Here is a 246,439-nt window from a genome sequence, read left to right on the forward strand (position 1 = left end):
AGAGGGTTCTAAGTAAAAAACAATTCCTCTTGCTATTCCTCTTCCACCTGTACTGATGATCACTGTAAGTTTACAGTGTATGTATTAAATCTTCTCTCACAGGACCACTGTTCCTGTGAGTGTGGCAACTGCTGTCCAGACATTTCTGTGTGTGAGCAATGCCTCAGAATGTGAGCATATACGTCCAATTTCTGCCCTTTGTTGTTTGCTTAGTTTATTTTCTGTTCTTAGCAGAGCATTTGTCCTTTTCTTCAGGAACGTCAAATTTATGTCAAGTTCTATAGACCAAGCCATTTACTCTCTGATTCTGATTCAGACGTGGTTTCCCTGACACTGTCTGAGAGTTTGAATCTAAACTGTTGTCAAATAATCTAGATACATTTACCATCAGTAAAATTATCTGCCAACGCTTGCAAATGTTTAAATAAGCTCATTTTGCAAAAGCAGAGCAAAGCAGAGGTCCATCAAGACCAGGAAACAAGACACTAGACATTGGACACTTGGACATCAATGGGCTCATTTGCTACTTCTGTTTCTGAATTGTATACATTTTGATGCCCAGTGTGACTGTGCCTGCACCTACCAGCCACCTGAGAGTCCTGCAACTGCCTCTGCTCTTTCCCTAAATGTAAACATGACAACTTCATTTGACTTCTTTTACTTTCATCCTCTAAAAAACAAAAAATATATTTTTAAATCTTTAGTTTAGATGTTTAATGACAAAATTGTGCCTCCTCTGTATCTTCTGTTTTCACATGTTAAAGCTGAACAGTAGTGTGTCTGGCTGTGGCTTCAATTAACTGCTCTAGTGTCATTACATAAAAAGCTGTCAGTTATATGTTTTATGACTCTCAGCTAATGACCCAGGAGTCAGTACTTTTGTAAAAGGTGCTGCCAGCAAACAGGAGGAAGGTACTGTACAGTATACAGTACAGTAGACAATAAGCAGTTACTGTCTCACTGTCAAGCTGCAGGACTCTGCAGGAGTCACGTTGTTTTCAGACGTAGTGTTAAGCTCACTGAGGTTGGATCCCTCCTGCCTCTGGAGATTCAGATAAACAGTAGCATTAGGAGAAAAATCTGTGTTGACAAACCATTTTCAACTTACATTTTCTTTAAGCCTATGATTTCATTTGTTTTTTGACATTAATTAATTGTATTTTTTCTCTATATAGTAGTATATAATACTACATATACAAGTATATGTATATGTAGTATGTAATTGTAATGATGGTAATAATTGTATTATTTTTATTTAAGAAAGGGTTGAGGAACATTTGGGTCATGTAAGAAAAATACTTAATTAATTAATTAAGACAGGCAGTTCCCAGCAGGCATTTCAACATTGAGGCAACTTTGAGTTCATAAATTTCATAATAATGAAATAATTATTTAGAGGGAATGGAAATGTCAAATACATTAAAATAAACGATGTGAAACTTTAGCGTCTTACTGCCGCTTTCTTTCACATGCTTTCCTTTGTGCACCAGTAAAATATGTTCATGTGGAACACATAAAACTATAAAAAGTAACTAACAAATAATTATTTACAACATCATCATACATTTTTTACACAACCATTTGCATTAACATTATTTCTTATTATTTCTATGTTACATTAAGGTTATTAAAACAACTGACATTATTTCAAACACGTCAACGTTGATTTATTGGTATTTTGGCCTTTTTACAACTTTCAGCATTATTGTAGTTTGCACATCGGCAATTGACATTATTTCAACAATATTGTAACATTAAAGGTCGGTTATGTGCCTACTGGGTTAGTTCTTTAACACGTGAGACACAAGCTATAGACACATACTGTACTGTATGTACACATGGTTGGAAAGTGCCATCTAATTGGGAGTATTACTCAATATACACTAAACTGAAATAACTATTATGTGTTTACTGATATTTTACCCTATTACTGTAGTTAAAAAAGAAAGGGATGATTTTACAAAACAAGTAAACAAGGCTTTTCATTTTAATTTTTATAGTTTATATCTTTTAGGTAATCTGTGTTGTTGTTGGTAGGGTACCTTCCATGACGTGTTTCCTCAAACCAGTCTGCCTCGTCTGAAAAGACTGATAATCTTCTTTCAGGCTCAGTGTACAACACCTGTATTGTTCAGAGTAAACGCACAGCTGAATATCTCTCTAAAATCAAGTGTCACCAAGAGGTTAGAATGTAAGCACACGTAAGCAAACGTCTCCAGACAGTATGTTGTACTACTGTTACTGCTACTAATGTGTAAGTGTATTTTTGTCCATTCAATTCAATAAGTTCTGTCCTGTTAATGTTTAGGTGTGAAGCTGTGAAAAGGTCTGTTCTTGTCACTTAGAACTTAAGCACTGAGTAAACACTGCAAAAACTAGCCCAACACTCTGCTAAATAAAAGAACTACTGCAGTATCCAATATTAATTCAATAATACAAACACACAAAAGAATAATAAGCATTAATTGTTTCCCATTTTGTAGATCCTAAACAACCTTTACCACAATTTAAAGAGCTCCCATGTTTTAGTAATATACTGTAACATTCTTTCAGATTTTTTAGGTAAAAAGATGATTTGTTTTACGTAATCAAAGTTTTAGAAAAAAGTGAAACAAAGATTTGCAATTAAAAAGATTACTAGTGGGTAGCACTGTTGCCTCACAGCGAGAAGGGCCTGGGTTTGATTCCCGGAGCAGACCGGTTCCCTTTCTGTGTGTTTGCATGTTCTCCCTGTGTTCACGTGGGTTGATTGGTCCCTCTGACTTCCCCATAGGTGTGTGCGATTGGTTGTCTGTCTGTCTGTGTGTTGCCCACCCGCGACCCCACATGGGAATAGGCAGTAGACAATTGATGGTTGAATCTCAAACTTCAACTTCATTCATTTAAGTTACAGTATATACTGTAACAGTTAAACCACACTGTAAACTTATAGCTTGGTAAAACAACTTCTCCACCTTGGTGAAAAAGAACTTCTAATTATAGAAGTATACTTTAAGCCTCTTTTCACCTGATCCAGATTAATAGCTCCTGTGCTGCGCAGATGGATTATCTGTCATCGTTTGAATGCTCAATCAGTTCACCAGCAGACGTCAGACTTACTCTAGGTGAGAATCATCCCAGATGACCCACTGTTCATTTGTTGGCGGTCGATTACTTTGGACCCTTTGGAGTTAAAGCAGACAGAATGTGTTGGTATGGAGTTATGTTTATCTGCATGGCTATCAAAGCTATCCATATCAAAGTTGCATCTGCAGCTGCACATGCAGAATAGAACAGAAAAGAATAGAAAACCTTTATTGTGCCATGATGGGGAAATTGCCATGTTGCAACAGCACAAAAGACAAATAATACAGAAGACAATAGAGACACAATTATTAAAAGAAAGGAAAACACAGGGTGAGAACTCTACAGGTTATCAACATTATGTACATGATGTACTGTGATCCTACTGCTCCAGCAAACCACACCGTACAGGATGGCTGATGCCACCACAAAGTCATAGAAGGTCTTCAGGAGTGGTCCAAACAACCTTAGCCTTCCTTGGAGGTAGAGAGGGGCCTTTCCTGTACAGTGTGTCTATGTTGTTACTCCAGTCCAGCTTGTTGTTTAGGTGAATAACCAGGTACTTATGCAAGTCCTCCCTCTGGATGTTTTTTCCCTGGAGGGATTATTGTCAGTGATAAGTCCAACAATTGCAGAGTCGTCTGAGAACGTCTGCCGAACACAGCCAGATGAGTTGTGTCTGATGTCTGCAGTGTAGAGGGTGAAGAGTAAGGGGGTCAGGACAGTCCCCTGGGGGGCTCCCACACTGCAGGTCCGGATATCAGACACACAGCCCGGAGATCTCACAAAGATCTGCAGCTTCTTAGGGAAGGGGTCAGCCATTGAGCAAGTCGTGGAAAAATGCACCTTTAAGCCTACGAAGAATAAGACAAGTTCATACCAAAAGACAGGTGCAGTGGAAGCTTCATGCGTAAAAGTAATGGGACATAAATATTTCACCTGTTCAGAAACAACTGACCAGACATCAGATTCAGCTTTTGTTCTGCTTTTACAGGTCAGATCGGTGACTGGAAGAACATGCTCTCTGTTGTTCAGAATGAGAGAGTTGATAAAATGGTGCAGGAGAAACTTGGTAACCTATCACTAAAGTTCATCTGGAAATAAATATCAGTCACAGTAACTTGAGGACTTTCTTTCTCTTCCTGTTGATGTCTACATTGCTGTCGTGTATCAGAAAAAGCACATTTAGGAACTTGCCAACATGAATGAGATAATTTACAGTATATCACAAAAAGCCCCTAAAAAGCCTGATATAACAGGTGAACATTGCAGATGCCTTTGAAAGATGGAAACACTCCTACAGTAAATGAAGAATTTAGGAAAGAAGCTAAATTGGCAATTTTATTTTTTTAAATCCTGTTGACCTTGTAAACAAATACAATGATAATAATCAGGAACTCCATCATAGTACACCTTATGTAGTAGACAGTATTCGGGTAGATGGGCCAAAACAACCTGCACAAGAACAGGAACAGGAACAGGAACTTTTTACAGAAACACACCTGGCTGAACCCAGTCCCTTCGAGCTGTGAGGTCATGAGAGGTTTTGTACAGTTGTTTCTTTTTCATCTAACCCATGAGCATAGAACCTGGGATCAAACACTCAGCATCTTTATTTCTTTTACTGCAAGAAGCCAACAATATGTTATGGATCCTGTCATGGTCTAGCGATCTGTCCAGGGTGAACACCTGGTTGCTGAGAATAAACAACAAAAAACAGAACACATACAAACAGCAGCACAAGTCATTAGTTATGAATAAACAAAAAAGAAATCCCTCTTCCTGGTGGGAAAAATGAGAGGTATATTATTCATGTATGCTACAGGACAGAGAAGTTTATCTAGGTAAATTCACATAGACCTACAGTATGTTCACTCAAAAAAATACATTATTGAAAGAGGTAGACGGAAGTGATAAAAAAAAGGAGATGGGGGAGGAAGAAGGCCAAGAGAGCAGAACCCCGCCCAGTGCTGGAGGAGGAGGAAGTAGAACCGGCATCAGTGCTGGACGAGGAGGTTGTATTGCCTCCACTGGTAGGAGACAAAAATGACCCCAGGGTCTGATGCAGAAAGGCGTCGTAGGCTGTCAGTGTGGTGAAGCTCGAAACTGCTGCTCGTGTTTGACTGGTAGAGTTTGTGGAGACTGTTAACACAGCAGCCTGGTACCAGTAGCTGCCCACTTTACACATTAGTGGACCACCAGCATCACCCTGTAAAGGAGAAAGTTATATGACGGTTAAAACAACACTGTAGGAAAACCTGACTTCACCTTGTTGAAATAGAAACCTGTACTAATATATATACAAATTAATGGCTTTATTCACCTGATCCAGTATTATAGCTCCTGTACAAATGCTGCCACTGGTTGATGAGTTCCCACAGTTTACCACAGAGGTCTGGGTCTCCTGCAGAATTCCTTGCACTAAAGGTGGTAGTAAGAGAAATTACTGTAACAAGTAGCAAAACAACTGAGGTCTACTCAGATTATAACTGTCTGAGCCAGGCTTAACCCAAACTGGTGAAAGGATGCAGATTGTGTTGATAGTATTTCTGTGTCCATGTATCAGAGACTCACCTCCTCCTCTCCCTGAGCTCCAACCAGCAGCCCAGCATGTTGAACCCACAGCAAAGGTTTGTCCATCACCCAGACAGATGGGCTGGATGTAGTTGGACAAGGTGGGTTGGGACGCCACATGCAGCACTGCTATGTTAGAGCCAGTCAGGTTGCTCAGGGTGATATTTGTCACATTCAGTGACACTTGATTAGGGTTGGAGCCATATTGGTTCAAAAGACCCAAAACAGCGGTCCAATCAGACGGCTTAGATGAACTGTGAGAGAGAAAATTAATTAATTAAATGTAATGAGGACTGAGGAAATTTTAAAATAATATCTATTAGCTTTGTATTTCATTATGTTATGACCCCTTCCAAAAACATGTATCACAAGGATCAAATATGAAAAAATGCCTTTGCACTTTATACACCGGTTGACAAAACATCTTCAATATGTTCAAAACACATTGGCTACTTCAAACATACTGTATGGTAATTACCTAAAACCTCTGATCTTTTTCTTTTTATCAGATCTGCATAGTTTATATATTGAGGGCCAATGTTGGCAGATTAATCCAAACGGTAAATAGTAAATGTTACAAACTTATAGAGCACATTTAAACACACTTCGAGGATCCAGAGTGTCATGAACCTGGATTTTCTTGTGTTGTTTCTTGGTTTTCCATGTTCATTTCCTGTTTTATTTTTGTAGTGTTTCTGGTTTTTGTTCTGTCATGTCTTTTGCTTGATTTACGTTTCTGATCACGTGCCCTGTCAGCTGTTTTCCATTCAGTCATTAGTTTTCATTTACTGTAAGCTCCAGTACTCACTTGTTCCGTTTGCCACATAGTTTTTGTCGAGCACCCGATCTGTCAGCCTTTCAGCAATTCTCATGTAAGTCCATGGTTTTGACTCGTGCCTGTTTTTGACTGCGTTCTCTCTTGAATTGTGTTTACTGGTTTGACTTTTGTCTGCCCGACTCACGTTTTTGCCTGCCGCTTTTAGTTTATGTTTAATGAACCTAGTTCCTTCCAAGTCCTGTCTCCTGAGCTGTGCATTTGGGTCACTCACTCCTGTCCGCTTACGGTGAGCCCTGAGTACTATCTGGCCAGATTCGAACCCAGCCAGCCATTTTAGACGGGTGTTTTTCTTTTTTTTCCAGTTTTTCTTTTTACCGGAGCACGCTTGCTTTTTTCCCTCACCATGCCGTTCACCTGCCCCGGGTTACCGGAGGACCTCCGTTGGTGCTTTGCAGAGCTCGCAAGGGAATACGCAAAGGAATCCGGCTTGAAGGCACGGCTCCGTGTGGTGAGACTGGCGGTGGAGATCCATGAGGAAGAGCACTGGTGGCTTCACTACCCTGTGGTAAGACCGCTGTTCGCCAGGCTCCAGGAGCTGCGGGCAAATTTAACATGCACTCTGCGCGGCGTGAGATTGCTGTCACCACTTCGCCAGCTCAAGCTCACGTTCCTGTCGCCTCTTTGCTGGCTTCCTCCTCCTCCAGCTAAGGATTCCCCCTGCTGTCCAGACGACACCCCCAACTTCATCGCAGGCATGTCTGACAGTCTGTTCTTCCGGATCCGTCACCAATGCTCACTCAATATTGCCAGTGCCACCACCTATCCAGACGCCAGAGGACATCTCCTCCAGGAAGCAGCAGCCCTGGTCCTCAGGATTCCTGCGCTGTATTAGGGCCGGGAATTATGTAGAGCCACAATCGGACCCCGCATCAGCCCCTGTGCTTCAGCCTGCATCAGTCCCTGTGCCACAGCCCGCACCTGCTTCTGTGCCACAGTCTACAGGCACCACAGGTTTCTCGCTCATCCTGACCTCTGTTGCTGCCTGGTCGAGCCTAGCCCCGGTCCAGTCAAGCATGGCTTCTGCCCCGTCGAGCTCCACTGCCGCCCAGCCAAACCAGGTCTCGACTCCTTCCCCTGTCGGTCCAGATGAGCCCGTTCCTGCCCCTGTCGGTCCGGGGAAGGCCATCCCTGCCGGCTCTGAAGAAGCGGTGATTCTCGCTCCTGTTGGACCCGAAGAGATGGCCATTCTGTCCCGTGTTGGCTCCGAAGAGGAGGCCGTTCTGTCTCGTGTTGGCTCCGAAGAAGAGGCCATTCTAGTTCCTGTTGGCTCCGAAAAGGAGGTCATTCTAATTCCTGTTGGTTCCAAGAGGGGCCATTCGGTCCGGTGCCTGGTGCCTTCTGCTTCTCTGTGCACAGGTGCCGTCCTTGGAGGTACAGGTGGTTCCTGCGGAAGCAACTGTGCTTCCGCCCCTGGGGGTCCAAGGGAAGCCGCGCCACTCTCCGTCTCCAGGAGGTCGGAGACGACCGCTCCAACCGTGGATACAGGGTACTCTACTTCTTGTGTGTAGGCGCTGCTTCCAGGGGTTCTGGTGGCCCGGTACCAATCACGCTTGTATCAGCTTCTGCACCTGGCGGTCCGCCACTAATCACCCCTGGCTCCACGTCTACGTTCGTCTCTGGTTCCGGCTCCTCGCCGGCTCTCATCTCGTCAGTTTGAGTGGTGTTCCTGTGCCTTTGGACATACCTTGTGGACTTTTGTTTATCGGACTCTTGGTCGTTTTTGTTATCTGGTGGGGTTTCCTCTGTCTGTCGGTTTCTGGCGTGAGTTTTGTTGTGGGGGGGTGTTATTGTTGTGCCCTCCTCCAGTCCACCCTCCGCCCACCCTGTTGGCGTTCTGTGTGAGTTTGTTGAGTTTTTGCCCTCCACCAGTCCTCCCTCCGCCCACACTGCTGAACTGCATGAACCAGGATTGTTCCTGTGTTTTTTGGTTTGCCTTGTTCATTTCCTCTTTTATTTTGGTAGTGTTTTTGGTTTGACTATTGCCTGCTCGACTCACGTTTTTGCCTGCCACTTTTACTTTATGTTTAATAAACCTAGTTCGTTCCAAGTCCTGTCTCCTAAGCTGTGCATTTGGGTCCCTCACTCCTGTCCGCTCACAGTGAGCCCTGACAAAGAGCACTTCACACTACTTCTCATTCACCCATTCACTCTCACACACAACGTCATCATACTTGTATTTGTGAAAACTTTTCAAAAGTCATTATATCATTTCATCATACACTATCTCTGCTATCTCACCTTGAGATGCAGCTAGCATCACTCAGCACAGAGTCCACAGCCACTAAAGTCCCACCACACACATGGCTTCCATTCCTCTGGAGGCTCACCATCCACGGCCACATGCCAGCTGACGAGTTTCCTCCCAGAATACGAGTATTTAACGCAGCTTGGCCACAAAGCACAGCTGGAAAGAAAAAGTACACTGTAAACCCATGTTCAAAACAATTAAAGTGATTAAGAGGTATAAACTTTTTTTTATATATAAAAAGCTCTACTAACTTAAATTTGAAACTTGAATTTTTGTGACATTTTGTTTTCTTTTTGAGTGAATTAAACTAATTATATTTGATCACGTTGAATTTTGTATCCAATTAAGTAAGCAACAGTTTTGGTGGTGATCACGGAGACAGAATTTGAAGCTTTGCGATTGGCTGCCTTGAAACTGTATAAAAAACCCGGCTTTAATGCTATTAACTCGGTATCATACATCCAGCCGCCTCACTGGCTGCTAGATGTCTGTAGTTCTCTCCGACACAAAAAAAATCAACGTATGACTAGTTCTGAGTAGGATATCATGCTGCAAATTTCAGTTTTTAGTTTGTGATGTTACACAGCTGTTTGCTACTATATGCATAGTAAATTGTTTGACATAGTTACAGTATGTTGGGTTGCATTACAATGGGGGCTTAGGTTTATAACACTGTAGTTGCACGGGGGTTCCGGGTCCCTAAGCATGATTTTATTATCTCTTTGCAAGTTGCAGTTGCAGCTTAAGCATGTCCTGAATCCAGTCATGAAACTTGTCAACTTTACAGTATACATGCACAGGGACTTCAGCGTCGTCAGTTCATCAGATTTCTAGAGGAAACTGATGGGGATCATCAGGAGTTGCTGTACCTGTAATGACTCGGCTTCCACGCCACCAGGGGGAGCCTGGCTTCCCTTTTTGGTTGTGTGTCCTTGTTCTGTCTTGTCATTTCCTGTAATTAGTTTGATTGGGTTCACCTGTCTTGTCTAGTATTTAGGCTCTCAGTTTGCGGACAGTCTTTGTTGGTGCATTATACTGTACATATTGTTATCATGTCATCGTGCTTCCGCTGTCCAGGTCTGTTTGTTTGTTCAGTGTGTCTCATGTATTGTTGTTTGCATATTAAGTGTTTTTATTAGGGTTGATTTATTTTCCTGCTCTGCAGTTATCTTTAGTTATCCAGTTAAATATATGTGTTAGTTTGGTGTTGTTAATTATTGGCCAATCCTGCATGTGCAGCATCCATAGTTTATATCTCCCTTTGTCTACTGTACAGTATATGTTTATTTATTAAACCGTTTATTGTTTAGTCCTGTCTGTGGGTCGTACATTTGGGTCCTCCCTCCCTGTCTTGTTTGTAAGCCTTAATAGTCAGTTTGCCCACTCATGGTGAGCGCATTCCTGTCCTAGTCCAGTTCGAGTAGAGTTTGTCCCGTGCCTGTAACAGTACCACTCCCATGTCTGCCATAACAATTCAGATTTAACAATTAATAACAATATAGCAGTTATTTGGTTATGAATGTGTTTGCCTAAGGTATACCTTCATCTATTTCTATCTATTTGTTTTGTGCCTATTTATATCTTGTTGTTTTGACTCCTGCCAATCTGTCTACCAATTCTGCGACATCAAATATTTAGGAAGGACTAATAAAAACAAGAAAAAAAAACATTTAACCAAGAGGAATAAATACCACCAGCAGATAAGAAATGGCTGATATCAACAAATCCTACCAGTGGCTGGACAAAGCTGGACTGAAAGACAGCACGGAGGCACTAATCCTAGCAGCACAGGAGCAGGCTATGAGTACTGTACTACATGTAGATCAATAGATGCTGGGATCTGTGACTCCAGGTGCAGGAAACAATCCAGCACATAACAGCTGGGTGCAAGATGCTAGCAGGCAGGGCATGCATGAAATGCTATGACCAAGTGGCCGGCGTCGTGTACAGGAACATCTGAGCTGTGCTGAGTACAGGCTGGAAGTCCTTCCATCCATTTTCTACAGCTTATTCCCATGCAGGGTCGTGGGTGGTGCTGGAGCCTATCCCTGGGACAGGTCGCCAGTCCACCACAGGGCAACACACAGGGCAACACACAGGGCAACACACAGACAATCATTCACACCAGAGTGACCAATCAACCTAATGCACGTTTTTGGACCATGGGAGGAAGCCGGAGAACCCGGAGAGAACTCATACAAAAACACAGAGTTTGGATTAACATGCAAACTCCACACAGTAAAGAATCGAACCCAGAAAGGAATCGAACCCAGAAAGGAATCAAACCCAGGCCCTTCTCGCTGTGAGGTGACAGTGCTATCCACTCCACCACTATATTCAAAGCCAGTTTCAAAAAAGAGCTACAACTGGTGCAGGATAGACCTGACCTGAACAAAAGTTTAAAACAAAAACAAAACCAGACACTTACGTTTCGGTGTTGTTGTGGGAGGGGCTGTGGTTGTTACTGGTGGAAGACCAGCACAGGAGACACTGAGGTCCCCATCAGTCCCAGTGGATGTGTAGGTGATGAAGCCCGGCTGGTTGCTGGTGATCAGGCTGTTGATCCAGGACTGATACTGGGACACTCTGGTGTAGACTCCAGGAAAATTAGGTAAAGCACATTGGTTTCCAAAACTGACGACTCCACTCTGGGTCCAGCGACCACCCTGCTTGCTCACCATTGGACCACCTGAGTCTCCCTTTGAACACAACACAACATTTAGTGGAGACAGGAGGACAAATGTGACACAAACACAGTAAAGCTGATTACCTGACAGGAGTCCTTCCCTCCAGCACTTAACCCAGCACAAATCATGTTGTTGGTGATTGCTCCAACTCCATAGTCACAGTTACACTGTCTGTTGCCCACAACTGGGATCTCCACCTCCATTAGGGTTTGTGAAACAGTTTGAGCTGAAGAGACAGAAGTTTAATTTTGAAAAATATTAGTTAAACCTTCAAAATCGATTAAATTAAATTGATTATAATAAACAATTTACACAGTATAGTGCCAAGTATCAGCATCATGTTTGTGAATGTTTGTCCTGTCATGCACTTTCATACAGCTGCACCATGTGGCTGTTGCTTACTTTATTTAAATTAGATAAAATATATTACTTTACTTATTTTATCTCTATTTGCTTCATGACTCACATCCACTTGAGGTGACTCCCCAGCCAGTGACCCAGGAGTCAGTGCCATTGTAGAAGGTGCTGCCTGGCGCTGCCAGACACACAGGCTGAATGTAGTTGGTGAAAGTCACTGCTGATGCCAGCTGCAGGAGGCAGATGTCGTTGTCGTTTGTGTTGGAGTTGTAGTTGGGATGAACAATGACCTTAGTCAGCCCCACATACTGTGCATTAGGGTTGGATCCTGACTGAGTTTGGAGACCCAGTACTGCAGTCACACTGCTTGCAGGGTAGCCAGTTCTTAAATGAAACATATTGAGTATCATTTTTTTAACTGTTGTGGATTTTATTTTCAAAATTATAAATCAATCTGCACACAAAATTAGCATTTATAATTTATATCTATGTTTTTCTTCTATCTTCAAATCTTTGGTCATGAAGGGCCACAAAATAACCAAGTTGGTCAAGAAACATAAATAATAAACAACGCAATAATTTTGGGTTACTAACTGTATTGTTGATTTGTATTTGTTTTTAGTGTGGACATCACACATCATCTATACTTTCACTACTCACATTACGAAGCAGTGAGCAGCAGTCAGCACCCACTGACTGTTGATGAGGGATCCTCCACAGAAGTGGTTTCCAGAATGTTGCAGGCTGACCTGCCAGGGCCAACTGCCTGCAGAAGCCACCTGTCCTCCAACTATCTTGGTGTTAAGTGGAGGCTGACCACACACTGGAGAAAGACAGACATTAAAGTTCCTATTGAGAAAAACTACCTATTAACTGTCATTTTAGAGTAGCTTCTGCAATGATACGATCATCTGTTGTTCGAAAGTCGTGACTTTAGAAATGTGCTTTGCATTTGTAATCAAAAACCTCAATTCACATTTTGTCAGATGTTTTATTGCATCTACAGTAATTGATTATTCTGAGTTTGACAGAAGATTCTGTTGTAAAGTTCATATAACATGTCACACGTGACACCAGATGACATACAGTACAGTGGATTTGTATAGAAGTATTGACTTACCACTTAGCTGTGAGCGACACTCTAAAAGTTAGAGAACAAACAAAAAACATTAAAAGATGTTATGTGCATAATTAATGGTATGTGTTTTAATGGTATTATAACGTAATGTAATATGTAAGAGAGTGTAGAAAATAAAACACCTTTTCCCTGCATTTACAAAAAATATTTTTGATTTTAATTATCGATTATTAGCATTTTGTAATCTGTCTTCCCCAACGATTTATTAACAACCAATGTTTACACACAGTAAACACATCCTGTTAAGTTTCCCATCAAACTGGTTTTACTTTGTCCCTTGAAATCATAATATTTTGGAAATAAAAGGAAACTTCACTCTACTGTCAGATAAAATTCGAATGACTAATATACAGTATAAAAATATGTGGTTAAAAGATCTCCAATAATATTATTACAATCACAATTATTGTCACTCCAACCTGTTTTACTGCATAAATGCTATTTACTATTTCCACTCTAAAAGCCAGATTCGGACCATATTTAAAGGTACATGTGATATGATAATTAATTTTAAATTTATGACTGTGTAATAAACAAATTTTCTTAACCTCAGTAAATGTTTTACAAACAGAATATGGTCATAAATCAACCTAGTCACAATTCTGAGTGTAGAATACAGTAAGAGGATGCTGATGATATGATGCAAACCTTTGGTCATGCAGGTAGAATTTCACAAGACATAGGATTATGTGTCTTGTTTTGCCTGAATGTAGCTGTTACATGCAACGTTAAAGTTGTGAAATGTGACAAATAAAATGTATTTATGTAATATTTGTAATTGTACTATGTTATGTGTTATACAACGAACAAATCTGAAAAAGCTTTTATTCATCATTGTATACATTAAAATTGTATTTTCCTGTTTAAAACCTTCTAAATCTAACTAAATGAACAAATAAGATAACATAAAGGCACATCCAGTATCTTTTCCCTAAATTTACGACTCAAGTTTTAAATTTATATTTGTGATTATTAGGGTGTTCACTTCTTGCCTAAACAGTATTAATGATGTAAACAATGTAAGTAGAGTTCACAGATCATAAAATGGATGTATTGCAAAATATAACCTTTCATATTCATAACTAATAGGCAATAAATAATTGAATGACTAGTTCAGCTGTATTGAGAGACGATTGTTTTTACCTTGTGTCATGAGATTCAGCAGAGTTGCCACACATATCATCTTGAAAGAAGTCATGACTGATGTTACACATGACAGATTTGACTGCTATCTATGGTACAGAATATTCCTCATCGCTTCTCCTGTTCTCTATCTCTTCCTAGAACCTAAACACGCCTCTTTTCCTGTGATGAACCTGCCCAACTACGCCACACCTGAGTGAGAATCAATGCAAGTCAGCTGCTTCGCGTTGTCAAACAGGTCCATGACCGCTCAACACAACCGATACTAGAAACAAATAGTCAGGTATCACTCAGCATTTTCTCCTTTCACAACATTTCCTCTATGGACTAGTTTATAGTTAAATTCCAATTTTATAATAGAAGGAAGTGATTTTAAATTTATTTCACACCCACAGTAATTACTACCAAATTTTACATTAAAAACAATCTCCTAAAATTAGTAAAATTATTCTGTACAATGACAAGCTCCCATTTACATAACTAAGAGCCTTTAGAAAGCCAAAAAATTAAAGAAATTATTTATTTAAATTTTTTTCAGTTCATTCATGTTGGAAACTACAGTATAAATAATAGTAAGACGAGCTCCAAAGCAGCCATAGGGGTGACACTAATAATGTAACAGTGAAACAGAACTCCATTTTAGTCACATACAATTCATTGCAGAAGAGTATTTGCAGGTACTTGAAGATGGAAAAACACTGGTTGCTTATATCTTCCTGCAAAGAAATGAATTTAAAGCAAACAAGACACATGAAAGGTAATCTAAACCCACAACAAACAGTAAAGCCTACTGCCACACCCTCAGTGACTTTGCATAAAACCGCTGAAGCTACAGTAGACTGTATATAGATATAAATATATTACATAGTATTTTCACCATAATTCCTACTACTTCTTTTTCCTGGCGGGGTTCAGTACCTCCAACAAGGTTTAGAACCACTGACATAAACGTACTGCAGCTTGTCTAGTTCATTCTACTGCTGAAAGCTTAACGCAAAGGTTTGAAGCTTTGTTTCAGAAGATGCAGGAACAGATGGAAAGGTTCAATGATCTTACTATGCATGTGAGCAAATGTAGTGTTATATAACTTGCAATTCAAAGTACCTGCTTCCTTCTACGGAATAAACAGGTCAAACTCCTTTTCAAGCAACCTTTAATCTGGGCCCTGACCTTTAATCAGCTGTCTTCATTTAGAAAAATCAAAAACAGTCACATAGGCACTCTCTTTGACAGCTTTGAGAATTTTTTGTAAGGTGTAAGTAAATCTTTCTTTCAATTATTAAGTTAAAATCATGTGAAAGTATTCCGCAAAAGGAGTCCAAGAAACACTGGTTAAACGTGGGAGATTCCCTGTCTGCCTGTGTTCTAGAAGATGACGTTAAACCACATTCTTCACACGCGGTATCAAAGAATCAAAGAAGACTCTTGCTAATCCACACCCCTGCTTGCAAGAGGGTTCTAGATAGGAACAATAGCACAAATATAGAAAAAAAGAGAGAGACAATGTACTTCATTACGCGTGGCCTGGTTTATTCACAGACAAGATTCTGGGTCGATGTACTATATCCTGACCTCTTTGTTTGATACAGTCATGTGTTCTGTCTATCTGGGGACTTGCTATCCCTCTTCCCGCTGTGCTGATGATCACTGTAAGTTGTTGTTTTAAATCTTCTCTCTCACAGGACCGCTGTTTCTGTGAGTGTGGCAATGCCTCAGAATGGCTGAAATTTGTGACTGTCGCATGCCAACAATGCGCTCATGTGTGAGCAGTGTATGTCCATTTTCTGCCCTGCCCTGTTGTTGTTTGCTTAGTTTATGTTCTTGTCCTTGTTGTTCTATGTCCTCTTGTTCTATGTCCTTTTCTTCAGGAACGTTAAATGTATGTAAAGTTCTATAGACCAAGCCATTTACTGTTTTCAAATAATCTAGATACATTTACTGTCAGTAAGATTATCTGCCAAAGATTGCAAATGTTTAAACAAGCTCATTTTGCAAAAGCAGACCAAAGCAGAGGTAGTAGAAGACCAGGAAACAAGACACTGGACAAGCCACTTGAGAGTTCTGCAACTGTCTCTGCTTCGAAATCAAAATGAAGTAGAAAGATTTGTTAGCTCTTTGAGTTTTGGCTAAGTGTACATTTGGTGTATTTTTCAGCTATATAGTAGAATATAATATAATAGTATATGTATATGTAGTATATAATTGTAATAATGGTAATAATATATATTTTTTTATTTAATAATAGACAGGATTAAAGGGTTGAGGACCATTTATCTACAATTCTTAGGTCAAGTAAGAAAAATACTTTTACTTTAGACAGGCAGTTCCCTGCAGGCATTTCAACATTGAGGCAACTTTGAGGCAATGTGTCAGGACTCGGGCAGGCGGCGGACCCACATGCACAGCACGGAGGCAGGATTATGATCAGACAGAGGTTTATTTTTCACGGCAGGGTCAGACGGTCCAGGTCATACACGAAATGGTCACGGCAAAAATACAGGCAGGGATCAGGCAAACTCACGGTCAGTAGTAGTCCAGGGTCAGGCAGGATACACAAGAAACTCGGAACAAAGAAACACGAACGAAACTCGGAACACTCATGAAACACGGCCGGATGGAAACAAGGTACTGGAACACGGAACACGAAAACACGGGAAACACGGAACGCTCAGGAAACACGGAACACTAATGAAACTCGAATACAACAATCTGGCCAAGGACTATGGGAAACGGTGGTGGCTAAATACACAGAATGATTACATAATTACTGACAGGTGTGGATACTGAGAACCGGTAAGTGGACAGCTGACTGGAACAGGAAGTTAACAAAATAAAACAGGACATGGCGTGACTACAGGAAACAACTAGAAACGAAAACACAGATCATGACAGTACCCCCCCCCCCCTATGGCGCCTTCCACGGCGCCCACGGAAGCCCCCCCCCCCAAACCAGGGCGGGCGGAGGGTGGTCCCAGGCGGAGGGACCGAATCCCTACCCCTCAAGGCACATGAGCAGGGTGGGTGGAGGGAGGACCGGAGGAGGGCCAAAACAAGAGTCCACATAACAAGGTCCACGAACAGGGAAGACACGAAGATCAGGGATTCCTTCACGGAGGGTGAAGGCGCGGAGAGATCCTGCCCAGCCGCCGCTGAGGCAGAGGGGCACACCCAGTGCCCTTGGGCTGGGCCAGCGTCCACGGGGATCCCCCCCAACGGCGATGTCCTCCTGGCGGACGCTGATCCAGGAGGCTGAGAAGTCGAGGCGGACGGCGCCGCAGGAGGCAGCGCCATCCCAGCAGCAGGATGCGCCGAGGGCGAGGCCACCAGTCCGGCAGCCGAGCCAAGGACGAGGCAGGAACCAGCGGCATCCTCCTTGGACCACCGCGACGAGAGACAGGAACCAGCGGCGTCCTCCTTGGACCACCGCGACGAGAGACGGGTGTAGGCGCGGCCGGAGCCGGGCCGCCGGGAACCGATGCAGGCGCGGCCGGAGCCGGGCCGCCGGGAACCGATGCAGGCGCGGCCGGAGCCGGGCCGCCAGGAACCGATGCCGGTGCAGCGGGAGCTGCGACGGGAACGACCCCCTCCTGGAGGTCGGCAGGAACTATGACGAGCGCGACCCCCTCCTGGAGGTGCGCCGGAACTGCGGCTGGCGCGACCTCCACCTGGAGGTGCGCCGGAACTGCGGCTGGCGCGACCTCCACCTGGAGGTGCGCCGGAACTGCGGCTGGCGCGACCTCCACCTGGAGGCCGGCGGGCGCTGCGGCTCCGAGGGTGACAGGGACTGGAACGACCGCTACAGGGCCGACGGGAACGGGGACTGGAACGACCGCTACAGGGTCGACGGGAACGGAACCAGAGACAGGAGCGACCCCTACTTGGCCGACGGGAGCGACCCCTACTTGGCCGACGGGAACGCCCTCAACTTGGCCGACAGGGACAGGGACTGGAACGACCTCAACTTGGCCGACAGGGACAGGGACAGGAACGACCTCAACTTGGCCGACAGGGACAGGAACGACCTCAACTTGGCCGACAGGGACAGGAACTGGAACGACCTCAACTTGGCCGACAGGGACAGGAACGACCTCAACTTGGCCGACAGGGACAGGAACAACCCCTAACGGATCGACAGGGACTGGAACGGCGTCAACATGGCCGACAGGGACTGGAACGGCGTCAACATGGCCGACAGGAACGGCCGCAACATGGCCGACAGGAACAAGAACGACCCCTAACGGATCGACAGGAACTGGAACGGCGTCCCCTCCGGAGCTGGCATGACAGCTTACAGCTGCCGAGCTCGACGGGGGAGACGTCGGGCCTGATTGGGTGGAACTGACAGTTGTCAGACGGACGGTGCCCTCTGACTGGGACAAGGACTGAGCGTGACTGGACCGAACTGGGCTCGACTGGACTGAAACCTGGACCGGGCGGCACGCGGCTGAACTGGACCGGGCGGCACGCGGCTGAACTGGACCGGGCGGCACGCGGCTGAACTGGACCGGGCGGCACGCGGCTGAACTGGACCGGGCGGCACGCGGCTGAACTGGGGACCGGGCGACACGCGGCTGAACTGGGGACCGGGCGACACGCGGCTGAACTGGGGACCGGGCGACACGCGGCTGAACTGGGGACCGGGCGACACGCGGCTGAACTGGGGACCGGGCGACACGCGGCTGAACTGGGGACCGGGCGACACGCGGCTGAACTGGGGACCGGGCGACACGCGGCTGAACTGGGGACCGGGCGACACGCGGCTGAACTGGGACCGGGCGACACGCGGCTGAACTGGGGACCGGGCGACACGCGGCTGAACTGGGGTCTGGGCGACACGCGGCTGAACTGGGGACCGGGCGACACGCGGCTGAACTGGGGACCGGGCGACACGCGGCTGAACTGGGGACCGGGCGACACGCGGCTGAACTGGGGACCGGGCGACGCGCGGCTGAACTGGGGTCTGGGCGACGCGCGGCTGAACTGGGGTCTGGGCGACGCGCGGCTGAACTGGGGTCTGGGCGACGCGCGGCTGAACTGGGGTCTGGGCGACGCGCGGCTGAGCTGGAGACTGAACAGCGCGCGGCTGAGCTGGAGACTGAACAGCGCGCGGCTGAGCTGGAGACTGAACAGCGCGCGGCTGAGCTGGAGACTGAACAGCGCGCGGCTGAGCTGGAGACTGAACAGCGCGCGGCTGAGCTGGAGACTGAACAGCGCGCGGCTGAGCTGGAGACTGAACAGCGCGCTGAGCTGGAGACTGAACAGCGCGCGGCTGAGCTGGAGACTGAACAGCGCGCGGCTGAGCTGGAGACTGAACAGCGCGCGGCTGAGCTGGAGACTGAACAGCGCGCGGCTGAACTGGAGACTGAACAGCGCGCGGCTGAACTGGAGACTGAACAGCGCGCGGCTGAACTGGAGACTGAACAGCGCGCGGCTGAACTGGAGACTGAACAGCGCGCGGCTGAACTGGAGACTGAACAGCGCGCGGCTGAACTGGAGACTGAACAGCGCGCGGCTGAACTGGAGACTGAGCAGCGCGCGGCTGAACTGGAGACTGAGCAGCGCGCGGCTGAACTGGAGACTGAGCAGCGCGCGGCTGAACTGGAGACTGAGCAGCGCGCGGCTGAACTGGAGACTGAGCAGCGCGCGGCTGAACTGGAGACTGAGCAGCGCGCGGCTGAACTGGAGACTGAGGGCCGCGTGAGAGCAGGAAATCCTCCCAGGGAAACAACCATGGAGCTGGGCAGGTTGGTGCAGGCACGACGATCCGACGGGGCGGGGAGGAGGAAACCGAAACCATCGGCGGTGCGACCGGCGCTGGCGTGGTACAGAGCGCGTCGCTTAACTCGTCAAACTTCGCGCACAGTCGCTCATAGAGGCGATGAACACTGGGGTGATCTAACGCGGTGTCATCGTCCTCCAGCGTCACTATTGCCACCTCCACGGCGCTGCGCTGATCCTCCGGGTTACTAGCCCGTCGGTAATCCTCCGCGAGGATCTTGAAATAATCACGTAGGTCGCTGGGTAGCTCGGCGCAGGTGAATTCCATGCTTCCGCGGGAGAGTAATATTCGCCGTAAAAAACAAGGGAAAAAAAACAGTCACTGACCTGACCGGAGGCTAAGTGCTGGCTGGGTCCAAGTTTGGCCAGATTGTTCTGTCAGGACTCGGGCAGGCGGCGGACCCACATGCACAGCACGGAGGCAGGATTATGATCAGACAGAGGTTTATTTTTCACGGCAGGGTCAGACGGTCCAGGTCATACACAAAAGGGTTACGGCAAAAATACAGGCAGGGATCAGGCAAACTCACGGTCAGTAGTAGTCCAGGGTCAGGCAGGATACACGGAGACACAAGAAACTCGGAACAAAGAAACACGAACGAAACTCGGAACACTCATGAAACACGGCCGGATGGAAACAAAGTACTGGAACACGGAACACGAAAACACGGGAAACACGGAACGCTCAGGAAACACGGAACACTAATGAAACTCGAATACAACAATCTGGCCAAGGACTATGGGAAACGGTGGTGGCTAAATACACAGAATGATTACATAATTACTGACAGGTGTGGATACTGAGAACCGGTAAGTGGACAGCTGACTGGAACAGGAAGTTAACAAAATAAAACAGGACATGGCGTGACTACAGGAAACAACTAGAAACGAAAACACAGATCATGACACAATGTCATAATTACGGAATAATTATTTAAAGGGAATGGCAATGTCAAATACATTAAAATAAACGATGTGAAACTTTAGCGTCTTACTGCCGCTTTCTTTCACATGCTTTCCTTTGTGCACCAGTAAAATACAGTATGTTCATGTTTTTTTTAGCCTGATTGGTTGTCTGTCTGTCTGTGTGTTGCCCTGCGATGGACTGGCGACCTGTCCAGGGTGTACCCTGCCCACCCGCGACCCCGCATGGGAATAGGCGATAGACAATTGATGGTTGAATCTCAAACTTCAACTTCATTCATTTAAAATCAAGCGTTAATCATCTGTCTCTCCTTCTCTGAAGCCACTCCCCCTTTTTTTCTACCAGACCTGTAGAGCAAACAGGTGAAAATCTAAAGGTCCCTTTTACACAAGAACAAATAACTAAACGTACCAAAATATATTTAAAAAATGCACATTTTAAACATTAGTGGACCATCAGCATGTGAAAAGACAAGCCAACAAAATACGGTTAGGATTTTACATTGCACAATAAGTTACATTAATTTGTCAAACTACTGTACACAATCAATTTCTTGTTTATTTCTTAATTGTGCCATATGGTCTATACTATCTAAAGTGTTCGAATACTAAAACACTGAAAGTGTTAGAATATTAAATACTTAGAAATTTATATGCTGTAACAATTAAAACCACACTGTAAGAAAACTTGTAACTTGGTAAAACAACTTCTCCGCCTTGTTGAAAACGAACTTCTAATTAATTACAAGTATAATTTTTGCCTCTATTTACCTGACCCAGATAAATTGCTCCTGTGCTGCGCAGACAGATATCTGTCATCGTTTGAATGCTCAATCAGTTCACCAGCAGATGGCAGGATTACTCTAGATGAGAATCGTCCCAGATGACCCACTGTTCATTTGTTGGCAGTGAATTACTTTGGACCCTTTGGAGTTAGAAGCAGACAGAATGTGTTGGTATGGAGTTAAAAAGACAGGTGCAGTGGAAGCTTCATGCGCAATGGGATAGTGCGGTAATGGGACATAAATATTTCACCTGTGCAGAAACAACTCACCAGACATCAGATTCAGCTTTTGTTCTGCTTTTACAGGTCAAAATGATGACTGGAACAAGCTCAAGAACAAGAACATGCTCCCTGTTGCTCAGAGTGAGAGAGTTGATAAAATGCTGCAGGAGAACTTGGTGACCTATCACTAAAGTTCATCTGGAAATAAATATCAGTCACAGTAACTTGAGGAGTTCATTTCTTTTCCTGTTGATGTCTACATTGCTGGTGTGTATTGAAAGAAGCTAAATTGGCAATTTTATTTTTTAAAATCCTGTTGACCTTGTAAACAAATACAATGATATTAATCAGGAAGTCCATCATAGTACACCTTATGTAGTAGACAGTATTTGGATAGATGGGCCAAAACAACCTGCACAAGAACAGAAAGAACACTCAAACTTTTTACAGAAACACACCTGGCTGAACCCAGTCCCTTCGAGCTGTGAGGTCATGAGAGGTTTTGCACAGTTGTTTCTTTTTCATCTAACGCATGAGCATAGAACCTGGGATCAAACACTCAGCATCTTTATTTCTTTTACTGCAAGAAGCCAACAATATTATATTAAAGGACCCTGTCATGGTCTAGCGATCTGTCCAGGGTGAACACCCCCTCCTTAACAAATCCTATGGCAAAAAAGTGCTGAGAATAAACAATAAAAAACAGAACACATGCAAACAGCAGCACAAGTCATTAGTCATAAGACATCCCTCTTCCTGGAGGGAAAAATGAGAGGTATATTATTCATGTACGCTACAGGACAGAGAAGTTTATCTAGGTAAATTCACATAGACCTACAGTATGTTCACGCAAAAAAATACATTATTGAAAGAGGTAGACGGAAGTGATAAAAAAAAGGAGATGGGGGAGGAAGAAGGCCAAGAGAGCAGAACCCCGCCCAGTGCTGGAGGAGGAGGAAGTAGAACCGGCACCAGTGCTGGAGGAGGAGGTTGTATTGCCTCCACTGGTAGGAGACAAAAATGACCCCAGGGTCTGATGCAGAAAGGTGTCGTAGGCTGTCAGTGTGGTGAAGCTCGAAACTGCTGCTCGTGTTTGACTGGTAGAGTTTGTGAAGACTGTTAACACCGCTGCCTGGTACCAGTAGCTGCCCAGTTTACACATTAGTGGACCACCAGCATCACCCTGTAAAGGAGAAAGTTATATGACGATTAAAACCACACTGTAGGAAAACATAACTTCACCTTGTTGAAATAGAAACTTGTACTAAGACATATGAAAATTAACAGCTTTATTCACCTGATCCAGTGTTATAGCTCCGGTACAAATGCTGCCACTGGTTGATGAGTTCCCACAGTTTACCACAGAGGTCTGGGTCTCCTGCAGAATTCCTTGCACTAAAGATGGTAGTAAGAGAAATTATTGTAAGAAGTAGCAAAACAACTGAGGTCTACTCAGATTATAACTGTCTGAGCCAGGCTTAACCCAAACTGGTGAAAGGATGCAGATTGTGTTGATAGTATTTCTGTGTCCATGTATCAGAGACTCACCTCCTCCTCTCCCTGAGCTCCAACCAGCAGCCCAGCATGTTGAACCCACAGCAAAGGTTTGTCCATCACCCAGACAGATGGGCTGGATGTAGTTGGACAAGGTGGGTTGGGACGCCAGATGCAGCACTGCTATGTTAGAGCCAGTCAGGTTGCTCAGGGTGATATTTGTCACATTCAGTGACACTTGATTAGGGTTGGAGCCATATTGGCTCAAAAGACCCAAAACAGCGGTCCAATCAGACGGCTTGGATGAACTGTAAGAGAGAAAATTATTATAAGAAAGACTGAGAAAATTTTAAAATAATGTCTAATAGCGTTGTATTTCATTACGTTTTGACCACTTCTAATAACGTATCACAGGGATCAACTATAAATAACTTCCTTGGCACTTTATACACCTCAATATGGAAAGGTCAGCTGCTAAACTAAATTTATTGTTGACAAGACATCTTGAATATGTTCAAAACACATTGGCTACTTCAAACACCCTGTATGGTAATGCTAAAGGCCATTGTTGGCTACTTCTCATTTACCCATTCACTCTCACACTCACACAATGTCATCATACTTGCATTTGTGAAAACATCTCTGCTTTTTTACCTTGAGATGCAGCTAGCGTCACTCAGCACAGAGTCCACAGCCACTAGAGTCCCACCACACACATGGCTTCCATTCCTCTGGAGGCTCACCATCCACGGCCACATGCCAGCTGACGAGTTTCCTCCCAGAATACGAGTATTTAACGCAGCTTGGCCACAAACCACAGCTGGAGAGAAAAAGTACACTGTAAACTCAAATGTTCGAAATAATTAAAGTGATAAGTAGTGTAAACTTATTTTTTTTAAAAAGCTTCACTCAAAAAAAAAACATTTTTATTCTTTTTGAGTGAATTAATCTAATTATATTTGTTGACCTTAAACTTGATTAAGTGAGCAACAACAGTTTTGGTGGTGATCCCGTTTGTGTCTCTACGGAGACAGGATTTGAAGCTTTGTGATTCGCTGCCTTGAAACTGTATGAAAAAAACAACATTAATGCTATCAACTCGGTATCATACATCCAGCCGCCTCACTGGCTGCTAGATGTCTGTAGTTCTCTCCGACACAAAAAAATCAACGTATGACTAATTCTGAGTAGAATATAATGCTGAAAAATTTTAGTTTTAATTTTTGTTTTAGTTTGTGATGTTACACAGCTGTTTGCTACTATATGCAGAGTATATGTCGGGTTGCATCACAATGGGGCTTAGGTTTATAACACTAGTGGCACGGGGGTTCCGGGTCCCTAAGCATGATATTATTTTCTCTTTGCAAGTCTATATTGCAGCTTAATTATGTCGAGAATCCAGTCATGAAATGTGTCAACTTTACAGTATACATGCACTGGGACTTCAGCATAATCAGTTCATCAGATTTCTAGAGGAAACTGATGGGGATCATCAGGAGTTGCTGTACAGTACCACTCATGACCGCTGGTTGAGTTTGGGTAAAGTGCTTCAGAGCTACGGACCGTGGGTCCTCAGGCTCCATTCTCTCGGGCTGACCCTCCCACTGGGGGGAGTGTTTGCCTCTAGCTTTCCTGGGATGGACAACACTGTTCTGTTCTGACCTCGGGTGTCTTCTCTGTGGCTGCTGTGGCTCTGCCTGGGAGGTTCTGTGTGAGTGATTCGGGTCGCGATGCCTGTCCTGCTGAAACTGAAGGTATGTAGGCTCCCTGGCTACTGGGTTTCTTCCCTCCACTTATTTGGCTGGGTGTGGCGGCTGGGCTGCTCTCATCACCCAGGCTTTCAAGTGGCATTTTTCATGAACCAACGTCTGCCTCACCCTTTTGGTGAATAATGTTATGTTACAGCTTTACTAACCTTGTAGCGGGACACATAACACCAGAGCTGATATACAGGCTTCCTAAACTTAGTTGTAAGTACTGCAGTCATTTACTGTTATCAGTATTAATAATGTTTGATTATGGTAGTTGCAATATTGTATGTTGCAGTTAATGAGTATTACAGGATGTAAACATGTGTAATAATATATACAGTAGGCATAGGTATACATATATTTTATGTATGCCTGTATGCACACACCATAACAATTAATATTGTTAATATTGTTAATATTGTTATTATTCTCAATCCTAGTCGCACAGGAGCAGGCTCTCAGTACTAGATCAATAAAGGCTGTGATCTACTATACCAGGCAGGACCACAGGTACAGGCTGTGCCAAGATGCCCCTGAAACAATCCAGCACATAACAGCTGGGTGCAAGATGCTAGCAGGCAGGGCATGGAACGCCAAGACCAAGTGGCCGGCTTAGTGTACAGGAACATCTGTGCCGAGTACAGGCTGGAAGTCTCAAAGTCCAGAAGGGACACACCTCCAAAGGTGGTTGAGAATGACAGAGCTAAGAGCTTAGGAACAGCTAAGATACTACACAGGACCCTCAAGCTCCCTGGCCTCTGGTAGAGAACCTGAGCTTGCAGGAATAAGACCGCTCCAAGGAAGGGGTGAGTGGGGAATTTATTTAATATCCTGGCCCAGCCCCTCAAATTTTAGAACCCACTGTCACCTGTAAGTCAAGTTCGCCCATCCTTGGTTTACTGTATACTATATTCAAAGCCAGCTTAAAAACAAGAGCTACAACTGGTGCAGGATAGACCTGACCTGAACAAAAGTTTAATACCTCCACAAAACCAGACACTTACGTTTTGGTGTTGTTGTGGGAGGGGCTGTGGTTGTTACTGGTGGAAGACCAGTACAGGAGACACTGAGGTCCCCGTCAGTCCCAGTGGATGTGTAGGTGATGAAGCCCGGCTGGTTGCTGGTGATCTGGCTGTTGATCCAGGACTGATACTGGGACACTCTGGTGTAGACTCCAGGAAAATTAGGTAAAGCACATTGGTTTCCAAAACTGACGATTCCACTCTGGGTCCAGCGACCACCCTGCTTGCTCACCATTGGACCACCTGAGTCTCCCTTTAAACACAACACAAAATTTAGTGGAGACAGGAGGACAAATGTGACACAAACACAGTAAAGCTGATTACCTGACAGGAGTCCTTCCCTCCAGCACGTAACCCAGCACAAATCATGTTGTTGGTGATTGCTCCAACTCCATAGTCACAGTTACACTGTCTGTTGCCCACAACTGGGATCTCCACCTCCATTAGGGTTTGTGAAACAGTTTGAGCTGAAGAGCAAATTTAATTTTGAAAAATAATTTAAAAAGTTATAACTTTAAAATTTACCAAGTATCATGATCATGTTTGTGAATGTTTGTCCTGTCAGGCACTTTTATACAGCTCCAAACACGTTACCGTTGTTTACTGTATTTAAACTGGATTAAAAATCTATTACTTTACTCGTTTTATTTCTATTGTTTTTTTGACTCACATCCACTTGAGGTGACTCCCCAGCCAGTGACCCAGGAGTCAGTGCCGTTGTAGAAGGTGCTGCCTGGCGCTGCCAGACACACAGGCTGAATGTAGCTGGTGAAAGTCACTGCTGTAGCCAGCTGCAGGAGGCAGATGTCGTTGTCGTGTGTGTTGGAGTTGTAGTTGGGATGAACAATGATCTTAGTCAGCCCCACATACTGTGCATTAGTGTTGGATCCTGACTGAGTTTGGAGACCCAGTACTGTGGTCACACTGCTTGCAGGGTACCTGGTTCTTAAATGAAACAAGTTGAGAATCATTTTTTTAACTGTTGTGGCTTTTATTTTCAAAATTATAAATCAGTCTGCACACAAAATTTCATTTTTATCATTTATATCTATGTTTTTCTTCTATCTTGAAATCCATGGTCATGAAGGGCCACAAAATCACCAAGTTGGTCAAAAACCATACAAACAATAATAAACAATGCAATAATTCTGTGTTACTAACTGTATTGTTGATTTGTTTTTGTTTTTTGTGTGGGCGTCACACATCATCTCTACTTTCCCTACTCACTCTACGAAGCAGTGAGCAGCAGTCAGCACCCACTGACTGTTGATGAGGGATCCTCCGCAGAAGTGGTTTCCAAAGTGTTGCAGGCTGACCTGCCAGGGCCAACTGCCTGGAGAAGCCACCTGTCCTCCAACTATCTTGGTGTTAAGTGGAGGCTGACCACACACTGGAGAAAGACAGACATTAAAGTTCCTATTGAGAAAAACTACCTATATCATGAACTGTCATTGTAGAGTAGCTTCTGCAATGATACGACCATCTGTTGATGGTGAGCTTTGCCACATTTAATTTTATATGCTGGCACTTGTAATGAAAATCTAATTTCATTCATAATCTACCCGATGTTTTATTGCTGCTACAGTATTTAAATTATTCATTACTCTGCTTTTGACATGATGTTCTTTTGTTAAAGTTCATATACTGTAACTTGTCATACTGTATGTACAGTAGATTTGTAGAGTATAAATGTATATTGACTTACCACTTTGCTGTGAGTGACACTCTGAAAGTTAGAAAAACAAAAGAACAACTTTGAAAAAATATGTGCAGAATACAGTATGTTGTAATGTAATGTGTATATAATGATTCCTGTTCCTGTGTGGTGGTGATTGTAATTAGTTACTGTACACCTGTTCTGTAGTATTTAAGTTTGCCCTCCTCCTGTTCTTTCTTGGTTCAGGTTGCCTTGCCTTGCCATTGTGTTCCCGCATGTCATCCTCTCGCTGTCCTGCTAAGTTAATGTGGAATCCCTGTCTTGTGTTCAGTGTCAGTAATTTAGTGTTCTTAGTATTTAGTATTTTAAGTGCGGTGCAAGCAGCACCCTCTGTTTGTGTGATTTACTGTTACTTGTTAGTCTTTTCTGTATTATTTGATTAACCATTAAACTTCATAACTCTGTATCTTTGAGTCGTGCATTTGGGTCCTCTCTGGTGGGTTTGTCTGGCTCCTACTAGAGAGCCTAGTTGAGTTTAATAGCTTCCCAGTGAAGGGATTTTGTAGTATTGTCTTGTTTAGTAATACTGTAGTCAATTTAGCCACTGAAGCAGCCGTTCTCTTTTGGTACATGGTGAGTTTCAGTTCCGAGGTAACGCGCCTGTCCGCCGCGTGTTTGTAACAAAACTGGTTTTACTTCCTCCTCTAAAATCATTATCACAGGAAATAAAAGAAATGGGTTATTCTACTGTCATAAAATTATGCTAATGATGACTGTACAGTATTTGAATATATAGTGAAAACGTCCTCAGTATTATTGCTGCAACTACTCTACTGTCACTCCAACTTATTTTACTGTACAAAGTACTATTTACTATCACATTTATTATTAAAAGTGTGACTATAAGTGTGGTATGATATTTTATTTAAATTCATGACTGAGGAATATGCCATTAATCTTAACCTCAGTAAATGTTTTGTGTTACGAACAGAATATGTTCATAATTAATATACAACTACATCTCAACATAAAACAACCCAGTGTACTGTACACAGTTCTGTGTATAGACAATAAGTGGATGCTGGTATGATACTATATGATGCAAACCTGGGATCATACTGGCAGAATCCAGGAAGACAAAAGATTCTATGTTGTGTTTTGCCTGATATAACTGTTACAAGCATTTAAATGTTGAAGTTGTGATATTTATAAAATTAAAATTTAATAAAAAGTTTAAATAAAAAGTAAAATTTATAAAAGGAAATTATATTGATGTAATGCTTTATAATTGCGCCAATTTCTTTTTATTTATTTTAAACAAGTAAACCTTGTAAATCTAAGAGCTATTTCATCATTGTAGAAGTTAAAATGTTGTACTCTTGTTTAAAACCTTTTAATTCTACCTAAGTGGATAAGAAGTCTATATTAATGACATAAACAATGTAAGCAAATTTCACAGATTATAAAGAATTGGGTGTATTACAAAATAAAATCTTTCTTTGATTTAAAATGGGGCTTTAAATATGATTTCTTTTACAGATGATTATTTGATTTTTCATTAACTAAAATACAAACTAGCCCTTAAACAACCAATAAATAAGTAAATGATTGGTTCAGCTGTATTGAGAGAGTATTGATTTTACCTTGTGTGAGGATAATCAGCAGAGTTGCCATACGGATCACCTTGTAAGAAGCCATGACTGACAGTCCATGTGGCAGCTTCTGCTGCTATCTATAATACAGAGCAGAGCATTTCTCCTCCCTCCCCCTACTCTCTTTCCTAGAACGCCTCCTTACCTGTGACAAACCTGTCCCACCACTCCTCAGTGACAACCAGAGCCAGTCAGCTGCCTTGTGTTGTCAAACAGGTCCATGTCACTGCAACAAAACTGATACTGGAAACAAATAGTCAAGTATCAACCAGCTTTTTGTTTCACAACATGTCCTCTATGAGCTACTTTTAGCTTAATTCAACTTTTATATTTTAGAGGGGTGTGTTTTAAAATTCATGTGACACCTAAAACAATCTCTTAAAATTAATAAAAATTTTGATTTCTTATGGGTTTAGTTCATAGTAATACGAACTCCAATGTTCCAATGCAGATCTAATGTTCTCAATGGCACAGTGGTTAGCACATCGTGCTAACCCAGGTCATGCCCAGGTCATGAATTCGAGTTGCATCAGGAAGGTAAGCCGGCGTAAAAACGTGGCCAAAAAATTAGCTGAAAGGAGTAAACATTTCTATATTTCTATATAATGATCCTACGAAAAAGAGAAGCAAAAACTGTGTAAATCTGATGTAAATTGAAAGCTACACACTACTACTGCCACACCCTCAGTGACTTTGCATAAAACCACTGAAACTACAGTAGACATCTCTGAACGAAGCTTAAATTATCAAAAAAAAATCAAAATTTTCACTATAGATGCAACATATTTTTCTTCTTTACGTAATTATATAACATTGCAGAACAACCTTTAACCTTTTTTATTTTACATAAACAGGACAGCAGGACAATGGGTTTATACACATCTCCAGCACCTATATAGAGACACGTTTAAATGGAGGCAGACACAGATCAAGTAAAATAATTTATAAAAGATCACAATTTTATTTTTGAACTAATTCTGTATATTTTTGTAGACAGGTTCACCCAGTCATACGTTAGACCTACAGTATACTGTAAAGTATATTATATATATATATACTCACACACACACTCTATTCTCACCCTCCGCGGGTGGTCTCATCCACTTTCCAAGCTCGGGTCCTCTCCCAGACGCCAGGGAGCTTGAGGGTTCTGCGCAGTATCCTTGCTGTTCCTAGGACTGCACTTTTCTGGACTGAGATTTCGGATGTTTTTCCAGGGATCTGTTGTAGCCACTCCTCCAGTTTGGGGGTCACGGCCCCAGTGCTCCGATCACCACAGGCACCACTGTGGCCTTCACCTTCCAAGCCTTCTCCAGTTCTTCTCTGAGACCTTGGTACTTCTCTAGTTTCTCATGTTCCTTTTTCCTGATGTTGCCATCGCTTGGTATTGCCACATCCACCACTACGACTTTCCTCTGCTCTTTGTCCACTACCACAATGTCTGGTTGGTTCGCCATTACCATTCTGTCTGTCTGTATCTGGAAGTCCCACAGGATCTTGGCTCGCTCGTTCTCTACCACCTTGAGAGGTGTTTCCCACTTTGACCTTGGGGTTTCCAGTCCATACTCCGCACAGATGTTCCTGTATACTATGCCAGCCACTTGGTTATGGCGTTCCATGTATGCTTTCCCTGCCAGCATCTTACACCCTGCAGTTATGTGCTGGACCGTCTCAGGGGCCTCTTTGCACAGTCTACAGCTTGGGTCTTGTCTGGTGTGGTAGATCTGGGCCTCTATGGCTCTGGTGCTCAGGGCCTGCTCCTGTGCAGCCAGGATGAGTGCCTCTGTGCTGTCCTTCAGTCCAGCCCTTTCAAGCCATTGGTAGGATTTGTTGAGATCAGCCACTTCAGTTATGTTCCGGTGGTACATCCCGTGTAAGGGCTTGTCCTCCCATGATGGTCCCTCTTCCAGCAGCTCGTCCTCTGTTCTTCACTGCCTGAGACATTCACTCAGCACGTCATCTGTCGGGGCCTTATCCTTGATGTACTTATGGATCTTGGATGTTTCATCCTGGATAGTGGCTCTCACGCTCACTAGTCCTCGGCCTCCTTCCTTGCGGCTAGCGTACAGTCTCAGGGTGCTGGATTTGGGGTGGAACCCTCCATGCATGGTGAGGAGCTCTCGTGTCTTAACATCTGTGGTCTGTATCTCTTCCTTTGGCCACCTTATTATTCCCTCAGGGTATCTGATCACTGGCAGAGCATAGCTGTTTATTGCCCGGGATTTGTTCTTGCCATTGAGCTGGCTTCTTAGGGCTTGCCTTACTCGTTGGAGGTATTTGGCTGTTGCCGCATTCCTTGTTGCCTGTTCAAGGTTGCCGTTCGCCTGTGGTATTCCAAGGTACTTGTAATTGTCCTCAATGTCTGCTATTGTTCCTTCTGGGAGTGAGACCCCTTCTGTGTGGATTACCTTGCCTCTCTTTGTCACCATCCTCCCACATTTCTCGAGCCCGAATGACATCCCGATGTCCGAGCTGTAGATCCTGGTGGTGTGGATTAGTGAGTCGATGTCTCGCTCACTCTTGGCGTACAGCTTGATGTCATCCATGCTACGGCAAGGGGGAGCCAGGACGCCAGGTCAGAGGGGAGGTGTCACCATCTCCCCAACCGGAAATTGGGTACGAAGCCCCAATAAGCACAGATACGCTGAGCGAGGCAGCAACTGACCTGAAAGATAAGATCATGGCGAGATTGAAAAGGCAACCCCGAACCCCACTACAACGGCTAAGTGAAGTACCATCAGAAAGTCTCATGGAAGATGTGAATGCAGCATTGAGAGCGATCCCTACCACAACAATCACAGAAACCAATGAGCTGATATACGCTTCAGCATCAGTGATCCTAGAGGTGCTTGGTTATAAGAGCAACCATGGGAGCCATGAGAAACAATACCCACCATGGAAACGAAGGTTGGAGGCAAAAATCAAGGCAGCTCGGAGGGAAGTGAGCCAAATGACAGAGGCCCAGAGAGGTGCAATGAAAAGACCAATGCCTAAGAGGTACAGCCAGATGACCATACCTGAAGCACTCGAAACTGCCAAGCAAAGGCTACAAGCCTTGGCCAGCCGCCTAAAGAGATACACCAGAGATAACGAAGCCAGACGAATAAATCGGCTGTTCGCAACACAACCTGCGAAAGTGTACTCTCAATGGCAGGGTAATAACAACAGAGCAGACCCACCAAGGCTGGAAACTGAACAGTACTGGAAGGGTATATGGGAAAGGGAGGCATCACACAACAGTGATGCACAGTGGCTGGTGGATCTGAGGGAAGACCACAGCAACCTCCCTGAACAGAATCCAGTGACTATCACAGTGGCAGACATTCAACATAGAGTCTCAGGTATGAAAAACTGGACAGCACCTGGCCCTGACATGATCCACGCCTACTGGCTAAAGAAGCTCACTGCAATCCATGAGCGCCTGGCAGCACAAATGAACCAGCTGCTAAGGGATGGGACTCACCCTGAATGGCTAACCAAAGGGCGAACGATCCTGATAATGAAGGATCCCTCAAAGGGTACAGTCCCATCCAACTACCGGCCAATAACCTGTCTCTCCACAACATGGAAGCTCATGTCAGGCATCATCGCAGCTAAGATAAGTGGGCACATGAGTCAATACATGAGCGAAGCACAGAAGGGCATTGGTAAGGATACCAGAGGAGCCAAACACCAACTCCTGGTAGACAGAACAGTCGCCCAAGACTGCAGAACGCGACACACCAACCTGTGCACAGCCTGGATCGACTACAAGAAAGCCTATGACTCAATGCCACACACATGGATCACTGAATGCTTGGAGCTGTACAACATCAACAGAACTCTAAGGGCCTTCATTGCAAACTCGATGAGGTTGTGGAGAACCACCCTTGAAGCCAATGGGAAGCCACTTGCCCAAGTATCCATCAAATGTGGCATATACCAAGGAGATGCACTGTCCCTACTGCTGTTCTGCATAGGTCTGAACCCCCTCAGCCAAAAATTAAACAAGACTGGCTATGGATACCGACTCCGGAACGGGGCCACCATAAGTCACCTCCTCTACATGGATGACATCAAGCTGTACGCCAAGAGTGAGCGAGACATTGTTATGGGAAAAATTGTCTCTTCCTTATTTCTATGTGTCTTCCTTACTTCTATGCAGTTATTATATGATTTATGACTTATGTTCTGCAATTAATATCTTATGTTTTGTCTTACTGTATGCATTTGACATTTCACCTAGATTGTTCAATGGTTGTCTCTGCCTGATAGACTCTCAACTCTAGCTCCCAAACCCAAGGCCGGGGTGTTGTGTCTCCCTGTATGTTGAGACTTGGTGCTCCTTTCTCACAGATGCAGGTGTGAGAAAGTAAAACTCTTCACGCACTGCGTCTGGGAGGAGATGGTGCATGTAATTTGATTGGGCCAGACAGACATTCCACCCTAGTTGGACAGAGAAGCTAAAAGGCAGAAACAACTTGAGGATTGTGTGATCTTTGCATTATACCTCCGTGGTGTATGTTCTGATCTCCCCAGCTGGCTTTTTATTTGCTTTCCTCATTATTGTTATTTTCTTTATTATTTCAATAAATCGCACAAAAGGACAACTCTCTCTCATCTGCCTTTATTGCAAAAATTCCACCACAGAAATTGGCGTTGTCGGCAGGATCCCGCGGCAGGTCGTCTGGACGGCGTGATCAGGGACGGCGGTCCTGAGGACTAGGTTCGCTCAGCCTCTAAACCTCTACAGCAGTTCTGAGTGGGAGGACTGCTCACCCGTCTGGATCGCCTCTGACGAGATCCAACGAACTCAAAATCCAACCTCTACTCTGCCCGGTGAGAGAGATTCCGTTTTGTTGCGACTTATTGAGGAAAAAAAAAAGAAAACGGGTTCGAAATTGGTTTCATTACTTGGCTCTGATCATTTGGTTTAGGGAAAGTAAGGCAAATAACAAATTATAAAACATCCTCAACTAGACTTTAACAACGACAAAAGAAAATATAATAATTAGGACCAAACAAATTTAAAAAAAAAAAATAAATAAATAAATAAATAAAAAATTTAATATTCGGGTAAAAAAATTAATTAGGTCAAAGTGTGCCCTGGTGGTCGAGACGGTGGTTGCTAAGGGTTGGCTCGTGGAACCGAGCTTCCGTCTGTACTGAGGATACAGACATGTTTTTCTGATCTGTGCGTGGTCCACACGTGGGGGACTGAGTATAAAAGACGGCTTCTGAAAGAGGGAGTGCGTTTGCAGAGTGAAGTGTTTTCAAGAGACGAGGGCCCCGGGCCTAGAGGGGCCTAACGTTGAGGAAGTACTTCGTGAAAGACTCTGTCGCCAGATCGGGTTGGTTCCCTTTTTACGGAGACGTCCGATAAAAAGGCATTTTGGGAAGGTTCCGGCCGGAACACATAAAAATCTAAGGCAGAAAACCGCCGGGACTCTGAAAGATGGGTTCGGGGCAATCTAAGTCTCCACCACCAGACTGCAGCATTACAAAATTAATGAGACGTAAATATGGTGATGAGTGCGTGTCATGTCTTCACGACTGGACAAAACTTTATGGGTTTCAAGAGGGTGGATCACTCAGTGTGAAGGACATACGTGCTTTAAAAGAAAAATTAGAAGAAAAGGAGAAACAGCTCCGTAAAAGCAAAACAATTAAAGTTAAAACTTTAGAGGAAATTGAATTAAATAATAGATGCCTTGAAATATGGGTTAAAGAATCCGAACGCAGGGAAAGATTAAAATGCCAAAAAGAACTAGGAGGGAGAAAGGATGAGAGTGGTGACGTAGCTGGCAGAAAAGATAACAACTCTGTGGAAGCTTGCACACCGCCACCATACACACATACACACACACAACATGATGAGAAACAGAGCGCTCCCACTGTTTCTGCTTTGTATCCTTTTGCAGAGCTGAGCGCGATCAAGGTGAATCCCGACCTGGACTCCTTCTACGTCAGCAGGAGGGCCGGGCAGGGTGGACAGCAGGACCAACAGCCTGACCAACAACAACAGCCTGATCCACAGCAACAGCCTGCCCCATATCAGCCTGCCCCATATCAACAGCCTGGCCCACACCAACAGCCTGGCCAACCTCTGTTATCAGGAGCTGCAACATCAGCTGCAGAGCAGTCAGAGCATGTGGAGGACAGTGTAAATGCCACACCAACTCCTGGAACGGAGGCACGGATGTTCTGGACCGATTCACCTGTCGGCTTCATTCCTACATCATCCACTGCCACAGGCTCTGCCCATGCACCAACTGCCACTACGAGTGCTGCCTCTGCAACTACCAGCGTTCGTACCCTGAGGAGCAACACACCAGTAGCTCCAGAAATCAGCTTGCCCATGGTGGAAGTGGCCGGCCCTGAAGGAAGCATGTTAGTGCACAGACCATGGACTAGCGCTGACATAGCTGACTTTGCTCAAAATCTCCCAGACATCACTGTATCAGGAAAGACATTCGGTGCCAACCTTCTGGCTTTCTGCCAGGAGTACAGACCCACTGGAGCTGAGATCCGTCGCATCCTGGCCAAGCGTCTTTCAGCCTGTGAATATCAAAAACTGACTGGACAATTGCCTGATGTGACACTTGCTCTCAAACACAAAGACTGGACAAACAACTTAAATGATGGATTCGTTGCCGCAGTGAGGACGCTTGTCACCCACCTCGAAACTGCGTTCCCCGATAAAGTCTGTATGATTAAAGTCACCACATGCAAACAACAACCAGAGGAATCAGTTGATGACTTTGTTCACCGCCTCACCACTGCATACAACACGCACGGAGGAGGTCACCCTCCCCCGGAAGGAGTGGGAGGACTTATCTGTTCAACATACGAGAGTCACCTGTGTGAACTGGTGATGAAAGGCTTACTCCCTGAAGTTTTTGACGCCGTGAAGCAGTCATACATCGGATGGAAAGAAGAAGCGCGTCTGTCTGACCTCACAAGACACGCACGCCATGCTTATGACACTCTTCAGCAAAGAAAGATGGCGAAGAAGGAAAAACAACAGAGCGAACTGTATCTGCCATCCTTGGAGATGTTCTCTGCAATGCATAACAACGGCAGAGGCATGGGAGGCAGGCCCCGCGGGCGCGGGAGGGGGAGAGACCCCAGACGGGACTGGCCCAACAGAGACGTCAGAGCCACATTTGGAAATCCAGGGAATATTTGCCATTATTGCGGCGAACCAGGACACTGGAAGAAGAACTGCCCTTTGCTACGCCAGCACCCACCCTCCCGGGCACTCTCGTCAGACTGACTAGAGGAGGAGCCCAGCGAAGGTTTCCGTTCACATGATGACGTAGACGGTACCGCACAGACACACACACACTCGATCACACTTGATACATGCTCAATCGATTCAAATTCATGCTTGCCTGCTTGCAATGAAGACTTGCTTTCTGCTCAAAATATCCCACAGAGTGATTCTGAAAAGAATAACAAACAGCTAAATGACAACTGCTGCATGACTTTACAGTCAAATGGTTTCAAACAATTTCCTGAGTTTGCTCTGACGGTTCAAGGTGAACGTATGGTGTTTTTAGTAGACTCAGGAGCAACAAATTCGGTAATAAAATCTTCCATGTTTTCCAATCCACCTAAAATGAGTGGACGATTTGTGCACACTATAGGTTCGTCTGGCCAGACAATAAAAGAAAAACTTACTGTGCCTCTATCTTGTACGACATCAGACGGCAAGACACTCAAACATTCATTTTTGCTTTCAAACTTATGCCCAGTTAATCTATTAGGAAGAGATCTCATGTGTAATTTAGGTATTTCACTGATTTCCACTCCGGAGGGAGTGCAGGTCACAACCACAGACAATGTAAATAATTTTTCTTTGTTTGTGTTAATTTCAGCTCAGAGCCGCTGCTCTACTCTTATCAGTGGCTGCTGAAGGGAGAGGCTGTAACTGAGGCCCTCATACAGGCTGCTCGACAGCTTGTTTCCTCACAGAATACGACCTTTAGAGACGCATCTGACCTGTCTTGTACGCACATGTGTCCACTGGTCCCTGATGAGGAGTTTGAAAAATCATGGTTACGCACACATGCGGACAAACTGACCCTCAACCTCTCTTTTTGGGATGAACATAGGTCTGCGCTTGCGATTCCTCTCACTAACGAACAAGAGAGATTTGTTGATGCTTATTCTACAGATCCACATGTCCTTCTGTCAAAACATGACGGAGACAGATGGCAGGACTTGGGTCCTTTCGTGACAGATGTCAACGGGAAGGAGACTGCAAACGACTTCCGACCCGAATGGTGATGTATTCACCTACTTTGCATGCTTACAAAAAACTTTTCAGTCTAACTTTCATGCGCAGCGTACAGTGCACTTGGTACCTCAACATTCCACACACACTCCACACCACGTGTTTTTGTCGGAGGACGCTCTGACGCAGTATCCAGCCTTACAGGAAGTTCCAGCTTCCCTGGGGCCACACACAAATATGATGTAGGTTTGATCAAAGGATGTGACCCAGTGGTCATCACGCCAAAAATCTGACTACAGACCATGCAACCGCAATACCCTTTAAAGAGAGAAGCAATTGAAGGAATAACACCGGTTTTAACTCTCTTTTGAAAGCAGGAGTCATCGTCCCATGTGACAACATCTCCGTGAGGACTCCACTCTTTCCCAGTTAAGAAAATCAGAGACAAGGACAGCCAACAAAATGGAGGTTTGTCCAGGATCTGCAAGCATAAAGCGGCGGTCCAACCACGCGCGCCTACGGTACCGAACCCCTACACCATTCTTTCTCAGGTTCCGCCCAAAGCTAAATTTTTTTCAGTAATTGATTTGGCTAATGCTTTTTTCAGCGTGCCCATTCACAAAGACAGTCAATTCTGGTTCCTTTTGAATTTAACGGAAAAATCATACACCTTTACCAGACTATGCCAGGGATATTCAGAAGCCCTACCATCTACAATATGGCACTGAAGGACAGCCTGGATGATCTTGTCTTGTCTCCAGGCACCGCCCTGCTGCAGTACTTGACGACTTGATGATCTGCAGTGAGGATCAGGAAACTTGCACAGCAGACACGATCAAGCTGCTGAAAACACCTGCATGCTGCTGGACACAGAGCAAGTCTGTCTAAATTGCAGTTTGTTCAGACTGAAGTTACCTTCCTAGGTCACATCATCACCGCTGAAGGAAAATCCATTTCACCTAAAAGAGCTGAAGCTATTCAGACATGCCTAAACCTCAACATACAACAGCTTAGGTCCTTTTTAGGGCATGTGCTCTTATTGGCAGGAATTTCATTCCTACTGCGCCGTCTTGGAGGCTCCGCTTAGAGCTCTGATGCAGACGTCTTCTGCGTCCACCACCCCGCCTCACGTGGACGTCTGAGGCTGAACAGGCGTTCACAGACCTCAAACTTGCTCTTCAGTCGGCTCCTACTTTGGGTCTGCCTGACCCTACGCGACCTTTCACCCAAACAGGGATGAGAAATCGGTTGTATGACCTCTGTCCTTTACAGGATCACGGAGGGGCGTCCACGCCCTGTAGCCTATTTCTCTGCTAAGCTTGACCCAGTCGCTGCGGGGCTCCCACGATGCCTCCGAGCAGTGGCTGCGGCAGAGAAAGCCGTGCTGGCATCACGTGACATTGTTGGCTATTCTGATGTCACCCTGCTGGTTCCTCATGCCGTGTCTTTGAATCCTTTTGGAACAAAAAACATCACATCTTTCTACAGCCCGATGGCTTAGATAAACACCATCTTACTGGAAATGCCAAACATTACTGTCAAAAGGTCAATGTGCTTAACCCAGCCACTTGTGTTTCCAGGCCCTGACGATGGCGAGCCTCACAACTGTGTTTCGGTCTTGAACCAGGTTTGCACCCGCGCCCAGATCTGTCGGAGGTGCCAAGTCCTAACTGTGACCTCGTTCTCTTTGTTGATGGCTCCGCCTCTAGAGACCCTGCTTCGGGCCGCTGTCAGGGTTGGATATGCAGTCTGCACCTCTCATACTGTTTACAGTCTGGCGCTTTACCAGGACATTACTCTGCTCAGGCTGCGGAGTTGATCGCACTGACCGAAGCCTGTAAATTGGCTGAAGGGAAGTCTGTTACTATCTACACAGACTCCAGATACGCTTTTGGCGTCAACGCATGACTTTGGTGCTCTGTGGAAACACAGAAAGTTTTGAAATCTGATGGCAAACCTATCTGCATCATGATAAGTTGCTGATCTGCTCGACGCTATTCTGTTACCAGCTGCAATTGCTGTAGTAAGTGTCCCGCACACACTGGGGGGCACTGATCCCATCTCTGCTGGAAAACACACGCGCTGATGCTGCTGCGAAGACAGCTGCTCGACATCCCCTTCCCTTTGTTCCCTGCCTCTTATCCTCCACCTCTACCCACCTCCCTCTCCTCCCTCTGCTTCTCCCGGATCTTCAGACATTCTCTACCCCACAGGAACGCAAGCTCTGGCTGACGAATGCGCCACCAGTACCATGGCGTTTGGTATGGGCCCGACGGCAAACCTTGCCTACCTAAACACTTTTTCCCTCATTTCGCGAAGTTGACACATGGATTAGACCAGTATCAAAGGGGGGAATGTTAGATGCTCTTACAAAACATTGGTACACTAAGGGATTTTCAATCTATGCGCAAAAATACTGTGAAGCGTGTATGACATGCGCCCAACACAACCCAGGTAAGACGACTGCCAAACCACTGGCAGCTCACCCACCACCGGAACAGGCGTTTGACCATTTAATGCTGGACTTCATCGAACTAACGCCGGCAGAAGGTAAAAAGTATTGTTTAGTGAGTGTTGATATGTGGTCAAAATGGGTGGAGGCCTTCCCAGCTAAACATGCTAACAGCCATGCAGTTACCAAAGCCTTGCTGACAGAAATAATTCCCAGATGGGGGATTCCATCTAAAATCAGCAGTGACAACGGCTCACATTTTGCAAACCAAGCCCTCGAGGAAGTGGGAAAGTTTCTGAACATCGACATCAGAAAGCACTGCTCTTACCACCCTCAAAAGCGGAGGGGCGGTAGTAGAGAGAGAATGGCACTTTGAAAAACAAACTGGCTAAATGCTGCTCAGAGACTGGTCTCAAGTGGACTCAGGCTCTTCCCATTGTGCTCTCATACATGAGAATGAGGAGAAGGATGAGAACAAACCTCAGCCCGTATGAGATCCTATTTGGTAGACCTCCTATGATGGGACTCCACCCTGAGACTGAGACTAGGATTTTACCACCTACTGAAATGTGCGAAGATGCAATGCTACAGTACTGTAAGAACTTATCCTCTGTTCTGTCCCAAATCTCCAAACAGGTGAAAGCGGCTCTGCCCAAACAGGCGACAGAACCACTGCACATCATTCAACCAGGAGACTGGGTGATCATTAAGGAGCTTCGCAGGAAGCACTGGAACTCAAAGCGGTGGCAAGGTCCCTTCCAGTCCTTCTGACGACCAACACGGCTGTGAAGATCGCAGAAAGAGCGACTTGGATCCACTCCAGCCACTGCAGGAAGGTCCCGGATCCAACAGACGACCCTCCATCTCCATCTACACCACACGAGAAAACCACCACTGACGAAAAGAATTGAGAAGGACGACCCTCGCTGTGCTCACACACGCACTGAGGCGAGGCTGCGTTGACCGTTCAGCTGAAGGTGCGAGCCAAGCGCCGCCTGAAGCTGCGCCGGTGAATCACACTATCAGACCATACATCTACACACACGCTCCTGAGAAAACACACACACGAGCAGCCCTTGAGTTGCCGACGCTGGACGACGTGTAGACTCTTCACATCACGGGGAGTGACAGTGACTCAGACGACATTGGGAGGAAACCTGGCGGTGATAACGAATCCCAAGTGTCTCTGTGATCAGCTGATCACAACCTGAAGAACCCCAACGAACTGTCAAGGGTGTCAACACACAGGTTGGAAACAATCTAACACCACTGTTCAACAGGAAGAAGAAGACATTGAATGTGATCCTGTTGTTTTAATCTTTACTTTAATATTCGCTCTAAATGTGTGGTTGATTTACATGTATGCTCTCTCTGTGATTTTATCCACTATTTTTGAACAAAACATTTTACATTTCCACTTGATTTACACTTTCGCACAAATTTTTATCTCCCTCTGACGCAAAATGACATCTACCAGACGAAGCAAGATAAAAATGATTGTCATATCAACCATTGCGGTGGACATGTGTAACCCTCCTGTATCTCTGGAGGACTCACACATTTGTTCATTATAGATCCAAGCGCGATATTAAGGACCCTAAAGCCTGGCAGCTTGCCCAAAACTATGTAAATCAGAACCCCACAGGAAACTTATGGTTAGCGTACCTCAAGTACACATCTAAAACCCTCACAAACAATTCATGTGTAGCATGTGCTGTAGCCATACCCGATCTCATGGCTGTGCCCACTCCCTTTAACAGCAGTGAGTGTTACACCGAGCGACAACTGCAGAATAAAGACACCGAGTGTAGATACACTGCGGACCCCAGCACTCCGAGATGTGATCCGGCTTGCAAAATGCGCGCCTTGCACAATCTGGGCAAGGGTATGGAGATGTACAGTCCCGTCACACATAAAAAGGTCGAGGTGGCCGACATCAAGATAATGGAAAGGAGCCTGCGGCTCCCTTGTATTACACGGTGTGTACCACGTGTCAGTTTGAATGTTTCACCTCCAGTCTCGACGGAGGAGTGGATGTAGGCCACTTTCCCAATTGCCACCTGACATGGGACCGTCTCCAACGCGCACGGACTTAACCCTGAAAACCAAGTGATCCGGTTTGCAGTTCCGACAAACGCGGGATTGCCGTCCCTTCGCCCTCATATACATATAGGATTAATAATGTCTCACACGTTGCCCCATCCTCCACTGACTTAGTCCAGCAAAGGAAGCCCTTGTCTGACATTGTGGTGGCTCTGTGGGATCACCCCAGGGCCACCTTACCAACCAATTGGACCGGCACCTGTACTCAGGTAATGTTCCTCACAGGGGGAATACATCTTCTACCCTCAGCTCCACAGAAACACTCACGCACCAGGCGCGGGGCTCCAGGCGGTTCCTTGGACCCCGAGCTCTACATAGATGCAATAGGCGTACCACGAGGAGTGCCGGAAGAGTTTAAGGCTCGCAACGAGCATGCGGCGGGGGGTGGACGAGTGCTATTCCCTTTATGGGCCCCATAATAGAGGTTAACAAGAATTCGGCCTGGATCAACTATCTTTATTACAATCAACAGCGTTTCATCAACAAAACTGCAGGCGGGTATGAGAGGCATGTCTGGGCAGCTGGCTCCTACGTCTCAGATGGCTTGGCAGAATAGAATGGCAGTGGACATGCTGCTGGCGGAGAAAGGAGGTGTCTGCGTTATGTTTGGAGAAGCGTGCTGTACTTTTATCCCTAACAACACTGATTCTAATGGCACTGTGACAAAGGCTATTGAGGGCCTTGAGAGTCTTAGAGACGAATGGTCTAGAAACTCCGGTGTTGGTCCGTCCCCTTTGGGCTGGCTAGACCAAACTTTTGGAAAATGGAAATCAATTTTCATGTCGGCAATAGTCTCGCTTATCATCTTCATGGCCGTGATCATGTTGCTTGGTTGTTGTGTTATTCCTCTGATTAGGGGTCTCATCATGCGTGCGACATCAGCGGCGCTTTCGTACCAAATGACACAATGCACTACATTCAGGAATCCGGACACCGACTCACTCATTGATTCTGATGCTGACTCTGTAGAGGATGATGTTGACGTTGATAACGAGGACCACAAGATAACTCCACAATAGTTTGAATTACCATATAATCTTCTGCCCATTTTTGCTTAACTGAACATGAACTAATTGAAATTGCTTATAGGCTTATTTCCCTTTCTTTCCAGAAGCTCATACACAAGGGTTATTCTAGTATAACTACCCGCAAAAACAGCTCACGATCTTTTATCCCTACGCCATTTACATTTTGTATAAGCAATACGATTATCGAATCACATGTTTGACAATTTTTATTCTTTTAGTGGTTGATTAATGTGTAATCAAAAGGGGGGGAGTGTTATGGGAAAAATTGTCTCTTCCTTATTTCTATGTGTCTTCCTTACTTCTATGCAGTTATTATATGATTTATGACTTATGTTCTGCAATTAATATCTTATGTTTTGTCTTACTGTATGCATTTGACATTTCACCTAGATTGTTCAATGGTTGTCTCTGCCTGATAGACTCTCAACTCTAGCTCCCAAACCCAAGGCCGGGGTGTTGTGTCTCCCTGTATGTTGAGACTTGGTGCTCCTTTCTCACAGATGCAGGTGTGAGAAAGTAAAACTCTTCACGCACTGCGTCTGGGAGGAGATGGTGCATGTAATTTGATTGGGCCAGACAGACATTCCACCTAGTTGGACAGAGAAGCTAAAAGGCAGAAACAACTTGAGGATTGTGTGATCTTTGCATTATACCTCCGTGGTGTATGTTCTGATCTCCCCAGCTGGCTTTTTATTTGCTTTCCTCATTATTGTTATTTTCTTTATTATTTCAATAAATCGCACAAAAGGACAACTCTCTCTCATCTGCCTTTATTGCAAAAATTCCACCACAGACATCGACTCGCTGATCCACACCACCAGGATCTACAGTTCGGACATTGGGATGTCATTCGGACTCGAAAATGTGGGAGGATGGTGACAAAGAGAGGCAAGGTAATCCACACAGAAGGGGTCTCACTCCCAGAAGGAACAATAGCAGACATTGAGGACAATTACAAGTACCTTGGAATACCACAGGCGAACGGCAACCTTGAACAGGCAACAAGGAATGCGGCAACAGCCAAATACCTCCAACGAGTAAGGCAAGTCCTAAGAAGCCAGCTCAATGGCAAGAACAAATCCCGGGCAATAAACAGCTACGCTCTGCCAGTGATCAGATACCCTGCGGGAATAATAAGGTGGCCAAAGGAAGAGATACAGACCAAAGATGTTAAGACACGAAAGCTCCTCACCATGCATGGAGGGTTCCACCCCAAATCCAGCACCCTGAGACTGTACGCTAGCCCGCAAGGAAGGAGGCCGAGGACTAGTGAGCGTGAGAGCCACTATCCAGGATGAAACATCCAAGATCCATAAGTACATCAAGGATAAGGCCCCGACAGATAACGTGCTGAGTGAATGTCTCAGGCAGTGGAGAACAGAGGATGAGATGCTGGAAGAGGGACCATCATGGGAGGACAAGCCCTTACATGAGATGTACCACCGGAACATAACTGAAGTGGCTGATCTCAACCAAATCCTACCAATGGCTTGTAAAGGGCTGGGCTGAAGGACAGCACAGAGGCACTCATTTCCTGGCTGCACAGGAGCAGCCCTGAGCACCAGAGCCATAGAGGCCCAGATCTACCACACAGACAAGACCCCAAGGTGTAGACTGTGCAAAGAGGCCCCCTGCGCCGGTCCAGCACATAACTGCCAGGGTATGTAAGATGCTGGCAGGAAAGCATACATGGAACGCCATAACAAGTGGCTGGCATAGTATACAGGAACATCTGTGCAGAGTATGGACTGGAACCCCAAGGTCAAAGTGGGAAACACCTCCCAAGGTGGTAGAGAACGAGCGAGCCAAGATCCTGTGGGACTTCCAGATACAGACATGACAGAATAGTAATGGGCGAACCAACCAGACATGTGGGTGGTGGACAAAGAGCCAGAGGAAGGAAAGCCGTAGTGGTGGATGTGGCAATACCAAGCGATGGCAACATCAGGAAAAGGAACATGAGAAAAACTAGAGAAATACCAAGGGCTCAGAGAAGGAACTGGAGAAGGCTTGGAAGGTGAAGGCCACAGTGGTGCCTGTGGTGATTGGAGCACTGGGGGCAGTGACCCCCAAACTGGAGGAGGTGGCTACAACAGATCCCTGGAATAACATCCGCCATCTCAGTCCAGAAAAGTGCAGTCCTAGGAACAGCAAGGATACTGCGCAGAACCCTCAAGCTTCCTGGCCTCTGGTAGAGGACCCGAGCTTGGAAGTGGATGAGACCACCCGCGGGGGGTGAGAAGGGAGTTTTTTGATAGTGATAGAATATAGATATGAGAGATAGTATATATATAGATATATATATATATATATGAATATATAGAGATATATATATACACACACACTGCTCTTGCTCACCCTCCGCGGGTGGTCTCATCCACTTTCCAAGCTCTGTTGTTATATATATATATATAATATATATATATATATATATAGATATATATATATATATAGATATATATAGATAATAGATATATAGATAGATATAGATATATATATATATATATATATGTATATACTGTATATATACTGTATCTATATATTTTTTTACTGTGAACTGTTTGTTCTAATGACACCAAGCTAAATAATGTAGCTGGTCTGGTGATTGAAGAAATGTGCAACAGCTTGATCTACAGTATATTGTACAAAAGTTAGAAGCTTTGTTGTAGGAATAAATGGAAAGATCTCAGTGACCTTACTGTAAATGTGAGAAAATGTCATGACGCAAAGTGGCTGAATGACTCATCTTTGAATGCCTTGCTCTGACTTAAAAGTACCTGGCTCAAAGTACCTGATTCCTCTTTGGGAATAAACTGGTTCCGCTGCATTTTCAAACCAGTACATCACCTCTATGTTTCATGAGCTATCTTCTTTTACAAATCAATCAGTCAGATAAACACTCTCCTAATAATTTTGGTTTTAGACATTTGAGGTGAGGTGTATTTTCTGTGTTGTAGTTATTGTCTTATAATACTGTGAAATTATTATTTTTAAAAGTTTAAACTTTAGAGATTGTCTGCCTGTGTTTCATAAGAAGTTAAACCACATTTTTCACATGCAGCAGCATGGAAGACTACTGTTTGCAGGAGGGTTCTAAGAAAAGGAATGGCACAAATATACGAGGAGAGAGACAATGTACTTCATTAAGCTTAGCCGGGTGAATTCACAGTCAAGTATCTCGTAACATCACTTGGAAGATTAAACGTAGAATCTGGACGTATTTCTTCTTGGGTGAAAACATTTCACTACTTATCCAAGTAGCTCAATCGCTGAAAAACTGTCTGGAATTTAGATTAGATTTACCTTTATCCTCTTGTTTGATTTTACTTTACAGCTGTAAAGAACAGACTCATTAGTGAAGTCAAGAGGTCAGTGGGCGTGAAACTCAGCAACTGCAACTCCTCTTTCTATCCTCACAGGGTTAAGTGCATTATTTCAAAAAATGTGTAATGCTTTGCTCGTTCGCTTTAAGGATTGAACGGTGGTATGACAAGTACTACCACTATTGAAAGGGGGTATTTATGTACAGCATACACACATTTGTGGTTTTCATCTAACATTTGTCATATATCTCTATGGCAAAAGTATTTCTAGTGAGAAACAAGAAGCCCTGACAATTTCACCTGGATGAATTTTCACTGACCTACTGTACGTGTTACGTTGTTCATGAAATTCAAGGAGTTTATTTATTTTATTTATTTATTTATGCTTTGCATCATAATATAACATAGTCTTTAGGGGTAGAGAAATATGATCAAGACAAGATGGACGCAGAAGAAGGGGGAGTGAGCAGTGCCCCCATCCACTCTGGAGGAAGAAGATAAAAACGGCCCCAGTGTCTGATGCAGAAAGCTGTTGTAGGATTTTAATTGCCGAGCTTACACAACTGCGGTCAAGTGAGCCGTCGTTCGTTCATCCGTCGTTCAGCCAGCCGCGCTTCAGAAACGTCTTGCGCCCGTATTACGCGCTTTACAGCAGAGAACAAAACACGCTCGTCGCGACTTCCTCTTTTCATAGCGACACGTCTGGTCTGTTCAAAATATTGAAAAATACGAAACAAAATATTGCATATATAGAAAAACTGTCGCCTAATGAAGATCTGTATACTTTTACTGTAAAATTAAGCATTTATTATTATTTAAAACTACCATGTCATACTGTGAAACTTTTATAATTAATAACTTAACTTTGGTGCATAGTTCCAGGCTCAGACCACTTTCCCCTTGTTCTACTAGAGGTGTACTATTACCCCACAAAGATTTGTGTATTTTTACTGTATAGTTTTTGGATTTATTAGTATTCAAAACTACCAGTTCATACTGTAATACAGTCAACTTTGATCATTAATAACTTGACTTTGGTGCATAGTTTCCAGGCTCAGACCACTTTCCCCTTGTTCTACTAGAAGTGTACTATCACCACACAAAGATTCATGTATTTTACTGTATAGTTTATGATTTATTAGATTCAAATCTACCATGTCATACTGTAACTGTATGGGCCGTATAGTCAACTTTAATCGTTAATAACTAGACTTTGGTGCATAGTTCCAGGCCCAGACCACTTTCCCCTTGTTCTACTAGATGTGTACTATCATCACACAAAGATTCGTGTATTTTTACTGTATAGTTTATGATTTATTAGTACTTGAAAGTACTATGTCATACTGTAATACAGTCAACTTTGATCATTAATAACTTGACTTTGGTGCATAGTTCCAGGCCCAGACCACTTTTCCCTTGTTCTACTAGATGTGTACTATCATCACACAAAGATCTGTATATTTTTACTGTATAGTTTATGATTTATTAGTACTTGAAAGTACTATGTCATACTGTAACTGTATGGGCCGTATAGTCAACTTTAATCGTTAATAACTAGACTTTGGTTGCATAGTTCCAGGCCCAGACCACTTTCCCCTTGTTCTACTAGAGGTGTACTATTACCCCCACAAAGATTTGTGTATTTTTACTGTATAGTTTATGATTTATTAGTACTTGAAAGTACTATGTCATACTGTAATACAGTCAACTTTGATAATCAATAACTTGACTTTGGTGCATAGTTCCAGGCCCAGACCACTTTCCCCTTGTTCTACTAGATGTGTACTATTACCCACAAAAATCCATGTAATTTTTACTGTATAGTTTATGATTTATTAGTACTTGAAAGTACTATGTCATACTGTAATACAGTCAACTTTGATCATTAATAACTTGACTTTGGTGCATAGTTCCAGGCTCAGACCACTTTCCCCTTGTTCTACTAGATGTGTACTATCACCCCACAAAAAGTCATGTATTTTTACTGTATAGTTTATGATTTATTAGTATTCAAATCTACCATGTCATACTGTAAACTGTATGGGCCGTATAGTCAACTTTAATCGTTAATAACTTGACTTTGGTGCATAGTTCCAGGCCCAGACCACTTTCCCCTTGTTCTACTAGATGTGTACTATCACCCCACAAAGATTCGTGTATTTTTACTGTATAGTTTTGGATTTATTAGTATTCAAAACTACCATGTCATACTGTAACTGTATGGGCCGTATAGTCAACTTTAATCGTTAATAACTAGACTTAGGTGCATAGTTCCAGGCCCAGACCACTTTCCCCTTGTTCTACTAGAGGTGTACTATTACCCCACAAAGATTTGTGTATTTTTACTGTATAGTTTATGATTTATTAGTACTTGAAAGTACTATGTCATACTGTAATACAGTCAACTTTAATCGTTAATAACTAGACTTTGGTGCATAGTTCCAGGCCCAGACCACTTTCCCCTTGTTCTACTAGAGGTGTACTATTACCCCACAAAGATTTGTGTATTTTTACTGTATAGTTTATGATTTATTAGTACTTGAAAGTACTATGTCATACTGTAATACAGTCAACTTTGATAATCAATAACTTGACTTTGGTGCATAGTTCCAGGCCCAGACCACTTTCCCCTTGTTCTACTAGATGTGTACCATCACCCCACAAAAATTCATGTATTTTTACTGTATAGTTTATGATTTATTAGTACTTGAAAGTACTATGTCATACTGTAATACAGTCAACTTTGATAATCAATAACTTGACTTTGGTGCATAGTTCCAGGCCCAGACCACTTTCCCCTTGTTCTACTAGATGTGTACTATCACCCCCACAAAGATTCGTGTATTTTTACTGTATAGTTTATGATTTATTAGTATTCAAAAACTACCATGTCATACTGTAACTGTATGGGCCGTATAGTCAACTTTAATCGTTAATAACTAGACTTTGGTGCATAGTTCCAGGCTCAGACCACTTTCCCCTTGTTCTACTAGATGTGTACTATTACACCACAAAGATCTGTATATTTTTACTGTATAGTTTATGATTTATTAGTACTTGAAAGTACTATGTCATACTGTAACTGTATGGGCCGTATAGTCAACTTTAATCGTTAATAACTAGACTTTGGTGCATAGTTCCAGGCCCAGACCACTTTCCCCTTGTTCTACTAGAGGTGTACTATTACCCCACAAAGATTTGTGTATTTTTACTGTATAGTTTATGATTTATTAGTACTTGAAAGTACTATGTCATACTGTAATACAGTCAACTTTGATAATCAATAACTTGACTTTGGTGCATAGTTCCAGGCCCAGACCACTTTCCCCTTGTTCTACTAGATGTGTACTATCACCCCACAAAAATTCATGTATTTTTACTGTATAGTTTATGATTTATTAGTACTTGAAAGTACTATGTCATACTGTAATACAGTCAACTTTGATAATCAATAACTTGACTTTGGTGCATAGTTCCAGGCCCAGACCACTTTCCCCTTGTTCTACTAGATGTGTACTATCACCCCACAAAGATTCGTGTATTTTTACTGTATAGTTTATGATTTATTAGTATTCAAAACTACCATGTCATACTGTAACTGTATGGGCCGTATAGTCAACTTTAATCGTTAATAACTAGACTTTGGTGCATAGTTCCAGGCTCAGACCACTTTCCCCTTGTTCTACTAGATGTGTACTATTACACCACAAAGATCTGTATATTTTTACTGTATAGTTTATGATTTATTAGTACTTGAAAGTACTATGTCATACTGTAACTGTATGGGCCGTATAGTCAACTTTAATCGTTAATAACTAGACTTTGGTGCATAGTTCCAGGCCCAGACCACTTTCCCCTTGTTCTACTAGAGGTGTACTATTACCCCACAAAGATTTGTGTATTTTTACTGTATAGTTTATGATTTATTAGTACTTGAAAGTACTATGTCATACTGTAATACAGTCAACTTTGATAATCAATAACTTGACTTTGGTGCATAGTTCCAGGCCCAGACCACTTTCCCCTTGTTCTACTAGATGTGTACTATCACCCCACAAAAATTCATGTATTTTTACTGTATAGTTTATGATTTATTAGTACTTGAAAGTACTATGTCATACTGTAATACAGTCAACTTTGATAATCAATAACTTGACTTTGGTGCATAGTTCCAGGCCCAGACCACTTTCCCCTTGTTCTACTAGATGTGTACTATCACCCCACAAAGATTCGTGTATTTTTACTGTATAGTTTATGATTTATTAGTATTCAAAACTACCATGTCATACTGTAACTGTATGGGCCGTATAGTCAACTTTAATCGTTAATAACTAGACTTTGGTGCATAGTTCCAGGCTCAGACCACTTTCCCCTTGTTCTACTAGATGTGTACTATCATCACACAAAGATTCATGTATTTTTACTGTATAGTTTATGATTTATTAGTACTTGAAAGTACTATGTCATACTGTAATACAGTCAACTTTGATAATCAATAACTTGACTTTGGTGCATAGTTCCAGGCTCAGACCACATTCCCCCTGATCTACTAGAGATGTACTATCACCACACAAAGATCTGTGTACTTTTACTGTATAGTTTAGGATTTTAGTAGTACCATGTTATGCCGAAATATGGCCCTTACAGTCAAGCATAAAACCAATAAGTACTGCACTACAAACAGTGTAGTGTGTAACTTTCTTTTTTATTGTTTTAAGTCTGTATTGTGAAGAGAGAATAATTGCATTAATTGTAATCCTGAATATTTGGTTATATACATTTTGTATTTACATTTTAGTGTTCAAAACTAGATATTACAATGTGTAAGAACAGAGACGGCAATAACTTTGATAAAACAAACTCCAGACATGGGAAATTGTTTAATGAGAACAAATAACGATTTCAGTATCCATCCATTTTCAACCGCTTTTTCTTGGGGCGGGTCGCGGGGGGCAACAGTCTAAGCAAACTCCAAAATTCCCTCTCTCCGGACACTTCCTCCAGTTCAGCCCCAGCCCAGGACCTGTTTGCCTTGGGAGACCCTACCAGGGGCATTTAGCCCCCAACAACATAGCTCCCGGGGTCATTCAGGCACACAAACTCCTCCACCACGTTAATGTATGTTTCACACATAAATATTCAGTTTTTGACTGTTCCATGACTTTATATTAAACATTAAACATTTAGTTTCAATATTAAAAGTCACACTTTGGAGTCCTAACAGATGGTAATAAAAGGATTTAATGTGTGTGTGCTTAGCCTCACTCAGTTTTTTTATGAAAAGTGACATAATCTGGGCCTGGCATTATGCACTAAAGTCAAGTTATTCATCATCATAGTTGAATATAAGGCCCATAGAGTATTACAGTATGACCTGGAAGTTTTGAATACTAATAAATCCAAAACTATACAGTAAAAATACACGAATCTTTGTGGGGTAATAGTACACCTCTAGTAGAACAAGGGGAAAGTGGTCTGGGCCTGGAACTATGCACCAAAGTCTAGTTATTAACGATTAAAGTTGACTATACGGCCCATACAGTTACAGTATGACATAGTACTTTCAAGTACTAATAAATCATAAACTATACAGTAAAAATATACAGATCTTTGTGGTGTAATAGTACACATCTAGTAGAACAAGGGGAAAGTGGTCTGAGCCTGGAACTATGCACCAAAGTCTAGTTATTAACGATTAAAGTTGACTATACGGCCCATACAGTTACAGTATGACATGGTAGTTTTGAATACTAATAAATCATAAACTATACAGTAAAAATACACGAATCTTTGTGGGGTGATAGTACACATCTAGTAGAACAAGGGGAAAGTGGTCTGGGCCTGGAACTATGCACCAAAGTCAAGTTATTGATTATCAAAGTTGACTGTATTACAGTATGACATAGTACTTTCAAGTACTAATAAATCATAAACTATACAGTAAAAATACATGAATTTTTGTGGGGTGATAGTACACATCTAGTAGAACAAGGGGAAAGTGGTCTGGGCCTGGAACTATGCACCAAAGTCAAGTTATTGATTATCAAAGTTGACTGTATTACAGTATGACATAGTACTTTCAAGTACTAATAAATCATAAACTATACAGTAAAAATACACAAATCTTTGTGGGGTAATAGTACACCTCTAGTAGAACAAGGGGAAAGTGGTCTGGGCCTGGAACTATGCACCAAAGTCTAGTTATTAACGATTAAAGTTGACTATACGGCCCATACAGTTACAGTATGACATAGTACTTTCAAGTACTAATAAATCATAAACTATACAGTAAAAATATACAGATCTTTGTGGTGTAATAGTACACATCTAGTAGAACAAGGGGAAAGTGGTCTGAGCCTGGAACTATGCACCAAAGTCTAGTTATTAACGATTAAAGTTGACTATACGGCCCATACAGTTACAGTATGACATGGTAGTTTTGAATACTAATAAATCATAAACTATACAGTAAAAATACACGAATCTTTGTGGGGTGATAGTACACATCTAGTAGAACAAGGGGAAAGTGGTCTGGGCCTGGAACTATGCACCAAAGTCAAGTTATTGATTATCAAAGTTGACTGTATTACAGTATGACATAGTACTTTCAAGTACTAATAAATCATAAACTATACAGTAAAAATACATGAATTTTTGTGGGGTGATAGTACACATCTAGTAGAACAAGGGGAAAGTGGTCTGGGCCTGGAACTATGCACCAAAGTCAAGTTATTGATTATCAAAGTTGACTGTATTACAGTATGACATAGTACTTTCAAGTACTAATAAATCATAAACTATACAGTAAAAATACACAAATCTTTGTGGGGTAATAGTACACCTCTAGTAGAACAAGGGGAAAGTGGTCTGGGCCTGGAACTATGCACCAAAGTCTAGTTATTAACGATTAAAGTTGACTATACGGCCCATACAGTTACAGTATGACATAGTACTTTCAAGTACTAATAAATCATAAACTATACAGTAAAAATATACAGATCTTTGTGGTGTAATAGTACACATCTAGTAGAACAAGGGGAAAGTGGTCTGAGCCTGGAACTATGCACCAAAGTCAAGTTATTAATGATCAAAGTTGACTGTATTACAGTATGACATAGTACTTTCAAGTACTAATAAATCATAAACTATACAGTAAAAATACACGAATCTTTGTGTGATGATAGTACACATCTAGTAGAACAAGGGGAAAGTGGTCTGGGCCTGGAACTATGCACCAAAGTCAAGTTATTAATGATCAAAGTTGACTGTATTACAGTATGACATAGTACTTTCAAGTACTAATAAATCATAAACTATACAGTAAAAATACACGAATCTTTGTGTGATGATAGTACACATCTAGTAGAACAAGGGGAAAGTGGTCTGGGCCTGGAACTATGCACCAAAGTCTAGTTATTAACGATTAAAGTTGACTATACGGCCCATACAGTTACAGTATGACATGGTAGATTTGAATACTAATAAATCATAAACTATACAGTAAAAATACATGAATCTTTGTGTGGTGATAGTACACTTCTAGTAGAACAAGGGGAAAGTGGTCTGAGCCTGGAACTATGCACCAAAGTCAAGTTATTAATGATCAAAGTTGACTGTATTACAGTATGAACTGGTAGTTTTGAATACTAATAAATCCAAAACTATACAGTAAAAATACACAAATCTTTGTGGGGTAATAGTACACCTCTAGTAGAACAAGGGGAAAGTGGTCTGAGCCTGGAACTATGCACCAAAGTTAAGTTATTAATTATAAAAGTTTCACAGTATGACATGGTAGTTTTAAATAATAATAAATGCTTAATTTTACAGTAAAAGTATACAGATCTTCATTAGGCGACAGTTTTTCTATATATGCAATATTTTGTTTCGTATTTTTCAATATTTTGAACAGACCAGACGTGTCGCTATGAAAAGAGGAAGTCGCGACGAGCGTGTTTTGTTCTCTGCTGTAAAGCGCGTAATACGGGCGCAAGACGTTTCTGAAGCGCGGCTGGCTGAACGACGGATGAACAAACGACGGCTCACTTGACCGCAGTGCTTACACATTAGTGAACCAATAGCATCACACTGACGAGACAGGCCAACAAAACATAATTAGAATTTTGTGTAAACCACTTAAGACTTTACAAGGCCTTAAAAAATTGACATTTTATGTTATGTTTCACATTAATACAGTAAACTGTAATGCGCACTCCCGCGTACGGTTTTTCGATTTCTGGCAGTCACTTTTTGGCTGACACCTGCCCTTCGCCTTTTTGTTGGACTATTTTGTCCTTTCGGGGGACCCGTCTGACTCCATGGTAACACAGTCACTGTCGCTAACTAACCCGCTAGCGATGTTTTTATGAGTCGCACAAAGTATAAGCTAATATCTTACTAAGATTGCATCTGAAGGATGTTACTTTAGATGTACTTGCGTCCATATTCATGATGCATATAATAAAATCAGAAACAAAAAGAACGGTACGTTTTTTTATATTAGCCGTTGTTAAACTGTTATGCAGCTAATGTTTTTGTGTCGCGTTTAGAGCTAAATCGGGAGCATGTTTATTAGCTACGTCACACAAACATTAAAAGATCTGTCCCATCTCGGTTTGGATCAAATATGTTCTTCCTTGCAAACCTCAGGATTATGTCAACACTAGTTACAGCTGAAGCTTAGCTTTGGACTTATATACATATTGTTTAATTGTAGTTTGCGCAAAATAGCCACTATATAAAAAAGTCATAGTGGTGATGCGTACTGTAAACTCTCAGTCCTGTTGTCTGTCTGTGGTCTTGTCTTAGTCTCCGCATTTAATACTTTGGCTCATTATATATATTACTATAATGTTTGAGGTCTTGTCTATACTCAATCCCTGATGGGTTTCACAATGTTGAAACCGTCCTAACTCCCAAATAATAGTATTTTTCATCAGATTTCCCTGAGATGTGAGTCCTGTGACTGTTAAGAATGTCTTCTCAGAAAGAGACGATGCAAGTAAGGAAAAAGTGGGAATACAGTTTATATCCTAACTCCTGACCTCTTTGTTTGATACAGTCATGTGTTCTGTGTCTCAGGTCCTGCCTATCTGGGGACTTGCTATCCCTCTTCCAGCTGTGTTGATGATCACTGTAAGTTGTTACATGATCATCCTGGGGATCGGGTTGTTGATCCGATTCTGTCTAAAGGTTGGTACTGCTAATATATTTATTTAGCAGAGCAATGGCTCATTTCTTCTCTTTATGTTTATGTTATACCAGAAGAGAGAAGTCATACTTTTTTGACAGTACTGTATATTTGTTGACACACATAGTTTTCTACTGGAGTAGGTACATAACATGATCTAAGACTTAAATCACCTATTTTATCTAAGACTTCTCATTCATCATTTGTTGAGTTTTCAGCATATTCCTTTTTGTCATTACCCAAATAAACAGTGCAAAAGGTGATTTTTTTAAATCCTCTCTCTCACAGGACCGCTGTTCCTCTGAGTGTGGTGACTGCTGTCCAGACATTTCTGTGTGTGAGCAGTGCCTGAGAATGGCTGAAATTTGTGACTGTCGCCTGCCAACAGTGCGCTCATGTGTGAGCACTTTGTGCCCTTCTTCCACTGTAAGTAAAGATCCAGAAGCGATCCAGAACTTTTTTCCATATTGAATTCATATTTCTGTATAATTAGTGATGATTAATTTCCAAAGTGCCAGAACTTTACTAACAGTAAAGTAGTGACCAGAAGCCACCAGTGTAGACTTTTTTGTTGTTTACTTAGTTTTTTTCTTTTCTCTTCACAGCAGATTTGTCTTTTTCCTTAGGAACATCCAATTTACGTATGTAAAACCAGTGTGTATTTATTTAAAGACTAAGTCATTTACTCCTTGTAACTGATTTCAGACCTAGTTCTCTTGAAACTGTCAAGAGTTTAAATCTTAAATATTTTGTAAAAAAAATCTAGCTACATTTAGAAACACAGCTCTCAAATAGAGAGGAATAGATACCCATTGACCTTTCTACTATCTGCAAACAGTAAAGCTGTACAGTAAGCAAAGACAATATGCACCAAAGATTTCAAATGTTTAAAGCTCATTTGGCAAATAATAAACTGACCACATAAGAGGTTCATCCTAGTACAAGACCAGGAAACAAGACACTACACATTGAACACACTCTACAGACTGGACGGAGGTTTCAAATCTGTCTTCTCAGAAATGTTACACGTCAATCTGTTTTGAAATGTTTTTATGCTATTTAAACTTGTCCAATCTCAGAGCACAGTTACACAGTTGAAGCCACTTTAGTCATTTCCATAACAAATTGTTTTCCTGCAGTGTGCCACGTGGGACTGTGCCTGCACCTGCCAGCCACCTGAGTGTGAGTCCTGCAACTGTCTCTGCTTCGAAATCAGGATCAAGTAGAAAAAGCGTATAAGGTGTTTCTCTGAGACGATTATTTTGTTACTGCTATTAGAAGAAATTTTAGATTTTTTATTACAAAACTTCCTACAATACACAAAACCTCTTCTGTATCTTTTGCTTTCAGATGTTAAAGCTGAATCAAAGTTGTATTGTTTATTTTGTATGTCTGATTGTGTGTATCTGGGTGTGTGCATTTGTTTCTCGACAGTTAGTTGAGGTAATGTTTACTAATTGCAGAAAAGAGCTATCTGTGATATCCAATAAATTAAACTAATCAAAATTCATTATTGTTAAACATATGTCATACTGTATCTGATCATAAAAGTCAAATTTTTGTACTTGTCGTTAGTCAAACCGGTTTACATTTTTTAATTAACTGTAATCTTTTTGAAGGTTTTATAAAACTCATCTTTGTGTAGTGGAGGAATATTACGTGTTTAAAACTGAACAAAAGCTCTTTATCTTGATTAGAAAGTCAAATGAAGTTTTTTTTTACCTGGGGTAATGGGTCTTTGGGTCTCACTTTACTTTTACTTTTTGAAATTTAGAGTTTTGCTTTTAAATTTAGGCTCAAAAATTCTTAAAATGATAATCCTGTATGTGAACATAGCTCAAGAAGGAAATCCAGGTAAACCAGACCAGACAGTATTCTTATTAAAGCTTTGCAATGTAGCTGAGGGTTCCCTTAACAATTAAGTCCTGTAGATACAATAAAGGCGGTTCTCTGCTTACTTTTATGTGTTAAGAGATTCAGCCAGTAAGTAAGATGTCAGTAATCAGTACTAATCTTTACTGTATGTTCAGTCTGGTTCTGTTTTTACCAACAAATATGAGTTTGTCAATTAGTGGTGTAATGTTTACGTACAGTATATTGGACCTTTTAAACATGTATGTGGAGACATATAATAATATGACGTATGATGACATATGATGATTATACTGTAGTAATATTGCTTTATTGACTGAGCTTTTGCTTTTGGAGTGTCACTTCACAAGCCCTCTCTAAATTCATAAACATTCATAAACTAAGTTCATAAACTAGTTTGAAGGATACACATTATGCCTTAAGATTAAGTGGATGCTAATGTACTATAACACTTACAGGACAGAAATTAAAAGTGGCAGAGCCAGGGGTTTTAATTCTATTTTTCAAAAGGAAAGACATATAATTGTGAAGTAGAAAGAAAATCATACATGAGGTAATTTTTTTTTACAAATAAAACATTCAAAAGTATTCACAGGGCAGCACGATGGTGCTGTGTGTAGGACTGTTGCCTAATAGTGAGAAGGTCCTGGGTTTGATTCCTGGGGTGGACACGTATGGGTGGAAGATGGATGGAAAAGTATTCAGCCCCCAGGTCATTACTTTGTGGAACCCCCCTTTTACTGCAGTTACAGCTGTCTGCAGTCTTTTGGGGGTATGTCTCTACCAGCTTTGCACATCTAGAGACTGAAAGTTTTGCCCATTCTTCCTTGCAAAACAATTCTAGCTGAGTCAGATTATATTCCATTCCAACACATATACTGTAATATGTTTTATTTTAAACCATTCCATTGTAGTCTTGGGTTTATGTTTAGGGTCGTTGTCCTGTTGGAAGGTGAATCTCTGCCCCAGTCTCAAGTGTTTTGCAGACTCCAACAGGTTTTCCTCCCAGATTGCCCTGTATTTGTCTTCATCCATCTTCCCATCAACTCTGACTAGCTTTGCTGTCCCTGCTGAAGAGAAGCGGCCCCAGAGCATGATGCTGCCACCACCATGTCTGACAGTGGGTATGGTGTGTTCAGAGTGATGTGCAGTGTTAGGTTCCTGCCACACATAGTGTTTATGTTAAATTTAAAAGTTAAATTTTGGTCTCATCTGACCAGAGCACCTTCTTCCACACGTTTGCTGGGTCACTCACATTGTCATAGTTTTGGGTTTTTGTGTATGTTTCCGGTTTTATTTTGAAGTCACTTCCTGTTTTGTGTTAGTCATTCCACATCCCACTTTATGTTTTAGTCACGTGATCCATCAGCTGTTTTTTTATCCAGTCATTAGCGTTGTATTTAAGGACTATCACTTACCTGAGTTCTCCGCCAGATCGATTTGACTTAGTCCGTTCCAACATTCAGTTTTTGCAGCTTAACTGTTGCCACCCTGTCTGTTTGCACGATTCGATTCGTGTGGATTCTCCCTGTCGGTACTGTAGCCTGAGTATTCTGTTGTGTTTGACATCCTGCCTGATCGACCTGCCTATCTGCCAGTTGTCTCTGTACCATTGCCAATCTGCCCGCCTGGTTTTCGACCTGTGATTGTAATTGACCAAGAGAAACATTAAAACCTTTTTATCTGCTACCACGTGTCTCCGAAGCTGTGCATGTGTGTCCGCCACCTCCGCTCAACCATCGTTTGTGACACACATGACTTCTGGCAAATTGGGACTTCTTGTGGTTTTCTTTTAACAATGGCTTTCTTCTTGCCACATTTCCATAAAGTCCTGATTTGTGCAGTGCATGACTGATAGTTGAACTGACTCCCCCACGTGAGTTGTAGATCTCTGCAGTTCATCCAGACTCACCATGGACCTCTTGGCTACATCACTGATCAGTGCCCTCCTTGCTGTGGACTCTATTCATTCACACTGCACTTGTAAGTTGTTTGTTTGTAAAAAAAAAACTTGTCAAATTATATATATGTAAAATATGTATATTTTTTGTAATTTCTTTTCTACTTCACAATTATATGCCACTTTGTTTTGGTCTTTCACATACCATTCCAATAAAATATATTTATGTTTGTTGTCATAATGTGCGAAAATGGGGAAAAGTTCAAGGGGTATGAATACTTTTGCAAGCCACTGTAACATGAAGAAAGAATGGAATCTTGGCCAGATGGTTGTATTCTGTACTGGCGCTCTCCATTCAGATGAGAGAGAGAGAGAAAGAGCACAGCTGCAATAGGGCAGGTTCTTCATGTCTGTAACAATAAAAGTTAAACAGGACTTGTTTGAAACATGAAAAACATGAAAAACATTAAAGCCCTAACATGAATCAGCAGAATCGCTGACATGAATCGTGAGAACCTGTGTACAATCAGATTCTTTGGTACAAAAGGACAATTACTTTTCAGTGAGTCTCCCTTTGAACAGAATCTGCTTCTCTGAGCAAGAAGTGGAAAGATACGTAAAGTAGGTGGGGTTAATGATCTCTTCATAAACCGGCCAGGAGAGGTGAGGAGCAAGGGAGGTCTAGGAAAGAAGGTTTTGTTCAATGCAATCAGGTATCAGTTAGTTAGGCAGCATTTTACATCAGACGTGAAAACACAAAAGAATAATTGGCAAATCCGGTCAAAATTTCAATCCCATTTGTGAGTGTTTAGTAATTTCTTACACAACCTTTACTGCAGTTTTAAGACACTTAATGCTTTAGTAATATAACATTCTCCCAGATACTAGTTTTACTTCATAAAAGTTGTAAAGAGAAGCGTGGAGCAAAAGAGAAACGAATCTGAGAGCAAAGTCACTTTCAGAAGATGAATCCAAGAACAAATAACTAAACATACCAATATGAAAAAATAGAATAACGGTAAACTTCATTAACCCTAATGATCATCAAAAAAACCTTTAACTGTCAAAACTAAAATAGCTTCTCTGTGTACAGGACATAAATGCTTAGCTTAGTAACGTCACAAGGGACCTATGCTGTCTCTCAAAACTAAAGATAATTTACATTCATTTGTGCTTATCACATCATGTAAATACATTACAGTTATCTATTGAAAGAGGCAGAGAGATGCAATGAAGAGAAGGAGATGGAGTCCGCCTCCTCCAGTGCTGGTGGAGGCGGACGCATTGCCTCCTCCACTACTAGAGGGAGGAGACAAAAATGACCCCAGGGTCTGACGCAGAAAGGCGTCGTAGGCTGTCAGTGTGGTGAAAGTCGAAACTGCTGCTCGTGTTTGATTGGTGGAGTTGTTTGTGGTGACTGTTAACACAGCTGCCTGGTACCAGTAGCTGCCCAGTTTACACATTAGTGGACCACCAGCATCACCCTGTAAAGGAGAAAGTTATATGACGGTTAAAACAACACTGTAGGAAAACCTGACTTCACCTTGTTGAAATAGAAACTTGTACTAAGATATATAAAAATGAATGGCTTTATTCACCTGATCCAGTGTTATAGCTCCGATACAAATGCTGCCACTGGTTGATGAGTTCCCACAGTTTACCACAGAGGTCTGGGTCTCCTGCAGAATTCCTTGCACTAAAGGTGGTAGTAAGAGAAATTACTGTAAGAAGTAGCAAAACAACTGAGGTCTACTCAGATCATTACTGTCTGTGCCAGGCTTAACCCAAACTGGTGAAAAGATGCAGATTGTGTGGATAGTATTACTGTGTCCATGTATCAGAGACTCACCTCCTCCTCTCCCAGAGCTCCAACCAGCAGCCCAGCATGTTGAACCCACAGCAAAGGTTTGTCCATCACCCAGACAGATGGGCTGGATGTAGTTGGACAAGGTGGTTTGGGACGCCAGATGCAGCACTGCTATGTTAGAGCCAGTCAGGTTGCTCAGGGTGATATTTGTCACATTCAGTGACACTTGATTAGGGTTGGAGCCATATTGGCTCAAACGACCCAAAACAGCAGTCCAATCAGTTGGCTTAGATGAACTGTGGAATATAACAGCATTTAATCAAGGAGGACTGATTGAAACTAAACTACAGTATAAGTACCTGTAGGTGCAAATACCCCAATTACACACTGTCATTATACAAAATAAATACTCCAGGTACCCCACCTTGTGATGCAGCTAGCGTCACTCAGCACAGAGTCCACAGCCACTAGAGTCCCACCACACACATGGCTTCCATTCCTCTGGAGGCTCACCATCCACGGCCACATGCCAGCTGACGAGTTTCCTCCGAGAATACGAGTATTTAACGCAGCTTGGCCACAAAAGACAGCTGAAGAGATAAAGCAAACACAATGACAACGTTCTCAATTCTTTAAATCCTTGTAAACCTAGAATAGGTCTCAATTATAAGCACTGAGTCACATTGTTGTTATTGTCAATACTCTGTAATGTAAGTTTATTTTTAATTTGTAATAAAGGAGCAAAATAAAAGAGTATTTCTAATAAAAAAGTGAAAATCACACTAATTTTACTTGAACAAGTAGATACAGTTTGCTGAACTAGTCAGTTTAATATGAATAGAATAAGCATTTCATGTTTGTGAAGCTAATATAAGGAGCTGCAACTAATAACTATGAACAAAAGCTGAATACTTCCACAAGACCAGACACTTACGTGCTGTTAAACCAGCACAATAGACACTGAGGTCCCCATCAGTCCCAGTGGATGTGTAGGTGATGAAGCCCGGCTGGTTGCTGGTGATCAGGCCGTTGATCCAGGACTGATACTGGGACACTCTGGTGTAGACTCCAGGAAAATTAGGAAAACCACAGCCGTATCCAAAGCTTACAACTCCACTCTGGATCCAGCGACCACCCTGCTTGCTCACCATTGGACCACCTGAGTCTCCCTTTAAACACAACAGGACATTTAGTGAAGACAGTAGGACAAATGTGACACAAACACAGTAAAGCTGATTACCTGACAGGAGTCCTTCCCTCCAGCACTTAACCCAGCACACATCATGTTGCTGGTGATTGATCCAACTCCATAGTCACAGTTACACTGTCTGTTGCCCACAACTGGGATCTCCACCTCCATTAGGGTTTGTGAAACAGTGTCAGCTACGTAAAGAGGCACAGGTTTACTTTAAAAACAACGCATTGAAGTAACCATTAAAATTGACTACAAGATTAAATCTGTTACACAACTTACAATCACCAGACTCTCACATTTAAAACCTGGTCAAGACAAAGTGATTACTGCAAACCTTTCATTTATACTGTACTGTATACCACCAAGTATCATAATAATGTTTGTGTATGTTTGTCCTGTCAGGCACTTTTATACAGCTGCACCATGAGGCAAATGCTTAGTGTATTTAAACTGGATTAAAAAATGTGTGTCTATATGTGTTTGCTAGTGTCACAGGAAATCTGTGATTTATGCTTTACTCTACGCTGACTTCAGATATTTTATATCCACGTTTTATGACTCACATCCACTTGAGGTGACTCCCCAGCCAGTGACCCAGGAGTCAGTGCCGTTGTAGAAGGTGCTGCCTGGCGCTGCCAGACACACAGGCTGAATGTAGCTGGTGAAAGTCACTGCTGATGCCAGCTGCAGGAGGCAGATGTCGTTGTCTTTAGTTGCAGAGTTGTAGTTGGGATGAACAATGATTTGACTCAAAGCCACACTCTGTGCATTAGGGTTAGATCCTGACTGAGTTTGGAGACCCAGTACTGCAGTCACGCTGCTTGCAGAGCTAAAATAAACAAGGGGAAAAACAGAGAACAAAGATGTGGCGCATGTCAAGTGACTGTGTTCTTTTTTTTTTCTTTTTCTCATGTCTTCAAACTCCTGTTAATTTACAGTAGAGTACAGTTCCAGCTGTCTTAGTTATCTATGGGTATCGGCTATTATCTCCACTTGCATTCCTCACCTTTCAAAGCAGTGAGCAGCAGTCAGCACCCACTGACTGTTAATGAGGGATCCTCCACAGAAGTGGCCCCCAGATATTTGCAGGCTGACCTGCCAGGGCCAACTGCCTGCAGAAGCCACCTGTCCTCCAACTATCTTGTTATTGAGTGGAGGCTGACCACAGACTAGAAGACATCAAGTTTTATTGTCATTGTACCGTAGTAAAATTAAAAATGAACTTATTCTATAATCATAGTCATATTGCTCTTACAGAATTTATATAATTCGTTATTTAATAGTTTGACAGGACATGCTGTAATTAAAGTTCATATAACTATAACCCAAGACATACAGTAGATTTGTATAGAAGGTTTGACTTACCGCTTAGCTGCGAGTAACACTCTGAAAGTTAGACAACAAAAGAACAACTGTTAGGTACATATTTAATGGTATGTGTTTTAATATAATAGTATATATTGTAATGTAATATGATTTTACCTCTCATCCTGTGTAATTTCTTCCCACTATACTAATTATTTGCTAAATTATTTACTGTATAAATACTATGTGTATTTACATGGCATAACTAAGCATTGTAATATTTCACCAGACGTTTGTAAAAGTCATAATTTAATTACAGATTATTATTGTAGCAGTTCTGTCAACTATTTGAAAGACTGGTGACATACAGGATAATGTATGTGAGTTTGTAACAGTCAACATAGTAGCCACAGCCTCTTTATTGTCCCTCAAAACTGGTTTTGCTGCCTCCTCTGCATTCACTGATACCACTTTCAGTCTGGTTAACTGTCATTCTGAAAAGAAGATGCCTTATTTAACCCAGTACTGTACGTACTGCTTACATGCACACGATTCTACTGTAGGTGTCATATGATAATCGATTTAAAATGTATTGCTGATTAATATACAGTTATTCTTAATTTAAATAAATGTTTTAAAATGGAATATGTTTGTGACAAATCGCCGGTTTGTCCCCTGCTGACACACACACACACACATACATACACACACAGTATACACCTCATTGCCACATGCCTCATTGGTGACACACCTGACCTGTGGTCACACTGTACTGATGGAAGTTTAAAATTTAAGGTTTTGTTAGCTGGTTTGTTCTTACATTAGCTTTCTCTATGTTAAACTAATATTACTCAATCTTTAGATGTTTTTTAATCAGTTTATGTACAGTATATAATTAACCACCAATTAAGTTAATTAAATAATTGGTTTAGATAATTGTTCTTACCTTGTACTAGGTAAAGCAGCAGAGCCGCCACACATATCACCTTGTAGAAAGCCATGACTGATCAAATCTCCGGCTCGTCTACTGCTTAAATACCCTTGTCATCCCTCCCTGTCCTTCATCACTATACTGTACCATACTGTAAACACACCTCTCTTTGCACACTTACAGTACCTGTCCAACACACCCAACATCCCTGTGAAAATCTCGGGCCTTTTGGTAGGACCCAACCCTGATGTCGCAAACCACTGGAATCAATAACCTTTAAAGTAAACATATCATTCAAACAAGCTCCGCCTTGACAGCTACAACAATAACATGAAGCAATATCAATTACGTAATAATGTGAGATAAAATTATTAGTCACAGATGCTTTACTGCAGAAAAAAATAGCATGTCTGGACTGGACACTCTGTTCAGACTACACTTAGCAGGTGATAACATACTATAACCTACTGGTTTAATGACTCCAACTATAGAAGCTGACTTTCAGAGCAGTATACTTCATTATGGGTGTCATTGGTTTCAGTTCAGCTTTACCGTAAAATGGGCTGAGCATATACAGTAAAACTCAACACTATCAAGAGTATATTTTTTGTATTATCAGATTTAAAACAAAGACCTAAGAAGAACGAGTTAAAATGACCTGGTGAGTCAGATTTGATGTTGATCTCACTGTAAGATGGCTTTTCCTAGAACTATACTGAAACCAAACAACATACAATGTCAAACATGTGATGTAAAAGCTGATAAAAATTAAGTATGAAGAAGCATGCAAAGAAAGAAAGAAATCTGGTCCATTTAGATTTATTTTACACTCCACAAAAACAAGTTTACACCCATAATTCAGAACATAAGCTGCTACTTGTCACATTTGCCTGATGTAAACATACTGTAACACTAGAAAAAGTAGACAAACCTAAACAAGGACAAGAAACATGACAGACAGGGCGCAGTGGACTAACTTTTAGACAAGTGAGTGTTGTAAAAGCAAAACATTCCATGCCATGGCAGAACAATGGCAGACACACAGTGGAGTGGTTAAATGAACAATTCATCTTTTATATACTGACTTGTGTCTTATGTCCAGTCAGGAACTGGTCAAACTGCATCAGGTTTCAAGTCAACAAATTAACCTTTTTTACTTCATTAGTTTTTTTTACTAAAGCCAGTCAGATAATTACTCTTCTAATACATAAAATAGTTTTTGTTATTTGACATGGTTTGAAAAGTTGGTCTAATCTGAAACATTGTCCTTCTTTGCAACACTGACAAAACCATCTGACTGTATCACAAACCACAGATCACAACCCGTGTGCCTGTGAGCAAAGAGTAGGATCATGGACGAATGCATCAAACCATCTACTGTAACTAAGAGTATCAATGGTCCAAGCTGTTTGTGTTGGTGTAGTAGATCAAGACAATTTTAAAAGAGAGATACTTGCTCGACTGCTGCAGTTCTCAACCCCAGCTTCTGTGTCTTCGCAATGGAGTGGTTAGGTGCTCACAGACACACAAATAGAAGAGTACAAGCCTGTAAATGTTAGTATGTAATGTAATGTAATGCAGCAATGTGACCCAACATCTCATGGAGAGTTTTAAATCTGCAGGTTCAATCTATAAACTGTAAGAAGCATGTCATGAAGTCATCATGAAACCTTTCTTATGAATATATTTATGAAAAAATAAAGATATTTGTAGACTTTAGTCCTTATGTTGTCAGCCCAGTGGTACATAATCTACAGGAAAGCTTAGTCAAGCAGGGCAGAGACAGACAAACAAGAGAAACAATCCAGTAAAAAATGAGACCAGCTGACTGTCTGACACTTCATTTTCAAATGCTTGTTTGTATGATATTCTATAGATTGAACTGCTGTAAAAATTTCATTATGAACCTTCCCATACTAAACAGTGAGCCTGTATAGCATGCTACGTATGCTATCTCTAATATCAAGTTACTAGTAGGAAATGATTCACTGTGTAAATGTGATCAAACCAGTTTTTACCTTTCACCTATGTATATACTGTACTGTACAGTATAGTGTACAAATGCGCTGTGGAAACGTCCTTTACAGCCTTTACGGCCAGTCATGTGACTTTTACTCACTTTAAGAATAGTCCTCCTGTTAAGAATGGTATCTCTCTACTGATGTGTGACACACAACCTGCAAGCTTGCATTGTCCGATCATTGTCCCAGATCATACAGTATTTGTAAGGTTGTACATGTTTATAATTGTAACTCTAATTTTGTTTAAGTGGTTGGTGTGTGTTGTGGTTGTGCTTTCGCCAGGTGAGAAGGTCAGTTTGTACTACTGAAACACTGATTAATGCCACACACCCATTCAATGAAAACTCTGACAGGAACTATTCTGATTTGGAACTACAATAGGAAGAAGGAATTCCAACAACATCCACTTGGTTAGGAGCAAGAATTAAAAATGTGCCTGTTGTTTGCCTTCAAGCCTTAGAACAATTGCATTGTTATGAATATTTCTTCTGCCTTCTCCACACATCTTTAATAAACTGCAGAGTTGTACAGTACACTGAATAATGGTGCTGTATTAAAATTGTACAAGGTAAAGTTCATGGTAAAGTGAACTCAATATTTTTAATTAAACCCCATTTTTACTGGGTGGTCTCTGTTCTGCTGACCCTCACCAATTGCTGGCCTTGTGCTGGAGGCCGGTGTGGTGCCAGGGGATGAGGTCGGGCCGATGGTGTAGGCCCCGCTCCGCCCGTGTAGGGGTGGAGGACTGGGGGCGGGTCCCACTCTGGGCACAGGGGCATCTCCTAGCGGGCCCCGTACGGACCGTGGGTCCTCGGGCTCCACTCTTTCAGGCCGACCCTCCCACCGGGGGGAGTGTTTGCCCCTGGTTCTCATGGGGCGGACAGCGTTGACCCACGGTGGCCCACTCTGACCTCGGGTGCTGTCTCTGTGACTGCTGCACCTCTGCCTGGGAGCTCTGTGTGGGCGGCTTGGGTCGCAACACCTGCCCTCCTGGAACTGAAGGTGTGTGGGCTCCCTGGCTGCTAGGATTCTCTCCTCTACTTGTTGGATGGGCGTAGTGGCAGAGCCCCTCACATCACCCTGGCTTCCACAAGTGGCATTGTTCATGCACCAACGTCTGCCTCACCCTTTGGCTGATCAATGACAAGCTACAGCTTTACTAACCTTGTAGTGGGACACTGAACACCTGAGCTGATAAACAGGCTTTCCAAACCCAACTGTAAGTATTACTGGTACTTATCACTACAGTACTTATCAATAACGTGTAAATATGAAAATTGTGGTGTTGTATGTCATGGCTAGTCAGTAGACTGCAGGCAGAACAGCAGCTGTCTACACCCACTTCACACTGTTATTGAGCATTATTTGTTTCTTGTTGTTTGGAAATCGTGTACTAAAATGCCAGTGTGTTGTTTCTAGATAACCTTTGGCAAGATCTCCTCATTTCAGTGGGCAGGGAGACCAAATTTGTTTAAAAACAACAAAAAAAAGGCATCCTCATTTACAACATGTTCACTTTGATTTTTACGTTATGATACATGTTCAATTTATCGACTGTATCTATAAATATCAATTTTAAATTCAAATGAAGATATGAAATAATACTATATAACATACAATGGCTTAAATAATATTATTGTACATATTAAGTTACCAAATCAGTGTCAGCTGAGTCCGTCAATTAGGTTGCCTGTAGGGAGTTTCAAAGTCCAGCAGGTGTCAGTATTCAGTGACACAGTACCGGCACAGTATCAATACAGTTTTGCAATGTGTCGAAACGCTTCATGACGCCTCATCTACCCATTACTAGTTACACCCACAGTGCAGGAAGGAGCCCTACTGCAGGTTATTCCTCCCCACAGTCATCATCCTATCAATGCTACAGCTGTAGTAGTACTGTACCTTTAAATGTCCATTAAGTTGTATTAGAAAATAATATTTTTATTAATTAACTCATTACATTAAGAAATTAGATATTTTGTAGATCTTACACAATCTTTACTGCAATTTAAAGACACTTCAAGTTTATGTAATATAACATTCTTTAAGATTGTAGTTGTACTGTATACTCCATAAAAGATGTAGAAAACAGTGAAAATCAATGAAATCAAAGTCCCTAGAATAACACAAACTTCATCAATCTTAATGATAATTGAGAAACCTTTGAGTAAATTAAAATAGCTTCTGTGTTTACAGGATAATCACATCTTGTAAATACATGACAGGTCTCTATTGAAAGAGGTAGAGAGATGCGATGAACAAAGCGAGGTGGAGAAGGAGGGAGGGGGAATGAGCGCAGCCTTCTCCAGTGCTGGTGGGAGGAGTCAAAAATGAGCCCAGGGTTTGACGCAGAAAGGGACCGTAGGCTGATAGTGAGGTGAAGACTGACACTGCTGCTCGTGTTTGATTGGTGGAGTTGTTTGTGGTGACTGTTAACACAGCTGCCTCGAACCAATAGCCACCCAACTTACACATTAGTGGGCCACCAACATCACCCTGACAAGACAAGACAGCAAGACCCGGTTAAGAGTTTACATTAGTGCACAATCACTTTTTACCTCATGACTTACTGTCAGATTCTATAAATTTAAAAATTAATTAATTATTCACCGAATCCAGTGCTATAGCTTCTGTACAAATGCTGCCACTGGTTGATGAGTTCCCACAGTTTACCACTGAGGTCTGGGTCTCCTGCAGAAATTCCTGGACTAAAGGTAGAAATAAGAGAAACTAAGAAGTAGTAGAACATCTGAATCTTACTCAGATCGTTGCTGTCTAAACTCACCTCCTCCTGTCCCTGAGCTCCAACCAGCAGCCCAGCATGTTGAACCCACAGCAAAGGTTTGTCCATCACCCAGACAGATGGGCTGGATGTAGTTGGACAAGGTGGTTTGGGACGCCAGATGCAGCACTGCTATGTTAGAGCCAGTCAGGTTGCTCCGGGCGATATTTGTCACAGTCAGTGACACTTGATTAGGGTTGGAGCCATATTGGCTCAAAAGACCCAAAACAGCGGTCCAATCAGACGGCTTGGATGAACTGTGAAAGAGAGAAATTATTGTAATGAGGACTGAGAAATTTTTAAAATAATGTCTAATAGCATTGTATTTCATTAATGACATCACGGATCAAATATAAACAATTTCCTTGGCACTTTATACACCTCAATATGGAAAGGTCAGCTGCTAAACTAAATTTATGGTTGACAAAGCACATTGGCTACTTTGAACATATACTGTATGGTAACTGCCTAAAACCTCTTAATTTTTTCTTTTCATCAGATCTGCATAGTTTATATATTAAGGGCCAATGTTGGCAGATTAAACCTAAATGTGGTTATGCTTGTACTTTTGAAAACATTTCAAAAGTCATTATATCATCAATTATCGCTTCTATTTTACCTTGAGATGCAGCTAGCGTCACTCAGCACAGAGTCCACAGCCACTAGAGTCCCACCACACACATGGCTTCCATTCCTCTGGAGGCTCACCATCCACGGCCACATGCCAGCTGACGAGTTTCCTCCCAGAATACGAGTATTTAATGCAGCTTGGCCACAAAACACAGCTGGAGAGAAAAAGCAAACACAATGACAACGTTCTCAATTCTTTAAGTCCTTGTAAACCTAGAATAGGTCATCTCAATTATTATAAGACCCCAAATATGGGGACCCTGGGTTTTGTAGGTTTCCGTGGTACATTTATTAGTATAAACAGATGGGACCAAATATGAAAGCCTTGAAAATCTAAACCTTTGAAAACCTAGAAGAGGTCATGTCAATTAGTATTATATTATATACACTATAGTAACAGTATATTCCAGTTTCATAGAAGAGCTGCAAGTGGCTTGGTGGCTCAGTTGGTAGAGCGTTAGCTTGGGGAGTTGAAGCCCACCAGAGCACCAAGTGTGTCATTGAGTAGGAAACTTCACAATAGTTCCCTGCTCCCCTCAGAAAAATATAGTTCAATTATTATTATTATTATTATTATTATTATTATTATTATTATTATTATTATTATTATTATTGTTATTGTTATTATTATTATTATTATTATTATTATTATTATTATTATTATTATTATTATTATTATTATTATTATTATTATTATTATTATTATTATTATTATTATTATTATTATTATTTAAGAAAATGGTGCAGGATAAAGCTGATAGAGATTGACTCTATGAACAAAAAGCTGAATACTTCCACTGAAGCCTAACACTTACATGGTGGTAGACCAGTACAAGAGACACTGAGGTCCCCATCAGTCCCAGTGGATGTGTAGGTGATGAAGCCCGGCTTGTTGCTAGTGATCTGGCTGTTGATCCAGGACTGATACCGGGACACTCTGGTGTAGATTCCAGGAAAATTAGGTAGGGCACAGCCACGTCCATTACTGACGACTCCACTCTGGATCCAGCGACCACCCTGCTTGCTCACCATTGGACCACCTGAGTCTCCCTTTGAACACAACAGGGCATTTAGTGAAGACAGAAGGACAAATGTGACACAAACACAGTAAAGCTGATTACCTGACAGGAGTCCTTCCCTCCAGCACTTAACCCAGCACAAATCATGTTGCTGGTGATTGAGCCAACTCCATAGTCACAGTTACACTTTCTGTTGCCCACAACTGGGATCTCCACCTCCATTAGGGTTTGTGAAACAGTGTGAGCTGAAGAGACACAAGTTTAATTTTGAAAAATAATAAGTTATACCTTTAAAATTTATTAAATAATAAACAATTTACAGAGTATAGCACCAAGTATCATAAAGAAGATACACATTCTTTAAAATGGGTCATGAAATCACATTTAAAAATAAAATATACGTTTTTACAATGCAGATGGTAATAACGAAATATTTATATAACAACATAATTTTGTTAGTGTTCCACAAATGGGATCTTCACATCCCTCAGGCTGCCTGGATAAATATTGGCTTAGTACGCTTGCACTTTAAGTGTGATTTTGGGTTTTCCTGGGGCCCTCCAGTTTACTCCTAGATTACGATTACATGTTCATTGAGGAGTCTGAATTGTCCATGAATGTGAGCGGTTGTCTGTGTCTCACTGGCCACTTTAGTGCAGTAGGTACAGTATATTCAGGATTAATCAAAGCTAAATGCCTTGTTAAAATAGTTTAATCTCTCAAAAACATACTAATTCTGCTATTTGTATTGAGTCTAACGTACATTGACCACCTACTGTATGACCTTTGTGGTGCCTAAAGAATTCTACACTCTTTACTATTTCTATTTTTCTTGGCTCAGGAGGTAGAGCAGCAGAGTAGTGATTTCCTTTGGTCGTGTTTTAGGAAGAAGTATTCCTACAAACTGTGAGTTGTTTGAGTTGTATTCTTCACTTCTTTCATGACTCACATCCATCTGAGGTGACTCCCCAGCCAGTGACCCAGGAGTCAGTGCCATTGTAGAAGGTGCTGCCTGGCGCTGCCAGACACACAGGCTGAATGTAGTTGGTGAAAGTCACTGCTGATGCCAGCTGCAGGAGGCAGATGTCGTTGTCGTTTGTGTTGGAGTTGTAGTTCGGATGAACAATGATTTGATTCAAAGCCAAACGCTGTGCATTAGGGTTGGATCCTGACAGAGTTTGGAGACCCAGTACTGCAGTCACACTGCTTTCAGGGTAGCCGGTACTTAAATGAAACAAGTTAATAATCATCAATAATCAATAATTTTTCTGTTGTGGATTTTATTTTTAGCACTACAAATCAATCTGCACACAGAATTAGAATGTCTTTCCATAATATTCCGCCTAATTTAATAATTTCTATTTCTAGTCTATATCCAGCCCAGGTTGTTAAATCTATGGTCATGAAGGGCCACAAAATAACCAACTCAAAAAACGTAAACAATAAACAATGCAATAATTCTGTGTTACTAACTGTATTGTTGATTTGTATTTGTCTTTAGTGTGGGCATCACACATCAACTCTACTTTCACTACTCACTTTACGAAGCAGTGAGCAGCAGTCAGCACCCACTGACTGTTAATGAGGGATCCTCCACAGAAGTGGCTTCTAGAAGTTTGCAGGCTGACCTGCCAGGGCCAACTGCCTGCAGAAGCCACCTGTCCTCCAACTATCTTGTTATTGAGTGGAGGCTGACCACAGACTGGAGAAAAAATACTTTAGTTATCTTGGATTGCCAAGATGATGAACGTTCTCCAACCTCAAAAAAGCAAAACATCATTAAAATGCCGAAAAAAAAGGATGAAAATTAATATAGAAATTAATCAGTTTAGAAATGTTGACTTACCATCTATTTGTGAGTGACACACTGAAAAAAATAGGAAATAATATAAACACCCTTACAGTATCTTTAAACAAAAGTTATGTATGAGTCTAAAGCTTCACACTAATTAATGAGTGACCAGTGTTCATTACAACAAGTTAAGCCAACCCACCTGTGTTAATCAAGATCCTCTACTGTACATTTTATTTACATTTATTACATGCTTTGCTTTCAGATTTGTTTTGTTTATGTGTCATTTTCTCTCTCATGTAATCATAAATCTGAAAGTACTGTAACTGGTTCAGGTGAATTTAGAAAGTATTGATCTTACCTTGTACCAGGAGAATCAGCAGAGCTGCCGCACAACTCACTTTGTTGAAAGCCATGATTAAATGTCATTCTGATCCTATGTGTTCATGCCTATTAAAATATCACTGATCCGCCCTCCCTTATTCTCGTCCTGTATTTCCACATATTTAACCACACCTGACTGTCCAGCGACTTGCCAACTCCAAAGCAGGAAGCAGCTGCTTTAACGTTTTTGTTAACATTTACGTGTCATGAATCTAGAAAATACCCTGAAAAGATATATTCATTATCACACTTAGAAAGAGAGAAATACAGTACATTAAAATATCATAGGCTTCATAGAGTAGTAGGAAGGAAGTATGTTATATTTACAGTGCCTGACACTGCGCTACAGCTGAGCTATGAATATTTAGCAAGAAATTAGTTGCACCGATGCAACTAAAAGCATAGTTTTTCTAATTGACTTCTGTGAACAGTTTGGATGATGATCTCGTCTTATACTGTAAAGTAGTCACAGTAATTTTACAATCTTGTTACTTCTTGTTACAACAGTGGCCTGGTGGTTCAATAGATAGGGCATCAGCCTGGGAAAGTCCCCGGGTTGACCACTGTCGAATTAAATTGCACTTGTACATTTTAATGACAAAGTTTAATCTTATTCAGTGTCCAAGAACAAAAGTGATCTACCTATTTAAAGTATGAAGGCAATCTGGATCTGCCGGTTGCAGTCGAATGTGGTTGACAAACAACCTCAACAAGGAAGTTGGATACCAGTTGTGTTACAGGCTGTGCTGGAACACATCACAGGTGACCTTGGGCAAAAGGCAGAATACCTTCACACAGGTACTGTAGCCAATCTACAGTACGTTCCATGATCAACAAAGGCCAACAATGAAATGGAGCAGTACATTTACACAACTCACAAATAAGTTATAGAGATTTTTTGATCCACACCTGTTCCTGATAGTTCATTTAGACCAACACATTAGTTTTGCCAATAGTAATTTGCCCGTAGGATTTATACAGCAGTAGGAGCATGATTCACTAATCCGCGTTGGAGAAAGTAATTGAATCTATTGACAAACTTGCATTTTAAGTCATCATTAAGGTTTACAATGATGTAGTAATAGATCAGTAAATAGCAGTTTATCTCCTGTTTGAACAGGGTTGTGAAGTAACAAATAAGCCTTGTGTAGAGTGGACAAAGGCTACACAGTACATGTTCTCCATGTTGCATATGTATTACAGTATGTACTGTAACTGCTGAGATAACTATAAACATGAAGCTACTGTTGACAGATCAACAGAAAATAACCTAACATCAGCCATCTTGGGTTCTGTTCCTGTCTAATAACACAGAAAAGAGAACCACCACTCTATATACACAATATACATTATCCCATAAACAAAAAATTCTATTTAATCTACTAATTTACATTTTTAGATACCACAAACCAGAAGTGGTCCTAGTTTTGAAGACGTCAACAGCCTCTGAAAAACAGTGCAGCGTAGTTTAGTTGCATTGCTTACAGTACATTTCCAATTTGCCCTTTAGAAGATCATCATGTTGTTTGTACATTTTTCATCCACATTTAACATCTGTGTTCTTGTCTGAATATGAGGAAGCATAAATGTTCTGTTTTGTTGGTCAGTGATGTTGTTGGAAGGATGCGTTTTTTTAATAGTACTAGCACCAAATACTGACACAAGACAGCCACATGCCAGCTGTCTGACACAGACATACAGCAACTTTGAAATAGTACAAGTTCCCACACTACTTCTCCCTCTGCTGCTGCACTTTACAACTGCAGTGTTCAATTAGTCACTACTTTATTTTCAACTGCATTTTTACAGTAACAATCCAATATTTATGAGTTCAACATACATTATCTAAAAAATAACAATGAACATCTAAGGTCAGGCCTCTTATTACTACCTGAAGTTTTATTATACATGTTATTGCCCAGATAAAGATGAACCCTTACAGAGACAGGAGGAGTTGTACAGGCTGATGGCACCGGTAGGAAGGATTCTAATGGCGTTCTGTGGAGCACCTAAGACTGATCAGCCTCTGGCTGAAGGTGCTCCTCTGTCCAGCCACACACTGTGTAGGGGGGGTGGAGATGTTTTCTAGGATAAAGAGGAGTTGGACCAGCATCCTCCTCTCAGCTACAGCATGTAGGGGGTCCAGCTCCACCCCAGAACAGAACCAGCCTTCCTGATCAGTTTTTCCAGTCTATTACTGCTACATTCATGCTGCTGCCCCACAGACCACAGCCTAAAACACTGGACCCACAGACTCATAGAACATCCTCAGCATGGAGCTGCACACGTTAAAGGACCTGAGCCTCCTCAGGAAGTACATTCTGCTCTGAGCCTTCTTGTTCACAGCTAAGTTCTCTTTCCAGTCTAGTTAATTGTCCAAGTACTTGTACTCCGTCACCACCTCCACCTCCTAATTTTTAACAGTGAGAGGGGTGACGGGTCTCCAGATTTCCTAACGTCTAACCATTTCCTTAGTTTTACTGATGTTCAGTTGGAGGTGGTTCCGTCACCAGTCCACAAAGCTGTCCACCACTTCCTGATTTTTTGTGATGTCACCACCCTGGATACGTCCTACAATAGCAGAGTCATCAGAGAACTTCTGGAGATGACAGGACTCTGAGTTGTACCTGAAGTCTGAGCTGTACAGGGTGAAGAGGAAGGGAGACAGGACTGTCCGCTGCGAAGCACCTGTGCTGCAGACCACAGTGTCAGACACACAGTTCTGCAGGCGCACATACTTGGGGGAAACCCTGAGCTCAAGACCCTGCGTTGTTCCTGGTTGTCACCTTGATCACTTGGACAGTTAAACCATGTTGTGCCTATTGTTCTCTGCTAGTGTGTCATTCCCTGTTCGTGAAGTTGTGTGTGTGCTTTTCCCCACCCCTTTGTTTGCCTACACAGTCTGAATGTTTGGCACTCCTGTACTGCAAATAAACACTGTCTGGCTTCCAGCTGGTTTCCTTGCTCTCTGTACTGGGTCCAACTCTCGATCTTAGCCTGGTGCTGGTCACAACAGTCTGCAGCTGTTGAGGACTCTGGGATGGGGCGTCTTATTCACTCGCACGATGCATGACTTTTTCCACCAAAGAGGTCTCGACACACAAATGAGCTGTAGAGATTTGTACATCCATACCTATACCTGATCATGTTCATTTAGACCAACACATTAGGTTTAGCTGCATGACTCTCACTAATTGCTTTATGGACCATACTGTAATTGACGGCAATTTGGGCACTTTACATACATGCTGTGTGGGGCAAGTCAATAATATCTTTACATTCCATTGATGTCTTTCTTGTCTTTGCATGTTTCAGATTGACAGCACTTTGATGACATTGAGTCTTTTCTCCTTTATTTGTTAGTTTGTCTCTCTCATTCATTAGAGCAGGTGGTTCATTTTAATTTTACTTCATCAGCATGTACAACAATGTCAGTGACATTATCAGTAACTTCATCTTCAACTTTCCTTTTGATTCCTGTATTAAATCCAGAAGAAATGCTTTGAAATAGTAAGACACTACTCCCTCTGCTGTGGAACTATACAACTGCAGTCCTTCAGGCTAAGCCATTCAGTCTTTACACATACTGTACTGCAGCTGTAAAGTGCACAACATCTTAGGGCTGCAGATGCTTACTGTTATTCTGACTGTTTTGCTCACTTACTTACTTACCTTCATTGCTCACATGATAACCTCTGCTGAAGTTTTCAGTCATCTAGAGCAGTGGTCCCCAACCTTTTTTGTGCCACATACTTAATGTCACACAATATTTTCACTGGCCGGCCTTCACAGTGTGGCAGAAATATACAACAAAATAAAATGATACGACCGCCATAAAAACTGCATCCAACAAACTACTATGTGGTGCTGTCTGCTGTCTACACTCTCTCCTACATACCACCACTTAACTAATTAACTTCTTTCAAATGAACTTGTCTCAATAGGATGTAGTCCACCTGAGTACTCATGCCGCCGCCTCTTGTACTGTATGCTACACTGTGTTCCTCCCTCTTCTGAAAATAAGTGTTGAATACAGACATTTCCACTCTCTTAGCAAAGTCCATCACCTCCTCACCACTTTTTTCACCAACATGCCCATTAAAGTCTGCCCCAAACACTTCTCTCTCTCTTCTGGGAATACTCTTTATGACCACATCAAACTCACTCAAGAATCAACAAATATTTACTATTTTCCTTTTTTTGGAGGAATGTGTTGCTTTTTGAAGCTCAGAAGAAGCTGGATCCAAAGGACCCCATCTAAAACACTGAATGGCTCACTTACAGTAAGACCTGCTGCCTTTTTAGGTATGAACTGATCAAGCTACACTGAGTTAACACACAGCATGAACTCTAACATGCATGTGTTGCATCAGCTGTTTTGTTTCGGAACACGTTTAACCAGAAAAGGGTCACACAACCATTAGCACGAAATGGCATAGTTCATTTAGCTAATCTGTCTATTCATTACCAGATCTTAGGTGAACATTTAGAAAATGCTCAGACTTTTCTTCAAAGTGTAGGAATCATAATGTGAATTATGTCACACTGAATAGAATAACAATACCTTTTCCAGTCCCACAGTGGGGAAACTGTATTTTACAACAACTGAGTATTAAAAAATAACAAAGAAAAAGAAAAACCCAAGGACCCTAAGGATTGAATGAATAAGTGAGTGAAATTAAGAATTATTTACTATAAATAGTAAACATGTTTCTGAAAAGATATCAAATATGTTTACAAAATACCTACTAATTTTAGTGAAATTTTAGGGACAGAGCTGAACTTTTTGTTGACACTGGCCAGCGTCTTCCTGTACCACCACAATGATGCTGCTGCTCCAGCAAACCACACCGTACAGGATGGCTTCCCTGCAACAGACGTTGTCATCAGAGTAGGGACCACCGTGGCACAAGAAAAGAAGGGGTCCACCTTGGAGCACGTCAAGAGCCAGACGTGGAACCAGAACCAAACATGGATTCAGAACTGTACCTGAAGCCAGATGGTCCACCAGAATCAGACAAAGACCTGGAACTTCTCGTATGACATTTAGCTGGGGATCGTTCTCAGACAGGGCTACTTCAACAATCACTGCAAGTAAACACATGTTCCCATCTATCACTCAAATATCATGTCGTCAAGGCAGTAATACTACTTATTGTATCAGGCCCTTGTCACATTCTACAGTACTTTTCCCTCAAGCTGCCCCTGAACCAACCACATGCCATATTTTGCTAAAGCTAGCCGGTAAAATGCCATGCCAGTTAACGAGAAAATGCTTGTTCCACGTCTTAACCAGTGGTTTAAGGTTTAAGACCTTACACAACTAAATACAAAAGATCCCACATACAGCAAACCTTTAATTACAGTTTGACATTAACAGTGGAGAGGAAAACCTTCCTCTCTAACGAGGAAGAAACCTTCATCAGAACCAGGCTGGATGTGGGCGGCCATCTGCCTCGACTGTTTGGGGTGAGGGGAGAGAGAGAGAGAGAGAGAGAGAGAGAGAGAGAGAGAGAGAGAGAGAGAGAGAGAGAGAGAGAGAGAAAAGCACATCAATAGAAACAGGCAACAACAGAGCACAGGCACGATGGTGGACCAGGGACTGGACACAGGCAGGATGTCAGGGACCGCGGTGTGTAGGACCCAAATGCACAGCTCGGAGATGAGGTTTAGATTGAAGCTTTAAAGCTCGATGGTTAATCAGACATCCAGAGGTCGGTACACAGGTAGGGAGAGCCAACAATACAGCAGTGATCCAATAACGGTAGTCAGCTCCAGGCAGTGGTCAAAAACAGCAAGGCAGATTGAAAATTTATAGAATGCTTCCTAATAATATCTCCTAGAGGAGACATATATAGACTGAAAAGTATTAGACCAAGAACAGAACCCTGTAGTACTCTAAAGCAAATAGGATTTAAACCATCTCAGTACTGTTACTTTAATTCCAATGTTATGTTCTATTCTCTGTAATTGAATGCTGTGATCAATTGTATCAAATGTAGCACTAAGATCTAACAGGACAAGGACAGAAACTAGACCATTGTCTGAAGCTTTATTTCTTCATTTTTTTGGGAAACATAAACATAAACATTTTACTTATAATTCCACATGGGGGAAGAGACTACTACTAATACTACTGACAAAAGTGCTAATGTGATATTATAAGAAGGGTGTTTTTAATGTAAGGAGGTGAAGCTCAGCTCCAGAGTCCTCCCTTGCCTGCATGCCTGATTCAATCAGGGATTATTGTTGTATTTGAAGTTTCACATTATTTGTGTCTGTCACATTATATAAACCACTATTTACAGGTAAAGTGTGTAGTTTCTGTCAAAAGAAATGAAGACATGTGGTGAAGACAAGGAGATGAAGAAAAATCCAATGAGAGAGAGCAGCAGCGCTCCCTCTGGTGGTTGTGATGGTATTGGTGGTTATAGCTGTGCTGCTGATAGCTGTGCTGTTGGTAACTGTCTCCGTGGTGCTGCTGACGGACGCTGGAGACAGTAATGGACCCACTGTCTCACTCAGGAATGCCTTATAGTTGCTGATTGTGTTAAAGGTCAGGATCGCAGCTGATCGTGCTGACCGAGTGGTGGAGCTGTTTGTTGGAAGCGTTAACACAGCTGCCTGGAACCAAGAGCCGTCCTGCTTACACATGATGGGGCCACCAGCATCAGCCTGAACACAACACAAGATGGCAAGAAAAACCTTAGTGGACACATTAAGGCACATTTGTTTCATAAACCACCAAAATAATATGTTTCTAATCTTTGTTTTTATTGTTTGGTATAGGAGTTATAACTGTGAACATTGTAGAATCTTGAGTTCTATATAACAAAGTTTTACGGGTATAAACTGGGATAGGATCTGTCCCCCCAAAATACCATAATAACAATTTTGTAGAGTGTGCAATTTGATATATTTTCCTCAAAGTCAGTTTCTAGCCTCTATGCTAAGCTACAGTATCACAAGCTACTGTATAACCTACACAAGTCAGTACTGAATTTATTATGATTTCAAACCAACATAACATTAACAATACAATACATAAAGAAACCATGAAAATAACATGATTATTCACCTGATTCAGTGAAATGAATTCTGTACAAATGCTGTTGCTTGTTGTGCTTCCACAGTCTGCAATAGTGGCCTGGAGCTCCTGTAGAATTTCTTCCACTAATGTTGAAAATACAGTACATAAATTAGAACAATTGCTAATCCCTAAACTGCATATTCTAAAGAGGTGAAATAATACTAATGCATATCATTACTAAGTCACTAGATGAACAACCCACCTCCTCCTCTCCCAGAGCTCCAACCAGCAGCCCAACATATTGAGCCCACAGCGAAGGTTATTCCGTTGCCCAAACAGATGGGCTGGATGTAGTTGGACAAGGTGGGTTGGGACGCCAGGTGCAACACCGCTACATTAGAGCCAGTCAGGTTGCTCAGGGTGATATTTGTCACATTCAGTGACACTTGATTAGGGTTGGAGCCGTATTGGCTCAGAAGACCCAAAACAGCAGTCCAATCAGACGGCTTGGATGTACTGTGGAATATAACATAATTTAAGGAGGACTTATTATAAGTAACTATAGGTGCAAATATCCTAATTATCAAATCATTACACACTGTCATAATAAAAAGAAATAAATATTCCCGGTACCCCACCTTGTGATGCAGCTAGCGTCACTCAGCACAGAGTCCACAGCCACTAGAGTCCCACCACACACATGGCTTCCATTCCTCTGGAGGCTCACCATCCACGGCCACATGCCAGCTGACGAGTTTCCTCCCAGAATACGAGTATTTAACGCAGCTTGTCCACAAACCACAGCTGAGGGGAAATGCAAAAGGTTGATTTAATAAGCATTGCAGTTTACCAACAATTTGTGTTGTGTAGGCTTCAGTATACATTTGATGATTTTTACAAATTAAGATACAAACACAAAGTCCTAATGAGTAGTTCATAATGTTGTAAATTTAGGTACTCACGTGTGGGCAATGAAGTGGTAGTTGTAGTCGTAGTGGTTGTAGTGCTTGTGGTTGTTACTGGTGGAAGACCAGCACAGGAGACACTGAGGTCCCCATCAGTCCCAGTGGATGTGTAGGTGATGAAGCCCGGCTGGTTGCTGGTGATCTGGCTTTTGATCCAGGACTGATACTGGGACACTCTGGTGTAGACTCCGGGATAATTAGGTAAAGCACAGCCTTTTCCAAAACTGACGATTCCGCTCTGGGTCCAGCGTCCACCCTGCTTGCTCACCATTGGACCACCTGAGTCTCCCTTTAAACACAGCACAACATTTAGTGGAGACAGAATTTGCAGGAGGTGAACTCCAACTCAAACAGTAAAGGTGATTACCTGACAGGAGTCCTTCCCTCCAGCACTTAACCCAGCACAAATCATGTTGCTGGTGATTCTTCCAACTCCATAGTCACAGTTACACTGTCTGTTGCCCACAACTGGAACCTCCACCTCCATTAAAGTTTGTGTGGGTGGAATGGGAACTAAACAGACACAAACACATCAAGTACAATTAGAGTTATTTGATCCAAAAGAATGTACTTGCTTGGCTCAAATTTATCCAAACCAAAAGGATAATGCCAGTTCTTCTCACACAATGTTTATAAATATGTTTATTGCATTGATTTATTGCTACTTTTATTTTATTTTTTATGTTCATGTTAGAATTAGCTCTGCACCGTTCCATTCCTGTTCATCTGTCCGTTATTTTTGTTTACCAACTTGTTTTTTTAATTTTATTTTAATCTTTTTTGTAGTGTAGGTTATATTTATATGTGTGTTCTGTGTTTTTGACAATTATATTTTTAGTAGAAATTTACACATATTAAGTAGAAACAGCTTGTTTACAACTTTTTATTATTGGTGTTTAAATGTCATGAAAATGAAACTGTGCTGGAGCTGTGATGTGGTTTTAGACCAGCCACATCCAAACTGCTCATGCATGAAGGAGACACACAGAGAACATGCTTCGTTTGCTGCTTCTAATAATAATTTTTTTTCACCCACCTCCATTCCCAGTGGAGCCCCAGCCAGTCACCCAACTGTCTGTGTTGCTGTAGAATGTGCTTCCTGAGGCTGCCAGGCAGACGGGCGAAACATAGCTGTTCAGGGTCACTGGCATTGAGAGCCTCAAGAGAGCAATGTCGTTATCCAGAGTTTTGGCGTCATAGCTCTGGTGAACAATGCTCTGTGCTACTGTCTGAGACTGCTGATTTGGGTTGGACCCTGTTAGAGTTTGAAGACCCAGGAACACAGTCAAAGAGTTTGAAGCTGCACTAAAAAATAAGGAGAGAGAAAACAATGTAAAGAAGGATTACCTCTTTATTATTATTGATTATCCTTGATTAATTTCTGTTATGATTATACTGTCTCTGCTTACTATACGGCGCAGTGTGCAGCAGTCAACACCCACTGATTGGTGATAAGGGTTCCTCCACAGAAGTGAGACCCAGGTGACCCAGTTAACTGCAGACTGGCCAGCCAGGGCCAGTTGCCTTCAGAGGCCACCTGTCCCCCAATAATCCTAGTGTTAAGGGTTGCCAGGCCACACACTGGAGAAACAGATAAAAAAAATGGACATTACTACAGGATCAGTTACTTGTCTCAGGTGAATTAAACAAGAGACTGATACAGTAATAATGAAAATATACACCTTGTTGTGCAGCAAAGTTTTCAACAAGAAATATGAGACAGAATGTGAAGGCGGACAGAAATACATGTGGAAACTTACCATCCGATTGTGAATATGCATCTGAAAAATAGAAAACATAATAAATGTTTAAAGAACAGACAAACAACTGTTTTTGAACTTTTGTTTATTAGACAATTCATTAATAACAATTGGTATTACTCAATGAATAATGAAACACTCTGCGTAATTTTCTCAACATTTTAAAAGGTTGTGTTATTTTAATAGACATGTTTTTAGTTTTCCTTAAAACCGTTTTTACTGCTTACAGTATCTGGTAGCACGGACAATACTCATTAATTCCTTATTGCGAAAACACAGTGTATTTCTATAAAATTTGTTCAACCAGTGTCATTAGTAAAATGCAGTGTACATGTTCACTGATGGCAAGTGTACTAAAAATAATAATATTAAAAACCTACTGCAAACTACACTTTGGACTAAATAATTTAAGATAACAGCTAATGGCTTATTATTAATTATTATTATTATCTTAATAATCTTTATATTACAACTACTATAGTATTGTCACTATTACTAGTGCAGTTAACAATCTTGTCTAGTAACACTGTTTAGAAACATATATTACAGTACTTCTAAAATCTTTTGTACTGATTTTATGTCCAGCCTACTGTTATTTATCTAGTCTGTGATACCACCTCTTTTAGTTTTTACTTTTTTGAATTTCTAATATTAACAATAAATAAATGTTAGGAAGAAAACATTTGATTATAATTATTATCTAATAGGCGCAGTACATCAGCTTATCATATACAGTTCAATGACATGTCTTTTAGTAATGTTATAGTTAGTTAATTACAGACGCACTGTCTGCGCGGGAGAGCAGCTTCAGTAGCACACTGATCCACCTTCGCTGTGTTAAGAAAGGATTTTCGCAGATGCTACAATCGGATTGTTCAATCAGAACTGTTAACTACCTCCCGGTCCATAAACTCACACTGCATCAGCGGTTATATCATGCAATTCCCATCCATGACTCCATACACTACTCACTTTGCTTACTCCGTGCCAACTTATGTTAGCCTGGTCACTGTATACTATTGTATTTACTGTATTCACTATATACTCTCCTGTTTCATGCTCATGATGTGCAATATCTACAACATCATACACATAATGTTCACTATCCATTCCAGAGCTCTGTTTATGGATGTGTGTTTGAATGGTTTCTTTTTTCTTTTCTTGTTCTCTTGATGTTGTAAGATGCAATTTCCCTGCTGTTGGACTAATAAATGCATTCTTTTTTGTATTATTCTTAATTCAAATTGTAATCCAATCATTATTTCACCCAAAATGTATCTAATCTAATCTAATTATACAACCTGGTTATTGTTTTGAAAATATAAGTTCTGAAAGAAATGCATTTCTCGTAGCTCTGATTTTTTTTATCAAACTAATTACTCTGGAGTACTTTAAAGTGTTAAAGTGTCACGGTGACTTCCGCTGGCCTTTTGTCTTTCTTCATTGTGTACATGAACGGACATGAACAACAAAACATCTATATACGAAATGTCACATTGATACAAGGCAGGAAAATTCAACATAGTTTACAATATAAAACTTTGTATTATTGTTTTATTTCATATCTTAGACAATATATGTTTTGGTGCAGTTTTAAAAAAAATATTTGTCTTAATTTTAAGTTTCTTTCTTTGTTGTAAAAAGAACAAAGTGTCAAATTCCTCTGGGCAAATCTTGCCGTTGTAGCAAATAGACTAAAGGTCTGTGAAAATTAAATGAATGTGTATATATTTCACTTCTGTCTTCTTCAATTACCAATTTTAAAATATGATATATGAATGATAACATTGACATCTGTTTTACACTTAGGTAGAAAATTTATAAGGAAGGAATAAGGAATTTATAAGGATTTATAAAGAAATAAATAACTTTAAAAAGACATGTTTCTAGATATGTTATGTTTAAAACACAAATTGACCTTCAGTAAATGTATGTATGTATTCAGTAAATGGTAAACAAAATTTATGAAGCCCCTTTGAAAATTAAATAGTTGGCATCTGCTGCGTGTAATGTTATGTTACTGTGTTACTGACATGACTGTTCACATTTACAGCAAAAGCTTCTGCATTTTCACACAATAAGCACATACTTACACTACATATATACTAATACATCGTCATGGCTTACGCTTACATGACAAAAAGTTCACTATGCTACAGAATTAGGTTTATTCCTGATGAATTCTTTTCTCCTTTGTTTGCTGCGAGACAATATTTTTATTTTAATATACCACATTTAACCTTAAACTGTAAGTTGGTTCTTTGTTCATTGTATTTGTCTAAAGTAATTAGATTTTATGTAAAATCTTGTTCCACAAAATCTAAGCTAACTGTTAAATATAAGAGAATTTAATCAGATATTACTTGACTTTACTTAGTAAAACATGCATTGCATTTTTCTTCCACATGTACATCTGTTACCAGTTACTAGTGGTTCAGATGCATTGAACGAGAACTATTCTTACCCTGTATCAGAAGAATCAGCAGAGTTGCCACACGGATCACGTTGTTGGAAGTCATGACTGAAAGCTATTATCTGATGTGTGTGTGCCTACTGTAAGTAACTTTGCTCCTCCCTCCCCTGTTCATACCTCCCTCACCTGTAAACACACCTCCGCCTGCCTCTCTGACAAACACTGTGACACTGTCTGTCCAAAAACACTCCCCTGCCTCACAGCAAACTATAAATCTGCAAATATGTCAAACATATCCATAATTATATATTAATTCTCTTCCTTTCCTCTGGTGTGTTTCCATCCAAATTACTAAGTGTCTTTCTGTTTGCATGTCTGTGTCAGTGCACACATCTGATTGGTGGCTCACCACAGTTTCTGTTTTAAGCCAATTAACTGGTTTCACTTGCTCTAAAGAGGCTCCACCAGATTCAGACAAACACACCTTTATGAAGAAAATATGCACACACATGCGCTTGCCACACAGCCCTGCTCAAAATGAACAAGACAGTGGTTTGATCTATATTATGGCTGAACTGATATAAACACCCATACCCTTCATACATCCAGTTCACATACTTAACCCACTGCACTGAAACTGAGTCCAAGTCCATGCAGTGTACAAAAGATCAGGTGTAGATGCTGTTTGGTTGTAGACTAGTTAGATGTGTAATGTGTTTTCTTCTTAATTTACTCAGTTAGACTATCCCTGGATATTATACATTACTTGGAGCCTGTTGTGTGTTGTGTGCTGCTATGATTAGCACTGGTGTGCTGCGTTTCAGTCCAGCTTTTTCCAGCTACTGGTAGAGATATTTCAAGTCAAAAAGTGCTTCTCTCAGGATGTGGGGTGAAGCCTGCATGCAACAAGGGACTTCCTTGTCTTTTGTTGATTAGAGTATATGTTGACTGGGGGATATAGTGGTTTGACAGTTGTTTCCCACAACCAAACCACAAAACTAAAAAGAACTAAAGAGAACAGAACTAAAACATAAACTAAATAAAACTGTTACCGTTGTTTCTTTCACCTCTTGAAGAATCTATACTGAATAATTGAATGATTCTTCTCTATAATCTTTTAAGTTTAAATATTAATCAAACTGCAAAAATGCATCAATTACACTTGTAATACCGTGGTATTAATAAGGGAGGAATTGTTTATTAATACTACATCTGATGCACAAATCATATAGAGATGTTTTAATGGAAGGAAACAAACGCTGAATCAGTGTCACTTCACCTCTGAGCAATGTTCATAATGTAGACATGTCTGAGATTCTGAGAAGGCTGCAGGCTTTGTCAGGAATGAAGTGATTAACCTACTTCAAGTGTCTGGTTAAATGAACCTTAGCCTTTCATCAGTTTGACTTGGGTTGTTTTCTTTAGAACAAGTGCAACCAGAAAAAACACAAATGCAAGATGATTCAGTTTACTTATCTAATCTGTCTATCCATCAAAGTGAGGGTACGTTTCACACAAAAATCTGAAAAATCTTCAGACCAACAAACTAAACTTGAACAGCTACATTGCAAAATAATTCAAACGGAGACGTTAAGAATGACAATGACTAGACTACACATACTAACAGCACAGAGTGCAACGCACATTTCAAGCCAAACATGAATTCAGGAGGAAATGTTTGATTCTGGCTCCACATAAAACATTCAGCCAACCCTGGTCATTGAGGACTACTGTCCTGCTGGTTTTCCAACTCTCTGCTGATCACCTTGTTCAGGTGTGTCAGTTAGCTGCTGATTGACTGAACACACCTGGTCAAAGTGATCAGGGACAGTTAGAAAACCAGCAGGACTGTGGCTCTCCAGGACCAGGGTTGGACACCCCTGCATTAGACACACACAAACACATACAGTATAGCCACCTACGTGACAATTAGCTCTTTTTGTGGGTGTGAACCTGTGTGTGAATCCACCAGTCAGATGCCCCGTTCCCTATCTTCATGTCCACATGGTTAAGGAGAATTATTTAATGATTGCTGTCTACAATGTGTTTCTTCTGGTAACTCAAGTGATGTTTTGAGGTATGAAGGCAAACTAGATCTGCAAGTCACACACATTAAAATATGCTGAGCTCAAGACGGAAGCACATTTCATAAAGTCGGATTAGTGTGAAGTCAGCACCAAGATGGACAAACTAGTGAGATCACTAATGATACATTGTGCAACCAAACAAAAGCCTCAGGCAGAATTAAAACATCATTAACAATTCTTTACACAGCTTTAAAAACACATAAAACATTTCTTTAATAATTTAAATAATTAATAAAAAAATATGATTACTATATTGTTATAATACTATAATATAATAATGATATAATCATTACCCATATTTTACACTTTATCTTTGTGTGTGCTTGTGTGTGGACTAAAGGCCTGATATTACAGCTGCACATCAGACACAATGAACAAAACATGAAGTGCAGGTTTGTGATCTAATTAGTATATATATAACAAAAGGTTAATGCACTTATTTATTTCTAAACTGATGTAGTTTGAGGCAGTGCCAAAACTTCACCAGAGGAGGCCGGAGTACTGGTCCAACAGGCCTTTTAGCTTTACAGCATTCCTTCGGGCATTCTACTTTGGATGACACGAGTCTCGCCCCGTGCTTGGCTGCATCGTACCACCAGCCACTATGCAATCAATAAAGGTTACTCAGTTTTGTTTGAACATTATGGAGGGCTCAAAAAAAGTTTACTCATAACAGTATTTATCTTAATAATTGTTAATAACAAAATATAATAACTATAACTACTCAAATTTAATAAATCCAAGGTTTAATGATCCAAAAATCTCAGTTAACCTGTACAGTTCAAAATAAGTTACTTGTGACAAATGACTCATTCATGCCTCTAGGCAAGTTGCGCAAGTATCATATTTTATCATCAGCAGTATTTCAGATAAGAGGTAACAAATCAAGGAAGAAGGAACATGTGGCTCTGGGTGGAGTTCGTATATTTACCTAGATGGTTTCCAGCAATTGCTGAGATTTCAACACAATGGACAGTCATGGAATTAACTTTATTTTTGTTCGAACTGTTTAAGGTTTTGAAACCTTTTATACCATTTAGCCATAAAAGAAGATGTCCAGCATCAATACTTATCATTTACCAGATCTTAAATGGCTTCTTTTGTTTTGTATTAAATGAAATTCTAGTGGTAATTGCAATGAATTAATAAATAAAAGCTGAACAAAAACAATAAATACAAAAAAATTCCTGAGAGTAAAGAGGACAAAATTTTAGTGACGTAATCTGTCTGGCTGGACTCAAAGTTGGATTATCTTCCAGCTAAATCGGCCACATTCTCAGCAGAGAAGAACAGGTCACAAACAATAAAGCCTTAATTGACATCATGCTGTGCTTGCTGGAAGCCAACAATGTGTTCTTACTGACAGAAGGAAGAAACAATGGTCGGACTTTCCCTGTGGTGAAAAAGGAATGACTTTGCATTTCGCTTTACAAAACACATACTGCACAAAAACGTGATCCTTTCATCAGTGTGTTAAACGTTAAATGGTGAGCTGATAAACCAATGACACTTTTTCCATTGTTTTATTATTATGTGTGTCCATTTTTGCAGATTTTGTTATGTTGTGTTATTACCCTATCATAAATACAGTAAGATAAACAGTAATAAATGTGACTCATCTCACGTGTAACTCTAACAAAACTTATTGTATGAGTGTTTAATTTCCTTCCTCTATAATCACTGTTTCATCTTTATTGTCAGTGACATCCTCTGTATTTTGTAAATGTGTTACTTTAAGATATTTGAGTTTGATATATTTACATGTTTGAGAGCTACCATTTAACGTATTTTCACGTGATGGCCTGAATTTCTCCAGATTAATGTGGTGTCGAATGCTTCCCCTTCCTGCAAACACAGTTTGCAGGAAGGGGTGTGGTTATTTGCATCTACAAACCCATGGTTTCATAAGAACTTAGTTATAACATGGGAACAAGCACAGCAGTATCTGTTACAGAAACCAATACATGCTGTACCTGTATCCAGCATTTACTGTACTGAATCTTGTTTCCACAGGGTTATCACCTCTTAGCTGTAGTTTTCAGTTTTACTCCACTTTGCTTTGGAAAATCTTTCATATCAAAATGATTAACAGATAAAACACTCAATGCTTCAAATTGTTTTACTTAATTCTACATGCAGTACACATCTCTACTGACAGCACTTTGGCTTCTACACACGGAACTAGGAAAATAAAAATGTGTACAGTAGTAACCTTGCCTTAACCAGTACAGTTTTTTATTTTTGCCTGTCACAGCATGAAAAACGAAAAAGTCAGACAGAAAATGACAACATGGAGATATAAGAAGTGAGCTTGAGCAGCAGTGCCCCCTCTTGTGGTCAGGACGGTGTTTGTGGTGGTTGTAGGTGCGTTGCTGCTCATGTTGGAAGCTGGAGACAAAAATGTCCCCAGCGTCTCAATCAGGAATTCCCCGTAGACGCTCATTCTGGTGAAGACCATCACGTGAGCAGCTCTTGTTCGAGCGGTGGAGCTCTTGGACGGAGGTGTTAACACAGCCGCCTGGAACCACGAGCCGTCCTGCTCACACATGATGGGACCACCAGCGTCCTCCTGAACACAACACAAGACACTGTGGTATTAACTCTGTCTTCTTTGTAATGCACAAAATATTTTTGATTATGAGTAAACTACTTGATGGAGGTAGCACTAATTGTGAACACTTGGGTGTGTTTTTATTGGCAAAATAAAGTCATAACTTGACTTTCCAGGTTAAAAAATGGGTAGTTTTAAACCTTAACTAAAGCTTTAATCTAAAATATTATTGTTTCAGCTCTTAGCATGGTGATAATTATAGTCACCTGATCCAGTGCAATAAAGTCTGTACAAATGCTGTCACTCGTCGATAAGTTCCCACAGTCGGCAATAGTAGCCTGTGTCTCCTGTAGAACTTCTTCCACTAGTGGGAAACATTGGAAAACTGTGAGATGCAAAACACCGGCTCATACCCAGAATGCATTAGTAATAGTGTGTCTGTGTATCAGAGACTCACCTCCTCCTCTCCCTGAGCTCCAACCAGCAGCCCAGCATGTTGAACCCACAGCAAAGGTTTGTCCATCACCCAGACAGATGGGCTGGATGTAGTTGGACAAGGTGGGTTGGGACGCCAGATGCAGCACTGCTATGTTAGAGCCAGTCAGGTTGCTCAGGGTGATATTTGTCACATTCAGTGACACTTGATTAGGGTTGGAGCCATATTGGCTCAAAAGACCCAAAACAGCGGTCCAATCAGACGGCTTGGATGAACTGTGAGAGAGAAAATTATTGTAATGAGGACTGAGAATTTTTTTTAAATAATGTCTAATAGCTTTGTATTTCATTATGTTATGACCCCTTCTAATGACATCACGGATCAAATATAAATAATTTCCTTGGCACTTTATACACCTCAATATGGAAAGGTCAGCTGCTAAACTAAATTTATGGTTGACAAAGCACATTGGCTACTTTGAACATATACTGTATGGTAACTGCCTAAAACCTCTTAATTTTTTTCTTTTCATCAGATCTGCATAGTTTATATATTAAGGGCCAATGTTGGCAGATTAGACCTAAATGTTGTTATACTTGAAAAAACATTTCAAATGTCATTATATCATCAACTATCTCTGCTATTTCACCTTGAGATGCAGCTAGCATCACTCAGCACAGAGTCCACAGCCACTAGAGTCCCACCACACACATGGCTTCCATTCCTCTGGAGGCTCACCATCCACGGCCACATGCCAGCTGACGGGTTTCCTCCCAGAATACGAGTATTTAATGCAGCTTGGCCACAAAACACAGCTGGAGAGAAAAGCAAACACAATGACAACGTTCTCAATTATTTAAATCCTTATAAACCTAGAATCGGTCATCTCAATTATAAGCACTGAGTGTTACAAAACACAGCTGAGGGAAAATGTCAAAAGTTGATAAGAATAATAATTCTCAATATTTCAGTATAGCATCTCAGTGCAGCTGTAGAAATATGTGCTTTGAAGGTTTGTCTAATTGTAAATGTTTCTACAAAATGACACAAATTACATCTAAAAAGTGTAGTACTGTGTGGAAACAGGCACATTGTTTGGTAGTCTGACATTCTCACAGTGTGAAGGCTCACGTTGATATAGTGTACTTGAGATGATTGATGGTGGGTTGGTTGATGTGGTTGTGGTTAAAGTAGAGGGAGTTGATGTGGAATCAGTGGAAAGAGAGGTTGATGACAAGGAGGTTGTAGTTAAATTGGTTGTAGTGCTTGTTGTTGTTACTGGTGGTAGACCAGCACAGGAGACACTGAGGTCCCCGTCAGTCCCAGTTGATGTGTAGGTGATGAAGCCCGGCTGGTTGCTGGTGATCTGGCTGTTGATCCAGGACTGATACTGGGACACTCTGGTGTAGATTCCTGGATAATTAGGTAAAGCACAGCCGTTTCCAAAACTGACGATTCCACTCTGGATCCAGCGACCACCCTGCTTGCTCACCATTGGACCACCTGAGTCTCCCTTTGAACACAACACATTTAGTGGAGACAGAAGGACAAATGTGACACAAACACACTAAAGCTGATTACCTGACAGGAGTCCTTCCCTCCAGCACTTAACCCAGCACAAATCATGTTGCTGGTGATTGTTCCAACTCCATAGTCACAGTTACACTGTCTGTTGCCCACAACTGGAACCTCCACCTCCATTAGGTTTTGTGGTGAAGGAAGATGAACTAAAGAGACACAATATGTATGTACATTTAAACACTGTAAAATATTAATTGTTCAATATTAAAATAGTGAGTCTGTAGTTTTTCTGTTATCTCTTTTAAATTATTGCTGTAATAGGAAATCCACATATTGTACTGATGTGTGTAGACAAGCACTTGTCTCATCACTTCATGACCCACCTCCACTAGCAGTAGCGCCCCAGCCAGTGACCCAGGTTCCGGTGCCGTTGTAGAACGTGCTTCCTGAGGCTGCCAGGCAGACGGGCAACACATAGTCGGTGAAGGTAACTGGTGACGAGAGCTTCAGGAGGGCAACGTCATTATCATTTCTTTGGCTGTCATAGCTGGGGTGAACGATGTTCTGTTCTATGGTCCTAGATTGCTGGTTAGGGTTGGGTCCTTCCTGACTCTGGAGACCCAGGCACACATGCAAGAAGCTTGGACTGATCCTTAGGTTATCAGAGAAGAAACAAACACAATAAAAGGCATGAAAGAAAGCTAATGCAGCTAATGTTAAGGAAAGTCCAGTTTAAATTAAGCATAATTTATATCATTAAATAATGAATATTCTCTTAATCTCTTTATGCATTAGATTTTCTTTTAGGGTTCTGTTCTCCCTGCTCACCATGTGGTGCAGTGAGCAGCAGTCAGCACCCACTGATCATTGATGAGGGATCCTCCACAGAAGTGGTTTCCAGAATATTGCAGGCTGACCTGCCAGGGCCAACTGCCTGGAGAGGCCTCCTGTCCTCCAACTATCTTAGTGTTAAGTGGAGGCTGACCACACACTGGAGAAAGACAGGCAATGGAAACAAAAGGAAAAGGTCAGCCCCTCCTCCACTAATTCAATAATTGACTTCATGACTTCACGTCGAAGGTTTGGGAGTTACTGTTACATTGACCAATTCACACATACATTGGGTTGGGTTGGGTGATGTAGATGTAGAAGTAGTTGATGTGAAGCTGTTAGAAGGAGTGCTAAAGAGGAGGGTGAAAATATGGAAGTGGGGGGAGGGGACGATGTTACTGGTGGTATACCAGCACAGGACACATTGAGGTCCCCATCAATCCCAGTGGATGTGTAGGTGATGAAGCCCGGCTGGTTGCTGGTGATCTGGCTGTTGATCCAGGACTGATACTGGGACACTCTGGTGTAGACTCCAGGAAAATTAGGTAAAGCACATTGGTTTCCAAAACTGACGATTCCACTCTGGATCCAGCGACCACTCTGCTTGCTCACCATTGGACCACCTGAGTCTCCCTTTGAACACAACACATTTAGTGGAGACAGAAGGACAAATGTGACACAAACACAGTAAAGCTGATTACCTGACAGGAGTCCTTCCCTCCAGCACTTAACCCAGCACAAATCATGTTGTTGGTGATTGATCCAATTCCATAGTCACAGTTACACTGTCTGTTGCCCACAACTGGGATCTCCACCTCCATTAGGGTTTGTGAAACAGTCACAGCTAAGAAAAAAGATTGACTTTGAAATAGTTAGTGAAAGTAGCTTTAAAATATACTGGACAAAAAATGCAATTAAATACATTCATAGTAATAATATAATAATAGTAATATAATAATTAATATTAAATCACATTACGAACTAGCCACGACAAACCTAAACCTAATATTAGTGGTTTAAACAGTTGCGACAGTTGTGTCCTGTAGACCAATTGATACCCACCATAGGTCAAAGAACACGTGTCCAGTTGGACAATTTATCTCTGTTATACGCCTGCACAGTGGCCTGTGTTTATATTTTACGGTATATTATATAGTTGCTAAGGTCAATTGAACATGTTTAAGAAAAGGTGGTGGTATGACTCACATCCACTTGAGGTGACTCCCCAGCCAGTGACCCAGGAGTCAGTGCCGTTATAAAAGGTGCTGCCTGGCGCTGCCAGACACACAGGCTGAATGTAGCTGGTGAAAGTCACTGCTGATGCCAGCTGCAGGAGGCAGATGTCGTTGTCGTTTGTGTTGGAGTTGTAGTTGGAATGAACAATGACTTGACTCAAAGCCAAACGCTGTGCATTAGGGTTGGATCCTGACAGAGTTTGGAGACCCAGTACTGCAGTCACACTGCTTGCAGGGAAGCCGGTACTTAAATGAAACAAATTGAGTATAATGTTTTTAACTTTAACAAAATCATAAATCAGTCTGCACACAAGATTAGCATTTATAATTTATATCTATGTTTTTTTTCTATCTTCAAATCTATGGTCATGAAGGGCCACAAAATAGCCAAGTTGGTCAAAAGACATAAATAATAAACAATGCAATAATTCTGTGTTACTAACTGTATTGTTGATTTGTTTTTGTTTTTTGTGTGGACATCACACATAATCTATACTTTCACTACTCACATTACGAAGCAGTGAGCAGCAGTCAGCACCCACTGACTGTTGATGAGGGATCCTCCACAGAAGTGGTTTCCAGAATGTTGCAGGCTGACCTGCCAGGGCCAACTGCCTGCAGAAGCCTCCTGTCCTCCAACTATCTTGGTGTTAAGTGGAGGCTGGCCACACACTGGAGAAAGACAGGCAATGGAAACAAAATGAGAACATCAGCATCTCCTCTATTGATTGACTTCAGGATTTCACTTTAACCCTGGGTTTGTAATCTGCTCTTACTCAAAATATTGGACATACTGGATGCTGGAATGATCTTAGCTATGAAACATCCGTTCAGCAGTCACAAAAAGATTTTCAACATTTGAGACACCAAGGGTATAAAGCATGCACAGAAATACCCAGGAATAGAAACGTACCATGAAGCTGTGAATGAGACTCTGCAAAACAGAAAACAAACAATTTAGTGTTTGCTATTTCACAGTGGCATAACTCAGATTGGAATGCACCTTTATTATGTAAGTGGAGGCATACATGTAAAAATACACATCTGAAGTTTTTTTTTTGGTTATTTATAATATTATTTGACAGCATTTTACAGCACATGTTTAATATTTTGTGGAGTTCAACATGTTCTTAATACTTTTGATCAGTTGGTACAAAGACTAAAAGTTGTTGTAAAAGTTGTAGTTTTCTTCTTTGTACATATGTACATAATATATGTGATACACATATATTGACCATATGTTTCACATGAATATATTATTCACTACATTGCCTAAACTTCATAACTTTAACTAACATTTAACTAATCATTTAGAACTAAATATCTAAATGATTAACTTCTCGGTTAGCATTGTTTTTCACTTTCAAGGTCAAAGTCCTCACCTGAAAGTTTCAGTAACAAGAAATTCCTTAGCAGGAAGAAATATGTTGTCAAGCCACTTTTGAGCCTGTCCACTGAGTTAAATTTTTCTATAGTTTAGGTTCTTTAAAAATTTTTACTTTTCTTACCTGATGTTTTCTGTTAACTTTGTAACTTGTACGTATTCATTAAAATGTACTGGTTCTCAATAAAATAAAATTCATGTATTCTGTCTGACAAAATCTAACAAATCATTTTTTTTATTTTTCTTAGACAACAGTTAGTAGAGAACATATAGAACTTACCTTGTATCAGGAGAATTAACACCGTTGCCACACATATCACTTTATAGACAGCCATGACTGGAAGGCTGTATCATCCGATTTTACTGCATAAATAACTTTATCCGCTCCCATCTCTCCCATCTATTCCTTCCTCAAATTTAAACACGCCTCTCACGTGCTTGTTACACCTTTGTTACACAATGTTTTCCATTTCTTGGAAGCAAAAAAACACCTATTCCCCTGAAACCATGAAAACATGAAGCAAGTAAGAACTTCTGCAATCTATCAATAACTGGCGGATTTAACATTTTTCAAGTAGATCAACAGTCACCCAACGCAAAGGGGCAAGAGGTCTAAACTAGAAAACGCAAAAGGCAGATGTTAACACAGGAACATTTGAAGTATGAGAAGCAAACTTAGTCGACATCACAGGCTATTATAATAGTGTTCCCAGTATAAAGAGATCATTTAAAATAAATTTTTCCAAAAAACAAAGACTTTTGTAGTTTTTACAACACTTTTATTTGAATGCCAACACATGCACAATATCAAACAACTCAAATAATACATAAGTACTTCAATATGAACACAACCCTCACACATCATAATGGAGCCTTATTCAGAAGTAGAAGTAGTAGTAAATAAAAGTTTACATTTTCTTCCTGTGAATGGATTATACATAATGGAATGACTGCATCATAATGGAATGACTGTGTTTACCAAAAATGATGATGGCAGGTGTCAGATCACCTTTATTATTTGTGCTTCATGTGTTTTCACTTGGATTACTGTAGTCTAATTCCCTTTTATGGCCATAGCCATAAAAAAATTGTACAAAATTTTAAAAATCCAGTCACATCCTCTTCATTTGTCCATACATATTTTCCTTATTTTGCGTTTATATGTTATTACCTTCTGAGCCACAAAACATTTGTCTTTGTAATGTAGGAAGTGATTTTAACTATTTTCTTCTAAGTAAGGCAGAAATACACAGAGTATATGTACACTAAAGGAACAAGTGGCAGAAACAAAACCAAACACAAAGTATCTTTAGTAGCAAGAGAAGTCAACACAAACCTTTGAAAATGGGCTAAAACTACTATGAACAGGGTTACGCACATTGGTCTGTCCCTTTTAGGATGATTTAGTAGGGACGGCCCCTACGGTCCTGCCTGTGGTCACCCCTAAAAAATAAAAAAACAATAAAAATTATCAGCACTATCCAGAATATCCAGAATCTACATTTGGATATAGTGTATTAATGAGAGATCAGTCCCATCCTTTAAGCAGGTGAAAACTATATTAACACTTTTAGTATCTTTATGACTGCTGTTGTGTTCTGGGTTCTGGCACATGCTGCAGTTTTATTATACATTTTACGGTCTTATTTTCAAAAGAAGTGAAGTCTGTTCAATTGAATCTGACCTTGCATCCATCTTGCCAGGACCAAATCCTCCTCGATCACTTCCTCTGCCCCCTCTAAAGCCCCCACGGTCACCACCTCTGCCTCTGAATCCACCACGGTCAAAGCCTCCTCTGCGTTCTCCTCCAAAACCTCCTGACAACAGAGAACAGTTACTTGGTCAGAACTTATATTATATATATTAATATTTTTAGCACATGACTTCATGTAAGATGATGGGATATATGATTATTGCTTGAGATTAATGTTCAGATCTAATCATGGCCCCACATAACCTTTAACTGTTAATACTTTGAATGTTTCCGGACTCACTATTGTTTGACTTATAGATCATTGTATAAAAGGTTTTACATGTAAATGTAAAGGCTGTTCTTGTCTAACCTCTTTCCATTGCAGGCATCCCACCAGCTTCCTCAGGCTTGGGGGCCTTGCATTGGTTACACTCATTACGCCATGAGAAGTTCAGGTTACCACAATTGCTGAAGAAAATTAAGCAAAAAGAACAAGATTGATAACATCACACTGCCAATTACTCTTTTCTGCACAATTAGTCATACAATTACCTGAAACCTTATTGTTAATTTATTTACACAAATAAACATCAAATGTATTTAACGTCAATGAAAAAAATCTATATACTAATTTAGAAATCAAATTCCCACATCTTCACTCACGGGTTCGAACATTTCCAGTCTCCGGCTCTCTGCTGTCCTCCTCCTCCATTGCCACCATTACCACCTGGAAATCCTCCACGACCCCCTCCAAATCCTCCACGTCCCATTGGCCCTACGCAAAACAGTAGTCCAGAATGTATTGTCCTAACTGCTGATGAATATTAACTTCTTTCAACTCAGCATGGAAGAATTAAAGGGCAGCAGTAAAACAGCAACACATTTGACTCAAGAAAAGTTCAATGATCAAAACCCAGCAAAGAGAGTCCAGCGTACACACTTTTATTTGACTTTGTACAATAAGTAAATGTTAAGTAAATAGAAAAGATGCAACACAAGTCCAAATGTTTTGCATAGTGACATTTCCTATAATATGTTCCTATGAGATATATTTGTTATTTTTCCACTGGTCACACATTATTTTAACTTCAGCAAAATGTTGAATGTCATGCAGTCATTCACTAAACACAAACGTAAGCAGGTTATCCCACGGCTACAGCACAAGGTAGAGCATCTGGAAATTTACAACACTTCAAGCTACTGTACAGTACTGTGTTCTTCTGCAGACCTACATTGCCTTAGTAAAACAACAATCCAGTGGCTTTAACTTCAGACAGTGGCAAAATTCACTTACCTTTTACCTAATGTCCTGAAAGTGCTAAGAAATCTTTTTTATTTCATGATAGATAGAATTTGGACTATAAGCAATAATACAACAAAACATTTTATATGGTCATTACAAAATGTGTCAAACTAAAAAGAAAAGAAGTTGTACCTCCTCGTCCTCGACCAGCCCTCATGCTACCTCGGCCGCCAAAGTCAGCTCTGCGGGTGGCAAAGGACACCTTGATTGGATTTCCATTAAAATCCTTACCTGGTGCAAAAGAAATGAGACAACAAAGGTCAAAATGGGGATGTCAGGTGAATTCTGATGATCCTAATATAATCAACTTACCATCAAACCAGTCAATAGCAGCTTTAGCTGAAGGTGGGTCATCAAAGGAAACAGTGGCCTCCCCTTTCAGCTTCCCAGTTTCTCTGTCTGTGTACAGATTTATCATGGGCAGGCCTGTTTTCTTGTTCACCTAACAGGATGGACACAAAACAAATTAAACTTATTTAAAAGTAGTGATGATTGACTGACTGTCTTGACTAAGATATAGCACTAGAGAAATACCTTAATGATTCCAATCTGCTTAAAGAAATCAGCTACTGATTCAACAGTATAGTCATCTCCTAGGCCTTGCACAAAGATGGTATTATTGTCTGAGTTATCCTGGTCTTGCACTGAAAAAAAGGAAGTAGTTTTTAAGTCTTTTTTTAAGTAGATTTTAGTTTAGTCTTTACTTTTAGATATATTTGCACATTTTAAAGAATCATAATCTCTGGTATATTGTATATGGTTCCAGGATTTCACATGTGCAGTAATCAGAAGGTTCTGTCATGTCACTGAAAAAGGGGCTTCATCTTGTTGATGGTTATGCTGAAAACAAAACAGAGCAAAGCTTACTGAAGCCAGGTCCTCCAAGTCCTGGCTCTCTTGGTCCTTGAGAAGAAAAAGAAATACATCAATGCTGGAAATGAACATTTGCTATATCACTAACACTACAAGGTAGAATTTCTGAGCACATGTGTCTTAACAATAAATTTGAACCAGGACCACACACAGAGGAGAGTAACCTGAAATGATGTTTGTTCTACCCAACGGTAAGAAACAATAATGTCCATGTTATGATACAGTAGTGTATGCCTCTTCAAGTGTGTGCTGTGTCCTGAGGTAACCACCATATTCCACAGAGCATACAGTTCAGTATTTCCATTTCTCCAACAGTTTGGTACATCACAGTTGAGTAACAAACTTTGAAACAATCCACTTTTGAATGCATTTGTGTTGATGCATTTCTTCATATTCTATAAACCACCACCTTCCACGAACACAGAACCAAAACACTGAACCAATAATATATGATATTTGTCAGTATGTACACCCATAACTGACATAATGCATTGTCATTCACTCTGTTTATTTTCATATATTGTACAAGACAATTTATATATGTCTACATATGTCTTTGGAAAAACTAGGTCCATCTTTCTGGATCGAAGTGTTTTATGATTTACTCGGTCACACATACTTTGCCCGTCCATAAAAACATTCATATATATTCACATAAACACAAGCTTTGTGTTGTTATTAGAGCCAAATCCCTTGAATCATTCAATACATGTCTGACAGGAAAACAAGTCAAAACCTTTTTCTTAGCATCATGGAACTGACAACTCATATTTATTTGCAGAGTTTTGAATAATAAACTGATCTTCATTGCAATGAGCAACAATTTTGGTGCTCTGGAAAGCAACCCAACAAAACATTGACTGGTCTACGACCAACAACAACAACAACAGCTACAGAAGTATATTCTAACCCAAAACAATCTTCTTCAACCTTCTGCAACTTACTCAGCTTCTGCACTGATGCAGAAAGCCAGAAACACCTCCATGGGCAATATTCATGCATCACCACACATATCCCAGGTATTTCACATTTCTATTACTCTCAAATTTATATTCAATATTATTTGAAAGATAAAATTAGCATTTCTTTTCACAATATCTAAAATAACAAGCACGTACCTATGACACGACTTCAGGATGTTGCAAACTTAATATTTCTGCAGGTTTGAGTTCTGTTTAACAGCTGTTTAATAACCGTTCATACCTTGCCCATTACTAGCAGATTTTGCAGCATGCATGGTCAATAAACATCCAACCGAGAAACATAATGACCATTATGTATCCATAATGGAAGTGAAACTTCTAGATTCAAACTGCAGTAGCAATGATGCGAGACCTGTAACAACTTCCATTTGATGACTCACTGTTAAGAACACTAATCCTTTGAACTTCATCATGACCATGATGGAGATCGAAGAGCTAAGATCTGAGTGTGTTCGAATGTTTGAATTATTTTTCCTTTTGAGGATGTGTGCAAATACTAAAAAGGACTTCATTTCACAGTTATTTGTACGTTAACAATTATAAAAGTATTGAAAGACAGAGGATGGAGAACAAAATCTCACTACACTGAAAACATTATCTACATTATCTATCTAAACAGTTTGAATAAATATCCATTTTGTGGATTTGTACAGTAGGATTTATACAGTATAACCCAGCTCTATTATCTCCTGCCAATCGTTCTAAATTATAATGTTACTAGTAGATCAGTTTCATTTAAAGCAGTAAATGTACCTTATCAACATGCTAGTACTGTAAAATTGTAATTGAACATCCCACAATTGTGCAATCGAAACAGATTTTACCAAACACTAGTGGTGGAACAGTCCTGCCAATTTCTTTCACCTTAAACATTTATTCATCTTTTAAGACACACAACGGGTGTTGTCTGCAAAATCTAAACCGTTTTTCCAGGTTATTTTTGGAAGGTGTGTTGGTATTTTATCCAATTTCCTTTAAGTTTGACACAGTACCCAGCAAAAAATGAAGTTTTTTTACCAAAACGAAGAAAAACAAGCCTTGTACACCCATCCATCAATTTTACTGCCAACACAATTAAACTCCAAAGATGCGAGACAGAATCTAAAACTACGGCTCACATCATTCCTTCTGAACACCATTGCTTTGCTCCAGGCTTTTATCCATTCAGGTAACATTTTGCAACAATCTGAAAGTTCTTACCTGTAGGGTCAAGCCATGGAAAGGATTATTCACTCAACAACCACTTTATTATGTACACCTGTAAAATCTAATTCAATCAAATCTTTATAATGTATCCCTTTCTAGGCTGTTTAACCATGTTATAATATAATGCCATGCAACAAAACTCAGACTCTAGCCTCAACAATAAGAATGTAGAATTATCAGCTGTTTAAACTAAAAAAAAAAAAAAGAGATTATAAACTGCTGTTTTAGATTAAACAAGACTGTAGATAGGTATCTAATAAAGTGGTAAGTGAGTGTATTAGTACTTTTTGAAGACGCTGACATATTAAAAAATAACATTGTCTCAAAATATTTGCAATCTCTTCTGTCTTAGAAAACCTCTGCAATACAAATATTTGTGTGCATATATTTGTGTCTCACTACAGTTGATGAAAGCAGCTTGGTACTGTGAACTTCCTTTGTACTGTAACTACAATAGGTCATTTGAAACACAACACACTTAAATCACCATCATTTATATCCAGTTTATGCTTTGAGCAATATCTCCCCACCCTTTAGCTTAGCTTCATAAACTGAACAAACCTTCTGCTCAAGTGTTTTTTTTTTTCCACTTACCACCGAACTTATTGAATCCTCCACGATCGCCCATTCTGATGAAGAGGAAGAGAAAAACGGCACACATTGAAGGCTGGTGCTGACAGCGATTTCTCTCTATGGGTAGTGGCCAACTTTCATTCTCACAGTCTCTTCATCAAACCCACCCTTCTTCTTTTGGCATTTTTCCTACTAAACCCCTACATGTTCTGATTCTGTAGAGTTTACCTGGTTGACAAGATACCGTAGAGCTTGTCCATATCTACTAAATGTTCAATCAATTCCCTAATCATTATACTGCATTGTAGTTTTATGTCTACTAACCAACCAAACAGTAAACACTGAGTCTTGGACAGATTTGGGTGATTTTGAGATAAGTTTTATCTTTCACAACCTTTACTTTTGACACATATAGCAGTTAATTCCAAAACAGGCGTTTTTTAGGCTTTGTTCTGTGTCTTAATACTCTTTTCCTCTAATTAAAAGACGTCTGAAGAGTTTCCCCATTTTACAATTTCCTATTGATGACTTAAGAGCAGAAAGTCATCCTGGAGATGTAAAAGCCTAGAAGAAGATTCAAAGATTGATTAAAGCAGAGTATGACAATCTGGAAGTTTTGATTGGGGAGGAGGTGGTAGGAAGTAAGAAAGGCAGGTGATGATCATTTCTTGTGGCATGTCAGTGAGAGTCAAAGCCACACTTACACACTTAGAAACTGCATATTGGCATTGGACTTTACAATGTACAGCACACAAATTAGGCCCTTGAATTCTTCAACCAGGAACAATTATTTGTGTTGTTTATGCTCAGCCTAGAGCAAAGTTGTCTGGCACAAAATACTAACAATGGTGCTTTAAGACAAAGTAGTCAGTAGGTGTTTCACTCATGTGATAATACTCAAATATTATTTTTCTTTTTGATAAATATGAAATATATATATAATTTAGTAATACATTTAAACACTATTAAATTTAATACATATCATTTAGCTATAGTTTTGTAGAACACATTTCTTTCTTAATGTCCAGTGCATCCGCCTAACTGTAATGAATCATTGTAATTGAGTTCCACATATTGTGAGGAATAAAAGTCATGGGTGTGATGGATGGGCAAACATACAATGAAATACATTAAATAATGTGCAGTCTCTCTGAAGAAACAAAAGAGGGAACCTAATACACCAAACCATTTTCTGCCTCTACAATAATTATAAATTTTATTTAAAATTAGTTTCACATTTTTTAGCAACGTCAAATGTTGTCTTGTTTTAAGAGTCTGAGCAGATTCTGTTATATTTAGAGTTTCATATAAATAAGGCAAAGATATTGTTTTTTATAATCAAATAAATGAAAATGAAATCATTGATTATTTGTTGGATCTTTGATTAAGTGGGTTTTCATTTTCCAGTTTTGACTGTTTGTAAACCCTTTAGGGTGACACAATCTAGTACAGGTGCTTGTCATTAAGTTGTACTTTTCCTCAGTACATGACTTTCTTTGTTGAAGGTAAAGAAACACTGAATGAATGCCCCAAGTTAGCGATCTAAGGAAGTCAGATCACAAATTTTGAAGCATATACTTTTCTGCAAACAGAAGCAAACCTACATCTGTAGGGCATGATTCTGCTCTTAAAGGTGTGCGCTAACTGAAAGCTAGACCCAATGCAGTAATTTACTTTAAGTGATGCTGTTACACTTTTACAAAAAGGATCATTTCTAATGACTGAAAGAAGCTGATACAGATAATTAAAATTGTAATAAACGCAGAAAACCGCAAACCCCTGTGATATTGATTTGATTTAATCATTTAGGAATTAAAAAACCCAACTCTACTTTTATGTGTGTTTGGGAACTTTATCTTACCACAAGCAGTGGTTTCAGAAGGTGTTTGGACACTTTTCTGGAGACTGGATGAAAGTACTAAAGGAAAATAAGACCATAGTATATAGATGTCCTTAAAGACAGCTTTCTCCAAAAATGATAAGAAAACCTGCTAACATAACCATTTTGGAGCAGATGTAGAACTCAAAAATAAGTACAGAGGGCAGACTTTAACCAACTTTAACTTTGCACCATGAGGAATTTAACCCATTCTCTGGAGGAGCAATGTGGATCAGATGTGAAAAGAAAAAAGAAAAAAAAAAGTCAGATTCATTTAATTGAAGCAAAATTTTTTAAGTTTTGTGTTTGATCAGAATGCTTATTGAAGCCATTTTCTTTTTGTGATCCTTGGACCTTTTTTTTTTTAGTAGTAATTACTGTCAACCAACTACTCATTAATTAACACACTCCGTTGCATAATTATATAGCCTGGTTTAACAACTATAAATTGTAACAACATTTCACTAACTGCATTACCAAAGGTTCTGTTTAAGTTGTTCTTTATGCAGAACGCAACAATGGAGCACAGGTGATCACATCAACATCAATCAACTTTTTTCCCACAATGATTTTCCACCATATCTTTACTGTGTCTGTTTCTGTTGTTCTAATATTCAAGTAATATGCAAATTACTGATTTTTCCTAAATTTGTTTTGTTTTTCTTTTGTTTTTTTCCTTTTTGGTATTTCGCACATTTCAAGATGATGGTTTTTACTTACCTTTGTACTGTATGTACACAAACACATGTATACTTTGTTCTTTTTAAAATGGTTTATCATTTTTTTATCATTCTGTTTTATTTATCTTAGCACTTTGGCCAACAGTGTTGCCCTTAAAATGCTTAAATAAAATTGGATTTGATTAATAATTGCCTTTGTGTAGAATGTTGATTAGACTGTATGGGAATCATGACACACTGGCTCTCTCAGCCATAAAACAGCAGCCGTTTTAGACTTTTTTAATACCAATATTGAGATTTTAAAATGGGGATGAACTGATTTTTTATTTCTTATTCATGATATTTTACCACCACTTACCACTTACTGAAAAAACTTTTTGGAATCAGGATAGTCCACTGAGAAGCAAAAGACATGTCACTTCTTTTTAAATATATGTTTTTTAAATTGTAACATTTTATATTGTATTCAGTACATGTACCATTGAATAGAAGAGTTCATAAAAAACATTATTTTATGTATAATTTATTTGTGCATTCACAGCACAACACTCTATTCTATTTATTTGTTTTAAAGTTTTAGGTCTTCAGTATGAAGTACAAAGTAAAAACTGATCTCATGGGAAGGTGTTTCCATCTTTTTTACTGGTACCATTTGCAATTAGCTTAAAAAAGTGTATGCCATAAGTCTGTGTGCAGTTATCACAGCAAACACAAACGCAAATGTTTTATAAGAATACCTCATTAATTTGGAAAAAAGCAAGTGAGTGGAGAAACACTGAAGTAGCAGCATGGCAAGCATGTGGATACAAGCCCGGAATGGTATCCTGTTGCATATTATAGATTTTGACTCAGTTCCACCACATGTAAGCAAAGTTGGAGAAGTATTTATATGGGTATAAGATTCTGTGCATTTTAAAACATCAAGGTAATAAAAATAAGACCAAAAAAAATATTTCGAGTATTTAATCACTTACCCCATGCCTCCTCTTCCTCTTGGTCCACCTCGACCACCTCGATCAAAACCGCGATCATATCCTCCGCCGCCACGGCCTCCAAAACCACCCCCACGCCCCCTGCCACCGCGGCTGTCCTGACCTCCATAACCCCCATCAGGACCACCATATCCTCCACCTCCTCCTCCACTTAATGGTGGACTGTCGCTTTCATATCCTGAAATAATGTTAAGACAAACTCACTTTAACAGAAGTAACCTTTGGCCTGTCAAAATTATGTACATCACTGAATTCATAATACAATGCTTTCACCTGTGCTTTGTTTATATTCACTTGAAATTTAATCTAAATCCATTTCTTACCTCCACCTTGACTGTACTGGCTTTGCTGACTATAGCTCTGTGGAGGAGAGTTATAGCTTGAAGGCTGGTTGTAGAGACCTCCTCCGTGTTGAGATGGTTGCTGGTGGCACCCACTGCCCCCATAGCCACCAGGCTGACCGCCACTGCTCCCATAGCCACCTCCACTCGGTGCACTACTGGGTGGCTGGTTGTAGCCAGGGGCCTGAGAGTTACCTTCATAGCTGTTGATGACAAGAAGATGAGTTATTTTACTACATAAAAAACACATTTCACTGCTTGATACTTTGTGTTTATATGTTGTACCCTGCAGAGGATGAAGAAGAAAGCTGCTGCTGGTTGTAACCGGAAAAGGTTGACTGCTGGTTGTATGTCATGCTGGATGACTGACTGCTGCCACCATAGCCTCCAGAACTGTAGGACTGGCTGGAATGATTGTAACCACTACCACCACTATGACTAGATGGTGGAGAATTATATCCTCCTGGGAATAGACCAAACATGTGAAGTTTTTAGAAATTTTAAATATGAAAATAAAAACATTAAAGTTACTGAATCTGCCTCTACCTGACTGGGGTTGACCATAGCTCCCATATCCTCCTTGACTGTAAGAGCTAGAGCTGTTGTCAGAGCTCTGGTTGTAGCCTCCATAACCCTGCTGACTGTAACTCTGACCAGAGGACTGTCCATAACCTTGGTTAGTACCATTACCACCACCACCAACGCCACCATAGGATCCATAGCTGTACATGGTTAAACAAAACATACAAAACAGAAAAACAAACCACTCAAAACTCCTCACTCAAATTTTGTATCTTTTAGTTCCCCACATACAAAGTACAGCAGGTTAAGTCCATCAAGTCCATTGTGGTTAAACACAAAAACAGAAGTAGTGGACTGTTGTTCTAAATGAATGTCAAAGTTGGCATAACTGCAAACTTTTAATACACTGTAGTTGTGCATCTAACAGCAGTAATTGTGCAAGACAGAAGAGGGCAAAGCAGCAGAGAGAGGTGACAATCACATATCTAAGTGCAGAATAGTCAAGTTAAACAGTAGATGGAAATTAGGAAGCTAGTCTGAAAGCACTTAGTAGGATCAAGTTCACTGGTTTGACCATTAATTCTCTAAATCTCCAAATGTCTAAAGAAATCCTCCACATACAAACACTACGGTAAAACATTTGGCATCATTTTAACTAAGTTACTAAAATAATCAAATTTCCACTATTTCCAAGACTATCCACTAGTTTTACACAAAGGGTTAAAAAAGTCTTATTTATAATTTGAATATTACATTACTTACCCCTGAGGAGGTGATTGGGAATAATCTATGGAATAAACAAAATTGACTATGAGCAGTATAAATTATGTAGTGTTTAGTTACCAGTTCACACAGCTTTTCTTCATTTACACAAAAGGACAATGGAAATGTTTATTGACAGGTGAATGATTAAATGCTAATTGAAATATGTAAGTACTTTGTCCAATAATATACATCCGTAACTCTATACAAGGCACATCATCGTACTAGATTACATCGCCTGCAGCTGAACTTAACATCGTTGCCAACACTTGTAAAAATAGTTGTAGTGAATTCCAGCAGTTAACGGCAACTAACGGGTCTAAACACTCATACCTTCAGTTACTGTACGTCAGGGTCGTTATTGCTTCAGATTTAAGACCTTGCTCTGATTAATTATAAAGCGTATGTGTAAAAGAAACCAAACTATGGACCGTCTAAACAAGACCGAAGAAGCGTGCTGGGTACCGAGAGGCGGGGCCTCCGGCAGAAACTGGGTCAGTAGTGCTGCAACGTCGCTGGTCAGCCTCGGCGTTAACCCGAATACCAGCCTCTCAAGCAGCGGGAGCTCGTTTCATAATACCATGAAGCGAACGTTTAAGCTTTTATAGACGTTAATTTCGTCGTCAGCGTTACAAATATACCACTGCAAAATCTCGCGTTGACGCTACGCATTTGTCAACTGCCGCCAATTAACGGTCTCCTCCATAATGTTAGCTAGCTAGTAGCAGTACACCTTTGAAGATGTTAAGTATTTACAATTCAAGCACATACATGAATGTGTTTCTTACCGTTAGAGGCCATGTGGACGAACGACTGTTTTCTTCGGATAAATTCAAACTCACTCACTCAAATTCTAGCTATCGAGCAGCGTTTCATTCACCAACACACTGAACAAGTAGAGTGACGATGGATGCACAGACAGACACCGGTGTCCTGCTGTCGCCTCCTGCAGTACCTCCACTGGCCGAAGCGCGGCGCTGTAATGCGGGCTTTTCTCCGTCTTTGTAATTTAATTGTCCTAAATATGTTTTAAAACATTGGTCCCGTTTGGCAAGATTGACGTTAATAACGTGTACAAAATATTATGACCTAAACAAAAGTAGGTTTTATGCAAAAAGTGCAATAGTATTGTTACTATAAAGGTCTGTGATCTCTGCTTTTTGCCATCATACAGAACATTACACTAACATTAATACACTTTTTAAAAAAACAAGTTACAAATGTATACGGACAGTTTAAATATATATATATATATATATTTAAATATTAAATATATATTTAATACAAATATATGTTTGTTCTTTAGATCCATAAACCACTTCCTTCAAAACAACCGTAATCAACACCTCCCCAGAACAGTTTCTGCACAACAAACCAAGACCTATTTTAAGGCCTGCATTTTTAAAGCTCAACGTGCCCTCTAAACTGGAAACCTATGCAGAACTTCATTGCATTGACATTCACTGCATTAGAATATGAAAACAAGCTAGAATGAGCTTTCTAAAATATAAGTAAATATCTTAAACTTCATTCTGCTTAATGAAATGAAATGAAATATTTCACAATGGCACACAGTATATTGCACAGCAATTTAGAATCTGCATCAAAGTAAGATACTTTAGAAAATAGTTAGAAAAACATAAACAACACACATTCTAAACATAAAGTCAGTGTTGTAAGAGGAAAAAGTCAAACACTACCAAAAATGCAGACAGACATGTGTAATGTTTATGTTTGAAACTGCAGGAAGCAGCTGACATCACAAAGAAACTTTCTTGTTTTCTCATCACCATGACAGCAATGTTTCCACACAAGCCATCTGAATGATCTCAGGTACGTAACAACAAAGCAGATTATATGTTTATTCTCTTCTTCTCTTTATGTTGACCTACTTCTCATTTTGTGTCATCATGTGTGGACTTGAATTTTTTGTGGTTCACTTAATATCACCTAAAAATGCTATCTGTTAACCCTTTCAGACAACTCGAGTTTAATTTTACAAAGCACGCATTCACATATGAAACAGAGCAAAGTGTTCCTTCTCTGTGTGTACTAGTTATAATATTTGCAGATGATGATGTTACTATTGCAGAACAACATGAACAGTCTGTTGAACAGTAGCCAGAGTTTCACCCATTGGTGTCAACGATGCCAAAGAAAAGCAAAGAAGTCCAGACCAAGGCTTTTGCATGAGAGCACCCTGAACCTGGGTGACACAGTAATCTGCTACAACACCACCCATAACCAGGTCAGCTCTAAGGTTTCTTCCTGTCTAATAATCTTCCATTTCTGCTGCATTCATGTTGCAAGTCAGCCGATGACGTGAAGCCACCATCTACTCTCTTGTCTGCTATGTTTTCTTTTGTCAGAGTTACTCTGGCAGGTCAGCTGATGGACGTCCTCTTGACTTTCATCTGAAAGATCCCAGCTTCCCATCACAGCATCTGAGTCATGTGGATCTCAGTGACAACTCCACCCCATTGCAGTGTCCACTTCTGTCTCACACTCAAGAGGTGCACAACCACAAACACATCACTCTGGTAATAATATTAGTTTGTTTTAACAAGTCATTAAAGTTGTTTTAGAATTAGATGAAGGAACAATCCTAGACACAACCTAGTTTAAGTACCTAATGGCATCATTTTGTTATCAGTATTTATTGCCAGAGGTGTCTGCATTCTATTAAGTTGACCAAATACATGAACTTTAGTTGTAGGAAAATAAACTGACTGGCTTTTTCTGTGTATTTTTTCACTAGAGATCCAGCTTAAACACAAAAGAGTGGATGCAGCGCCACAGTGGTCAGGCTGTCAGAGAACTTACCAACCCACAGGGTGTATCAGAGTACTGGACCACCTATAATACAGAACACACACCTCCAGTGACTAACGTCTTGCCACGGCTAGCCGGCAAACCAATACAATGGCATCAGCATGATATACTGACAGGTGGGGCATTTTTTCGCATAGTGTATGTCCACACGGCTAATGTTCAGTATGTGTCATCTTTATCAAATATATTACAGTATGGATTTTAGACTTTTGAAAAAGCAAAACCAAATGAGAGGTTATGCATTATGACAGTAGTTCTACAGGTCAATAATGTATTGATCTTTTGTGATTCCTTCATATAATTATTGTAAACAAAACAGACTTAATCCTTAAAAAAGTAATTTTACTGGCAACCTTTTACTGCAAGCGGTAGCAATAATTTTACATTTGTTTTTTTATAAAATACTAAATAAACGTATATTCCATATATAAATGTGCTTATTACTAACATGTCTGCAGGTGAACAAAGGCAGACAGTTGCTCTACGAAAACCCAGAAGACAGGCTGGAGACAAGCTGCTGTGGGCAGCAAGGCGATGGGAGACAGACTGCACAGCACTCAGACTGTATTAATCAGTGTTATGTGAGGAAAATATACCTATGTGTGGCTAACAACCTCTATTCTGAGAGTTCATTTATAACAGTTAAAACTTTCAATAACGACCCAGTGTTAAATGCAAGCCACCAGGCATTAAGCTGATTACAGTAAATCTTGCATATGACAGGTCACTTAAGTTATGAAATCTGAAGCAATAACTCTTAATGTTACATTTCATATCATTTTACCACAAAAAAGACACTATAACAGTCAATGAAAACTTATTTGAAGCAAAGTTTATTCACTGTCAAAGATCTCCAATAAAAGAACAAATAATGAAATGGTTTGAAAGACGGGTCAGAAATGAAGTGGCTGAAGAGAAAAAGGACATAAATAAATAATAGGAACAGGAAAAAAAATATTACTTACAGGGAAAGGCTTGAGCAGTGGGCCTATTTACACAGAAACACCACACACCGGTAATACATTACACGGTTATTATCTAAGAGTTGACAGAACACAGAGTCCAGCTAGCAGCAGTACAGCAGTAGGCTTTTTTCTAGAAACACTTTCACTCCTGATGAGAGCTCTGTTTGAAATCCAGTTTACTCAGCATTTTTAAACACAACAAAAGCAGACTCAAAAGTAAACTTGTTCTTTAAACACTGTCCTTAATAATAATAATAATAATAATAATAATAATAATAATAATAATAATAATAAACATTGCTGTGATGGATCTGAGAGGATGATGCAGTAATGCTACAAAAACTGCTCAGTAGTAACTTTTTCTAAATAGGAATGGCCTAAAATTCATTGTGGACATAGTGAAGCTAAATTAAAGTACTTAAAAAAAAAAAAGTCAAACTAAATGCAAGATTACTTTCTGTTTATATAGGAAGTGGGCTTCAGTGTTGCTGTGCGCTTGAAAACTATTACCTCATGGCTGCTTTTATAGAGAGTAATTAAAAAGAAAAGTAATGTTGAACTGATGGGAGAGAAAAATCAAACCCTATGCATATGTCGAAAAAAAGTGTCTTGCTCTGTAGCCGAGACAGCGAAAACAGGAAACATTTTTTTGCTCTTTCCATTATTCAACTTCCTATAACCTTCTCCATTTTGTTATGATCCATCCTTCTCTTTGTTCACACCTTCAACGTCCACTATTCATTCTTCTTCTCCTTTTGTTTTAGCAGTTTGTTGATCTCTCGCTTGGCCATGCAAGCATACTTTGAGATGATACCATGCTGGTTCAGGCCAGGCAGCAACAGCAGGAAGCTTACTGCAAGTGAAAGGGAGAGGTCAAATGAGCCTTATGTTAAATATTATTAATATTATGCAACAAGCAGCAATTACTGTTGAATTCAATCTGGGCAGGACAACTGGTTAGACAAAGTTTAACTGAAACTGAATATCTGCAATCATTACTGGCCACACACACACACACACACATGCATGCATTTGGGACATTAGTAAATTTGTTTATGTGGTAGACAAAAAAGCATTTACCTTAGGATTCCATGGTCATCTACCGTTTACAGAACCCCACTTTACATGTTATAATTATGTAACCAGCTTACATAAGGAAATCCAACTGAAATATGAAGACCCAGCCATTGCTCTACATACTACAACTGAATTGCTAAGCATAATATGCAAATACATATGGAAAAAGAAGAACTGCCACTGATGGCACTACGAGACAAGAACCACAAGTAGCTCTGAAGACTGTTACACACACATTTGCACAACTGAGATCATCAGCTCCTGGTTCTGCCCTGTCATTTAAACCACAGCTGCTACATTTAAAAAGTTAAACCTAAAGCTCAGTAACTTACAGACATCAACTGAACTGATAACTGATAAAACTTTAGTTTACTAAATGACACGAAACCCTGATAACAGCAATGAAAAAGAAGTTTTGAATTCAGGGACATAAAAATACTGACATGGCATAATTACTTTAGTCACACTGTAAATACTCACCAATCAGGTAAGTCAGGAACAGGTTGTGAACCTGCTGTCCGATCCAGGCAACTGTCAGAAGGCTGCTGATCACTGAGGCAAAGTACTGTGAAGAGCAGAGTGGTCATATTACATTTACCCCAAAGCAGTTCAACGCATGTCACACTTAAACAACATACGGAGAATTAATGACTGCAACAACACCACCACAGGAGCAATTCCTTTACTTACATTTGCTATTATTTTGTGACCAATGAATAGAATTGTTTTAACAAGGCATTAGTGTGAGCTTTGTGTGAGAAGAAAAAAAAAGAATGTGGTGCCTGTAACCTAGTTCGAGGTCTGCTAAGTGGAGCAGCTAAGCCAAATCAGCTGAGGATATTTTTATCTGGAGCAACAGAAGCCAAATGTTGCAATAAAACTATAGGAATGCTCAGTTGCAACATGTTAGGAGTATGTGATGTTTCTTTAATTGGTTGGATCTAACTGGCGTAATACATAAATGTCTTTGAACTTTAATGTACCATTTTGGGCTTCTCCTCCTTGAGGGCACAGAGTCGCTTCCACCAGCCCACAATGCGACGCTGGGTTTTAACCAGGTTTCCACATATCTCATGGAATCGCTGCTGCTGCTCCGTGGTCCTGACAATGAAGGGAGTTTGATAAGCCATTGCAAAACTAAGTATATAAGCCTGATCAAAGAAAAGCTAAAAACAGAAGCATTCATTCATCCATGAGTAAATTACATAAATGTTGAAGACCTGCTCAAGCAGATGAAAATAACTTTCCCATAAACCTTAAAAAGTAAATTTCTATTTGACTTTTGTGGTGTTATAAGATGGCAAGGGTGAGAAAATTGGCTGGCTAGAATAAGTAAGGGGGCAGTTAGGAAGACAGCCCTTCATTTTCTGCTTAGTCATCGTTTCCTATTTGTGTCCTTGTTGTCAGGGAGTCTGGTCACGGAGACGGTGAACCCCGATTTAACCAAAGGACCATCTGACTGCTGACAACGTTGGAGCTTGAGCTACACAGTATTATGGAAGAAACTAGCCTTTCTTGGTCATTATCGAAAAATATATATAGCTAGTTTCAACACCCTGCCCTAGATTTTACTCTTGCTGCTGCACCTTGATGAACAGACTCAACCATTGTGCTGCAGCCTGGGGAATGTGCGGCAGTGCAGAAGGATGCAAGTCATGCCCAGCTGATGCAGTGTTGTATATCAAGAGGCAAAAGCAGGACAGGCAACCAACACCCTAGGAAGTACACACAGTGTAACGTTCTTTCTCTCTCCTTTATTTAGAGAATTGTTTTAAACACTGCATATACACAGCTGAGTCAAAGGTGGTTGTAAAGTTTCATGGCTTTTTTTGTCATTTCAATCTAAAACAGTTGTGTAGAGTGAACCGAAACGATGTTCCTCTGACAGACAGAAAAACAAGACAACACATTCTTAGAAAAATCGAAAAATAGAATAAATCTAAATCTTAAATGTAGCGCTATTTGTGTAAGTAATGAATGTCAAAGCTGCATGAAGTTGTTCACTAAAAAAGGCTGTATCAGACAATTGCATTAGCTATTAGCATGATGTCTTAGCTCTTTGCTTTATAAAAAAATAAAAAAAAAACCTATCTCTTCGTGGGTGGTTGTTGATTTACAGTCTGCTTTCCATATCATAGGATATGTTATGATGTAAAGAGAACGTATGCCATTCCATTTCTCGCAATACATTACATTATGATCACAAAATCTGATATTAAGTTCTATATCAAGATGTAGAACAATGTGTGTTTTGCTAATCCACCCCCTCAAGTGTTAACTGAATGAATCTGATTTAACTTAGAAGAACAAGTTGTTCAGATGACAAAATTCCTCTTGCATAAGCGTGGTTTGGCCAATAAAAACCTGCAGCCATGATTTTCAGTTCATGACCCATTTCAGTCCTTGACCCAATCCCAGTGAGGAAAGAATTTTATGCAATTGGGTGTAACATGTAATATTTGACAAAGTTAGGAGATGAGATTATATGACCAACAGGAAGCACTGTAAAGAACAGTGTAAGACAATTTTTAAAAATAATAAACAGATTTTTAGTAGTAAATTGATCATAATAAAAGTGAAGTGCTCACCACTTATTAGAGCCAAAGACCCGGGGAGCAAGGGTGGGCACCAGGTAGTCTGCCAGGCAGAGCAACATGACTGTACAGGAGAGACCAGTCAGCACTGATGGGTCTAAGTAGTAAATAAGCCTTTAAGAGAGAAGAAAAAAGTTAATCAAAGTTACCTTATCAAATGTTAACTTCAAGTGCACACAGACATATTCTAGCAACTGTGCATAAAGTGCCATTGAATTTCTCTCAGTTTAATGTTCATAGAATAGGATTTGTGAATTATGTATTGTACTGTAGATCAGGTTTTTTTTAATCTTTCTTTTGCCACCTATGTATTAACTCACATGAAAACTACAGTGGTAACACCAATAAGGGCTCCTGGGAACCAAGCCTTCTCCCAGCGCAGGACACGATCCCCAGCTAGGATCACTTCACCCCATCCCTGCAGCTGCTCCTCCAGCTGGGCCGTTTCCTGAGCCTGAACATAAAACAATATATTTTACAAAACAAAAGAGGAGATTCCTTAAGGGGCTATACTTCTTGAACTGGAAAACACATTTGTATAATATCAAAATGGTACGCAGGGATATCTAAAAGTCAAAGACAGGAGTTGCTGACATTCATTTTACACACACCCTGTGATCGGTCTATTGTAGATATTCTGCATTGAACTGACAGTTGCGTAAACAACTTGGCTGACCTACGCACACCAAGAAAATCAGGAACTGAAATTCATTTGCCGTATGACAATTATACCAGCAAAAATATTGGTTGGTTGGTACTACCCATCGTATTTTTGTCAATGTAACACTTAAAAAATGTCTTATATTGCCTTTGGTGATACGCAAGGTCTCAGTAGCCGCTGACATGACTGTGCAACAGTTCAGCGTTAACTATATGCCGCCATACCAGAAACAGAAATAGGAAATGATCAGCAAATGTAACTCGACTGAGAATTAGGGTATTAGAATACTAGAGGTATCTATTGGCCTCAAAAAGCTAACATGTTCATTAAGGCCAACTGTGTAGGCTGTAACTATTAATCTGTCTAGCTAGCTAGCTAACTAACTGAAATGACGCTGTAATTAGCTAGCTGCCCTTGCCTGCAGCGACCACCAGCAACAATCAAAAGGCAGCAGATTAACAAACGATCTTATATACGAATGGCGTTAGCTAGATTTGTCACAACGTATCAGTGTAAAGGTCACGCTAATCAAACAAACACGCCACCATCGGCTAGCTTCACGCAAAGCAACAAGATTAAACCGAGCATTTCATGCTAATGCTAACAGTCATAGCATTAAACAAACCCATAAAAGGCATAAGCCTTTGAATACACTAACATCACTGGTTAAAATGTAACACTTACTAGCATGTTTGCGCTTTTGTTGTCACCTTCAGCCATTGTAATGAACAAACGTCGGTTGGTTAGATTTTATCAATTTTGCTGTAATGTCAGTTTAGTGTGGAGCAACCGCACACGGACACCTCTTACACAGACCTCGATGTCACTCAGTCAGTAACGGCCGACCTCCCACAGGATGTTTTTATCTTTAAAAAAATAGGAGGGGCGCGTCCGAACCACCATTTGCATTCTGGGAGGTGTAGTTGGTTTATTTGTTGTTTCTTTTACTCGTAGAAGTTTGTGTATTCCATATTTTCATAACACAGTCTAAAGCTGTACATTGCGCCTATACTTAACATCTTGGTTATTCTTCTTCATAATTCATATGTTCAGATAAATAAAATACAATATGATAAATAACAAAGGAAAAATATCTTGTCTAGTGAAAACTGTTTTTTTGAATCATTTTCAAAAACATCTAAGCACTTTAAATAATTATTTGACAAATAATTCCAACTCTTCTTTTCTTTCCTGAGCAACACAAAGAAATCGAAGGAGATTGTGCGGCATTCTGCTGTCGTCCCACCAATGCACATCCAGGGAATGGACATTGAGACCAATAAACTGGACTGGACTCGTAACACAGATGCACTGTACAGAAAGGGTCTTTTGCGGTCTTTTGGAGTGAGAGGTCCAATAGGGCGTGAAGACCTTCTATGACTCTGTGGTGGCATCAGCCATCCTGTACGGTGTGGTCTGCTGGAGCAGCAGCATCACAGTGAGGGACAGGAAGAGACTGGACAGGATCATCAAGAAGTCCAGCTCTGTCCTGGGCTGTGCTCTGAACACAGTGTAAGAGGTGGGTGAGAGAAGGGTCCTAGGCCGAACTCAAATCTATCTTGGACCAGGACTCTCACCCACTGGAGGACTCACTGTCTGCTCTGGAGAGCAGCATCAGTGACAGACTGATTTACCCTCACTGTGTGAAGGAGAGATATCGTAGATCCTTCCTACCTGCTGCTGTCAGACTGTACAATCAGAACTGTTGACCACGTCCCACTACAGTCACTCACCCACTGCATCAGTGGTTTATATAGCAACCTGCTCTGCACAATATTTGTGTAAATCTGTGAACAATCATGTATATTGTTACCGGTACAAATCTTATACCCATTACTGTGCAATAACCCTGCAATGACCTCATACTCACTCCAACTGTACTACTGTGCCAACACAAACTGTTCTGTAGCTGTACTCTGGCTTATCTGTACTGCTGTTATGAGAAGTAATTTCCCCACTGCGGGACTATTAAAGGTTTTCTTATTCTTATTCTTATTCTTATTCTTATTCTTATTTTATATAATATGCAATAACCCATCTCTTTACATTGTACTCACCTTACCCACCTGTGTATTATTTTACTGTGTTAATTCTTGCTGCTGTATTTTATTTTCTTCTCTGTATAGTGTGAGCGTATAGCATATGACGCAATTTCCCCACTGTGGGACTAAAAAGGTTTTCTTCTTCTTATTCTTTTAATTAATCAAAATGTGATTTTACAAATTTCAGTCTAATTTTAAGTATTTCAGCCACATTACTATTTAACCAAATATTATGAAGTAAAATCCGACTTTATATTTTATAATCAAAATATTTGTTACAATTACAACATTTAAGTAAAAATAGGGCTAAATTGTATTTTCCCAGGATCACCGAACGCATCTTACTTGAACCGTACTTCCGTTACGTATGACGTCACTTGACTTTTCTCTCGTTTCACCAGTGGTATGGTACCAGACTAGACAGCGTAGAGCTAGTTAGCCATATTTCTGTTTTCAACAGTTCTATATTACACGGTTAATGTAAAGTAACGTTCTGTGCGTACTTTTGTGGGACATTGACGACTGATTTATTTTAACATCGTTTTCTCTGCGTTCCGCAGAAGACAGTGGTACGTAGCTAACATACGTTACATTTACGTTAGCAAGCAAGGCTAGGTGTTGTTGTCTACGTTAAGCTAAGTGTGTTGCGTCTCTTATTATTTTATGCTTTTTTAAGTGTCATATTAAAGATTGTACTTGATATAATACATATCCGTCGATCGCATCGCGACATTAAATGACTCCAGAGTTCTAAGTCACTGGTTGCCTTGCCGTTAGTCATCATAAATCGGCAATCTTACGGAGATCGCTAGCAACAGGCCTGTTCTGGCGCACGTGTTAAAGCTTGACAAAAACCTCTATTTAGTGACTTGGTTTATCAATTAAATGTTGTGAGTTATAAGTTATAATCTTATGAGTTATAATCTTGTGAGTAAGCTACACGTGTAGCTTTTACCACTGTCGGCTAACTGTAATAGCCAGCCCGCAGTTAGCGACAAAATGCCGCCTGAAGCTTGGTGTGTTTTGTTTCAGTGATTTTCCGAAATCAACATATAGGGGATCTATTATCATTTTGGCCAAACCATTGAGTCTTTTTCTAAAGGCATACAAATGTCAGGTGTATTATCTTTATTTATTCTTAGTTTATGTTTGCTTCCATTTTAGAATGTGATTTCGAAAACTGTGTGAGCTCATGTAGAACTGTATAGCATTCTTTAAAGCTCCTGGGGTCCACCTCTTTCTCAAGATATGCATCATTTTTATTTATTTATCCTAAAGTGGTTTCTTCCCTATTAAATATATTTAATACTATTAAATACTACTGGCATCAGTGTGAGAGTGAATGAGAAGTAGTGTAAGGCTCTTTGGATAAAAGGCTATATAGTTGTGGTTCGGACCATTTACTATTTAATTAATTCTTCCAAACCATGTCATGTAGCCATCTATTGATAGATTGATCAACTGTATAATTTTTGTTTTTTACACTTAGCTATTGCTGTGAAATACAGAAATATAAAGAATTTTAATTGGTTATTTGTCTACTACATAGTAATAGCACCTTAATCCTGTTCAAGCATTTACTTCCCCCAATATTTTATTTTCACAGAGCCATGTACAATGGAATTGGCCTGACAACTCCGCGGGGCAGCGGTACCAATGGCTATGTGCAGCGCAATCTGTCGAGCCTTCGGGTAAAACGGCCTCGGGACGAGCGTGGTGGTGAGCGGGATGAGAAGGATCGGGAGAGGCTTGAGAGTCAGCTCAATAGACAGCCCAATGCTGAAATCCTGGAACACCAGCGGAAGAGGCAGCTGGAGGTCAAGTGTGCTGAGCTGCAAGATATGATGGAGGATCAGGGGTAAAAAAAAATATTTATTGTTTTTACACACCACCAAATGAGTTGAAATTTAGATCTCATTATCTACAGGTAAACCACTTAATATTTATACACCTTAATATTTATTCACATCTGATCTGTTATTTCAGGTATTATTTAGGCTAAAACGTAGTTACTTTAGCATGAGAATATAATCACATTTTTATTGCAATGTTTTCTTTTCTGTTCGGGTGTTCAGGTATTCTGCAGAGGAGATTGAGGAGAAGGTCAACAGTTTTCGCATGATGCTGCAGGAGAAAGAGGAGCCAGCTCCTGCCACTGCTGAGAAACCAACGTAAGTGCAGCACAATTAAACAACCTAAAAAAGCATGTTTTGTTATACTCAAATGTCATCTAAAATTAAAAAAAAAATGTCAAAATGACTGGTATAAAATACGCAATCAATTTCTCTGTTTTTGGGTATTGATCACTGGATGGCAGTGACTTCACCATACTTCCATTGCTTTGGTCGTTAAATACATATATAATTATTATATAACAATGTTTGTAACAGAGGTTTTCCCTTCTCACTCACAGGGTGACAGAGACTCATGCTCTTGCTGCAGCCAACCAGCAGAAGAATGATCGTCTTCGTGCTGCTTTTGGTATTGCCAGTGACTATGTGGATGGATCTTCCTTCCATGCTGACCGGAAGGAGAAAGAGAAAGAAAAGAGAGAACAGGAACGCCTAGAAAGGGAGAGACTGCAGCAGCAGAAATACACGTGAGTTAGACATTTACAGAGTATAATCGTTTTATTCCCTTATTGGCTAAAATTGTTGGATAAGTCATTCTAATTTTTATTCTGCACATATCCCAGTCTAAATTGTGTAATTAACTCGGTTTATTGCCCTGCCTCTCTCAGGTTGGTGGAAGATTCAGATGAATCTGATTCTCCTCCCAAGAAGCGGAGTCGAAGGAAGAAGAAGAAAAACAAGAATAGAGACAGGTGAGAACATGAACTTGATAAGAACAGTAGAATAATTGACCAACACATGTTTCCTAAAAGTTATTTTATCCGATTCTATCAGCTCAGAGAGTCCTTCTCCCTCACCTCGCAGAGGTAAAAAGAAGTCAAAGAAGAAGCAAAAGAAACGGTATTTCACTAACCATTCTCTTTGCAAAATGACTTTTTCCATCAACTGTAATACTTAGCTTGAAATGTATTTTTCAGTGAGGTTTCTGAAGAGGAGGAAGAGGATGAAAGGTTAGTGTTTTTAGATGATTTTTTTGTGTTTCTCATAGGTGAGATTTATATAGAATCCTTGAAAAAAGTCACCCACATACTCTTCATGCCACATACTATGCACAATAAAATGAGGATGTCTTTTCTTTATGCTAAATGCAGAATTCAGTTTGCGTAAACATATTTTGCTTTTGACCTCTCACCCAGTAAAAGTTCCTCTGATGAGAAGCAGAAAGTGTCAAAGAAGAAAAGAAAAAAGAGCAAAAGCACAAGTCCTCCAAAAGCAAAAGTGGCACGACACAGGAGCGTTTCTTCCAGCTCTGTTCAGAGGTATGAGATATTTAAAGTGCACTATTCTGGATCAACCCCCAAAAATAAAAATATCTCAGACGAGAGTGTTATGTATTTAAAATAGCGTGGTAAGAGATTGTTTGGTCTCAACGTTTCTGTGCCTGTTATATTTTGCAGTCGTTCTCCAGCTCCAATGAAGTCACGTAAACAAGACCAAACTGCTGGAAAACCTAATGAAGGAAGAAGAGGGAGGTCTCCAGAAGGGAGAAGAAGGGGCTATGAAGAGCACAGCCCAACTCATCAGGGACCTGAAAGGGTTAGGCTGCTTGCTAGTTCACATCCATACTAAACAATTTTATTTTAAGGAATTGTGTGAAAGTAACATGAGTCATCTTTATATTGTTATGCAGAAAAGGCCCAATTTTGAGAGAGAAAAAGAACAATGGACTGATAAGAACTCCACTAGCAGGAGGCATGACTCGTCATCCCCTTCTCCACCTCAACTGAGAGATAAAAACAAGAAGAGTTCCAGGAGCATACAGGAAAGTGAGAGAAAAAAACATTCAAGTTGCACAGAAAGAGAAAGGCGTTCCTCAAGTAGAGGTATGGATCAAAGGGGGCGTTCAAGAAGCAAAGAAAATGAAAAGGAAAAAGCCAGGCGCTCCAGAAGCAGAGAAGTTGACAGAAGGCAGCGATCAAGGAGCAAAGAGATGGACAAACAAAAAAGGTGTTCAAGAAGTCAAAATGCGGAAAAAGCGAGGCGCTCTAAAAGTAAAGAGCAGGAGAGAGGAAAGCGATCAAAGAGCAGAGAGATTGTGAGAGGCAGGCGTTCAAGAAGCCAAGAATTTGACAAAGAGAAAGAAAGGCAGTCCAGTAGTAGAGACAGAGAGAAGGGGAGTTATTCAAGGAGCAGAGAAAATAAGGGCAAAGGAAGAAGGGACAGTGTTCCTCGGAGAGATAGAATTGACTCCTCTTTATCTCCCTCTCCTCCACGTAAACAGGTGGCAAGAAAAGAAAGGGGCAGAGATTATGTGCAGGAAAAAGATAAACAGTGTCAAAAGAAAAGACATGACTCTTCATCTCCCTCGCCCTCTCCAGAAAAAGAGAAATCAAAGAGGGAGAGAAGTGAAGAGAGACAGCACCGGAATGAGAGAGATCTACAGTGGAGGTTGACAAATGAAAGAGAAAGTGGAAAGAAACAGAGAGAGATGTCGCCGCATAAACAGAAAAAAGACAGGAAAAGAGATGAATCCCCATCTCATTCTTCCTCACCTGTCTCTTGTTCACCTGTCATGAATGGGGCTCAAATGATGGATGACAAGAGAAGAGAGCGTGAGACCACCAAGGAGAGGGAGAAACATCTAACTTTGCAAAAGGAACAAGACAGAGAGAGACATCAAGAAATTGGAAGAAGGAAGGATATGGTGGTCCAGTCCTCTTCAGAAAGTAGGGATGGATCAAAGCCAACAGAGAGAAACAAGGGTGAAAGGCTAGACAAGGATGACAGAAAAATGAAAGGAAAAAGCCCAACAACAAAGGAGAAATGTCTTGAAAAGGCTGGACAGGCCAAAAAAAGAACACAAAGTAAGAGTAGTAGCAGTAGCAGTAGTAACAGTAGCAGTAGTAGCAGCGGCAGTAGCAGCAGTGACAGTGAGAGTGATAGCTCATCATCCTCTTCTTCATCTTCCTCTTCATCCTCATCCTCAGAGGATGAGGGCAGAGTGAAAAAGGGTGAATCAGAAGAAAGGGAAAAGAGTAACCCAGTGAAAAGTGCATCATCTGCCATTCAGGCTGCAGTTCAAAGGTATGTAGCCAATGGGCAAAAGGAAAGCTCTATGTCTGAGAGTGATGCACCCACAGTTTCCCAGAAAGACAGAGCAGACGAAGGAAGGGAGAGGCCACGGCCATCTCAGAGAGCTCCTGAGAACTACCTGCCTCAAAGAAAAGGTCAGGAACGATATAGCCCCACACAGATGGACAGCCCCAGTCCGCCACCACCTCCTACCAACAAAGTGGATACCAGCAGCAACAGGTACTCTCCTTCTCAAACCAGCACAGAGAAAACAAGGGTGGGTGTAACAACTGAGGAAAGGGAGAAAAGAAGGGAGAATGATATCCCAAGGAGGCATGCACGGTCAAGCCCCTCAGCCAGGAGGTCATACTCACCGCCTGAGAAGTCCACCTCTTCCCCTCCCACCCGTACTCCACCACGGCAGTATCAAGAGCCTCTGGCAAGATCTAGGAGAACTTCTCCTCCAGCATGGTCAGATCGGGACAGAGATAGACAGCGGGAGAAGGAGCGAGGAGACAGAGAACGCCAGATGGCTGCCAGAAGGAGTCGATCCAGATCCGGACCCACAAGGCAACATGGCAGGTCTTCATCCAGGAGCCCAAGATGGCGCAGCAGGTCCAGATCTAAAGGCCCAAAACAGCGCAGCACGTCCAGGTCTAGGGGCCTTAGGCAGCGCAGCAGGTCCAGGTCTAGGGGTCCGAGGCAGCGCAGCACGTCCAGGTCTAGGGGTCCGAGGCAGCGCAGCACGTCCAGGTCTAGGGGTCCGAGGCAGCGCAGCACGTCCAGGTCTAGGGGCCAGAGGCAGCGCAGCACGTCCAGGTCTAGGGGCCAGAGGCAGCGCAGCACATCCAGGTCTAGGGGTCCGAGGCAGCGCAGCACGTCTAGGGGCCCGAGGCAACGCAGTACATCCAGATCTCGGGTCCCAAGGCAGCGCAGCACGTCCAGGTCTAGGGCTCTGAGGCAACGCAGCACATCTAGGGGCCCGAGGCAACGCAGTACGTCCAGATCTCGGGCCCAAAGGCAGTGCAGCCCGTCCAGGTCCAAGGGCCCATGGCAGCGCCGCAGGTCCAGGTCTAGAAGCCCAAGAAGACAGAGCCCCCTCAGCAGGTTAGACAAGAAACAGTGTTTTGGATCATTACTACACTTTAAAGGAAATGTTTGTTCTCAGACCGTTTTGTTTCATTTATAGAACAACTTGTTTTCTTCAGGGTGATTAGGGATGGAAGGATTTGACTGAACTTTGCTTTCAGTTCTCCCTAAATTTGAGCATAGTACAGAAGTATAATTTTAATTGAAAATTTATGTACATACAAGTGTATTTATTAGGTGTGGCCCTTAAAATTACACCAATATAATATATTTTTCTTTAGAATTGCCTTTTCTCAAGCTTTTAATGGCAGCCAAGTTTAAATATGTAACCCAATAACCAACTTTTTAAATCCCTAGGTCCCATCACTCTCCCTCTCCACAGCAGCAAAGATGGAACAGTAGATCCCTCTCTAGAGAAAGACAACTGGACAAGACAAGAGCTAGAGAGGTACAACAAGGGAGACCAGGGAACAAGGAGGATCCTTACCCTAAAAATGCTCCCCAACGTAGCAGGTCATCCTCATCCTCAAGCTCCTCATCGTCTTCTTCATCCTCAACTTCACCTTTGCACCAGAGGAAAGAAATAAAAGCAACAACAGAGCGTGAGATGACAAAAGATCATGAGGACAAGCAGAGAGTAGAAAGACAGCAGAAAAGTCATTCCTCATCCTTACAGGGTCCTTTCAAAGATGTATCTCATGATCCTGCTTTAGGTAGAAACGTGTCTCAGTCTGACATTAGGCGCTCTGATGTGACCTACAATAGGTCTCCAGTTGGTAGCCAATCAGATAGCTCAAGTAAGAAACAGTCACTACCAGCTGCCTCTCAACCATTGAATAAAACAATCAGAAATGAAAGTGCTGTAAACAAGGAGACAAATGCAAAGAAAAAATCCATCAGGAGCAGCAGCTCCAGTTCTTCATCCTCCTCGTCCTCGTCGTCTGAGTCTTCTGAGTCGTCCTCCTCAGACAGTTCTGACTCTGAGGTGGAGCAAGGAAAAGGGTAAGCGTTACAGAAATTAACATGAATGAAAATGTTGTGCTTCTTTTTCTTGATCAAATAGTTGTAATTATTAATCACACTAGCTAATATTTATTCTTTAATATGTTTTAATTTTACCAGGAAAACAACTCAAGCTCAAAGTTCCCCTTCATCATCCTCATCTTCTGACACTGAGAAGGAAGCAAAAAAAAACAGGTAAGAACAGAAAACATTCTAAACAGTGAATGTCAGGCTGTGAATTACTGGCATTTTCTTAGTTTCTAGAACTTTGTACTGACCAAATCCCCAAACTGAGGCAACTTTGAATTATACTGTGGTGTCATCTTTCTTTTCTACTAATTGTTTTTCTCATAGCCCTGCCAGACCAATGAGAGTGCCAGCTGATTCCCTGAGAGATTCTCGTTCATTGAGTTATTCTCCTCCAAGACACATGAGAGGAGCTCCGTTGTCACCAAGCCACAGGTCTGTACCTACCACAAAATAATTAAATGTGAAAAATACTTTAAATTGAAAAAACTGAGACAACAATGATGCCAGACAATGAGAAAGGGATTTTTTTATCCTGGAATAATCTCTATAAATCTTTTTTTCTTTGTATTTACTTCAGTCGAAAATTAATGCAATCCAATGTCTTCAAATGTCTTTGAATATGTATAAATGACTGTTTTATCTTCTTTTTTTTTTACAGAAGGAATGACCATAGGCAGTCCCCAAGCCGCTCATCAAGCAGCAAAAAAAGGAAATGAGCTGACAATTACTGCTTCTGTATTGGTTCGCTGTTGAACTTCATCTGGTTTGTACAATATGAACCTAAAAGCCAGCGGACAATAAATGCACATCTGTGAATGTCTGGAGAGTCATTTCAGTTTTGAGTCATCACACAAAACACTGATGTGTTGGTGTGGTTTTTTAAAGCTGTGATAGCGTTAGGCTGGCTTGTACATTTTTTAATGAGATAAATAAATCGTACACTTTTCCCACACAGTTAAAATTGCCCTAACAATGCCCTCTGTACTTGTATTGTTTGTTGCGTTCTGCCTGTAGATATGATCTGTTTTTTGGTTATTATGTAACAGATGTGATTTCAATATAATGTGATCAGAAAATTAAACTTTGTTTTTTCTTTGTTGGGAATGGTTAATAATAAAAGGCAATTATACATTTTATTTGTCTGGAATTTGCTTTGGTAAATTAAACCACCAAGGATGTGTCTGATTTTGTTCTTCCTATTGTCAACATTCTATTAAATAAACACTGTGTATCCTGATGATGGGTATTTTGTATGTTTGTGTGTTACCTGCTACACATACAATACTACTATATTTTATGGAGTGGTTTGAATCATGTTTGTGCATAATGCATTAAGTTTTGTCCAGCTATGTGGTCAGGGGCTCAATGCCTCTGGTAGGGTCTCCCGAGGCAAACAGGTAAACTAGGTGATAGGCCAGACAAAGAGAGGTTCACAAAACCCTTACGGACAATGTAATGACAAGAACTGAGACGTAGCCCAGTATGGCGCAGGTGTGGCCCTACCCTGGAGCCAGGCCCACGTCATGGGGAGAAGGAGCCTGAGCTTGTGCAGGAGGTTGAGCGCTACCAGCTAAAAATGGTCAGGTGCTCTGGGGACTTCATCATTTTTCTTGAGGATTTCAACACCTACGTGGGCAATGAAGGTGACACCTGGAGAGGTGTGATTGGGCGGAATGGCCTCCTGGATCTGAACCCAAGTGCTGTTATGTTCACAGGGATCTTCAACTCACCTCCAGGAGAGTCTCAACCAGATATTGAGGGAGGGTGGAGACATTGAGTCAGAGTGGACCATGTTCTCCACCTCTATTGACAATGTGGCCGTTCGTGCTGGACCACAAGGTCTCTAGTGCCTAGCGTGGAGGTAAACCCCCACCCATTGAAGTTGAAGAAGGATTCCTATCAGGCCTGGATGACTTGTGGGACTCCTGAGACAGCTAATGTGTACTGACAGGCCAAGTGTGCTGCAGCTGTGCTGTTGTGGAGGCAAAACCTTGGGCATGGGAGGAGGAGGACTGTCATTTGGCCTCAAAGAGATTCTGGCAAACTGTTTGACACCTCAGGAAGGGGATGCAGTTCCGCACCAACACTTTTCAGTTGAGGCGATGGCTGTTGACCTTGAATGTCCTTTCGGCTGGCCTGGGAACGCCTTGGGGTCCTGCTAAAAGATGTGGAGGAAGTGTTTGGGGAGAGGGGTGCTTTTCAGTGTGGCATTTGCATGTTCTCCCCAGGTTCTCCCCGGGTTCTCTCCGGGTTCCTCCCGTGGTCCAAAAACATGCATTAGGTTCATTCATCATAAAATTGAGCGTGTGTGAATGTTTGTCTGTCTGTATGTGTTGCCCTGCGAGGGACTGGCTGGTGACCTGTCCAGGGTGTACCCCACCTCTTGCCCATAGATGGCTAGGATAGGCTCCAGTACCCCGTGTGACCCTGCATGAGAACAAGCAGTAGAAGATGGATGGATGTTATCTTACATATTGGAATATTTTCTCATTCAATGTGAGATATACGTTTTGGAGGTACTTATTATTTATTTGTTTTTGTTTGTGTTTGACTTACTACTTTTTTTCTGTTTTTAACTTTGTGCCTGTACCTCTGTTCAGTAACAATATGAGAGGTGAATGCATGCTTTTCATTTGCCTTAGAAATACTGATATTTGCGAGTTAGGTAGCCTAAAGATCAGACAATATTCATAACCAATTTAAAATTTAGTATATTGCTAATTTTGACGTAACATTGCATTAGCAAACCGTTCCGCACTAGGTTTGGATATTTCCTACATGACGTGAACGCCGCACTGGGGTGATGAGAGTGGGTCATCAACTGCAGTCAGGTGTGGTCGGCAGGGAGACGTTGCGACTGGGTCGTTGATCCAGTCGGCGCAATTGGGACACGAGCAACGTCTGGAGCGGTTCTGCTTAGATGACCCACTGCCTCGAGTACGCGACACGACGCGACACCGGTAAGTCTTCACATAGCGACTACTTTCGAGTGTCTCCGAAGAAGTTTCCCGACGTGCTGGTCGTCCCGAGGCAACCAGTGACAGGCCAGCTTCGGGCCTCGAGCCCGTCATTCCAGACTAAATATAAAAAAGCTGGGAATGTGGAAGTATTAATGCCGATCGCAGACAGTTAACGCGTCAGCAGACACAAGTTAGAAGATTTCCATTGCCTGTTGTCTGTTTTTCATTTCGGGTTCAGTAGCCGGAGAAGACAGATTAGTTTGAATAACTATTGCACTACCTCCCAACACACGCTGCTGGTGGCTAACTAGCTTAGTGCACAGCCGTTGGAAGTAGCGGTGGTTGCTTGACATAAAGTCAGAATGTAATTTTGCCTCGTGGGCCGAACCTAAGATCAACTATTTAAGGTTACTGATGTGCACTTACGTAAAATGTTTAGTAGTTATTCCCCGTGTGAATGTGTCGTGACTGTGCGAGTCGCAGACCCGTGAACACACCGCCGTACCTGCGCGACTCCAGTCAGCGCAGGACAAGTTGTTTCTGCACCAGGTGTTTATTTGAGACATATAAGACAGACTGCTTTTAAAATCTCAGCAAATCGGGCCAATCCTTGTGCCGCAAGCGTAACGTCCTACTCTGTGTGATGTCAAGTGGGTCATCTACAGAGTCACACAATGACGAATAACGTTTGAACCTTTATAATGTTTAAATAGTCTGTTATAATTTGACCCTGGCGTGTTCTCCTGCTCTAGACTGGAGCAGATTTTTATAATAATCTCCATGATTCTCTTGCAACTGTGTCTGTATTTGTATGATACAACCTATCACCTAGTGCTTGCATCAACAGTACACAGGCTCCTATTAGAAATGTCCCATTAAATAGTTTCAAAGGCAGTGGCAGTCCTTCCTGTTTTGATGGAAACCTGTCCCAGCATGAACTAGCTGCCCCCCCCCTTTTTTACCTTGTACCAGCCAGGAAGTGGGTCATCCAGGAGCCTTTGTTGCTACCTTGTTTACCTGTTAACCTAGCTTTAAGTTGTAAGGAGGGGGGGGAGTTAAAGCAGGATGAGGAAGTTATGTTTAGATCGTAAGTAGGAACACACCGTGCATATAGCTACATATATGATGGTCCAACCTCTTTGCTCTTTTCTTTTTCTGTGTTTAGGCTAAAGGAGCAAGAATCAAGACCCCGGCCCCCTCTGCTTTGTGTGGGAACATTTGAGATGAAGTGGAATTAAGGGATCACCTCAAATAAACCTCATCTTACAAAACCACTACTGAACTGCTGTGAAAAAGAGGAACAGCTTCATTTCTCATTTGTTTCCAGTAAGGGATGGTGTTAATGTGCGAGCAGTGGAGGACTTCATCGCCATAACTTGAATTAACGGGATTTACAATTAAAGTCTTTCATCTGTTTGACTGTCGTAGCAATTCACACAAAATGCCAGACAATAAACGCAGGCAGTCTTAGGTGTGTGACTGTCAATATTTAAATGCCCAGACCAGTGAAGTCATTACAATCAACACAGGATCCAAAGGAGAAAAGAGGGAGAGTCCACACTGGACGGTTGGATGGTGACGGCAAGAATCAGTGAGTTGGAAATCCCCAGCAGGAGTTTCACTTTGCGGAACTGGAACCAAGGTGGATCCACGCGGCCACTCGAACCTGTCAAGTATGAGTCATAAACGTGGAGCACTTCGAAAATGCTCCGCAGTGTGCAGTCTCCTGTGGCTTCACTATGAAACCAAATGGCATAATGTGAACATCTGAACTGAAACTCAAGTATAAGCCAGGTCTAAAAGGGCAGAAGTAGAACTGGAAATGTCTGATCATTGGCATGGGAATGCCTGTGACTTTTGGACAAACTGTTGTGCTACTCTGAGCTGGTAGCGTTGGGAGCCGGGACAAACCGAAACACGAGGTAGAGAAGGAAAATCGCTGCCTTCTATGAAAGAGAATTTACTTTGAAATTCAGTGAAAAGCCTCCAAATGGCAGGAAAAGACTACAATCATCTCTTCAAGCTGCTCATCATTGGAGACTCCAGTTAGTATATTTTAATGCACATTACATTCAACACATGTTGGAGGATTTGTAGATCAACCAATGGCCTCAAACATCAGCATTTACATTGAGCCCTTGATAGATAGGACTCAGTGATTATCTCATGATGTCCAGGTGAAAGGTTAGTGTTAGTGTGCTGCTATTACCCACAGTTAAACATTTATGTTTATTATGTTAAGTCAAGTTTTGTGATCACCCTGAAGACTTGTGTCAACCATCATCCTTTTATTGTGCTGTTCCTCAGTATCTGAAAATGAATGAGCGAGCATTTAACCGTATCCAGTAAATTCAGGCTTGCTTGTATACCATCAGATGTTTGCTTTGTTTAAATAGCTTCGGTTTGATGTTACTGGGGAAGTGAGTTAGAAAAGCTGATTTATAGCTGTGCTTTATTGGTTCTCATAGTAGTGAAGGTGACTATGCAGTCACTAGTAAAAAGCCTGACCCCACTGCTACAAAGCTGCGTGTGAGAGGGAGCCTTTTGAGGAAGAAGCATCCCACAGTGGTTCAGACTAGTTTCAGCTGTAAGTCAATTATTGTTTTTTTTTTTTCAAACCTGCTTCACAGGTGGTCTATTGGAGTTTGGAATCCAGCCTTTTGGATCTGTTTAAGTCAAAGTCACAGCTGTTAGAATTAAGGCTGACAACAGATTCTTTTGATACCCCGGGTCTGAGTGTAGTTGGACAAGCATGAAAGAGACCCATTGAAACCCTGAGTCAATTGAGATGGCCTTCGCCCCTGCAGCAAGTTATTTTTACGCAGTGATTAGATTTCCTTGTATCACTGTAACAGTTGGCTACAGTGGAGACATATTTAGAACTTGCACTTGTCCATCATTCTGTAAACGCTTTCTGTAAAAGATTCACCTTTGACATTTGTTCAAGGAAGAATCACCAGTCAATCATCGCATTAATTTGCATTTGACTTGTGTTTTTTCTCCAGTTTATTGTAGCAAGCTGACATCCAGTGACATTATCATCAGAAACATTTGTTTCTTTTAGACGAAATGTTTATATTATTACTTTCTATATAATGAATTCATCGGATAGAAGCACCTTTTTTCTTTTCCTGCCCATTATTTGTTGTATGTTCCAAACATAAAAGCTCACCTAGGAGACTGTTTTTGTGTAGATAAAATATTTTTTTAAATTCCTGGAAGTAATTGCAAGATTTCCTGCTTCACTCTTGTTTGACGAGTCTTTATCTGACATGTTGCCACTGGTTGAGTTTGGCCTTTTTTTTTTTTTATTTAATCAAATATTTCAGCTCCTGCTCCTAGCGTACTTTCACTTTTGTTTTCCCACCATTTTATGAGGAAGTGCTCTTGGCTTTACGAGCTGGCCTGTCTGCTACTCCTTGCCAATACTTATCACCCCAAACTGAGCTGCGTTGTAATGTTGTCCCTCTGATCTTTGTCTCCCCTCAGATGTGGGAAAAAGCAGCCTTTTGCTCCGCTTTGCAGACAACTCCTTCTCTGGTAGGTCAACGCAGCTGTGTGTATATGACAGGCATGATAGCCTCCACACATTAAGAAAGAGTTCAAACTGAAGCACGTTAAGAAAATATAAAACACTGGAAATTATATTACTAATGAAATTGCTAAGTCAGAGGGAGGTTGGTTTTAATAAAATTTTAATAAAAGTTTTAAATGTATAATAAATTGGATCGTAGCAGATCTGAATGTTGGGCATCTACCTGTACAACTTCAGGATTTTGTTATAAAAGCAGCTGACCTCTGCTACAACAAAGCTTTGAACAAAGCAAACTAATCAAAAACAGAAATTTGACTAACTTACTTTATCTACATCGTTCTTTGCCCCCAAATAAACTGTATGATCATCAGGTGGTAAACAAAATGGTAACAACCCTTGTTTGTCTTTCCTTGCTGCTGTTTGCTAATGGTGCGTTCTTCTGCAGGCAGCTACATCACCACCATCGGCGTTGACTTTAAAATCCGCACAGTAGACATTGATGGAGAGCGAGTCAAGCTGCAGATATGGGACACGGCAGGGCAGGAGAGATTCAGAACCATCACATCAACGTAATCTTTCCCAGATACACGGATATGCTGTGTAAACCTTCCTTCTTGTTGCAGTCAGGTGATGTATTAATTGTGCATAATTATTTTCTTTCTTTCCAGATACTACAGGAACACCCACGGAGTCATTATTGTTTACGATGTGACAAACCCTGAGTCCTTTGTAAATGTTAAAAGGTGGTTAAATGAAATCTCCCAGAACTGTGACAGTGTCTGCAAGGTCCTGGGTGAGTCAGCTGTTCCTTTTGAGTGTGTCATAACGCTGAATAATCAGTACTTACACATTTGGTCCAGTGTCTAAAACTAGCCAGTGTGTCGTATTATTGATTTATTCAGTCTTCTAGTCAAAACAAGCCCTTTGAAATCGATATGTAAATTTAGTTTTTCTGTTCTGCTTCACAGTTGGAAACAAGAATGATGACCCTGCCAGGAAACAGGTGGACACTCAGGACGCTGTGCGTTTTGGAGAGTCGGTCGGTGTTCGGGTCTTTGAGACCAGTGCCAAAGAAAACATAAATGTAGAAGAGGTGACTTAAAGACCTTTATTCAAACTACGTTGATGCCACTTTTCCTAAGTATTTTAAAATTCTGACAAACTCTATCCCCCCAGATGTTCATGGCCTTCACCCGCTTGGTGCTCCGGGCCAAGAAGCAGAGCCAGAACCGAGCCGAAAGAGAAAGGGAGCGGGAGAAGGACACTGTCAACATCAACGCTCAGAGAGACCGCGACCGCAGGAAGAAAGGGAAGAAATGCTGCTGAGACAAAGACGCCAAAGCCACTTGTCACTCATCGCTTGCACAGAAAGCATTTAAATCAGCTTGGGATCGTGCCTTAGGAGATAAGTGTATTGTTTCAAACTGCAGATATGAATGTTACAAACTGTGCCGTTCACTCTTTACTATGCCAAGTTAGTAAACAAATCTACAGGTCGTAATGGGCCAAGGGATTTGCAGTCTGTCAGGACTGACTGGACGTAGCGGGCCTGGAGGTCACATGACATGTCAATGGACCATTCTAGTGCACTTTTAGGTTGTTTTTTTTGTCTTAATGTCTGTTTAAATTTAATCTAAACTTTATCTAAACTGAGCTTGCGTTTCAGTATGTGTTCTATTAATTAAGATGGAGTTGAGTAGATTTGTTCAACAATCCAGAGTATAAATTAGTCTCCAACTAACAGCTGTAAACACAATCCGCTCAGTTGTTGATTTATTGATATAATATAAAAAAAATACTTAAAAGGGCCCAAAGTGTTGCCATTTACCTTCTTGTCACAACCCAACAACTACATCAAATAAACAGATGTTCTTTTTTTGATTATTCTTTGAGCATCTGTAATCCAACTCAAATCTAACTGCAAGGTGATCTTCATATCTTCTAATAAAATAAATAAGAATGTCTGTTGCCTGTGGTCTTCTACTGTAGCTTATAAAGTGACTGTGGCAAATGGGTTAAAACTGGCATAGTCCTTTAACTTTGCACTAGTAACTATTGTGTGCTCATGTGTTTTCCCCTAATACACAAGTATTTGACCACTAAAGGGAAACTGGCTGCAGTTGCTATTAAGTCATAACTTTGTCCAACTAACCAAATGTGATGAGTGCCGTCCAGCTTGTTTGCCTTATGTCAGGTATAATGAGGCCACTGATTCTTGATTCTAGTATGTATAATCTTACACATACAAGCCCAAAATGTGTCGAGTTGTTGGATGTTTGTTTCCTTAATGTAACCGTTACCTAGCGAATGTGTCCAACTACCAATAAAGCAATAAATCTACATAGTGTCTTGGCTTCTTGTATAGGACAGTGATCAGGTGGAAACATGATAAATATATAATTGTGCTGTTTAATGATAAACTACATATGGTTTAGGTTCAGTTACATTATCCTATTTGGTAACATTCCTTTGTGTGATGCTACAAGTCAGAGCAGGCTACTGAGGGGTGTAATGTGAATGCTCCTGTCTAGACTTATCGTTTGTTTGAACCATGGGCTCTTCTGCAAAAACAAGAGCACGTTCTAAGGAATATTCCAGCAGAGCGTTAGTTTCAGCTCTAAAGTGACAGAAACCAGAAATAAGGGTGGTTCCCTAACGGCTCAAGATTTCCTAATAAGCAGGCAGGAAGTAGCTGTTAGTCATCCACATGTGTCCGAGGTCCAACTGCTGAAGTAAGATGCACCAATGTGGGGAAAAAGACTCTACGGGGCTTTACTTTGGAACGAGAAGAAAAGAATCGACACTTATGCTTGATAAAGTGTTTTTATCACAGTTGGTGTCTGCACTGATGAAAACTTCACTCTGAAACTGAACTTGTCCATCTCCAGCTACAGATGCGTGTGATGTCAGACTGAACCTGAAACACAGGGTGCATGAGCGAGCAGACAGTCCTTCTCGCATAACGCGAGAGTTATTCACGCCTTCCACATCTGAAGGCAGCATTTCAGCTGTTTATTGTCCCAGTTTTCCCTCAGTTGGACTTGGGGAGTCTGTAGACACCTGCAGAGACCAACAGCTGATGTTCCCTGACCTTCCTCTGCAGGAAGGCTTCCAGCTCGTTGACGTCCATCTCCGTGACGACGGGTCCCGTTGCAACGAACATCCGGAGCATTGAGTGGATTCGTTCCAGTGTCATGCTGTCCAGGTTGGTCAGCATTGCCTGGATGTAAGCCCAGAACAGCTGCAGAAACAGACCGTGTTAAGGTTCTTCCTGTTAAACCATGTTGCATGTTGGAGCATGTTTTCGTGTGATGCGAGCACCTGAAGCTTCTCCTCCCTCTGCTCAGACTGCGTGGTGGTGTTGGAGTCTCTCTCCTCGTCACTGTCAATCAGCATCACCCCTCTCTCCATCTTTTCTTTAGAGGACCCCGTCTCCACCACGTAGTAGCGCCCACCTGCCTCCTCTCTCAACACACCATGCTGCTGCCACAGGGCTACCTTCCTGTGCACCAGCTCCTTGGGCGCCCCCAGCTTCATACTCAGCTCTTCCAGCGTCCACGAATCTGATGAACAACATACAGCAGCAGATAAATCAGGAATGCACAAACCATCTATGTCTTATCTGATGCACAGTTCAATGCCTCAGTACTTTTTTCCTGAAAGTGTAGGATGATGGCTGCGTGGATGGGGGAGACTGTGAGATTGGTGAGAGTACGATCCTCCAGCTCCACGTCCAGGGTGACAGAACCCAGATGAGGCTTCCAGCTCAGAGTCCTCATAGCCTGAAACACAAAACGAACTACTGTTACTTTTTAACACAACATTTATCTTGTAGCCAACTCTTTGGCAACATGAGCCTCAACCTGCAGCTACATGTTACGCTGGTACACTGTCCATGCCTAAGGAGATAAAGCAAACGCTGATGAGCAGCTGACATTTTAGCTGTAATAATGGTAAATATATTACTGGTTCCAGGACTCCTGCTGAAATCTGCACCAAAAAACCTAAAAACTAAATAATCACTGGTACAAATGAATGAGAAGTGGGTGATCTCCACCTTGAGTTTCTCGTAGCGATGAGTGTACGCCTCCATTGCTTGGCAGACGAGCGGAGGAAGCTCCAGTTTCTCCTCTTTGAGCGGAGGCCAGAACTCCGATGACAGAATAATGGCCGACAGAGACAGCAGCGGTTGCTCCTCCTCTCCCAGCTTTGATTCCTCCTCTCGGATGTTGCTGTTGATCCTCCGAGAGTCTGCCATGTCCTAGTGAAGAGACGGAGGAAAGGAATCTGTGACCAGGCACTTCATCTTCATTTTAAAATAAACAGAGGTACAAGTCATGTGAATGTTTTACAGTATATGGCTGTTATCCATCATTACTGACACTTTACCTTCAGCATAACTTCACAGTAGTGCATGTGAGACTCCCCGAACCTGAGCTTTAGCAGCTCCACATTACGGATTTCCCTGCAATCACACAACACAAGCCAAAAAAATTGTGGAAACCAGCAGATGGTGATCACCTAGCAAAAAGCAGCAGCTTCATAGGAAAAGGGTTTCAACCTTATCTATGCAAAGGCTAGTGCTCTCTTCCAAAACAGTTTCATGCTCTGTTGATGTTGACATGTACCTGGCAGTGTTGTAGTTGAGCTGGTGCAGCAGCCTGTCAGCCAGCACGGCTCTGTACTCGTCTATGAAGATGTCTTTACTGCCGTAGATACTGACCAGCAGACTGATGATGTCTGATGAACGGTGTTTGGAGCCTATTTTATCTGACAAGCATAAAGAATAAACACGTTAGATTCTGAGTAAACCGCAGCTGATACAACTGTCTATCAATACAAAATACTGACCTGGGACGGCATCCGTTGGGTCGGGAGTCCAGTCCTCTGGGTCATTTCCATCTTCATCACTGTCCTGCATCTCCAGAGTCACTGGGTCTCCTCTGGACAGCTCAGAGGCCAAGTCAGTGCAGCCCTCTGCATCTCCTGTGAGCCCAGCCACAATCTGCCTCACCGTGTCCTCCCGAGTCCTGAAATACAGCACCGCTGCCTTATTGAACTTATTGTCCCACTCTTTGTCTGCTGTTGTGGTTCAAATCCTCCTGGTTTATTCCATTTAAGTTTTATGGTGCTCATCGCAATTACATTGGTAATAACACCTCACCTGAGATACTTGCGGATGGGCTGGCAGGCAACCTGGAGGATGACCATGGATGGGTCCAGCTCTCTGAGAGCTTTAATGGCTGAGATGTAAACTGTGAGGATGTCAGATGTGTGGACGCCTGAAAATCCATAAAGACAGAGGCTTAGTTTTAAGTAGCTTCTTGTACTGTGTCTACAAAGACACTGTGCACTAAATTCAAAAGTTAACTTAGCAACTTTTGTTGCCATGTCTTCTTATTTATTTTATTTTATTATATTAGTTTTATTTATGTACAGGGTTGCACAGTCCCTATGAGAGGTGCTGCTTTCATGGCCAGCATAATGTTCCACCAACAGCAGGTATAGTATGTATAGTACATGAGTGTACTGAACTGACCTGGATGTAGCAGGCGGCTTTCAAAAGCAGATTTTAAGGAAGTGAGAAGCTGTTGTCTCTGGTTGGTCCTTTCCAAACAGAACTTGAGATCATCAATGGCAGCTTTAGATTCTGGAAAATCTAAAGCCATGAAAATAATTACAAGTGTGAATTAAAGACTGACCTGAATACAACTGTAAATATGCTAATTCATCTATCATACCTCTAATGATGCTGAAAAGCTCCTCAATCCTCATGTTGACATAGATCCTGCAGAAAAACTGGTGCATGTGGCACCTCCACTGCTTCAGAATGGAGCTGCCAGACTGGTTGGCCTGGATAATGGAAGTACTGGAAGAAGCTACCAAACTGTCTGAAGCGTCTGTGTCCACTTTGCTTGCAAACACTTTGCTCAGCCAGCCCAGAACCAGCTCCAGCCACTGCTCACACAAACAGACCCGGTTAAAATAAACACACTTTCAAGCAACGTCTAGTGAAGACGCGTCATGGAAACTATTTAATGATCAACCTTTCAACACTCAAATGTTTTACCTTCTGGAACTCCAGCAGAAAGGAGCGTTCATACTCGCCCCGGCAGTGCTGCTCCATTCTCTGCTCAATGAGCTTGTGAAGGATGGAGGTAACAGCCTCTGAGCTGACCCACTCCAGCAGCTGTAATTTAGAACTACAACAAGAAATTAATTGAATAAACAAAAGTAAATCCTCCTTAATCCTTTTTGACTTAATACACTTTTATAGTTTTCTTGGCTCTGGTGGCTATTTTCAGACTCCTTTACAGTTTATAGGTCTTTAACTAAATATAAAGCTTAGTTTAGTTCTTCATTCTTTCACTGCTAAATGTTCCTCATTTGTTGTTTGCCTTTCTGCTATGAACAGTGACTTTTTTAGGTTGCTCAATAAAAACTGCTAAACATTTTGAAGAAGACTGAAACCTACAACATAAATGTAAGAACACCATAACAACAGGATAATAACATGTTTTTAAATGGCAGCAACAGGATGTTATTTGTACTACTCTTTATTCCTTGTTGCTGATTTTTCACAGTTCACTCACAGTATCTGGCTGAGCTCCTGTAGTTGTTGCAGGGCGTCCTGACACCAGCACTGCTGTGTCATGACCCCACAACCCGGGCAGAGCCCTCCCTCTGGACCATCAGCAGCCTCAGCTCCATCCTCAGCCTCACCCTCCTGGTTCATATAGACAGAGAAAGTCCTGCTGTAAAACTCCAGCACTCGCTCCTGAAGAACAGGGGAGGGGGAGAAGAGGAGGAGGGCCCGGATGACGGTAAAGGCCCGCTCTTGGAGACCATTGGGTCCTGGGCCGGAGACATCACCACGACCCTCAGTTTGCCACATTCCCAGCCTTTCTAAACCGCCTACAGTGTATGGAGAAAGAAGGAGAGGTTAGAATCCATATGCAGGCTTGGTACACACACAAAAAACCCAGTGATGAGCACTAAAGCAGGCAATTCAAATTTCTAGTCACCCAGAAACGGTTCCAAACGATCCAACAGTGTACGAAAGGCCGTGAGGAGAACCCAGGCCCTGCCTCTCTCCTCCAGCTCGTTCTCCGGCTGTTTCAGTCCACACCAGAACTCTGGCACCACAGATGAAGACAAACGCATCTGCAGCGTTTCCAGCAACCAGCCACCCAGCAGCTGGCCCAGACCATGACTGCACAGCAGGGCCAGGGAGTCGAAGAGGCTCTGATCCGACACCGAGCACTCAGGGGACACCTAGGAATGACCCAGAACACAGATGATGGCAGGGCAGGTTTCATACACAGGGTCAAGTCTAGTGTGTGAAAATACTGTGTGTATTTTTATTAAAGCTCTAGTTCAAAGTATGTTTATTATTGTTAAGGTAACTTCTGAGTTCATACGTAAATATGATGTTAGAGCTTTGCTGTATAGAATAGGGTTACAACCCTGATAAATAGGAAACAACTGAACGCATCAGACGTACGAAAGGCGTCCAGTTAGTAGATAAAGTCATCTCCACAGGAGGGAAACATCAAATCATGACGCATTTGAATGGAGCACTGCCACATCGGTCCGCTCCCCGTTGTCTCCTGCATCTAGAAGGACGATGCTGGTTAAGGCCACTCACCAAAGCTGCTGCGACAGTTTCCCAGGCGTCAGCGACCCCAGGCTCTGCCCCCGATCCTGGTGTGTCGTCCGACTGTGACTCCATCATCAGTTCCTCCATCCTCTTAGACGCGTTTCCACAGACAACGAACTAGTTGATGGCTGTAACAGTTAAACTTCAGAGTGCTTTTCCATGGTATAATGCCGCATGCGTCTCTGTTTGCATTGTAAACAAAACTGTTTAATGGTGATTAAGGATTACAGTAATGATTAATCAGACGAATACACATTTTCATATTATATAGCATCTACTAATATCGCGGGTTTATGTCCTGTTCGCGTTCTTCTTCTTTGGTTTTACTTCTTCTTTGGTTTCTGGCAGAAACTAGGGGAAAGGTCGCTCACTGCTGACCCCTATGGGTAACGACCACATGATCAGTGCCTCGTTGACGTTATGTTTTATTTGTGAAGCTCACAGGAAGTGTTGTTATAACAACTCGTCTTCACCATGGCCAACTTTACAAATACCTTTTGCATAATAAGTGGTAACCTCTGTGGTCAAAGTGAAAACTGCAGCACAGTTGTCTTGTATTGAAATTCGTCTTGCATTTGGGATTCTTTCATAACGCAAAACAAGCAAAGAGCAGACATGTGGTACAAGTAATTATTGATTTGACTGTTTCAGTTGCTGTAATTGAGTAATGAGTATTCAACGCCCTCCAGTGGTCGCACTGAGGAACTGCAACATTACGGCTAAGGACACTCGTACGTGCACAAACAGCTTTTCTGCTTTCTAGTTTCACTTATTAACTAATTACTATATACTGCCTATAGTTATAACGTAAAGCTAGCTACAGTTAGCATCAGACTACTTCCGGTTAAAACAAGAAATAAAAAATAAGCAGCCACACTCTGTCGAGCACCAAGAGAACTCTCCTTGTGGAGATCGCAATGGTTCCTCACAATTTAAAAAGCTCACCACTACAGACAATGCATTTAAATTTTATACCTAGTTATAACAATAATAAAACAACTAACTAACAAAATAAAGTGTTTGAATAGCAAATAATTGACCCAAATAAATCAAGACAACATAATATAAAAAGGAAGAAACGACATTTGATATTGCACTTTCAGACTTGTTTGATAGTTGAATAGTCTGTCATTGGAGGATCTGCTGAGAGATGACGCTGCATCATGAGTCGTTCTGAAACGAAAACGATAGCTTGGCCATCCGCCTCCTCTCCCCTACCTGGACCCCCCACAGATAAAACAAGTGCAAAACAAAATTTGTGAGTCCAGCATCCAGCAGATTCCCGCCATCTGTTGGCCATAATGTGGAACTACCGCTTAAACCAGCTCCTATCAAGTTGGTCAAATTAAGTGTAGCGCTGCTTCCGGGACAGTTTTACTGTGCACTTACGTCAGTTCAGCAGAAGCCCTCACTGAAACATCATCATGGCATCGGAGTGCGAGTGAGTTTGTTGATGGCATGATTTTTACCATCTGATCTTCATAAATGTAGAGACACCCCGCGTGTTTGGTCTGCAGGCAGTGACGGACACTGCCCTCTTATTAAAATGCACTGAAACGCTGCGGCTCTGGTGCAGTTAGCCCCTGAGCTAACGGGCTAACGTTAGCTTGGTTTGTGTGAGTGTCAACCGGGTGGAAAAGCAGCACCGGGAGGCAGTTAACGGCTCCGTGTTTTTCTCCGCAGTGTGCAGTCAGAAATCGAGGTGCTGCAGTCCATCTACGTGGATGAACTGTTGGTCAACAAGAGAGAGGACGGGTGAGAGAGAGCGCTGTGGAGGCAGCACTTCACACTTCAGCCGGAGCTGGAGCTGGGGTTGGAGTTGGATCGCGGAGTGGTTTAGCTGTACGGGGCGGTGGGAAGATTCAAGGAGGGGGAGAGGCTGCCATGAAGCCTGGACTCATACACGAGGATTCAGATTGTTACCAAACACACAGCGATCAGTCTGTTAGTCTAGCTGAGCGTGTGGTTGGTTAAGTAGATGCTTTGACCGCAGTAGATGTTATGTGAGAGAAACCCACCGGTTGCATCTGTTTGACTCTAAGGTGCAGGTTTTATTATAGGAGCCGTGATGACTTCTGGTGTAGTTTTTATTTTGGAAGGTGATGCAGCTGTTTCTGGTTCTCCTCCAGGGGCTGGGAGGTGAGTCTGGTCCTGTACCCATCCACTGCCGAGGATTCTGTGTCCCAGTTTGTCCGAATGACGTTGACTTTAACCCTCGACCAGCAGGTACAACCTCTGTAAAGTTTTCCAGCCTGTGCTGAGGAAGCAGAAAGGCTGTGATTCATTTCTATCAACTCACAATAGAAGGTGTTACCTCATAGTATAAGGCTGTGAAATATGTTGTATCTTTCTTGTAACCAACAAATTCCCTTCCTCTGCGTTGTTGATCCTCAGTATCCTTCGTCTTCTCCATCCATCTCCATTCATAACCCACGAGGACTGTCTGACGACAAGCTCAACAGGTACTGAACTAATTAGAGAAGATTCTTGCGTCACTAAAACATTATAATTGCCTCCACCTACTTTCTCCTAGTGTCCACAGGTGTCTTCAGTCGGAGGCTCAGTCCTGTCTGGGTTCACCGGTGTTGTATCAGCTTATTGAGGTCACTGCATATAACCTTTATTTGTATATAAACAAAGATCATGTGTTTTTATTTTATGTGATGATCAGTAACACTTTGGTTTCTCATCGTGTACTGTTTGTAACTGTCCTCCTGTTTTTTTGTGCAGAAAGCAAAAGAAATCCTGACTGAAAGCAACATACCACATGGAAACTGTGTCATCTGTCTTTACGGATTTAAGGCGAGCTTTGAGTTGATCTGTGCAGAAACGCTTGAGTTCTTCATCTGCTATAAAGAAAAAAAACATAACTGCGCCTCTTCTTGCACGACTTGTCTTCAGGAGGGAGAGACGTTCACCAAGACGAGCTGCTATCACTACTTCCACTCTCACTGCCTCGGCCGCTACGTCAGCCACTCTGAGAGGGAGCTCCGGCAGAGGGAGAAGGAGCTGGAGGAGGACAAGACCAGAGACCGATCAGACTGTCAGGTCAGGTCGCAGCTGATGTATTAGCAGTAACGCTTGAGATGAGCGAAATCCTGAATGCTCACTTTGAACCGTCCAACAGGAGCTGACTGTGGTGTGTCCCGTGTGTAGAGAAGCTCTGTCCTATGATGTCGACCAGCTTCTGTCGTCTCCTGCGCCGCAGCTGCCAGAGGTATGAGATTAATACTAGTCTGTAATAGTCTGGCTGCTGCTTCCTGTTTCACGAACAAGCTTTTCATTTCTACGGTTAGATTAATCACAGCTGTGTTTTTCACTAAGATGGACAAAGCAGCAACTGCTTCAGATTTTCAGCAGAAATGGTTCGAACTGCAGAAGCTTTTGGAAAGACAGAGGGCAAAAGGTGGAGTCATTGACCCGGAGGTGGAATCAAACCGCTTTCTTATCCATATCAATGAGGTGAGAACGAGCCACATCTTAGATAAGTAACTAAAATACATTTTCATCAAAGAGTTTTTTGATTTATGTGTGTGAAACAGTAAAACACGTCAGTCAGTCACAGCATTCACACCATCCTTGTGAGGAGCAGTGGAAGTAGGAGGTTTGGTTCAGCTACTAACCTGCGTACCTAAACATTTTAGCTGTAGTTTTAAATGTAAAGACTTGAAACTACTAGACCCTTTTGCTCAGCACTATAAGCAGGTTTCTCCTAACACTGCGATTTATGTTGGCTTTCACAGGATCCACCTGTTGCTGAAGATGGAACCCTGGATGCAGAGGTCTCTTCTGGCCCCCCAGAACCCTCTGCCTCTTCTACATCCTGTGGTGAAACTGGTGTCAGGTCAAATCATTTTTCTGGACCCCCCGACTGCAGGGGTGGTCAGAGCCAGAGGCGTCGGACCCAGGTGAGGGGGCCCAGGAGAGGAGGAGTAAGATCCAGACCACATCATGGTAGAGCTACCCCCATCACAGAGCAGTTGGACAGAATCGCTCTGTCCTCAGAGTGCACTGACAGACCAGTAAAAGCCAAAGCTCAGGTTTGTCCTGAGCAACACATGGAATCAAATGCAGAATTGTGTCAGTTGAAGACAGGATGGGAGGGTTACCCAGAGCAACAGCACAAGCAGGTGTCCCCAGACGACCAGCCAGTTCACAAGTCACCTTTGGAAGGGGAGTGCCAGAACGCTGCTGCAGAAACTGCAGAGAACTATGGCCATCGTGGAAGAAGAAGGGGCCCTCAGCGATCTGGGCCACACGGCGGAGGCCCTGGGCCAGGACGGTATCATTGGGACTGGCGAGCTTCAAGAAGCCGGGGAGGAGGGTCCCATCGGGGTCATGGCAGAGGCCTCCAGCAGAATGTGGTGGAGAGAGAGAGGGGGAGAGAAGAGGTGCTATGACAAAGGGCAACAGGAGGGCCAGTGAACAAGTGTATGTGTGCCTCCATTCTGAATTTGCTTAGATTAAAGCCCTGCACCAGAAAATCAGACTTTCATTGTAGTATCTTATCCTGTTCATCACTCGTACCCTGGGTCCTGCACACTAATATCAGAAACTCATGGCTGGTTTTTGTTGTAATGCAATATGACATGAAGGAGCAGATTAAATTTTCTCTGGTTGTCAGCGAGTTACTGTGTTTCTGTTAAATAGAATTATTGTCTACTTAATCTACCTCAATTAACTTTAATGTTTCTACGTTAGTACAGTTACATTGGCTGGGGTTATTGCTACAATAATTTATAAACATTACCCTCCAAAGGTTAGGACAAACCTCATTGTAATGGTTTTCCTTATTACCATGACCTTATTAATTAAGGCAAGAAATTCCACAAATGAGCCCCGACAAGGTACATGAAGTGAAAACTATTTCAGGTGACGACCTCACGAATCTCACTGGGAGAAGCGTCTGCAAAGCAAAACTATCTAATACATAAAACTAAGTGTGTCCAACCTTTGACTGGAAGATTATGTAATAATGAAAATAATAATCTTCATAGATTAACCTGTTTTACAAAGTGCTTGACAAAAACTCAAAACATTATAATTAAAACAAAATAAAGAAATAAAGAATAAAATAAAGAATAAATCAAGAAAACAACACAAAAGTCAAAAGGTTATTACACCTAGGACTTTAGTAGTGTAAAGCAAAATATCATAATTTATTTTTTTTTATTAATTTTTTAATAGCAGAAATGTTTCATAGTTCAGGTTTAGTCTAGTTTACAATCCTCAGTTTATTTGTGAATTTCTTTGATTAAATGTTTTCTATTTTAGCACATATTTGTACAAATAGTGTATGTATCTTCGTTTGCGCATCGTACGTCGGTGCCATGTTGGCTCCTCCCACCTCCATTTGTAGCGTTTGAGTACTAAAGGAGGCGCTTCGCCGCCATCTTGGATTTTTTTTTCTTTTTTGTAGACCAACCCATCACAATTAACTGCGCAGGCTACAAGAGGTGTGTGGTTGTTTTTAAACGACGGAGGGTATGACCGGCGGGGCCGACTTTCACAAGGGCTACAGCAACAAGGACTCGGAGCATAGAATGGATGTGGACCTGGACTCGAGTCACCTGGAAAGTGAGCGGGGGGAGCTGGACAGCAGCCTCCCCGCCGCCTGCTCCTCCAACGGCAGTGGCGGGGAAGAGGACGACGGGGAGGCCGTTGGTCGCGCGAGAGGAGCAGGAGGCTCTAGTATGCAGCACAACCCGGGAGGAGGCGGCGGCAGGGAGCAGGAGGTGTCGGTCGAAATAGGGGAGACGTACTTGTGTCAAAGAGCCGACAAGACGTGGCGTGAGTTGACCCTCTGGTTCTGGTTCGTTTAGACAAGGATCACCGGAGAATTATTGCTGCTTAGCGTCACCGACCTAGTGGAAGAACTTCACTGAGCCGATGCGAACTTTGTGTCAGTTCCTCAGCGCAAGCGTCATAATTTGGGTTAATTTTTTATTTAGATTTTCTCACTATGGATTTTCCGTTGTTTTACTGTTTAACAGGTTGAGTAGCTGTTGGTAATAACACAAGTTAGCCGCTAATAATGATGTAAAGTAATGATGGTAATAAAGTTTAGCGAGACGTTCGGTCAAAAGCCAAAACGCGACTTTTCCAGACAAATTGTTCTTAACTGGTTTGTGTTGTTTTTCTTTCAGATACAGCAGAGGTCATTCAGTCCCGACTGAATGAGCAGGAGGGCAGAGAGGAGTTTTACGTCCACTATGTAGGATGTGAGTACATCACTGATGCAGTCACGAACTCTCATCTTTCTGATCCTTCTGTTAAGTCCACTGTTCCCTTCTCTCACGATGATCATCTTGTTCTATTCTGACATGAAGTCAACAGGCGCCTAGATGAGTGGGTGGATAAGTCCCGTCTGGCGCTTACGAAGACGGTGAAGGATGCAGTGAGAAAGAGCACGGAGTCCGGAGGCGTCGGCGATTTGGGAGACCAGCCTGAAAGGAAGATCACCCGGAACCAGAAGCGCAAGCACGATGAGATCAACCATGTTCAGAAGGTTGGGGTGTTTTCCATCGGACACACATTCTCCCAGGCGTTGGTACGTCTTTAATGAGGGGTTTCATTGCAGACATATGCAGAAATGGACCCAACAACTGCTGCACTGGAGAAAGAGCATGAGGCGGTAAGTGTGTGTGTGTGTGTGTGTGTGTGTGTGTGTGTGTGTGTGTGTGTGTGTGTGTGTGTGTGTGTGTCCCTCCCTATCTGCTTTAGTTGTAATTTAGATATCCAGCAATTAATATCTAATATGGCTTCACCTTGCATTTCTCCAACAGATCACAAAAGTGAAGTATGTGGATAAGATTCAGATCGGAAACTTTGAAATTGACGCCTGGTACTTCTCACCGTTTCCAGAAGATTATGGAAAGCAGCCCAAACTATGGATCTGCGAGTACTGTCTTAAATACATGAAGTATGAGAAGACCTTCAGACATCACCTGGTCAGTCTAGAGTTTACTTTGGTTTATCTTGCAGGGAAGATTGTAGAATAGGTTTGAATTAAGCGTATTGTAACTTTTTTTTAATCTCCGAAATCCAAATGTTATGTTCAGCAAAAAAGACAAACTATTATCATGATAACATAAGTTCATACGCCTCCTTTGATCTCCTCAGTCCCACTGTCAGTGGAAACAGCCACCAGGAAAAGAAATCTATAGAAGGAGCAACATATCTGTGTATGAGGTGGATGGTCGGGACCATAAGGTGAGTTTGTGCCATGATTTTGATTCTAATGCAAAGGTATTAACAAATTATGAAAACAATTATTTAGTTATTTAAATTTAAAAAGGCAGATATTTGTTGGTGTTATAACTTATTATTTGTTTCTGTTTGCAGATATACTGTCAGAATCTTTGTCTACTAGCAAAACTATTTCTCGATCACAAGACGTTATATTTTGATGTGGAGCCGTTTATTTTCTACATTCTTACTGAAGTCAACAAACAAGGAGCACACATTGTAGGGTACTTTTCCAAAGTAAGGGATTATTGAGGATCTGCAAACTCTCTGAAAAGTTTTTTATTGACTAGAAGAGCTGAGTGAGCTCATGTGTTGCTCTTTGCTGTTTTCTAGGAGAAGGAGTCTCCAGATGGGAATAATGTGGCCTGTATCCTCACACTCCCACCCTACCAACGCAGAGGCTATGGAAAGTTTCTTATTGCTTTCAGTAAGTTTTTTTTTTTTTTTTTCCAGCCAATGATTACTTTTATCTATGTTTGTTTTTATTAATCAAACATCAAGCTTTTGGTAAGTGTGGGAAGCATTTGGGGAAAAAGCAGTTTCCCTACACTTGATATCATTTGTGTATGAAAGTTGGCGGGACAAAACAGAGGCTGACTGGAAGATTTCAAACTGGAAATGACATCATGCACTTGGAAACCTTACTTTTCATCATTTAGGACGAATATGTTGTATAGGTGTTGCATACTGTAGCATAATAAAAGATGGATATTTTACACAGGAGGATTTTTTCAGGAATATATATATTATATATCTATAATTTTGATTTTTTTTGTCTTGTGCTGATGTGTCTTTAGGTTATGAGCTGTCCAAGCTGGAGAGTACAGTCGGTTCTCCAGAGAAGCCTCTGTCAGATCTGGGGAAGCTGAGCTACAGAAGTTACTGGTCCTGGGTTTTGTTAGAGATCCTAAGGGACTTCAGAGGAACACTATCAATCAAAGACCTCAGGTAGACATCATGTCAGGCATTTATGGAACACCAGCACAATAAATGATACTGTTAATGTTACATAACTGATCCCCCAAATATCTTATGTGTTTGAATCCCAGCCAGATGACTAGCATCACACAGAGTGACATTATCAGTACTCTGCAGTCGCTCAACATGGTGAAATACTGGAAAGGTCAGCATGTTATATGTGTGACACCAAAACTGGTGGAGGAACATCTAAAAAGCGCCCAATACAAGAAACCACCAATCACAGGTAAGTCCAGGCATTACATCACAAACTTTAGCCAATGACTTTACTTTCCTAATTTATTTCAACAAACAAACCAAAAATACTATAATCAAAAATATATCATGAATGATGATCCTTAGATGTTCAGGCCTCTAGCAGGATGTTAAATTTAAAGTCTACTGTACTGTAGCCCTGAGAAATTACACTACAGTAGTATCTACTAATACAAAGCACATGAAATGATTGAGTAGAGAGATCATAGTGAGTAAGTGAGTGAGCTAAGATGGTAGGGACGCAACCTTCTTAATCAATAAATTAATCATGCTAGGCCAATTAATGAAGCACGCCTTGTAACAGTAGAGGGCAGGCAGGTTACACTTGACCATTTTAAAAGCAAATAAAAAGATACATATATGACATGTACCAGCAGCTCTGATTTTCACAAATGGTGTAATATCTGGATCTCACACATTACTTCACTTATGCTGTGTCACATCATGGTGCGACTTCTCCAAGTGAGACTACAAGCATGTAATTAGGTTTTAGAGAGCCAAATTAGAATCTTGGGATACGTGTGCTATTATTCGTATGGCTTAAAGTCATAGTAGTTAGTCTTCCAAAAATCCTATTTCATCCATTTTATGTTTTAATCTTCAGAGCTGATGTGTCTCACTAATTGCATCTTCTTTGTTACAGTGGACACCACATGTTTAAAATGGGCGCCACCTAAAAATAAACAAGCCAAGCTGTCCAAGAAGTGAGCAGTGATCCCACAGCTGTCTTTCAACCAGCATCTGTATATGGTCGATCAACTTCCACTTTCCTCCTCTCCTTCTGTCATGTGCATATTATTTGTAGCATCTGTCAATATTTTTTTAAAACATGTTTTTAAAAACAGATGTGTCTCCTTAATTTTATTTTAATGAGTCTGAACTGGTTCTAAATGTATAGAGTCTGTGTATGTGAAAGAAGTCACACCAATGATAAGTAAGAGCTCCTCACATTGGTGTTCAGATATATGGATGCGTAAATAAAAATATTCATAGCTGTACAAACAGCTACATTTAAAGCCAAAGAAGCAAATTCAATAAGGATGGTCAAAAGAATAAAACAGTATCATAAAAAGTATTAACTGTAAAAGTTAAATGCTGCCACAGAAACTAACAGGAGTCCTGTACTTCTGGCTACATTTTTATGCTCTCAAGAGGGAAACTCCTTGTGTTGACATTGTTTAACACAAATGTATTTGTGTAATTGCTGTTTGCAAGACTGCTTAGCAGGTGGTGGTGGGGGTGAAATGTAAGTACTTCAGACTCCTGACTATGCTTTATATATTTCATATTACATAAACTGATGGGCAGCATCAACAAAATAAGCACAAGGGGGCAGCAGAGCTTTGAATGTAGACTTGAATGTGCCTCCGTGTTTATCCATTATATATAAAATATAAGCTGAAAGACCATACAAAATGATTAATAAATGTTAAATGGTAAACATTTGTTCATTGGTTGAGAGGTTGTTTTTAATTTTCACATTAAAAACAACTTCACTAATAGGTCACATTGATGGAAGCAGTATTGAAAACCTGAACATATTTGTATTTTTCCAGCTGCAGCAGTGCAGCAGTTGGAACCGTTGCAGTCTTCTGTAAACACAGATACAAACATTACAGGCACATGAAGTGTTCCTCTGTGCAGGAGCATCTGTCCATGTTTTGAGACTTGAACAGATTGTGTAGAATTTAGGTTTGAAAATGCAATAACAAGCACAACATTTGGGAAAGTGTAACAGTACAATCAGTTGGTCCAGAGTCAACTGACAGTTTAACTTCTCCTGGGCAACAAAAGAGAAATGAAATGCTCTGGTGCATTATAAAGGGAGATTAATTTTAATTTTCAAAAATGTATAAATGACCACTATGGTCATTTATAAGGCATTCACAACAATTCATTCAATTTTTGGTTTTTGGACAATGGAGACATGTTTTCAGAGAGACTTTTCTAAAGCAAGAGTACAGCTAAGGCACAACACTAACCCCAGAGAGAGAACCGATCAAATGAACAAGCAACAAACAGTCAAAAAGACAAAGAAGTGGCATCAAGAAGACAAAAAAGACCAAACAACTGGTTGGGACAGGAGACACAAAGCAACAACACACAAGGCAACAAGTAAAACAAAAACTCTCAGCTGGGATTTTCCTCAATCTGGAGATTTAACGACATCAGAACAATTTCACGTCACCTAAATGTCTCGAAAAACCCTCTAAGACAATCACATAACTTAACACAGCAGCGCTGTGTAAAAAGAGTTGGATGTTTTATATCATTAACTTAAAAACTGTACATCAAGTATGTATTTTACAAAATACTGATTTACATAGATTCACTTGTCATATGAAAAATATTTTGGACATACAGTAGAATGGCTCTTAACTGTCAATTCACAGGTATTCACCTCGAGCAGGAACACAATATAAACAACGTTGTATCGTCCCTTAGGCTCGTGCTGAAATGGCTGCTGGGACGATAAATTGTCAGGGGGAAGCTGTTACTCACAAGGTTTAAATATCTGTTGGATTAAACTGAACATCTTGGGCTGTTCAGTCAGTGGCAGTAAGTTACTGATGTACTGTAATGTAACATCTGCACCACCTGCTCGTCATTTCAAATCTCATTAAAATGAAGCTAATAAGATAAATTAATTGTCTTGTAGCAGAAAAGTTTATTCTGACCACTGCCTTCATAGTTTAGTTGTTCTGATTTAGACCATTCCCCCTCTGAATGTTGTTATTGTAGCCCAGCACAAAACCAATCGAAAAGTGGCACCTTTAAAAAAAAATTAACATTTAAAATGAAAGTCTGAGGCTGATGCTCTACACCAGTGGATGCTGTGGACAGAGACAGTACATTCATTTTACCCTGGTCCTACTTTATGTGCTGACCTGAAATCTGACTGGCTACAGTTTCATTTACCAACAACAAAGCTATTGAATTCATTATTTTTCCCCATCTTTGCAGTACAAAAAACATGAGTAACTGGTTACTGGTTAGGGTCCAACCCAGACTGGTTCTAAATATTTGCTGAGTCAACTCTCTTGGCACAATGTCATCACAGAGCAGCATCAAAATCCAAAGGTGCATTGAAATTGATCATCTGTTAATTATTACAAAACAATTCACAGATGGTAAAGGTCTTATCAAACAGAAGGGACGTGAAGATGAAATCAAAGTAAAAAAATGTGAACTGATATTTAAATAAACAAAGAAAAGTTGCCATTACCTTTCCCCATCAACATGCCCTGGTTATTTACACGTGAAGCAAGAAATTAAATTAATATTGTAATAATGATGTTGACCACTTCAACCTTTGTACAATTTTGTACCCTTTTGTAAAATAAACACAACATCGCTGTTAAGAGGTATGTTTTGCTCCTTTTCCTTTTTTTCCTTTTTCAAATGATACATGAAGTAATGGACTTTGTGGAGCACTGTCCAGGTGCAGTGCACACAACATCACTCCGCTTACTGTTCATGGGCATATGCTGTAGTTTTAATATCCTATTGGTGAAATAATCTTTACAATAAAAAGATTAAGTTCAGGTGTTAAACAAAAACTATTTTCCTAATTAAAAAGCACTTTTAGCTTCATGAATATAATTCTGCTGTAGATGTAAAGTCTTGATTCTTTTACCATCAGTTCTGACAATTTATGTTGCAAAAGTCAACATATTAAATATTCAGCTGGGCTAAAAAAAAAAACTTTAGATTTACATAGCTCTGTTAATAAATTACTAACACAGCAGTTGCTTGCTCAACATGGTCACATCAGCTTTTAAGTCAAAGAGGAAATAAAATGAGTGAAGATAAAAGAGGATAAAGGAGGAAAGCGGAGGCGTCTTCCTTTTCATGTTTTAGATGGACAGAAACAAGTCAAACAGATGCTTAGTCTTAAAGAGGAGACTTTATACAATTTCTAATAGGTAGTTTGCACCGTTGGTTTCCTTAGAGTAAACCTCTGAGGTACTTAATAGTAAAATATATTATTTTTACTTGTAAAGTTAATAGTTTTATTTAGGGCTACAAATGACGAAACACACACTTGTGATGACTCTGACTCTGTATGAGAACATGTGTGCTTGTTTTATTTTAGGCCCCAAGTTGCTCAACTGACAACAAACATCACCTTCATTTTGTTGCACTCACTTCACAAATGTCCAGGACTTGTTTTATAGTACGTCTAACTATTATCCATGTTTAAGGCAATTTATGACTGGAAGACTGCACCAAACAAGTCAGTGTTTCCAGGATGTCTGTAAACCTTGAATAAAATTGAAAATTATAGGATAGCAGTCTTAAATAAAATAAATAGAACAACTATAAAACATAATTTATATAATTAAAACTTTATAAAGCCTCAATCATTAAATCATCTTAATTTAATTGGCTAACATTGATAAATTTGTCAGTGTACAGCTTCCCAACATATTCACTGTTTTTGAACAAGAGGTATAGAGATCTCACACACACACACACACAGGCACACGCACCCGCACATGCACACGCACACACACACGCGCACACACACAGTCCCCAATAGCTGGAAAAGCAGCTGACTTTATGAATATTCTGAGTCTTTTCCATCATCTTCTTTTACTTTCACCTCTTCACTGTTCACAAACCTTAAATAAATATATATTAAAAAATCAGAACAGCTCTCCTTTATTTGTTCCTCTCCTCTGTCCACTTGTCCTTTCTCAGTCCGTACGTCTGCTACCTGATGCTTCCGTCCTCTCTGGGTGGTGTCAGTTCAGATTTGGGGTCAGGGCTGGCGGAGCTCCAAACACTGAGGTGACACCGCTGCATGACGGGACAAGCACTGGGGCCCATGGAGCAGACATCCGAGGCGGACCAGTGGCCTGCCAGCAGTCGGTCCAGCCAGCGATGCAGCGGCGCCCCTGTCAGACCCGCGTTGGCCTCCGCCTCCTCCACAGCGCCCAGACTCACCGGCAGCCGCAGCACCGGGTTCAGGCCGTGAAAGCTCTGCTCCATGTAGGAGTTACTGGCTGGGCCACCATGCAACCGCACCGCGTCCTCTGAATACCGGGGGCAGAAATAGGAGTTAGAAAAAGCTAAAGTCTGATTCCCAGAGACAGGCATTTCGCTCCACTACAGTGAGGGAACATTTTCACTTTCCACCAAAAATCTGTACTTTGGTTGTATGAGCCTGGACTAAATTACAGTTTGCAAGATAGGAACAAACTTCCACATCTATGCAAAGTGTGAAGCTTGTAAGGCAGAAGTCTAAATAGTGGTTGCATCCCAGCATCTTCCATACTATGTGATTTCACAAGAGTTAACAGAAAAACGGTTCAACACCAGTTATCAACACGAGGATACGACCAGATATAAAAATACAATTCTGCATCAGATGATGCCACTGTCACTCTGGAAGACCAGGCCATAATAACCTGCCGGTCTATTTGTGCTCCGAGCTTTACTTAGATGTGGTTATCCCCCGTACACAAACACAGCAGCATGTCTGGGGAGGTCAGACGATTCAAACATTAATCCCAGAGGAGGCTAATTTGGTTAGAGGTGACCCCGTGTGTGCGTGTGAGTGACTGGATACTGAGAATATAAATATAGTATGCATGGTGTTGACAGCTGTGACAGCAGGGCCTCTGCCCCGTCTGCATGCGTGGGAGCAATTGCAGCGTTAACTCTTCCCATATCCTACCTGAACCTGAAGTAATCGTTTTGCTTTGTGCATTAAACTGAGAGTTCGGGCCGCTCACCTTGTTGTATGGGCTGTTGTCGTCGGAACTCCAGCGGCGCCACAACGAAGCTTGTTTGGCCCAGTAGGTTCCAGTGGTGCAGCACCCGCAGCGTCCACAGGCCCGGCCTCAGCGGTGGGGTGAGGGGCGGCCGGTAGTGTGTCACCTCAGCGGAGGCGTCCACCAGGATGTCGTAAGTGGCGGCGATGACGTTGGTCGGGTCGATCCACACGATCGTGGCCGTCAGGTTGCTCTGACCTCGGCTCCAGCGCTGGACGGCCACTGGTTCGTCCTTGGGGCCCAGCAGACCGCCCCAGTTCCTGAACAGCCGTTCCTTGGGATCCCAGTCTGTTCCAACCTGAAGATCAAGAAGTTGACTCATTGTGATGATTCAGGTGATTCTTCTAATACATAGAGTTAATTTTAATTTTCATCAATACTGTTGCATCCATTCATGTCTAACACATCAACCCACTGCATGTGTTTCAGTCCGACCTGAATGTGTGTCAGCCTGTTGGTGGGGTGGGGTGGGCTGACCAGGCTGAAGTGGTCTCTGGGCGTCACCCAGGTCTCTAAGCTCTCCAGCTGCGTGGAGGCTCGGTTAGTGGCCACATGACGCACCAGGTAGCCCTGGAACCGGTCCGCGAGGAAGTAGAGGTGGACCGACACCGGATGACTCATGGCTACGTACCTGAGAAAGACACACACGCTCATTAACCTGTTCATCAGACCTGGTGGATGTTATGCCAGCTAAAGCTCGTCTCTCTCCCCACAGAGGGCGGTGTGAGCTATTAATCTTGTTAAGCTTCTGTCACAGGCAGCGAAGAACAATTGGTGGAAAACAGTGGTTTAATAGAAGGTCTGAACTCAGCAGCCAGTGATTATGCCGAGCACCGAGGTAACCCACTTTTCAAACAGGTACGGTCTGATGCAAGAGAAACCCAACAACATGCAAATAGCACAGCTGAACCACTGGCTGCAATGAAACATGAAATATGAAAAATAAATATGAAGAATCAAAGTGAGAGATGACTGAATGATGCAAGAGCAGGATCAGGCTGAGTTTGGAATAATTACAACCATTCACACATTTACTGGGAATAAGAAGAGTTAACCTCTTTATTATTAATAAATTTTTATCATTATTGGTAAAATATATTAGAGGATGGAGCTATCTGACGTTAGGATGGGTGTTGCCTGAAAGGAACAGACTAGTCCTGTTTTAACTGCACACACACACACACACACACACACACACACACACACACACACACACACACACACACACACACACACACACACACACACACACACACACACACCAATCTCCAAGCAAATGCCAACAAGTACGTCCTTGTACCTACTGCGGGTCTCCGCACCCCCCACACACCCACACCCACACACATGGCTAGAAAAGTCCAGCAACTGAAGCCTGATTGTGCCTCAGAACAAGCTGGCGTTATCGTCATATTTAGTTTGGAACGGCAAACATACATAAACAGCAGTGGTGGTGAGCTTAGTGACGCATAGCGTCTGCCAGTGTTGTTCTACACTCTCAGAATGTAACTGTGCAGTTTCTGAGCAGAACCCAGTGGACGGTTCAGAGGTGGCTGCGACCTGAAGGACCTGAAGTTAAAATCCTGTGTTTCGCTTCAACAGAATTGGGACACAGCACCAGCTTCCTCATTTTCTTATTGGAGACTGAATACAACCCAACAGCTTAAATGGCTTATAATAATGAACGCTTTTGGTGATAATTCATTTTAAAATGATGGCGATCTGACAATGAGGTTGAGTGGGATCATTTGCACTTCCAGTTCATTGTAAAGGCTGCGGGTGAACTGGATCCCATCCCAGCTGTCACCTGGTGAGAAGCAAGGTTGCACTCTGGACAGGCGGCCCGTCCATCACAGAACAGAGACACATACAACCAGTCACACGATGCGAGCAGCGCATAGTCTCTAATTAACCCCAACCCTGATCTAATGTCATGTCTTGAATGGCGAGAGCAGGTCGGAGGCAGAACGCCACACAGAAAGGGACGCACACCCTTCTAGTCCTGGTTGGCCTCCACAGCACAATGCAGCTACCTCAACATACTAGTGCCTTGGATCTATTTTGATACCTGCAAGTGTTGTCGCTGGGGTGGCCCTGCAGCGACCTGCTGGCTCGAGACAGGCCCATACGAGCAAAGGCATGGACGTGGCTGAGCATGGAGTCCGACAGGCTGGCGAGGCCGTCGGTCTCCTGCTCAAAGATGTTCTCCCAGTAGGCTTGGAGGCCTGGGGTGTCTGGGGCATACGCTCCGAACAGGTAGGAGTCCAGCTGACTGATTATTTCTTGACTGACACTGGCCTCGAACTTCCGGGCGAAGAAGGTGGGTCTGGATGCTTGCTGTGGTCGGCAAAAAGAAGGAGACAAAGAAAGACTATGAGTGAGTGTAGCAAGATTAAAAGCTACAGTTACAGTTAGGAACAGAAATGATAAAGCAACATAAAGAAAGGAGAACTCTGTATATAATCCACAAAGGTAAAAATAAATATTCTACAGCTTATCTGAGAAGCTGCTTATCTAAATGACAATGTGTGCCTCGTTTATTATAAACACTCACATAACCCAGACTACTTAATTCTCATGCTCATAGAGAATGCAGCCCAGTGGAGGAAGGAAGGACGTGGTCCGTGATGTCACCAGCAGGGTGTGACCTCACCAAACCAGCGCTTGGTGGGCTCGTCGGCAGCAGCGAGCCAGGAAACCCCAACATAATGAGAACCTTGAGCACCGCCCAGACTGCAGCGGAGCTCTGTACTCAGCTCCACAGCTTATCTGAGGGTTATTCTGGGTATGTTACCTAACATTATGTGTTCTTACAGCTAAAAACTACAGAGAAAACCACTTATTACAGGGATAAGGTTACAAGCGTTTTTGTTTCCTTCATCATAAGATCAGAGAAAAATGAAAAATGAAATGTCTTTGCCGTATGTTCTCTGCTCTCAGCCAACTACGATACGCTGCTCATTCAGTGATGCCTAGTATCCATTATGTGCAACAGTTGTGTTACTGGTAACTGATTATTTTATGGATTAAACAGATTAGTCAAGTTAGTTGAAAATTTTCTTATTTTGTAGACTACTGTTCAAAGTATATTCAACATCTCTGGTTCACATTCAAATAAAATAACCTGCAATATTGAAGAATCTCTAACTGTCCAATTTGTAATTTTAGAACAAGTGCTTCAAATTATTATTATCACAAAGTGTCATCAATAGTTTCCTGTCTTCAATTTAATATGTTTAAGCCTAAAATTAAATATAAACGTTACACAAATATATATATTCACCATCATAGTCAGTAAAAAACAGGCCCAGAGACCAATGTGACTTTTTTTACTTTATACATTTCATAAACTAAATCTTATATTTTATTTCTCTGGTCACTGGTGGAATAAGAAAAAAATGATACTGTATATACTGTACATTTGACCTGTACATCCTGGACTCTGAGCTGCTTTTCTAGCTGGCAAACCCCAGCATTATGAAAATGACAACCTTAGAAACCTCAGCACCAACTAGCTACAAAGCTCTAAAAATACTAACTGCCTTAAGTGTACAGCTGTTTCCAGGATCAGCTCTCCTTATAGAAACCACCAGTAGCTCCACCACAGATGCTGTCCTATGCTCTGTCATTCCAGAGAGCCAAAGGCTGCACGTTGGGAGTAAAAGCGGTGGTGCTAATTTGCGAATACGAAGCTATTCTGGTCCCCGGGCTCTGGGGCACATAAGAAGAAAGAGTGGCCGGTATAGACTGACGGGGTGACCATTATCTTTGGAGTCGGCCAGCCTTCACAGGGCTACGAGCCCACCAAGGTTTATGACTCTACTCCAAAGTAAGACTTGCGAGGGCTCACCTGGAAGCGCTGCAGATCCGAAGGCTTGAAGTCGTTGGGCGAGCAGCCACACCAGTCCACAATGTGCTTATACTGGCATTTACATCCCAGTTTGCGGTTCCAGTTGGTGAGCCTCAGGTTGTTGTCTACCATGGTCTCACAGTGAGCGCTGTTCTCCAGCACGGTGTGGAAAAATGACTGGATGCGTGGGGAAGTGAAGAAAGACACGTGTGTCATAGTCATGGTCGAACAGCAATAAGATATTTGGGACGAGGGGAACCCTGATTTGATGAAGTTCATCAAGCAGCAGCTGATCTGTAACTGCTCATATGCTCCCCACTACTTGAGTGCCTGTGTGTCTTACCTCAGCTGGCAGCAGTGTGTAGGTGTAGAACCGCTTCATGCTGCTGACCAGATCGTCTTTGGAGTTGACCACATAATCCACAAAGGGCCGGTTGAGCAGGAACCAGTCAGATCCCCCGTCGACACCAATTCCCTCTGGGATCTTACGATCCCCAAGCCGCCACATGTGGGTGTCGCACTCGTAGAAGAGACGGTCCAGGCCCTGTTTGCGGATGAAGCTGAGAGGACATAGGGTTTTCAGCATTAGGCTCAATTATCAGACTTAAAATGATTTAATCTTCATGTTGCTATTGAAAAGACTCAAACACAGTTCAAGCACACAACGCCTTCGTACAAACAACAATATATAAACACAAGTCACGAATGCTGTCTCCTTCTTTGGGCGGAAGCTTCTTAAAGACTGAGGCAAAATGGAAAACTGTGATCTGATGAATCCAAATTACAAAAGCATTCACTGGCATCATGGCATGGACAACATGACCTCCCAGCCAAGGAGGAGAGCACACAGATCAGAAGCCAGAAGGTGATGTGAGGGGCTGCGTGACACATAATAAATACAGGTTCTGCCGTCTACGTGAGGCGTTTCAGCAAAGAACTAGCTCATTTCAGCATGAAAAGCCCATATTCTGCACATACAGTATTACATAACTGCATAGTGTAGTATGAGTCAATAGGATTCACACAGGATTCAATAGGAGTCACAGCCAGTATGTTGGTACTTCAGCCACATATATCACACCACACACAGAAAGGCCTGTCCTTGCTGCAATAATGTTGGATCGAATTGACGATAAAACAATCATTAAACAGTGACAAATGACTCGATGACCCTCTGTCTTACCGCGCGTTGTCTCTGCCGTGAGACTTGATGAAGTTCCTGCTGCGGTGTTTAGACAGGAAGGACACCAGCTGTTTACTGGTCCTGGAGAAAGAAGGCAGACGGAAGACGATCAGCTATGACATGTGTGTCAGCGTCATGCGAGTGGTGCACGTAATGATTTTTTTCATCTATATTAGTGGAATGGCTCTGGTGACATCTGGTCGACCCCTCAGCTATTACTGTAGGTGGATTTCACTGAACTATGCTACAGATAGTTTTGGCTTAACAGGACTTTTCTGACCAATAGGTCAACGTGTGAGTTCGTATTGTGCGTGACCCGCTGTAACACAACCAACCTGGTTCAGACAGATAAAGACAACAACCGCGTCAGGAGCGGTGAGATCGCCGCACGTCTCGGTTTGCTTCACCTCCCACACTGTTAGAATTCATGCATACCTGCAGTGTTGTTTTCTTGCTTTCAAGTCATGCTTTGTTGATTCCTTAGAAAATAACGCGTGACCTGACTAGTGTTTTCATCCACATTTGGCCACAGGGAGAGGAAAAACACTGGACTCACGCAAAGCACAGTCCCGGTGATTCTACTAGTGTTTAAGGGTGAATTCCTCTGTAATGGACATATGTCTAAGCAGGATGAGGTTGAGAATTTAAACGACGAGTCTCTTCTCAAACAATGAAAAACAATCTTCCATTAAGGGGAGTTATAGCTCGATACTGCTGGGGACAGCTGGAGCAGTTTACTCAGCCTTCTCCTAAACCTGAGAGTGTGTTTCCTGAAGAGGAAGCACCGCGTTCACTCCCCGGCGTATGAGCGCTGCGCTCCAGCCTGGTGTCGGTGAGCAGACAGCACAGCAGACAGACATCGCGTTGATTGCATTTGATTACAGCTGTTAAGATGAACTGCAGCCATGCATGTGTGTGTCGTTTGTGGGCATGTTTGTGTTCGTGAGCTGTTGGCCCACATTGCGCTGCAACTGATGCTGCTGGACTTTTGCATTGACTCCACGACTGCTCAAATATGCTGTAAACTAAAATGTTTGTCACAGTTTGTTCTCTTAATACTCACAAACAAACAGCCAGGCTTTAGAAGTAAACCTTGTTTCTTTCACTTGAGTCCAGAATTTCACTTTGCCCACTTCGATATACACAAACCCGGATAATAACCTGGTAAATATTTATTTTGACATTTAAAATGTTAATGCAACCTTCTGTGAACAGTTGGAGGGAATCAGCTCAGCACACGAACACACACAACTGTTCCTTTGACTCACACTTAATGACGTCACAGCTATTGATGGTGCAGTGCTAATGCTCTGGCTGCGCTATGGATTTTAGCTGGAAGGGTGTTCAAACGGTCACTTTGATGGGAGGACAGCAGAGGACAGATAGTGTGTGAGTGAATGTGTTTCAGTACTGTATTCCCATGCGTGTGTGTGTGTGAGCCACCAAAATTATCATATCATAGTGTAAAGTAATCTAACCATTATTACAGACTACTGTATTGTACTGCATTAGGTATAGGTTGTGAGTTTGCTTAATGGCCTTCATCTTTATTTTTTAATTAAATATTATGGAGATCTGGACACAGCCTGAAACCAAATCTCCCTAAAAGGAATTTTAATGGGATAAACATAATTTTGATGCGAGAATAGTTGATAGCTTGCCGCCTCTCCAATTTAACTATGCTAAAAGGAAAAGTGTGAAGGTTCCGTCATGGCTACAACCTTTGTAAAATCTACACAAAAAAAAAGCTCTTTTAAAAACCTTTTTTTTTTTGCTGTTTCAGGTACAGTGTCTGTAGAAGTCAATATCTCCACCGATCATCCCCGAGCTGTCGGCTCAACGCTACAGATTACCCAAATCCCCAAGCAGCAAGGCAGCGGTTAATGGCTCTGTTTTAGAGCTACAGATTGCCGGTCCATTGAGAGTCAATGTAGTTGTGGTCGCGTAACCTGATCCACAAGACCTTAAACAAACACGGCTGCGAGGCTGCTGGTTAGTGGCCATTATCGGAGGGCTTTTTCAACAGAGTGCTGCGTGTTTGGCGGCTATCTGACATGACCTATAAAACCTCTATACTTCTATTTCCTATAAAATTATATATACTGAGAAAATGTAAGACATTTTAATGGGGGATCAAGGTTGGCTTTAGTTTGACCATTTAGTTCCAGCCATGACATTAACAATGTCCTCATCGCGTCCTTCCTGCTTCCTGTTTCCTGTCCAGCCCATTCTCTCACCTGATGGGGTAGTCGGCCGCACTGAGGTTGATGAAGAAGTCCCAGAACCAGTCAGTCATTTTCAGAAGGTCCTCCATGCTGCGCAAGTACATGGTCAACAGGCTGGCGCCGCCCCAGATTGTGGCCATTCGCCAAGGAGTGACTCGGACGTTTGGATAGTGACTGGCCAGCGATAAAACCTCTCTATGCAGGTAGTTGGATCTCTAATAGGGGAGAAGTGTTTTAAGCCTCAGACCAGATAGTCTCAAAAAGAAGTAACAGAACTGGGAATGGATCTCACCTGGTCTACATGAATGTAGTAGTAGTGGGAGGTGTGGTAGATGGCTTTGAAGAGACGCTGGAACTGACGCGAGGCTCGGCCATGAACAACCAGGACGAAGGCAATTCTTACAGGCTCAGCTGACGCAGCATCTGAGGGATCCTCATCCCATTGTACGTTCGTGTTTGCCTTACCTGGACAAATACAGCAGATTGTTAATGAACTCACTGATCAAATATGATGTCATACCTTAGTGTCTGGTCCTGGAGAACCCCTGTGCTGATTTTCTAACTCTCCCTGTCTCAGCTAATACTCATTCTCTCTGCTGCTCCATGACCTTAAGTCGTGTCTCATTCTGTGTCTGTGGCTGATTGAGCTAAATAAGCTAAACAAATTATAATAAACAAACCATATGACAGCCCAATACTTCTCCATCATTGTGCTCATGCTGAGGATGGGATGGGTTGAGGCCTGCTTGGATTAATAAGTGACCTTCATGGGCTGTGGGGCCTGCTGGGATGTGAGTCTGAGTGGGAATCACTGTAATCAGACTGCTCAGTCGAGCACTGCTGTGTAGACAGTAGTACCCAGAGGAAGGGGTGAAGATGTGCAGCCGAGGACGCGCTCCTAAGTCTGCATGAGCACAGAAACACTGAACAACCCTTCCTTTCTCGACTCCACGTCAGAGCAACATCAGAGAAAACCAAATCCTCTGCCACTGCTGCTCCAGCCTCAGCCTGTGGATATAATGACTAGTGTGGCATCAAGCAACCTATGACTATATAGATACAACCTCAAACAGCTCGGGGTGGTTCTGAAGGCATAACTACAAGTAAATAATTTGTCAGTCATTCTAAAAATAAAACTACAACGTGCTTGTTTAATTAGGCTGTAATTATACTGGATGAGTGTCTTCTTGGTGAGCAGACTCACTGTGCCCATTCATGCTTAACGTCCCTGAATAGAACTGGCAGCCAGTTGGATGTCCTCTTCACGGCATGGACAAATGCCAGGTTAAAAATGTTTTTCATGGGGTAAATTTGGAAAATAATTCCCTCCGTTTTTGCAGTGTTGCCTACTCATCCCATTCTTTTTGCCTCGTGTCTTTCAGGCCGTCACCCTTTCATTTGTTGGCTGAATCAATAACTATGTCAACACGAAAACATAATTAAGTACTGGGCTCACAGGGTAATAGAGTTAAACTACATCTAATAGCTTGCTACGCTCATCCTCCTCACCCTCAAAACTGATAATTGAAAAAACTGCAAGATTATTGGAAGAGTTTCAGCAGAAACCATTCACATAACCAAGGACGGCAGTGTAAGGGTGATAATTTGGGCTTCTTATGTAACTACAGGACCAGCGTCAACAAGTCATTCAGAGGATCATAAACTCCTCATTCCATTTGTTGCACAGCTGAGGTGTAGTTGAAACATTACATCATACAAAAGATTAATGATTCAAAGAACAGTAATATATATCAGACTGTCTGAAAGCCACAAATATGACATAATTGCTGTTTAAGATGGATCTATTAGTATTTTTAGGAGATACTAACGTTTGCAGTGCAATGTATTTATCACTGTTGTATTCATCCACTACAAAAATCATGTCACCCTTTATGATAAAACAATATATAATCATATTAGGCAGTTGCAGATGCAGATCCCTTTTGTCTGTCCTAGTTTCCATTATACAGCAAACAACCCTTAACTTATGCAGACACAGGATAGAATTTGTTGGATGCATTCTGCTGATCTCACCTTCTATGGGGCAGTACCGAGGCACTTTCTCAGGCATCAGCAGCCTCTGTTTGTGTTTGCAGTAAACCTCCACTATCTGCTGCCGACACTCGCGGCCCTTGGCTCTCGATAGAGCAGAAATGGCTTCTTTCCCACTAATCTCACATTGCAACGGGTTCTTGCTCAACTCCAGACCAGGCTGTAGCAAACCCGCAGACTTCTTGGAATGTGGGAGCTGCGCATCCCGACTGGACAGCTTGGCCCGCACAGGAACGGTGGGCTCCTGGGGGTGGGGTTTATGGACGGAGGTCTGGTTGTGACCATGGCCAGCGGCTCGAAGCTGGACGGGAGGAAACTTAAGGATCTCGTTAGCCGATTTTTCCAGGAGGCCTTGCGCTTGGGCCTTATCCAGCTTGCGTCGCGCATTCGCAGCAGGCACTCGTTGGCGTTGGGCTTGAGCAGCCAGGTTGCTGTTGCTGTCAATGGTGTCAAAGTCTTTGGGGACTGAGTTTTCATTGTTGTTACTGTCCAGGCGAAGTTTCTCCTCTGGGTGGTGGGATTGGTAGATACTCTATGGAGACAAAAACAAAGTAATGTGAAATAATATTATAATAATTGTTCTGAACAGCTCACACTCATGTCAATTTAATGAGATACTATGCATAGGATATATGAGTTACTGTTTTTATTTAAATCAGGACTTGGACCTTTGATTACCCCTCAGCTTGGGTTCCATCCATTACCTGCTGGTTCATTTGTAGCTGCTACCCACTGAGCTGTTATGATTTATTCTCCTCTATGTTATGTTTCCGGCCTTGGTTTGTCCTCAACTCAACAGAATCAGAACCAATAAAAGACACAAGTAGAACCGCTGAGTTGGTTCTACTGTTGATTCAAACTAAGTGGTGACACAGAGACCAGGGCTACATCTACAACACCTCTGTTATTTTACACTGGCCAAATGATAGACAGTAAAAGGAAGCATTTTGCAACATAAATACTTTTAGCACTGTAAAACTGTAAAGCGATCTTTACCCTGTGTGTCTGTGCGTGTGTCGTTGTCGGGTACTTTAACACAAAAGATAATCCTAGAAAGAATATAGGACGATTAGTGTACAAAACACACACACACACACACACACACACACACACACACACACACACACACACACACACACACACACTGCCTGTGGGAAGCCAGTAATATCAGCTCTTGCCACCTGCTCCACACACAACCTTTTATTATCTCATCTGTAATATCAGCTTAGAGGAATGCATGTGCATGTACTTAAACAGCTATTTTTGTGAGGACCAGATTGAGGATTAGACCTACATTTTGAAAAAGTTTGAAAATTTCAGCCACTCCTTCCTTTAGGAATTATGACTTGTCAAGAGTTTAGGGTGGAACTAGAATTAGGTTAGAGAGGATCAAAGCTCCTCACTATCCAACGGTCTTTGCCATCCATTATAGCAATTATAACTGACTAAGTAAGACATTTCCAGGAAATTGCATTTAATTTATGGGTGTCACCGACCGGCTATTAATAAGCAGTAGACTTCTGTAGCTTCTAGAGGAGGTGGGATGTCTGGGATGGGTGGTGGCAGGAGGAGGAATTACTCTTCATCTTGATATGTGACTACGTTTGGTTTCGTCATTTACAATTCACAAAGTTAATAATTGCAAGACATCCTATTAACAATGGGAAAAGCCAAAAGGCCAAAAAGTAATTCAACAGATCACAGGCATTTGGAAATATGTGCAGGTTTTGTGTGTAACTTGATCAATCGCATAAATAATAGTCTCCTGTAACCTGGAATTGCTGGAAGAACTGATGCTATAGCTTTCACTCTACATCCTTTTAGCAGTTCACTGCTCCCACTGAAACATCCCAGAATAGTCCAACTGTAAATTGTCCATCCTGCGCGTTTTTCCCAGTAGGTTACGTATTCCGTGGAGACTGGCCACAGCTAAAATACCGTTGCTTACCTACAAAGACATCATTCTTCATGCTCTCTCTCTCTCTTTCACACACACACACACACACACACACACACACACACACACACACACACACACACACACACACACACACACACACACACACACACACACACACACACACACACACACACACACACACACACACACACACTGAGTCATTGCTTTCGTGCTGTGTTCTTGTGAGTCAGTTTGCTCTCAGCAGGCTCTTATTGAAGTTGTCTACACTACCTTCAGGCCTCCTGCTGCTCAATGATAAAGGCGACAGAAAAGAGACAAGAGAGCCTGTTCCTTCAGGCGCCCAGGGTAGGAGACATTAAAGGAGGTGAGAGGATGGACGGGGGTGGAGGGGCTGCGGAAGAAAGGAAAACTGTTGCTGTGACATCTGTTGATTACAGACCAAGCTTACATAGACAAAGCCTGAACATTCTACTCTTTTAGATTGTCATTTAAATTTGCTGACCTAAAAAAACAAGATAACCATGCTTGACATGTAAAACACTCATTTGTGTGTGGGATACTGAGCGACACCAGGGACTGAGTTATGTGCTTCTAACTAATGGAGACCTGGAAATCTGAAACATGCAGCTGATAAGTGATGATTTCTCCTCCATCTTGCTCTTATTTTGGTAGCATGACTCATTTTAACTGTAGGAACGCAGGAGAGACTTCCTGCGCTCTTTTTAAATGTGTGCTGAGTGAGCCCCTTGACAGCGCTGTGAAACAGCCATTTAGACAGACACAGTGCTCCCTCTCACAGCGCAGCCGCCTGAACCACTGACTCACGCTCGCAGCTTCACTTGGATTTTGGGTGGAATTGATTTTTGCGTCTGCAGGTGTTCCGTCATTAGAAGGGTGTTACTGAGATGATCGTTCTGCTGCCAGGTTCTCCTCCTCCCCTGGCTCTGCAGAGGATTAAAACTCTGTTAGCCTGACTGTCTGTTTTTTTATCAGCTTCCTGACTGAAGCCTGTTTTGTCCAGATACTCCGTTTGGCAGAGCAGGCAGTTTCTATTTTAAAAATTAAGGCAACTGTGCTTCTGAAAATGCAGTTGTTCTGTTTTATAGTCATTTCTGGGTTCTGTTGATTGTATGACGTAGCCTACTTTGTGTATTTTATGTGTCTTTTTGCAGATTACCATTGCATACACTAGATAGAAACATGTTTTGTACATAGTCTGCTATTAAGCAGTCAACAAGAGTGACAGCTCCCGACTCTCCTCCTGTCTCCTCCTCTTTTCAACCTGAGTGTAGGTGAGATTTATAGCTTCTGTCACTACTACACCCACATGACCCAAATCCAGCCTGTCATATGAAACAAAAAATAATCTAACACAATATCAGGCTCCTAAATTAATGCAAAGTAAGAGTCTGAATAATTTCCTGCAATACACACAAAATATCTGTGTATTGCTAGTTTTTCTAATTGATAACAATTTCCTCCAGCCTTGCTGCAGTTTGTTTCCCTTAAGCCACTTACTGGGAAATTAGACCAAGTTATTCATAAATGAGAGTTCTGTATGTCTCTTTTGTCATATGGGATGTTGACTTTGCAGTCAGGCGTCTCTGGTCACATATGGCTCATAGTGAACGGTTGTGCATTTGAAAGAGAGAGAAATGCAGCCATGAAAAGCAATAAGGAGCTTATTCACCAGGCTGTACATGGCGTCTGAAGACTCACAGTATGTGTTTGTTTATAGCCCAGTACCTGTGGGAACATGTATCCATGAATTTATTACTGCTAGTAAGAAAACCTTATATGCCAAAAAGGTGCTTCTCAGCAGTTTAGGGTTTTCATAAATGGAACATAGTAGTCATGACAGGGTTTGCAATGAAAGATGATAATAAAACATTAGTGATTATCATCAGTTTGGCCTCTACCTCCTCCTTATCAGCACAAATACAGACATGTTGACTTAGTGAATGCTACGTTATTAGTGTAGTTAATTAAAGGCTCAATAATTGCTTCAGCTGGTGAAAAGATGGCTGCGCACTTTTGCTAAACAGTAAATAATAATGAGCAAAGCAAACCTAGATTAACAATGGAGTAGAAGCTTAGAACAATTTTATATTGTCAGTTAGTGAACAGCCATAAAGAAACACTGGTGAAATGTTTCATTATCTCAAGATGCCAAGACAAGAGCCACTTTTGCATCATTTGCAGAGACCATTGCGAAATAAATCTAGAGGAAACAACTGAGACTCTAGTTAGAAGATCTAATCAAGATCTCTCAAGAAAAGAAGAAAATTTTATCTCCCCCAGGAAATGGGCTGAAAATAGAGCTGGAGCCAGATGGACTGAAATAAAGATAATATGAAATCTGGCAAAACTGACAGAACAACCTGGGTACCAGCTGGAATTTAACAGATAGAGGTATAAAACAGCTTAGCATCACTGATTCAAGCTTAATTGCTGCAATGGTGACATTTCTGTATGATGCTTAAATTTCATTTGATGCTCACAGCTTCACCTGTCTGCTCCACCTGGGGAACAATGCATCACCTTTCATATCATTGTTACACCACCTAACTCTCCCGTCACTTTTATTAGAGCTATCATCGAGGACAGAGTATGAATCTGAAACATTTATAGCATTTCTAAAGTCGGTAAAGGCTATATAAACATACTCATTACGGTACTGATGACTGTTGGTTATTTATTTTTCACCTAAATAAAAAAAAGTCAATAAAAACGCTAACAACCTTTCCATGTTTCAAAAACGTCTTCACCTTCAAGGTTTGAAACTTGGTCCCCACAAAGATAGAAGTACATGAGCATACACACACACACACACACACACACACACACACACACACACACACACACACACACACACACACACACACACACACTATTTAGGGATTATTGAACAATCTAAACTAGATTATAAACTATAAATCCCATCAAAAGAACTTGATCCGAACCAATCCTCTAATCTGATCTGACCTGGCTGTTAGGATAGGATGTGGATCGGCGCTAATGCACATGTGGTCAGTGTGTGTTTACGTTCGTGTGTGTGTGTACATGTTTTTCTATTGACGTGGGGACCATAAACCAAGTTGGTGAGTCTCCACGTAGATGTGAAAAACGACTGTTTATGTGTGTGTGTGTGTGTGTGTGTGTGTGTGTGTGTGTGTGTGTGTGTGTGTGTGTGTGTGTGTGTGTGTGTGTGTATAATGAATGTGAGAGTTGTGCAACTCTGGCGCTGTCTGTAACTTTTGCAAACACAAGCAACTGGACGTCAACAGACATGGAGCTATCAGTAGACACACACACACACACACACAGTGCTATAAAGTGGGGCCCCACCACTGACATAATGCCTACCTAGCCCCTTGCCCTAACCCTAACCATCACAAATAAGGGCAGATTCCTAACTTTTGCTCTAATCTGAACCAAACCTCAACCTCAGCCTTAAAATCCAAAGGGCCCCATAAGTGACCATAGGGCCCCACTTTGGTAGAAAAAAAAAGGATTTGGGCCCCACTCCAATGAAAAGCACACACACACACTTGTAAACACAGACCCCTGCAGTCAAGTTGCTGGAAAAGATAAAAACTGTCCGAACCAAACACTAGACACTAATTTAAAGACAGGATGTAGAAAAAATGCAATTACCAAACTGTGCACAAAAAATGTCCAACAGAAGTGAATGACCAGAAACAGAAAAACAGCTGCTACATCCAAGACAATGTTTCATCTTCATCAGATCACCTTAAAACTAAAGGGCTCCTCGTGCTCTGAAGCACTACTTCACTGACAGAGAACACTCAAGCAGTTGTTGTGTAGCATTACACTAGATTAGAACACACAGGTCACACCACTGATGTTTTTACATTGTAAAAAGGACATATTCATCCATTCCATCCTATTGCTCATTATGCTTAAAGCCATTTCCACAACGTGGTATTACTGACTGAGCAGAACAATTAGAAATCAGCTGTAAACTGTGGCGGAAGTTGCTCCATTGTGTTCTAGGTCCCCTGGATGTTTTCACACCAGCACCCAAACAATAGCCAGGATTCTCGGGAGCTGATTCACGTCTGACCCGCCTGTGGCCGAGCCTCCATTCGGAGATGTTGAACTTAAGTTTGGCCTCCTGATCAGGAGACAATAGCGGCAGCGGCGTGGATGCGAACGCCTCGACAACAGCAGCATCTTCTCCTGAGCCTCCATGCGGGCTCCCCCGGGGATCCGACGCTCGTTTTCCGGCCATGCACGTGCAGAGATCTAATGCAACTGATCGCAGATAACGAGGCAGGTGCGATTTAAACATACCTGCAGCTTGTGGCGAGCGGACGCCTTCCCGAGCGGCGGGTCGTCCTTTCTCCGCAGACCCCGACGCGGGGGCTCCCCGCCGGCTTTGTTGGCTCCGCCGCCTCGGTCCTCTCTCTTCTCCCGGCTTCGGGCTTCTCTGTCGCCGCCGGTGGAGTCCAGGCTGCTAAAGTTCCACACGATGAGAGTCTGGACCAGCAGCACGGCCAGCGCGGCGACGAGGAGGGCAGACTTGGACCGCCGAGCCAGCTTACGGGCGCACTGGGTGCCGTTCATCTTCCTCCTCCTCCTCCCTCCGGCTCAAGCTGAAAGCCCCATCCGCTAAACGCCGACAGCGGGGTATGAATGCTCCCCTACGCGGCCCGACAGCAGCCTCTGGCAGGGAGAGGGAGGGAGGAGGAGGGGATTTGGCAAAGGCTCGAAATGAGGAAAGAGGTGGGAGGCGAGGCAGGCGGAGGACGCGCGTGCCCCCATGTGGTCGGTAACGAGGCATCACGTTAGAGAAAACATTTATCTCCTCATTTAGAGTAAACGACGCGAACCAATGAGGTGGAGAACATCAGGGTTGTGAGGTTCTGAGGGGATGGGCGGCATTTGTGGACCTCCCCAAACATCAAGCAGGGAACAATAAGAACAATATCATACTGTTACAATGTAAATTTCCTGAATTTATAGATGTAAATCAGGTAACAACGAGCTAATAAAACAAATTAAATTGCAAATGTAAATATTTATTTTTTCCAATTTCAGTAACATATTAACATTTTTAACATTTTAAAACAGGCAGTATGTGTTCTAATTTGAATAAAAAATATATCTTAACCAATTAAATCTTTTTGGTAATATGTATTTCCTGATTTTAAAACTTATACTAGCAATACATTTTATGGGAAATCTAATTAAATGAAGTAGGATTCGTAAAATACATCACATACGGAGGTTGACCTACAGTAAAAAGAAAAAGGGTCCAGGTGCTATGACTCAGTACCAAATAACACTTGGATGAGGGAAACATTGTGTCCTGACCATTGATGCTCCATCCATGCAGTGAACACACACACACTCCAGTAGTTCCTAGAACTCTTCCTCTGCTTCATTGCTGACACTGTCTAATACACTTTCCACCTAATTAACCTAATTTTATGCGTTTTGCAGAGAAGTGCCAGTAATTTGGCTGTTTGACTGTCTAGACACAATTTTCCCCCCTTTTTCTCCCTTGCCCTCTCTCTCTCTCTCTCTCTCTCTCTCTCTCTCTCTCTCTCTCTCATTTTATCGTTTTCCCATCTAATGAAGGTGCTTCCTTTTTCCCTGTCTAATTCCAGGTGCCTCATGTTACATGCAAGTCTTTTCTCTCGTTGGATGAAAGACATAATTAGGTTGTGTGTGTTATGCTAATGCATGGTTTATTCTCTTTCCAGGTCAACATGATTTAGGAACTGAATCTTCCAGAATTCTAAATGCTAAAATTTGAGGTTTAGAGATGTTGATGCTTTATATTGGTGACATTGTCATATTCTTCATCTGTCTATTTGCAAAACATAAAAATATACATTTTAAAAGAAATGAAAGACAATAAAATACAACACAGTGAGACTGGATGGAAGCAAATAACAAATCCCTGCAATGCAAAATACTATAACCAAAGATATGAACCTACTAACACAGAATAGGCCCAATACTAAACAACTAGAGGCACCAGAAGAAATAACATAACTTAGACAGATAAGATTACTTCCATAATAGGGAATATAAAACTAAACATAAACTGAGTAACAGTAACAAGTACAAACCAGGTGAGAGAGAGGAACCATTTACAAACCAGAATAATGGCAATAAACAACAAAGTGGTGGAAGCCCTTAAATACATAAAAAATGGCAGCAGGTGGATGTGACATACAGTGGATACAAACAGGAAACAAGGAACAGGAAGCAACGTCACACACACTGAATAAGACAAAACGTCACAGTGCCCCAGAGGCCAGAGTCTCGAATTGTTACACAATGTTCTGTATTTCCTTAGACTGTATTATTTACTTGTTGTCACTAGATGTTGCTCCAGAACCCGGCACATGTCAGATCCGACCGACCGTTAAAACAGAAACAACAGTGATCAATGTTCTTACATGGTAGGATGAATGACTACACTCATCCCATATTCTACACACAGGAAGTGGCTATTTATTGTTTTTACACAATTTTAAAATGTATTATTCACTTGTACAATTATGAACTTTACACAGTTCTAGGCAATGATCCTGGACTCCATCCGTCATCCGAACCGCTGTCACACACTAATTCATTACAGGACAAAACAACCTTACACAGCTACAGTAGCTTTTCATTTTTAATTTAGTCCCTGTGGGTGGAAGCTGAAGCAAAGATGAATTAACTCTTTTCATACAGTGACTCATATTTACCCAAACACAGTAAATGGGATGTTCTCATACATTCAGATATAAAAATACATTTGAATGTACAATCTGGATTTTTAAAGCTGACAGAGCTCACATGTAGCCCCATGCACTGCACCCACCTGGGGCTGGGCGTAAGACTGGGTTGATGATATCAATGATCTCGATTCGTTTAGGATCCCACACACAATCCTCCTCTAAACCGCTCTTCACCATTCCACAATTGAGTGGCACCCAAGCGGTGTCATACAGCGCTTGCCACATTTTCTTAAGTGGGTGACCTTGATAATTAATGACTATCACTTTACTTAACACATTAACTTTAACTCTAATGACAACTTTGTCTTCCTCGGGGTGACCTATAGGGTAGCGGCTGGCTTTCTCCAGGTCCCTGCTGAGATAGACGCCAGGGCCCAGCATCCCATCTGAACTCTGCTTAAAACCTGATATCATAATGCTCACAGCACTCGCTCTAGTGGTGCCATGGTACATAATGTACTCTTTATTATCAACTGGTGCAGATATCCCCAATCGAGTTACCCCATGGGGCAGGTAGAAGTCATTGCCCACTGGAAGCGACTCATGTTGTCAGAATTACTGTAAAAGATCAGATTAAAGATCTCAAATAGATTTCTTCCTTCAAAGACAAACAGCAATGTAAAAAATATAAACTATAAAGTTAATACCCTTGAAAATATGTGGTCAAAGTTCAAAGTGCCAGTAATAAATGAATCGATTCTTTCTACAGTATATACGCATATTTCATGTGCTTTGAGTCACGTTAGTCAAATAAAGCAAAGACATGAAACATAAAATACTGTGGACTTTTCGCACTTATTATTCCAATTATTCCATGCATAAGGAATGACAACTCTATATCCTGCTGCTCATATGTTTTATGCAAAATTTGATAAGTTTTGATCAGCCCATTCGTTATGGCTGATAACATCCGAAGCGGGTGGAAGCAAACTTATTCAGGCCTGCAAATGCCAGAATGATGAAAATCAGCTTCTATCAGTCAATAGACTCTGTAAGCTTACAGCTTACATTAAAAACAACAAGACATAAATTACACATTGCACATACCTCTTTTCAAGTTTGTCCAAGACTAAACGGACTATGAGTCGACCTTGGCTTATAGAAGCACAGCTGTAGGAGAAAATACCATGAATGCTGTTGCATTTTTTTAAACTTTCGTTTCACTTCTTCTACAGATGTATACAGTACCTTTTAAATTCTCAGGAGAAACCTGATTAGTACAGTGTGGGTGTTGGGTGTGTCTCAGGAATCATTATTCCTTGGTAAAGCATTAGATTTTCAAGGCTTTTTTCCTCAGATAGCATGAAAATGCAATATGCTGTGCACCTGTGAAAAGTAGTAAATCATACAGTAATTAGGAAAAAAATTTGCGGAACAACTGTCCTTTACTTCATCATTTCTTTTAATAATTGGTGTCTTTTTACAGTTTAATTGTCTGAGCAATCTTATTTTACAGTAAAACTGTTTTGTTTCGCTTTAGAATGATCTTTTTGAGTTGTATGCCCTCATATGCAAATATTGGGTCAATAATACATTATATACATTTCGTATGACATATGTTGCTCCAATATGTTAAATTCTGTTAAAATGGTTTCATTTTCTTGTGCATATGTTCTTAAATCAAATTTGTGTGTATCTGTATAATCTGGTTCTCACGCTGCTCAGCCTGCTCGTCATCAGTGACTCAACCGGATTCCAAGTTATTAGGCTAAAGGAATTACTTGCGGCTATCTGAGATGTTGAGATAGATACTGTAAAGAATGAACCAATGGAGTGGACCTGGTCCTAATAGACAGGACAACATTTTTCTCTCTGGATGAGTCAGAATCTCGTATGTTAAAAGAATTACCTGAAACAGTCGGTTACAAGAGTTTTAAAGAACAAACAGGAGGAAATGTTGCATTTGTTTTGAATTGTTTTTAAAGATGAGATGGGATTTTAGTGTTTGGAACAACAGAAAAATATAAGAATGTGATCTCTCAGTGAACTACAGTACCTTTAAGTGCTTATGATAATAAATGGGAGTCTGTAGCTTTTTTGGTCTTTGCTTCTATAGAGCTTTCTGGTATAAAAAGAGGCAAAGGACATAGGCAATTAAAATACAAAGTTATATTCAGCAGTGTGAAAAGCTGAAGCTGACATGTTATTATTTACTATGCAGTCACTGATGTTGCACGTTCTGTGTTTCTTTGTGGTGTTGCTTGTGCACATGCTCACAAATGATTCCGTCCATGAAATGCAATTCAGCCTGAATGGCGGGTTCAGGAATTATTCTCAGGAATAATAATAATAAGAAAAAACGTGCCTGACTAACATCCTGCAATTCAAACCTCAGTGACGTCTGCCAGTGGCCCTTAAAGCTGGGCTTTCATTTGGAGGTGTTGAACTCAAAAGATTAAATATATACGGGGAAAACAGGTGCAGGTGTGGTGGTGGAAAACTGTGGTTGCACTGAGGTGGGTGGAGCATAGCCGGTGGAGGAGGGTTTTAATCTGGAATGATTTGCTGTCAGCATTAAAGTCTTTACAGTGAAAAAGAGCTACGTATTTTCTACAAGTTGTTATGGAAGAGTGGCAGAAGGAGTGGGACAAAGAGGACAAAGGACGGGAGCTGTATAGTGTTAAAAAAAGTGGGGAAAGGTGGAGAAGCAGATGGAAGGGGGAGAAGAGGGCAAGTTGTTTTAAGTAGGTTAAGAATTGGACACACTTATCTGAATAGCACATCACATTTGATGGGGAAATGGGCGCAGCTGGATGTGACAGACAGTGAGTACAAACAGGAAACCAGGAACAGGAAGCAACGTCACACGCACCCACCAGAATAAGACAAAACGGGCCTCAGGGCAGTGTGGGGCACTGCCAACAGTCGTTAATGTTTAGTATAAGCTAAGAGTGTTACTTTTTACACTATTCTCTTCTTAGAAACACATTAATCAGGCTTCAGTATTTTAATGATGTGATCCCATAATGTTTTATTTCAAGCTGGCCTTACATCATGATGCATTTCACATGCTGCCTTGAACCTTCCCAAATTTGTTAAAAGACATTTCAAACAAACAAACCTTCCTGTCCATTTTATTGACAGATATTTTAGAACAGAGACGTGTGCATGACACTCTCTTCATACAGCAACTCAGATTTAACCAAACACAGTAAATGGGATGTTCTCATGTAAAAAAGTTTTAACGTACAAATTGGATTCTTAACAGCTGGCTGACCTCATTTGTAGCCCCATTCACTACATCCACATCCACCTGGGGCTGGGACTGGCTTGATGATATCAATAATCTGGATTCGTTTAGGATCCCAGACACAATCCTCCTCTAAACCGCTCTTCACCATTCCACAATTGGGTGGCACCCAAGCGGTGTCATACACAGGGCCATGTGTCCCGTCATGCCAGGTCTTCTGACGTGGGTGACCTTGTTTATTAATGGCGATCACTTTCCCAACATTAACTGTAACCCTAATGACAACTTTGTCTTCCTCAGGGTGACCTATAGGGTAGCGGCTGGCTTTCTGCAGGTCCCTGCTGAGGTACACGCCACGGCCCAGCATCCCGTCAGGAGACTGGGTAAAACCTGATCTCATAATCATGGCAGCATTCTGTTTAGTCGTGCCGTGGTACATGACGTACTTTTTACCATCAACTGGTGCAGACTGCCCCAATCGAGTTACCCCAGGGGGCAGGGAGAAGTCTTCTTCAGCCCACTGGACGCGACTCATGTTGTCAGAATTACTGTAAAAGATCAGATTAAAGATCTCAATCAGATTTCTTCAAAGTTAAACACCAATGTAAAAAAAATTAACTAGAAAACAAGAAAATATGTGGTCAAATTTCAAAGTGCCAGTAAAGAATAAATGAATAAATTCCTTGGTCCGCACTGTATACAACATTTAAGGTGTTTTAAGTCACATTGGTATACATTTTAAGAAACATTATACATAAAATATTGTGGACTTTTCTGACTCATTTAAATTATTTCATGCAAGAGTAAAGACAAGTCATGCTGCATACACATTTTTGTTTTATAAAATAGATAGGTTTATATAATGTTCTGTTGGACTAAATGAAAATTATTGATTTCATATTGAACAATAGTATAAGAGATAGTTGAATAACATATGTTGTGGGTAAAATTACTGTTTTGATGCAGCTTGTCGCTAAACTTAAACCACAGAAGAGAAGCAAAATTATTCAGGCCTTCATATTTAGTATATAGGGAAAATCTGCTTTTTCAGAAAAAAAGTCAGAAACCTCAGCTCAGACTCTGGCACATTATTATCATATCCTCATTATAGACTAACCTTCAATTCATCTGACCTCCTCAGACACTAAAAACAACAGAATATGAATTAGAATTGTTGTGTGCACTTACCTCTCGTCAAGTTTGTCCACGACTGAACGGACTATGACTCAACCTTGTCTTATAAAAGCGCAGCTGTAGCAGCAAATGCCATTTACACAGATGCATTTTTCACTTTTGTTTCACCTCTTGTACAGTGTTATAACTTTCGTTTAGTGTTAAGAACCCCTCCATCCTGTTTGTACAGTATGCATGTTGGGTGTGTCTCCTGCCAGGAATGAATCTATGTAAAACATGAGACTGTCCAGGCCTTTTCCTCAAAAAGCATGAAAAGATGCTGTGTACCTGTGAAAAGAAAATCGTAACTAGTTAAAAATGGAAGAAACAACTGTCATTTATCTACCTTTTATATATGTCTTTTTACAGTTCACTTGTTAGTAACTTATTGTAAGATTTTTTTTGTTGCATGCCCTCATACGCAAATAGTAGGTCATAAATACATACAACTACAGTATATATTTACATATACATTTTGTTGAAGTATCTTGCGTTCCATTAAAAAGGGTTCCTATACTTGTGCATCTGTTAAATCATATTTGTGTAGCTGTTAGCAGCGTTTGTGTTTGACAGTTTCACCCTGTGTGTTTGTGTTTGACAATAAACCAGCCTGCTCAGCATCAGTGACTTATCCTGTACCACTAGCTATACAACAATGCCAAGGTAAACAACTGAACTGTGATCAGTTTAACTGGTTTTGCTTTTTCTAACACATTTGTTTTTTATGTCTGAAATGTTGAGATAGATGAGTAATAATTAACTGAATGAAGTGGATCTCACCCTAACAGACATTTGTTTAGAAGAACCCAGACAGGTCAATATTTGCCCCTCTTGGTGATTCAAACTCCTTTTAGACTCTATATTACAAGAACTACCTGAGACAGTTGGTTACAAGAGTTTTAAGGAACAAACAGGAGGAAATATTGTATTTGTTTTAAATTGTTTTTAACATGGGACTTTACTAAGTGTTACTTTACTTTACTAAGTGTGATTGTCTCACAATTAACTACAGTACCTTTATGTGCTCATGATAATAAATGGAATCCTGTAGCTGTTTTGGTTTATGCCGCTATGGTTACTATGCTTTCTGGTATAGTACAAAATTCTCAACATGGTTATATTCAGCTGTGTGAAAAGCTGAAGCTGACATTATTTATTATTCTGTAATTCGAACCTCAGTGACATCTGACTTGTCAGTGAATCCTAAAATCAAGCCTCTATTCAGAGGTGTTGAACTCAAACAAGACCCCAAGATACTTGAACTCCTCCACTTGGAGCAGGAGCTCTCCTCCAACCTGGAGACAGCAAACCACCTTTTTCTGGTTGCAGAGGCCCCTGTGGTCGACTGCTGCCCAATCTGCTTTGCACCGGCCCCTTACGGCTCCTCCTGTGGATGGTGGGTATACTGTACATGAGGACTGTTAAAAAAGCCGTTAAAATACACAATACTCGATGTTGCTGTCACATACACATTCTGTTTCTCTGAGGTGTTGCTTGTGCAAATGCTCACAAGTAAATATGTTGATCAGTGAAATGAAATTCAAACTGAATGGTGACTTCAGGGATGGCGTTCAACAACTATAACAATCGGAAAGATGTGTCTGGATAGTGTCCTGTGGTTTTAACCTCAGTGACATTGCCACACTTGAGACGGTATCTGTTTGTTATTCAAATGAGAATATGGTTATTTTAAAGTTTAGCAGTCAATTACTTTGACAAAGCAAAACTTTAATAACCTCCCACCACTTAATGAGAAGTGACTTCATACATATGTTACTCTAGTCAAAAACAATCAGGACCTGCAAAGCTGTTTTATTCAAGTTAGTGGCAATATTGCACAAATATTAACTGTCCTTTTTTCGCTATTAATTTATAAAGCTGCATTTACCACCATGTACTAGGCTCCACTAAAAAAACACATATTTACATATTTGATCTTATGTGTTTTTCATCCACAGCAAGTCCTTCGTGTTCTCACTATAGCTTTGACAACTTTCCAGCTGACCAAACAAACATAATTGTGTCTAGTGCTTATTGACTTTATAAGGAAGACAATTGAACACTGTTTTTCCAAATATAAAGTATATCAGCTGATGCATTTTTGTCTTAACTATACTGGCTTTAAATACATGTATGTACTTTCTATTTGTTTGACTTCTTTGGGGTAGATATTTCTATTCACTCATTTAATGTATGTATAGAAACCTACGGTGATTCAGGCATTGACATTTTTAATGCTAGCACATTGATGTGAGTTCACATTACTGCTGCTCTGCTCTTCTGCTACCTCATATGATGTGTGTAGGAGGGTAAAATCTAGTAGATGCAGCCTTTGCTAATTAAATTCCAAACTAAATATGCCAATATCAAATATTTCTGTTTTGTATCACAAAAAGTAAATGTCATGTGTATGTTGAAGATCAGGGTATGTTTTGTAAATTCCAAATTAATTCACACAAAAAAGTAGTCACAAAAATCAGTACAGACTTTTCTAATGGCCTTCCTGTTTCACCTTCTCTTGATTCCCCTCTGTTCATGCCCCTGACTCTGATCACACCTACCCCTGATCTTCCTGTCTGCCACCTGTAATTAACATTTTGTAAGAAAGAAGCACATGAGGGAGTTGTCTTTTGTGTAATTTATTATAAAAACATCCATCCATTCATTTTCTACCGCTGAATTCTGTGCGGGGTCATGGGGGGAGCCTATCCCAGCAGGCTGAGGGCAGGAGGCAGGGTACACCCTGAACAGGTTGCCAACCTATTGCAGGGCTACACAGAGACAAACAACCATGCACACACTCGCATGGCCTACAGGCAATGGAAAGTAGCAACCTAACCGCGTGTATTTGGACCGTCGAAGGAAGCTGGAGAACCTGGAGGGAACCTACAAATTTTGCAGCTGCCAACCAGATGCATACTGTGCACCAGAGCCCTGATTTCTTTACATTACTGGATGGAACAACTGGAGTTGTTTTTGATGCTTTATGTTGGTGACATTGTCTCATTTAACATCTGACTACTCACAAGACAAAAAGTGACATCGATATGAGGGTATATAAAGCTAAAGACAAACAAACTGAGTAACAGCAAACCAGGTGACGGAGGACCAAAAGTACAAACCAAAGTAATGACAACAAACAACAAACCAACAACATGATGTGACAGACATTGAATACAGGAAACAGGAAGAGGAAGTGACATTACACACACACACCAGACAAGACAAAATGGCACAGCGTCCCTGAAGCTGGAGTCTTGAACTGTTACAAATACAATATTGTGTACATTCTAGATGTGATCAGATAAAATGTCTTATAAATAGCTGGCCTTACATCATGATGTATCGCACCATTTTAACGTTTCCTCTTATGGTGCATTTACATCATGGCTCCTTAACTGCATGTTAAACACTGGCTCACATATTACACTCGTCAACATAGTAAACTGTTCACCTATTATTATTATATAATAATTAACCATAATTATAAAGTTTACACAGTTATAGGCAATGATCCAGAAGTCCATCCGTCTGAAGCTTTATCATCACAGGTCCTGACAACCTCATCTAGTTTTTCATTTTTTATTTTGTGGGTGGAAGCTGAAGTAATGATGGCGTAACCACAGACAAACTTTCATTTCCATTTTATTGAGAAATATTTTAAAATAGAGACATGTGCATGACACTCCTTTCATACTGTACAGTGACTCAGATTTATCTAAACCCAGTAAAAGGGATGTTCTCCTTAATTCAAACATATAAATACATTAATACATTTGAACGAACTGGATTTTTAAAGCTGGCAGAGCTCACTTGTAGCCCCATGCACTAAAATCAACCAGACCTGGGCGTAAGACTGGGTTGATGGTACCAAGGATCTTGATTCGTTTGGGATCCCAGACACAATCCTCCTCCAAACCGCTCGGCACCATTCCACAATTGGGTGGCACCCAAGCGGTGTCATACACAGGGCCATACCTCCCATCATGCCAGGTCTTCTGACGTGGGTGACCTTGTTTATTAATAATGATGACTTTCCCAACATTAACTCTAACTCTAATGACAACTTTGTCCATGTCGGGGTGATCTATAGGGTAGCGGCTGGCTTTTTCCAGGTCCCTGCTGAGATAGACTCCAGGGCCCAGCATCCCCTTAGAAGACTGCTGAAAACCTGATCTCATAATCATGGCAGCATTCGCTCTAGTGGTGCCGTGGTACATGATGTATTCTTTACCATCAACCGGTGCAGATTGCCCCAATCGAGTTACCCCAGGGGGCAGGGAGAAGTCATATTCAGCCCACTCGACGTGACTCATGTTGGTGTCAGTATTACTGTAAGAGACCAAATAAAATAGATCAAATAGAATTCTTCTTACAAATATGAACAGCAATGTAAGTAAAAAAGAAAATGAAACTGCAAATTTAATAACTAACTAAAATGTGAGGTTCAAAAGTTCAAAGTGCCAGCAATAAATTCTTCAGTTCACAGTATATAAGAGGTGATTTGCACAAATAAAGCAGAAACATTAAACAGAAAAGATTCTGGACTTAAAGAAGACTCTAAATTTGTTTATATAACATTCTGTTGAAATAAATGAAAACTTAAACTATTGAATTTTATATTGAATAATGACGTAAGACAGTTAATAACACATGTTTAAAAAAGACACTTGTTTTGATGCAGCTTCGCACTGAACTTAAACCACAGATGAGAAGTGTAATTATTCAGGCCTGCAAATGCACAGTAAAAACCTCACAGCTCAGAGTCTGGCACATTATCCTTGTTTATCAGACTAATTGTTGTGTGCACATACCTTTCTTCAAGTTTGTCCAAGACTGAACGGACTATGACTCGACCTTGTCTTATAAAAGCGCAGCTGTAGGAGGAAATGCTATGAACACAGATGCATTTTTCACTTTCGTTTCACCTCTTGTACAGTTTTATAACTTTCGTTTAGTGTCAACGACCCTTCCATCCTGTTTGTACAGTGTGGATGTTGGGTGTGTCTCCTGCCAGCCAGCGTTGAATGAATCTATGTAAAGCATGGGTCTGTCCAGTCCTTTTCCTCAGTTAGTCATGAAAAGATGCTAGTCGTTGGGTGTGTCCTTTCTGTTAGACTTGTGAATTGGTCTTGATCTTCTTTAGAAGGTGGCAAAACATTTCTACTGAAAAGAAATCCAGTTGACGTGACTCGACCTTCAGACTATTCCACCTGGGTGACTGAGAATCTCCACCAACAACTATGAAGGATGTTGGGACATTTCTACAGTAGATAACTGTAATAAAGTGATTCAGGGTTGAGAAATATCTGGTAAGATGTATTTTTTTTAATCATTAATATGTATGTGGCTCTGTGTCCAACTTATTTTCTGCTAAATCTAACAGCATAAGAAAGCTACAGTATATATAGATGTACATCAGCAATTATTAAATTCATAATATGTGCAATGTGTTTGAAAAACCAAGTAACAAATAGTTGATATAGGTTAGTGTTTGTGGTAAGTGATGACAGTCAAAGCAGAACAGTAGCGAGAAAATGCCACTAGGCGGTAGTAAGTGTTATATGGCTGGTCTTTTTTCTGTTCTGTGCATGTCATGTACTGTATCCTCCTGCAGATACTTAAAAAGCTGCGGCTAAATCTGTATAACTACTCCTGCCTCATCTTTTCACACCACATCGACAATTAGTAACACAAACATACAGTACTGTACATGTTAAAGTGTCAATGTTCATGTTGAATATAAATCAGTGAGGTGTATAAATAAATCACAGAACCACGAGGCCCTTATGTTTGTAGAGCAACTATATTACACTTGTGTAGCGGATACAAAAGATAATGGCATAAATCACTTTTTGGCAACGTGAAACGAGCATCATACTGGTTGTACTGGCAGAAATAAGCTCCTTATGAATATGTATTGGCTGTAATCCCTTTTTGGCAATGTGAAGACAGCATCTTACTGGTTTAACTGGTCTCAAACAGGTGTATAAAGTGATAAGATGTACTGGATGATATGTTAATAAAAACCCAGCAGAGCTCCATTGGCTTTAATCACATGCAGATATTAAAAGTGGTAAAATAAATAGGTGGTCAGTCAGTGCAGTTTCAATCATACACAAAATGTGAAAAACAAACATGTTGCAGCAATATTGGGTCGTAGATCTGAGTCCTAGCGTCATGTTATAGAGTTAAACAGTCGCGATCGACGATCGCTGTAAAGAATATTACGATGATTACTTCAGTCGTTTACACAAAATCTCAAATTGTGGCGTCACTACGTCCACTAGAAAACGTGTAGCGGATAATATTTACAAGTTATGGCTTTTTGAAACCGAAATAAGCAGCTGTAGTCCTGCACAAACCGAGCTAAACGCTTTAACGAGGCGGTGCGCGCTCACGCGTTAGGAATTCAATTTCTGGCAGAGAGTCACTTTTTGGAACGACACCTGTCCTGTTTGTGTGTAGCTGTTATAAGCGTTTGATCAGTGTTAAACTGGTTTTGCTTTTAATCTGACTGATCTGACCCTAGCAGACATTTGTTTAGAAAAACCCAGACAGGTCAATATTTGTCCCTCTTGGTGATTTAAATTCTATTTAAACTCTATATTGCATATTACAACAACTATCTGAAACAGTTGGTTACAAGAGTTGCAAAGAACAAACAAGATGAAATGCATTTGTTTGTAATGGTTTCAAACATGGGACCTAACTGAGTGTTGTGATGGGACTGATCTGACGGGATTGTGATTGTGTCACTTACTAAGACAACAAAAGTACCTTTATGTGCTCATGATAATAAAGAAGAACCTGTAGCTTTTTTGGACTATGCTACTATGGAACATTCTGATATAATTGAAAGGGGAGTAAAAGGAGATTAGAAGGCCGTTAAAATACACAATACTCAACGTTGCAGCAACATACACATCCTGATGCTGTATGTTCAGTGTTTCTTTGTGGTGTTGACATGCACATACTCACAAATGAATATGCTCATCAGTGAAATGCAATTCAGCCTGAATGGCAGGTTCAGGAATGATGTTCAAGAACAATAACAATTGTTATTATACCTTTGACAACTTTCCAGCTGACCACACAAACATAATTTTGTTTGGTGCTTATTGACTTTATAAAGAACACAATTGAACACTATACTGTACATGTATACATGTATATACTTTCTATCTGTGAATCCTTTGGGGTAGATTTTCCTATTCACTCATTTAATGTATGTATAGAAACCTACAGCGATTAAGGCAATGGGAGTTCACACTACTGCTGCTCTGCTCATTTTCTACCTCATATGATGTGTGTAGGAAGGTAAAATCCAGTAGATGGCAGCCTTTGCTAATTAAATCCCAAACTAAACATGCCAAAATCAAACATTTATGCCTTGTCTGACCACAAAAAGTAAATGTCATATCTGTATAGGTATTTTGAGGATCAGGGTATGTTTAATACACAAAAAGTCACAAGAACCAGTAAAGACTTTTCACCTTGAACATTCAATAATTTTATTGTGAAAAACTTGTTCTCTTCATACACTCGCCTTAAAACTGTACAATCAATAATTTAAAAAAGGACAAAATGTTCAGCTTGGTGCTGGAAGAACATTCTCTCTCACTCTCACACTCGCATGCACACTCGCTTCAGATTGCTCAGCAGCTTTAGCCAAAAAGGAATAGTGTTCCATAGGTGCATTTTTGTCAAAGTTGTCAGCATTAACAGTCTGCTCCTTTACACAAAAACTTCCAGAACAGGAGATTTCATGGGACATCCCTGAACGGTCCTGAAGCCAATGTCCCACCCTGCACACGACTCCAGTCTTTTTAGGAAAGTCCATGGAAATCTAAAATGGAAAGTCAGTTAAGGAAATACACACTTTAGCTAAGTGTAAATAAACACTGAGGAAGGTCATGGTAAAAATATAGGTAGAACAACAACACGAGGAACATTTGTTATCACATACCACAAAGTGGCTAAATATTGTGTGCCATAATACACAAAACAATATTATTACACCCAGCAAGGATTAATATGCTTTGTGAGTCAGCAACAATAAAAATGAAAGCCTGTGCATTTCCTGATCACCCCTGAGCGGGAACCCTTTAAAATCTTGGCAACAAGCATGAGTTGAATTCCTTTTTGACCAATTTAACAGAATTGCTTTTTCCTTAAAACTATGGTGGAAATTGGAAAACAAACAAACACAAAAAACGCTTCGATGTGTGTGTGTGTTAGCTCTTGATATGTCCATCCCAAAACAATGGTACAATCATGGATAATTAGCGTCTTTACAGGACCAATCTGACCATTTTTGAAAGCATGTGGTGCCATCCCATCCTGCACGATGCTTCACTTTTCAGGCAGTCACTGTTTAAATAACAAATTTGAAGAATATCTCACCATGATTTTCTTGGTTTGATACAATTTCTGTGTGGCCATGCAGTTAAAAAAGGGCAAATAGCAAAGTAATGCTGAAGTAACCTGACTCTGGATCAGTGGTAATCCCCCCTAAAGTAAGGAGGATTTACTGCTTGAGTCAAGACATCTTTAACTGAAGTCAAACACAACAGAGCTAAGGCACAGAGAGACAGATGTAGAGTCCACCAACACTAACGACCCTAGACAAACATCAACACTGGTCTGAAAGGACTGAACTGGATTTATGAAGGTATTCCCAATAAACAGAAGCAATCAGAAAAAAAACAGCTGCTATTCAAATTACAAGTTACATTATCAAGTTGGAAAATGAGACAAAACAGAAACGAGGCTGATGCTGAGGAGGACTACTAGCTAGCAACGCTTCCTACGTGGAAGATAAAAGAGCAGCAAGGAGAGATGGAGCCAGGCGTACTGATGGAGCCCTCCAGAGATATGTGAAGAGAGCATCTATTATTCAGCAGCTATGAATCATGGGACAGCATGCGGAGGCGGTGGTGCAGATCAGAGGGAGTGAGGGGAGGACATGCTGCATTTATTCCTGTGGGAGATCTGGTAAGAGCAGCTTGATGGTTGAAAAGCAGCGGCTTGGATGAGTTCACATGCTCAAACTCGTGTCAGGACAACACGGATTCAACTTCAGTCGGATCATCCTTTCTCGTGAGCCATGACAGGAGGAAATACAACAGCTGTTTTCCATGTGGGGAACACCATTTACAGCTAACTGCTGTCTGGATACAAGAGGCTGCAAACTGTGAAAACATGAGTAGGAAACGGCCAAGCAGTTGGAGCACTGCTTCATTTAACCCTTTACTCTAAACGCAGTGTCTTTCCCCCCCATGTTCCTGTAATATTTACAATACGCCAACAACAAATGACTCGTCTCTGACAGCAATCTAAGACAAACGTCAGTTTTGGGTGACCTATGTAAACACAACAGCAATAAGAGTTAAAATCTGTGTCAGTGGCAGTAAAAGCAGTAAAGCTCCAAGCAACGATCAATTAAATACTAATTAAGCTGCAGATGGTTGATGTATATTCAATGTCCTGACTCAAGATGAAAGCAGGGAACCAGTGACATCTTTTTAGTTAATACTGTGGGATAGGCATAACTGGTCTCACAGAAAAGCAAGGGATGTTGATGTATAGCTCATGATGGTAAATAGTGACACACGCCCAGCACTGTGTCAACTATCAACTATTACAGTTCACTTGGATATGATTGTTTGTACAAAATATGAGCGACTCCAGTTCATCAGACTGGTTTTCACACTCATCATCCGAGGACACCTGAAGCGGCACTTTTCAGACAGCTTCACATTTCTCTGCTTCCTTTCCCTCAGGGGTTCATGCTCCCCCATGTCAACACTGAAATAACTGAATGGAAAACACATTAGTGCTTCTAGGGATGGAGGTTGTGTTGGGGTACTCCTCAGCACAGAAAACAGGGACACCTAACGGGTGTCATATTTTGTTTGGTTATTTTGACTATAAAAAGATAAAAATGGCAATATTCCACCTAAAAATCTGGCTCCAATATTAACCAATTTAATATGGAATGTGGCAAAATAAAGTATAATATGAATGTGATCAATCAAGTTTCAGTGTATTTGCTTGTTTTTCATGTGATATTTTTAGGATAAACTTAGTTTATAATTGTCAATAAAGTTTCCATAGTAAATAGAATGTTCTGTTCTTAAAAAATTATTATATAAATAATACTTTAATTAAACAATAAATTGATTCAAATTGTTTTTGTTGACTGACACTTTGTTAATCAACTTGTTGCCTGTTGAAATAATTGAACACCACACAGACCAACATGGTATCACTAGAGGAGCAGAGCGACTTAAGAAATGTTGAGGTATGCTTCTGCAGAATGTGAAAGGTGAGGTGTAAAGTCTGATATTATATAAAAGTGAATCTAAAAACTGAGTTAAAAGAAGAAAAAAAACCCAACAGTAAATAGTGATAGTAAAAGTCATCTACACCTCCCTGCACACAAGATTCTTCAAGTAGCATTTTGTTGGGTGTTTCTGGAGGCTTAATTAAAGGTTAGTTTTGTTAATAGTTGAAAAACCTCTGGCATGTTAAGTGACTAAATAACTCAATTCAAGATACACTAAGCTTGCATCATCTAGTTTTTAAAAAGGACACATTTCACTTTCAACACTACGTGGGAACCTTCGCTCATCTAACCACCAAGAATTCACACAAGCAAAACAACTGTTGGAGCCAGCCGGGCGACAAGCAATGATCAAGAAGGACAGACAGCTGGCTGCTTACTAGTGTTTTCATATATAGCTTATTGGTTAATAAGATCCCAAATAAATGAAGATGTGGAAAGATAAAGTGAAATTGTACCCTGACAGAGGAAACAAAGAATGAAATGTGCAACATAAAGGCAAAGAACTGAGGTGATATCTGGGATGCACAGACACAACAGGTGGCTTGCATCATGTAGAGTGGCTAAATATAAGTTGGTGAGGGATTTCTGTACATGTAGTAAGCACTCCAGCAGGTGGGAGTAATCTAGAGTCCTTTTTCTCCTTTAGGTGTTGGATGTAGTGATAATCAGGTCTGTACAGGGCAAAAGATTTGCAGTTGTTCTGATATCCTGAGGCACCATTTAACCCCCCACCTCCCCAACTGGAAAGTACTTCACACTGATTCTCGTGTGAAGATGGGAGGTGACACCCTTTTTCTCCCTTTATCCATCATTACAGCTTTTTAGCTTTTCAGGTTTAGGGATAAGCAAATTATCCTCCAATGAACGACATCCTTTACATTCATCTCCTGGTCCCCTGCCATCACCTCCACCAACGGTGTCAATTAGGAGATTTTACAGTTGTTGCGGGTGCAGTTCTGCGGGGGGCTCTGTGGTGGACGGATGGACTTGGAGCGCTTCAGGCTGTTGCCTTTAGAGCTGCCGGCTGGGTTAGCCAGCGAGTAGGAGCGTCCGTGCATCATGACAGCGTTCATGCCATTGGCCATGGAGAAAGATTTGAGGTGGGACTTGATGGCGACAGGCAAAGGCAGCTTGTCGATGAGGTGGACTGGCGTGCATGACACAATGGCTCTGCAGCAGAGGTCCTGGAGGCTGAAGACTGCAGCAAGGAGGACAAAGAGGAAGTTGAAATTAAAGGTCATGGTATTCTAGTTTTAGTCTGTCACTTTAGGAATACATGATACTGTCCTTAAAATGTCATAAGCTTATATTTCAGTTTGGGGAACATCTGATGAGTTATATAATCTGTCAGCAGGAAATCAGACTAGTAGAAGAAGAAGCCTAGAGGGTTTTAATGATGTTTATATGATGAAACGACCGTCCAACTCTAAAACCACTGAAACTTATTACAGTTGATCTGACCTCAAATGATGAGACTTAACATCACATTTCGCTAAATTGTGTCCTTAATCCTCAGTAAGAAATGCTGCGAGTGAACCTGAGCGGTTTCTTTTAATCCAGTCTTATTTAAAAAAATTCCTTTAAAATGACAGTTATGAGCCAAGAGTGAATTATAAAAAAGTATTTCTTTCGAATAAATATCACTAACATTACTATTTTTTTTTTTATCAGAAATAAATTGAGAAAGGGAACAATTACGTCCTGGGGAAAATTGACTCACCTCTGTTGGGTCTCCAGAACTTTTCCATGCCGTGCCTCATTAAGACGATGCGCGACAGCTCCGTGAAGGACTCAATGACGTTGAAGTTGCAGAGTGGGCTCACCTCAAAAAAAGTCATACCGTTCTTCTCAGCGTACGCCCTCGCTTGCTCAGTGGGAACCTGACGTTTGAAGGCCAAATGTAGCCGATTACCTACGAGGATCCGAGGTACACCCGGTGCATGCTGGGAAGAAGAAAACAAACTCAGCAAAGTCAACAATGCATAATAAAAGGTTAATCATCAGCATTTTGAAAAACAAAGATTACATGGTTTTTGTCTCCCAACTGTTCTCATAGAGGCAATACAAACCTGCCGAACCCCCTTCAAGAAAACCACACACTGCCAACAACTGTTCTTAGGTAGGTTTCAGGCATCTACAAGTGTATGTTATTAAAACACTTAAATGAACTCAAATCAGTAGCTGTAGGGATATTTTGCAAAACGTATAAAGTGTATCAGTAGTAGTTCTCCACCATGTTATCCGTTCTTAAAATAAGTAACCAGCCAATGCATGTCTGGTGAAGGTGGAGCAGGAAAGACCAAATAGAAACATACATTCCACAGAACGACACACACACTTACACAGCGGACATCCTTTTTGTTAGGAAGGACATGATGTGAGTAGCCAGAACACGCACACGGTTTTAATTGTGAAGTTTGAATGCAATAAAAGGTCATGGTTCAGATGCCAAATGAGCTGGATTGTCCTGATCCAAGACTCACCTCATCAATTTCTCTGATCCACCTGTCAATGCCATCAAACGACCACCGGTTGGTGATGTCATACACCAGTAGGATGCCCTAAAACGATAAAGACACACAAACCTAATTAACAGTCTCTCACCGCGACAACATAGGTAACATTATTTCCTATAGATACACGCAATGTTCAATTTCAGTGACAAAGTGATGAACTTTTTCCTCCTTTGATTTCTCACCTGAGCCCCTCGGGAGTAAGAACGAAAGATAGTGCAGAACCTCCCCTGTCCTGAGGTGTCCCTAATAAAACAAAAACAGAAGATAGTTGAGTAATATTTTTACAGCTGCTATCAAATTTATTCTTGATACAGTGGCTCAAGGATTTGGCCTCCAGAACTAAACAAAGACTCAACACCCTTGTTTGGCTAAATTTATTCATTTGAAAACACATCAAATCAGAGAAATTGCGGTGATTACACTTTTCTTCACTGACTCAGAAGTAGGCTCTGTTGACCCTTATTTGAAGTTTCATAAACAACAGTTTTCCTTGTGACATTGAGGAAATTGTGTGTTTATCTAGTGTTCATGATGTTATTCACCTCATCTTGTCAACCATTCTTTGTTCAGTTCATGATAATCCAGCTTCTTTAAGAAAGTGCAGTAATCCTGCAGAAGGTCTGCAGTTATGATGGCTAATTATGGAAAAGGATGACTGAAGGATGCTACACATGTTTTACATATTACCTGGATACCACAGAATGAGAAGTGGTTTTTGAAGAAGAGAAGCAATTGGGGTCATAAATAAATAACACAGTCAGTCAGTTTTTGGGAAAAGCTTGATGACATGACAGTAAATTCTATTTAAGACATGTGCTCATTACAAAGACACTAAAAATGAGAAAAACAAAAAACAATACATTCAGGTAAATACTAGCGAACAATAATAATACAGTACGTAATCTAGACATTTATGTGGGATTAGCCAACAAGGTTTATCAGTTGTTTTACTTTTACATTTCAGAGGAGTCTGAGCCATGAGAGAGAAATGGTAAAAAAGTGTGAACTACACAGTAGAAAAAACAAAAAGACAGACAGTATAGAAGGAAACACTAAGGCAGTACAAAAAAAAACATTCATGTCTATAAAGTTCTCTCTATCTGTAGAGAAGACAAGGCGTTGCTTCTCCCCTGGGGACTTGAATTCCTTGGCCTACTTCCACCAAAAAGGCCTTGCCTAGCACTACAATGTCCTAGTGACAAGTGCGCGTATGTGCTTTAAAGGGCCCAACAGTATGCAGAGGATGAGCTTATAACAGCAGCTTCACTGTTTTAGGCCACTGTGTTTTAAACAAGTTCAATGATGATTTATCAAATGAATAAAGAGACGAGACAGAAGATGTAGTAGGATTGTATAGCTTGCACAAATTTAAGCTGTTGCAAGTTTTTTGTGGGCATGTGGTCACCTAAATCTTTACGGCGGAGGCAGTCAGTGCAAATTTAGTATGAGCTACAGATTCCCAGTAGCACAAACAAAACATTTGCATAGTTGAGGTTGAAAAATACCAGAACGAGCCTTGGGGTTTAGTGTAGTAAACAATGTAATGTGGGAGTAACAGCCTATGTTACGTTGTAATACTTCTGCTTCACGCATATGATGAAATATTGCTAGTCCTGTAAATTTTTAAATGATGTGACAGATAAACAAGCAACTAAATTGAAGCACTAAAATGAAAAAAATATTTTGAAGAAAGCTGCTAATTCCAATAAACTGAAAGAAAAGAAACTTGTGCAGAGATACTGATCTTTGACTTGTGTGAGTCTGCCATGGTGATGTATTGCTGAGCTGTTACACTAGCAATCATCCTTTTGTGCAAAACAATAGAGCGACAAACAAACAAACAAAAGCAACAGGTCATATGTTCAGTGGTGGTGTGTGCTTACCAAAGCTCCAGCTTCACTCTCCTCCCGTCTAGAAGAATGGTGGTGGTTTTATAGTCAATGCCTGAACAGAAAGAGTGCAGACACAGATGGAATTTAGATGGATCAAGACTAGAAACACAAAGACTATGCCATAAGTGACTCATCGAGTGTAAATCTGGAACATTCAAGAGGACTGTTATTAGTTGTAAAAATGTGACAACTATATATTTAAGCGCGGCAAAACAAAAGCTGTCATGGCCAAGGGAACTTTTAGCTTGCGACAATTATATGTACTGTAATTGAGCAAGTTTCTTTTCAAGTTGTAATTATCCAGGGTAGTAATTAGTGGTTTGTGGGTATCCCAGCTTTTAAATAATGTCACTGAGCTACAGTGACTAACTTATTGACATCAAACATCATGCTAATTGTTTTGTGATTGTGAAAATGGTTAAATTATTGCTGAACTGTCAACACTGCTATTCTTAGTATTATTTTAACGTCAGCAGTGACCGTCACTTCCGTCACACACTCAGTGAACATTGAGGATATTTACTGTTCTGCTGACAGGATGACAGCGGTGAGCCTAAACTGTTTTGGCCTGTTGGTTGGCTCATCTCCAACAAACCTGTCTGACTGCAACACCTGCTTCTCTGTGTCTGAACAGGTTTACCTGAGTGAGTGCCAGTTTCATGGCTTTCACTGACTCAGGTGGCAGCTAAGGTCAAACAGGTGAACCACCTGGTGAAAGTGTTTTCACTGTAGTATTCTGTTTTTAGTTAACAGTTTATGACTTTATTTTAACATTTGGTCAACTATTAAATAAACAATATTGCAATGCAACATCCAATTGTTTTAGTATTTTCTTCTAAAAAGCACTTAATACTCACATTTCACAGTTCTATAGAACTGTTTTGATTTGTAACTAATGTATCATACTTTACATGTAACTCATGTATTTTCAGTTTATTACCTTTTTTAGTGACCCAAGAAAAAAACGAGGAATAATCATTCATCTTTATCATCTTAAGGGTCACAGGGGCGCCGGAGCCCAACATTATTTCAGTATTACTGGCTTCAAAGAAACAAGTCTGATTTAAAACAAAGTTAAGGTAACAGTTATAACGGAGACGGCGGCAGAAGCATTACCAGTTCTCAGACTAACAAAACTGCGTCATCCTTTGGCAGGCAGCAGCTGTGAGCTAACATCATTACCAATATCTTCCAATTTTCCAGGCAGCATAAAGCAGCTGCTGAGGTAAAGTGCTGAGCTCAGGCTGGCCTAATCTAATTGGAGTGAGTGCAGGGCTTTGTACCAAGTGCTTCCTTTCCTCTCGTTGCCAGGCCTCACTCAGATACCCCATAATCAATAGATTTGCTGATGTCTCTGATGTCTTAGCTGAAAAGTGCTGTTTCTATTCTCAGAGCAGGGTGATGGTGTTAGTTCTGCGGATGTGCTCAAAGCAGTGTAAAGGCTTCAGTGTTCAGCTTTTGTGAAGTGTTAACTTCACTCTGTAGTAATGATTGTCTGATGACTTTGTCACCGTACCAAAAAAAAAACAAACAAAAAAACCCCAAACAAAACTGCTAATTTCAGTAAAATTTAAACAGTGACACAGTTTTCATAACCTGGGCTTTGATTCAATTCAATGTATTTGAAATAAAAAATACTAGCCTCTCAGTTTAAATTATAACATTTTATAACAAATACCTGGACTATAATTCCTACCCACTACACACTGTATCATTTGTTTAGAACCAAATGACATAACAGCAGTCATAGTTAATGATGTTATAGGCAGCGTATTGTTCACCTTGGCAGCTTCAAACTCTCTCGCTCTCACTTTTGCTAAATGTCCTTTCATCTAAAAAAAAAAAAAAATACAACACACCTGCAACTTCTGCCACACTGCTGTGAGTACAGGATGTACTAAAGGACTTGTGGCCTTTATGTCACACATACTGAGTATATTCTGACGGCTTGTGCAAAGGCACAAGTATAAAGGCCATTTTGTAGCGCTCCTCCCATTTTTTTCTTGCACAACGGATCAGATACTCTTATACAGCCTTTTCCAGCTTTGCTGGTGTGACAGCCACTATCTACTCTATGCTTCTGACTCCTGGTAAACCCCTCTTGCAACTGTGACTGTAAGAAGTAGTTTATATGCATTCCAAGTATGGGAACCTGCTTAGGTACAGTATGCACCTGCCAAAAGCAGGAAAACTGACGTTTGTGCTACTTACTTGGACATATTAGTGTGCCTGAAATTTAACTGGCTTGGTGTTATGCTGTAATGAAAATGTTAATTAATTTGTCAGCACATTTTCAGTCAGCATTCTGAACAGTATGTTCAGAAAAAACTGAAAGAAATGTCCAGAACACAACAGAAACAAAACTTTATACATGACATGATTTATACCACTGGTGAACATAAAGACAGCTATCCTAACCGAAGTACAGATCTGCACAGTTCTGCAACATTATCTTGTGATACTATCTTATCTGCACACTTAGACATGCAGAAATCACTCGGGTTTTTTAAATGGGATAATCTAAACTGTGATTTGGTAACTACAGGAAACTGGTGCATACCTTTTTAGGTCTAGGGCTATATTTTGACCTCTGATGCTGACAGTTTTTCAGACCTTGGAGTGATCAGGGACATGTGTGGACTTCTTTCTCATCCTGTGTTCCAACATAATGACTACAACAGGCAAGCCTAATGCCTCACACACAAATGTAAACTACAGTAGAATGCAGCACCATATATTTCTAGACACATGGTTAAGCAGCAATATATAGAAAGCAGTGCAAATCTTATGTAAATTTTTCAAAAAGAAACAACTTTTGTGACACAATATGATTTCTTAAATGTACCACTGCATCTGAAAAAAGCCCTATCAGCATATAACAAACCAGGTGGGTCAGACTGGTTATTCCATACACGGCTGTACCTTGTGCAAGAATGAACAGGAACTCTGAACGAAAAAGTGGGTATGTGTGAATAGCAGTTAATATGAAATTATACCCCAGGGTGTGAAGAAAATGTAGAGGCTGTGAAGGAAGAAAAAATGAAACAGAGAGCAGAAGAAGTGCAGCAAATCTGATTTGGCAGCAGTAAGGCTGCATTTCTAGCTAGGTTCTGCTAATACATGACAGCCTATATCTGTCTAGGATTATTCCTGGTTTAACTTTTCATATTCCTCCTCATATTTTTATAAACCTCCTCTGCGCTTGCATGACAGCATAAGAGGTTATCAGTGAGCTGGGCTGCATCCAGAGACACCAGTCATCTATGGATAAGCTAACGTCAAACCCATCAGTCCACTGGCACACTGACTGTATAAACAAAATGTACAGCCATGCCTAGTGAACCTCTAACCCAGCTTATATTAATTTAATTAGTTGAACACCTTCAAAAAGTGGAGTTTTCTGACAAACACTATACAATTCCAAGAGAGCAATGTGTGTACTCCAATATGTTCCATTTCTTTCATCAAATAAAATGGTCAAATACTGTCATTATCACATGGACAGAACAGGCTACATTTTCAGTTTTACTGCCAATTCCAAGGAACAGTTACAGTAAAACCCCAAAACATTATATTTCCAATTAGAGTAGTTAAAGAAATAACCCGAAAAACTACTGAAAGTATTTCTCACAATTTGGAGACTGAAGACTCCTTGTGGCCTATTGATTGAAATAAATCATTTGGTCAGCCTCTTTTGCTTCATGTTATATCCTAATGCATTACAGAAGTCTATAAACACTATTTGTTGCCAAGAAAATGTGACAAACCAGTTGATCAATCGAGCATTCTCAAAAAAATCATAGTCAGACAATATCATAAAATCAAAGTCTATCGTGTTCTGATTCTCTCTCTTCAAATTGATTTAGGGTCTCAATTGTATTTATTCTTTTCCCATTGCATTCTCACAAACCTGTATTTGCCAGAAGCTTGGAAATCAATAGAATTCTGACTGTCTGTTCAAACATCCCAGTTAAAAGGAGTGTAGCTGGGTTCTAGTCGTTCTGTCGTTCATTTTTAATGAAGCAGATCGAAAGCTTTTGATATTACATCAATTAGTATAATTTGCGTTTTTAGGTTTTCTTTACAAGCTATACTGGCTTTAAATAAAGGGTTTTCGTGCCAAATGCAAACACCCAGCTACAACCCATGGCAGAATCTAATGAATAAGTGCCGCTTGAAATGGGGTCATATTGGTGATTTTTTTTCTACATTTTCCATGCACATCTGCTGGCAATAGAAGATGATAATCTGAAAAAAAGTCCATTGGTCTTTGCACAAAGACTACGATCTATGTGTTGGAGTAAATATCTAAACAAAAGAAGGTTACATGCATTTTTCTGTGAGGTATAAAAACTGAAGTAGTGTACAAAAGAGTAGATAGGCTGAATACACGGTGGAAGTGATGAGTGAGCTTTCCTTTGTAGACTGCCTTCTCATTATTGTTTCTTGACAAGCTCATACAATAATTATCAGATTAATAAGGAACTCAAGCTGCAAGCAGGGTTGCACGTTTTACCCTACTTACAGAGCTTCCAATTTACATGTTGCTGCTTATTTTCTAAAGTGCAATTTGATGTTTCAGATCTTAGTTATTTGTGTTGGTTTGGAGTTATTCACTGAGCACAGTGAACATGATTTTGTTTTTTGATTCTAGATGTTCTTCCTATATTGCAGCTTTAAATGCAGAATGATCATAGAATGCTGATTTAGTGTTTCCCATATGTAAACTTAATGATGGGCAACACACAAATGTATTTATACATATACAGCAGAGACATACCTGCAGCTTACTGCGCCAACAGTCACTGACAATAGTGATAGCAGTGGAAGAACAAGGTGATCTGAGCTCCTTCACTAAGCTAGGACTGACAACTGCACTTTGTATCCATTAAGAAGTTAAATGTTCTAATTTTGGATTTACTCTGTAACTGACTGTAAGGTAACTAATAAAACTGACAAACTACTGTCAAATTCTCTTTCCCTTAGTAGTGTAATTTATAGTAACTAAATAATACATATAATACATAGACTTTCCTATACCTTTTAAAGACTTGGCTAACAGTTAAATTTGCACCCAAGTATGTAGGTTGGGCAAGTGCCTTCATTTTTTTGTTGTACAGCTATTTACAACAAAAGTGGTTCAGAAAAAATGAGGAACAACTATCACACTGAGGAGGATGTTCACAAAACACAAATTTAACTAATTTCATAACACACATTGTGCTGTTGTCAGACAATAAGGTCATGAAATAATACTCAGTAGCAACACATAGAATCATAATGGACTTACTCCCATGTTAATGTTATGTCTTATGAGGGTTATTGTATATGAACTGTTGTGATGAGCAAACATGACAACAAAAAGGAGCCCATCATCACAGGAGGGCACAAACTGAGCCGGCAGGACCAAATCAGAGTGACTCACCGCTGCTGTAGGCATATGGAGACTCAGCTGAGCCATCCTGCAGGCTGTCCAGGATCTCTCCTTTACCAACGTCACTGTCACCGACCAGAAGGAACTTCAGCAGGTAGTCATAGCTTTTCACTGGGCTGCCCTGGCTGCCCATGATGTCTTACATCTGAAAAAGCGAGGGACTGAAAACTTCCCTGTTGCCACAAGGATGGATAACCGACCGTCTTATCCTTTTCAGTTGATATCCGACAGCATAAAAAGTCCTTTCTTTATAAAAAAATCTTTTCAGACCAAAAAAGAGGACAACAACAAAGTCTTACAGAATTCCCCTAGTAAAACAAAGTGGGTGCCAAAAGTAGATGCTGGGAAGCAAAACATACTTGTTGCTGAAGTTAAGAAAGAAAATGTCTTGACAGGTGGAGTTTACTGGGATAAAGTCTTTTAACAAATGTAAACAAATGGAAATTCGTTTCTATGTAATGACTTACAGCTAAGAAATATATAACGTAAGAAAAATTAAAAAACTGATAATCAATATGGTACTTAAGCAGTGTTAAGACGGGATGACTAGATGTCTTGTTGACAAAAGTCTATGCAGACAAGGAAAACGTGGTTACCGTCAATAACACTAGCTTAAAAAGGCTCAGAGTCAGTTCCCAGATCCCTGCAGATATGTTTTCTAGTGCAAACAAAGGTCCAGACTCGAAGAGACTTGGTCAATTTATTACACTTTATGAAAAAGCTTCGCAGTCAAACAACAAGCTAGTGCTGCTACTGCTCGCTAGCTAGCTCGGCTATTATCACCGCTGCTAACAATAACGTATCCACACAGGCGTTGCGCTAAAACAAAAGCTATATAAAGATGGCGTCACTGGTAATGTTGTACCACGCGACACGCTGTCATATCCAGCGCAGTGGTACGTTGCGAAATAACGTCCCTGCCAATTAAATAACACTCAGTGAATAAATGCTAACATAGCTAGCGCTGCCCGTAGCCCAACTTCCACCGCGGTCCGTGTAATTTCAGGCCCCCTTGTCTTTCTTCAGTCCGGGATGACAAGGATTCCTGCAAGTTCAGTGCGTTGTATCCAGAAAATTCCGAACTCTGAAGTGGGATTAAAAGGCTGTGGCAAATTTACGTCCAGTCCACGTCTGTGTAGGTGTAGAACGTAATCTCAAATCGGCAATTCCCCATTTTTCTCCATTATATTCGGACATAATCACTGCTGCAGCTGCTCTCTAGCGCGCAACACCTCAAATATGCAGCTGACAGATCGGCTGCTGCTGTCGCTCCTCTCTGTGTTCCCGCCCTCTCGCTCCCAAGCCCCGCCTCCTCTCGCGTGTGATTGAGCGCAGAGACCACCGTGACGTGGGCGGAGACACACATTGGCTGAAAATTACCGTCCGTCAAACGTCGCCGTCAACAACGCAGATGGTGTGAAGATTGTGGATAACAAAGATGATTCATTTATCAATGAACTGCTACTGACGCGGATTACGGACGAACCTAACGGACATCTGTCAGAGTCACTGGCTGTATGTTTAAAAGTCACTTTCCTCTAATAAAGGAACCAGAATGAATAAATAAAGGTGCAAAACGTCCAGAAGGCATTCAAAACACGACCACAATAGGTAGGTACAAAAAGAAAACAAACAAAAGGGTTGTGGCGTCCGATGGGGGTGGTGGGTTTTTACCTGCATCTGCCCAGACGTTCACACAATCCGCCCATAAACAGAACAAAGGAAATACATGCTCTCCCTTGGATAAATATGCTTGAGCTGTAAGGTTTTCTTTTCTCAAAAATCCTGACGGTAAAAAAAACAGTTAGGGAAAATTTTATTGTGAACATAAGCAGGTAGGTTCCTTCTTTCACTCACACTGAAATAAAACAAATAGGACAAGTTGATATGAAGGAAACAACGCATTTCATTAATGCTTCCATTCATCTCACCGACGAGTAGTTTCTGAAATGTTAGACTAAAACAAGCAAGTTTTATTTTGGCCAATGCATTGTTTCACATTTGTTGTGATTTATGATTGAGAGTCATGTCACACACTAGAAGCAAATAGACCACAAATATTTTTCATCTTTCATGCCTATTATAATAATATGGCAACATATAATGCTCAATAGCAAGGGTTGTTGTGTTCGCATTTTATGCTTTCTGTGCCAAATCTGTTTTTGTAAGATCATGACTCACCTCAGCTTTCAGGCTACACGCCTACACACACAATGAATAAAGATGCAGACTTGTATTGGCAGGATTATCTAGAATAGAATAAAGCACTCATCATAATTTGATTAGTGCATTAATCTATTCTAGCTAATCCTGCCAGTGCTAATAGGTATTACATATATGTTACTGTACACACTGTACAGTGTCATCATTTCTTAAAGTCTCATAACCAACAGCCATGTGAATATTCTGCCAGGTCTGCTCTAAAACGACTGACTGCATTAAGCGCTATAAAAAGGTGCTAAATTTTTATAATGTATATTAAAATAACACTCAAGTGAGAGAATCTTGCAGACCAGATTAAATCACATAATGCCACCATTAATGTGTTAATTTTATTCAGTTGCAATTAACAATCAGGACCAATTAAGATGAGTAAAATCAAATGTGTAATAAAAAACATTATTCTTAATTAGAAATATCAAACTGTTTTGAAGGCAAATGGGGTAATGTTAAATATTAAGTAAAATAGCAACAATCTACTAATTAGGAACTCACTAAACTAGGAACTGGAAAACTGCGAAACAAATTTAGCGAATGCTGCTTGTACTCAAGATTTAAATGAGAACATTGATTAGTGCCATGTGTCCAAACATAAGCCCAATTAGGCAAAACATGCCTAATACAACACAAAAAACAGTGTATGGAAAACTAGAAGATGAACACATACAACTTTAACCCCTTATTCTTGCAGTGTTTGAGCAAACCTGATTGTTTACGATGACTGGGTGTTAATTAGGCACATGAATAAGGACAAATGTGAGCAGAATCCAACTTTGTTTGTTTTATACAATAACAACACAGTTCTCAGTTCCAGTGTATGGAGAAAACATGGCAGCAATATGCTTAACAAAATAAAACACCAATTATTTAATTTCAACTAAACCTTTTGATGATTAAGAAGTTTATAAACAGTCTGTCCAGTTAAAATTCTTTGACCTAGGCTAACCCGTTAATAAAAAACTAAAATATTATGCTATGATACTATCACAAATTTAATACATGGAAATGGAAATACTCTGGAACCTATTACCCATTATTCTTCGTTTTCGACACCAGTGTGTCAGCATTTGCTGTAAGGTCCACAGAATGATGATTTGTTTCTTGGCATTTGCCCTTCGTACATCCACACGCTGAATTTAAAATGAGCCAGCCAAGTAAGTCTCTATGTAGATTTGCTCTGTATACGTTGAATCCCTCTCACTGTCCAAACACACTGACTCCAGCACCCACGTGGACCTTATAATAAGCTTCTTTCACATATTGCTTGGAGTGTTGTCTTCATGGTGTAGTTTCTGGCCAGGTTACAGATTCACCAGTAACCAGAATCTAGACACAGGTCTATTTATACTGCAATAGGTGATCAGTTGTGTGACAACAGTAACTTTTTACTTTAGTCGCTCTACAGTTTTTGTACTTTACCATATTTACATTTAGAGATTTATTGACCTACTGGGGAAGGCAATGGACACACTAAGAATGTTTTTAAATGATGTCTTATTTTGGTCCCTTGGTGTTTTGTCCAAAAAATGCCACATACAGTAAACTGGAATTTGTAAATTCAAATAAACCAATGAAAATATAAAAGAAACACATATGGCATATTTGTTAATCACATTTTAGCAGATAAGGAAATAATAAGTTAGTCAAGTTCTTTAACATTCTTCTCATCAAACCTAAAAGCATGCCCGTTTCACTCTTGCTCACCATTTTCCCTCTCCCCCTCCATCTGCTGTTTGCTACTTCATTATTCATTAATTTTTCCTTTTTATTCAGTTCCATCATCTCTCCCCTTCCATCTCTCTGGCTTGTGCCTCTCAGTCAGTCTTGGTGCTTTTGTGTCTCCATGGGTAAATCAACTCCCCAACAAACAGTTTCTTGATCAGCTCCAACCAAGAGTCTTTAGGGTAACAGCTGTAAGTTGGGGTGCGGTAGGTCTGAACCACTGTGATGAACTTTAGAGGATTAATCTAAACATCAAATACAGCAAGATGGACATTTTAAAATGTTGTTAGGAGTTCTGAGATTGAACATTTTACATCTGATTCTTAGACAATGAGTGAGTAAATGAACAAATTAAACAAAGTACACCCCCTCTTACCTCCATCATCAGATGAAGAGCTGTGCCAGGCTCTTGACAAAGGACCCTGAACTTTACACCTTCTGTTAAGTACAAAAAAAACACATGACTGGATAGGACCACACTGAACTGTTATTCAACTATACCCAGAGCCAGTCAAACATTTCAACACACCTTCTCCCAAAGCGTTATTTAAACACTGTCCATTATTACTGCAGACAATGTAATATTTAAAAAATAAGCAGACATACAGTTCTTGACTAAAGTTTCATATTTTTGTAAACAGTACATACAAAAAAACATATAAAGTTGATACAAGTGATGTACCTGCCAGTCTGTAGGGGCGGAAGATGCGGAGGCCCACAGCAAACAGAGGAAAGGAGTTGATAAAGTCCACACTGAGGTGAATGACTCCCTGAAAAAGCACCACCACCAGTCGCAACTGCACACAAAAGAAATGCAACTATCTTAAAAACCAACCTGTTACAGATAACTTGGGCCCATATGCTGTATAGGATCAGAGTAGGTGTCTTGCCAGTATTATGTTATAATAAAAGGCAATGGCATTCAAATTCTAATTCTAATTTAATTACATAAAGTGATCAGTCTTGGAAAATGGTCAGTGGTGCCTTACAGTGTCTTCACGTGTGACTTATCTTACAAGAGTAAAGACCAGGTAGTAAAGTGCTGTGGTGGGCAGCAGGAACAAAAGGATGGTAAACAGCAGTGTTCCAATAAAGAGCTGAAGCACAAAACATAGTCACAGTAAACATTTAAAGCAGTGTCACAGTCTAATGATGATTCTTTGTCAGAAGGCGTCTTACCTGGTCCAGATCATAGGAGCAGGAGTCCACCCTCTGCCGCAGGACGTTCCACTTCTTCCCTCTGAAGAGCCTCCAGAGGGACGAGAGGCCATAGATCTTCAGACAGTACAGTCTGAGAAAGACACACATTCAAACTTTCAAGTTTTCACTATTAAATCACAGCACCAGTTTCTGTATAATAAATGTCAGTGTTGTGTTTTTAATGGCAGTTGTACAGTTGACAGAACTCTCCCTACATTTTGTTAATGAACAGAAACAATACCACAAGTACATTATATTCTCTCTCTGCCTTTGTCAACACATTGAACAGATTGTATTTTGCTTTGACAGTAATGTGGAACATGCAGTACTTTAGCCAGGTCAATTTTGGAAGTGTCACCCAAAGATTCCTTAAGCTCTGACAATAACAAACTCACTAATATTAAGCGAGGCTGTGTGAACCGATAATAACCAGAAGCGAGACAGTTGCAGATGATAAACAATAAGGTTTGTGTTTTAGTAACTGTGGTCACAAAAGAATCTGTTTTCAGAAACGTCAAGGGCTTTCTGGAGCCAAGCTATAAGGGAACAAAGTTTATATAAATCATCTAGGAGGTATTTTAAGGTCTAGTCACTCTGAAAAAGGTCCTCAAATTTAATTTAAAAACGTACACTCACCCACATTCCAAAGTCTGTTGGAACATAAATATGTAACAAGGACAGTGGGTAATATTTCATTCCGCACAATGGGTGAGGGAGCCAAGCTATCTTTAGAGCAAATGCATAATTTAGTCAATCCTCTCCCCAACATGCAGAACAATCATCAGTGTGCAGAATCAAAACTTCAGCCATTCTATTTACAAGTTGAAATAGAATGGAGAGGAAATCAAAGGATGTGCATTTATTTAGGAGTAAACATAGCAGCAATATAAACACGACTGTGAGTGTGTATGGTTCTGTCTATGTGGCCGTGTGACAGACTGGCGACCTGCCCTGGGTGTAACCTGTCTCCCCTACAGAGAAAGCTACAGGACTGACTCCAGCAATTCTTCAACAGAGAGTGATTGGGTTAACGGTTGGATGGACTCAAATATGTATCATGACTTCTGGCATGTAGTTCCTTAAGATTCATATTTTGTTGTTAATGATTATAATGTTCTGAAAAGAACATAAAAAAACAACAGAGAATGCACAGCAACCAATAAACACCCCGTCACTGACTCCAATTTACAGTTCAATAAGGAACTTTAATTAAAGTGACCTTAGTAAAGAAACAAGGGAGGGAACTATCAAAATAAACTGCCCCCTGCTGGTAATCTAATGCTAAACCGATGTCTAGTGTCTTTTATTATAACATTCCAAAAACATGGTATTAGAATAACTTAAACTTGACAACAGCCCACATATAAGAATTATAAAGCAATATATAGTAAAGAGGTGTGTTTGTGCAACTGTGCACTTCTGGTACTCACAATGATTCAGGTTTAATAATGTTTCCAGTAAAAAACATGCTCGCTTATCTTCTACTGTACCTGTTAACCTTGTAAGGGTTGCAGGCATGCTGGAGGATAGCCTAACTGTCACAAGGGTGAGAGGTACGGAACACTCTGGACAGGACACCAGTCCATCATACAGCCACATATAGACAGACAAACACTCACTGGATGGATGGATGGATGCATGGATGGAGCTTGTAATAACTTAGGAGGAAACCAGATTACTCAAACATGCAAACTGTAAACTGAAAGGCAACTGCAGGGCAATCCTGGAAACAAACCCATGACCTTCTTGCTAACCACTAGACTCAAATTGTTCCTCAGAAGTACCTATTAACTTCTGAAACTCTTAACATACAAAACAGCACCGAACTAAATATTTCTGACAAGACCTAAAAGATAAATAAGAGAGTGATAAATCAAGAGTCAACATTCATTTGTTTTCAGACTGTATCATTACATGAAACTAAAACATCAATCTTTCTGATTGGGGAGGAACTATAGGAAATGAGGCAATGAGCCTGTGCTGAGGTCTCACCTGGCTCCATAGACATAAAAGCAGTATATGTGGAAGGTGAGCAAGGCCACCATGTCCGAGAGCAGTGACAGGGCAAAGGTCAGGCCAAAGCAGGCTGACAGACCTCCATACCAGAGAATCCCCTCAATAAACGGAGACATCAGGTGGATGTAGCCTGGAAGATGATTATACACCAATAATCTTTTAAAAGTCAGGGTTTTAACAAGGTTTGTTTAAAGATGAAAATGGTCAACAAAAGTACAACATATTATGTATATGCCATACAGTATGTGCACTGTGTTTTAACTCACTAATCCAAAGGTGAATGTGATAGAGAAAGAAGCGTCCTAGAACTTGGTCCAGTGCCCGGTTCATCTTTAGCCCTGCAGGAGCTCCCATCAACCACTGCAACAGATCCTCCAGTTCTTTAGCCACGTGCTACAGAGGAGAACAATTTAATGTTAGGAAGAAGAGGTCTAGTAATAAGTTAAATTAGATTGGTTAAACATTTGTCACAAGATATTGTTTTTTTAATCAGAAAACACAACCACATAGGTGTATATACACACATCAGCAGCAGGCACCAGTGTGTTGGCCAACATGGTGATGTGGTTGTCTCTGTAGAGCCACGACATGAGCAAAATGCCAAGAGCCACATCCACCAGGAATGACACCAAGATGTTTGCTTTCCTGGAGAGGGTGAAAGACAACAAGATGACAAAAAAACATCTGTATAATCAGCAAAGCATCAGTTTAGAAGAGCATGCATACCCCATGCAGAAGAGACACATCTTTGTAAATGTATTGCTTTTTTAAATCAAAATACACAGGTTGTCAATGAGTCCATACAGTACATGTTTCCAGAGGCTGGCTGTTTCTACACACTCACCTCATGAAATGCAAGTGACCAACAGCAGGATTTGAGGAGCTGATTGTCCTCAAGTGTTCAGTTCTGTAGCTCAGCTGGACACATGTGGAAAACTTGCTGGACAGGAAACGCACTGGGTAAAGGCTGAAGATGCTGGTGACAGAATATAACAATGACAACACTGATGGTCTTTAAAAGGTGTAAAAGTGCTGAAAGATGGCTGTACCCTCAGTTAAAGAAAAAGCATCTGTTCTTCTTTAACTTCCCTAATTCTTACCGAATATTGCAGATCCACGTCCATATAGAGAGCAGCCAGGTGATGAACAAGCAGAGCGGTACAGATGACTGTTTAAGCAGCTCCACGATAATGCTGGCCTCTCTGCCTTGAGACTGCCAGTGAGTTGTCTTTAGCGGCCCATCATCGTATTTGTCCAGGAAGAACAGAGGCTGACTGCAGGCGACTGACTGGAACATCTGGACCAGATTACATTACTTACAGTAAAGATTAAAAAGAATTGCAATGACAGCTCTGGCTTTTTTCCATGTACCATGAATCTATTACCTGTCTCAGCTCTGATGGTGGGTCAGTTGTTGGATCTAAGGCTCCATTTTGAATCAGGTGAAGCTGTGACAGCATCACCTTTCTCTGCTCATAGTGCACAAAAATCACTTTCTCATCCTCCTCCTCTTTTTCTTCATGTTCAGCTTCATCATCGCTTTTCACATCCTCCTCTTCCTTCTTCTGATTTGCCTTCCGCTGATGTGCTCTTTCATCTGGCCCTGACACAAGTTCATTTTCAGTGTTACGGATACACTGTAAGTTTGTTTCGGGGAATTATAATGATTGACTGTGGATGTTAAACCTTACCATGATGCCGGTTCAGGACCTCACAGGTGAAACCTGTCTGACCTATCTGGCGACTGATCTGAAGCCAGTTTCCCTGGGGGAAGATAGTGCTAAGATCTTTGAGAAAGCTGTCCATGCCCTCTTGACCATCTTTGGGTAAACTCCACGAGCCCAGCACCGAGAGCTCCACCCCGCTCTGAGCCTGCATCTGGGGTAATAAGCGCCACATGATGAAACATTTGTAACTAGCAATGATAATTTAAATTCAGTTCTATATTGTAAAATGTTAAATCTTGCTATGATAGTTGTTAGGATTACGAAAGAGACAACCTGAAAGTACAAACCACAGAAAAAAAACACTTATCCAGACCCAGTTTAACAGACAAGGCCAGGCCTGACACTGCACTGACCTGATGTATGTACTGTTTGACCTGTCCGGGGATAAATGGGTAGTGGATGACGGCCAGCACTACTGCAGATTCATAACCAGTAATCCAGCGGCCGACCAGCAGCCCACTGTCTGCCAGGTTGCAGCACTGTGGGAAGAAGATCTTCAGCACCATGGCTGACTTTGCAGCAGTTCAGTGTTCAGCTTGCAAACAGCTCTGAAGGTCTGAGAAAGATAAGCAAAAATGTCAAGGAGTGGTGCTTACTTTAACCACCACTGCTTCCACTACTATTTAATGCTACGTTAATACAAACGAAATAGAAAGACGCCATATAGGAGTTAGCAATATATATATATATATATATCAAAATTGTATTTGTTTAAAAAAATGCTAAAATTAGCGCTTAGACGGGTGCCCTCCATCATGCCCTTCAAATATTGAGTGTGCAGCGTAGTAGTGTGGCGACATAAAAAGCCCGAGGCAGGTTTGAGATTGATTTGCCTGATACTGATGTCATCCAGTAAACTAGTAAAAAAACAATAGGTTGAAGGTACAAAGTGGAAAGAAACACAACCAATGCAATAAAATAGCGTTAACGGTGCTTGAGGTATCCCTGAAGCTTTTCAAGCAACGTTACTTGTTAATTTCTTCTTCAAGATCATTACGGTCCTCGACGTAAAAGTGTTCAAACATCAAATCTAATTACCTGTTTGAGGTCACATCAAGTAGCGGAGCGATCAAACTGAGTAACCGCAGCTTTAACGACGATGATTAAATGAAATGCACAATTTACCTTTTCTAACAACAACACGAGCGTTCACCTCCCATGGTAAACTGAGATGACTGAATTGTGGAAACCGCCGCCATATTCTTTGTTGACAGTCCGTTGCATTAAGTGCTCCGGAAAGAAACATGCAGGCTTTTAGGTACCTATGTTCAAATGTGCCCTTTGTCGAGTACTTTTGATTTGAACGATATAAAAAGGGAAAACGACAGTGAAAATTTAAATGTCCTTCTTATTTCAGAATCCAATCTTTTCGTCTTGCTGGTATTTGTAATAACCGCAATAATGATGTTTATACTATATAAAAAACGTATATTAACATTAATAAACCCCTAATTATTTCTGTTAATTTCACTTAAATATATAATGACATTATACTATAGTGTCAAAAGAGTTATTTACTATTTGTAAGTGTTATTGTAAGCTTTTTTTCTGTAAATAAATTTTCCTCCTTTTTTTCTCATTCATTCATTCGCTATTATGTTAATGTTTTGAATTACAACTTTATAGGAATGAAAACAGACTGACTGTGATCTAATCTAGGCCAACACAGTAAATACATTTTAAATGAGCAATTCCTAATGAAATGTTATTAAAACATGGCACAATTATCAAACTGAAATCATTTTTGTTACTCACCTGTAAATGCTGGCAAGTGTGGCTGCTGCCCTTGTCAGAAAAGCAGTAAAGTGGGTGAAAGAGGAGTTGGCTCAACTGTAAAGTATTTTATCTTCTCTTGCAGTGACACAGCAAGAAAAGAGCGGGGATGAAGACCTTGACGTCTGCCATTTGAGTTGTATATTGTGAATTTACAGATTTAATGTTGATTTACTACTTGGTTTTATGTAATTTCTGACCCAGAATTGCAAAAGATAGAACATTATCATTTAAAAAAATTGTATTATAATTTAAATTATCATTTTAAAATTGTAGATATATACTTTATATACTATACTTATTTCATAATTACAGTGTATGCTGATGTTGTTTTGATGTTTGACTTAAATAATTTTAACTTTTAAATTATTTCTCTGTTTATTTAAGAAATAGACAATGTAAAAGCATAATTATTGATGACATAATAAATATACATTTATTAAATACATAATCATCGTTATTAGTTGTTTAACCTGATTTTTCAATTTAACAACCGAGTTACACATTACAGAGAACATTACAGACAAATATAAAAATAGACCAATAAGCGAAACGAATGACAAAAAAACTACCCTACCCAGTAGCAGTAGCGAGACATGATCAGTAACCGCGGTAGGTTCTGGGTAACAGGAAGTAAACAAACACACGTTGAAGATGAATGTAACACAGACGACTCAAACCTCAGGCCAAAGTAAATTACAAAAGGACGATATTTTAAGAATTTTTCATGTTTCTTATTTCGCTATGAGTCGTCTGGCTTCATTTCCCTGGACTGTGAGTATGAAATCAAACTGAAATGTCAAACTGTATTTAAAACATGTCCCCCACGAACTTGCTTAGAAATCATTAAAATCAGTTTGTTTGTAGATTTGAATGATTCATATTTTAATAATTATAGGGGTAGTCTGACATTTTGTACATTTATAAGAAATGTGTGTATGTGATTGTATGTAGTAATTGTACGATGGATCACAATAGACTTGTGCAGTATTAATAAAACTAACACAAACTGAAAGAAAAAAGACAAATACTCAAAGGAATGTAGAAATGTTGTAAATTCCTTATCACATGTGAAAAAGCTGTTTTTGGGGTATGGGTTTACGTTGACCTTTGTGTAGTACTAAAATGAGAACAAACACTATCATTTCTGACTGACCAGTTCTACTTTTTTCAGTTTCTAGAGGAAGAGCTTCACAGCAGCAAGTCATCAGAATTTATTTTAGACATTTTGAAGCAGGTAAGAGTGTGTTTACCCAAAGCATTTGATATGTTATAAACCTAAAACCCAGTTCTCTAAAATTAACAGTAACGGTTCTTCTGTGTTGTTTTCAGACATGCCTTCATTCTCTGAGCAGGAAGTTTCCACCATCAGTCAGATACAGGAGATTGTTCCTCTCAGAGTTTATCAAACGGGTTAGTGGTGTTTCAGTCTGTGTCTGAAAGATATTTATGAAATAACAGGGTAATCAGATTTATGTATACTGTCAAATATTTATTGCTACATTATTTTCTAAAAAAAATTAAGAAGTAAGAAGTTAATAATATTGGTAATATGGCATTTCTCCACAGCAGGAGGCCACTAATTGTGAACCCCTGGATGAGCTGTACGATGCTCTGGCTGAGGTGGTTGGAGCTAAGGAGACAACTGAGTGCTACAAGAGTTACTTACTGGTCTGTAACACTTGTGGTCTTGATAATACTGTTATTGTGTTCAGTTGAAAACATGTATGCTTTCAAAGAGTGCATTCATCAGTTAAAATACAAGATTAACAGTATTTTTGTTACAATTTCTCATGTCACTAATACAATGACGAAATCTAACTATATATAATATATATATCTCCCATAATTGTGTTTGTGTTGCACAGCCTTGTGGTGATGCTGTTAGTCTGCTGGAAAATGTTGCTGTGATCTCAGAAGGAACCACTGGCCTGGTCACCTGGGAGGCTGCACTCTACTTAGCAGAGTGGGCTCTGGATCACCAGCAGGTCTTTACAGACAGGTATTCACCCATAGTTCTACTACGATCTTCAGAGAGGAGTGTAGAAAATCATTTGACAAAATTTGTATTTTAAACAACTTAACTAATGCAAATGTCCTAAACACGGATTTATTATTTTTCTGCAGGACGGTCCTGGAGCTTGGCAGTGGTGTGGGATTAACTGGTATCACCATCTGCCGCTCCAGCAGGCCAAAGAAATTTGTCTTTAGTGACTGTCACTCCACAGTCTTGCAGAAGTTAAGAGACAACCTAGAACTGAATGGACTCACTAGGCAAAGGTCTCCTGCTATTAGTGTGGAAGAGTTGGACTGGAGGACAGTGACAGACGAACACATAAAACATTTAGATGCAGACGTTGTGATCGCTGCAGGTCAGGGTCAGGTACTAAAATGGGTCAGTGTTTACACTGACATCCATTTTTTAATTTAAAAATGATTTGTAAATTATTCTTGCTGTTAATAAGTGTTTTCTGTTTTAGATGTGGTGTATGACCCAGATATCGTAGAAAGTCTGGTGAAAATTTTGTCCAGCATCCTAAAGGTTTTGTCTTCTGAGGTCCTCATCTGCTCAACTATAAGGAACCCAGAGACCTACAGAGTCTTCAAACAGCAGCTGGGTAAGAGGTTGTTTTCATCTTTTAATCAGGGTCACATACTATAACCTACTACTGATAATCTCATCCTATCAATTTAACCAAAGATGGTGTTAGGTCACTATCAGTTTATTTTTACAAGAATAGACATCTGCATGGATGTATCTTTGCCATGGTTTTTGAAAAAGAATGCATTAACAAGTGTCAGTGTTGTAGCTGAACTTAAAGAATTTATTTACCGTTTTGTTTTGACAGAAAAAGCAGGAATCCGCCACCATGTCATCACAGAACCCATCACCCACACGTTTCCTTACAGCAGAGTGTCCTCCATAGAAATCATTCAACTGTACAGATGACACCACTGAGGCCTTAATAAAACTTTTATTTACAAATGTACATCATATGAAAGTTATCTTGTGGAAAAGAAGGAGTTTTGTTGCGACTGTGTGTCGTTGCAGAATCACAATGCAGAATCACATTTTGTCCTACACAAGTGTGACTAGTTATCATGAAGCAGTAATCAGAGGCAGAACATTTTGGTCCCAGTTGTCATTCCAGCTCTGTCCTCTGTTAGCTCGAAGGTTCTTCCTGAACAAACCCAGTCTGCCATCAGAACGGGGAAATGTTGCGAACAAATCCTGAAAAAGCAAAAATGACAAATCCTCAATTATTTAAAGGTGGCCTGAGTAGAAGAGCATGTACCGAAACACATAAAGCTCAGCATGTTTAGGCCTTGGTTTCTCACCTTGAGCTGCTCTGCAAGTTCCTGGGAATCTTTGAAGATCAACCCGTTTTCCTCATGTTTCACTAGTTCATGCAAACTATGAAGAAAAGGAGAAACACAACCTTCGTCAATCTCTCTTTATCAACCCACTTTGAAAAATATTACTGTGTTAATAGTCACCTTATTGTAATCTAATTTAAGAATATGTCCTTCCAGTATTAATATAAATATTATATTTCAGAAAGTATTGTGATATGTGATCGTTGGATGAAACAAATGACTACAGTGTTACCAGTACTGGGTGAGAAAGTTGAATCTGCTGTGGGGGAGTTGTAAACAGATGGCACCATGCTCACCAGCTGAAGTGGATGGCACAGACAGGAAGGCAGCAGCCAAACATGTCCACCACCTTCATGGGCAGATCCAGACCACTGGATGACTTGTGGAGACACACACCCAGATCTGCTGAGCCTGAAACATGAGCCAAGTCAGTGTCTGAATAAAGACAAGCAGAAGCTAGAAAGATAAAGGCATCGGTTTTACCTAATAAAACAGGATAGTCTTCTGCCTCAAGCCAGGGAGTGCAGATCTTCACATGTTCTAAATGTAAACCGTCAATCAGCTTCATGTAGTGTTCTTTCTGAGGACCTTTACCTAGAGACACACATATTACAACACAAAATGAAAGGTAAAAAGTAAAAACTGGACCGAGTGAGGCTACAGGGATGTACCTGTGATGACACAGACTAAAGATGGTAACGAAGCTCCATCTCTGACGAAACCTTCATACTCTGTTAAAAGAAACAGTGACATAAACAATATAGATCTTATAATACAATACAATAATACATATTTTGGGCCTGGGTGACGTTAAATTTTATATAAGTAATACCTTCAAGAGCTTTTAGTAAGATGGAGAAATCTTCATCCTCTGTAAAGAGAAGGTAAATGTGTCTGATTATAAACATACATAGCATTATGGATAGCATTTTAACAACCTCTAGAAATGAAGAAGGACATGTGTGCAGTGTGTTTACTGTGTGCAGCTGTAGGAATAGAAAACCAAACTGTGAAAACAAAAATCCTCTCTTCCTCTGACCTGTCCAGCTGGTGCTGCTGAGCAGCAGCACTGGTCGCGCTGCTCTCAAAGTCACTTTGCCATCAGCAAGGTCACGAACTGAGAAGATCGTTTTCTCCACCTTCACATCCTCAGACCTGGAAACAAAGTAGTAGTAGTCTGTATAGTAGCATGTTAACCATAGCATCAACTTGAGGAACTACAACTTGCTGAAAGTCTGATGTTTTCCCTGAATTTACCTTAAATGAACTTTTGACTTTCAACTTAAATGTGTTGATGAGACTTTGACAAATGTCTCATAGATGCAATATGACTTTGTGTAGTTTCTCTGTCCTTAAACCACTAACCCACAGTGCTGGAAATGAGGATATGTGTTGGCCAGTCTCATGAAGAGCTCATGCTGCAACTTCAGCGGCGTCTCTTTGAAGATTGAAGGTGGCCTGTCATACAGAGTTGTCGCCCTGCAGAGATTGAACAAATTGCTGTTTTTTTCCCCAGATGTTTTCAGTGATAGTGTGCTCAATTAACATTACTTAAACAACTGTCATATTTTAAGTAAAATAAACTACTTAAAATATAGGCTACACAGGTTCAAACATTTGATGCAGCTTCCCTTCTTTTCTGTATCACAATGCTGTGGTGAGGACTATTTGAATTTGTAGCATTTAATATGCTGCCATAGATGCCTCTAGTAACTGTTAAAAAAGCATTAAATGTACTCCAAATACTAAATACACTAAATAAATCTTACTCAATGCCCCAGTTTTTCTGCAAGTCATCCTTCATTGCGTTAGTAACACACAGGTTATGAGTTGCCAGAGGACCAAAGAGGTGTTCATACCTAGAATAAGACAGAAATAAATAAATGGAATTACAAATGTAACACACAGACTTTACACAATGATCCATTTTTGCTCTGCAGAAATGTGGCTGCATCTAACAGCTAAATGATTTGCTTCTAAAGGCTCAGTCTACTGATGCTACAGGACATAAAGTACTGGAGCTGTACTGACCACTTTGCCAGTCTGACCACCGGATGTCTCTGGCTGTGGCTCAGGGACATGATGGTGTAGCCATAGTTGTGCCAGTCAATCATGAATCTGCTGCCACGCAGGACACACACCAGCCAGCATACTGCTATGCCAGGCAAACCAGGGGGATTCTAGGATTCAAACACCATCATGAGCACTAATAGAGCGATATACGTAACAGAAGTACATCATGTTTGCATAAATGTAAAGTAAATAAACTACTGTATAAATACTCTGTGTAGTGTATCACTGTAAACTTAAACACCACAGAAAACAGCTCATTTATAAGTCAGTGTTAGGTTTTACTACAACAAACATGCCAATCTTTGATATTAATTCTTAAATTCAAGTACCAGGATATAACAAACCTGCATCAGAATATGCGATGGTAGTTCCATCTTCAGCAGCACATAAAGAAGCTGCAGTGACTGAATGATCACCTTTGACACATATGTAAAGATTTTTGCTCCAACTGAAAAAGCAGCACAGAACTATATCATTTTTATCACCCCCAGAAAGACAAACTGTCAATATAGCAAACTTCATAATAACACACCTTACCTTGAACACCTTTGACCTCTGCTATTGGGAAAATCTTGATTTTCTCTTGTATAAGGACGTCTTGATGTGGTTTTGTGTCTTTAAAAAATAAAAAAATTAATAAATATGTATAAAAGTAAACTTCAGAGACCCCCCTCCCATACTTTTACAAATCAGTTGAAGTATACTGTAAAGGAGCAAGGGTCTATGTTTACAATCAGTTTGCATATCAATGTGTGATCAGTTCAAGCAGCAGAATCACATAATTGTTTAATTTAATATAACAATATTATGTAGACATGAATGTCCTTAATTACCTAACTTTTAAATTAAAGGCCGTGCCATCATCAACAAGCACCAATGGCATGTTCCTATGACATTATAGTTGATAGTTAACAAACCATCTAAGTAGCTGATTTTCCTGTTTATTATGAACACACCATACTACCATTATGTATGTAAAACTCCAGTGTTGTGGATAATAGTCGTACCTAAAAATCCAACAAATGTAACATCATATCCGTGTTTGCTGAGGGACAAGGCGTGATACTGCATTCGAGGGCTGCGACCGATGTCGCCCAACACCAGCACACACACCCGGTGCTCGGTCCCAGCGTCCCGCTGCCGCAGCCTCCTCAGCAACACCATTACTGGCACAACCAGAACGGTCCCACACAGCACCGGGCATGTCACGTCACAACCTGTTACATACAGGACCGAAAAGAGACACGCAAAGACCACCAACACCGTCCACACAATATTTCCCGCACCGCGCGCCGCCATGTTTGTTTGTGATGACGTGGCCGAGGGAAGGGGGAGGAGCTTCATAATTAAAGGGACCGCGGACCAAGGAGGAACACGAAGTTACAGTTCACAAAAGAGGCAACAAACCTCAGCAGCGCTTTACTGCAGGGGTTTCTGTTCCCATGCATCTTTGCAAAAAAAATTCAAAGTCGTTTTTTGTATAACATAAATACACTTATTTCACACCTACTCTATTAAAACAAGACACGCTGCTATATAAATATGGGCTGAAAAAAACAACGATAGGTATTTTCTGGAATTTCAAACATTCATTCAATATTATAATTTTTTGTTGTTATGTAACTTTTGGCCCCTATGATATATGTGTGATTTTATGTAAACAATGGGACATTATTATCATTATTAATTACATATTTGTTCTGATTATTAAATATTATATTAATAATATTGTATATGTAAATATAATATTTAATTTAATGGGCTATCGTTTCCCTATAGTTTGTAGAAGGTAGAAGATGTAGGCGTAAACACGTAAAGCTAATTAAAGGGTTTGTGAAGCTACCGGTACCGTAGGTACTGTACCTACAACACAGTTTTCCTTCAAGTTCCATAACTTTGGCTTTTATAATAGCCCCTCTGACGTCATTGCATTTTACTCAACCAGCCTCCCTACTTTGCTCCCGTTGCAGGAATCAGACCATCCTCCCTCCTCTGCTCCGCTCAGCCCCCGTCGGGGAGAACTGTTCCGAAGCGTCCGGACTGGATCTATCCGTGTGAGAACATGCGGACAGCGAGGCTCCACCTGGCCGCGGTGCTGGCTCTGTTTGCCGCAGTGTCCGGAGCTCAGGCCGAGGTAATCGATGACATCCTGGGAAGCCTCTCCAGGGGAGCATCTTTCCTGGAGCAGCAGCATGAGCACATCAACCTGGACGGGGTGGTCGGATTCCTCATGATGCAGGGTGGGTAAACGACTCCTGCGCTATGAACAGGCTGCAGCTGCGGATCGAGTGCGAGGAGTCCTTTCAGCTGCATGAGACATCTGGGTGGGGTCTATTAAAGTCAGTCACAGTTTAAAACAAATACACTGGAGACAGTGGTACTTAACATCATTAATATCATTTAGGTTTTTAAAAAAATCTGCCGGACAAATACTGAACAAACAGCAATATTTACAGCACTTGCTTTATTTGCTAAAGTCAGTGTGGACTGAAATCAAATATTACTTACTGGATCTGTGAATATTATTTTTCATTCCACCACAAATCACATCTGTTTATAACACAGCTGATTCTATTCATTAGTATGCTTGCTTTAGTTTTATTCAGTTAAATATTTGACACAGGCTACTTTGTATCCCACGCACATTTATGTTAATAGGCCCTTAAATCTAAGACACATACTTTATTTTGAGTACTATTACATTTTCATATTGCTTAGTACTACATACCTGTTCCATCACTTCTATCTCTAAACCAAGGTCAACAGTTCTTCAGTTGGCTTTTAGGTGTTATTCAGCTGAAGCCATTTTTCATTTTCCTACTAACGTGAACTAATAACATTCATCTTTATAAGTTACGTGCTTTTAGCTCACTGGTTCTGATCTTCCTTATTGTTTTCTGTTTCAGCTGAACTTAAGGAAGCGGTCCGAACATGGCCTCACACAGACCCGGTCAGCTGGGCTCAGAGAACCTCCGCCGTCACGTTGGTCAGACGTCTCGACCAAAGCTTCAACAAGGCTGTTACTGCCCTGCAGCAAAATGACCCCAAATACTACAGGGGTGAGATTTACAGCGCAGACACAGCTCACCTTCTAGTATTTCAAATAAAATGTATGTTCTATTGCAAATTCTATAGCTGTTGTTTTATAGCTGTATTAAAAACCTATTTCCATAGGACTATACTGCTGATACATAAATGAACCAAACTAATAACTCAGTTTGACCATGGGATGTTGTTAATGAAAGGTTGAAGAACAGAGGCTTTACCCACAGAGAGTTAATATTACTAAAATATAGTCCATTCAGGTGTCTTTACATTGATCTTTTTATCCACTGTCCACTTTTAACGTGTACGTCTTTTGCAGAGTTTGAGCCTCTGCTTTCCTGGAGCTTTTGGTTGATTCCTCAGGAGTGGAGCTCCACAGATCCCAGTCTGGTTTATTCCTCCACCATGACCACAGAGTGTTACGACGAGCAGCTCAGTGACAAATGTCTAACCCTGCTACTGGGAACCTGGTACGAACACACAATGAGAACAGTAACACCAAACTGCACTCTGCATAAATAAAACAGTATCAGTGGCAGACATACAGTATTTGTTTGTATGTATCCGAGCAGGAAAATGAACGGGACGCCATGTATTGTGACCAAGCCCTGTCGAGACACTATGACTCGTTTTGGTTGTCCACACTACTCTCTGTCCCACCAGCTTCTGTACTTCATGATTGGAAAAATGGTGAGATGCTTGCCTGAGCATAAATCAAACCACAACTGTGACCACAGATAAAGGACACATAGCTTTTGTGTATTAACTGATTTGACCTTCAGTGTAAACCATCATTTAGACGTCTACAGAGTAAACTTGACTGTGGCCAGATGGGAATGAAACAGGGTAACACAATAAAGTCGTGGTCAGAATCTGTCTAGTTTTTGTTTCCCTTTAGAGAGGCTGCACCAACCTGCTCAAAGGTGACACACGAGCTTCCAGAGCCAACATGACTGAACAAAACTACCAGAGAATCTTCTGCTCCAACATGATGAAGACCAACCAGGACATCATCAAAGACGGCCTAACTGATCAGACAGTCGATATCTTCATTGAAAACAGTGGGTAGATTTAGTTCTGACAGCTTCATGCTTTAAAAAAATTAGCAAAAATATAGTATATGTTAATAGAAGATTTCCAATCAACTGTGATGTCATCCAGATAAAGCTTGTAAGGTTTAATGTAGACATGGTATGGTACGTATGCAGTGCAGTGGGAATTTCAGCAGAATAGTTCAGAAAGTTTTCTTCTGCTCTTGTTGACAGTCCTGATTTGTGGCTTGACTGGTTTCTCTGACTTCTACAAAGCTGATTGGCTGCAGCACATCCTAAGGCTGCAGGATGAAGAAGCTGGCTGCTTTGGGAGAGACAGTGAGTGTTTGATAATTCATATAAATATGTAAAATACATTGTCTTCTATAGACTGATGACTCTGATTCACCCTAAGTTGAATCACTGTTACTGTACATGTAAAAATGACCTCCCCTTGTGCTGAGCTGCTTCTACAGACTTTTCACTCTCACAATCTTTACTGAAGCAAATTATAGCAACGAAGCCAAAAATCTCTGTTGAGATCAAAAGTTGTATCACATTCTTGTCTTTTATATTTATGCATAAATTAGTTCCAAAAACACATCATTAAAAAAGAAAGCACTCATGCTTGTGTGGCGTTTATTTTCATTTTATTTCATTTTATTTTTTGCTCAGGGAGCATCGTCTCTCAGATCATTGGAGATGAACTGCTGGAACAGCTGCAGCCTCACAGAAGAGTGAAGAGGAGGGAAAAGATACTTTCAGGTCAGTTTATGTGATGTTCCACAAGAGATAGAGAAGACAAGGTTGGTTTCTCTCAATGATTAGTAACAGACCCATAAAGTATGAAAATACAAAGCAGAGCAAACAACACATTTTTATATACAGTAACTGATGTTTTCGCTGGAAGGAGCTTAGCACAGGGTGGACTGTCCTTTGCGTTACAGATGGTTGTTCCAGTCACATGACAGCAGTGGCTGTTGGTGCGCTGGGAGGATACCTGAATTACTACCTGACAGAACAAGACATAACCAAGAGGCCACTATCCTGAAGTCTGCTGTTCCTTCTGCTCCTCTGCAGCCAGCTGCAAAAGTTAGGGATTCATTCAAAACATACAGATGTTCTTCATGGCTGGAGACACAATATGTTGCTTTATGAATGTGGTCTTAAGATTATCAAAATGATAATATAAAATGAAACTGGGCTATTGATCATCTTGGATTTTAGGCGACTATCACAATGTTTTATTTTGTGTTGGAAATACTAAATTAGACGCCCTTTGGAAGCAGTGATGCTCATATGTATAGAAGTAATCAGTTTCATAATTATTATTTATTTGTTCTAGCAATAAAGGAACGATCTGATCTTCAGACAGATGGCTGAGACACTTCATGCCCCTGTGCAGCTTCACATGGACTTTAGGTGCTGTCGTTTGCAGTTAAGGGCCAGACAAGCAGTGTTGTTTGGCTCTGAAGCAGCTCTGGCCTCTGGGGCTCCAAAGTAAAGCAGATCATTTATCTGTCAAGGTCATTCAGAGCCTGAGCATTTACCTAAACATACACACGGTATGCTGACAGGAACATTTCCATTCATTCATTCCTTTGGTTGGCAAATAAACGTAACCTTCACTGAGTTGTGTCCTCTACACAACCTTGTCTGCTACACTGTTCTTGACCTTGATACTGGATATTCGAACCCTTATTTGGAGCATCTTTAATTATTGTTTAACATCTGTCAATTCAGTATGGGTGTTTAAACAGAAAAATAATAGTCTTTATTATAAGTCATAATTATTTTTAGAAACATATTGTCTTCTAAATGTAAATATTAAGGCAGCTGTACATTGAGCCAACAACAATCTACTACAATTCTGAACTATGAATGCATGTACGACGTAGCAGAGCAAAAAGGTTTAAAAAAAACTGAGTATGATTATCGGCCCCATCTGTAATTGAGTAATATTAATAATAAATCATATGTTCATATTTGTGCTGTGTACTTATAATTTGAAAACAGAACAAGCTGATTATGTAAGACAATCTGGGATCATATCTTTCAGCCAATACCTCCCTAACTAAGCTCTATTTAATAATACAAGCTTTGGGTTGGGTGTGTGGGTGTGCTGGCAAAAGTCCAAAAACTGTCTAAAGGAAGACAGAAATAAAAACATAATGCTAAAGAGCAGACCTGAGTCTGACCAGAGTGTGTGTTTCAGTACCAACATACTGTGTGTTTCGGGAGATGAACACCTTAGCAAATGGCCAAAGATAAATAATCTACAACAGTCTAAAATATTCTTCAGTGACACCTGCGTGATGTCACTTGTTCCAGCCAATGACCTCGTAGAACAGTGCTTTGAGTAGTCGAGCCTCGTAGGTGACTGTGTTCTTGCCAATGTGAATGCGGATCTCCTCCAGAGGTTGCTCAATGATGGCTGGCACCTCTTTACCGTAAACTTTAGGGGGGAATGAGGAAATAACCAGATGTTAATGTTATGATTATAAGATCAAATATCTACAGTATAAAAACATTATATGTATATTATATAATTTGGTTACAATTATTACCACTAGTAAAAGAAAACCTAAGACTCCATCATGGCTCAGGCATCCTTATGTGTTGGCTGTTAAAAATTAAATATTTGAACTACACAAATGTGTGTGACTGCTGCTCACCCTCACAGTGCTCCAGGAATTGAATACACTCCTGCACCACTGCGTCCCTCAGCATGACCATGTGTTTTGACATGTTCTCCAACAGAGAAAGAAAACAACGCTTGGCGTAGAACCACGTGTCTGTCCCCAGCTGCACACACACACGCACACACAGACACTTATTATAAATTATACCAAACTACAATGACCAGTTTGTAGTTGCAGATACAAACAGAATGCTTTTGCCCTTGATATTGCTTATGTTTGGCTTTTCGCATCAGTATCAAAAATCCTACTGTTCTGTTATTGTTGTGCTGTTATTTTATGTTATGTTTTGCTAAACATAATCAATCAGAGTTGAGAAAATTATAGCCTAATTTTACAGAACATATTGCAGTGAGATTGTGGTGACTCAGGTGTCTATTTGTGTCACAAGGTCCCACATTCCAGATCCTCTCGGCTGCAACTTTGTGCACCCAAAATGACAATTTATGTTCTTAGCTGGACCTTAGTGGACTCAGCTGCAAAGAGTCAAGACAAGGCTAAAAGGTCCAAAAAGACCAGCTTAACCATGACCACAGAAATGCAGGGGGGAGGGGGGTCATTCTTGATTTTTATAATGTTATAAACTTTAAAAACTTTATTGTACTTTTGCTTAAGATGTCCTGTACATATCGGTACTGTGAATGTCTGGTTTAAGAATTGTTATACTGCCTGTTGACATTAGACTAAACAAAACTGACAATAGACTACACAAAACAAAAAATCTTTTTCAGATAATTATCAGAGCACAAGATGGCTGACCTTCTTATTGTATGGCTCCAGACTTTTGATCACACGAGAGATGCCGAAGTCGTAGTTCCCTTTGGCGCAGTACAGTGTCCTTGAGAAAGATCAAGAACATGTATGAAACAGGGCTGGTAGATTAAAAGACTTATCTCATACAAAAACAATCTATGCTGGCTGAGACAAAAAACTATATCTTGACATTCTTGGTTAGACGTCTCGTGAGCCTGTCCTACTGTAGCATCATATTATGTTAAGAATATCAAATTAAAATGTTATTACAAGTCTCCAGCTACACAAAGTAGGCCCTCCAGCTGAAGCTAGAACTCACCCAATAACCAGGTTAACAATGCAGAGGTGGAAGACTTTCTTATCAGGGTCGTCGTACGAGATCTGCTCCTCTTCTTTCTCAATCTTCTTCATCAACTCTTCAGCCTGTTAAACACGCAGAGGAAACAGATACGACAGGGCAGACTCATATGTTTTTTAAAAAGCAAAACAAAGCAAGCAATTTATATTTGATGTAGAGCATAAAGTTCATTATGTAAAACAGTTTCTAATACTGATTATACCTCTTCATTCTGGCTGGTCATGATGTAGGATACACAAAGGTTGGCCAGAACCACAGCACTAACGTTCAGGATCTATATGTAGAGAAGGGCACACAAACAAACATTTTTGTTTACTGTGGAGTGCATTATGAGTTAGGACAATGGCCTTTAAGACTTTCTCTGCTCAGACTAACACCAGCTGTGGCCACCAGTATTCCGTAAAACTTTCATTTGGTTCCTTAATGCTAATTCAATTAGAGGATTTCCCTTATTTATAATTAAAATCAGTGTAGAGAATGAAAATGTTGACATTTTGGATGTTGTAATTCCCTACCGAAAAAAGGTAGAGAAGCCTTAAGTAATAAAAAGGTTTGAACAGAACATAAATGACTGTCTTCAATACAGTTCCCAAGAAGTTTCCGTGTGCCTTTTCTGTAATGGAGGGGTAGCACTCCACAACTTTCAAGCAAGTTTATCATATGTCACATCAGAAGTGTTAGAAGCACCACAACAAACAAACCAACAAAATAAAACACCACAACACAGCAAAGGCAGAAACAGATGTAAAGAAAACGCAGAAGAGCAAAACATTCTGGCTAGTTTTTACCGAGGGTTTACACTTGCAGGGACACTCCTGAATGCTACATTGCTCCACCTGAACAGAGAGGCAAACTGTAAATGTTTAGTTCTCAGCTCAGACTGAGTGGTGGGTGAACTACAATCTCCCTTACAACATTATTTTTATTTATGAATATCACCAGCTTGAAACACTTACATTATCATAGTGCTTCTTGACGATGGGTTCATAGAATCCGATGGCCTCCTTGTATTTGTTCTGCATGAACAGAACATGGGCCACGTTCAACTTCCAGGTATCGTCCTCATTACAGAACTCCACAGACTTGCGGAAAATCTTCTCTACCATCGGGAAGTTTTCCCGGTTCCAGTAAATCTTGGCCTGAGCCATTACAACTACAATGTACCTGACATAGAACAATCAGGCAAACAAGAAAAAAAGTGTTACAGTACATTTAAATTTACTTTATGGTACATCAAAAAAACGTGAGATGTATAGAGCAAGGTAAATCCACTATTATACATGCATTCATCAACGGTGTATGATTTAAAACTGTATACAGTAGGTAGGTTGTGTGAGGTGTCTTTACTTTTCTTGCATCAGGTCATAGTCCTGCAGGGCTTTTTTCTGTGCTTCATCGTCTCGAGCTAGCCTCGCCTCCTGCACCTTAGAGGAACGCATTATATGATTAAGAAATGATAAGATACATACTAATTAGGATAAAATCAAAGAAAATATAATTAAGGTAGAATCTTAATAATAGAGTAGATTAAAATAAAGTTGCAAATGTCACTGGATGTTGATAATGTAATAAGTACCTGTTTGGACAGCTTGCGAAGTGGCTCGGTTAGTTTGCCGTTCATCTCCTCAAATTTCCTAAAAGCCTAGGAAAAAAGGGAACCTAGTTAAAGAGTTTTCCTAAGCGAGTTGTTCCAGTAAATAATGCAGCTTTAATGTGTAAGGTTTTATAACTGTACCTCCTCTGGTGCTGTCTGGCAGGTCAACAAAGCATCAAGAAACTCATACATATACTAGAAAAGACAGAAAAGGTTTACAGTGCATAATTACCAAGCAGATAAATATTTTATGTTTGGGGAATTAAGGAAAAGAAAGTAAAAAGAAAAAGGAAAACGAGCATTGCTCTTTTAGTCCGCGGTATCATTAATGCAAATTTTAAAATAAATACTCAGCGGGAAACTTACCGGGGAAAGGAACTTGTAAGTGAGATGGGCGTTTTCTGCCAGGACGTCAGCTGCCAGGTCAAAGTACTGAGAGAGAATGAACCCAGCAGAGACGTTAAGACCATTTTAATGAAAACCAACACCCTTCTGCAGCTTTTAGCCTTCTTTACTAACACTCACACCATGAGCCTAAATCTTTCTAAAAATATTGTTACACCCTGTGTAGAAAATCACTGGGAAACAGCATGGTGGAAAATGCTGACATAGTTCTATCAAGCACTCACTTTTTTCAGATATGAATTTCATATTTGAAGCCCCTTAAGTTTATATTTGGCAATTTGTATATAAAACCACATCTAACAACCTCTTTGGAAATGGGAACTCCTTCACATAAATTATGTTACATTATGCTATAACAGATAGATGATACTGCAGTGACAGCAGCTTGTTTAGCCCCGGTAACAACCTGATCCACAGTGGTCCTCAAGCACTCACAGAGTAAGGTATCAATAGAGACTGGCCTGCTGTGTACAGTACCTCATGTTTGCAGTACAGCAGCAGCAGGTTTCCGAAGGTGACGGGGGGAAATGAGGGCTGCTGCAGCAGGAAGGCAAGCTTCTCAAAACCCTCAGATGGTTTTGTGTCCATGTTTACTAAGGCCTGGTTGTGGAGTGTCACTGGGTCCAGTTCCTGAGAAGAAATGCATTTGTCAAAATAACGTGTTTAACATATTTGCACAATTATTGGCTAGGGTATTAGATGTACATGTTACAGAGGATCAAACACAAATTATAAAAAAATCTCATGTATCATAAACAGTGTGTGTACACAAAAGTGTGTGTATTAAAAAAACATTGCAAATGAAAATACGTTCAACTATGTGCAATGACTATAAGGTTCCACTAGGGGGCACTTGTAGTACACCTTGCTCACTCACTCTGTGGTGACAGATTGTACATAATTTAAATAAAGCAGTTTCATGATGAACAAACCATCATCCTAACTTTCATGTAAGCCTTCACATCTGTGTTTGGATTTTAATAATCTATTAATTCTTAACACCAAGCTGTCAGGAAAACAGGTCTAGGCAGGTTTAATTCATGTTATAACAGAATCATCACCAAACGCTAAGGGTGTAGCGAATCCTCCACCTACACACACAGTACTGTAGGTGTAGGACATGATAATTACCTCCTCTGATCTTGGGGGCATGTCTGTCAAAGCCTCCTGTGCAGCTTTTACTACAAGAATCCACATGGAAAAAAACAGAAGAAAGAGCATTTTTTGGTACCAGTTTCTAAACATGAATTCTTTTGTAGGGAGACAAAATAAATAGGCTGGAAGAATATTATGAAAAGACTCAATGATCAACACTAAATGGTAAATATGAAGTTGTAAACAAAGAAAAGTTATGTTTCTGTTTAACGCTTCTCACCAAAACCATACCATTACTTAAAATTTTGTGAAACACGCCTTTTCAAACAAAAATACAACATATAAAGAGAGTGAGAACTATTTAGAAAGAACTTCTTTGGTTCCCATAACCACTAGGCTAACATGACCCCGCCCCCAAGCTCTTTTTACCTGTAGATCTCTAAAGCTCTCCTGTCCTGTCTCACAGGTGATACAGCCCCCTGTCCTTTTGACAGAGCAGATGTTTAACATAGGCTTCATCTACTTTGCCAGCTTTTTCTTTGACAAGCTTATTCTTCAAAGCTTTGCTCGCATGATGTGTCAGTGGGTTAAAAAAAGGAGGGATTACATCTGTGCTTTTGAAGATGAGGGAGAAAGTCATTTCTTTTTCCCCTAGTAGACCTAAACTTTTTTTATCAGTTTTATCAGACAGTCTAATGTCATTAAGAGATGGTTATGGAGGTCTTGTTTTATACAATTTATCGTTATCATTAATTATCTCAGTTGAGTCAATTACAAAATGTAAGTTACCTTCTTGCACTACTGTCTGGCTTGCCATCATGGTTCGCTATAAGTATTTTATAAAGAGAGAGCAATCTCTGCTAATCTAATATGAAATGACGTAAATTACATTACATTTTAGGTGACACAGGTGTATGATTCTTACAGTTCTTCAGCTGGTATTCAATAGCAGCTTTGAGGTTGAACGCTTCAACAAGGGCTGTCTGATGCAGCACCAGTGTGTTGCCTACGCTGTGAACATCGATGCCCTCCGTCGTCATCCCAACACTCAACTCTTCAGCACAGAAAATAAAGGTTAAAAAACTGTAATTAGATCAACACTGACTGATCCATTTAGAATAGTTGATGGCAGGTGTGGTTTTACCTGGATGTTCCCTGATGCCTCGTTCTATAATCTCTTCAATATGTTTGATGGCCTGAGCGTAGTTCTTTAGGCTGTAGTGGCATAGCGCGATGTTGTAGGATAATGCTGAGAGGGAAGTGGAGAACAATGGCGATAAATGCTGTATATAACTGTGACTTCAAAACCAGTCATCAGCTAAACTCCAACGGTTTTAGTTACGATGTTAACTGTGTTGTCTTACAAGGCCCGAAGTTGCTACGAATCTGCTATGACTCCACAGAGCGTCATTAGCAACATTCATGGTAGCTCAGTGGGTAAAGCATTGGCCTGAAGCAGGAGGTCAAAGGTTCAAGACACTTTGCACTAGCTCCCTGGGCAGCTTGTATAGCCCCATCCCAGGGAAAGGGTTAAATGCAAAATACCAATTTTGTTGTTACATTGTAAGAGGTGATAATGACCAATAAAGGCTTTCTTTTTTTATTAATTTTGTCAGTGTGTAATGATGATATAAAATGTTAATGTTAATGTTAAGTGTTGCAGAATTGTGCAGCAAGGGTTGGTGTAACTGGAGCTATGCTCATGTCTCTTTGCAAAGCTACCTGGCACATATCCCAACAACTGCATGGTGGACATGAACTTCTTGCAGGCTTCCTCATACTTTGAATCCTGGTACAATAAGCAGCCCATATTGTACACATAGTCTGGATCATCCTGGGGCAGCTGCTCTAACAGCGACTGTTCCACACACACACACACACACACACACACACACACACACACACACACACACACACACACACACACACACACACACACACACACACACACACACACACACACACACACACACACACACACACACACACAGGTGTAATTAGTAATAAATAAATGTCTGTTTGGCTGCAGATAGATGAAATTCAAAACTGTCACCAAGCAGAAAATACACAATATAATTTGTAACCTTGGCAGCGGAGTAATCTTCCTCACAATATTTGATACAGGCTTGCAACTTGACCATCTGTAGCACAGAAAAGAAAGGTGCCAAGTCAATTGTTGGTATTATTCCAGTGAAAAAGGTAAGAATATTTTCAGTTACAAACAGAAAACTGTCATATATTATTGACTTGCAGTATATAAAACATTAACATATGTTATTATTATTATTGTGACAATGTTAATAATATCCCTCTTGAACCCCTGAACTACACACATTGTTGTGTGCTTGCATTATTTTATCTGCTGAACATTTATGGTCCATATGCATTGTTTAAAGTGTGTATTCCCTAGGTGCCTCAGGTGATGCCAAACGTGTAACATATGGGGGGTGGGGGGGGGGGGGGGGGGGGGGCAGAATTAAACACTTCAATGTAAATAAGATAACAGCATTCTTAAACTGCTGAGAAAGGCAGTGATGGAACACATCATTACACAATGCAATAAAACTAAATGGAGAAGCGGAAAAGAGGAAAAGATGGTTTTCGCTGATTTTAAGCAAAATGTGAGCTTGTACCTTAGTGTGACTGCTGGGGTTGTCCAGTACAAATGAGGCCTTTGTGGCCTCAGGATAAGCACCAGCTTTGTACAGGGACTGGGCATAGTACACCTTGTATTCCTCCACCTCTGGATGCAGCTGTGTGAGTTGCTCGTAACATTCTGCCGCACTGGTAAAGTCTTGTATGTGATAATAGCAGTAACCCAGAAGAGAGAGTGCTGCCCTGGACTGATACAATCAGATGGAAAGACAAAATTTAAACTGTAGTCACAATTTGCAGTTTTTAAAAGCTCCATTTGATGCCTTTCATTTCAAACTCAACATACTTCAAAAACCAAGCATTTGAACAAAATAATGAATAAGAACAACACTGATGGATTTAAGAGGGTAAAAATTATTATTAAAATACAAAGGAAACTAAATATTATTATATCAACAATTTTGATTTGACATTTTGATAAGATTAGAGAGTGACAGAACAATTAACAGCTCATCATTTTTTCCCTCTGAATCAATCTATCAATCCATCGGTTATATGAACCGCTTTATCATTGCACGTTTGTGGGGTATTGGAGCCTAGCTGGAGGAGGTCCCCAATAGCCACACGAAGAATATTAATAATTAAAAAACAACAATAATTAGTAGTATTATCAAATAAACGTTTTGTCTCATTATCTGTAATACCATCTTACACTTACCTTCGTGTGTTTTTGAAGTTGACCACTTAGGATGTGAATTGCCTCGACATACTGGCCCTCTTTAATCTAAAACACAGGTGACAACTAGCAATTAACTGCGATGTATGTATCAACCAATTATTTCATTTTTACATGATTATGGTTCTGTTATCCTACTTAAATAAATATTGCAAAAGTCTTGCAAAAGCCATTTACTGGTTCATCTCACGCAGCCCATCATTATCCCGGTGACGTGTCATCTAGTCTGTATGCTGCTTACCAAGTAAAAATAAGTCGAAGGAATTTAAGTTTTCAATTAACTTCAACTGTCTGTCGACGCTATCTCGTAGCTAGCGGTTGTTAGCTAAACAGCTAACGTTAACCTAAAATAAAACACGAATATGCTCACCAGTCTGTAGATTGTAGCAGTGTACTCTCCGTCTTTTATAGCTGTCATGACTTCGGACGAGCAACATCAACGCATTAAAACTATGGGTAAAATTTCTGCATTTAGCATTTAACCATCTTGGCTTCTACATAGTACACATAGCGCACACGAAATGTTACTTAGCAACCAGACAGACATTTCGACTGGCCACCATATCGACCAATTATCTGAGAGCATTCATCCACGTGACTAAACAGATTTTTTGTGTCAATCTTTATTTATCCATTGAAACTATGCTGAAAGCTTCATCCGAAGGAAAAAAAGCATAAAATTAGTATTTGTTGTATAGGCAAAACACCAATGCATTTAAGTATTTCTTACTGAAACGTATACTCAAGAGGTAATAGATAGTCAAAAGATAATTATGACTAATATATGACTAATAATATTAATCTTTCTTTCTTTCTTTCTTTCTTTCTTTCTTTCTTTCTTTCTTTCTTTCTTTCTTTCTTTCTTTCTTTCTTTCTTTCTTTCTTTCTTTCTTTCTTTCTTTCTTTCTTTCTTTCTTTCTTTCTTTCTTTCTTTCTTTCTTTCTTTCACACATCAGTGATCTCATAGTTGAAAGTTCCAGTATGTACATGCATCCAAAGGACACACACACACACACACACACACACACACACACACACACACACACACACACACACACACACACACACACACACACACACACACACACACACACACAGTAGTCAAAACAAACCAACCAGTTTTCTGGAGCTGGAGCTGTGCCTTAAACCTAAACCACAATGTGCTGACCACCGTGCCTTCGTAATGATGGGAAAAAGAGTAGATGAGTGTGTGAGCTTGCACATTTGTCTCTGTGTGTGTTTGGGGTCTGTGTGTCTGGCACTGTGATTGTGCGCTTGAAAATGAATGTGTGAGGTTTTGTGTATATGCATGTGGATGCATGCTTGTGTGGAGCAGGGGAGTGTGTCTTTTTTGCAGTTTCTGTGAGCCTGTCACTGCCTTCTTTTTAGATTACTAAGAAGCTTTGCAATAGAGGAGCTGCAAAACTACAGGTAAACAATTCTAATTCATGGGTGCATGTATGTGCAAACAACAGGATTTATTAATACATCAGCCTATCAACCAGCATATTCATTGTGGATTTAAAATTAAGTAAGTGTAGTATTATCTAACTCTTATTAGTTCTGCTCATCATATCAAAAGTAAGTTCTTACTTTATCTATTTATTCTTGACTTAAAAATGTATGTGTTTTATTCTAATCAGAACATAACTGCTTAAGAAATCAAACTGGAAAAAAAACACAATAGATACATAGATACTTAAAATTTTGCAGTTGATTGCTTTGTAAGCAATGCATGTGTGTCTGCATTTCATACTACGCATTTTCAATCTTGAATGAAGGTATTTGCCATTTCACTTTAATGACTATTCTCAGTTCCTAATTTTCAGTTTGCAAAGAATGGATGCTGTTAAAACGGACCAAATATTGCCGCTTCAAAAATATACTGTATGCACACCCACTTAAGCTCTTACATACAAGCTGTGGCTGTAAATACCTGGACGGACATAAGGCACATATGTGTAGTTTGTTAAAAACAAAATTCTTTGTGAGAAGCTAAGTCGTCATTTGCTGACACTGTCCACGTGTACACATCAAATCTTCAGCACTGTATTCTGAGAGCCTAAAGTAACTGACAAATAATGTAGTATGTAAAATGTAAAAATGACACTTTACAAGGATCTCATTTCTATGTTGAAATTAATTATTGCTCTAATTTACTCTATTTGTTCTAAACTGTGGAGTTTTCATTCAGTTCCAACATTGCCACTAGATAAATAAAAATATAAACATCTCCCACAGTAGCTAACTTCCAACCAGGTTTGAGATGTTGAGATGTTCCACTACTGAATAATCTGTTTGTCAGCCGATTGTATTGTAAAGTAACTGGATAGGAGCTTTTATATTAGTGTAGGTGTGCTGATTGGGTTTAGGTGTATTACTGGTACAAACGTGAAGTTGCGGAGACACAGCAGTTTGTGCTGTGCGTGTCCCGGCAGCTCTCCTCATTTTCTATCCTTATTCTGTTGGTTTAGCTTGGTGCATCAGCTCCTTGACTGGAGCCTGGGCTCATTCCCTAATGTGAGCTGACTGCTGAGCTGAGAGTTTATCCCCCAGGCCTCTGTCTCTGTTCTACCCTCTGACATGCCTGAAAGACATGAAAGTTTGTACTACGAAAAGTTGGATTTCTTTTTAATTTACTTCATTTGGATTGATAGGCACAGTAGTAAAAAAAAAACCTACAAAGCTTTACGAAGAAAAAGAACAATCCCTGCAGCATGGCTCAGGCTGTAATGAACAATATTTAGACTAAAGGAAAGACTGACACCTAGACCTCAGAAAATATCAGTAAAATATCAGGAAAGGAGATACCGACGCACTAGGGGTCATTTCTTGATCTTCTCATTCCCCATTATTGCCTTAAAGAATGTGAAAGAAAGCAACATTGAGGTTCAAATATGTCATTATTAATGTCATTACCAGACTCTTCACCCTGAGGTGCTGATCATGTCGTCCAAACTGAGTGTGCTGCTGCTGCTGTTACTGGCCGTTGCCACAGTAACGGTGCTGGCTCAGAAGCGGCGCCCGACGTCTGCATCCACAGATGAGTGGAACTACAAGGATGGCTGTGAGCACCCAGATTAGTCTCTGTTTATTCTGGGTCAAAGGTCAAGTTCAGGGCTCATCATGATGATGTCAGTGCTAGAGGTGAAAGATCACACTGGAATGCATGTCTGCCTGATGCGCTGATGTGATCACTTTTTTAAACCTTTCATGTATTGATTAGTAGGAGAATGTATGAATCAAATCTGAGTGTTAAAACTTAAGTCTTGCCAAACTGAAAAAAATAGTTTTCTCCTAATGTGATTCTGAGGTTTTATAGGACTTTTGGAGTGTGAGCCTGCATTGTGCCCTTCAGGGCTTCAGTATAATCATTGGTAATCGATCAGTAAACAGTGAGCTAAATTACTTTGTATGCAATATTAAAATGTACTGTTTCTGCCCTAGCTGAGAGGGTGAGCATGCGTGGTGTTGCCAACCTGACTCAGGTTCTGGACAACTGGAGGTTTGACATCCTGAACCAGATGAGAGGACTCCTGCAGAATGATCACCAGTCTCTGCTGCCTGACTATGCCAGGTATGAAGGGAGAGAACACAGTGCAGACTTTGACTGTGACAGAGGCTTTAGACTTTAGAAAGCAGCTTGCATTATTTGGCTAAACTATAATACAGCTCCCCATAGGTTCAACTGCAAACAGTTTACTGTGATACATTCATGGACAAAAATAGGATGTCATGGTAACATAGAATGTTAATGCAGGTTTCTCACTCGCTGTTGATTAATGCGCTTTCTCCTGAAAGCAATGATTTTTTCGTAACCATGACTTCAATCTAATAAAGATGTTTTTATACCTAATAAAAACTCTATTACGGCATTCATGACACAAAACCTGTGGCTTATTTTAGGAACAGCTTTTATACATATTGGGTGTTCAAAGCTACAGTGTGTTAAACTAGTGATGATTTAATAACTACAATTTTAGCAACACAAAACATGTGGAAAACATTGTTTATTTCAAAAACAAAAGTCATTATATTAGACTTAGATTGCTTGTTGGCTTCTCTGCATGAAATGTATAAAGACATTATGGGGAAAAGGAATGTGAGGAGAACACACTGTGGTGAAGACGGCAGCCGTGTGTCGTGGCTTCTTTCCGAGTAAATCATTAAAGAGACCTCTACAACTTTATCGCAAACGATAACGCATATTTCTTTGTTGTCCGGTGTTTTGAATGAGCAGAATATTCCACATGATTGACAATGAAGAGTGTGGGTGCAGAGAGTCACCACAGGAATCTGGTTTATGCTTTAGGCTGGGAATAATGTCTGCAGCGCGACACTCTGTGGCCAATGGTATCATAAGAAAATGAAACTGAAGCTCGGTTTTAAAAGTTAAAATAGTATCATGCTGTTACGCCGTGTGAAAAAAACAAAAGATTTTTCCAGAAGGATGTCTGGTGTGTTCTGCAGCTCACCATGGTTTAGGGGACCACATCTCATTACAGCTCTGTGATTACATAAGAACCTTTTTTTCCATGGTGTTGTCTTGAACCTAACATTCAAAGACCAGACAACTGGGCTCTGGATCCAGACCGCAGGTGACCCGCTGTGACTGCTCTTTGTGTTTCTGTGCAGAATCCAGCCGCTGTCTGAGGCTTTAGACGACCTCTACAAAGAGTTTAATGCCCTCAAGTCTCACCTGGGTGACCTGACTGAGAAGTTTACCGCCATTGAGTCCTTCATAGACGAGATGAAAGCTGGCCGTGCTGGTGGAGCCAACGTGAATCAGGCTGCTGGCACGGCTCCGGCTGGGGCTCCGGCTGAAGCTCAACCTTCTCAACCAAGACAGGGAGTGAGGAGGCTGGTGAGGAAGAAGCCCTCCTCCACACCCAGCCAGTGATGTGATTCTGTAAATCACAGTTGATCTTTTACAGCTGATCTAATTCTATGTTCTATCTGCCAATGCTGCAGGCTTCACTATTATCAATTTACTTAGCATTACACTTTTAAAGATCCACATTATGAATATTTTAGACTACTTTCAGCCTAAACATCAGGTCAGTCTACCACCAGACACTGATCCAACCCACACTCACTCCAATTTTTACTTTCCCAATTTCTTAAACTAAATGTTTTCTCTACAGTGATCAGTAAGTCATGGTAAAAACTGAACACGATTGGCTGTTTTATAAGTACATGAAAAGTAAAAGAAAGGAGATGATTGCTAATGTGTTTTTCCCATTCAGGAATATGCTCTCTTCGCCTTGCTTATAATACTGGGTTGAGTTCATGTTTTTTTGCCTAATTATATAATATCCAAATAAATGTACTGTGGGCATTTATTCAAATTTTCATTTCTTTCTTTAAAAACACTCATCTGAACTGAACACAACAGAGGTTGGTGGGTGCTGAATAAAGCTCCTTAAGTACGTCTGTATTAAATGATGTTACAGTACACATTGCTCAAGTTTATTATTGGTAAAGTATATTCAGCTTCTGATGGGTAAAGTCAAGCATCTGTGGTGGGCATGGAAATATCAAAAGCTTAAATCTCAAAATAACAACTCTAACAAAACTCTTTAAAGTATCTAGGTCTGTGATCTGTGACCCAGTTTACACCAGAACCCCTTAGAGAAGCATCTGTAATCCTATACAGTATATTGTAGTGTATAGTATCACACACTGTGTGTAATCTGCTCTTGCTCTTAATTTTGACGTACTGCAGGAAATAATGTGGGTAATTCACACAAGGAGGAAAAACAAGTAAACATGTGACATACAAGGACGATGACTGGCTTTTAAATCAAATGTCATAGGTCAAAGACAAAGAACAAGGGGACCAGAAGGCAAAGATGGCTTCATTTTTTCGTTTGTGAGAAGACAACATCTTTCTGAGTGGTCCTTCTTCAGCTCTGCAGTCACACAGAAAGGCATGAAATATATTATTGATCCAAGTGCCCCTGTGACCCATAGAGTGTGAAGACGACACTAAAAGAGAACCACCTCATGAACTGGTCAAGTGAAGCAGAGCAATAAAACCCTAAGATGATGATTTATGGTGAGAAAGTGAGCATTTGGGTTTTTCTCACCACCTCATTCCTAGAATTTACAAGATCATTTACTCCAAAGATAGTTTGCCAATGGACTGAACAAGTTCATGTTGTAATTTTACACACACCTCTTTGGTGAAATTAGGTTTTAGGTATATGTGAATGAAAATGACTTCCCCTGCCAAAAACCCTCGAAAATCTACCTGTTGATGTTCCCATACATCTTCAGATTCTTGTCAAAATAAAAGTATTGAATATTTATAATGTAATGTTTGCACCACTTCCTGTAAAGCACAACTTTCAGTTATTGCTGCGCTGACTGAAACAGGCTGATTGCATCATTTCTCTCTGGAGCTCATCGCATGGAGATTTTTCTTGGCAGGTTGTGGTATGACTTACCAGAAAAAAGCCTCACATAAAACACTGAAATGTATTTTTTTACATCTTCGAGCAGGGGACATTACTCTAAAGGACACATTTTCAGTTGCAGGGCACAGGCTCAGTTTGTGGGGCTATGCAACAGTTGATGGAGACAATTTTTTCCAGTGGGCTCTAGTTTTCTAAAAATTCTAAAAAATCTGGAACCTCTAGCTTCAAATGAAAATATTAACATTATTAGAAGTTATAATTTAAAGTATTAATAAACACAGTGCTTCAGCATGTAACAATTCTATTCAGTTCAGTTTATTTGTACTGCACCAATTAACAAAAAAAGTCATTCCAAGGCACTTTGTGGTTGAACTATAAAACTATAAATAAAAGCGAACAAATTCTACTTGAGAAGCACCAGGCAACAGTGGAAAGGAAAATCCCGATTTAACCAGGCTCAGGTCCAGTCAAGCCAAGTTGAGTTGAGTGAACAGAAAAAAGTCAAGAGAACAACAGTAGAGAACAATTCAGAGTGACATGAGCCATATCTGATCTCTGAGCGCTATCATGAGAACAGAGTAGAGAGGGTGTCTACAGCAAGAACCTGAACTGGAAGTACTGTAAGAAGAAGGAATCTGAGGCAATGATGAGAATCTAACATGAGAGAAACATGTTCACTTCTATCAGGAACCTGGTCAGAGAGCTACAGGCCTAAAACTGAACCACAGCTCATAAAGGACAGTGTCTTTGAAGACTCACTGACATTGTACCAGGTGTGTCTTTGGAATAAATGATAACAGAATATAACAAATGAACTATGAAGCTTTTCCCCTATTGCTGCTGTATGTCACTAAATATTCAGCACGCCCTCACTTCTTCAGCAAACTTCCAATCTGCCAGAACTTCACCAAGCTGGAAAAAACATCACAGCCTCAGTGAACTCTGCAAAGGCATCAATATCTTTTTCTGATTTCATTATTCATCAGGTGAAGATCCATAGTTTTCTTTGGTGTCGAATTCACTGAATCTGGGGTGTCAATGAGCCTATGAAGTATTTCGCTGCAGCACCATGCATTTACGTGGACTCCTCAAAACAGAAACACGGACCCAGAAATGTGCCTCTTTTAAATCCACTGCAGTGAAAGTCCGGTTTGCTTTAATGACCAGGGGAAGAGCAGATGGTAATGTAGCTGCGGTCACACACACACACACACACACACACACACACACACACACACACACACACACACACACACACACACACACACACACACACACACACACACACACACACACACCCTTTAATCACGGGAAAAATAAGAAAGGCAATAAAGGATCCTTCCTGAGTCCTTCACCACAAACATTTTAGCTGTGGGCGTTTTTTTTACAACTGTTTGTAATGAGAGTGCTTAGTCAGAAAAGCTTCAACCCAGAGCAGATGACCAAATGACAGCAGTCCTTAAAAAGTGTCACAGACTCATTTTAAAATGAGCCTGGAAGCATCCTACAGTACGTTCAGTCAGTACTGTATACTGTACTGTGTTGTTTGAGTGTAGAATTATTGCATTTTTGGGCATTTATGGTAATGAAAGTGATTCAGTGGTTGGCTAGTAATTATATAGTATATATTATACATGTACAATGTTAGCTTCAAAACCAACAGCGAAAAAGGTGTAGAGTAACTCTAAACTTATAAGTTACTTACAGCGATGTGGTTTTACTAAATGTGATAGTGACATTGTCCCAGCGTGGCCCAAAGCTCCAGTTTATTCTGGCATCTGTCACATGTCTTGAAGCTGTTCTGCCCAATAATGTGCATTATGGCACTGATGATGGTTATTAAAAAGTAACATCCTCAGCCACTCGTGCCCTGTGGAAATACGGCCTTGGCATTAATCCACCATACTGGAAAGTAATTAAGTGTTGACTAGCAGCCTTATTCAAACAGCTCCATTCTAGTTTCATTATTATTCACAAAATAATTTAGAAAAGCAGCCTAAAGGGAATTTGCACATATAAACGTTCATATTTTTCATTAGCAAACAAGATTTCTGGCTCTTGGTTAAACACTGAAACTGTCTGATAACAAAAGTCTTTATTAATCCAAATCAAACCGGGGGAATGCTAAATATATTACTCATATAATAGCATGTAAAACAATAATAACAGGTTTTATTGTTACACTGATGATTTACTTTAGTACACTTTACTGTAAAGATTATTCCAATCACATTTTCACTGTACTCTCCTCTTTGGTGTAAAACAAAAAACTTTCCTCCACTTTTTTGGTTGCATCACATCTCATCATCAAACTATGGATTTGGAAGGAGGTGATGTTTCTCTGACATGGAACAGTTTGAATCATGCTGTTTCTCAACTTCACTTTGTTTTTTTCCCCATTTGTTATGTTTCAATAACGGAGCAGACGTTCAGCCCAAACATTCTTCTTTGTAAATTCTGTTCTCCTTTTTCACTCCTACAAACAAACTAAGGCAGGAAAGCTTAAATGAGGCAGGCAGAGTAATCCCTCCTCCATCTCCCTGTCATGGCTTCTAATCCAAGTCCCAGATGCCCTGGGCTCCTCAGCCAACTTTGAGCATTTGTCTGTGTGTGTGTGTGTGTGTGTGTGTGTGTGTGTGTGTGTGTGTGTGTGTGTGTGTGTGTGTGTGTGCGTGCGTGCGTGCGTGTGTGCCTGTGTGCGTGCATGCGTGCGTGCGTGTGTGTGTGTGTGTGTGTGTGTGTGTGTGTGTGTGTGCCACTGCGACAGTTAGGGATTTTGTTTGGAAACAAAGCAGGAAACATCTGGATTTGGGGAGTGTCTTGATAATTTGTTTGGAGACTCTGCAGACCTTTAGATGTGAGTCACAAACATCAGAAACAGCAGCGTGTGGCAAATTCTGATGTTGAACTGGTGAACAGATTAAACTGCTGTCACGTTAGATAAACAGAATCATAGAAAAACTGGTCCACGTGGTAAAGTTTAAATACTTTAGTGAGTTTTATGCTTCTCTTCTATCTCCCTCTATTTCATAGTTCCAGGTAGACTGGGTTCCACATGCTCAGGATTCCAGCGTGCCTGTGAAAGGGACTCAAGACTAAATGGTCTTAATAAAATTCTTGCATACACACAATGGCGTTGCATTGGGGTGAATGGAGGGGATGGGCTGTGGCCGGACGCATGCGACGCAAGCTGCTGTCGGTGGGGCAGGTTTAATGAGACAGCACAGGAAGACAGCTAAAAAGTATCCCCCAGGTTTCTCCCCTTCACATGTGGATGCGGCACGAGGGCGGTGAAGCATGGAGGAGATTTCTTATCAGCACATCTAAAAAAAAAAAAAAAAGGGAAGTCATGTCTTTCCTATTGGGATGATCAGCCTCTGACGGCTCTGCTGACGTGTACAAGGGCCTCACTGACAGCAGGTCACAGGCTGTCTTTCAAATGGACAACACGTACGTTACAGAGAGTCTGGAGGACAAAAATGTGCCGACTGTGCGGGACTGCTCAGCAGCTGGACAGAGCGCCATGAGAGATCAGGAGTCGCCGCCGGTGGCGACTCCATCTTCTTCGATTACACACGCATTGATAAACAAGTACTGTAGGTGACACCTGAAGCGTAAAATGTCCCTTGTCAGTTTGGTTTCTCTCATCTCGGTCCGGTCCACACACACACGCGCGCACTCTTGTCATCTCTGTCTAATAATGCCTTAACCGCGGTCCTGATAGAAAGCGCTGTGCCGTGACGGCGCCATAATAACCTCCTGTGCCTTTACCTCCCTGCTGGACGCCGTCTGTGCTGCAGTTAAAGGTTCGCTCAGTCGAACCGGCGTCACCTTTTTAATTGAGAAAATACAATTTTGTAGCAGCTGAAGCAAACATTGATGCCTGAAGTAGCATTCCGTCAAATATTAAATCTTCTATCAAAATCCTAATTAAAACCTATAGAACAAGGTGCATCAGGTTGATGACAGATGATGATAAAGGATGAAGAATTTAGCGTCTCATGGTGTGAGTCAGCCGTGGTGTGGATGCATGGCTCCCTAAGCAGATGTGAAGACATGTGGGCAAATTGGCAGAATATGCAATGTAAGCAGTTCTTTCAAGGGCTTGCAATGATCCCTCCTGGTCGGTATACTGTTTAAAAGGAGAACTCTGCGGCGTTGATGTGACATTTCACAGATAAAAATGCTGATCCACAAACGCCCGACCTTTCAGAAGAAAACGCATGAATATAAACGTGGGAGAAACGTGTTCACTGTAATGTTTGGATGCAGGACTTTGTAGAGGAGTAAATGTATTGTAGCCCAACGGGGGCATTTATATTTCAACATGCAATGCAAGGTAATGAATTAGCTCTCACCTTTAATTAATTACAGAAATAAGGATGTACCGGCCGCTGTTGGGATACATGTGCATTCTAATTGACTCTGTGTTTACCTCACAAGGTCAGACAGTAATTGACCTGCCAGCGTTTCACTGTCTATGATTTAAGGCAGCCCTGATAAGCAGCACATAGTCCTCTGAGATACAGAGGAGGAAATAAATAATTCTGCAGGGAATGGAAATGCTTTGTCTTGAACCAAACAAAATTATAAGACTCTCTTACTACTCATATTTTGGTTTGCTTTAAGTATGATTTCTTTTCATATTCCCTCTATGTACTGTATATTATTAGATCAAATTTGTTGTCACATGTCAAACAGGAAGGTGTGAGTGTGTCCCTGACGTTCAGTCAGATACAGGAAGGCAGATGTTTGCTTCACCACTGTATGCGCGTACTGTATATAAATATAGTGCGTAATAGCTGAGACTATTATATTAATATGACGTGTGACGCAGCTGACTAATGCTTTGACCTTTGTTCCTCTGCATAGCATGTCCCAGACCTTCTCCATAGAGAATATACTGCTCCATTCATCATGACCTGTCTAAAAGGTAACTGTTTCCAGTCTCACTAGAAATATAACACTGGAGGTCTGCGATTCAGCCACAGGTCAGCCACTTCTGGGGGGCGTCTCTATCCAGGATCCAGTTTGCTTAGTTTGAAGTGTCTCCAGAGACATGGATTTATTTGAGTCCAATTAGTGCACAGGGAAGTTGCTGACTCCTTGGAGTGGTAAATTGGTAGAACTGGGAACTGAACAAATCCCCGTTTGTGATCAATAAAGGTCTACCTGCCAGTCAGCTGGAGCAGAAATAAGAACAAACACATCTACTAGTCATGGTCACAGCTTTTGTAGGAATCCCACAATGTTTATGTTATAGTATATATTCTCAGTAGTGAATAAAGTGTGTCACCCTTACTTTGTTACAGCATTTTCCTCTGTGTGTGTGTGTGTGTGTGTGTGTGTGTGTGTGTGTGTGTGTGTGTGTGTGTGTGTGTGTGTGTGTGTGTGTGTGTACCTGTAACGTACGGTTCTACATGAACACAGCACCTGCTCTTGTACACACAAACAACAGAAAAGTGAGAAGATACAATCATGCTTGTGTCAACTTACTTTCTGTTAACACACACACACACACACACACACACACACACACACACACACACACACACACACACACACACACACGGAGCAGGAGGGGAGGTAGTGGTTTAAGTGTAAGTTCAGTGTGTGTGTGTGTGTGTGTGTGTGTGTGTGTGCTAGCCCTGCTCTGAAGGCCATGTGGGTCTCACAGGCGGTGGCCTGACCATCCGAGGGACTGTCTGGATGACTGGCCTTGTACATGGCAGACAGTCCAGAACCTACGTGTAAATCAATGATCCCTCTGTTTTATTACACGTTTCGAAGCTTCTTCCAACATTGGCAGTTAAAAAGCAATAATATGTAATAAGTTTATCTCTCAAGTTTGTTTGAGGCCCTTGATGAGCGGTGTCCCACATTGATGGCAAGAGACTGACTGGCTGCTCAGCTTAACGTATCAGCACAAATGCTTCACAATAATTGCGTTTGTTGCTTCTTGGCTGATTTGGAGATTTGCTTTCCTCTAATTTAGGCACAGAAGGTAAGTGCGAGCTGCCCGCTGGCTGACTTGAGTCCACAACAGCCAACGGTTTGATTCATAGTGAAAAATGGCCTGTTTACTTAAACCTCTGAGCACTGGTGTTCCTATTCAGGGTGTGGAAAAATACACATGGGGTCCTCTCGACCGTGAGGCTGGTATCAAGTCAAAATAAGCTGCACTGTGTGAGTTCGTGGAAGAGAGAGGAGCATGTCACACTGAGCCACAGTGCGGTTCTGGTATGTTTTTAAAAGTATCATGGCCACCAGAGAACAAACACACACACACACACACACACACACACACACACACACACACACACACACACACACACACACACACAAATTGTTTACTAGTGGAACAGGTCATGTCTCCTCAAGAACCACAACTTCTTCCTGCTAAGCTAAACTTGCCTACTTTTATTCAGTAGTTCAATAAACTTTATGTCTGTACTTCCTTTGTATGTGAGTTTGAGGTTACCATATAAAAGGAAGGAAGGCTGTCCCAAGCTCACAGTCATCATGGATCTTTCTCCCAAGAAGCCATGCGCCCTCTACTGACACCAGAATGAAGCATCTGTGAGAACGGATACATTCAGAATAACAGTAAACTCTCACCTGATCATGGGTCCATGTCTCTCATACCTAAACCAAGCGCTGTGGCTTCCCTCTGTGGTTCTGGCCTCCATCTGGATCCTGCAGTTCTCCAAACAATAATCAGTTTCTTCTGCTGATTAGCAGCATCCCCACGGTAGGTGTCCTCCAAGACGGGGTCATGACCAACATCAGATGCGTTCACTTACAACGTGTGATAAAAATAGTACAGTATAGAACAAACGTGTTCATTATTGTTTGTGATGGACAGGTGTGTTCATACACAGAAAACCCAGGAGGTATATTAATAAAGAGCCTCTGCTGGGCTCTTGATGAGAGGACACACACACATGCGCACACAACATAATGTCATTCATTTCATCTATAAAAGGGTGCTTAAAGAGTGCCAGGTGGCCGGTGTCACCCTCCACCACCTGTGTCATTGGTGAGACCAGATGCTTTCTCCTGAGTGTGTGTGTGTGTGTGTGTGTGTGTGTGTGTGTGTGTGTGTGTGTGTGTGTGTGTGTGTGTGTGTGTGTGTGTGTGTGTGTGTGTGTGTGTGTGTGTGTGTGCGTGTGCGTGTGCGTGTGTGTGTGTGTGTTAGGGGGTGCAAGACGGGAACTCCGCTCGTCTAGAAATCATCTCCCTTCATTAAACGAGGTGTCAACGTGCGCATGTGTTTGACAGCATTAATGTGGAGGGATTTCACAGTGACACAGCTCAAACCCAGAGAAACCCTAACGCTGGAACTAACATGATTACTGTACTTGCTATAGCATAAACATATTCCTACAGGAGAGGACGTTGACACTGCCTCATATAATCACATAATTGATTTGCTACTGTACATTCTTGGTCCCCAGAGGATGAACCCTCATAGTTTAAGGTCTCTCTCACTTTGCATTTCTTTGCCACACTCCTGCTCATCAGTGCTGGGTGTGATCTATACTGTGGGATCTGACAAACACGCCATCCTTCAGGGGATAGTATCAAAACGAGTAGCTTTAATCTTATTTTTAGTTAAATCATTTTCTAGGGCTTACAGCTCATCCCCTTTACTTCACACATGGGGATATAGGAAAACACTTAGAAACAGTGTCAGTTATGTAGATTTATACAGAAAGCCATATACTTTGAAACTATTTCGATGGAAATACTGTATTGTTGACACATGGAGCACGTGCTGTGGATAAAGTTATACTTGACTATGACTTCAAGAGGATCCGTGCGAATAAGACAGTGACAATGGATTTGTCAGTGTCCTTCACTCCCACTTCAGCTGGTTAGGCTAATGATCAAAGTAAAGGCTGATTTAATTTAGAGCGAGGCGGAGGAGGAAGGTGTGTGTATATGTGGTCTGCCTAAAAACAAAGTGGAGGTCACCTGTTCTTGTGGCATCTCAGCCTTAATTTGATTAATTCTGGCCCCGTGGCATTGGACGGTCTAATCTAAACAAGGTGATATGGAAGCTGGAAGGATAAAAAAACATCTAATAATTCTGTTGAAGGACATCTGACTCAAGATATGAGGGCAAGAGATGTTCTGCATGTGTGTTTATAGAAGAAAAATGTTCTGCATCACCAAATTCCCATTCGTCGCCTTGTGTGGTGATGTTATAAAGGTCTATTGCACCACAGCAATGGAAGAGAACCTCCTCTTAATTATTGTTCTGGCCACATCCCCCAAGATGAAAAAAGCCTCCAGATTTGACAGAGATGCTATTTAATCAATTTCATCTGAAGCCTCTCCTGCAGCCTGTGGGCTGAGCAAATGTGACAGTGAAGCAACCACTGCTGTAATAGTGTAATATCTTAGGGCCAATTCATATTTTCAGTTTTCTCTTTGAACACATGCTTCAGACACATTTGAGGCATGCAGCAGCAACAGCCAGAAAAAGATTTGTTTTAAAATAGCTTCCAATGTTTTCATCCGACGCCTTCAACCTTCTCATGGGGACTCGAACACCTTTTTACTATTTGGTTGTATTCACTGTACGAAGCTTGTAGTAAAAGCAGCGACTAGCAGTAACCTACCATATATCTGTGCATTCAGGAGCTGTTGAGCTCTGGCCACAGGTGGCGTTTACAATAACTGTCAAACTAAAATACGGCATGGAAACGATGCACTAACAAATTAACCGCTCAATGCTTTTGGCATGATCACAAACAGCCAAGAACAACAAGCCCCTGCCAACAAGTGGACATCCACATAAAACAGCTCCATCCTCATCTTTGCCCGTGTTCAAAGAAGCCTACCTCTCCCCAGCTGGCTGCCCAGTCGATACCAGCCTGATGTCAGTGTGGGCTGGTGTTGAGTTATTCGTCCAGGTTGGGGACACGAGGAGGCAGGAGGCTGAGGGGGGACGAGTCTGACTCAGGATCAGACTCAACAGGAGACTGTGTGTACGTCAGTGTATGTATGGAAAAGGCTTTGGTGATTTATGACCAGTTTTAATGCAGGGACAGTGTGTCCTTCACTTAGTCAAGCAGGAGGGAGTGGAAGACGAGGTGGCTGATTAGGCAGCGGCCTTCACAAGTGTGTGAGTGATTGGGCATCTCATCGTACAGCAGCATTTGTATGTAAAGGTTATAATGCAACTTGTAGACAACACGGAGCAACAATTAGAAAATCCAAGAGCTAACATTGTAAATGTTACAATGACGCACATGACAAAGTGATCAATGTATTTACAGTGTGAATGACGGAAATGTTTATTTTTTTTGCTTCATCCCTTCAGGCTGAGATAAACCGTCCGTCTCCGTGTGCAGACTCTGCTCAGCTCCAGGCATTAGCTCCTAAATCAGTGGGGCTTTGTGTCAGACACAAACGATGTTGTTTTTCTCATAAGGCAACAGGCAGCTACAGGGAAGAAGAGCAGATATCCTGGAAAGCAGAGGCACAGGATTAAACTCAGGAATCGCCTGTCATCCTCCATGCAAACACAACTTTATTTAAATTCATATTGTGCTCATTCATGGCAGAAAAGAACAAACAACTTACCATAACAGCCATATATTGGTTTCCTTTAGCTAATGGAACCATGTCTTGGCTTTTTAAAGTGTTAAAGTTTAAAGTAATAAAGTGAGATGGATCTCCGGTGAAACAAATGAAGTAAAAGATAATATTCACTGTCTGATTTCTAGTTTTCCACTAACTAAAGTCGAAACACATGTTTGTGGAGCTTCACAACAAGCGCTGGACGCTTTCATTGGTTCAGAATGATTAGAAGAAAAAGCAAGTTGACTACAGCTAAAAAAACCCAGTTGCAGAAAAATGTCAGAGATCGTCTGTCTGCCTTTACCTGCCAGTTAAAGAACCGTCCATGTCAAAACCCAGAGAGGTGAACACAGACAGGATGGATGCTGTGAATAAAACATTGACTCAGCGAGTAGTTGGAGCGGCACAGACACATATACACTCCTCCATGTTCTCCCAGGGTAGAAATTTACGGTGCATTTCCTTCTTTTCACATCCCCTGACACTTTGATTACGAAGTAAAATATCACAGGAATTGGACGCTTTTCTCTCCCGGCAATCGGGTCGTTGGACGACGGCAGAGACGGAGTAGAACTAGACAGGTACGTTTCTCAGTAACAAGGTCCATCCCGACGCCCGGCTAATCCTGACACATGACGGAGGGGTCTTCAAAAAGAAGGATAGCTGTGATTCATGCTGGCCTCGCCCCCTCAGGGTGACGGAAAGCTGAGCTTAACCAGACCCTGGGTGGTTAATGGCCTCCGTGAATTTCAATTGAAGCTCAAAGGATTAGATGTAACTGGCTCTGTTTCCAGTGAGGCTTCTGATACTTAGAGTCAGGGCATCTTTCAGAGAAGCACAAAACCTCAAACAAAAAACATGTATAATCTATATATAAATGTGTTAATCCAAAACATATGGCCAAACTTACGACATATGACTATTTGGCCTTGAGCCTTTACATATTACTTTTGTTTATGAAATGAATGAGAACGTTTGATCAGCAACACTAAATTATGTGAATTAACAGAATGCATTGATAAAAAGCTTAATGTTAAAGGAACATTTATGTTGAAACACATTCTGGTGCAGTAGGTTTTTATTATTAACTCTTTGCAATTAGCCACTTACAGCTAATGAGGTTCAGCTAAGAAGCTCAAGGAAATGTCTTGAACACCTGCACCTGCAGGAGTTTTTAATTAATTTGGGTAATTGGGCTTCTGCTCAGCTTGATGTTGGCTGGAAAAAGATAAGTTAAGAGGAAGAGATATCCAACTCAGACGTTTCCTAACTCACAAAAAGCACAAATGTTTCCACACAAATGCAGTTCATGTAAAAAAAAGACTTTCACATATTGACTTATAATATGGAAAAAAGGTATATTTCCATGTTTGATTTGTCAAAATGTGACTACTTATTATGATACTACCTTATGACATCTATGACATCTACTGTACAGGAACTTTCTCTTTGATGCACACGCATACAGTACAACAGACTCCACACTTGAAGGTGAGGACATCTGTTCTTCCTTCGTGAGCGTCCATCTCTGCAGAGCTCTGGGAATAAAGAGAGACTGGAAGACATTACGGCGGGGCAGCGCTCCTCCAGTTTTGGCTGTCGGTCCCCCGTCTGTCACTTTCTCTCTCCAGAGCAGGGGGCGATCAATCATGTCTGTCTCTACTGTAATGGCCGACTTGCTGTGTGAGTGCAGATTTACAACTTCAGCCTTGCTCCGCAGGCCTCGGAGTCACGCTTTCTTTATCAAAAACACACAGACACACACACATCCACTGTACTTTTATAGCCTTTCATTGCACTGCCAAGGCAGGACTCAGCGCCAGCAATAAACTGTCCAGTCCTGCTATAGTGTCCTCTATAGGCTTGAATATTCATTACAGTTTGAATAATAAAGTGGAGGACCTCATTTAATTAAAGAGGAAGCAGTTTACCTCATAGTGACAACACGATTTAATTAATAGCAGTACCACTGCTTACCACTTGTAACTTCACATCTGCCTCTCTGCTGAAAGTGTTTGGTTTTTTTTTGCACGTATGACTTGATTGATTGCCAGTTTGATTTATGTGTTAATATCGAGACCTGGGTCTCCAGTTGTAAGTTAACATGAATGTTTAAGAGCAGCTTCAGGCCTAATTGTTTTCTCCTGTCTCATCACACATGCTGTGCTTTTGTCCAATAACATGATCCCAGAATGAGGATATTAATAGCAAATATTCAGACTGAGCTCTGCCACTAAATAAAGAGCGCAGCCCAGAACACTCCAACGAAGCAAAGCAACTGGAAGCAGCTGATTCATCTCATGCATGTTATTGCAAATCATCCGTTTGATGCTTTGGTGGCCGAGTAGGATCCAGTTACATCAAATCTATTTTTTTATCTAACACGTATTATCGATCATCACTAAGAAGCTGATGCTAATTTACTTGATGTTGTGGTTTACACCTCTCTGACTCCACATCTGCTCACTGATGTTTATGTCCTGTCATTTATCTCACCTGTCATTTTCCTTCTTCTCATGACTTTAATGACGTTTTTTTAGTCCCACAACAATTCAGTTCTAATTTGACTTTAATTTAACCTATAAATATCTATTTGCTCGGTGCAAACAGACTTAATTGCGACTATTATTGCAACAACGGGTATGTGCATCTAAAAAAGTAACTGAAATCATGCATCTTGCTGCCTTGAGATTTGTGAGGCTCCAACTCATTGATTTACCGCTCCATTCTGAGCAGACACGGCTCGCTAAGGGAGCCCTCCTTACTCGCGGGCCAGCTCTCTTCTTGTGGAGCACAATAGATGAGGTGAATTGGAGCGATTTGACATGAGACGGGGCAGCAGGTGCCGAAACCAGTCGAGTCCCATTCGACCCGAGAAAACGCTCATCTGTGTCCCCATGAAAGCCGGAGCAGGTGTAAAATTAAATTATGACTTTGGTGATTTGAAGTACAAGCACGGGCCTGTTGTGCTGCTCTTTGCTCTGGAGGTAGCCCGCGCAGCTGGATTGATTGCTGGAGTTGCACTGACGACACAGTGCTTGCGTCACCACACAAAGCATCCTATTATGTGGCAGGTTAAGCTGTCAAACTCTGCATGTTGTGCCCAGAGGCAGAAATGGCTGTGATGGAGTTGTGCTGTGGAGTAAAATAGGGGATACTACTCAATTTTTAATTCATCCTGCTGGGAAAGGGGGGTGGATGGTTAGTGGTAAGCACAAAAATATTGGAAACACTAATCATGCCTTCGACTAGACGCTTTTCCCTGCATCTTCATGCATTAACTTATCAGCCAGGCTGTTGAATACAATCTGAAACTATTTGAAGGAATTATCGGAGCTTAATCAACTCATGAGGAGTCTTTCCCTACAAGTACAGTAGAGGGATGCAACACTTTAGTGGCTTTGTTTTCAGAGCCAGAGGTTAATGGCAGCTCAACCCCCTCCACCCGCTCCTTTATATGATTAGGAATTTGTTTGCAAAAAGGTTTGATACAGTTGTAATAAATCATCTTATTTTAGGTTTTAGTTTAGTTGAAATTTTGTTTATTATAGACTAAGTGATCTGTGATGTTGGTTGATATGGGCTTTTAGGTGCAGTTTGTGAATTAGTTTCCTCACTGTATAATTGTATCTTGTTGTCACCGCAAACATGTATTTCTATGTAAAGTTAATACAGATAGCAAGACTCAGGGCTGAAGTTTATTTATGTGAGACACTAGAGTCTGTAACATGCACTTTCGGATATTTAGACAAAATGATTAATTTGCCCTGCAACTCTTACGGGGGTAAGTGGTTCAGATGGTGCGTGAGTGATTAATTTGCTAATCTGCAATAATTAATGAGCTGCAGCCTTACAATAAAATGTCTTATTTGCTCTGTGTGTATGTCATCAGCCTGCAGAGATAAATACATGTAAATTAGAGCATCTAAACCTGTTTACAGTTTGTTCAGACACACATTATTATGTAATGATTAAAAGTAGAGATGTTTTTCTTTCTTCAACAGGAGACCTAATTCTCAGAGAAACATATTTGTACAGTTATTTAGGGAAAGGTTTGGCATAAAACCAGTTGAAGATAATGGCTTGAGATAATGGAAATACTGGCAGTGGCCTTCAGAAAGTCATTTTGGTGGAACCCTGATATGGACGGCTGCTGGAGAAAGATAGACAGACAGAAAGTCCCATTAGATTAGGAGAGAGAAGCATGAAGAGGCGGTTCAGCCAAGGGTATAATGAGCTGCAGGTCAGCACACAGCCGCACTTCTTTACTGGGGGGAAATCAGGGGAAAAAAGTGGGGATGAGCA

At 40.9% G+C, this 246,439-nt stretch overlaps 23 protein-coding genes and 1 long non-coding RNA gene across 40 annotated transcripts; 10 read left to right on the forward strand and 14 right to left on the reverse strand.

Moving 5' to 3' along the window:
• Nucleotides 1-3,277: 3,277 nt before the first annotated feature.
• On the reverse strand, nt 3,278-14,244 carry LOC114859833 (prostasin-like). Of its 4 annotated transcripts, XM_029157860.2 has the most exons (12): nt 14,049-14,244; nt 12,888-12,914; nt 12,428-12,590; nt 11,877-12,151; nt 11,494-11,636; nt 11,152-11,422; nt 8,714-8,879; nt 5,638-5,891; nt 5,387-5,484; nt 4,566-5,272; nt 4,003-4,087; nt 3,278-3,917 (listed from the first exon to the last, which is right to left on the reverse strand). In XM_029157860.2, the coding sequence occupies exons 1-10, from the start codon at nt 14,101-14,103 to the stop codon at nt 4,952-4,954; spliced, it is 1,773 nt and encodes a 590-aa protein (XP_029013693.1). In that variant the 5' UTR covers nt 14,104-14,244; the 3' UTR covers nt 3,278-3,917; nt 4,003-4,087; nt 4,566-4,951. The 4 variants fall into 4 exon arrangements, with proteins under 4 accessions (XP_029013693.1, XP_029013694.1, XP_029013691.1 ...); XM_029157861.2 differs by having other exon boundaries at nt 4,003-5,272; nt 12,888-12,908; XM_029157858.2 differs by having other exon boundaries at nt 4,003-5,272.
• An 8,063-nt stretch (nt 14,245-22,307) lies between these two features.
• On the reverse strand, nt 22,308-29,453 carry LOC114859834 (transmembrane protease serine 9-like). The gene is made up of 10 exons (XM_029157863.3): nt 29,324-29,453; nt 27,729-27,749; nt 27,251-27,413; nt 26,694-26,968; nt 26,348-26,490; nt 26,006-26,276; nt 23,905-24,070; nt 23,305-23,558; nt 23,054-23,151; nt 22,308-22,939 (listed from the first exon to the last, which is right to left on the reverse strand). Exons 1-10 carry the CDS (start codon nt 29,376-29,378, stop codon nt 22,619-22,621), a joined length of 1,767 nt encoding a protein of 588 aa, XP_029013696.1. The 5' UTR covers nt 29,379-29,453; the 3' UTR covers nt 22,308-22,618.
• Nucleotides 29,454-34,185: 4,732 nt separating this feature from the next.
• LOC129604405 (uncharacterized) lies at nt 34,186-41,330 on the forward strand. The gene is made up of 2 exons (XM_055510601.1): nt 34,186-36,636; nt 40,639-41,330. Exon 1 carries the CDS (start codon nt 34,767-34,769, stop codon nt 36,585-36,587), a length of 1,821 nt encoding a protein of 606 aa, XP_055366576.1. The 5' UTR covers nt 34,186-34,766; the 3' UTR covers nt 36,588-36,636; nt 40,639-41,330.
• Nucleotides 41,331-54,753: 13,423 nt separating this feature from the next.
• Nucleotides 54,754-59,659, forward strand: si:ch211-198p11.6 (uncharacterized). 4 transcript variants are annotated; one of them, XR_005897931.2, is made up of 6 exons: nt 54,784-54,940; nt 55,396-55,457; nt 55,538-55,648; nt 55,935-56,072; nt 56,252-56,287; nt 56,786-59,659. XR_005897931.2 is itself a non-coding variant. In XM_055510606.1 (5 exons), exons 2-5 carry the CDS (start codon nt 55,431-55,433, stop codon nt 56,870-56,872), a joined length of 363 nt encoding a protein of 120 aa, XP_055366581.1. In that variant the 5' UTR covers nt 54,754-54,777; nt 55,396-55,430; the 3' UTR covers nt 56,873-59,659. The 4 variants fall into 4 exon arrangements, 3 of the variants coding, with proteins under 3 accessions (XP_055366581.1, XP_040927692.1, XP_040927691.1); XM_055510606.1 differs by lacking the exons at nt 54,784-54,940; nt 56,252-56,287 and adding an exon at nt 54,754-54,777; XM_041071758.2 differs by lacking the exon at nt 56,252-56,287 and having other exon boundaries at nt 55,383-55,457; nt 56,786-59,557.
• Nucleotides 59,660-60,232: 573 nt separating this feature from the next.
• Nucleotides 60,233-73,390, reverse strand: LOC114860912 (transmembrane protease serine 9-like). Its single transcript, XM_029159815.3, has 20 exons — nt 73,262-73,390; nt 72,955-72,975; nt 72,648-72,810; nt 72,058-72,332; nt 71,211-71,353; nt 70,905-71,139; nt 70,079-70,244; nt 69,463-69,716; nt 69,288-69,385; nt 68,909-69,173; nt 64,672-64,728; nt 63,786-63,806; nt 63,427-63,589; nt 62,984-63,249; nt 62,466-62,608; nt 62,160-62,394; nt 61,650-61,815; nt 61,268-61,521; nt 61,017-61,114; nt 60,233-60,902 (listed from the first exon to the last, which is right to left on the reverse strand). Exons 1-20 carry the CDS (start codon nt 73,314-73,316, stop codon nt 60,624-60,626), a joined length of 3,357 nt encoding a protein of 1,118 aa, XP_029015648.1. The 5' UTR covers nt 73,317-73,390; the 3' UTR covers nt 60,233-60,623.
• A 5,932-nt stretch (nt 73,391-79,322) lies between these two features.
• On the reverse strand, nt 79,323-95,898 carry LOC114860913 (transmembrane protease serine 9-like). The gene is made up of 23 exons (XM_055511014.1): nt 95,778-95,898; nt 95,027-95,047; nt 94,623-94,785; nt 94,085-94,359; nt 93,580-93,722; nt 93,163-93,511; nt 92,876-93,038; nt 92,431-92,699; nt 92,108-92,253; nt 91,658-92,039; nt 91,176-91,341; nt 90,548-90,801; nt 90,357-90,454; nt 89,790-90,108; nt 83,040-83,060; nt 82,689-82,860; nt 82,316-82,584; nt 81,647-81,792; nt 81,277-81,568; nt 80,953-81,118; nt 80,577-80,830; nt 80,363-80,457; nt 79,323-79,959 (listed from the first exon to the last, which is right to left on the reverse strand). The coding sequence occupies exons 1-23, from the start codon at nt 95,830-95,832 to the stop codon at nt 79,612-79,614; spliced, it is 4,566 nt and encodes a 1,521-aa protein (XP_055366989.1). The 5' UTR covers nt 95,833-95,898; the 3' UTR covers nt 79,323-79,611.
• A 356-nt stretch (nt 95,899-96,254) lies between these two features.
• fus (FUS RNA binding protein) lies at nt 96,255-108,243 on the reverse strand. The gene is made up of 15 exons (XM_029157864.3): nt 108,093-108,243; nt 107,305-107,329; nt 106,567-106,742; nt 106,306-106,483; nt 106,003-106,223; nt 105,662-105,857; nt 102,150-102,184; nt 99,361-99,396; nt 99,028-99,137; nt 98,806-98,935; nt 98,626-98,724; nt 97,854-97,965; nt 97,561-97,658; nt 97,182-97,314; nt 96,255-96,940 (listed from the first exon to the last, which is right to left on the reverse strand). The coding sequence occupies exons 1-15, from the start codon at nt 108,103-108,105 to the stop codon at nt 96,901-96,903; spliced, it is 1,602 nt and encodes a 533-aa protein (XP_029013697.1). The 5' UTR covers nt 108,106-108,243; the 3' UTR covers nt 96,255-96,900.
• On the forward strand, nt 107,645-111,533 carry LOC114859845 (uncharacterized). Of its 4 annotated transcripts, none has more exons than XM_029157876.3 (6): nt 107,660-107,798; nt 109,051-109,137; nt 109,397-109,552; nt 109,674-109,844; nt 110,063-110,252; nt 110,595-111,533. In XM_029157876.3, exons 3-6 carry the CDS (start codon nt 109,403-109,405, stop codon nt 110,705-110,707), a joined length of 624 nt encoding a protein of 207 aa, XP_029013709.1. In that variant the 5' UTR covers nt 107,660-107,798; nt 109,051-109,137; nt 109,397-109,402; the 3' UTR covers nt 110,708-111,533. The 4 variants fall into 4 exon arrangements, with proteins under 4 accessions (XP_040927688.1, XP_040927689.1, XP_029013709.1 ...); XM_029157877.3 differs by having other exon boundaries at nt 107,677-107,798; nt 109,103-109,137; XM_041071754.2 differs by lacking the exon at nt 109,051-109,137 and having other exon boundaries at nt 107,645-107,798.
• arl6ip1 (ADP-ribosylation factor-like 6 interacting protein 1) lies at nt 110,949-116,277 on the reverse strand. Its single transcript, XM_029157879.3, has 6 exons — nt 116,118-116,277; nt 115,093-115,226; nt 114,767-114,886; nt 113,162-113,279; nt 112,659-112,743; nt 110,949-111,954 (listed from the first exon to the last, which is right to left on the reverse strand). Exons 1-6 carry the CDS (start codon nt 116,151-116,153, stop codon nt 111,836-111,838), a joined length of 612 nt encoding a protein of 203 aa, XP_029013712.1. The 5' UTR covers nt 116,154-116,277; the 3' UTR covers nt 110,949-111,835.
• Nucleotides 116,278-117,849: 1,572 nt separating this feature from the next.
• Nucleotides 117,850-125,977, forward strand: srrm2 (serine/arginine repetitive matrix 2). 2 transcript variants are annotated; one of them, XM_029160002.3, is made up of 14 exons: nt 117,850-118,044; nt 119,082-119,333; nt 119,551-119,646; nt 119,889-120,074; nt 120,216-120,299; nt 120,382-120,447; nt 120,525-120,557; nt 120,744-120,866; nt 121,005-121,143; nt 121,238-123,726; nt 124,066-124,710; nt 124,831-124,905; nt 125,065-125,172; nt 125,399-125,977. In XM_029160002.3, exons 2-14 carry the CDS (start codon nt 119,086-119,088, stop codon nt 125,454-125,456), a joined length of 4,350 nt encoding a protein of 1,449 aa, XP_029015835.1. In that variant the 5' UTR covers nt 117,850-118,044; nt 119,082-119,085; the 3' UTR covers nt 125,457-125,977. The 2 variants fall into 2 exon arrangements, with proteins under 2 accessions (XP_029015835.1, XP_029015836.1); XM_029160003.3 differs by having other exon boundaries at nt 125,402-125,977.
• LOC129604411 (uncharacterized) lies at nt 125,741-128,243 on the reverse strand. The gene is made up of 2 exons (XR_008695238.1): nt 128,127-128,243; nt 125,741-127,167 (listed from the first exon to the last, which is right to left on the reverse strand). It is a non-coding gene; the product is annotated as an uncharacterized LOC129604411 (long non-coding RNA).
• Nucleotides 127,536-133,575, forward strand: si:dkey-16l2.16 (ras-related protein Rab-35). Its single transcript, XM_029160010.3, has 7 exons — nt 127,536-127,700; nt 128,866-129,745; nt 131,190-131,240; nt 131,681-131,804; nt 131,904-132,028; nt 132,204-132,328; nt 132,412-133,575. Exons 2-7 carry the CDS (start codon nt 129,691-129,693, stop codon nt 132,559-132,561), a joined length of 630 nt encoding a protein of 209 aa, XP_029015843.1. The 5' UTR covers nt 127,536-127,700; nt 128,866-129,690; the 3' UTR covers nt 132,562-133,575.
• Nucleotides 133,576-134,044: 469 nt separating this feature from the next.
• Nucleotides 134,045-139,235, reverse strand: anapc2 (anaphase promoting complex subunit 2). The gene is made up of 14 exons (XM_029160006.3): nt 138,884-139,235; nt 138,261-138,510; nt 137,829-138,150; nt 137,306-137,438; nt 136,977-137,193; nt 136,775-136,894; nt 136,400-136,517; nt 136,087-136,265; nt 135,864-136,005; nt 135,625-135,700; nt 135,293-135,496; nt 134,885-135,017; nt 134,557-134,798; nt 134,045-134,476 (listed from the first exon to the last, which is right to left on the reverse strand). The coding sequence occupies exons 1-14, from the start codon at nt 138,980-138,982 to the stop codon at nt 134,267-134,269; spliced, it is 2,445 nt and encodes an 814-aa protein (XP_029015839.1). The 5' UTR covers nt 138,983-139,235; the 3' UTR covers nt 134,045-134,266.
• Nucleotides 139,236-140,190: 955 nt separating this feature from the next.
• rnf25 (ring finger protein 25) lies at nt 140,191-143,522 on the forward strand. The gene is made up of 10 exons (XM_029160009.3): nt 140,191-140,336; nt 140,579-140,650; nt 141,025-141,121; nt 141,290-141,357; nt 141,429-141,498; nt 141,626-141,697; nt 141,797-141,943; nt 142,023-142,112; nt 142,220-142,357; nt 142,639-143,522. Exons 1-10 carry the CDS (start codon nt 140,320-140,322, stop codon nt 143,293-143,295), a joined length of 1,428 nt encoding a protein of 475 aa, XP_029015842.1. The 5' UTR covers nt 140,191-140,319; the 3' UTR covers nt 143,296-143,522.
• Nucleotides 143,523-144,258: 736 nt separating this feature from the next.
• On the forward strand, nt 144,259-148,220 carry kat8 (K(lysine) acetyltransferase 8). Its single transcript, XM_029160008.3, has 11 exons — nt 144,259-144,685; nt 145,042-145,116; nt 145,225-145,403; nt 145,476-145,529; nt 145,681-145,845; nt 146,018-146,107; nt 146,240-146,380; nt 146,477-146,570; nt 146,941-147,091; nt 147,193-147,347; nt 148,020-148,220. The coding sequence occupies exons 1-11, from the start codon at nt 144,382-144,384 to the stop codon at nt 148,082-148,084; spliced, it is 1,473 nt and encodes a 490-aa protein (XP_029015841.1). The 5' UTR covers nt 144,259-144,381; the 3' UTR covers nt 148,085-148,220.
• A 968-nt stretch (nt 148,221-149,188) lies between these two features.
• Nucleotides 149,189-171,201, reverse strand: LOC114861028 (xylosyltransferase 1-like). The gene is made up of 11 exons (XM_029160005.3): nt 168,702-171,201; nt 162,446-162,995; nt 160,704-160,876; nt 160,424-160,626; nt 158,187-158,267; nt 157,347-157,563; nt 157,004-157,180; nt 155,222-155,490; nt 153,592-153,787; nt 153,118-153,454; nt 149,189-152,415 (listed from the first exon to the last, which is right to left on the reverse strand). Exons 1-11 carry the CDS (start codon nt 168,972-168,974, stop codon nt 152,093-152,095), a joined length of 2,799 nt encoding a protein of 932 aa, XP_029015838.1. The 5' UTR covers nt 168,975-171,201; the 3' UTR covers nt 149,189-152,092.
• A 3,005-nt stretch (nt 171,202-174,206) lies between these two features.
• Nucleotides 174,207-180,479, reverse strand: LOC114861033 (uncharacterized). Its single transcript, XM_029160011.3, has 3 exons — nt 180,326-180,479; nt 179,383-179,843; nt 174,207-174,845 (listed from the first exon to the last, which is right to left on the reverse strand). Exons 2-3 carry the CDS (start codon nt 179,825-179,827, stop codon nt 174,367-174,369), a joined length of 924 nt encoding a protein of 307 aa, XP_029015844.1. The 5' UTR covers nt 179,828-179,843; nt 180,326-180,479; the 3' UTR covers nt 174,207-174,366.
• A 2,518-nt stretch (nt 180,480-182,997) lies between these two features.
• On the reverse strand, nt 182,998-196,984 carry rab40c (RAB40c, member RAS oncogene family). Its single transcript, XM_029159019.3, has 6 exons — nt 195,696-196,984; nt 190,262-190,322; nt 188,561-188,621; nt 188,346-188,423; nt 187,583-187,805; nt 182,998-187,060 (listed from the first exon to the last, which is right to left on the reverse strand). Exons 1-6 carry the CDS (start codon nt 195,835-195,837, stop codon nt 186,786-186,788), a joined length of 840 nt encoding a protein of 279 aa, XP_029014852.1. The 5' UTR covers nt 195,838-196,984; the 3' UTR covers nt 182,998-186,785.
• A 1,253-nt stretch (nt 196,985-198,237) lies between these two features.
• On the reverse strand, nt 198,238-206,366 carry pigq (phosphatidylinositol glycan anchor biosynthesis, class Q). 3 transcript variants are annotated; one of them, XM_029159651.3, is made up of 14 exons: nt 206,345-206,366; nt 204,943-205,145; nt 204,554-204,740; nt 204,248-204,465; nt 203,963-204,159; nt 203,707-203,838; nt 203,387-203,507; nt 203,129-203,255; nt 202,839-202,992; nt 200,826-200,937; nt 200,663-200,743; nt 200,329-200,443; nt 200,023-200,084; nt 198,238-199,891 (listed from the first exon to the last, which is right to left on the reverse strand). In XM_029159651.3, exons 2-14 carry the CDS (start codon nt 205,093-205,095, stop codon nt 199,739-199,741), a joined length of 1,812 nt encoding a protein of 603 aa, XP_029015484.1. In that variant the 5' UTR covers nt 205,096-205,145; nt 206,345-206,366; the 3' UTR covers nt 198,238-199,738. The 3 variants fall into 3 exon arrangements, with proteins under 3 accessions (XP_029015484.1, XP_029015482.1, XP_029015483.1); XM_029159649.3 differs by lacking the exon at nt 206,345-206,366 and adding an exon at nt 205,715-205,841; XM_029159650.3 differs by lacking the exon at nt 206,345-206,366 and adding an exon at nt 205,628-205,785.
• A 606-nt stretch (nt 206,367-206,972) lies between these two features.
• Nucleotides 206,973-210,153, forward strand: eef2kmt (eukaryotic elongation factor 2 lysine methyltransferase). 3 transcript variants are annotated; one of them, XM_029159193.2, is made up of 8 exons: nt 206,975-207,136; nt 207,537-207,599; nt 207,695-207,775; nt 207,935-208,033; nt 208,231-208,364; nt 208,490-208,734; nt 208,843-208,980; nt 209,212-210,153. In XM_029159193.2, the coding sequence occupies exons 1-8, from the start codon at nt 207,017-207,019 to the stop codon at nt 209,310-209,312; spliced, it is 981 nt and encodes a 326-aa protein (XP_029015026.1). In that variant the 5' UTR covers nt 206,975-207,016; the 3' UTR covers nt 209,313-210,153. The 3 variants fall into 3 exon arrangements, with proteins under 3 accessions (XP_055366842.1, XP_029015026.1, XP_029015025.1); XM_029159192.2 differs by having other exon boundaries at nt 206,976-207,136; nt 207,932-208,033; XM_055510867.1 differs by lacking the exon at nt 209,212-210,153 and having other exon boundaries at nt 206,973-207,136; nt 207,932-208,033; nt 208,490-208,757.
• Nucleotides 209,161-213,377, reverse strand: alg1 (ALG1 chitobiosyldiphosphodolichol beta-mannosyltransferase). Its single transcript, XM_029159189.3, has 13 exons — nt 212,821-213,377; nt 212,351-212,428; nt 212,158-212,261; nt 211,772-211,920; nt 211,510-211,599; nt 211,106-211,219; nt 210,780-210,895; nt 210,573-210,611; nt 210,412-210,471; nt 210,224-210,334; nt 210,037-210,151; nt 209,702-209,777; nt 209,161-209,594 (listed from the first exon to the last, which is right to left on the reverse strand). The coding sequence occupies exons 1-13, from the start codon at nt 213,155-213,157 to the stop codon at nt 209,463-209,465; spliced, it is 1,521 nt and encodes a 506-aa protein (XP_029015022.1). The 5' UTR covers nt 213,158-213,377; the 3' UTR covers nt 209,161-209,462.
• Nucleotides 213,378-213,556: 179 nt separating this feature from the next.
• c8h16orf89 (chromosome 8 C16orf89 homolog) lies at nt 213,557-217,259 on the forward strand. 2 transcript variants are annotated; one of them, XM_055510866.1, is made up of 8 exons: nt 213,557-214,053; nt 214,720-214,872; nt 215,178-215,328; nt 215,431-215,548; nt 215,757-215,919; nt 216,166-216,228; nt 216,565-216,654; nt 216,837-217,259. In XM_055510866.1, exons 1-8 carry the CDS (start codon nt 213,876-213,878, stop codon nt 216,938-216,940), a joined length of 1,020 nt encoding a protein of 339 aa, XP_055366841.1. In that variant the 5' UTR covers nt 213,557-213,875; the 3' UTR covers nt 216,941-217,259. The 2 variants fall into 2 exon arrangements, with proteins under 2 accessions (XP_055366841.1, XP_029015023.1); XM_029159190.3 differs by having other exon boundaries at nt 213,573-214,053; nt 216,124-216,228.
• A 770-nt stretch (nt 217,260-218,029) lies between these two features.
• Nucleotides 218,030-226,683, reverse strand: ift70 (intraflagellar transport 70). Of its 2 annotated transcripts, XM_029159187.3 has the most exons (20): nt 226,495-226,683; nt 226,107-226,172; nt 225,427-225,636; nt 224,878-224,934; nt 224,516-224,651; nt 223,938-224,042; nt 223,719-223,847; nt 222,830-222,879; nt 222,176-222,328; nt 221,660-221,725; nt 221,435-221,488; nt 221,276-221,341; nt 221,047-221,123; nt 220,656-220,863; nt 220,488-220,535; nt 219,902-219,973; nt 219,661-219,764; nt 219,348-219,426; nt 218,565-218,694; nt 218,030-218,344 (listed from the first exon to the last, which is right to left on the reverse strand). In XM_029159187.3, the coding sequence occupies exons 1-20, from the start codon at nt 226,540-226,542 to the stop codon at nt 218,208-218,210; spliced, it is 1,995 nt and encodes a 664-aa protein (XP_029015020.1). In that variant the 5' UTR covers nt 226,543-226,683; the 3' UTR covers nt 218,030-218,207. The 2 variants fall into 2 exon arrangements, with proteins under 2 accessions (XP_029015020.1, XP_029015021.1); XM_029159188.3 differs by lacking the exon at nt 220,488-220,535 and having other exon boundaries at nt 226,495-226,682.
• Nucleotides 226,684-227,360: 677 nt separating this feature from the next.
• si:ch211-76l23.4 (uncharacterized) lies at nt 227,361-231,466 on the forward strand. The gene is made up of 4 exons (XM_041071964.2): nt 227,361-227,555; nt 229,047-229,191; nt 229,572-229,701; nt 230,760-231,466. The coding sequence occupies exons 2-4, from the start codon at nt 229,071-229,073 to the stop codon at nt 231,022-231,024; spliced, it is 516 nt and encodes a 171-aa protein (XP_040927898.1). The 5' UTR covers nt 227,361-227,555; nt 229,047-229,070; the 3' UTR covers nt 231,025-231,466.
• Nucleotides 231,467-246,439: the final 14,973 nt, after the last annotated feature.

The sequence above is a fragment of the Betta splendens genome, chromosome 8, assembly GCF_900634795.4.
Source record: "Betta splendens chromosome 8, fBetSpl5.4, whole genome shotgun sequence".
In the NCBI taxonomy this organism is placed as follows: domain Eukaryota; kingdom Metazoa; phylum Chordata; class Actinopteri; order Anabantiformes; family Osphronemidae; genus Betta; species Betta splendens.

Excerpts from the sequence above, each read along its gene's own strand:
- alg1 (XM_029159189.3), bottom strand. The coding sequence starts at position 213,157 with ATGAAGCTCCTCCCCCTTCCCTCGGCCACGTCATCACAAACAAACATG. Across the intron at positions 212,429-212,820 it reads TACATTTGTTGGATTTTTAG|ACACAAAACCACATCAAGAC; the intron begins GTACGACTATTA and ends TATTTTTTAAAG. Across the intron at positions 209,778-210,036 it reads TGTGCCATCCACTTCAGCTG|TTTGCATGAACTAGTGAAAC; the intron begins GTGAGCATGGTG and ends TTTTCTTCATAG.
- LOC114861033 (XM_029160011.3), bottom strand. The coding sequence starts at position 179,827 with ATGAGTCACGTCGAGTGGGCTGAATATGACTTCTCCCTGCCCCCTGGG. Across the intron at positions 174,846-179,382 it reads CAAACGAATCAAGATCCTTG|ACTTCTCCCTGCCCCCTGGG; the intron begins GTACCATCAACC and ends GGGCTGAAGAAG.
- LOC114860913 (XM_055511014.1), bottom strand. The coding sequence starts at position 95,832 with ATGGCTGTCTATAAAGTGATATGTGTGGCAACGGTGTTAATTCTCCTG. Across the intron at positions 81,119-81,276 it reads TACCACTTCATTGCCCACAC|CTGTGGTTTGTGGACAAGCT; the intron begins GTGAGTACCTAA and ends ATTTCCCCTCAG. Across the intron at positions 79,960-80,362 it reads AATTCATTTCACTGAATCAG|GCTGATGCTGGTGGCCCCAT; the intron begins GTGAATAATCAT and ends TGTTGTGTTCAG.
- si:ch211-198p11.6 (XM_055510606.1), top strand. The coding sequence starts at position 55,431 with ATGTCTTCTCAGAAAGAGACGATGCAA. Across the intron at positions 55,458-55,537 it reads CTCAGAAAGAGACGATGCAA|GTCCTGCCTATCTGGGGACT; the intron begins GTAAGGAAAAAG and ends TCTGTGTCTCAG. Across the intron at positions 56,073-56,785 it reads CTTTGTGCCCTTCTTCCACT|TGTGCCACGTGGGACTGTGC; the intron begins GTAAGTAAAGAT and ends GTTTTCCTGCAG.
- rab40c (XM_029159019.3), bottom strand. The coding sequence starts at position 195,837 with ATGGGCAGCCAGGGCAGCCCAGTGAAAAGCTATGACTACCTGCTGAAG. Across the intron at positions 190,323-195,695 it reads TCCATATGCCTACAGCAGCG|GCATTGACTATAAAACCACC; the intron begins GTGAGTCACTCT and ends CTTTCTGTTCAG. Across the intron at positions 187,806-188,345 it reads GGATCAGAGAAATTGATGAG|CATGCACCGGGTGTACCTCG; the intron begins GTGAGTCTTGGA and ends TCTTCTTCCCAG.
- ift70 (XM_029159187.3), bottom strand. The coding sequence starts at position 226,542 with ATGACAGCTATAAAAGACGGAGAGTACACTGCTACAATCTACAGACTG. Across the intron at positions 224,652-224,877 it reads AAGATTACTCCGCTGCCAAG|TCGCTGTTAGAGCAGCTGCC; the intron begins GTTACAAATTAT and ends TGTGTGGAACAG. Across the intron at positions 222,329-222,829 it reads TGCCCCCAAGATCAGAGGAG|GAACTGGACCCAGTGACACT; the intron begins GTAATTATCATG and ends ATTTCTTCTCAG.
- LOC114861028 (XM_029160005.3), bottom strand. The coding sequence starts at position 168,974 with ATGAACGGCACCCAGTGCGCCCGTAAGCTGGCTCGGCGGTCCAAGTCT. Across the intron at positions 158,268-160,423 it reads GCGGCCGACTACCCCATCAG|GACCAGTAAACAGCTGGTGT; the intron begins GTGAGAGAATGG and ends TTCTTTCTCCAG. Across the intron at positions 153,788-155,221 it reads CCCAGCGACAACACTTGCAG|GTACGTAGCCATGAGTCATC; the intron begins GTATCAAAATAG and ends TGTCTTTCTCAG.
- eef2kmt (XM_029159192.2), top strand. The coding sequence starts at position 207,017 with ATGAATGTAACACAGACGACTCAAACCTCAGGCCAAAGTAAATTACAA. Across the intron at positions 207,600-207,694 it reads TTTTAGACATTTTGAAGCAG|ACATGCCTTCATTCTCTGAG; the intron begins GTAAGAGTGTGT and ends TGTTGTTTTCAG. Across the intron at positions 208,735-208,842 it reads AGACGTTGTGATCGCTGCAG|ATGTGGTGTATGACCCAGAT; the intron begins GTCAGGGTCAGG and ends TTTCTGTTTTAG.
- LOC114859833 (XM_029157860.2), bottom strand. The coding sequence starts at position 14,103 with ATGACTTCTTTCAAGATGATATGTGTGGCAACTCTGCTGAATCTCATG. Across the intron at positions 12,591-12,887 it reads GTGTCGCTCACAGCTAAGTG|TGTGTGGTCAGCCTCCACTT; the intron begins GTAAGTCAATAC and ends GTCTTTCTCCAG. Across the intron at positions 11,423-11,493 it reads GAGGGAAGGACTCCTGTCAG|GGAGACTCAGGTGGTCCAAT; the intron begins GTAATCAGCTTT and ends TTGTGTTCAAAG.
- srrm2 (XM_029160002.3), top strand. The coding sequence starts at position 119,086 with ATGTACAATGGAATTGGCCTGACAACTCCGCGGGGCAGCGGTACCAAT. Across the intron at positions 120,558-120,743 it reads GAGGAGGAAGAGGATGAAAG|TAAAAGTTCCTCTGATGAGA; the intron begins GTTAGTGTTTTT and ends CCTCTCACCCAG. Across the intron at positions 121,144-121,237 it reads CTCATCAGGGACCTGAAAGG|AAAAGGCCCAATTTTGAGAG; the intron begins GTTAGGCTGCTT and ends ATTGTTATGCAG.
- si:ch211-76l23.4 (XM_041071964.2), top strand. The coding sequence starts at position 229,071 with ATGTCGTCCAAACTGAGTGTGCTGCTGCTGCTGTTACTGGCCGTTGCC. Across the intron at positions 229,192-229,571 it reads GTGGAACTACAAGGATGGCT|CTGAGAGGGTGAGCATGCGT; the intron begins GTGAGCACCCAG and ends TTTCTGCCCTAG. Across the intron at positions 229,702-230,759 it reads CTGCTGCCTGACTATGCCAG|AATCCAGCCGCTGTCTGAGG; the intron begins GTATGAAGGGAG and ends GTTTCTGTGCAG.
- arl6ip1 (XM_029157879.3), bottom strand. The coding sequence starts at position 116,153 with ATGGCTGAAGGTGACAACAAAAGCGCAAACATGCTA. Across the intron at positions 112,744-113,161 it reads AGGAGGAGAAGCCCAAAATG|TACTTTGCCTCAGTGATCAG; the intron begins GTACATTAAAGT and ends TGCTCTTCACAG. Across the intron at positions 111,955-112,658 it reads GTTCCTGACTTACCTGATTG|TAAGCTTCCTGCTGTTGCTG; the intron begins GTGAGTATTTAC and ends TTTCACTTGCAG.
- si:dkey-16l2.16 (XM_029160010.3), top strand. The coding sequence starts at position 129,691 with ATGGCAGGAAAAGACTACAATCATCTCTTCAAGCTGCTCATCATTGGA. Across the intron at positions 131,805-131,903 it reads TTCAGAACCATCACATCAAC|ATACTACAGGAACACCCACG; the intron begins GTAATCTTTCCC and ends CTTTCTTTCCAG. Across the intron at positions 132,029-132,203 it reads CAGTGTCTGCAAGGTCCTGG|TTGGAAACAAGAATGATGAC; the intron begins GTGAGTCAGCTG and ends TCTGCTTCACAG.
- rnf25 (XM_029160009.3), top strand. Across the intron at positions 141,499-141,625 it reads TGTTGTATCAGCTTATTGAG|AAAGCAAAAGAAATCCTGAC; the intron begins GTCACTGCATAT and ends TTTTTTGTGCAG. Across the intron at positions 142,358-142,638 it reads TTCTTATCCATATCAATGAG|GATCCACCTGTTGCTGAAGA; the intron begins GTGAGAACGAGC and ends TGGCTTTCACAG.
- anapc2 (XM_029160006.3), bottom strand. The coding sequence starts at position 138,982 with ATGGAGGAACTGATGATGGAGTCACAGTCGGACGACACACCAGGATCG. Across the intron at positions 136,266-136,399 it reads CCCATCCGCAAGTATCTCAG|GACTCGGGAGGACACGGTGA; the intron begins GTGAGGTGTTAT and ends GCTGTATTTCAG. Across the intron at positions 136,006-136,086 it reads CCCAACGGATGCCGTCCCAG|ATAAAATAGGCTCCAAACAC; the intron begins GTCAGTATTTTG and ends TATGCTTGTCAG.
- fus (XM_029157864.3), bottom strand. Across the intron at positions 99,397-102,149 it reads AGGATTCAATAAGTTCGGTG|GACCAAGAGAGCCAGGACTT; the intron begins GTAAGTGGAAAA and ends TTTCTTCTCAAG. Across the intron at positions 97,966-98,625 it reads GGCTGGTCGAGGACGAGGAG|GGCCAATGGGACGTGGAGGA; the intron begins GTACAACTTCTT and ends TGTTTTGCGTAG.
- LOC114859834 (XM_029157863.3), bottom strand. The coding sequence starts at position 29,378 with ATGGCTTCTTACAAGGTGATCCGTATGGCAACTCTGCTGATTATCCTC. Across the intron at positions 27,414-27,728 it reads GTGTCACTCACAGCAAAGTG|TGTGTGGTCAGCCTCCACTT; the intron begins GTAAGTCAATAT and ends GTCTTTCTCCAG. Across the intron at positions 24,071-26,005 it reads TCCCACAACAACACCAAAAC|CTGTGGTTTGTGGCCAAGCT; the intron begins GTAAGTGTCTGG and ends TTTTCTCTCCAG.
- LOC114859845 (XM_041071754.2), top strand. The coding sequence starts at position 107,709 with ATGTGTAAAAGAAACCAAACTATGGACCGTCTAAACAAGACCGAAGAA. Across the intron at positions 109,553-109,673 it reads ACAACACCACCCATAACCAG|AGTTACTCTGGCAGGTCAGC; the intron begins GTCAGCTCTAAG and ends TTCTTTTGTCAG. Across the intron at positions 109,845-110,062 it reads ACCACAAACACATCACTCTG|AGATCCAGCTTAAACACAAA; the intron begins GTAATAATATTA and ends TTTTTTCACTAG.
- kat8 (XM_029160008.3), top strand. The coding sequence starts at position 144,382 with ATGACCGGCGGGGCCGACTTTCACAAGGGCTACAGCAACAAGGACTCG. Across the intron at positions 144,686-145,041 it reads AAGAGCCGACAAGACGTGGC|ATACAGCAGAGGTCATTCAG; the intron begins GTGAGTTGACCC and ends TTTTTCTTTCAG. Across the intron at positions 146,571-146,940 it reads AAAGTTTCTTATTGCTTTCA|GTTATGAGCTGTCCAAGCTG; the intron begins GTAAGTTTTTTT and ends ATGTGTCTTTAG.
- LOC114860912 (XM_029159815.3), bottom strand. The coding sequence starts at position 73,316 with ATGGCTTTCAACAAAGTGAGTTGTGCGGCAGCTCTGCTGATTCTCCTG. Across the intron at positions 61,816-62,159 it reads TTGTGCTGGTTTAACAGCAC|CTGTCTTTTGTGGCCAAGCT; the intron begins GTAAGTGTCTGG and ends TTATCTCTTCAG. Across the intron at positions 61,522-61,649 it reads GACGCTAGCTGCATCACAAG|TTCATCTAAGCCAACTGATT; the intron begins GTGGGGTACCTG and ends TATATTCCACAG.
- LOC129604405 (XM_055510601.1), top strand. The coding sequence starts at position 34,767 with ATGGGTTCGGGGCAATCTAAGTCTCCACCACCAGACTGCAGCATTACA.
- c8h16orf89 (XM_029159190.3), top strand. The coding sequence starts at position 213,876 with ATGCGGACAGCGAGGCTCCACCTGGCCGCGGTGCTGGCTCTGTTTGCC. Across the intron at positions 215,329-215,430 it reads ACCCTGCTACTGGGAACCTG|GAAAATGAACGGGACGCCAT; the intron begins GTACGAACACAC and ends GTATCCGAGCAG. Across the intron at positions 215,920-216,123 it reads CGATATCTTCATTGAAAACA|TCCTGATTTGTGGCTTGACT; the intron begins GTGGGTAGATTT and ends TCTTGTTGACAG.
- pigq (XM_029159651.3), bottom strand. The coding sequence starts at position 205,095 with ATGGTGCTGAAGATCTTCTTCCCACAGTGCTGCAACCTGGCAGACAGT. Across the intron at positions 202,993-203,128 it reads TCACATTCACCTTTGGATTA|GCTACATCCACCTGATGTCT; the intron begins GTGAGTTAAAAC and ends ATCATCTTCCAG. Across the intron at positions 200,938-202,838 it reads TTTTATGTCTATGGAGCCAG|ACTGTACTGTCTGAAGATCT; the intron begins GTGAGACCTCAG and ends TGTCTTTCTCAG.